This window comes from Macrotis lagotis, chromosome 1, assembly GCF_037893015.1.
Source record: "Macrotis lagotis isolate mMagLag1 chromosome 1, bilby.v1.9.chrom.fasta, whole genome shotgun sequence".
NCBI lineage: Eukaryota > Metazoa > Chordata > Mammalia > Peramelemorphia > Peramelidae > Macrotis > Macrotis lagotis.
In genome coordinates this window covers 632616073-632904430 of record NC_133658.1, presented here as the reverse complement: position 1 = coordinate 632904430, position 288358 = coordinate 632616073, and the positions used below count along the sequence as shown (strand labels likewise).

The 288358-nt window shown below is 33.3% G+C and overlaps 1 protein-coding gene and 2 pseudogenes across 7 annotated transcripts; 2 read left to right on the top strand and 1 right to left on the bottom strand.

Annotated features, from left to right (window-relative positions):
- Positions 1-2875: 2875 nt before the first annotated feature.
- LOC141505864 (glycine cleavage system H protein, mitochondrial-like) lies at positions 2876-3557 on the top strand (annotated as a pseudogene).
- Positions 3558-95251: 91694 nt separating this feature from the next.
- On the bottom strand, positions 95252-274493 carry KYNU (kynureninase). 7 transcript variants are annotated; one of them, XM_074215083.1, is made up of 14 exons: positions 274381-274486; positions 244930-245115; positions 233024-233144; positions 224524-224606; positions 193509-193570; positions 191969-192040; positions 188768-188842; positions 186070-186216; positions 157357-157455; positions 152303-152376; positions 117757-117809; positions 107423-107508; positions 101076-101306; positions 95252-95629 (listed from the first exon to the last, which is right to left on the bottom strand). In XM_074215083.1, exons 2-14 carry the CDS (start codon positions 245096-245098, stop codon positions 95507-95509), a joined length of 1395 nt encoding a protein of 464 aa, XP_074071184.1. In that variant the 5' UTR covers positions 245099-245115; positions 274381-274486; the 3' UTR covers positions 95252-95506. The 7 variants fall into 7 exon arrangements, with proteins under 7 accessions (XP_074071184.1, XP_074071185.1, XP_074071187.1 ...); XM_074215085.1 differs by lacking the exons at positions 95252-95629; positions 101076-101306 and adding an exon at positions 101610-102410 and having other exon boundaries at positions 274381-274493; XM_074215084.1 differs by lacking the exons at positions 224524-224606; positions 233024-233144 and having other exon boundaries at positions 274381-274493.
- On the top strand, positions 168087-169046 carry LOC141507447 (golgin subfamily A member 7 pseudogene; annotated as a pseudogene).
- Positions 274494-288358: the final 13865 nt, after the last annotated feature.

Below are 288358 nucleotides of genomic sequence, written 5' to 3'. Positions count from 1 at the left end.
AGACAAATTTGATTTCTAAGATCCAAGCAATATCATATTCTTCCAAGGCCAAGAATTAATTAATGCCAGATTTATACTAAACTCCATAGGAGCAATGAATTCATTTACTTCCTTCAGGTTTTCTATAAAATATAAGTGGATGTGTGCCATCAGTGACCACTTACTTTTTAAAATATTTTTATTTATTTTTTCCAAAATTTATTTGTAGTTTTCACTAATCATTTTTGTAAAGTTTTGAGTTTTACAAGTTTTCTCTCTTCTTCCTTTCCTCTCTCCCCCCCCCCTCAACAAATAAATCTAATATAGGCTCTATATGTCTAATTATGCTCAACATAGATCCATATTGATCATGTCGTGAAAGAAGAATAAAATACAAAGGGAAAAATGAAAAACATTTAAAAAGCATCATAATACATAAGACAAGTTTTTTAAAAATTGAAGATAGTAAGCTTTAGTCTTCATTTAAACTCATCAGTTCCTACTGGATATTGATGATATTTTCTATTGCAAGGCTTTTAGCATTTTACCACTAAAATGAACAAGTCTATCATAGTTGATCATCACCCAATGTTGTTTTTAGTATTATAATATTCTTCTGGTTTTGCTAATTTAATCACCATCAGTTCATGTAAGTCTTTCTAGACTTTTCTGATCTAGACATAAATTAATTTCATTATGGAAAAAGAATAAAGGGACATTATAATCTATGAATTATATATTATATGATTTCTTATAAAACAGTAGTGTTCAATCACATTCATATACCACAATTTTTTCAGCCATTCCCCAATTGATGGGCATTCCTTAATTTCTAATTCTTTGCTGCCAAAAAAGAGCTGCTATGAATATTTTTGTACATGTGGGATTTCACTTTTTATGACGTCTTTAGAATACAACCCTGTTAGTGATATAGCTGGATCAAAGCATTTCCAATTTTATTGCTTTTTGGGCATAATTCCAAAATTCTCTCCAGAAAGGTTGGATCAGTTCACAGCTCCACCAACAATATATTAGTGTCCCAAATTTTGCCATATCCCCTCCAATACTGCTCATTTTCCTTCTTAGTCATGTTGGATAATCTGATAGGTATGAGGTGGTACCTCAGATTTGTTTTAATTTGTATTTCCCTAATCAATAATGATTTAGAGCATTTTTTCATATTCTTCATCTGAGATTTGCCTTTCTTTCTATATCTTTGACCATTTGAGGAATAAGTTGGTTTCTTATAAATGACTCAGTTCTCTATATATTTTTAGAAATGAATCCTTTGTTAGAAATACTAGTTGCAAAAATTGTCTCCTAATTTAATGCATTCCTTTTAATCTTGGTTTCATTGGTTTTGTTTGTGCAAAAACTTTTCAGTTTAATGTAATCAAAATTATTCATTTTGACTTTTACAATGTTCTCTATCTCTTCTTCGCTCACAAACTGCTCCCCTTTCTGTAGGTCTGACAGATAAACTATTCCTTTTTCTCCTAATAGGCTTATGATATCACTTTTTTATGTCTAAATCTTCTATCATGGTATAAGGTGTGAGTTGTTAGTCTATACCTAGTTACTGCCATACTCTCTTCCAGTTTTTCCAACTATTTTAATGAAGAGTGAATTCTTATCCCCAGAAGTTGGAATCTTTAGTTTTATCAAGCAACAGATTACTATAGTCATTCCACTGATCCTCGACTCTATTTCTAAGCCAGAAACAGTCTTGATGATTGATGCTTTATAATATGACTAGACCTCCTTCCTCCTTTGCATTTTTCTCATTAATTCTCTTGATATTTTTAGTCTGTTCTTCCTCCATATGAATTTAGTTTCTATTTTTTCCAGCCTCAAAAAATAATTTTTGGAAGTTTATTGCTAAGGCACTGAATAAGTCATTTAATAATGTAAATTTGTCATTTTATTATATTAACTTGTCTACCCATGATCAACTGATATTTGCCCAATTATTTAGATCTGATTTTATCTGTGTGCATAGTGTTTTGTAATTGTTTTCATATAGTTTCTGAGGCTGCCTTGGCAGGTAGACTCCCAAGTTTTATGTTGCCTGCCATTACTTTGAATGGAATTTTTCTTTCTATTTCTTGCTGCTTAGTCTTGTTAATAATATAAAGAAATATTAGTGATTTTTGTGGGTTTATTTTATAGCCTGAAACTTTGTTAAAGTTGCTGATTGTTTTAAGTAATTGATTTTATAAGGTTCTCTAAGTATAACATCAAATCACCTGGGACATGTCAGAAATTCTTTTTCTTCATTACTAATTCTAATTTTTTCAATTTCTTTTTCTTATCTTAATGCTAAGGCTAACATATCTAATACAATATTGAATTATAGTAATGATAATGGTCATCCTTGTTTCATCCCTGCTTTTATTAGGAAAGCTTCTAGCTTCCCCCCATTGTATATAATGCTTGCTGATGCTTTTAGATACTGCTTCCTGTTTTAAAGAATACCTCATTTATTCCCATACTCTCTACTGCCTTTAATAGGAAAAGCTGCTGTATTTTGTTAGAAAAGTTTTTAGCATCTATTGATATAATCATGTAATATCTGTTTGGTTTGTTATTGATATGGTTAATTATGCTGATTGTTTTCTTAATACTCAACCAACCCTGTATTCTTGTGATAAATACTACTTGATCATAGTGTATTAGCCTAATTTCAACTTACTGTAATCACTCTGAAAATATTTTATTTAAAATCTTACATCCATATTCATTAGGGAAATTGGTTTATGATTTTCTTTCTATGATTTGATTCTTTTATCATTTATTGTGGTGTCATATTGGTGTCATGATAGGAATTTGGCAGTACTCTTTCTTCACCTAATTTTTCAAACAGTTTATATAGAATTGAAAAATAAATGTTCCTTGAATGTTTGGTAGAAGTTACTCGTGGTGGGCCTCCCCACCCCCGGAGAAGGAGGCTCTGCGAAAGGCCAGGAGCTTGTGGGTCCCGGCCTTCTCCCTGTGGGCGGCGGCCGGGGCTGAGACCCTGGCCTCCCTCACGGCCACCCCGAGTGGCCCGGGGAACCTCTCCCTTCCAGGCGGCCGCTGCCTCCCGGGGCCTCCACACCGGCGACCTACGACTGGAGGTTCGAAAATTCACAGACAAGTATGAATGGATATCAACTGAAAATGGTATTGGAACAGTGGGAATCAGCAACTTTGCACAGGAAGCATTGGGAGATGTAGTTTACCGTAGTCTTCTAGAAGTTGCAACAAAATTGAACAAACAAGATGAGTTTGGAGCTTTGGAAAGTGTGAAAGCTGCCAGTGGACTCTATTCTCCACTAACAGAAGTAACTGAAATTAATGTAGCTCTTGCAGAAGACCCAGGACTTGTCAACAAATCTTGTTATGAAGATGGTTGGCTGATCAAGATGACTCTGAGCAACCCTTCAGAACTTGATGACCTGATGAGTGAGGATGCTTATGAGAGATACATCAAATATATTGAGGACTGAACATTGGATCCCCAAATAAATTAGCATAGGAACACAGCCCAGTATAGTTTTGTCCTAAATTAGTGGTATATGGGAGGTTAGCAACTTTAACACTTCCATGGCATGAAAAAAAATAATTCACTCAAATGACTGGATAAATGCTTTTACTATTTGCACCTTTTGAACAATTTCTTCCTAGTAATTCTAAGTTAATGTCTGTCTAGTTCTGAATTCATTGCATCATGTGTGGTAAAAATGAATTCTAATATCATGTACTTTAAAGCTCGAATTTTTTCCTATAAAAAGCCTTAAATCAATAATGTTGTGATGGCCATTCAACTCCATTCCTATCATCAGTTTTGTTCAAAATACATTTTGTTTTATATCCATGGGAATAATTTACTGGGATTGGTTAGCTGGCTGGTGTCAGATACCAACTTAATTTTTGAATAAACTGCTTGGCTGAAGTTATTTTATACAGATGAGGCTTCAACCTTGCAGAATAATGAAATTTAATAAACTTTTAAAAATGCTGAAGAAAAAAAAAGAAGTTACTTGTGAATTCATCTGGCCCTGGAGATTTTTTCTTAGGGAGTTCATGGATGGTTTTTTCAATTTCTTTTTCTGAGATGGGTTTATTTAAGTATTTAAATTATCTCTTCTTTATTCTAAGCAGTTTAAATTTTTGTAAATAGTCATACCATTTCACTTAGATTGTCAATTTAATGGCATGCAGATGGAAAAAATCATTTCAAATTATTATTTCAATGTCCTCTACATTAATGATAAATTTACTTTGTTTCATTTTTGATTCTGGTAATTTGTTTTCCTTCTTTCTTTTTTTTAACCAATTTATCTAAGATTTATCCATTTTAGTTTTTTTTTCATAAAACAAATCTTAGTTTCATTTATTGTTTCAATAGTTTTCTTACTTTTAATTTCATTAATTTCTCCTTTGATTTTCAGGATTCTTAATTTGGTATTTAATTGAATATTTTTAATTTGTTTCTTCCCAAACTTTTTAGTTGCATGCCAATTCATTGATATTCTCTTTATCTATTTTATTAATATATGAATTCAAAGATAATAATATTTTCTCTAATAACCACTTTGGCTATATCCCACAAATTTTGATATATTGTCTCCTTATTTGGTATCTTATATATCCTCATTATCTTGGAGGAAATTATTAATTCTTTTCTTTGATCTTTTGCTTGATTCATTCTTTCTTTAATATTATGTTATATAATTCCCAATTAATTGTAGGTCTATTTCTCCATGGCTCTTTATTGCACATAATTTTTTTATTGTATCATGATCTGAAAAGAATGCATTTAATATTTTTATTCCTCTGCATTTGAGTATGATTTTTATGTTCTAATACATGGCTAATTTTTGCATGGGTAACAAGTACCACAGAAAAACAAGGTCTTTTCCTTTCTATCCCCAATAAATTTTCTACAGAGGTCTATCATAATTAACATTTTAAACATTCTATTCTGCTCCTTAACTTCCTTCTTGTTTATTTTATGGTTAGATTTATCTAATTCTGAAAGGGGGTGGTTAAGGTCCCCTACCAGTATAGTTTTGTTTTCTCTGTATCCTCCTTGATATTTATCTTCTTTAAAAATCTGGATTCTATATCCCTTGGTACATATTTGTTTAATATTGTATTTACTTCATTGTTTGTGGTATATTTAGGAGGATGCAGTTTCCTTCCTAATCCCTTTTAATGAGATCTATTTTTGCAATTGCTTTGTCTGACATAAGGATTGCTACCCCTGTTTTTTTCACTTCAACTAAAGCATAATATATTCTACCTCAATCTTTTACCTTTACTTTGTGTGTATCTCTCTCTTTCAAAAGTGTTTCTTATAAAAAAAACATATATTGTAGGATTCTGTTTTTTAATCCACTCTGCTTTCCTTTTCTATTTTCTGGGAGAGTTCATATCATTCTCATTAGTAGCTATAATTACTAACTCTTTATTACCATCCATCGTATCTCCCTTCCATTTGTACTCTTTCTCCCCCCTCCCTTTACCCAAAAAGTTTTCACCAGTATTTTGCATCTGAATACCACTTCGCTCAATCTTTCCTCTATCAGCCCCATTCCCTTTTCTTCCCTCTTTCCTTTTCCCCCTTCTTCCTTCCCTCCCTTCTACTAGTCCCTCTTTCCCTTCCTCCCTCCCTTTCTTCTCCTAATAAGTGAAGGCTAATGTAAATTTCTAAAATCAACTGAGTACATGTATAATTCCCTCTTTAAGCCAAATTGGAAGAAAGTAAGATTCAAGCAGTTCTGCCCATCAATTGGGGAATGACATAGACTATTATTGTTATATAAGAAACCATGAATGGTCTGACTCTAGAGAAGCATGGAATGACACGCAGGACCTGATGCGTGGGAAGAGAGTAGACCCAAGAGAACAATGTATACATTAACAACAGTGAGATAATCAAATTGATGGAAGCATCTCCTCTCAGCAGTTCATAGAGATTGGATAACTCTATTAGACTGATTATGGACAATGTTATCCTCATCCAGAGAAGCAAAATGAAACAAAGCAAAACAAAAAAAAAACAATCCTTAAGATTCTAATGAACATTTTATAAAAAAAATATCTCTTGTGTATCTCTTTCCCTTAATCCTAATTCCACATATTGAAAATTACTACTCTCTACACATATTCATCAAAAATATGTATATACAATGCTGACCTGACTGTCCATTGCTTAGGGGAGGGGGGTGGGAAGGGAGGATGGAAGGAAATTTTGTAGCTTAAAAATATACATGTGCATAAGACTGAAAATTTAATTAAAAAAAACAAGAAAAAGATTCAAGCAGTTCTCATCCATACCCTTCTTAACCTCTGCTGCAAAAGGTTCCTTGCACCTCTTCCTTTGATGCAATTTACTCCTTTCAACCTCCTCCATCCTCCAGTCTTATTACAATCCCTCCTTTTTAATGTCTTAATTTTTAAAAAATCATTACATCAAAATCAACTTATGTCCATACCTTCAGCCTAAATATATCACCTTTAATATATTTATGATTCTCCAGAGTTTTGAGAATTGTCCTCCCAGATATAAGTGTTTAATATTATGAAATAGCAATCTTTTTCTTATCCCCATTTTACTTTTTCATGTATCTCTTGAATTTCCTTTTTGAAGATAAAATGTTATATTCAGCTATGTTCTCATCAGGAAAGTTTGAAAGTCATTTGTTTAGTCAAATGTCTATCTCTTCCCCTTAAAGTGTACACTCAATTTTGCTAGGTAGTTGACTTTTGGTTATCTCCAAGTTAGTTAGCCTTGACCTCTGGAATATCATATTCCAGGTAATTTAGGTATTTAATATTGATACAGGTATTGTTTGATCCTGACTACAGCTCCTTAGAATTTGAATTGCTTCTTTTCTGGTCGCTTGCAGGATTTTTGCCTTGATCTGATAATTCTGAAATTTGGCTTCAATATTCCTTGGCCTATTCATATTGGAATCCCTTTGAGGAGGTGAGCAGTGAATTCATTCAATGACTAGTTTACCCTCTGTTTCCAGTACATCAGGGCAGTTCTCCTGAATGATTTTCTGAAGAATGGAGCCTGTACTCCTTTATTTTTAAATCAGGTTTCAAGTAGTCCAATTATTGTTAAATTATCTCTTCTAGATCTGTTCTCCAGGTCAGTTCTTTTAAGAATAAGATATTTTACAGTTTCTTCCATTTTTAAAAAAAAATTTTCTAACAGATTCTTGGTTTTCATGAAATATTTTATACTATTCTATTTGTCATGGAGGTATTTTTTCATTCAGCTTTTACATCTCCTTTTCCACTTGAGCAATTTTATTTTTAAAAGAGCTTTTGTCTTTTTATAATTGTCCAATTGTATTTTTACAAGATTTGTTTTCTTCTGCTATTTTTTGCTGCAAGATATTGATTTTCTCTAGCATTTCTTTTTCCAATTTTTTTCATTTGATCTTTAAAATCCTTTCTGAGCTCTTCTAAGAAGTCTTTCTGGGCTGGAGTTCAATTCATATTCTCCTCCATATCTTCACATGTAGCACCCCTTCTGTTCTCCTTTTCTGAGTTTGTGTTTTTCCCATCTTTATCTCCAAGGTAATTTTCAATGAATTCTTATTTTCTCTGGTCTTTCTTCATTTCAAGTTTTGTTCCCAATTCCAACTTCTTGTGATGAGCAAGAGTCTTGCCTGCAGAGAACTCTAGAGGCTTGCCAACTTCCCTGGTCTGTTAATGCTAGAACTCCTAGGGGTTGTTCATTGGAACAAGCTTACAATGGAACAGTTTCCTTACAGTGGAAACACCTGGGGACATCTAACAGGTGTCCACAGACAGCCCAGACACTGGGTTAGGCTGGCCAGACTGGAAATGCCAGATCTCTGTCAGCTTCCCTGTCCCTAGGTGGGGGAAGGTGGGAACACCTGTGGCTATGTCTGAGCTTTTTGTGCAGCAATTCCAGAGGTTCTCCTTATAGATCCTATTAGCACTGGGGAAATCAGTCACCCTGGGCTATTGAGAAAGTTAGGTATACCTGGTTCTGTCTCTGAGTATTTTATGCTGGAATGCCAGAGGATCACGAATAGGTTGGGCCATCTAGAGCAGTAATTGGGCTGAATGTGAGTCCTGGGCAGACACAGTGGAATTTTCCTAGTGTAGTGGAGCTGCCCAACATGTAGTCAAGTCCTAAGTGTTAAGGCTCAACTCCAACAGCTGAGTGTCTCAAACTAGGTTCCTGGCCTCACCCTGCTGCCTGCATATTGGGTCTCTGCCCTCTGCCCTGGACACATGCTCCCCATTGACAGGTCTTTTTGGAAGATGTTTCACTCTGATCTTGGTTATATATCATGGAACTCTATTGTTCTATTAGAAACCAGGAGGAATGGGACTTCAGGAGAGCCTGGAGGGATTTGCATGAACTGATGCTGAGTGAGATGAACAGAACCAGAAAGACATTGTACACCCTAACAGCAATATGGGTGTGATGATCAACCTTGATGGACTTGCTCATTCCATCAGTTCAACAACCAGGGATAATTTGGGGCCATCTGTATCCAGAGAGGGAGTTGTGGAGTTTGAACAAAGACCAAAGACTATTACCTTCAATTTAGGGGAAAAAAACCATTGACTTATTGTAGTTTTGCTATCTCATACTTTTCATCACATTCAACTGAGAGCAATGTATACCATGGAAACAATGTAAAAACTAACAGACTGCCTTCTGTGGGGGGTGGGGGGTAGGAAGTGAGATTAGAGGAAAAATTTTAAAACTCAAAATAAATAAAATCTTTCTTAAAAAAAGAGACTTTGTTAATGTCGGTTCTGAGGGAAACTCAGAAATCCTGGTTTCTCTCTGCCATCTTCACTGTAAGTCCAACCACTTACTTTTTTAAAAGACTGTTTTGCATATTGATGAAACCTGTGTGATGTCTGGAACACTCGATTTATATGCTCAAATTGAGCTAAAACTGAAAATGTACACAGTTGACATTGCAATGTATACCTAACTCTTCATTGCTATTTTACTCAGTGATTTGCATTTGCGTGACTATTGGATTTAGATAAATGAAAAGATGTGAATTATTCTTGCCTTTTGCTAATGCTTAGTGGCATGATTGCTCTGGAAGCAAAAGGCAGGATGGTGAAAGAGAAGGGGAAAGAGTTAGCAGAATGGAGTGGCAAGTCTTGAATAAAAATCAAATATCTGAATAAGACTCCTCTGCAGTTACTATTATCAGGCTTCCAAAATGTTTTCTACTTGTCCTGAAGACCTACACTAAGTTTTGTAATTCCATTTTGATATACTCACTTAGGAAGTCAAGGTAAGCAAACAAAATTTAAAGAATCATAAGAAATATCAATAAAATTTACACATATAAACCTCAATTAAAAGATATCATTTTAAAATAATTTTGAGTCTAATTTATACTTTTTCCCCTTTGGGCAAAATATGAGATAGTAGAATATAGGTTAATCTCTTCTAAATTCTCAGAAGCATTTTAGGATTGGAGAAAAGGAACATCTGGAAAGTGATACCTCCAATTCTGTGATTAAAGAAAACAAAAAGCTCAGCCTTATTGTAGTGATTTCAAAGATTCTTTTGGCCCTTATGGGTAAGTTAGAGTTACTTCTCTTCTTTGCATCATTATTGATAAGTTAAAAAAGGTATTGAAGAAAAGCAGAGTGGAAAAGCAAGTGATTCACAATTGTGCTATTTGACTGGAATTCTTCCTTTGTTAAGGAACAAATTCAAACAATAGATTTTTTTGTGCTAAACTACACAGAATTCCTATTGAAAAATTTCTTTTTCTCTCCACAATACCTGTATAATGGCCACCTTGTTCAAAGGCAGGAACTTTTAATTTCTATCTTTAGCACATGGAATAAAGTACTGAACCCGGAAACAGGCAGACTCAGTCCTCCTGAGTTCAAAATTGGTCTCAGAGGTGTACTGGCTGTGTAATCCCTTATCTGTGAAATGAGTTGGAGGAAGATCTGGTAAATTATTCCACTATCTTTGTCAAGAAAACTTCAAATGGGATGAGGAAGAATCAGACACTACTGAACATCTGATTTCCCAGGATCTTGCACTGTGTTTACTAAATGTTTATTATATTAAAATCAACTGAATTGCTCTCCCTAAAACATGTATGCATACATATGCAAATATACAAATTTTCATTTGTGAAGAAATGGGATGTGATTTTAAAAGTGTCCCATTTTATATAGAAATTGATATTAGTAAAGAGTGATAGTGGCATGACATCAAATGGAAGAAAAAGGAGCCAGCAAGTCAAAACAACCCTTGACCACCATGTTCACCAATAATCCTCAGAATAAGTAAGACCTTGAGATGTGTTCCCCTAAGCAACAGATCTGTTTTGACTTCAGCTATAACTGCCACCTGTCCAACTTCTTCATCACTAACACCACCACCACCACCAAATACTGACCAGTTGCCACCAAGTATGAGATAGGCTCAGGAGCCCTGGGAATTTCAGTGCCCACCTCCTCCATCACCTGCGCTCAGCCTAATCTTCCAATATGGAGGAATAACTTAAAAAGACGGTGGCCAGTGATTCATACCAACTTCCAACCAACACTAGTACAGCATGTAAATCAATCTAGTGGAAAAAGGGTATCTTGAAGGAGAACCAAGAAAGTCTGCAAGTGCCAGATAAAGTCAAATCACTACCTTGACCACTATCTCCCCTCAAGCTCTGAAAGAACAAGTCCAGGATATGGAACCCTTTGCAATAGCAAGACTTCCAGTCTAGTGTCCTAAGTCTACATCCTGGGAAACAATTCAAGGATTCTTCCTGGCAACTTTCTTGCAGGTAGAACAGTCACAGTTAGCTACTGAAGACCCCCAGAGAAAGTTCTTGACACCAAGGTCTTTGCCACTATCAAATCATTCAACATCAGAAATGGAAAACATTTTGTCAATAGAAAAGACATTACAGAAGAGCTACTGCCATCTGTTTTGCTACTGTACCATAAGGGTCATGGGACTATTATTTCTGACTTGCAGATAAAACCTCCCATATGTATTATCTCCCCCATAGAAATGCAAATTCCTTCAGACTAAGGATTATTTTACTTTTCTATTTGTGTCCTTAGCACTTGCTCAATGCTTTGTGCACAATCAGAACTTTATAAATGCTTCGATCGTTTATTACTTCACTAGTTAATAGAATATAGTTTTCATTTAACCATAGCTACCCAGAGTAACCAAATGGAAACTTAGATTTATCTCAGTACTTTATGGCTATAAACTATGGTGAATGAGCTTTCTGCCCGAAAAAGACCACATATAAGACACTAGCTTGAGTTTATTCTACAGTCATTACCTCCTCAGTTTAAGCATTTAACAAATACTTGTTCACTGACTATTGATAAGTCATTGCTGCCACTCTCCATTCAATCATAAAAAGACTATGCCTCTATCACATATCTTTAAGATAACATGCTTAAAATAGAATACTATTAATTATTTCAAATATCACTGAATGGTCTACTATATTACATTCTCAAGGGACTGAAGACCCATTTCCCAATATTTTCTTTAAATAGATCTAAAAGCTAACGAAATTGATGTAAATTTTGTTGAATGGGGTAAAGAGGAACAACTCCCTTACATCTTTTGGTAGTAAAAGTTTCTATGACTACAAGAGAGCAATAATGCCCAGTACGAGCTGTTTCCTTAGGACCTCCTGATTGACAGGTGAAGATAAAATCCTTGAGTCATAAAGTTCAAAGATTCTAAAGGAAATGTTTTGTTTAAGCAGGAAGAAATAGTAAAAATGAGGCAATAATAGTAATGATGATAAATATATTTAAGGTTTGTAGTGTCCTTTATTATATCATTTGATCCTCAAAGAACCCTGAGAATTAGGTGTTTTAATTATTTTCATTTTATATATTAAGAAACTGAAACATTCAGGGGTTAAAAGATTTCTATGGGTTCATAGTGCTAGTAAATGTCTGAGGCAGAATTAAAACTCCTCTCTCTGTGACTCCATATCTAAAGCTTCTATCCACTATGACACTTACCAGCCAGTTAGAGCTGAGTCCAAAAGATTAGGTGGAAGGCCCTTTAATTTTTTTTTAACTGATATTCTGTTTATTTAAACATTACTGTTATCCATCAGTGACTCCTTCCCCTATCCCAGAATGCACCCTTGTGATATCAAAGAAAAAGAAATAACACATTTGTCATGAGGAAAAACATTCCTCATTTTGTACCACTTCTCTCCTAGAAGACAGGACATAGAGTTTCCCATAGTTCACAATTCTTTTCTCGTACCTTTTTCATATTTTCATATTTTATTTAGTTATTTTTCAGTTCCATACAAAGATGGTTTTCAACAATCATATTTTGTAAGGTTTTGAGTTTCACATTTTTCTGTTAGGAGAAGGTGGGAGGTAACAGTTTCCTACAATCTTTCCCTGATAGACAACAATCTAATATAGATTATACATGTATATCTATGCTAATCATATACTCATATTAATCATATTGTGAAAGAAGAAGAATCAAATAAAAAATCAAACAAAATACCCCATTCTTTTCTCCTACTTTTGTGGAATTGAGAAGGAATCACATTACTCACTCACGTTCAGAAGTGCAGTATAGCATCAGATGCCAAGAGAAATGTTATGGTCAATCGAAAAATCAGTTTTAATCATTTCAATAAGCATCTATGAAATGTCTTCACTATGCAAATATTTGGAAAACAAAAACAATATAACATATACTTCCTACTCTCCAGGAGCCTATCTTCATCTAGAGGGATATAAAATAAACATAAATAAGTATAATTCAAGGTAATTTGAGGAATGGCAGATCGGGAAGACTTCATGGAAGAAAAAGATTATCAATAATAACTAACATGTACACATGTTTTAAAGTCTGTAAAGTAGTTTTATACATATATTCTCTCTTTTTCCTAACCACAACCTTACTACTATTATCTCTACTTTCCAGATGAGGAAACCAAGACTGTATAAGTTTAGTGATGTAGCTGAAGCTGTTGTAAGAAATGTATAATACAGAGATAATAGCAGGTGGCCCAGGGTTAGCCACAATAACCAACATAAGTGAAGCAAGGTACTTCTTACAGCCTTGGTCATGAGGGACCATGGATTTATTATGCATATTGAGAAATACATTTTTGTATATAGATGATGTGGGAAGCTATTTTGTTTGATTATTGTGTTGTTATAAAGAATTTTGTTTTTCTTTATTTCATTTTCTGTAGGGGAAGGTGAAAGAGGAATAAAAATTCTTATTTATTGGAAAAAATAACGATTTTAGGAAAAAAGAAAAACAAGAAGAGAGACAGATCCAACTTCCACCCTGCAAGCCAAAAGAGGGTGGTTATCTTGAATAGTGACTGAATTTTTTTCTCTTTTTTTATCTCTTCCACACAAACATATGAGATATTGAAGCCAAAACCACCCAGAAAACTGAGAGAATTTGAATGATAAAATATAGAGAGGGTAGGGCTGTTGTGCAGAAACTGATGGACTTCAGAAGTCTGCAGAATCTTCAGGAAAGAGAGTCAACCTCAGGTCCATTCTCTAGAATCGGAGGAGGGAGGGATGATAGTTGGTGAGGCCATTCCTTTTCCCTTGTATATGAGAGTTTTCCTTTTCCAGGTGACTCTCAGGACATATGGTTCCTTTGGAAGGAGACTCAATGTTGTTAATTACCTTGGGAAGAAAAAGTTATGTGAACTTAGCCATTTAGTGCCATAGCTTTTTAAATATATTTTTCTTACCTGAGCATCAAAAATACATTTCAATGTCTCAACATACTGTTATATTATCTTTAAATTTCTTAAAGTCAGTGTACTTAAGCAGAATATGAAGTTATTTTCTTTTAATTTAATACAAAGTTTGGGTAGAGTTAAGAATCTTAATGAAGATATGAGATGAGCTATTTTGAAGATTTTTCTCAAAAATTACTCTGAGGTGGTATTGGAATATTAGCTGAACCATTGGAAAATTTATGAAAAATTTTATATATAAACTATTATTTTTTATTTAAAAATTTTAAAGTCTACTGAACTTGAATAAAATCAAGGGGGCAAATATTTGTGATAATTAGGGCAATTTATTAATTTTCCTTTTAGTCAGGAGAAATTCTAGCTAATTTCTCTAACTTTAGCGACAAAATTAAATCCAGAGTTAGGCAGATAAATGTTGAACAAAGGGTTCCTGGGGAGAGGGGAATACATGCAATAGGTTTTTCAATTGAATTTCTATTATTAACATTTTTCCAACACTTAGTTATCTCAACAACTTACAGAACATTGGACCAATCCATGATTTGTAGCATTTGCACAAATTCTTACATTGAAAATTTAACCAACAGCTCTTATGATCAAGTACCCTGATTAAATCTACTATCTTTAAAATGTCCATGCTCACTGCTACACATGAAATTAGTATTTTCTACATCTCTAGAGAAGGAAGTTAAAGTCTGTATTGAATTTTAGTTAAGCTTATAAGCATAATAATTTCTCATAACTTTACCCAGGTAAAAGATTGATTTCTTTAGAGCATTCTCAGGTTTCATATCAGTGATCTTACTTGACAAACCTAATAAGAAATTAAGACTCCAAGGTATCTCTCTCCCAGGAAGAGATAACCAGAGTTCAGATAATATTTTTCAAAGATGATAAGACTGAGAAGCTGTTTTGAGATATTATGCAACTCTCATGGTTAGGCCACTAAGAATGGTTAAGCATTTTCATGTCTAATAGTTATTTTTCTGTTAATTTACTTTAACCCTACATTTTTTTAAGTTTACTGGTTTGAAGGTTATAGTGTTGTTGATTTTGTTCGATTTTCTGCTGTGAAGAATCACTCTCTTACCCAGGAATGCAGGTGTAAAAAGCAAATAGAGATTTATTCAAAGAAATTGCAACACTAAAGAAAGTAATAGGAAAGTTAAGAAGAAATTATGGAAAACCTACATGGATTACTATTAATCTTGGCAGGCCAGCTGCCAGGCTCAGCAGATGTCTGGAAAGGAAGAGAGGCTGAGCCCTTCCAGAAATCTCCTTAAATTCCCACTCAGGGTCCATGGGAAGGGGTGGTGACCTGGGAGTAGCATTAGACAATTTGCCTTTTGGGGAGGGGTCAAAGGGTCTTGGATTCTGTCATGGCTGATCTCAAATGTTGCTTCCAGTTGTTTAGACTATCTCTTAGAAAGTATAGAAAGTATTTGTAGCACTGGCCCTGGAGTCAGCAGAATATGGGTTCAAATCCAGCCTCAGACACTTAATAATTACCTAACTGTGTGACCTTGGGCACTTAACCCCATTGCCTTGCAAAAACAAAAAAAAAAAGAAAGAAAGAAAGCATTTGTAGTGGTAATAAGAATGAACTAGTGAATCAAGACTATTTCATATGAGACAACAGGCACCAAGATATGTACATGATTAACATAGAGGAAGAATATACTTCTAAGGGAGAAGAGCTACCCATATACAATCTCTGATTAAGAAGGGGAAGAATTGTCATGAGGGAAAAGATGTCAATGATGACATCTAAATGTGAGGAACAGTGTAGTCACCGCTTCCATTTTCTTGCTCCATCAACCAGCATCACACCATCCATATGTGGAACCATCAATTACAGCAAATGAAGAAGTTTTGAGTACTGTGGGCAAGCTCACTTACCTTGGCAATGTCCTTTCCAATGAGGTACACATTGATTATGAGGTAGACACACACATTGCCAGAGCTAGCTCGGTATTTGGGAGGCTCTAAAAGAAAGCGTGGGAGAAAAGAGGTATCAGACTGAATACCAAACTAAAGGTCTACAGAGCCATAGTATTGATCTCATTGCTATATCCTTGTGAAACCTGGACAGTTAGTGCTATGTCAGGAAACTAAATTACTTCCATTTAAATTGTCTTAGGAAGATTCTGAAGATCACTGGCAGGAGAAGATAGTGAACACTGAGGTCCTTCCTTGAGCTAAACTGCCTAGCATTCCAACATTACTACAGAGAATCCAACATAAATGGACTGGGCACATTATTAGATTGCCAGACATATGCTTGCCAAAAAGACTCTTTCATAGAAAATTCTCCCAGGCAAGTGCTCACAAGAGGGTCAGAAGACAGAATAACAGGACACCATGAAGGTTTTTCTTAAGAACTTTGGAATTTATTATGCAGCATGGAGACACCGGTACATAACTTCCCAGCATGGCATTCCCTCATCAGAGAGGGTTAGGCAGGATTGAAGCAGCTCAGAGGAAATGTGATATACATCAGTTTAGAGTAAGAACCCCAGTTGTTCACATGGACTATTTGTGACCTACCTGTGGTAGAACATTCCAAGCTTGTATTGGTTTGATCATTCACAGTCAGACACACTGTAATTTGTCTCACACATAATGATGTCATTTTGATCTCATTCAATATGAAAGGACAAGAACCAACCAAGCAAGAAGAACAGAGAGAAAAAAATAAAGATACGTAGGCCACTAATTTCTGCAGAGGCAAAAAGTGACTATCTGAACTAAAATAAAGGCAATATATGTAACAATTTTTAACCTTCCTCTTTGGTAGCAAAAAAGATTTTAATAACTCCTTCCTTATCACCAGTTTGGAGATCAAATCAACAAGAATGCATTAATCCTTACCAGGTGCTAGACATTGTTCTAAGCATTAGAAATATAAATTTAAGTAAAAAGAAAGACATGTTTCATTTCTAATTGAATTTTTATAAAGGAAGACAATGTGGAACTGAAAACCTAGAGATAGAAAAGTATTCACATGAGGAGGTATGATGAAGAATGAAGATAACTGGTAAAGACCCTTCCTTGCAAAGGAGCTTCTTGGGAGAATTTGCCAGTGGGAGAAGGGGATTAAGGGAGGAGAGGAAAAAGACAGTTTAAACATAGAGGCACAGTCCAGAAAATGAAGCATGCCTGCTTCTTCAAATTCAGAGTCTGGGAGGAATGAGCCAATGATAGAAGGGGCACAGGGGATGATATCCCAATCACCAGCAATGGGGAAGCTGACATCACTCTCTAGTGGTATTTCTCCAATCTTGTCTGGAATAAATAATTAAATGTTTCATTGCTTCTTGCCTAAATCTTTTTGAGTGGTAAGTTACTGCAGACCTAGACCTAAGTTAAATTCAGAATTTCTAGTTTTCTAATTGGATAGAAGCAAATTGAACCAGATTTAACTCTGAAAATATTCCATAAAGTTCATAAAAAATCCAGAAATCTTAGATGTGAATTACAGAAGATTATACTTAGTTTGTATCTCTCATGGTACTTATTCTTTATCATCTTCTCTATTAATTTATTTGCATATGCATAAAATAATTTTATTGCTCTCATTTATATATCATCTACCTTTCCAGGACATCTCTCTCTCTCTCTCTCTCTCTCTCTCTCTCTCTCTCTCTCTCTCACACACACACACACACACACACACACACACACACACACACACAAACACAAAGTCTCTCACATACACACATACACACATTCCCACATAAAACACACATACTTCTTTTCACCTTCCATAGAACACTTCCTTATAACAAAGAAAAGATGAAAAGGTATTGGGGGGGTAGGTCAAGCATAATTGAAAGGATCTGGAATCAAAAAAAGTGAGTTTGAATCATGGCTCTACCAATTATTCTCTCTTAACTTCAATTTTCCAATAGATTGAAAGATCATTTGGAGAAGTATGGAATGACTTATGTGATCTGATGCTGAGTGAAAGGAGTAGAGCCAAGAGAACAATGTACACATTAACAACATTGTGAGATGAACAGCTAGGAAAAGTCAAGTGTCTGAGAGTGGATTCAAACTCCTGTCCTCCTGACTCCAAGGCCAGTCTACCCACTATCCAAACTAGTTGCCCTGTTAATAATTTCTATAGTACATATCTCGAAGAATTGTTAGGAAATCAGTGAGATAATGTATGTAAGGTACTTTGTAAGTCTCAAGTGCTCTATGTATCAACTATTATAAATTGGGGACCCTGGTATTATAAAGGATATATGAATATTAAAAAAAGTTTTGTTTTCATCAAATTTCTAAGATCACAAGTAATTCCCCAATTGATAAATGGTCAAAGGATATGAACAGACAGTTTTCAACTTAAGAAATTAAAGCTATATATAATCATATGAAAAAAATGTTCCAAATCACTATTGATTATAAAAATGCAAATTAAAATGACACTGAGATATCATCTCACACCTATTAGATTAGCCCAGATGAGAAAAAGGGAAGATGATCAATGTTGGGGATATTATGGGAGGATTAAGACATTGATGCAATGCTGGTGGAATTGTGAATGGATCGAACTTTTCTGGAAAGCAATATGGAACTAGGCCCAAACTAATATAAAATTGTTCATATCCTTTGACCTAGCAATTGCAATTCTAGGTCTATCTCCAGAAGAAATTGTAAAAAGTGGGAAAAGTCCGATATGTTCCAAAATATTCATAACAGCTCTTTTTTGTAGTGGCAAAGAAAAGGAAATTGAGGGGAAATGGCTAAACAAGTTATGGTGCATGAAATACTATGGAATATTGTTGTTCTCTAAGAAGCCATAAATAGTTGGACACTAGAGAAGCATGGAATGATGTATGGGATTTAAGCAAAGGGAGTAGAGTCAAGAGAACAATGTACACATCAACAATATTATGAGATGATGCCCAAAGCACAACAAATATGTGCATACCCTTTGATCCATTGATACCACTACTGGGTCTATACACTGAAGAGCTGATGAAAAAGGGTAAAAACATCACTTGTACAAAAATATTCATAGTAGCCCTGTTTGTGGTGGCAAAGAATTGGAAATTAAGTAAATGTCCTTCAATTGGGGAATGGCTTAGCAAACTGTGGCATATGTATGTCATGGAACACTATTGTTCTATTAGAAACCAGGAGGGATGAGAATTCAGGGAAGTCTGGAGAGATTTGCATGAACTGATGCTGAATGAGATGAGCAGAGCCAGAAAAGCATTGTATATCCTAATAGCAACATGGGAGTGATGATCAACCTTGATGGACTCGCTCATTCCATCAGTGCAACAATCAGGGACAATTTGGGGCTGTCTGCAATGGAGAATCCCATTTGTATCCAGAGAAACAACTGTGGAGTTTGAATAAAGACCAAGGACTATTACCTTAAATTTACGGAAAAAAACTGATATCTTATTGTCTGATCTTGCTATCTCTTATACTTTATGTTTCTTCCTTAAGGATATGATTTCTCTCTCATCACATTCAATTTGGATCAATGAATACCATGGAACAATGTAAAGACTGACAAATTGCCTTCTGTGGGGGGTGGGGAAGAGGGAAGTAAGATTAGGGGGAAAATTGTAAAACTCAAAATAAATAAATCTTTAAAATTGGGGAAAAAACAATATCATGAAATGAACAACCTTGGTGGAAGCAACTCCTCTGGACAGTACAGAAAGTGAGGACAACTGTCTTTGACTGGTTATGGACTATATTATCTTCAACCAGAGGAAGAAAACAAAACAAAACACACAAAAAATCCCAACTCTTCCGAATCTGATGAACACTTTATAAAAATTATCTATGTATCTCTTTCCCTTAATCCTAATTCCTCATACCAAAAATGAATAATCTGTAAACATTAAAAACATCAAAAATATATATATGTACAATGCTAAATATATATGTAACAATGCTGAGGGGAGGGGGTGGGAAGGGAGAATGGAGGGAAATTTTCTAACTTGGAAATATGCAGATGAAAATAAATAAATTTAAAAAATTGTTTTCAAACCTAAGAACTGAGAGATTTTTGGAGACTGAAGAGAAAACTGTGACTGAGTTAATGATTCATTTTAGGATTATTTTGTTTAATTTGGATTTTTTTCCAGATGCTTCCAAAACAAGATAATTTCTTCTAATTTTCTTGCTTAGCTATAGTCAGAATGTATATAAAATAGATTTTATTTCTAGCTGTGTGACCTTGGAAAAGTTACTCAACCTTGATTGCCTAGCATCTAGGGCATTTCCAATTGTCCTGATTCATATCTGGCCACTGGAAATGGATGGTTCTGCAGTAGAAAGTGAAGCTAGTGACTTAGCTTAGCACTGCCTCACTGAAATTCAGTTCATGTGCTTGTCATCATATCATACCTCCCTGATGTTGTGCTCTTCTTTGCAAATAAGGACAAACATTATTACAGGGATTACTATCTACATTTTTCTTGTTGTTCAGTCATTTTAGTCCTGTCCAACTTTTCACTACCCCCATTTTGACTTTTCAGAGAATACTGGAGTGGTTTAGCTTTTCTTCACTTGCTCATTTTAGAGAAGAGGAAATTGAGGTCAATAGAGTGAAATGACTTGCCCAGGATCACAGAGCTAGCAAATATCTGAAACCAGATTTGAATTCAGGAAATCTTCCTGACTACAAGAAAATTGCTCAAGAGATTTACAAAGTGACAGAGCACATTTCTTCCTAAGGATAGTGTTTTTCCTCATTTCAGTTTACATCTATTACAAATAGTTTTAACAAATTATTTTCAATGACATCTGTCCTGCAGTGTTTTTAAGACTTTTAGCTAAACTAAAGGCATAATGCTGAACTCAAAAGGTTTAGTGAGACTGGGAGGGATAAAGAACAGAAAGAAAAAGTGGAGAGGTTGAGCGCTGAAGAAAGAAGAATGTAGTGGCTGTATTGTAGACAAGTCCAAGATTGGCCATCATAGCAAGGGCAGGGTCAGACTTGTCTTCCTACCTTTTGATAAGTTGATCACATACCGCTTCGGGTCAAGCATGATAATCAGCTCCTATTTTGCAAACCATTAGTCAAGAGATTTACAAATAACTTTTGTATTAGTGGTTTTTTTATTTCAATTTCCTCACTATTTTAATAAAAATTATATTCTGTAACATTGTGAATTATGTACATGAAAATATTGAATTGTCCTTAATTTATTCAGAAGTTGAGATGCTTATATTTTCCTGTATTTCCTAAATGGGGACTATTAGCCAAAATGATGAGAAAATACCTTCTTACCTTCCCACCATCCAGTTCTCCTCAGAGTTTCTGAGCTTTGTGCATAATGAAAGTCTGTTTGAATAAAGATAAATAATTATTCCATTCAAAAGGTAATATTTTATTAATTTCCCTTTACGTTTTATTAGGCAGCAAGGTGGCACGGTAGATTGAGTTTCAGGTTTGGTATCAGGGAAGACCTGTGTTCAAATCTAACCTCAAATACTTACTAGGTATGTGATCTTTGGCAAGCCACTGTACCCTCTTTGCCTCAGATTCTTCATCTATAACATAAGCTGGGGAAAGAAATGGTAAACCAACCTAGTATTTTTGCCAAGAAAACCTTAAATGGGATCACAAAATGTTGGATATAACTAAAGTGACTGAATAACAATAAAAATGATAATAAGAATGTTTACTTTCATATGTTGCCTCTCCACATACCTCATGTTTTCTCTTTCTAATCCACTATCCACCAGTCATATCTTTCCCTGGGTCAAAATCTTCATTAGTTCCCCATTTCCTTTAAGATAAAATATTTACTCCATAGTTTGGTACTTAAAACCCTCTTCAACAAGGTTTTGCTATGTCTTTTCTATATTAATCTCCTTTATATACTCTATATTCCAAAGTGGGAAATTAGTTGTTCCTAAATTCAGGTTTTTACTTCCTTTCTCCATGTCTTCATACAATTTCTCTGATGACTTGAATCAGAGAATCACCTTTACTTCTCATTATTCCTTAGGAGTTTAACTCAGGCAATATTTCTTCTGTGAAATCTTCCCAATTATGAAATCTGTCCAATTTGTTAGTACTCTTACTGACCAATTGTTAGTACACTGATTTATTTAGATGCATAAAGTATCTCTCCACATAATGCACAAATATGTTGACCAATCTGTCCCCAGCTGTTCCTATTGAGACTGTTCTTCTGAAAGAACTAATATTTAATACATTCTACTATTAAATACAAGAGATGAAAAGACAAAGGTATGATAGTCCTAACCAGAAGGTGTTAACATTTTATTCACTTTGGGGATAGGGATAGGCATATACAACATGTTCAGTAAATGTAAGCTATTTTATCTATCTATCTATTTATCTATCTGTCTGTCTGTCTATCTATCTATCTATCTATCTATCTATATCCTATATGTGTGTGTATGTGTGTGTGTTTGCATGAAGATAGATGAGCTAGAGATAGAAATAAATTTAGAGACAAATAACAGAGAGAGATGATAGAGACAGTGATGATAGAGATAGAGATGATAGAGAGAAATGAAAAAGATAGAGATGATATAGAGATAAAGATAGAGATGGAGATGATAGAGACAGATAGAGATGCTAGAGCTAAATAGAGATGGTAGTGATGCTAGAGAGAAAGAGAGATGAGAGGAACATGAAAAAGAAATAGAGGAGAGGGAGAAGGGGAGAGAGAGAGAGAGAGAGAGAGAAAGCATTAACAACTTGGAGAAATCAGGAAAGGTCTCTTGAGAGAAGTGAAATTTGTATAGAGCCTTGATAGGAACTAGAGATTATAAAAATAGGAATAAGAAAATATGGCAAATAAGGCATTCCATGTCAAGTCAAGAAACATTTATTAAGGGCTTATTTATGTGCCAGGCACTGTGTGAAGATCTGGAATAATAGCATTTATATAGATTTTTAAAGTTTGCAAAGAACTTTTCAAATATCTCCTTTCCCCCCCCCTCACCACACCCTGAGGAAATAGTCTCTCTTTTACAGATGTGGAAATAGAAAGGTTAATTTAACTTGCCTAGACTCACACAGCTACTGTGTCTGAGGCTAGATTTGAACTCAGGTCTTCCTTATTTCAGATCTTTCACTCTATTCATTGAGTCATCTAATTTCTGGCAACTGTTTGTATAAGGGGTGAAGGTTTGCCTATAAAACCTATAAAGCTAATGCCTAGAAGTGTATTATTGTAACTCAAATAAGGAAATATAAAATGATTGGTGTTCAATAAATAGAGCCTAATTGAAATTCATTTCATAACAAATTGTAATAGATTTGATCAGTATGTTGCAGTAGGAAAGAAATATAGAGAGCAATTAATGGGATCAATATAAACAAGAAATTGTCCTGAGTGAAAAGGTGATGTAATGTAAATTCATATAGCTGCACTGACCACTAGGCAAGGTATAAGAAAGTATAAATTAACTTGAGAGATATGTCTCTGGTTCCTTTTCCTACTTCATTTTTGGTAAGAAGTATGTCACAGTTGGGAGACATACAATAATTCACAATTGTATTACACTTTAAGGTTTGCAAAGCAATTTCCTTATAAATTGTGCAGTAGATAGTATTGTGCACTATTCTCATTTTACAAATGGGGTTCAAAGGGGATTAAAGGTTTTGTTCCTCATCAAAGAAATAGTCAGTAGAGGTAAGACCTGAACTTAGCTCCCTAACTTTATTTTCAACCTTCTTTCCAAAGCACCAAGAAAACCAAACTACTGACTTTCCTGGTATATTGATAATTCCATATTATAGAAGAGAACCTGATTGAGTCAACCTACAGAAAATTTCAGTTCAGGCACAGGGAAATGGATAATCTAGGTAGTAAAGACTAATCATTATCACAACATTCAAATTTAGGATCTAATATAACATTTCAGAAATGGGGTATTAAATTCCCAATCCTTTTTTTCAGGCAAAAGTAGAAAGAGAAGGAAGTAGGAAAAAATAATTGTTAAGGGGCATTAGGAAAGCCACCACATCCATTAAAGATGCATTAGAGAAGTTTCTCTTTTCCAAAAAATAAGAGTATTCTTCTATTTATACCAGCCTAAAAACAATCTTGTATACATTTTAAAAAACTTAATTAAGTGTTCTTTACTCTCTTACCAAATTTATTTCTGTTTCTCTGAGTAAGAGATGGAGTTGGGAAGGATGTACCCAACCTAGAAAAAGAATGAAGTTTCAAAACTTCCCTTTGCCTCCTTTCTTGGCAACAAGTAGGCTGGAGACTGGGTCTTGAAATACAGTAGAATCACCAAACACTTTAATTCCTCATTTTCTCTTCACTTTGTAAATAATTCTCAACATAACCCCAAAGCTTCTTGTATCTTATATTTAATGGAAGTTTCCTTGTGCAATTTTGGAGGCAAAAGGGGAATTCAGGACCTATACCACCTACCCAACTCTCCCCCCCCCCCCAGTAATAAAGTTAGAATGACTGTTACCAAATAACTTGTTATCAGTCCCTTAGGCATCTGACCACCCAAATTGTCACAGCTGTTGAGATTATATGCCTTAGAAGTAAAGCTGCTGGAAGAGAACCCTGCCTATAAGCAAAGCTTTATGGGACCAATGCTTCCCTATTCACCTGACCACAGGCACTATAAAGACCAGCAAATCCCTTTCACTTGCAGTTATAATAATTACTAACATATGTATAAATGTTTGTCAGCTCTGAGGACCTGGTAGATCTAGTTATGGTCATTACTTTTAAATTTCTAAGCTAGAATCCTTTAAACCCACAGATAATTTATTCTTTGCTTAGATCTTGAAGTTTTGTTTATTTTAATTCTGTTATTTTGTTTGATGCTCACATCATCATAATGAGATAGGCAGTATAAGTATTATTATACTGATTTCATAAGCTAGGTAAGTGAAGTTCAAAATAGATTAAGTAAATTTCCCAAGGTCAAGAAGCAAATGCCAGATCTTAAGAGTCAAACCAAGGTTTTCTGATTTTAAATCAAGTCTTCTTGATACTATCCCAATGCTGCCTCTCCAAATTAGGTTAGGTTATATACTGTATTAGAAATGGGTTGGTTATATTGCTTCTGGTCATGCTACTAGCTTTAGAAATGAGAAATGTGGAGAAACTGAGGAATAATACTTCCTGGAATATAAATGGTCTACAACAGCATTCTTTGCTTCTTGAGTTTATGAATCATTTCTAATTTTCATTCCCTACACTTAACTGGCTTTCTTCCTCTACCTATGCATCCTCATTTTCGCATTTTGGGAAAGGCCCAGATCAGCTAACCTTCATTTTCTTCTCCTAAGATACTTTGCCAAATTCCTCCATTTCCCAGCCCCCCCCCACTCCCACAGCTCTTCAGCAACCTTTTGCATGTTGTCTTTCCCCATTAAATATAAGCGTTTTGCAGGTAGGGACTGTCGTTTACTAGTATTTGTAATCCTAGTTGTTAGCAGAGTGCCTGACACATATTAAACACTCAATAAAGACTTTTTGACTCATTTAATTGACTTGGCTGGGAACAGGAACCTTTACGATTTCCAGTCAGAATTTCTTTTATCATCTCTGCTCCTACGAAGGCAGGATTTTATTGAAAGGTCCTATGGGTCTACTTGTGTTGTAATGAGTTTGGAAGTCCTTCAGGGGTGGTCTTGTGTTAGTGGTAGTATGGTAAATCATTGATTAGGGAAGAGGTTTTAGTCATGGATTCTTGCCAGACCTAGCAAACTGAAATCTTTTATTGAAGATAGCATGAGGAAAAAAAGTCTAAATTGACACTTTGAATAACAAAGGATCCCTACTTCTGAATTTCTAGTTAAAGGAAGCACAAATAAAACAGAATATAATCTTTTATTAGATAGTATATTAGTTGAGGACAGAAGAAAGTGTATGTGACAAATAAGTTATATAAAACAAATCTGGGACCAGTGGCTTTATTAGGTGGTACACAGATAAAAGAAGGACATGTGTCTTTGGTTCTCCCCAAGGCCTAGGTTACTGATCTATACATAATAAGCATTTAAGAAATTCTTATTAATGAAATTGCTGGTATTACCAAGAAAGTAAAGAAAGTCACCTACTTCCTTTTATCTAAAATGTCCTAAGAAGAGGATAAAGATTCAAACCTGGGCCAATCTGGACATATAACACCTAGTTATATCATTAAAAGAAATCCAATGAAATCTACAACAATGTTAAAAATGTGAGACTAAATTACATATATCCTTTAACATCCTATTCCTTAGCATTTACCGCTAGAAAATCAAAGGCAGAAAAAAGATCCCAAATACCCTGACACATTTATAGCACTTTCTATAGTAGACATTCATTAATTATAGAAAGACTAAATAGATTGTGAAATTGTGGAACACAGGAAACTATTGTTATCATTGAAAGAATCAATGATATGTAGAATTCAGAGAGACCTGGTTAAATTTATATCAACTGATGTAGAGTCAGATAAGCAGAAATAGGAAAAAAACCCTTATAAAGAGCATAATTTCAAAACTATAAAATCAAAGAACAACGTTATCAACAAACAGAAACAGATAACTACATACATCTCTAAAGAAAGAATCAGAAAATACATTCTTTTCTTTCTTTGCAGAGGTGGGAGACTATGTATGGTTGTGGAATATTGATTGTATTGTCAGAGTCAATTGATGTATTGGGTAGATTTTCTAAGCTGCTTTTACTTTCTTTTAGAATTTTCTCTAATAGAGAAAGGAAAGAAGAGAGTGATGCACTAAAATGGAGATGAACATAAAAACAGTATATTGATTTAAAAAGATAATGAAGGGGTGGCTAGGTGGCACAGTGGATAGAGCACTGGCCTTGGAGTCAGGAGTACCTGAGTTCAAATTAAGCCTCAGACACTTAATAATTACCTAGCCGTGTGGCCTTGGGCAAGCCACTTAACCCCATTGCCTTGAAAAATCTAAAAATAAGAAAATAAAAAATAAAAAGATAATGGAACATTCATATGTTATTTTTCAAAAGAAACTGAATTATTTTGTTTTTCCTTCTACTATGTTTCTTCCAGCATCCCTCTCTTACATTTGTCCTAGAACTTTACTCCATTTACCCAAAAATAATTTTTGCAAGAAAAAAGTCAAAGAAATAGGAAAAGAACAATCAGCAAAACTCATCAATGCATTGAAAAGCTCTAAAATGGGGGGGGGGTGGCTAGGTAGTGCAGTGGATAGAGCACCAGCCCTGGAGTCAGGAGTACCTGAGTTCAAATCTGACCTCAGACACTTAATAATTACCTAGCTGTGTGGCTTTGGGCAAGTCACTTAACCCCATTGCTTTGCAAAAAAATAAAAAATTGAAAAAAGAAAGAAAAGCTCTACTGAGGCAAAGGAGTGGGAGGAAGTATCTATCTCTTTTCTTTAGGGCCATGCTTATTCTTTGTAATATTGGAGCATTCACTTATTAATTTTGTGGTGATTTTCTTTCCATCTTCATTATTGTAGTTATGGTGTATATTATTTTCTGGATTGTTTTTAATTCACTGCATTAATTCATTTTAGACGTTCCATATTTTTTCTGGTTTCATTATATACTTTGTTTCTTACAGCATAGCAATGTGTCATTATATTCTTATACCACATTTTGTTAAGCCATTCCCCAATCATCTATTTCATCAAGTGATAAGACAATAGTTTTTGCTTAATGAAGATGGAAGGAAAATCAATTATATGGTACTCAGATATATCCAGCTTTTTAGGTTGATGCAAAAAAACTCTAACAAGGATCTTCAGTGAAGGTCTGTCTCGTTGAGGGAGGAGGAAGGGGAAGAAAAATCCAGGAGACTGGAGAGCAGGAAAATAAGCAAGGGGTTCTTAGCCTCAGAGCATTCTAGGTCTCCACAGCTTAATAATAGCAGATGTTCTGGCAGCTAGATAGCAAGACAGCAGGGAGGACCCCAATTCCAAACAAAGTATGAGATTTGGACATAGTGAGAACATCAGAGTATAAGACAGGACTGGTTGGGAACAAACCACTGTTAAGTCAGAACTTGAACATAAAAGAGGAAACAAACCTCTGTAAAGGCAAGGCCTGGACTATATAGACAACATCTGGGTCAGTGATAAGCCAGGGATCAGACTTCAGTCCCAGGGGAAAAAAAAACTTGGCTCTATACTCCCTAAACCCCAAGAGCAGAGTTAAAACAACAAAGAGAGCAAAAGAAGCTAAAAGAGTGCTCACTATTTTACAAAGATAATAATAATGCCATGTCTGAAGAAGAGAGCAGTGAAAAAAATCACTCACAGGGGAAGTATCAAAAGAGACTATAAATTGAACTCAAATACAAAAGCTCATTCAAGAGCTTAAAAAGAATTTAAAAACCAAAGAAGAGAGGAAGATGAAAAATGCAAAAAAGAAATTAAAATCATGCAGGAAAATTATGAAAAGTTGACCAAAATAATCAACTCCAGTAAAAGCAAAATCAATCAAGTGGAAAAGGACACACAAAAGCTAATTGGAGAAAATAATACACTAAAAATAAATTGAACAAATAGAAACCAATCTATAAGCCTGTAAGATTCCATCAAACAAAATAAAAAGATTGAAAAAAATTGAAGAAAATGTAAAGTACCTTTTAGGGAAAATGAATGACCTGGAAAATAGATCCAGGAGGAACAGTCTACACATTATTGGACTACTAGATAGCCTAAATTTTAAAAAAATAGAACCTGGAAAACATCATACAGGAAATTATAAGGGAAAACTGTTCTAATCTACTAGAATAGGATAACAATATAACCATTGAAATAATGCACAGAATCCCTCCAGAAAGAGACCCTCAGGATAAAAACTCCAAGGGCTGTTATAGTCAAATTCCAGAACTTTCAAATAAAGGAGAGAATATTGCAAGCAGCAAAAAGAAAACAATTCAAATACAAAGGAAACAAAACAAGATTCACACATAACCTATCAGCCTCAACATTGAAAGACCAAAAGACCTTGAGCAAAGTACCTGGGATTACAACACAGAATGTACTACTCTGCAAAATTCAGCATATGCTGTCAGTGAAAAAAATGGATGTTCAACAAAATAGAGGACTTCCAGAATTTCCTGACACAAAGACCAGAACTAAACAGAGAATTCAGTTGCCAAATACCTGACTCAATAATTGCATAAAAAAGATAAATGAAAAGGTGAAGGAAAAATGAAACAAAATAAAACAAATATTGGTCAAGACCATCAAACTGCATACAACCCTAAACGGGAAGATATAACATTTCTAGTTTTTTAGAACATTATTTTTCTTAGGACAATTAAATGGTAGCGTATAATTGAAGGGTAGCATATAATTGCATATAATTGGAGTGAATGGATCTTAAGATTATGGGTATAGTTCCACTGAAGAGGTTGAAGATGGCATAACTATGTTTGAGACAAAAAAGCAGTGAAAAAATCAGGGGAGTTAACTTTAAACTTAAGAGTCTCATTATCCTTTGACCCATTTTAAATCTATTGTGCTCAACACTTTGTCTAATGATAGCATAATAAAATTCAAGGTCCTGAGTCAGTGTCTCCCTTAACTTACAATCATGTGTAAAGCTCTCAAGTGAGACCTTCAGAACCTCCAAGTACTTAGAGATCGTTAAGATGCTTGGATTTAATTAGATCAGGGTTTGACTTAACCAATGCTTCACTTAACAAGGTATTAAGTAACCTGATTCTGGGAGGGGGAGGGGGACAAAATGTGAAAGAAAATAGAACTGGGGAAATGATATGGTTTTGTATGATACTTTTCCTCATGATTAGGATTGTGTGTATTTGAAAGATACCTGAAAAGGGAGTTAGGTAAAAATGTTCATAATTATAATTTGATGTAATTTGAGACAATACTGCTTATCAAGCAATCAAGCAAACAATCTATGATGATACATTGATAACAATATGAGCTTATCAAGCAATCAAATAACCAAACTGTGATTGATGATTCCTGATTAATAGTACTGGAGCAGTAAATAATACCAAGGCAAGACGCACAAAGATTTATAATTTTAGAGGGAAAGAAGGGAGAATGTGAATGCTGAGCAAATTCTATTCAATAGATTCAGCCCAGAGAAGGAATAAGATACTTTCCCAGTTGGATTTTAAGTCTACACTAATCTACAGGGAAGTGGTAGGGGGAGACAGGGAAAGGAAAAGATAAGGGAAGAAGAGGCTGATAAAAGGGAAGGTGAAGGTATAAGTGAAAATAAACTGAAAGTTAAATTTAAAAAAAGTCAAAGGGGAAAGGTAGTAAATTTTTGGTGAGGAAGGATAAGAGAAAAGGAAGGATAAAAATACAAATGGAGAAGTTAGACTTCAGAAACATGTGTCCTGAGAATTAATAGAAGAGTAGGCTGCCTTTTGCAGAGGCAGAGGAACTAGACAGCAAATTGCCAACATTTGCTGTAATATGGAAAAAGCATGAGAATTTCAGGGGAAAACATCTACGTTAGCTTCATTGACTGCCCTAAATCATTTTACTTTGTGGTTTACAATTTGTGGCAAGTCCTCAAAGAAATGGGAGTACCAGAGTATCTTAAATATTTCCTTAGGAACGTGTTTGCAGATTTACAAGACAGATAATCAAATATGATATAACAGATTGATTTGATAGAAAATGTTTATTTATTTAAATTATTTGCAGAATTCATCATATACAATTCCAGACTTAATAAATCCAAGTCTGGAATTAAGATTGTTGTAAGAAATATCAATTGATACCAATCTGATGGCAAAAAGTGAAGAGTAATTTAAAAGCCTCTTGATGAGAGTGAAAGGGGAATGTAAAGACTGATTTGAAACAACATAAAAAAAATCAAAACTAAGCTCTTGCCCACCTATCCTATCACATCCATGCAAATGTAGGGTGAAGAAATGAAAGCAGTTTCAGATTTTATATTCCTGAGCATAAATATAGAATTTTAAAAAGCTGAGTCATCGCCTCACTGTCAAAGGTCTTTATAATCAAAGCTATATTTTCCAGAAGTGAAATATGACTATGACAGTTTGATTATATGGAAAACTGAGCATCACAGAATTGACATTTTAATTATGGTACTAAAGAATGCTTTTGAGGGCCCCTTGGACAGCCAGAGACAATCAATATTTAATATAATCAACACTTAAAATAATTAAATACTTGGACAATGTAATGAGATATAATGAGACATTATAATTAGAGAGGAACCTATTGGAAAAGAATATGATGTAGGTAAAGGGAAGACAAAATGAAAGGGGGATATCAGCGAATGAGATGGCAAGATAGGGTCACATAAATGATGAATATGAACTTGGACATTCTTTGTATAAATCTCACCTGGTCATATTGTATGATTTTTGTGATATATTATTGTAATTTCCTTTTTTATATTTTATATAAATTTTTTATAACAATATGCATTAGCTAAATTGGTCTATGGTTTATTTAATTTCAACCTATATTTTCATAGTAAATTTTATTTTTGAATCTACTTTTATTATATTAAATTCAAAAAGTATGCATTATATATTTCTGGACATTTTGAATTTGATTGTGAAGTTCTTACTACTTATACATAGTTAATTTTTTGTAACTGCCACTTTAGAAAAAAGAAGTTATAGTCTTTTCTTTCTCCATTAATATTTATGCAGAGGCTTATCATATTCTACTTTTATAAAATGTAATCATTCCTTCAACTTCATTCTTGTTAATTTTTTGGTTATATTTATCTTGTATCAAAGAGGCAAATTGAGGTTTAAAAATACTATAACAAAACAACTTTCCCAAATCTTTCAATGGTAAGCTTTCATCTCTTCAGTTTTCATTAATAACCATAGTCAACTATTTTCAAAATTGTCTTATTTTTTAATAACTAATATGATTAAAGAACAAAGTCTGAGGTATAGTTACATACCTGGACCTAATATATTTTCAGTTTGGAATCTCTGAAAACTGCTATTTGTCTTTCAGAGTGCTTTTTTTGTTATATTATTTTCTGTTTATTTATATTATAATTATTGGTTTCTAATATTTTCTTTACAAATATATATGTATAGATACACACACACACACACACACATATATATATATATATATATTATATACATATATACTTTCTGTAACATTCAGTTGATTTTCATGACTTGTCTTGGGACATTACTTTGTTCATGAATTTATACATTTATATACCAGCATGAATGGTATAGATAACATACATTTATATATATCCATATACAATGCATAATTTTCACATAAATACTGTATATATATAAACATCTTTATGTATGCATAATATGATATGCAATATGACAGATATATCATATATATATATATATATATATATATATATATATATATATATATATATACTTGTATGTCTCTATATAAAATGCTCACACACATGCATACTAAGGTGGGGAAGGGTAGAATGTAAAAAGCATGAGTGCTTGAAGGAAGACTATGTTTCCCAGTATGCTACAGCTCAGACTCCAATCACTCATTACAATAAAATAAGTAGATCAATGTGGAAGCAAGATGGCAAAGTAAAGGCAAGGACTCACTGAACTCTCACCTAAACCACTTTGAATATTTTTAAATAATAATTCTAACCAAGTTCTAGAATGGCAGAACTCACAAGAAAAAAGACTAAATGAAACAATTTTCCAGCCCAAGATAACTTGGAATATCCAGCAGAAGGATCTGTTACACCAGGGTTAGAAAGGACTCCCAGTTCAACCCAAGCCATGCCAGAGAGAACTGTCTCTAGTCATCCAAAAACAGACCACAGGACACTTGGATCTGTGGCAGTGGTGGTGGTTTCTAGACCTCTCAACTGAGAGACTGTCCATGCCTCAGGGCGATCCTGTACCAGGGGACCAGGAGCTGGCACAAGGAGCCACCTGCTGTTTCCAGAGTGCTCAGTTCACAATGATAAGTGGTTCTGGGTAGATTCCAGAGGTCTCTTTACTCACCCTGAGGCAGGACTCTGTGACTTTCCCAAGGCTCAGATGTAAGTAGCAGTCTGGGGCCCCAGTCTCAGGAAATGGAGAAGCAAAATAGATTTTACTGCCTTAGTGGAGCTGGGACCTTTCTCACAGTTCCAGGGCAGAAAATAGTGCTTGTGGTTACCCACAGACTAGAGCAGAGGCCAGGAGAGTAGTCATAACCTCTCATAAAACCTTGGAGGAACTGAAAACTATCAGGTCCCTGGAGGTAACTCTAAAAATAACTGCAAAAACCATAAAAAAAAATTGGAATAGTGTGTCTTCCACCCTGGAAACAGATTCACCTTAACAGAGAGTTAAAATCAAGTCAGAGGCCAGAGAAATGAGCAAACAACAGAAGGAAAAAAAAAATCCAACCAAGAAAATTGCTCATATGGAGGATCAAAATGCACCCCCAGGAACTTCCAGACAAGATGGCGGAGAAAAGACAGGCACAGTTCTAAAATCTCCTGATCTTTCCCCATATATGGTATGAAACAAAACTCTTAACAGAAATCTGATCAACAAAACTCAGAAAGAAAAGCCAGGAGAAAGAACATCTACCTCAGGATTTGTCTTCCCCAGGCCTGGGTGAGTCTGGGCACAGAGGGTGGATCAGCCACAGATCAGCCTGATTAGTAGCACCCTGGAGCCTGAGGACCTGAGATTCGGATCTGCTTGATCAGCAATGGGCTAGACCCTGGTCGACTGCAGGGGCTTGGGTCAACTAAGGAGCAGAGGCATTGGTGTTGGCACAGACCATCTGGAGCTTGCCAACAGAGCTGGGAGGAGAGTTCCTATGCAGGAGAGCTGTGGAGATCATCCTTAGTCTCCTCTGGTCCAGAGGAAGTTTGAGTCCTGGCCTTCATTTTGGATGAAATTTCTTCCCAGAAAAAAATACAACTACAGACCTTCTGCCCCAGGCAGTTTACTAACCCAGCTGACAATAGGGAGAGTGATGACCTCACCCCAGGGTATAGTCAACCTGTGATTGAAGACAAAAGTATTGAACAGCTTCAATTACTCCCTCCAGGCCAAGGAAGAGGACCTCAATCAAGGTCACAAACACTCCAGAGAAAGCAACCATCACCCTCTACTGACCAGCTGGAGAAATTACACTCACTGAGAAAAATCCTCTAGCACCTCCTACTGGCCAACTGGAGATATTACACTCAGTGTGTAAAGCCTCTAGGTATCCCAACACCAAACCTCTGTGAACCCTCCCCACCTCAAGGTCTTAGCAAAATGAAGAAAGGTCAGCAAAAAGGTGGATCTATAGAAAAATTCTTGGAAGGAAAAGACCCTATCTCAAAGAGACCTGGAACCTTTGAGGCGAATATGAGCTGGGCTCCAGCACAGAAAGACTTCTTTGAAGAAATAAGGAAAGAGTTTAAAAATCAATTGGAAAATTTGGGGGAAAAAAACCCCAAGAGATTAACACCTTGCAACAAGAAAACAAATCATTGGAAAATACAATTGAACAAATACAAAATGAGAATAATTCTCCCAGATCCTCAAGTGGGCAAATGAAAAAGAAAATAATTCTCTCACAACCTCAATTAGTCAAATGGAAAGCACTTTCAAAAATAAAAATGACCAATTGGAAAAGGAGTTGCAAAAGGTAAATGAAGAAAACTCCTCTCTAAAAAAAAATGGAGTCTGTGGAAACTAATGACTTCATGAGACAGTGAGAGCCTGTTAAATAAAAGCAAAAAGTAGGAAAAAAATAAAAGAAAATGTAAAATACCTCATCAGCAAAATCACTGACCTTGAGAATAGATCAAGGAGGGACAACCTGAGAATTATTGGTCTTCCTGAAAACATTGAAGAGGGAAAAAAGCCTGTACTTAATATTACAGAATTTAGTGATGGAACCAGAGGGAAAAATAGTTATTGAAAGAATACATCTATCCCCTCTGGAAAGAGATCCCAAAATGAAAATACCAATGAATGTTGTGGCCAAATTCCATAACTATCAGATAAAAGGGAAAATCCTGCAAGCAGCCAGAAAATTTAAATACCAGGGAGCCACAGTAAGGATTACTCAGGGCCTGGCTGCCTCACCTCACACTCATTTAAGGGATCAAAGGGCCAGGAATGAAATATTCTGAAGAGCAAGGGAACTTGGAATGCAATCAAGAATCCCCTATCTGGTAAAGCTGAGCCTTCTTTTTTCATGGGAAAAGATGGACATTTAATGAAATGGAAGAATTCCAAAAATTCCTGATGAAAATACCAGAAATAAATAGAAAATATGGACATCAAACAGGAGAGACTGCTATCCAATGGGATGAAACTGGCTATAACACTTCATGGGAGAAAAACTCTAATAACTCTAGAATTCGAACTCTATTAGATAAAATACACTTAGCAAGAAGTGATAGAACATAAAATAAACAAAAAAGAAGTTGAGGTAAATAGATTGTTAGAAAAACTAGCTATGATAGACTTATGGAGGAAATTGAATGGGGATAGAAAGGAATATGCCTTTCTCTATGCAGTACATGGCACTTATACAAAACTTGACCATGTCCTAGGGCATAGATACCTAATGATCAACTGCAGGAAGGCAGAAATAGTAAATACATCTTTTTTCAGATCACAATGCAATAAAAATCATAAGCAATATTAGGCCAGGGAGATATAGACCCAGAACTAATTGGAAACTGAATAAACTCATTTTAAAGAATAAGTGGATCAAACAACAAATTATAGAAATAATTAATTATTTTATCCTATATAATGACAATAATGAAGCAACATACCCAAACCTATGGGATTCACTCAAAAATGGCTGTCAGGGGATATATTATATCTTTAAATGTTTAATGAATAAATTAGAGAAAGAGGAAAGCAATGAACTAAATATACTTCTAAAAAATTAGAGAAAGAACAAATTAAAATCCCTATTTAAATATCAAATTAGAAATTCTAAAAATTAAAGGAGAAATTAATAAAATTGAAAGCAAAAAAATATTGAATTAATAAATGAAACCAAGAGTTGGTTTTATGAGAAAAAAATAAAATTGATAAAGCTCTGGTCAATTTGATTAAATAAAGAAAGAAGAAAACCAAATTGCTAGTATCATAAATGAAAAAATATGAACTCACCACCAATGAGGAGGGAATTAAAGTAGTAATTCACAATTATTTTGCCCAACTCTATGCCAATAAACTTGACAATCTAAGTGAAATGGATGAATACTTATAAAAATATAAGTTGCCAAAACTATTACAACACATAATCATACATAATTCATTTTGACCAAGTAGGAGTCATCTCACAAATGCAGGGTTGGTTCAATATTAGGAAAACTATTAGTGTTTGTTCAATATTAGGAAAACTATTAGTGTAATCAATTATATCAACAACAAAGCTATCAGAAATTATATGATCAGATCAATAGATGCTGAAAAAGATTTTGACAAAATATAGCACCAATACAGCACCCATTCCTACTATAATACTAGAGGATATAGGAATAAATGGACTGTTCCTTAGAATAATAACCAGTATCTATCTACAACCATCAACAAGCATTATATTCAATAGGAAGAGGCTAGAGGCATTTCCAATAATATCAGGGGTGAAATAAGGATGCCCATTATCACCACTACTATTAAATATTGTATTAGAAATTTAAGCTCCAGCAATTAGAGAAGAAAAAGAAATTGAAGGAATTAGAATTGGGAAGGAAGAGACAAAACTCACACTCTTTGCAGATGACATGATGGTATATGTAGAGAATCCCAAGAAATCATCCAAAAAACTACTGGAAACAGTAATTTTAGCAAAGTTGCAGGATATAAAATAAACCCTCATAAATCTGTATCTTTTCTATATATGATTAACAAGATGCAGCAAGAAGAGCAAGAAAGAGAAATCCCATTCAAAGTAACCTCAGACAATATGAAATACCTGGGAGTCTATTTGCCAAGGCCGACTCAGAACCATTTTGAAAAACAATTATAAAACAGATCTCACACAAATTAATTCATATTTAAATAACTGGGCAAGCATCAACTGCTCATGGATAAGTAGAGCTATTATAATAAAATGACAATGCTATCAAAGCTAAACTATCTGTTTAGTGCCCTATCAATCAAAATTCCCCAAAATTACTTTAATGAGTTAGAAAAAGTTGTAAGTAAATTCATATGGAGAAATAAAAAGTCAAGAATTTCCAGAGATTTAATGAAAAAAAGTACAAAAGAAGATGACTTAGCCTTTCCTGATCTAATAATTATATTATAAAGCATAAGTCATCAAAATTGTTTAGTATTGGCTAAGAAATAGAGTGATGGCCCAGTGGAATAGACTAGGTTCAATAGCAGGAAATGATTATAGTTATATGCTGTTTGATAAACCCAAAGAGTTCTGCTATTGGGATAAAAACTCTTTCTTTGATAAAATCTCCTGGGAAAATAGGAAGTTAATATGGAAGAAACTTAGACAACACCAACACCTCATACCCTATACCAAGATAAGATTCAAATGAATACAGAATTTAGACATAAAAAGCAATACTATAAGCAAACTAGAAGATCAAGTATTAGTTTACTGTCAGTTCTATTTAAAGGGAAGCAGTTATGATTAAGGAAGAGATGGAGAACATCACTAAAAACAAACTAGATGATTTTGATTACATTATATTAAAAAGCTTTTACCCAGACAATAGCACTGTAACCAAGATCAAAAGAAATACAGTAAACTAGGACACAATCTTTACAACTAATTTTTCTCGCAAAGGACTCATTTCTAAAATATACAGAGAACTGAGTCAAATTTTTAAAAAAAAGCCATTCCCCAATTGACAAATAGTTAAAGGATATGCAAAGGCAATTTACAGATGAGGAGATTAAAGCAATCCATAGTCATATGAAAAAATGCTCTAAATCATTACTTATTAGAGAAATGCTAATTAAAGTGTCTCTGCAGTACCACCTCACACCTCTGAGACTGGCCAATATAATCCAGAAAGGATAATGAGCATTGTTGGAAGTGTTGTTGGAAATCTGGTACACTATTACATTGTGGAGCTGTGAACTCATCCAACCTTTCTGGAAAGAAATTTGGAACTACACCCAAAGGACAACAAAAATGTTCATACCTTTTGATCCTGCAATACGACTACTGGTTCTATACCCTGAAGAGATGATGAAAAGGGATAAAAACATCACTTGTACAAAAACCATTCATAGCAGCCCTGTTTGTGTTGGCAAAGAATTGGAAATCAAGTAAAAGTCCTTCAATTGGGGAATGGCTTAGCAAACTGTGGTATATGTATGTCATGGAACACTACTGTTCTATTAGAAACCAGGAGGGATGGGAATTCAGGGAAGCCTAGAGAGATTTGCATGAACTGATGCTGAGTGATATGAGCACAACCAGAGAAACACTATACACCCTAACAGCAACACAGGGGCAATGATCAACCTTGATGGACTCACTCATTCCATCAGTGCAACAATCAGGTACGGTTTGGGGCTGTCTGCAATGGAGAATACCATATGCATTCAGAGAAAGAACTGTGGAGATTGAACAAAGACCAAGCACTATTAACTTTAATTTAGAAAAAGAAACTCATATTTTATTGTTTTATCTTTCTATCGCTTATACTTTGTTTCGTCCTTAAGGATATGATTTCTCTCTCATCATATTCAATTTGGATCAGTGTATACCATGGAAACAATGCAGAGACCGGCAAATTTCCTTCTGTGGGTGGGGGGGGAGGGAAGTAAGATTCGGGGGAAAATTGTAAAACTCAAATAAATTAAATCTTTAAAAAAACTCAAAATAAATAAAAATCTTTAAGTACAAAAAAATTCACATCCAGAAGAAGATAACCATCAAAGATTCTACCAAGAAAGCCTCCAAGAAAAATATGATTTGGTCTTAGGTCATAGAAGAACTCAAAACAGATTTTGAAAATCAAGTGAGAGGCAGAACCAAGATGGTAGTTTGAAGATCATATGCTCCCAGACCTTTTCCCTACCAAAGATAAATGAAACCTCTGCTCTGACACTATGGATCCCACCAAGAAAAAAAGAGGATTCAAAGAAGTTTTCAACAGTAGATATTATGGAGGATCTTCAGTGAAGGTCTGTCTCTTTGGGGCTAAAGGAGGCCAGAAAGCAGGAAAGCCAGCAGGAAGCTTTTAGCCATCATGCAATACAGATCCTGACAGCTTAATAATAACAGAGGCCCAGGCAGGTATATAGCAAGCCAGAAGGAAGTATCCCAACCCCAAACAAAATCTGAACCCTGAGAGAAATGGTGTAAAAGAGAGGACTGGGTTAAGCACAGTCCTCTGTTCAGTCAGAACTTGTACATAAAGGAGGAAATAAACCCTTGCAAAGGCAAGACCTGGGCTGCATAGACAACATCTTGGTCAACAATGAGCCAGGGATCAGACTCCAGCCCCAGCAAAATAAAAGCTTGGCTCTATACTTTCTTTACCCCAGGAGCAGAGCTAAGGCAATAAAGATGAGCAAAAAAAGCTAAAAGAGTCCTTACCATAGAAAACTACTTACAGACAAAGATAACTATGCCATGTCTGAAGAAAAAAATCAGTGAAAAATCACAGGGAAAGACTCAAAACACTCCATGAATGGAACTCAAACCAAAAACCCATAGAAGAGCTTAAAAAAGAATTCAAAAGCCAAAGAAGAGAGGGAAAAGAAAAATTGAAAAAAAAAAGAAATGAGTGTCATGAAATATTGACCAGAGAATTCAACACCTTTAAAAAGGAAACACAGCGGGTGGAGCCAAGATGGCGACATGAAGGGATCGAGTCTTAGGAGCTCTCTGATAAAAACTCATCAACTAAGGACTCTAACTAAACTTTCGAGAGACAGAACCCACAGAGGGACCCAGTGAGGCAGTTCTCCTACTCAAGGTAACCTGGAAAAGAGCAGAAAGGCTCTGCTCCCAGAGACCGGAGGGGTGGCCTGCCAAAGCCAAAGAACTTCAGCCTCCCAGAGGTAGCCCCAGGGAGCTGGGAGCCTCAGCTCACAGCAGCGGGGGAGTCTCCTGAGCTGCACCCCGGGGAGCACTGGCACAAAGTGGGGGAACAGCGGGGGACCTCTGCCAGAGCAAGCACGTGGAGCCCAGCCCTCAGGGCACACAGCCAACAGCCTGGTCTTTCTACAGCCCAGACCCTGAAACAGAAGCAGGCCGAGCTGGTAAGCAGGAGCCCCAAGGGCATGAGCTCATTGAGCTGAGGGAGGGGAGTGAAAGAGAGTGCAGAGCTCTGTCCTCTGCCCCTGGAACAGGACTCTGGAGCTCTGACCACATTCAGATCCTGATCGCAGTCTAGGCCCCCCTAGAACAACAGGGCCCCCCACCTCAGCCCTGTGGCAGAGGGGGGCACTTATGGTCATTCACAGACCAGGAGGGAGGACAGAACCTCACACACTGAGACCCTTGTGGGAGTGTCCCAAAAGCTCAGGAAGCACCCCCCAAAAACAGGCTTAGGCTGGGAAAATGAACAAACAAAGAAACAAGAGGAAGACCTTTGAGAAATATTTTGCAAATGAGCCCAAGAAGGATCAAAATACTCAGTCTGAAGATGAGGAAGCACAAGCTCCTGCATCTAAAGACTCCAAGAAAAACAGAAATTGTGCTCAGGCTATGATAGAGCTCAAAAAAGACTTTGAAAATCAAATGAGGGAGTTGGAAGAAAAACTGGGAAAAGAAAGGAGAGAGATGCAGGAAAAACATGAAAATGAAGTCAGCAGCTTAGTCAAGGAAATCCAAAAAAATGCTGAAGAAAATAGCATGCTAAAAACCAGCTTAGGTCAAATGGATAAAACAGTTCAAAAAATTATTGAGGAGAAGAATGCTTTAAAAAGCAAAATTGGCCAGATGGAAAAAGAGATAAGAAAACTCTCTGAGGAGAAGAAATCCTTCAGACAAAGAATAGAATTCAGGGAGATCGATGAATTTACCAGAAATCAGGAAGCAATACTTCAAAACCAAAAAAAAAAAGAAAAATTAGAAGAAAATGTGAAATATCTCATTGAAAAAAACAACTGATATGGAAAACAGACTTAGGAAAGATAATTTAAAAATTATTGGAATACTTGAAATCATGATCAGGAAAAGAACCTTGACATCATTTTCAAAGAATTACTACAGGAAAATTGCCCTGATATTCTAAAAGCAGAGGGCAAAATAGAAATGGAGAGAATCCACCGATCCCCCCGAGAAAGAGATCCCAAAAAACCTCCCAAGTCAAAGAGAAAATATTACAAGAAGCCAGAAGGACACAGTTCAAATATCGTGGAGTTGCAGTCAGGATCACACAGGACTTAGTAGCAGCTACATTGGAAGCTCATAAGGCTTGGAATACAATATACTGGAAGGCAAAAGAGCTTAGAATGCAGCCAAGAATGAACTACCCAGCAAGGCTGAATGTCCTCTTCCAGGGAAAAAGATGAACTTTCAATGAACCAGAGGAATTTCAAAGGTTCCTTTTGGAATGGCCAGAGCTGAACAGAAAGTTTGATCTTCAGATACAGGACTCAGGTGAAGCATGGAGATAGGAGGAGAGGGGGGAAATATGAGGGACTTAATGAGGATGAACTACATGTACAGAAAAATGATACTGATAATATTCATATGAACCATCTCAGTTAATAGAGCAGGTAGAGGGAGCTTTTATAGTTGAAGCACAGGAGAACCCTGAATTTGAAGATAAAATATGGTGTAAAAAATGGAGTCAAAAAGAAAAAAAGGGAAATGGAATGGGAGAAAGAAAAAGGAGAGGGGGAATAGTCCAAGATATTTCATATAATAAGAATTTTTTATTACAATGAGCTATTGCAATGATATGGAAGGGGGGAGGCAAGGGGGAATGAGGGAACCTTTGCTCTCATCAGAGACGGCTAGGAGAAGAAAAAGCAAATATACTCAATGGGGTATAGACAACTGGAGTAAGAAGGAGGGGGGAGCAGGGGGAAGGGGTGGGGATGTGAATAAAGGAGGAGAGGATGGACCATGCAGGGACAGTGGTCAGATATAACACATTTTCTTCTTTTACTTCTTGCAAGGGGCTGGGATTGGATGGCCTGCCCAGGACCATAGGGCCAGGTGGATTCTGGGCCTAAGGGGTGGTATGGGGGCTCAGGGCTTCTTGGCCCCAGGACCAGGGATCTGTCTGCTGTGCCACTCAGCAACCCTACAGCAGAGTCAGAGTGAAAGGAGAGAGAAAATATAGTACATGGTAGTGGAGAAATAAGAAAGGAGGGAGTTGCGATCAGCAATGGCAATGGTGGAAAAATATGGAGGTAACTTTTGTAATGGACTTATCATAAAGAATGTGATCCACTCACAACAGAGTTGATGGTGTTGGAACGAAGACTGAAACACATTTTTTGTTATTATGATTTGAGGGAGGGTGCAGGGCAAGTGGGGCTGGGTGGCCTGCCTGGGGCCACATAGCAGGGTGATCATTGGGTGTCTGAGGCCGGATTCAGACCCAGGTGCTCCTGGCTCAAGGGCCAATGCTCTGTCTGCCACCCAGCCACCCCTACTATTATTACTACTTTATTTTATTTTGGGTCTTTTTTTTTCTTCTTCTTCTTTTTGGTTTTTGCAGGGCAATGGGGATCAGGTGGCTTGCATGTCACATGGCTGGGTGATTATTGAGTTTACAAGGCTGGATATGCACTCGAGTGCTCGTGGCTCCAGGGCTGGTGCTTCGTCCATTGCACCACCTGGCTATACCTACAATTATTACTATTATTTTTTTAATTTTAATTTTTTTTCTCCCCCCTTTACTTTTTTTCCCAAGCAAGTCTATCTGTATTCATGGGGGGAGGGGTATTTTGTTTACTTGTAAACAAGTATATTTTATCAATGTAAAGAAAAACATTTGTACAAAATGAGAATAAAAAATAAATTAAAAAAAAGTTTTACAAGTGAACAGGAAAAAAAAGGAAACACAAAAGGTAACTGAAGAAAATAAAATGTTAAAAATTAAATTTGAAAATTAGAAATCAATGAATCTATGAGATTATAGGATCCCATCAAACAAAATAAAAAGCCTGAAAAAATTGAAGAAAATGTAAATTACCTTTGAGGGAAAGCAATAGACCAGGAAAATAGATGTAGGAGAGACAATTTATGAATAGTTGGACTACAAAAAAGCCTAGATAAAAAAAAAAGAACCTGGCAAACATCATGCAGGAAAGTATTAAGGAAACTTTCTAAATCTGCTGGAACAAGAACACAACATACCCATCAGGGAAAGAGATGGACATTCAACAAAACAGAGAACTTCCAGAATTTCCTCACCCAAAGACCAGAACTGAACAGAGAACTCAATCTCCAAATACATGACTCAAGAGTTGCATAAAAAGATATATGAAAAGGGGAAGGAAAAATCAAAACAAAACAAAGATTCATCAAGACCATTAAATTGCATACAATCCTAAAAGGGAAGATATAAAACACTTTTAATTCTTGAGAAATTTTCATCTCCTAGGATAATTTAAATTTTAAATATAATTTAAGAGGTTGGACTTTTAGGAAATGGGCATAGTTAGGTCTTGTCTCTCCACTGAAGAGGTCAGAGATGACATCACTATATTTCAGACAAAATGCCCTGATGAAAAGCAGGGATGTTAACTTTAAACTTAAGTGTCTCACTATCCTTTGACCCACTTTAATTATTCTGTGCTGACAAAACTTACAACTTTTCCTTATGAGCACATCATAAACTGTGCAGTATTTCACATAATTCATAATCATTTGTAAAGTTCTCAAGTGAGATCTTCAGAGTCTCCCAATACTTAGAACCTTTTAAGAGTGTTGTAGTTAATTAAATTAAGGTTTAACTTTATCCATGCTTCACTTAATAATGGTTTAAGTAACCTGGGTGGGGAGGAGAAGAGTGCAGTGTGAAAGAAAATAGGCCTGGGGGAAGGGTAAAAATAGATCAAGAAATGATTTGACTTGTGATGGTACTTTGCCTCATGAGGAGGATTGTGTGTCCTTGGAGGGTACTTGAAAAGGGGGTAAGGTAAAAAATAATTATAATTATAATTTGATGTAATTTGAGATAATACTGCTTATCAAGCAATGAAGCAATCAATCTGTTATACTTTGATAACAATAAGAGCTTATCAAACAATCAAATAATCAAACTGTGGTTGATGATAACTGATTAATAGCACTTGAGTGAGAAATAATACCAGAGGAAGAGGAGCAAAGATTCATAATTTTAGATGAAAGAAGGGAGAATATGAACATTGAATAAATGCTCTTCAATATATTGACCCATAGAGGGAATAAGATACATTTCCACTTGCTTTTAAAAACCTATCCTTATCTAATAGGAAGGAGAGAATGGGGAAAGGGAAAGACAAAGGAAGAAGGTGACAAAAGGGAAGGTGAAGGTATTAGTGAAAATAAAGTGAAAATTTTATTTATTTATTTAGTTTTGAATTTTATGATATTCCCCCTAAACTCGCTCCCCCCACACCCTACAGAAGGCAGTCTGTTAATCTTTACATTGTTTCCATACTGTATATTGATCTAAGTTGAATGAATATCATATCCTTAAGGAAAAAATAAAAAATATAAAAATTACATAATATAATAACTTGTTAAAATTAAAGTTAATAGACTTTAGTCTTTGTTCAAACTCCACAATTCTTTCTCTGGATACAGATGATATTCTCTGTCATAGATATCCACAAATTGTCCTTGATTGTTTCAAATCCTTCCAAGGTTCTCTGAGTTACCATCCCTCCTGGTTTCTCATAGAACAATAGTGTTCCATAACACACATATACCACAATTTGTTCATCCCTTCCCCAAATGATGGACATTCACTCAATTGCCAATTCTTTGCCACCACAATCAGAGCCGCTATATATATTTTTGTACAAGTAATGATTTTACTCTTTTTCATGATCTCTTCAGGGTATAACCCAGTAGTGGTAATGTTGGATCAAAGGGTATGTACATTTTTATTGCCTTTTGGGCATAATTCCAAATTACTCTCCAGAAAGGTTGGATGTGCTGACAACTCCATCAACAATGCATTAGTTACCCAGATTTCTCACATCCTTTCCAACATTGATCTTTGACCTTTCTGGTTATATTGCTCAGTCTGAGAGGTATGATGTGGTAATTCAGAGATGCTGTAATTTGCATTTTTGGAATAAGTAATAATTTAGAGCAATTTTTCATATAACTATGGATTTCTTTGATTTCCTCATCTGTAAATTCCATCTGCATATCTTTCTAGATGATTTTTTGGATATACCAGGATGTCATCAAAGAGTGAGAGTTTTTTCTCTTCCTTCCAAGTTCAATTTCTTTTTCTTCTCTAATTGCTGAGGCTAACATTTCTAATACAAAATTGAATAATTATGGTCATAATGGGCATCCTTGTTTCACCCTGATCTTATTGGGATTGCCTCTAGCTTATTTCCATTGCAAATAATACTTATTGATGATTTCAGATAGTTACTGCTAATCATTCTAAGAAACAATCCAGTTATTCCTATGCTTTCAAGTGTTTTTAGTAGAAATGGTTGCTATATTTTTTTCAAAGGCTTTTTCTGCATCTATTGATGTAATCATGATTTCTGAAGGGTTTGTTATTGATAAAATTAATTATGCTAACAATTTTCCTAATATTGAACCATCCCTTCAAACCTGGGATAAATTCTACTTGGTCAAAGAATCTTATCCTAGTGATAACTTGCTGTAATCATTTTGATAAGATTTTATTTAAGATTTTTTCATCTATATTCATCAGGGAGATAGGTCTATACTTTTCTTTCTGTGTTTTGACTCTTCCTGGTTTAGGTATCAGTGCTATATTGGTGTCATTGAAAAAGTTAGGCAGTCCTCCATCTTCACCTAATTTTCCAAAGAGTTTATAGAATTGGAACCCATTGTTCATTAAATGTATGTTAGCATTCACTTGTGTATACATCTGGCCCTGGATATTTTTTAGAGAGTTCAGTAATGGTTTGTTGAATTTTTTTCTGAGATATAATTATTTTGGTATTTAATTTCCTCTTCATTAAACCTGGACAACATATATTTTTAAAATATTTATACATTTCACTTAGATTATAAAACTTATTGGCATAGAGTGGCACAAAATAATTCTGATTATTACTTTAATTGCCTCCTAATTGGTCATGAGTTTACCTTTTTCAATTATGATACTAGCAATTTGTTTTTCTTATTTTTTTTAATCAAATTTACCAGAGCTTTCTCAATTTTATTGATGAATTTTATTAAAAATTTTATTAAAAAATATTTTTATTAAAAATAACTCTTGGTTTTATTTATTATTTCAATAGTTTTCTTGATTTTGATTTTAATAATTTCCCCTTTAACTTTCAGAATTTCTAATTTGGCTTCTGATTGAGGGTTTTTAATTTGTTCTTTCTTCATTTTTTTTAGTTGCATGTTTAGTTTGTTAATTTCCTCTTTCTCCAATTTATTCATGTATCCTTTAAGAACTGCATTGGCTGTATCCTACACATTTTGGAATGTTGTTGGAATGTTATTGTCATTATCTAAGATGGAATCATTAACATTCAATATTGCTTCCCTTCTGCATTTGATTTTATGTTTTTGTGCACTAATACATGGTCAATTTTTGTATAAGTGCCATGTTCTGCAGGAAAAAAAAATATATATATTCCTTTCTATCCCTCTTCTATTTTCTCCAATGGTCTATCATGCCTAGCTTTTTTTAAGAATCTATTTACCTCCTTAATTTAATTCTTGTTTATTTTATTGTTAGACTCATCTAAATCTGAGAGCAAGAGGTTGAAGTCTTCCACAAGTAGAGTTTTGCTATTTATGTCTACATATAACACATTCAATTTCTCATATAAGAATTTGGTTGCTATACCACTTGGTGCATACATATATATTGCTTCATTGTCTATGGTACATTGTAGGAGGATATAGTTTTCTTCCTTATCTCATTTAATGAGACCTACTTTTACAGCTGCTTTGCCTGAGACAATGATTGCTACCCCCTTCTTTTCTGACTTCAGCTGAAGCAAAATATATTTTGTTCCAAACTTTACTCTGCTTCAAATGAGTTTCTTGTAAGCAGCGTATTGTAGGATTCTGGCTTTTAATCCACTCTGCTATTTGCTAATGTTTTATGAGAGAGTTCATCCTGTTCACTTTTAAATTACTAATATTTGCCCTCCATGCTATCTTCCCTCTGTTTGTAATTTTCTCCTTTTTCACTTTATCCATATTCCCTGGTATTTTGTTTCTGAACATCACCACCTTCAGTGTGTTTCCCCCTTTCATCCAATGCCCCTCCTCTTTCTTTCCTATTTCTTTGCCCCTTGTTCCTTTCCTTCTTTCTTTTAGTTTCTCTTCCCCCCCCCATTTCCCCTTGTAATACTTGAAAGGTAAGATAAGTTTCTTAACTTAAATGACAGTGTGTGTGTGTGTGTGTGTTTGTGTGTGTGTGTGTGTGTGTGTGTGTGTGTGTGTGTGTGTGTGTGATAGCTTTATGTGAAATCTGATGAAAGATTCAGGAGGATCTCACCTCCTCCCTTCTAAACCTCTATTGCAATAGTTCTTTTGTACCTCTTTATGTAGTGTGATTTATCCCATTTCAATCTCCTCCATAGACAAGTCTCTTCACTTTCCCCTTTTTTACTCATTCTACCCGAGTCAAGTTTAAGTCAAGAGTGTGTATTACTTCTGGCTAGGTCTATTCTCTCTAATAGAGTTACAATTCTTGAGAGTTATGAGAGTATTTCTCCCAGGTGGGGATATAGCCAGAGTCATGTTATTGGATAACAGTTTTTTTAACCTTTTCATGTGTCTCTTGAGTCTCCTGTTTGATGTCCAAATATTCTATTTAGCTCTGGTCTTTTCATCAGGAAAAGTTGGAAGTTTCCTATTTCATTAAATGTCCATCTTTTCCCCTAGAAGAGAAGGCTCAGTTTTTTTTGAATAGTGAATTCTTGGCTGCATCCAAGTTCCATTGCTCTTTGGAATATCTCATTCCTTCTGATTACATTTCCAAAGGTATTTCTCCAATTATCTTTTCTTTTTCTTTTTATAAAAGAAAGATTTTATTTATTTTGAATTTTAAAATTTTCACCCTAATCTTGCTTCCCTACCACCCCCCCCCCCCCAGAAGGCAATCTGTTAGTCTTCCCATTGCTTGCACGGTATACATTGTCAATCCCTTTATGTTGATGCAGCCAGGTCCTGTGCAATGCTTGCTGTGGTTCCTTGGTATCTAAATTATTTCTTTTTGTATACTTGCAGGACTTTCTACTTTATCTGACAGTTCTGGGATTTGACCACAATATTCATTGGTGTTTTCATTTGGGATCTCTTTCCAGAGAGGATCAATGTATTCTTTCAATAACTAATTTGCTCTCTGGTTCCATGATGTCAGAACAATTTTTCATCACTAAATTCTGTAGTATTAAGTACAGGATTTTTTCTTTTCCATATTTTCAAGGAGCCAAGTGATTCTTAAGTTGTCACTCCTGGTTCTATTCTTGAGGTAGGTTGTTTTGCTGATGAAGTATTATACATTTTCTTTTCTTTTTCTTTTTTCTTTTTTTCGGTTTTGTTTAACAAATTCTTGTTTTCTCATGAAGTCATTAGTTTCTACAGATTCCATTATTTTTTTAGAGAAGAATTTTCTTCATTTACCTTTTACCTTCATTTACCTCCTTTTCTAATTGGTCAATTCTATTTTTCAAGGAATTTTCCATTTCTCCAATTGAGGTTTTGAGTGAATTATTTTCTTTTTACATGTGTTCAATTGTATTTTACAAGGATTTATTTTAGGTTTTTGCAAGGCACATGGGGTTAAGTGGCTTGCCCAAGACTACACAGCTAGGTAATTGTTAAGTGTCTGAGGCTGGATTTCAACTCAGGTACTCCTGACTCCAGGGCCAGTGCTATCCACTGCACCACTTAGCTGCCCCAGGATTTGTTTTCTTTTTGCAAGGTGTTAATTTTCAAAATGATTTTTAAACTCTTTCATGATTTCTTCAAGGAAACTTTTCTGTTCTGGAGACCAAATCTTATTCTCCTCAGATGTTCTAGTTCTCTCTGAGTTAAGGTCTTTAAATTCTAGGTAGTTTTCTATGGACCCCATTTTTTTGACTGGCCTTTCTTCATTTTCTTAAGATCTTGTGTTTGGGGAGGTACTGTTTCACATAGGTTTGGTGTTGAGATCCCTAAAGACTTTGCTCACTGGGTTTATAACTCCAAGTGGGGCAGCCAGTAGGGGGTGCTGCTTTCTTTCTCTGGAGTGTCTGTGAATTTGATTTAAGGCTCTCTCCCTAGGCCTGGAGTAGGTAGGTGGGGCTGCTGGATACTTTTATCCTTGAACAATGTGGGCTATGTCCTGTAGCAATGTAATTATTCTTCCTATTCAACTGAGGGAGCTCTGCTGCCCTCCTTTGAGCCTTGGGGGTGGGGGGGTGGGGAGGGTGGCTGTTATTATGTTTGTTCTGGGAAGAGGATTTTGCTGAAATGAAAGTATAGAGCCCTTGATTCTCCAGACCAGCCTATCCCAGCAGATCAGTGTCTAGTCACACTCTAATTCTCTGTGCTGGAACTTGCCCTCTAGCCCTGTTGGGACTCCTCTGGACCTCCATTACCTTGATCAAAGACTCCATGGCCTTGGACCCTAGGGCCCACACTCAAAGCCTCCATAGCTGATCTTAGGTTAATTAGGGTCTTACCCCTTCACTGCTGGCTCTCTGCCCCCAGCTCAGCAAGATCCCTGGAGAAAGACCTTGCATTAGATGTTCTTCTCCTAGCTTCTTTTTCTGGATTTTGTTGATCAATTTTCTTTTAAGAGGTTTGTTTCATATTATATATGAGGGAAGACCAGGAAACCTTAGTACAGTGCCTGCCTTCTCTCCACCATCTTAGCTGGAAGTCCATGAAAGTTAAGTTTTAAAAGAAAATTTAAAAATTAAAAGTAGCAAAATTTTGGTGAGGAGGAAAAAAGATGAAAGGAAAGAGAAAACGATAAATGGAGAAAGATAGCTCAGAGGGAAAAACAGATTAGTAATCTAAATCGCAAATGTGAATGAGATGAACTATTCCATAAAACAGAAGCAGATAGCAGAATGGATTAAAAACCAGAACACTACAACATGTTGTTTACAAGAAATATATCTGAAGCAGAAAGAGACACTTGGGGTAAAAGTAAAAGCATGGAGCAAAATAAATTATGCTTCACTTGAAGGGAAAATAAATAACTAGCAATAGTGATCCTCATCTCAGATAAAGTAAAAGTAAAAATTGATCTCATTAAAATGTATAAGGAAGAGACTACACCTTAAAAAGCACCATTGGTGATGAAGTTATATCAGTAGTAAACATATGTGTATCTAACCATTTAGCATCCATTAGTGAATTACAGGGAAACATAGAGAGTAAAACTTAAATGATGGGGACCCTCAACCTCTTTCTCCAAGAACTAGATAAATCTAACCACAAAATAAACAAGAAGGAAGTTAGGTAGGTAAATGAAATCTGAGAAAACTTAAATATTATGGACCTCTGGGGAAAACAATGGGGATGGAAGAGAATATAACTTTATCCATGCAGTACATGGCACTTAAACCAAATTTGACTATGTATTAGGCCACCAAAAACCTTATCATCAAAAGCAAAGAGGCAGAAATATAACATACATGCTTCTGAGATCGTGATGCAATAAAAAATGCATTTAATAAAGGGTCATAGAATGATAAACTAAAAGCTAATTGGAAACTAAATATCTTAATCGTAAATAAAGGGTATATCAACCTGCAAACAATATAAATAATCAATAATTATATCCATGAAAATGATACTTATTAGACATCATACCAAAATTTATAGGATGCAATCAAGGCAGTTTTGAGGAGAAACTTTGTATCTCTCTAAATTCCTATGTGAAGAAAATAGAGAAAGAGAGAGCAATGAATTGGGTATACAACTAGAAAAGCCAGAAAAAGAACAAATTAAAGATTTTCAATTAAATACCAAATTAGAAATTCTGAAAATCAAGGCATAGATTAATAAAATTGAAAGCATTGATCTCATAAATAAAACTAAGAGTTGGTGTTATGAACACAATAAAATAGACAACCCCTTGGTTAATTTGAGTAAAACAGTGAAAGAAGATAACCAAATTACCAGTATCAAAAATAAAAATGGTGAGCTAAATAATCAGGAAGAAATTAAAAAGTTAATTCAGCTTTGTCAGACTGCATGCCAAGAACTTTGATAATGAGTGAAATAGATGAATATTTACAAAAAATAAAAATTGCCCAGATTAACAGAAGAGGAAATAAATTACTTAAATAACTGTATTTCAAAAATTAGAAATTAAAGAAACCATCAATAAACTCCCTAAGAAAAAGTCTCCAGATCCAGATGGATTCACAATTAAATTCTACCAAAAGTTAAAGGAACGATTAATTCCTATTCTACATAAACTATTTAAAAATAGGAGAAGTTCTGTCAAATTCCTTTTATGACACCAACATGGTGCTGATACCTAAACCAGGAAAAAGCAAACAAACAAAGAAAATTATAGACTAATTTCCCTAATGAATGTTGATGCAAAAATCTTAAATAAAATTTTAACAATGAGACTACAGCTAGTTATTACCAGGATAATACACCATGATCAGGTTAGATTTAAATCAGGCAGACAGAGACAGTTCAACATTAGGAAAACACTCAACATAATTAAATATATCAATAGCAAAACCAACAGAAATTTTATAATTATCTCAATGTTGAAGAAGCCTTTGATAGTATACAACATCTATTCCTATTAAAAAACTAGACAGTTTAGGAATTAATGGAGTTTTCCTTAAAATAATAAATAGTATACATTTAAAACCATCAACAAATAATATATTTACTGGAAATATACTCAGATTTCCAATAAAATCAGGGGCACAACAAATAATGCCCATTATCACCACTACTGTTCAACATAGTGCTAGAAATGCTAGCAGTAGCAATAAGAGAAGTAAAAGAAATTGAAGGAATCATAATTGGCAATGAAGAAGCAAAACTTTCACTCTTTGCAGAGAGTATAATGGTATACCTAGAGAACTCAAGAAAATCATGTAAAAGACTCCTTAAAACAATTAACAAATTCAGCAAAGTAGCAGGGTATAAAATAAACACACATAGATCATCAGTATTTCTATATATGAATAACAAAGCCCTAGAGGAAGAGATTGGAAAAGAAATTTCATTTAAAATAACTATAACAATATTAAATATTTGGGAATCTACTTCCCAGGGCAAACTACTAAGTAACTATGTTACTGAGCTAGAAAAAATAGTAACAAAATTCATGTGGAGCAACAAAAGGTCCAGAATATCAAGGGAACCAATGGGAAAAAGAATGTAAAGGAAGATGGCCTAGCTCTACCAGATCTAAAACTATACTGTAAAGCAGCAGTCATGAAAACTGCCTGGTTAAGAAATAGAATAATGGAGGAGTGCATTAGGATAGGTTCAAAAGAAGTCACAGTTAAAGACTACAGCAATCTATCATTTGATAAACCTAAAGACAGCTTCTTTGATAAGAACTCACTATTTGACAAAATTTATAGGGAAAACTGAAAAGTAGTAGGACAAAAACTAGGCATAGATCCACATCTCACACTCTATACCAAAATAAGGCCAAAATGGGTACAGGATTTAGACATAAAGAGCAATAATAGAAATAAATTAATAGATCCAGAAATTATTTACAAATCTATGGAAAGATGATACATTTATGATCTATCAAGAATAAGAGCAGATCATAAACTGCAAAATGAATGATTTTGACCATATTAAATTAAAAAGGTTTTTGCATTAATAAATCAATGCTGCCAAAAGTAGAGTAAAAAGCCTGGAAACAATCTTCACAAGTAGGAATTCTGATAATGTTCTCATTTCTAAAATATATAGAGAACTGCATCAAATTTATAAGGTCATGAATGGACAGGTTTCAAATGAATAAATTAAAACTATTTATAATCGTATGAAAAATACTCCAAATTATTCTTGATTAGAAAACTGCAAATTAAAACAATTATTTGGTATTACCTCATAACTATCAGATTGGCCAAGATTAGAAAAAAAGAAAATGATCAATGTTGGAGAGATTTTGGGAGGACTGGAACATTGATGCATTGCTGGTGTAATTGTGAATGGATCCAACTTTTCTGGAGTACAATATGGAACTATGCTCAAAGATCAATAAAATTGTTTATATCCTTTGACCTAGCATTTCCAATTGTAGACCTATATATATGCAGAAAAAATCTTAAAAATGGAAAAAATTCCCACATGTTCCAAAATATTCAAAGCAGTTCTTTTTGTAGTGGCAAAGAATTTGAAATTGAGGAAATGCTTATCAATTGGGGAATGGCTCTACAAGTTATATTACATGAATATTATTGTTCTATAGCAAACCATAAGTGGCTGGACTCTAAAGAGTTATGGAATGTGTTATAAGATCTGATGATGAGCGAAGGGAGTAGAACCAGGAGAACAATTTATATATTTATCACAATGCTGTGAAATTATCAACCTTGATGGACTCAGCTCCTCTCTTCAATTCAGAGAGCTATGACCACTGTATTAGCTCGGCTATGGTGAATGTTATTTCCAGCCATGGTAAGAAAAATAAATCAAAACAACAGAAAACCCTTCAGAATCTGATGAGCACTTTCTAAAAATTATCTCTTATGTATCTCTTTCCTTAATCCTGATTCCTCATGCTGAAAATGACTAATCTGTAAACATGCTTATCAAAAAAAAAAATCCATGTACAATATAAACCTGACTGTTCATCACTGAGGGCATGGGAGTGGAAAAGGAGGGTGGAAGGAAATTTTGTTACTTAAAAATATACATATTCATATTGAATGTTGAAAAAACTTACATAACATGTATTTGGACAAATAAAATATCAAAAAAATCAAGTGAGTGAAGAAACAGAGTCAAGATGTCATTGTAAAGGCAGGGATTCCCACAAGCTCTCCCCCATATCAATACAAATACCTTTAATACATTTAAATAATGATTCTTTAAATAATAATTCTAGAGTGGTAGAACCCACAAAAAGATTGAGAAAAACAATTTTCCAGCTCAATATAATTTGGAAGATCTGTGGGAAGAGTCTGTTACACCAGGATTAGAAAGAGCCCATAATCCAGTTCAGTGTGTGCAAGACTGAACCATCTTCAGCCATCCAGGAACAAACTGAAGGATACCTGGGTCTGAGGCAGCAGTGGGGGTTCTCAGAGCTCTCAACCCAATAATTGCCAAGGATAATTGGGAGGCACAGCAGGAAAACTCTGCTGCACCAGGGTGAGATCAGAACCCTATCCAGCACAGGTCTCAGAGCAGCTCCAGCCCTAGGGGACCAGGAACAGGCCTGAGAAACCCAGCAGAGAATCATCAGGCTGCTGCTTCCAGAGTGCTCCTTCCACCATGCTAAGGGGGTTGGGGGAGACTGTAGAAATGTGATTGTTATCCCTGAGGCAGACCTCTGTTGTTTTGCTTATACTCAGATCTAGGTTGCAGTCTGGGACTCTAGTCTCAGGAAATGGAGCAAAAGCACAACAGAGCTTACTGCCTGCAGCAGGGAGGGACCCTTCTCTTGGTTTCAGGACAGAAAGGAGTGCTCAGGGTCATCCATAGTGCTAAGAGAGCAGACCAGGAGAGCAGTCATAGCCTCTTCTAAGACCTTGGAGAAATTGAAAATGTACAGGGCCCTAGAGGAATCGCTGAAAATAGCTGTAAATATCTTCAAAAGTGTGGAACAGTGCATCATTCACCCTGGGAAGCAGAGTCTCACCTTAATAAAGAATTAAAAGTCAAGTCACAGGCTGGCAAAATGAGCAAACAACAGAAGAAAAAAAATCTGACCATAGACAATTACTTGGGTCCTTTGGAGGATCAAAATATGTACTCAGAAGAAAACAAAGTCAAAGTTTCTGCATCCAAAGCCTTCAAGAAAAATGCAAATTGGTCTCAAGCTATGGAAGACCTCAAGAAGTAATTTTGAAAAATCATGTAAGGGAAATAGAGGAAAAATTGGGAAGAGAAATGATAAAAATGCAGAAAAATCTGGAAAACCAAGTCAGAATGAAGGAGATACAAAAACTACTAAAGAAAATAATATCTTAAAAAGCAGTTTGGGTCAAATGAAAAAAGCAGTTTGAGAAATGAGGAGAAGAAAACCTCATAAAGCAGAATTGGCCAGGCAGAAAAGGAGAAACAAAATCCCTCTGAATAAAATAATTCCTTAAAATTTAAAATGGAGGTAAGGAAAACTGCTGACTTTTTGAGAAATCAAGAAAAAATAAAACAAAGACAAAAGAATGAAAAGCTAGAAGAAAATGTGAAATATTTTATTGGAAGATCAACTGACCTGGAAAAGAGACTTGGGGAAAGATAATTTAAATTTACTGAAGTACCTTAAAGCCTCAACTAAAGAAAAGAGCCAGGGTTATTTTTCAAGAAATTATCCAGAAAAACTGCCCTGATATCCTAAAATCAGAGGGTAAATTAGAAATTGAAATAATCCACCAATCACCTCCTTAAAGAGATCCCAAAATAAAAACTGCCAGGAATATTATAGTCAAATTTGAGAACTCCTAAATCAAGTAAAAACTTTTGGAAGCAACCAGAAAAAAAAAAACAATTCAAATTTTATTGGATATAGTCAGGATACCATAAGATTTAACATCTTCTAGATTAAGGACTTGTAATATGATATTTCGGAAGGCAAATGATCTGGGATTACAATCTAAAAATCAACAAAACTGAACATAGGCTTTCAGGGAAAAATGGATATTGAATGAAATAGCAGACTCAAATTCTTCAAATTCAAGACTCAAGTGAATTACAGCAAAGATAAACAAGAAAGGTAGAGCATAAGAAACTTCATGATGTTGAACTATTTATATTCCTGCATGGGAAGGTGATATTAATTACTCATATGAACTTTCTCATTTATTAGAGAGTTAGAAGGAGCATATATAGGCAAGGCTCAAGTGGGAGTTGAATTTCTAGGTATTTTATATTGAAAAAATAAGTCAATGAGTGAAAGATCAATATACTGAGAGAAAGGGGAAAGGAGAGATAGAATGGAGTAAGTTTTTTTCATTTAAAAGAGGCAAAAATAGCTCTTGCAGTGAAGTAGAAGAGGGAAAAGGTGAGGGGTGAGTGAGCCTTACTCTCATTGAAATTGTCTTAGAGAATGAATAATATACATATTCAATTGGATATAGAAATATATCTTAACCAAGAGGAAGATAGAAGAAGAAATACATGGGAGAAAGGAGATAGGGGTGGGGGGCTAGGGAGTAGATGATAGAAAGAAGATTTTTTTGAGGGCATAATCAGATGCAAAACACTTTTGAGGAGGAACAGGGCAAAAGGAGAAAGAGAATAGAATAAATGGGTATGGGGAATAGGATGGAGGGAAATAGAGTTAGCAATAGTAAAATAACTAAATAGTAAAAATAGTAAAAATATTGGAACAAATTTCTCTGATAAAGACCTCATTTCTCAAGCTTAATGAACTGAGAAAAATTCATAGAAAAATAAGTGCCATTCTCCAATTGATAAATAATCAAGGGGGTATGAACAGTTTTCAGATGAAGTTAGCAATGCAATCTATTTAAATCATTTAAAAATATCCTAACTCACTATTGATAGGAGAAATATGGGTTGGAACAATTTTGAGGTACTACTTTATACCTATTGAATTGGCAAATAAAATAGGGGAAAATGACAAATATTGGAATGTAGGGAAATTGAGACATTTATGTAAGTAGCTGGAGGGGTTGTGAAATAAATCAACACTTCTTTAGAGCAATTTGGAACTATTCCCAAAGGACTTAAAAAAACGTGCCTATTCTTTGGTCTAGAGATGCTGCTGTTAGGTCTATATTCCAAAAGAGATGAATTACGTGAAGAAAAGAACCTCTATGTATAAGAGATATTCATAACAGATTTTTTTCTGATGACAGGGATCTGGAGATTGAAGTGATGCCAAATGGTTGGGAAATGGCTGAACAAATTGTGGTAAATGATTAAGATGAAATACTATTTTGTTACAGGCATTGATGAACAAAATACTCTCAGTAGTAAAAAACTTACATGAGACGAAGCAATGTACTGTATAGAAAGTATCAACAATATTGTAGAATGATCAGCTGTGATTGATGTACCTTTTCTCAGCAATGCTGTGACTCAGAAGAACTCTGAAGGACTTATGAAAAAAAGAAAACTATCCATTCCAAAGAGAGAGCTGATGTTGTCTGTATATAGATTGAAGCATGCTTTTTAAAATTTTATTTTGCTTGAGATTTCCCTTTTTTGGAGAGGGTTATTTTTACTTTTACAATATGACTATTGCTATAATATTTTTCATAACTACACAGTTTTAAGTAACTTGCTTTCTCAATGAAGGGAAAGAAGAGTGGGAGGAAGGGAGAATTTGGAACTCAAGGATTTGGAAGTGAATATTGAAAGTTCTTTTTGCATGTAACTGGAGGGGAAGTAAAAGAAAATTGAATGAAAAAAAGATAAATAAGGAGCTAGATGTTCACTTTATTATCATCATCCTCATTTTATAGACTAAGAAACTAAGACTCAAAGCAGTTAATTTCCCTAAAATTGCACAAAGTATGTAAAGAAAGATTGGAACCCATCCTAACTTCATGTCCAGTACTTTATATACAATGCCATAATGAGTGCATTCTATGAAATTGCTTATCTGGTTTAAACCAATGCCAACCATTCTGCAATTGTTCAATAGAGCTATACCAACCTTAAAAAAAGAATAAAATAAGTATGACATTTTCTATTAAACCATGTGCTCATGTATTTTTAGTTTAATTTCCAGCATCAAACTAATCTAAAGGCTGGCCTGATGCATTAAGGATTAAATAAGAATACCTTACAGTAAAATGAGCTTTATTTGACTGGAGAAGAAAAAGTCATAGAGCAAGGATATACCATTGCTTTATCTGAAAATAGTTTCTGGGGGCAGAGGATAGAGCATCCACCCTGAAGTCAGGAGTACCTGAGTTCAAATCCAGCCTCAGACACTTAATAATTACTTAATGGTGTGACCTTGAGCAAGTCACTTAACCCCATTGCCTTAAAATAAAATAAAGAAAATAGTTTTCCTCAGAACTTTTGAAAATAACTTTTCCCCCTGTGTTAGTCAGAAGCCAGATAGAGTGAGCAACTCTGGCCTTCTGAGAGCCTGTTAGGTCACTAAGCAGTTGAAACAATGGTATGAGTCTTAGTCCTGAGTCAATTAAGTCATCATGGTGGTTTCAATACCTCTGAAGGAAAAATTGCCCCCTCTCCCATACCATGACAGCTGCTGGTATGAATGAAGAGATTTATGGATAAGTCTGGGGTGGAGGAGAAGTGATTGAATCACTTTGCTAAGTTTGCGATCATGAAAATCAATGAAAACTTTTTTATAAAAGCAGCAGGAGCTAGTTTGTAGGAGGTTTGCCTACTAAAATTATAAGTAAAGAACTGCTGGGAGCAGAGTAAGGCGATGAAGTGACTAACTGTGGAAGAGTTGCCATGTGTCCTGCCTGGAGCAAGCTAAGCTAATGCTACATCAACTTAGCTTCAATCCTTCACTGAGTTCCCTCCTGATACCTCAGACTGCTGAGACAAGAGCCCCCATCTTCAATATTGAAACTGGAGGCCTTTGAAGAACTAATTTCTTATACTATGCTAGGGTAAAAGTGGATGGAATTGTGTGCATTGGTACATGAGTACCGGCACTATTTTCTATAATTTGCTATGAATTTTGGCCTCAAGTAAATGACATATATTTTCAGTGCTATTTCTTGTTTGGGTCTACTAGCATGACAAGCAACTGAGTACCCGGATCTAAGTTATTTACTAGTTCCCCACTTAGGATCATATGACCAAAAATTGACAACTTAAAGAAATATTATTCACCACTGCCAGGGAGAAGCCTCACCTCTGACTGGGAAAGGTTGAGTCTCATCTGCCACCTCCTCACCCTACATTTGATTTGAGTTCTAATTTTTCTGTCCTAGAAATTGAGACTCCTTAAGAAAGATGGTTTAGCCACAGTAACATAAGTAGTGATTATTAGAGTAAAATTTGAACTCAGTTCCTCTAAGTCCTAAGTCAGTGTTCTTTCCACTGAAACTCATTATCTTGTTAAATGGGAGAGGTTAAATTACCATTTAAAATTCTCATATCTTGAATGAAAGTCCATGAAGGTCCAGAGATCATTGATCACAGAAAATTACTGGATAACAATTCTATTTCATTTCGACCTCCAATGATACATATTGCATGTTCATTTTAGATCATAATTTACTTTTAATTTGGAAACTGTATTCTATAGGAGAGTAGACTTAATAGATATTCACATCTTAGTTTAAATGACTTTAGCAATAATATTAATCACATATCTTTGTGTGTTTTAATTGCCAATAACAAAGGGACAATAGAAGAATGGCATCCCATTCTGTAGTATGGAATATTGATTGATGAAGAAGAGTTTTGAGCACAGAGGTAAGCCCTAACCAATGATGTGATGGTAAATGTTTAACCAATGGACAGGAGATGGGACTATAAAATGTTAGTTTATTCTGTATTTGTAACATTAACTCCCTGACTTTCTAAACTCTAAACAAGAAACAACAATATATCAAGCCCTGGTTTATATTATTTGCCTCTTTGTGACAGATAAATGCTGACAATTCAAATTCAACAATTAGCTCTAGGGAGTTGATAGACCTAAGTTCCAGTACACTCCTGGTCTTTGGGAGAGGGAGGGTATACATAAAGAGAAAGACAGCTAGGGGTGGAATACTTCATTCAAAGAAAAAATAAAATGGTAATTACTGAGTCTCTAAGAGGGAAGGGGATGGGAATAGAAGAGTGAATAAGGAGAGATGGTATGATGTCAAAGACAAACCTAACTTATTTTGCTGAGGTCTTGAATTTTGGAAAATGATCATAATCTGACGGAAAAAAATACTGTTGGAATTCAAAAGAACTAGTTTTTTTTTTTTAATGGCTTCACAAGTGACTATCTATTTTTAAAAGTTTTTCAATCTCCCTTGATCCATAAAAATGAAGAAAATTGGCCTAGAAGATGTCCAAGGGTATTTTAGCACTTATATATGAGTCTGAATTTGAGTTTGTTTCAGCAGCTAGATGGCACCGTGGATAGAGCACCAAGATGAGAGTCGGGAAGACCCACCTTCCTGAGTTGAAATCTGATCTCAGATACTTTCTAGCTGTGTGACTCTGGTTAGTCACTTAATCGTTTGCCTGCCTGGGTCTCCTCATTTATAACATGAATTAAAGAAAGAAATGTAAAGAAAATCCAAAATGGGGGTTGGACATGACTAAACAACATGAAAAGTTGGACATGTCCAACAATAAAAATCATTAAAAATATTCCTTTACTTGAACCTGAAATGAAATATTTAACTTGGGTATGTTCCCTTTAGGTGAGTAGTGGTTTCATTATTTTTGTCAGAGGCTGAATTGTTGCCAATTTAATTATGTTGTTTTCATTGATCATAGACTGTTTATTGCAGAAAGAAAGATAGTTTAGGAAGTCACTTAATCTTCAAGATAAGGAGAACTTGACTCGTTCAAAATGTCTAGTTTTATTCATCCAGAGCCATCTCATACCCATATGCCTTCTAGGTCATCTAGTCCAGCTTTTTCATTTCAAAGATAAGAAAGCTAAACCTGAAAGGTCAAATGATGAACCAAGATCATGGAGCTCTTCAGAAGCAGAAGGAGAGTTAGAACAAAATTTCCTGACACTCAATATATCCTGATTTACCCAATATATCATATTTCTCAGTAATTATTTAAAAAAACTGAGCCTGTTAATATACTATTTTATAAAGTTTTTTTCAAAATATACCTGTGAAGTCATTAAGAAAAAAATATCATTACCCCCTTTTTAAAAAAATCTATGATTTCATCTGTATGGGGATGTAGAAACTGCCTCTACTACATAGAGGAATTGACAGTTCTCTCTAACTTAAAGCACTAAAGATTTTCCTAGAAGCTCTAAGGGTTAGGTGACTTGATGATCACAGAGTTAGTAGTGTCAGAAGCATGACATGCTAAAGCCAATGCTGGCCCTCAAAAATTATTTAACATCATTTTTCATTCTTATTATGTAACTGAGAAAATTGAGGCAAGCTAATTCACCAAGGCCTTGAACTAGTTGAAATTAAAACTTTAATCTAGTTCTTTGGTCTCAAGTCCAAGGTTCTTTTCACTACATCAACTCTACTTTTTATCCTAGCATGAAGGAGAGTTTTTAGGATTTAACACAGTTTATCTTATGTAGATATTAGGACAATTATGTGAATTATAAAAACTTTGACCAAAATTTAGTTAGTTATCATAATGAAGTATGATTCACGTTTGCAGAACTGCTAAATATTCTTGATTAGAAACTGACTTTGGTCTCATTTGACTACATCAGTATTCAGAAAAGCTGGTAGTAACAATGAACCTTTTTCATACCACTTCTTTAAAAGAAATTCTCTCTTACATTACAGGTATGCATGGGCTATAGGACATACCAATATTATAATATTCTATGTACAAACTTATGCATCTCTCATGACTGTGAATGAATAGATTTAGAGAGTCTCATTAAAAAAACAACTTTCCTGTCATTCATTGCAACTGAAGGTCACTGGTTATATTGTTGTAATACATTTTAATACCTTTGTAAAATTTATTTATAGACTAGTAATTTTAGGTATTCAGTGGTGCTTTGCTAGGTTAGTGTTTCATGTTTTTAAGTTGTCCATAGAGACAAATTTTCTATATTTCTGATTCCATTGTATATTAAGGCCTTGATATGCTTGTGTAGGCAGGAAAAAAAGTATAGCCCCATTCAAGAATTGCATACTCTGTATGCATAATCAACTAATATAATAACTTATCAACCTCACTTAATAAAACTTTAAATGCAAGATCTGTTTCCTATTTTTAAAGTCTTTTCATAATGTTTGATTAATTGCTTAAAACTGAATACAAAGATGAAGGGAACTTTGAAATCCATACCTTGGAGTATTAACATGTATTCGGGATTTGATGTAAATGTCATAGAAAGAAAGAGATCTAATGAACTCTTTATTGGTGAAATACTGTATTGTAGCTGAATAGAATTGCAAATGCCATAGAGCTAAGCACTTATATTTGATCCTGAAGCAAAATCATGGAGAATGACTTACTACATGGACTTCAAGGCAGTGTTTTATGATATTTCGCTTGTGTCCATGGAAGCAATTTAGTCCAGTAGCAGCCACACTATGGCTAGTCATTTCATTGTGGTTTAGCATTTTCTTCTAAGGTTAGAAAATTGTCCAGAAAATAATATGTTTAGCTGCTGGAGTCTGTTCTTTCTGACAAATTACAGCCCCATAAGTTTTCATTTTCCCCAATGTCTTCTCTGCTATAATAATGGCTTCAGGATTTAAATTCTCTGCTGTTATTGTGACTTCAAAGCCTTAAAACAGCAATTGAATGAGGCAGTTCATCTGTCATTATTCAAATATGAAGCAATTATGATGAAATAAAGATAGAATTCCATTGAGAAATACTCCAATCAATTTTCACTTATATTTAACTAGAAACATAAAATGATACTTAGAAGACTAAGTTTAGGTAATAAAAATGAAGAATAAAAAAGCATGAATTACTTATCTATAACATACTCATTTATGAAAGTTAGAGGCCTTATAAATAAAATGTGTCAAAAATATTGATGGGAAGTTGAGTGCATGACAAAAAGTATTGCTTAACTCATTGAAACTGGACCCAGCCTCATCTTGTCCATTGGAGGTCAATATCACAAGATAGTTTCTCACCAGAACCTAAATACATTAATATCATTTTCATTGATCTGAAGAGACTAATCTATTTGTTTTCTTCATTTAATTTGCATGAAAATAGACCAGGTGCAGTCAAATAAAGCATAATAACCAAAATATTAGTTTGTTTTGGTCTGCTTTATCAGTATCATTGGTATAGTTGTAGACATTTTTTTGCCTCTAAAATTTGCTGCCTTTAAGTTTAACATCTTTCATTTGACTTTCCTCTAAATTTGGCAATGCGTTAGTTTTAGTCTTTGACTAAGTAAATTGTCCCTAGGAGACCACTAATAAAAAGCTCAACCATGTTTTAAGTAGAAATAAGGACAGAAGCAAGGTGAAATATAAAACATAATTCAAAATGTCAAAAATATATTTTTGTTTATAATGTTTAAAATTATTTTTAATAGGATCACAGAACTTAGAGCTAGAAGGAACAACAATAATCATTTGTTCCAAATCCTTGTTTTAAAGATGAGGAAACTGATGCCCAATAAATCTGAAGTACTGAATTTAATGATGACTGAGGGAAATCCAATATCAAGGAAGGTTGTTGATAAGAGACAATAACATGTTAAATATTATCTCATTTAATCTTCACATCAATCCTGGGAGATAGCTTCTGTTGTTATTATCCCCATTTTACAGTTGAGGAAACTAAGGAAGACAGAAATTAACTGAATTGCTTAGGGACACAAAACTAGTATTTTGAACTCAGGTCTTCCTCACTTCAGACCCAGCAATCTATCCTCTCTACCACCTAACTGCCCATAGAGATCTTTACATGTTTCTCAATTTGTCTTTTTGACTAGGATTCAGGGGATTAATATTAGTATAGCTAGAAAGTATACATTAAGCATTCTTAAAGGTTAATATTTGGCCTTTGAGAACATAATTATAACAGTGTTTTGATAGTACTCCTTTTCTCCTGGAACCCAAGTTAAAAGATAAGTCAGTTTAAGTACCAACTTGGTGATCCGGAGAAAGAGTCTGGCCTCCTTTGTGCTTTATAGGTCATTCTCTTATGCTCTTAGGCATGATTTACAAGAATAATATCTTTCCTTTCAACTCATTATGACTCATTCATTTCTAACCTGCACATAAAAGTCAAAGAGAACTACTTGGCAGATAGAAGAATTTTTGCTAAAGAAGGAAAGATGAAAACTTTCTTTTCTTTTAGCTGATTAAGGGGGGAAGGGAAAGGGCGGGGGGAGTCTAAGAGACACTTGGTGTTTATCACATCATACTAAAACACCATGAACTTTTGGTACTGGGTTAACATCTGAAGTCCCAGGACATGAGAAGTTAACCTGCTTTTATACCCGACACAATAATCTCTCCTTTCATTGGATCCAGAACCTCCAGACCTCACCAACTGAAGAGGTCACCTCCAGTTCTGGTTATTTCCACCAGGAAGGTTATATTCAATAACCTATTCAAAAAATCAGAAATCATTATAAAAAGGACAGTTAAGGATGATAGTCAAACTCATCTTTTTGAGCTAATAGTCCACAGGAGTCCCAGGGGTGAGGGAAAGACCACAGCTCATTCCCCTAAACACATAGTGAGAAGTCTTGAAGCTAAATAGGTCCTACTTGCCATATTAGTGAGTCCTAGCCAAGAGGGTGAGCTGGAAGCTATCACTTCATTTAACTAAAGCAACAGAAAGAGGAGTGGAAGATGACCAAGAGACAATTAAAGATTTGCCACATGATACTAAAATGCAAAGTCCCTTAAACCCTGAGCCATCATATAATTGGAAACAGGTCTCAAACCATCCATGTGGTCACCAGAATCAGGAATGGCAACTCTGAGCATGCTCCATGTGGAGAGAGATAGCATCTCAAAACATTCATTCTTCTAGTGAACATTTACAAAGCTAAGCTCAGACAAAGGGAGCCTAAATAATACAAATAAATTTAAGATGCAGTCCTTGTCCATTAGTAACTAAAATTTTAGGCGAAAAGATAAAGCAGACAGAGAAAATGGATTTAAATAACACTGCAAAAAATGGAACAATCTTGCCCTTCCTCAAAAAGTCCAAGTGATGGAAAAAAACCAGGTAAGGGGATATAAAAGGAGTCTGAGTTTGAACATGATAAGAGATATTGGGGAAATGATGCATAAATTTTGGGCAGTTCGTGATTAAGACTTCCAGGTACCTCCTCCTCTCAGCAGTTCAGAGGACTAGGACAACTATTAGACCAGCTAGGGACTATATTATTCCCATACAGAGGAACAAAAACAAAACAAAAGACAATACATACACACACACACACACACACACACACACACACACACACACACACCACACTCAAGTAACAACCTTGCAGAATCTGATGAACACTTTATAAAAATTATCTCTTAGTATCTCTTTCCCTTAATCCTAATTCCTCATGCTAAAAATAACTATTACTAATATGTGAACATGTTTATCAAAATGTGTATGTACAATGCTGACTACTACTGATAGGAGGGGGGGTAGGAAGGGAGGGTGGAAGGAAAGTTTGTAACTTAAAAATAGGTATGTTCATGTAGATGTAAAGAAAGAAAGAAAAAAGAAAAAAAAAAGACTTCTAGACAGCTAACCTTCTGGGGAGAGTATCCCTTTTCCCCCTTCCATTTTTAAAGGGTCAAGACATACATAAAAGCCTACATTGAATAAGAAAAGTAGAAAAGTTAGAAATCAGTTTTCTGACAGAGAAATCAACATCTATCCTGCTCAATATCCTGTTCCAGAGGAAGAGACTCCCAGGGAGCACATTATAAATTAAAGATTTAGAATTAGAAGAAAGAAGGGAAGCAATATTTATGAAGTCCTAGACTATATGCTAAGCACATAAAATCATTTGATTCTTACTATGACCTTGTAAGGTAGTAGCTATTATTATTATTATTATTATTATTATTATTATTATTATTATTATTTCCACTTTACAGTTAAAGAAACTGAGACAAAGTTAAATAACTTGTCCATACTCACAAAACTAGTAAATACATGAAGCTGGCTTTAATCTCATTTCTGACTCTGGGATTAGCACTCAATCCACTGTCTACCCTAGCAACTTCTTGAAGGGAACTTAGTGAACATCTTGTATAATCTAGTATTTTTTTAGATGTAGCAAAAGTTGCATTGACTTATGGGATCATCCCAGGAGCATATAAGTGCCCTTAGAAATGTCCAGGGATTCTTGAGAGAGGATGACTTGACTTTGAGACTTATTGAAGAGGAAGAAATCTCTGTATGGTCCCAGACATTTAGTAGGCATTTTAGTAGCACTTGACAAATAACAAGTGATTCATTGTTCATAGACATGTGGCAATGGCAAGAGGTGAAGGAGGTGAGTTGCTGTATTAGTTAAAAGGAAATTCTAGCTACTCTTTTCCTTTGACTCTCCAGGTACCATTATGTAGTTTCAAGACTCCCAGTCAGGTAGTCACGTTGATTGGAATCATATTGACTTGGTCTATTAACAGATTCAACTAGGTGTGCTTGCTCCCTGAGACCATAGTTGCTTTATACTTTCATGCTTATTCTTTTCTGAATTTTAAAGATGAGATGCACATATATAATCTTAGAGATAATGTTGTAAATTTTAGAAGTTCAAAGGTCCTGAAGGCATTTAAAGATGCATCAAGGAGAGGTTTTCATTAGAGAAGATAATAGCCAGTACAAGATGAGTACTGGTCCAAACTTTTCTATTTTATCAGTAAATGTTCATCAGCAATGGAATGTATATTTCAGAGCCAAAGTAAAATAAGAAATTCCTGCCTACTTTTTCAAATCCTGATGATGTTTGATAGATAGCTCTATATGCTCACTAATGTGGGTGGTATATATATATATATATATATATATGTATATATATTGAAATATCTCACAAAAATGACCAAATGAAAGAATAGGTATTTATTGAGAGCTTAATGAGTACCAAAATACTAAGTCCTTTACATATAATATGTAATACAAAAGTTCAGGAAATGTGCATGAAGCTTATTCCTTTTATTCTGAACGGCTCAGAACTAAACATTTGGGTCTGGTCCACCCCCACTCCAAGGTAGATTTCATAGAATTAGAGAATCCTGGACCTGGAATTAATCTCAGAAGGATATTTCTACCTGAAGTATCAAACTATCTCTAGGATTTTAAAAAGTTTTGACATCTTAGAGCAAGTCTGGAACTGCAGAGGAATCCAACATGTTAGGACATTGAGTAGTAAGTCAGGAAGACAAGTTCAAATCTACTCTCAGATATTTATTAATTGCATTATCCTGGGCAAGTCATTTAACTTCTGTCTGACCCAGTTTACTCAACTGTAAAATGAGCATAAAAGTAATATTTAAATCCCAGGGTTTTGTGAGGATCAAATGAGGTTACGTGTGTAAAATGTTTAGCACAAGCCCTAGTACATAGCACAATTAATAAATGGTTATTACTTCCTTCCCCTTGCCTAAGAACCTTCATTATTTTTGTCCATATGTAGAGAATAGATTTAGTGTTAATCTGAAGTGTCTGAGTCTCTCAGGGAATCAACTGTACTGAACCTCAGATGACCCCCATCTTTCCATAATCAAAATGATTATTCTCAGTAATCTTGTCCCCCTTCAGGACCAAGGCATAGTTTCAATCAATGTAGATACTTTAGCTATAATAAAGAAATTATTTTTTAAAATGTAGCAATGCTGATTATTGTTATATTACATTCATTTCTGGATACACCCTCCTCTATCTCTATCTCTGTCTCTAAAGTAGTACATCCTTTAAAACAAATTAAAATAAAACAAAACAGGTCATTAAAAACCCACCCAACACATTAACTGTTTGGTAATATTAGCAAAATTTTACACTCAACCTCCTTTTCTCCAAAGAAAGAAAATTCACAATTCCTTTGAGAAATAATCACATCATTTGACTACTCATTTTTCAAAAAAATGCATCTTGACTTTCTACATTAGTTTTGCTCTCCTATGAAGCTTCGATCATGGCTATGTACAATGTTACCCCATCCAGAGGAAGAAAAACAAAACAAAAATAAAAAAAACAACCTTCACAATCTAAAAGAACACTTTATAAAAATTATCAATTATGTGTCTCTTTCCCTTGTTCCTAATTCCTCATACCAAAAGTGACTAATCTGCAAGCATATTTATCAAAAATATGCATGTATATTGGTAACCTGACTTCACTGCTGAGGAGAGGTGAAAAGGAAGGAAGGGTGGAAGGAAATTTTTTAAGGACATTTCTACATGATGAATGCTAAAAAAATAAAATAGATGAACTTCAAAAAAATAACTTTAAAAAAAAGAAACTCGGAAAAGAGATTTTTATTAGCTATATTTGGTGCAAAGATCAATCAATTGTTCCCCTCTTGTTCTGTTATGTTAATTACAAAGGTTTTCATTTTATATAATCAACTGTTTTATAACTTCTTTTGTTATTTCCTTTATACATTTCCCACAAATATCCATAGTTTTAAAAGTTACCTCCATCCAATTTTCTTGCACTATTTTATTTTTATTTATGTATTTATTTTAGGTTTTTGCAAGGCAATGGGGTTAAATGGCTTGTCTAAGGCCACACAGCTAGGTAATTATTAAGTGTCTGAGGTCGGATTTGAACTCAGGTAATCCTATCTCCAAGGCTGGTGCTCTATCTATCCACTGCACCACCTATCCACCCCTTCCTGCATTGTTACAAATGATATGATTTTTTTTGTATTTGTCAAGTAGCATTTGGAACATGGACAGCTAGTGGTAAAGAGGATAGAGCACCAGGCCTATAGTCAGGAAGATTCATTATTCCTATGCTCAAATCTGGCCTCAGACAGTAGCTAGGCAAGTCATTTAAACCATTTGTCTAAATTTCTTCATCTAGCTAAAGACAAGGCAAAACACTCCAGTATCTTTACCAAATAAATTAAATAAATAAATAAATAAACAGACAAACAAACAAATAAATAAATAAATAAAAAGCAACAAAAAATAGCACAAAGATTAAGTCACAAAGAATTAGATATGACTGAATAATAATTGAAAGTGTGCTAATGTATATGGCATAAATTACAGGCCTAGTTTTTGCTAAACTACTTCCCAGCTTTCTAAGGAATTCTTATCATATCGGAAACTCTTTACCAAGTATTACGTGTTCTTGGTTTTTTCCAGAACTAGATTATTGAGTTTGGTTGCTTCTAATTCTTTCTTAACAGTTTCACTGACATACTTTAAGTAGCATTAATAATCTTCAAAATTATTTTATCCTGCATTTGAGGTCTGAGAGGGCTATTTCTCTTTAATTTTTTTTCATTATTTCCCTTGAGATTCTAGACTTTATTCTAAATGATTGAGAGAATGATGGTAGCAGAAAAAATGGAACTCTGAGCAGATTTTGGAAAGATGATTAGGAATAAAAGTTTTGTCTTGCAGGTATTATTATAATGGTAAAACATCCAAGAGAAAATGCTATGTAGACAGTAGTATATAATAAATAAAATTTAATGAGAAAATTTTAGACATGCAAAGTTAGGATGAAAGATTTAAGTTACAAAATATCTTGAAATGGAAAGAGCAAAGTACAGAAAGGATCTTCAGCCTGAAAGCTTTGTTTTTATTGTCGGTAAAATTGTGCCTAATCTTTAGTGCTAAGAAAAAGGAATGGAGTCATAGAATTGGAAATTGAGAAGAGTTAAGAAAGTTCTGAATGACTCTAGTGGAGAATATACAAAATAACTGATAAAAGATAAACAAAAGGTTTAATGAGATATAGATGAAGCCAGTTGGCTTGGAAGATTGCCTTGATGAAAGGTAATTAGCCTAAAATAGTTGACAATATTATCTAGACCAGGTTGCTAGTCAAGTATAGTTAAAAAGAATTATGAAAAGAGCCTAAACATTTTTAGAAACTAGTGGGTCTGTTGCAGATATGGAAAGGCAGATTTAGTGAACCAGGGAAGATCAATAAGGGTAAAAGAGGTTAAGTTTAGTAAAGAGAACATCAGGTTCATTGACTGGAAATGGAACAGTACTTTATAATGATTAGGTCATGATTATGCATATTTGTTTCAAGCAATGAACCATGGGGTGGCTAGGTGGCCTAGTGGATAAAGCACCGGCCCTGGAGTCAGGAGTACCTGGGTTCAAATCCGGTCTCAGATGCTTCATAATTACCTAGCCGTGTGGCCTTGGGCAAGCCACTTAACCCCTTCTGACTTGCAAAAAAAAACCTTAAAAAAAAGAAATGAATCATTCTTTTCTTTTTTTATCCTTAAGGAGCATATCAGAGAATGAGAAAGGAAAGAGATGAGAGACAGAGATGAGAGAGACAGAGAGAGAGACAGAGACAGAGACACAGAGATAGAGACGAAGATAGAGAGAGAGATTATACAGAAAAACTGAGATAGAGATAGAGACAGAGTCATAGAGAGAAACAAAATAAAGTTCTGTTATTTTTTTATTTTATTATTTTTTAATGAAGAAGAATTTATGTTAGGGGTCCTACACATGTGAAATATTGCATGCAATTTCAGATGAGGTAATTCTATTAATAGTTTTAGTTGTTATTTTGTTAAATGAGTTTTTTTTTTTTTTTGCAAGGAAAACAGGGTTAAGTGGCTTGCCCAAGGCCACACGGCTAGGTATTTATTAAGCCTCTGAGACCGGATTTGAACCCAGGTACTCCTGACTCCAGGGCCGGTGCTTTATGCACTACGCCACCTAGCCACCCCAAAATGACATTTGTTAAATGAGTAATCCAAATCTTTGTAATATTAAAAAATGCACCTAGTAAAACTAAAATAATAATAATAATATCTAGAGATCATATTATCTGGTTGATATCATAGGGTAACAGAATGATAGTAATGGAAAGGACCTTAAAGAAAACTGTTCCATGTCATTCATTATACAGATGCAGAAACTGAGACACAGAGAGTTTCAATAACTTAGGTGTAATTAATTAGTGGCAGAGTTTTACCAAGAATCCCGATCTCCTGACACTTGAATGTGTCCCGTGTCCATTTCACTGGAAAATTAATGCCACAAAGAATGACCTAGATGAATGCATAATGATGGACAAATTGATCTAGTATCAAGCTATAAACACCAAGTTTTAAGAATAAACTTGATTCATGAATTTTGATCCCTTGCTGCATTAAAAACTATCTACAAAATACATCTTGACAAAGTTGGAAAGAGTGTTACAACAGGTTCTAGCTTATTCAAACTTCTGGCCCTCTGGGAAATTATTCCAATTCTATGGACTATGACCATCATCAAAGATAATTGAGACAGTAATCCAGAAGCTGTTATTTGTTGATGACTGTTGTTGCAGCAGGGAAATATACACACACACTCATACAGAGAAACTCATAAGTGCACACACAGACATGCTTTGGGTTGGAGATAATAAAGCCCTATTAAATGAATGGAGGCAATGTAATATTGTGAAAGAGATCTGGATTTGAGATTAGACCACTTAGGTTGGAATCTTGTCTCTGCTAGTGACCAACAGAGTGTGATCTTGGACACACATAAATCCCTTTATTTTTCTTCATCTTAGTTTCTGGAAAACAAAGAATTTGGGCAGATGAACCATAATACCTATTCTAGCTTAAAATCTATGATTCTGCCATTATAAAGAATGAACAACTGTAAAATGTATCATGTCAATCAGATCTATCAGTTTTTAAAATATGTACCTGTATCTTGTTCAATTTAAAATATTTACTAAGATCTCATTTCATCACACTTATTTGAAATTATTTTAAAAATCATGGTGAAATAAATATATTTCAAGATAGTTCTTTACTTTATTAACATAATCTCTTGATTTTCAGAAAAAAATATCAGAGTGCCTCTAATTCATTATTTGGAGGCACTTCTGACCATTTGGAGGCAAATTTTGACCGTTGAAAAATTTTTATATGTAAAAGTATCAATGATACTATTATTACAAAACTATATACATCCCTATGAAAATGCAGCTTATAATAATCTTCTATTTTTTTCTACCAGCTATATTCTCACTAAATAATATGTTAAATACTGACACCTAATGTTAACTTTTTGTATTTTCATTTTCTGGACTTTTTTGACATTTAAAAATAAGACACACAGAGGTTACCTTTATTTTAGAAAATATTTGAAAGATTCCATATATATGGTCAACAAGGCAATTAGGTACCTGTTTTATAGGTTAGAGATTGGATAATCAAAATTAAAACCACAAAGAAAAACACAGTCAGGATTAAGACATTGATAGGATCTTAGACAATAGACTAACCCTCTTATTTTTCCAATGAGTAACCTAAATCCTAGAGAGATAAATTCTGTAGATAGGATGTATATATAGTAAGGAGTCCAAGTAAGTTTTGAACCTACATTCTATTATTCCAACTCCACCTAACCCATCAAAACTTGCTATTTATAGTTATAGAGCACACAGTTTAATTATATATTTGCACTTCGTGAATATTGTTGTAGTTTGGAACAGAAGAGTACTATATAAATTAATTCACCTTAATTGTCAATTAACTCCCATTAAAACATCACTTATCTTGGAATGGAAATTACCACAGGTTCAGAAAGGCTTGGCAAGGCATAAGCTCTCGAAGTCCTACTAAAGTGGAAAGACTTCCATTACACACTTGGAAACAGATGACTATATAGCTATTGTTTGAAGATCATTATAACAATATTCAGAAATGTCTGCTACCAAGCTGGCCTCAGGGTTTCCAGACATAATTTTTCAAGATTATCTATTAAGTTAAAGAGAGTTTGTGATCTTCTTTAGCAAAGAGATAGTCTACACAGAAGAAAGTACAAAAACATTGATTGAGAATGTTATACCAAAACATCATTTGTCACCAAGTAAACTTATATGGTAGCTTGGTTTATACTGAGTAGTAAATATTGTGATCCCTTAGGTCAATTTTTGATATGGATCTGTTTATGAATATGGAGTTAAATTAGCATCATAAATGAACAAAATTTATTTCAAAGCATTTTGATCTTTTGTTGATTCTTAGAATTGAGGCCCAAAGGGACAATTTTTCAGCTAAAGGAAGCTGGAAGTTAGAAAAATTTCATCTAAAGTTGCCAGATAGTAACAGCATGGATTTATTTAGTTTGACCATTTATAATTGACCAAGATAAATTTCTGGAGTAAATTGTCAGGGATAGTGATCACTCAACAAACAGTTATAAAATACCTGATTATGTCAGATACTATACTAAGCTCTGAAGATACAAAGAAAGACCAAAAACAATTCCATCTCTTAAGGATCTCAAAAATCTAATGGAAGAGGTAACAAGCAGTCAATTATTTACAAGTAAGATTTATAGAAGATAAATTGGAGATACTTAGGGAAAGTGTGGCAATTAAGGTGAATTAGGAAAGGGCTCTTGCAGAAGAGAGGATGTAGCTGAGACCTGAAGGAAACCAAAGAAGTCAGGATGCATAGATGATCAGGAGAGATTTCCAGATATAGAGGACAACCAGTAAAAATGCAAAGAGTTTAGAGATAAAATGTCTTATGCAAGAAACATCAAGAAATCCAGTATAACTGGATTTCAGAAAATTTGTTTGGATGAAATGGGTAGGATAGAGTAAGGTGTTAATAAGACTAGAAAGGTCGAAAGGAGTTAGATTGTAAAGGTCTTTAAAAGCCGAAGGATTTTATATTTGACTTACTATTAATGGAAAACCACTAGAGTTTATTGAATAGTAAGGGATATGGACAGATACTTATTTTAGAAAGAGAACTTCATAGCTAAAGGGAGAGGGGACTTGAGTGGGAAGAGACAAGACAGAGAGACCAAACAGAATCATAATGCAATAGTCCAAGTATGCGGTAATAAAGGCCTGCACCAGTGTGTTGGTAGTGTCCAAGGAAAGAAGGGAATGTAGCAGAAAAATGTGAAGATGGAATCTATAAGACTTGGTAACACATTAGGTATAAGGAGTTGAGTGTAAGGGGATAATGATGACTCCTAGTATTGTAAGCATGGTGATTAGGAGGATGGTGGTATCTTCAGTAGAAATAGAGAAGTTAGGAAGAGGTAAGTTTTAAACGGAAATACAATGAGTCCAACTCTGGGCATATTGCAATAGTTTAAGATGACTAGAGTATATTCAGTTTATGGTGTCAAATAGGAGTTGGTGGAGCTAGATAAAATGTTAGGAAAAAAGAGGCAAAATGCTGACATACTAAATGGAATTGCTATTAGGATGATGAAGACAGTGAAGAGAGAACAGAGTAGTAGAACGAACATCAATTCAGTAAAGACTTTAAATATTTACTTGCTCTTTGTCAGAAGACTAATGACATTTTGAGGGTAATGTTTTGACTTGATAGTGAATTGGATATGAGTAGTGCAGAGATGAGCAAAGTTATCAGCCTCATTCTATTCTCTAGCATCTTCAAAGTCCACTAGCAAGTAAAGATCAAGGTGATTGGTGGTGGCCCAGGAAATAGCTGGAGACCCTGACATTTCTAAATTAAGGTTTTGTTCAAGTTCTGAGTACATTCAATGACTTAGGAATATATACAGGTTGAGACAAAAGATAACTTAATTTAGCATCATAAACATAACATTCTCAAAGGGGAAGATCATAAAGTTTTTGTACAGAACTAAAAAAATACAACTTATACTCTTTCTAAGTCATCAAAACCTAATGATTTGAGTTTTAAGGTGGAGTCAAGTAGCAACATTAAAAACATATGGGCTTGGAGCGGCTAGGTGGTGCAGTGGATAAAGCACCAGCCCTGGAGTCAAGAGTACCTGGGTTCAAATCCAGTCTCAGACACTTAATAATTACCTAGCTGTGTGGCCTTGGGCAAGCCACTTAACCCCATTTGCCTTGCAAAAACATAAAATAAACCCCATAGGCTTTAAAGAAAACCCATTTCAGAACCATATTTCAGGAAATCATAAATGAAAACCACACAGAACAAAGAGCAAATTGTTTAGGCTTTTTGAAAAAGTGTAGGGAGGAAAAGAAGGAGGAAATGGAGGAGGGGGAGGAAATGGAGGAGGAGGAGGAGCAGGAGGAGGAGGAGAAGGAAGAAAAAATCTGCTACCAGAGAACATGGTAAAGACAGTTAATGCAAAATGGTCTCCTAAGAATCTTTAGCTTACTTTTTTTTCCACAAATATAGCCCCCATGGGAGAAGCTTAAATTTAGACTATAATAATTGTAATGAGGCACATATTTGAGAAATGTGTGTGACAAGTTTAACTCACAACACGTGCTCTTTGTATAGAGCATTCATGTAGAGTTAATTCTTGTTTGTCTTTTCAACTAATCCATGAATTGGATTTGAGTAGGGTAGAAGTGAACCAAAGTCATCAATCTCACTTCCTTCTGAACAGTCCTTGAAGTCCAGGGGCAAAAAAAGGACAAGATTTCCCAGGGGATAGTCTAAAGAGGTTGATTTTTCCTATTACTATGGAAGAAAATCAAAAATGATATCATGACATTAGAGATAAATTACAGTATATCTGACTGTGGCTGATCAGACCAATACAAAATCGGAATGTTCTATGAAAGGTCAGGTACAAAAAGTTCATGTGAACACCTGGGATGGTTACTCTTAACTTGCACATCTCATGCTCATAGAGCCTGGTACCCTCTCTGATGGACAAGGTAGGCATCCTTGAATTCATGGGGGATAACCTCCTCATGCCATATAACCTATAAAATTTCAGTCACTTTTTGTATGAGCAATGGAACACCCCCCCACACACACACACCTTTTAGATCTCAACCGGATAGAATCAGTGCCAGGTGCTTTGCCACATGAAAGAAGTCTATTAGCATTTAAAACCTCTTCTTCTTAAAACTTCATCTAGGGATGTATTGACTTCAACTTGAGGTGAATGGCCAATGCTTCTGCAATTGATTGATGACAATCTGTTAAGAACACTATTGAAGTGTTCCTCCTGTCTATGATCATATCTCTATCTCTGTCACTAATCCATCAGCACTGAAAGGTTGAGATGTACTATATGTCTTTGGCCCATAAATAACCTTCAAGGTGTCATAAAATACTTTTGATTGTTACTATTCACATGACTTTCTTCAGTCTTCTTCCCGAACCAAGAATCCCACATTTCTCCAAATTTCACTTGTAATTTACTCTTGATGGAATTAAATGCTGCCTTTCTAGAAATGAATGAATAATAAATTGGTAAACCTGTTTTCATTTAGCAACATCCATATTCCCCGCATCTTTTTCATCAAATCAGTCTGGATGTATGAGTAAATGTAGTACTGTACACCAAAGCTCTGAAAACTGCACACTCCTTTTCTGCTCCATTGTTGTCAACTATTTGTTGTCTCAACTTTCCCTCCAAGTTAGTAACAAACTATTCTACTCAGAGAAGCACCCTTAATTTTTTGACATTAATTCTGGTAGTCATTTTTCCTTGGGGTCACTGAATGTGAATATTTAGCTTGGAAAGGATGAGTCCATGATCAGTCCAGAATTCTGCACTACATATTGCTTTCATCACTCTCACATTTTCTTCTCCTTGCAGTCACATTCTCTATCAGTTTCCAATGTTTGCTTTAAGAGTACATCTAAGAAGTTTTATTGTGTTTTGATAAACAGAAGACTGTGTTTATGATGAGAAGGTCTTGAGATGAACAAGTCTTCATTTGTAGGTGATTATTGTTGCTGCTTTTTCCAACTCCATTACTCCTAGGAATTCACTGCCATGTCTGGTAATCTGAACCTACTCTAGTTTTAAAGCAGAATTATAGGCTTCTCTTTTGATCCAGTAATGATAAGGGTCTTCAGGACTTCATAAAATATTTCTTTAATTTCAGCAGAGTTCATCATGGTGGGAGCATAGGCACTGATGATGGTTGAATGTCATTTTCCTTCAAGTGGAAATCTCATTGTCATCAGTCTGTAATTCACTCCTTTTGGTAGGCATTCAATCTTGTTCACTAGATTAGTTTTAATTGCAAAACCTTTGCAATCTTCATGGTGCTCCCCTTCACTGAAGCAATTCCAAAAAACATGTATCCAGCTCCAACTTCAACAAGATGACCTTCATTTGCCAGTCTTGTTTTACTCACTGTTATTATTTGGATATCAGACCTGCTGAGTTCTCTTACGAGAATTGTCTTTCAGGTTATTGGATTTTGTACTATTTATGAGTGTGTGCATATTCCATGAACAATGGTGAGTGTAATCTTCTTTGGAGTTATATTTTTTTTTTACATTTTTCATGTTTTGTGGGATTCCTGTTGCTCAGTAATCAGACCAGGGTTGGGTAGGCTTACACTTTTTGGGACACATTTTTTAGTTCCTGTCTCACATCAGGAAGTAAGCAGTGCATTCCTCAAAAGGCTATTCAAACACCCAAGGGGCTGTCAAATCCCACTGCTACTCTCAGGGTGGGGAAATAGCCTATGACCTGGGAACCTGTGACTGCACTCCTAGTGTATCTGAAGCTGTTCTTTTGTCAGTAGCGTGTTGCCACAGGACTTTGAGATAGAAATGATAAAGTGGTATGGATCGTGTCTTTTGACTGTGATTAAATTGGATTAAAGTAAAGGAGAGTTGCACAAAGTTGTTGTCCTCACTCTCTCTCTCTCTTCCAAAGTCATCATGGTCCAGTGGCAAGACAGAGTCAAGGCAAATGGTGATGGCCTTAAATGTAGTGGACAACTTTGGAATCTAAAATATGTAAGCATTCTATATCACCTGCTTCAGCTGCCTTCATGACCTTGAAATGAATTGTTCTCATTAGTCCATTCTAATAGAAGTAGACTTCACATACTTGGGGTAGACATCTCTCCAACTCACTGACAACTTTGAAACACCTCGTTTAGCCTCAACCTAATTTAGCCCATCTGTTGAAATGGTTTACTGGAGTGTGGCTTCTGTGCATGCTCCAGATTCTTGGAACCACAGGTGAATATTAGGTGACTCAGGTGTATATCAAAGGTAGAAAACAAACCTGAAAAAGGCTCAGCAGCCCTCATAACCAGGGATACTAGTCTTCCCTGAACACACCTCAATCATTATATAACTTGTAATCCCCTTATGAAATCATACCAAACTCATTAATAATATTAGGATTAGAATAGGGATCCAGTTAAATTATTTCTCACATAAGCATGTACTATTATATTCATAGGAGATACTTTTGCAATAGTTAAAAAAATTGAAGCAGAGAGGGACATGACTGAAAATTTGGGGGAATAACTGAACAAATTAGAGTATATGAATGTGATAATATTGGGCTGCAATAAATGATGACCGGGAATGTTTCAGAAAAACCTGTGAAATGGTTTAAAATGAAATGAGCAGAACCAGGAGAATATTCATATAATATCTACAATATTAAAAATCCTGTTTTGAACATCTTAGAAACTGATCAACATATGGTGATCAATCAAAATTCCAGGGGATTCATGATGAAAACTTTCATCCTGCCTCTTGTTACAGGGATGATAGATTCAAAGCACAACTTGATTTTTTTCCAGTGAGAGAATTTGTTATGCTTGACCATTCTTGTTTGTAGCAGGAGTTTTGTGTTTTTTTTTCTTAATTGAGAAGAGGGAAGGGTAGAAGGAAGGGTAGAGAGTTGACTTTCTATTGATCAAAGCAAGTTAAATTTAACTAAGATAATGAAATATCAGTGCAAAGATAAGTGAGACACTTAAGTCAAGATATGAAATTTTCAGAATATTTTGCACTTAGATATGAGGAATTCTTTATGTGGAGAAAACAGATTTGAAAGAGATAGTGGTAATGTGAGGTGTTTTTGACTTTGTATGGTTGAGATTCCAAGAAATCAGCAGTCCCCATCCTGTTGCTGTCTCAAGTTGAAAAATAAAATTTAAGGAGACTGTGAATAGGAGATCAGCCCTAGAATCTCAAGGGTGGTATTTCTAAGATACTACCATTTAGTGGAATTCTTTCTCAATTATTTGATAAGTTGGATATAATAGAGAAGGCAGAACACTGGAATAGCAGGACACAAGGCTAAGAGAGGAAAGAAAACATACTATGTCAAAAGGTTCAGCCTTCTAAATCTGTCACTGACTAAGAGATGATCTTTTTGTACAAATGAGGTAGCATTTTGCTTAACCCATCATTCTGGGCATGAGGAATAGTTGGTTGCTTGTTGTTCTTTGTTCTCAAAGAGGACCTAAATGACATAACTATGTTGACAAAGTCAAGTTATATAGTGTGTCCTACTCTGGATGATGAGACCATTACAAGCTCAGAATGCTCTACTACAGGTTAGGCACAAATAATCCTTGTGAATACCTGGGGGCATACTCTTAAAATATGTGTATCTTGTGTTTCTTTTGAGGGATAGAGCCAACAGTTGCAGTACAATGATAGAAACTGCAGGTACATACAGCAGCCAATCTTCCTCAAGTTGGGAGAGGCAGATGGAGAAGGTTAGCACATGTCCTTATGGTTCTGATAATCTACCAAAGTAACTACAATCATAATCAAAGCTAGCATTTGTATGGTACTTAAAGAATTGCACTGAACTTTCCATGTTATTTCATTTGATTCTCACAACAACCTGTGATGTGGGAACTATTATGATGAAGAAACTGAGGCTAAGAAGATATCAATTACTTGTAGTGTGTCACATAGTAAGTATCTGAAAAAATAATTTGAATTTTGATCTTCCTGATTCCATGTCCGCTGGACCACCTCGCTATCTATATTGTTCCCAGTCACCTGCTTTTCTAGCCAGAATTGTGAGGATTTTCAATCATTCGGCATATTTTAATCTCTCCATTGTTCCCCACTCCCTTATGTCAATGACAGAAAGATTAAGGAGGTTCGTATAACGCAGCTTGAGAAACACAGGGGAGCTCCGGAAAAATGAGGTTTCACTCTGTGGGGTAGACTGAGATTTACTTGCATGTTTAGCTACTGATGGCAATGTCATGCCTTTATTAATAAAACTTCATTGCAATTTCATAATAGGACAGAATTTTAAATAAACTTTGGAGTTTTCAGTGCTTTTAGTGGGATAGAAGTCCAACGACAATTTATAAAAGGATGGAGGACAAGTACACTCTAATAAGAATTTGATTCCTCATTATATTTGTAGAATATAGCCTGCTACAGAAGATGCTATGAAAGCTACTTTTCAAGAATAGAGGGGGGATGTCCTCATTTCTATGATCACAGGTCCAGTAGGATGTTGATGTTTCCCTGTGGATATCAAAATGTTTTGCTTCCCTGAGACAGGAGACAACAATTTTAAACTTCCAACAGTTTTACCTCTAAGACATCCTGATCCTGCCAAGTCCAAAGGAAAGAAAAAATTGGAAAAAGATCACCAAAAGGGCAGAATTCCTTTACAAGTCACTCTTATAGGTCATAGGGAGAGATGTTCCTCTGTCAAGAGTACAATTTTCTGGGCTTTTGTCAAGGGTGCGGTAGTCAATATTTAATAACTAATTTTCTGGCAAAAAAATATACACATGATACATTTAAGTCTAATCTGAAAGATTAACATTTTCTCTATTACTTTCTTAATTTTTGAAAATCAATAAAATACTAAATCAAGGCCTGTTTTATAGTATTTGCCCATTTCCAAGGTGCAAATGTTGCTACTGACAATTTATGAGTTTTCTCAGTAGCAACTGGCTCAAATATATCCTTGGAACAACCAAACATCAATACTTTGGTCCATTGAGAGGAGTTCCCTCTCCTATCTCAGTCTTGAGTAACTAATCTTAGGATCATCAATATAGAGTTGGAAGGGACATAAGAAGTCATCTAATCCAACTCTACTTTTCTGATTAGGAAACTGAGGAAGAAGGAGTTTGAGTGACTTACCTGAGGTCATGAAAGCAATAAATAGGTGGGGGGCAGCTACATGGCGCAGTGGATAGAGCACCAGCTGTGGAATCAGGAGTCCCTGAATTCAAATCTGGCCTCAGACACTTTATAATTATCTAGCTGTGTGGTCTTGGGCAAGCCACTTAATCCCACTGTCTTGCAAAAATTAAAAAAAAGTAAGTAGGTGACTCAAGATTTGAACCCAGTGTCAGCTGACTCCAAACCCAACATATTCTACTGCCTCTTGATAACTAGTTTCCTTCATTATATTCAATTTTAGCAAATGTCCACATTTGTTGCATGTAAAAAAGTTTAATTTAAAACCTGGAGACAAATGTCCAAAATGTTATAACTGATTTTCTTAAATGATCTGGTCAGACATTCATTCAACAAATAATTATTAAAAAAATTACCTCTTAATAAAAAATATTTAAAAGGTACCTACTTTCCATTTGAGCCATCAAAATGCAAATCTAAGCATACAATCACCACCAAGATAAAACTTTTGGTCAAAGTTAGTTAATTTAGCTTTCAGTTCTGCTAATATTGAATGTTAATCTCAAAAAAAAAGTGACAATTTTAAGTGTGACTTAGAAATCAGTCCTGGGATAAAAATAACTTAGAAAAAGCTAAATAAAACTTAACTTGGAGGAACAGAGTCCTGGGAATCCAGTAACTCAGTTTTGTTTTTCAGCAACTCTGTAGGTTTCTGGCACCAAACTCCTGTCTGGCTAGAAATTGCTACAGACATTGTCATATGTCTGGCACAGACAATTGGATAAGGTTTTGCTTCTTGGAGTTCTCCTTGTCTCTTTCAGTCATTTGCCTCACACATAATCTCTCTCTCTCTCTCTCTCTCTCTCTCTCTCTCTCTCTCTCTCTCTCTCTTTCTCTCTCTCGCTCATATATATGTGTATGTATGTGTGTGTACCCATATAACACACAAACACAAACAAATCTTGTATATACATACACACATACATATTTTGTTTTTCTTCACACAAATGATGAGTATTATTATTTTGTTGCTATTGTTGTTTGTCCTTCATTTTCAAAGAAGATCATACCCATTAATGAGGTGATGTCATGACATGCAGATGAATTGGATTTGAGTGAAAGAATGCTGTGCTAAGTCACCTCATTTTCTCCTCCAGAGTTATCTGGGTCCAGTGACCAGATATGGATCAGGACGACTGGAGATGGCCCTGGATGCGAAGCAATCAGGGTTAAGTGACTTACCCAGGGTCACAGAACTAGTGAGAGTCAAATATCTGAGGTCAGATTGAAGCTCAGGTCTTCCTGTTCTAGTCATTGAACCTCCTAGCTGACCCTTGTATTAGAGATTCAGCATACATACCCATCCTCTTAAGATAAAATAATCATAAACATCCTTAAAGTAGAGAGCACTCTCACACAGGAGGAAATCCTTTGGGTCTTCATTGTAAAAAAAAGAAGGCTTCATTGTGAAAAATTGCTTTCATGGCATCTGTTTTTCAGTGTTTAAATGTCAAGTGTATATGTGTATGTGTATAAAGAGAAGATTGGTTCATTATCTAGCATTTGGCTTCCTTATGTAGCAGTCAGTGCTTAAGTCATCAATTTTGGAGACAATTGAGTATGCCAATCCAGAGACTCTTGAAATGTCATGTTTCTCTATCTTATAAATATGGAAAGTAGGTTAAATGAAATACCTTTTGATACATGGTTCAAAATTGCACAGAACTAATAATCTTGGAGATAGGAGTTGTATCATATTTTGACTGGTTGAATAAAAACTGATTCCTTACATGACTACAACAGACTCCTAAATGCTCATTTCATTTTTGTAGAATGAATTACATATTGTAAAAGGCCTCCTTGTGCCTGGAATAATCTGACAATCACTTTCATGGTCACTGGATCAAATTGTTCTTATGTACCCATTCCATTGAAGGAAATTTTCAAATGCTTGTAGTGGACATACCCCTAAATTGTAGATGGATTTGAGAGCTGTTGGACCTGATTTCAAACAACCTAAGATGATTTCACCTGGGTGCTACATATGCTACATCTTTTTGGAAGCTCAGGTAAGAGTTTTATTATATCTTGACTAATACTATCACAGAAATGTTGTAAAAAAAAACAATTCCAAAAAACGTAAGAATTCTGAATTCACTGTAAATCGAGAAGACTGATGATAAATAGTGTTGCCACCTCATGAAAAAGAGAATACATACTAACATTTTTTTTTCAGATGTGGTCAGTTTGGGAATTTGTTTTGCTTGACTTATAAAATGCAAAAATTTTATACATATTTTCTTTTTTTTCCTTTCATTTTCCCTAGGGAAGAGAGGTGAGAAAGAGAAAAAGCAAATGATTAATAGAAAAATTAAAATTATCTTTTAAGAAATAGGATTGTACTCTTATTTATCAACTCACACCTACCAGATTAGCAAACATGACAAAAAAGAAAAATGATCCAGGACGAAGGGGATGTGGGGCAATAATGTATTGTTGGTGGAGTTGTAAATTGATTCAACCATTCTGGAGAGCAGTTTGGAATAACATCAAAGGGCAATAATCCCGGGTATACCCTTTGATTCAATAATGATACCACTACTAGGTCTGGTTCCCAAAGAGATCCTAAAAAGGGGTTAATGTCCACATTTACAAAAAATATTTTAGCAGCTTTTTTGAAGTAAGAATGCAGCCCAAAGCATACTATTTCCCTTTTTAAAATTTGTTTTAGGCTTTATGCTTTTCCTCTCATTGTTTCTTCTTTCACAACATGACTAAAACATGGAAATATATTTAACATGGTTGTACATGTATAACCTTTATCAGATTACTTGCTGTCAAGAAGGTGGTAGGGAGGGGGGGAAATATGGAGCTCAAAACTTTACAAAAAATTAATTTTGGAACTACAATTTACAATACAAATTATCTTTGTATATAGTTAAAATAGAATAATAAATTTACATTTTAAAATTTAAAAAAGAAAGAAACAGAGTTGTATAACAACTGATTGAAAAAACTGTACAATCCTAGAACTTGGTAGTTAATATCTGAAATAACTGGAATGACTCTTCAGTCACTGGGTTGTTTGCTTTATATAGTAACTTAGACCATGTAGAGCAAAGATGTCAAAAATGTGGCCACAAAACTCCTGAGTGCAGCTCAAATCAGATTAAAATATAATTGGGAAATATTTAACCACATAAATAAAAATACAATAAAACATAGATCATATTTCATTTTGAAACTAAGTCAATATGTGATTCTAATGCATCGATTAGTGGTCCCTGTTTCTATTTGCATTTCACAGCACTGTGGAGAATATAAGGATGTATCATGGATTTAGGACCTCAGAGCTGCTTTGGTCACACTCATTCATTTTGCATATCAGAAAGGTAGTCTAGGGAAGTCCCTAACCTAAAGACTTGCCCATAGGTTCATGCGCAGATACTGTTTTTTGTTTCTACATATATATATATATATATATACATATATATATATATGTATATATATATATATGTATATATACATATATACATACATGTATATACATAATTTTATAGATATAGATATAGATATAGATATAGATATAGATATAGATATAGATATATAGATGTAGATGTAGATGTAGATGTAGATGTAGATATAGATATAGATATAGATATAGATATAGATATAGATATAGATATAGAGATGTAGATGTAGATGTAGATGTAGATGTAGATATAGATATAGATATAGATATAGATATAGATATAGATATAGATATAGATATATAGATGTAGATGTAGATGTAGATGTAGATGTAGATATAGATATAGATATAGATATAGATATAGATTAGATTAGATTAGATATAGATTAGATATAGATATAGATATAGATTAGATTAGATTAGATATAGATTAGATATAGATATAGATATGGATATAGATATGGATATAGATATAGATGATATAGAGATAGAGATAGATATAGATAGATATAGATATAGCACTCTCTGTCTCTCTGTCTCTCTGTTTCTTGACTATGCAAACCTTGAGGATGCATTCAAACATATACTTCAGTATATTACATCAGCTATTGTGGAAAAAACATTGGATTTAGGGTCAGAGATCATGTAAACCTGCCACTTTCTACCTATATTATCTTAAGGAAGTCACTTAGTCTTGCTGAACCTCAGACCTCAATGGAATGGGTTGGATGATATCTTCGGTAGATTCCTTCCAGCTCTTTAACTTAATATCTGTGTGATCCTGAACAAATTATCTAACTTCTCTGTTTAACTATGTTCTCATAGTTTATCTATAAAATAGGATAATTAAAGTAAGTGAACTCTAACTCCCTTCAAGTTTAAATCTTTCAATCTGTCAATTTCAGATTAATGGAATATTCTTTAAAATCAGAGTAGTATTTATCCCTATGCTCAGAACAGAAAATTTGTACTTATATTATGTGCTAATTAGTTTCAATTCTCTTACTATTCACAGTATAAGGTGCATATTTTCTCCTAAATTTCTATTTTTATTTAAGATGTTAAAGCTTTTCAAGTCTGTGATTTTAAAATATATTTAGAATACCATTCAATAACAAGACTTCCATTTAGTTATCTGCAAACTGTTTGGATGCCATCAAAACCTCTTGATTAAGTCACAGTTTTCTCACTAATTAAGAGTCATGCATTATTCTCTATATCATCTGTCGGATAAACAGTTTTTATGCCTGCCAAAATAATATCTGGAGGTGTTCTTGTTTATATCATGTGCTGAAAATATAAATAAAAACAAGAACATGATTTACTGTGTGTTGCGACTAATGAAACTGCCACTGATCAATGTATAATAACCTAAATTTCCTTTACTTATTCACTGTAAGCCTAGATCATTCTGTTAAAATAGTTGATACTTGGAAGAAATTACCTTAACCTCTATTCCCATGCAGCAAAGCATTCCTCCTCATGTTTTTATTGTGATATTCATAAAAGAATAGGAACTTACATGACAACTAAAAATAAGAATTTGATATTTTAATTTATGGATATGAGAGGCATAATTTCCACTAAGAAGTATAATATGATTTTAAATTATGTTCCACTTAAGTAGGTGAAAAAGTTCATTCAATTCAATTCAAGTATTGATTAAGAACTCTTATGTTGGAGGCACTATGCTATGGGCTTAAAATTCAACGACAAAAATGAAAATAGTTCTAGTCCCAAAGAAGCTTAAATTTTATTGTATTACATATATGTTGGGGTTGGAGGGATGTAGCAATAGAAGGGAATAGCAGGATACATGTAAATAGATAAATAAAAAGTAAATATGCAACATAAATGTTAAATAAAATCATTATGGAGTAATTAAGTTTTTGATAAGGAGCTTTGTATACATTGTGAAGTGTAAGTTTTTTGGGTGGGGGTTTCATCAAAATAAGCTTTCTGGCTATGTTTCCTGGAGTTCCATCAGGACATTAGAAAATATGTATTCTTGGCCCTGTGAGCAATTAATTTCCTTATATTCTACAATGTTCTATTTTATTCTCTGTGTTTTGGCTTTCTGTGTTCTGTTTTCAAGTCCTACATTAATGATAGACTTCTGTGAATTACATATATACATATACATATACACACATACACATGTATATATCTTTATATACATAAATTTCATGCTTCATAGAAAGCAATATATTAGGTACTGAGGTTATATACATTTTAAGTAAAGCGGTCATAAGTATCACACTGTAATAAAAGTGAAAATTACAGTGTTTATATATCTTTCCCTTCATGACAGTGTTTCTAGAATATTCTTGAAGTCCATCAAAATTCAAAGACAATTGACATAGTCAATTGACATTTATTTGAGGACATAATGGAAATTGAAAGCACATATTTAAAAAAGTGTGTTTATCCTTCTTTTTAAAAAGAACCAAGGAGATGTGCTAACCAGGTGGAAGAGGGCTTTTCTGCTTATACTCTGAAATAAGGAAAAGGTGAAAGCAATTTACTTTCTATTACTCCTTATTAAGAATCATCTTTGAAAATTAAGAAAAGCATCTTGGATGATCAATTGACAGAGTTGGAGGTGAAATAAAGAAAAAGTTAAAAATATGTATACTATATATGGCCAAGTTGGTCTCATTTTAAGGGAACAATGCCTTGTTCAATCTAGGGATAGTGAGAAAGACCTTCAGGGATGGTAGGAAAGATGGGCAGAATATCCTGGGCAGATCTTCAGAGCATGGGAGCTAAGACAATTAATGGCAATTCCATGGGAACAGAGAAAGAACAGGAGTAGCTTCAGCAGGGTAAGGTAATCACAACATTAAAAAGTCAAAGGACAGCTGCATTGGGTTGTGATTTATAGTATTACTATCAAATCCTTTGAGTAGGCCTTAGTCAACAAGTTCCAGAAAGTACAGCTGGCAACAACAGCTAGACCCTGATGATGCTTAGAATAGGTTTCCTACTCAAGATATAAGGTAACCACCTTAATCACTAGATTCATTTGTTTTCTTAAACTAGGAGAAAGTAGATTATTGTTTTTCTTTGTATACAGGGCCCCAAATTTCCCTAATGCATGATTATCTCTAATGATTTACTTTGACTATTTACCTAGCTGTGTGGCCTTGGGCAAGCCACTTAACCCCACTGCTTTGCAAAAAAACAAAAAATAAAATAAAAATTCACATGCTTAAAACAGTCCGATCTTTGAAGCTTCTCTACTTCTTTCAAAGACTCTAGAATACAGGTGTACAGCTTCAGAGACATTCTTGATTCTTGCCTTGAGCTCATCCTGAACATCCAATTAACTGCTATTTTGCTAAGTCTGTTCCTAGATTTCTGGCATCCACCTTCTCTCCACTCACAAGAAAACTACTGCATCTAAGACCCTTGAACTAAACTCACCTGGACTATCATAATGATATCCTTACTTTATGACTCTTCCTTCTCTGATCACTCTTTTTTTCCCTTCTTTTATTTCCCCAGGTCTTATTCATTCATTCATTCACTTATTTTTATTTTTCATTCATTTGTACATGCATATTTCCAAGTTACAAAATTTCCCTCCATCCTTCCTTCCCATCCCCCTCCCTTCAGTAGGGAACAGTCAGGTAGTCATTTTACATACGTATTTTGTTAAACATATTTACAAATTAGTAATTCTTGGCATGAGAAATTAGAATTAAGGGAAAGAGATAAATAAGAGATAATTTTTATAAAGTGTTCATCAGATTCGGCAGGGGGTGTTTTTTTTTTCCTGTGTGTTTTGTTTTGTTTTGCTTTTTCTTCCTCTGGTTGGGGATAATATAATCCATAACCAGTCAAAGGCAATTGTCTTAGCTCTCTGGTCTGTCAAAAGTTGCATCCATCAAGGTTGTTTATAATGTTGTTGATGTGTACATTGTTCTCTTGGCTCTACTCCCTTCACTCAGCATCAGATCCTGTAAGTCATTCCATGTTTCTCTAGATTCCTACTATTTATGGTTTCTTATAGAACAATAATATTCCAGAGTATTCATGTACTATAACGTGTCTAGCCATTCCCTAATTGATAGGCATCCCCTCAATTTCCAATTCTTTACCACTACAAAAAGAGCTTCTATGAATTTTTTGGAACATGTAAGACTTACCATTTTTATAATTTCTTTTGGATATAGTCCTAGATTTGGAATTACTGGGTCAAACGGTATGAAGAGTTGTATTGCTCTTTGGGTATAGGTCCATATTGCTCTCCAAAAAGGCTGGATCCAGTCATAACTCCACCAGCAATGCATCAATATCCCAAGTCTCCCATACCCTCTCCAACATTGATCATCTTCCCTTTTTCTCATCTGGGATAATCTAATAGGTTTGAAATGATACCTCATTGTTGTTTTAATTTGTATTTCTTTAATCAATAGTGATTTGGAGCATTTTTTCATATGATTATATGTAGCATTGATTTCTTCATTTGAAAACTGTTCATATCTTTGACCATTTATCAATTGGGTCTGACCATTATTAAAAATATATAATATGTATAGACATACATACATACCTAATAGAAACATGCACATGCATATGTGTATACAAATATGCATGTAGACATATATATATATACACATGAACACAAATGTAAATATATACATGTAATTTTGAGTTTGAGATGTCTATGAAGCATCTTGTTGGAGATGACTAAGAGTCAGCTGGCCACATGACACACCAGGGGAGAAGTTAGGACTCTTTATAAAAATATTCATACAGTTCTGGACATTTCTGAGTTTCTGAACTATTTTGTTTGCTGTCTACTAGCCTTCAGTATAGTCTGTGGTTTCCACAAAACTTGTCACATAGCAAAACCAGGATGGGAGAAATCATGATATGGAAGGCATAACTCTACTAATTTATAGTACTGTTTGAGTTCTTGTACCCCCTTCCTTCCCACATTTTTCAATGAGTACATTAGAGATGCTTGGTTTAATGTTCTTCCACATGAATTTCATTGTTTTTTCTAACTTTATAAAATATTTCTTTGAAGTTTTGGTTACTAAAGGCAGTGAAATAGCAGTGAATAGAACTCTGGGTCTGGAACCAGGAAAAACAGAGTTCAAATTCAGCCTCAGACACTTACTTAGTGCATGGACCTGGGCATATCACTTTACCTTGTTTTCCTCAGTTTCTACATCTGTAAAATCAGCTATAGAAGGAAATTGGCATACCACTTCAGTGTCTTTGCTAAAAAAAATACAAAGGGAGTCATAAGGAATCAGTCACGATTGAAAGAACTAAAGTTTAGCCTCTTTTTCTAAATAAAGAAAATAAAACTGTCTTTTTTTTTCATCGTCTCATATTATGGTCATAGGGAAGGCATTCAGATTAAGGAGGAGAGAGAAATTCATTTTTTAGAAGATAGTATTCTGACTTTGACTTAATAGCTGAAACTGTGCCAGTACTTAGGACAATATCCAGCACATAGTACGTGCCTAAAATGCTTATGGATCAATTGACATTGAGGAAAACTTGAGTTGATCCATCTTATCTCAGCTCTCTTGCCTGTTATTTGTTTTGCTGGTACATTAGAGAACTACTGATGCTCCTCATGGCTGCTTCAGGGGTCTCCCTTCAAGAAAATGATTTTAACAATCTGAAATTTTAGTATCCTCAGCTAATCAAGACTCAAGAATGATGTCAATACCTTACTTGCTTGAGAGAGAGGACTAACAGTTCAAATTGTTGATGTCACTTCTAGCTTGCATGATTACAAACCAGAACTGCGGACAGGCCTTTGGCTAAGACTTGGAAAAAAGTCAAGAAAGCTGGGAAAGGGAGTATGAGAGAGTTCCAGATATAGGATAGCTAGTGAAAATACTTAGAATAAAGAGTCAGTGCCTAGTTGCAGGACCAGAAAGGTGGTAAGTGTTACTGGATCTCAGAGTAGCTGATAGGAAGCAAAATGTAAGACCAGAATGGATGTAGGGTAGTGTGTCAGTTTGAAAAGTTTCTACTTTTAGTCTTGAATTTTGAATGGTGAAACTAAATTCTCTTTGGAACTACCAGTAAAGGGATTCCTTGAAAAGCACAGAACTCAGTTCCCAGAAACATATATCAACAAAATATTTAAATAATATAAGGTAATTGGATAGATTTTTTTTTTGCTGTGATTGAAATTTATTGGCATTATAGTTTATTGGAATTATTTTTCCCTTGAACTTCTAATAGAATTTACTTATAATCCAGCTGGTCCAGGACTTCTTTTTTATTTTATTATGACTTGTTCAATTTATTTTTCTGATATTGGGGCTAACTAAATACTCTATTTCTTCTTCTGTTAATCTGGGTTATTTATATATTTGCCAGAATTTATATATTATTTCTAAGGTTTCAAATAATTACACAAATATTTCTGATAATTTCCTCTTTAATCCTATGAATTCTCCTAAGTCAATTTTTCTTATTTTAAAATTTTATTTATTTATTTTCATCCATATGCACATATATATTTTTAAGTTACAAAATTTCCTTTCACCCTCCCTTCCCACACTACTTCCCTCAGCAACAGTCAGGTTAGCATTGTACTTACATATTTTTGATAAACATGTTTACAGATTGGTTATTTTCAGTTTGAGGAATTAGGATTAAAGCAAAGAGATACATAAGAGATAATTTTATAAAGTGTTAGATTCTGGAAGGTTGCTTTGTTTTTTTCTTCCTTTGGATGGGTATAATTTAATTTTTCTATGAATAATTTCATTCATCTCTCCCTCTTTTAAAAGTCAAGTTAAATACTTTATTACTTTTTCAAAACATAACTTAATTTTATTTCTCCATTTAAAGTTTTTTTTCAATTTTATTACTCTTTAATTTTTAGAATTTGGGTTTTTTTATTATTTCAGGATTTTTCATTTGTTCAAGTTTCTCTTTTCTTCAAAGTTAGATAACATTATGATCAATTCTTTCCTTTTTTTCTGAAAGTTTTAGTGATATCAATTTTCCTTCTAATAACTACTTCAGCTGCATCCTGTAAGCTTTGGAATATTGTCTGGTTGTTGTCATTTTCATTGATAAAGTATTTTATTTTTTCTATAATTTGATTTTTGAGTCTTCATTTAGATTTTTTGGAGATTGTTGTCTTCCTTGGAGTTTATTCTCCAGGGGTCTCAGTGTTAGGTATTTTCTCAAAGTATTCTGCTTTGAATATACAGGTTTTGCTTTGATCAATTTCTTTTCCTGCACCCCTGCATAATTATGGCAGACCTGAGTGTGGTACTAAGACTAGAACCTTCTTCTAAGGGAATTAAGGATGACTATTGTCCTAGGTTCTGCCAGTACCTTCCTCTTGGTAAAGAAATCCAGGGCTACTCCCTGTTTCTGCCTGGGGTCATTCTCCCTTGCTTTTAACTTTTATCACCCTGGGCTCTATTTCAGGTCTCTCCTGCCAGATCTATGTCATACTTTTTCTAAAGCCCTTTCCCTTGATGCTCTGTGGTTGCTACTATGCTGGACTCCAATCCCATGGGGCCTTAGGGCATCTGGTCTTTGCATCAATTTGCATTGATTGCATCACTCTTGGTTCCCAGCTATACTGGTCTCTTCTTTGACCCTTCTATTGCCCTGGGAATTCTTTGTGCCTTGTCCATATTGAAGTTTCTGAAGGTTTATGAAGAACATTTACTGCATCCTTGGGTAGGATGGAAGAAATTAGAATGATTTTTCAAATTTCTTTTTAAATTGGTATATTCTTAAACTATATTGAGGTATTTGTAGGGAAACTGAGTTAAATTAGGTATAACAATAATATAATGTTCTTAGTGATTTCCTTTAAACTGTGAAAACAAGATGAGAAAAATATTTGAATTACCAAAGCAAAAAGTCAGCCAGGATATTTTTGTTTTTGTTCTGTTTAAATCAAATCTTTTTACATGGATCATTAATTCTGGTAATTTCAAGAAAATTAACATCTATAATAAAGCATAAGTTTTTATTTGTAGAGCAAAACATTTATATGCACATGAGGATTATAATATTAAAATTGAATGATAAAAGTTAACTACTCTTTTCTAAATCCAGTGATTACATAGCATGCTTCAAAATGTAAATGCCCTTGAATGCCACATTAAGAAATGCATAAGTTCAAATGATTTCAGTAGTTCATGATGATGATACCCTTTACTTTCATGTTATTTTTTCAAAATTCAAAATAACTTTTCTCTAAAAACCATTTTGATTTTTCCCTATAAATAATTATTTAAATCAATTATATGTCATCTCCCTTCTTTGGCAAGGACTTCCCACCTAACCTCTCATATGTTTTACAGATTTCAATCTATGATCAAATACTAGTTTGTACTAGTAAAGATATTTTAAATATATGGTTAACATATTTAGCATATTCACTATTTGATGAGAAGATTTTCTTTGTTCTCTTACTTGTCTCTGACATCATATGTTATTGGCTGAAATCAAAAGGAACATGTAACATATCTTAAGTGATAACATTTAGTATCATGCTTACATTGAGTTGTCAAATGGATATTGATTAGATCTGGGCACCTGCTTATTTATGATTCTTATTATAATGATGTTCCCTGCATAAAATCTCTCTTCTGCCATGAAGAAAAAACTCTCTAGTACTATATTTTTAGAATAAAGATCTATGTAAACAATCATAATACAATTAACATATTTTTCTTTCCAACTTTACTTCACATTTGAAGATAATGCTAATTTTATTCGCTACCAAAGAAAAATATACTTTTATTTTTTTTCCTCAGTGATTAGCCTTTGTGTAGATCCCTGTATCCCATTCCTTTTCTCTGGTGCCTGTGACCAGGGTACACATTTATAATTAGTCATAATTAGAAATATAAATATGTCTCTAAAGCAGAACATGGCTAAGGGATCTACACAAAAAAACATACTCGCCACATTGCTTATATCAACTTGATGTTTTATTCCAGTGGTTCTAACATCTAACAATGCAAGCTCTCTAATTGGAGAGATGATATCCTAAAGAATGATAATCTTATGTATTTATGTCTAAGTGAGCTTATTTCTGATATCCATAATGTCTTCGGGTATATTCATTATCCCATAGCCATGAATTATCTGATATATAAACCTTCTGAGCAGCAAAAATGATATAAAAAAAAAGCTCATGCAATTGACTCTCTTGAAAAATGAAATCATTTTTGACCCTTACATATACATAAAAATATATGTATAAAATAGGTTGTAATGAATTATATTAATAACAGAAATTATAAAGGTCAGTAGAAGGAAACACAAGAACTAGTTAAAATAGCACTGCCTTCTGGGATCTCTTAATGTTTGAAATATGTAATATTATTCATGTGTTATACTACATATGAACAGTCCTCGATGCTAACAACATAGCATATTAATGGAAGTTTAAAAATATTCTCCTTATCAAAAGGAAAAGATTTTTGTTAAGTATATTAAGTTTAATTAAGTACATCAAATATAATTGAAATACTGGTGTAGACTTTGAGAAAATAAGGGAATTGTATAATCCATTTTCACTCTTTCATTCAGTAGAAAATCAGAAAAACCTGATATTGCTACTGAATATTTGTATTTGAGTGGGCAAATCACTTTATGTCTTTGACTATCGGTTTCTTTTTTGGTAGAATGAGGAAATGGGACTAAAATACTCTATGCTCAATTGCATCTCTCTTTCTTTTTAGGTTATTTTTTTTTTGCAAGGCAAAGGGGTTAAGTGGCTTGCCCAAGGCCACACAGCTAGGTAATTATTAAGTGCCTGAGGCCAGATTTAAACTTAGGTACTCCTGCTCTTGCTCTTTCCACTTTGACACTTAGCTGCTCCTCAATTGCATTTCTTAATTCTAGAAACCTTCATATTTTGACTATGGTTTTGTGTTGAATTTATATTCTATCATATCATGTTCCCTCATATACCACATTAGTATAGACACACAGAGACATAAATGTATGTATGTATGTATGTATGTATATACAGATAGGAGAAGTTGTCTGGAACAGTGGATAGAATACCAGATTTAGGGTGATGAATTCATGAGATTTTCATTTAGATTCATGGTTTCAAGTACTGCCTTTATACAAGAACTATCTTTGTAATTTTAAGTAAGAATTTCTTAGTTGGCAATTCTAAGACTAGGAATTTGTATCAGCAAAATGAGCTTCCACCCTGAGAGGTCTCTAGAAAAAAATGTCAAATTTCATCACTAACAATCCCAAAACTCAATAAAATCAAAACCAAAAAAAAACCAGATCAATACTAAAACTCAAAACAAAAATTTTGTCCTGTGAAGGAATAAAAATGTCCAATCAAATTTAAGAAATTATATAAAATATGCTTTTATTCTTCATTTCATAAAAAAATATGTTTGCATGTTCTGAAGACTCTTCTGATCTCACGGAAGTCGTATTAACCCAAAGTTATAGTGGAAATGGTTGCAAAAGCTATTTTGTACTCAGGCACCTCAACAGAGCCTATTTTTCCCTTACTGATTGCTACTAAGAATTGTTTCTCATCTGGGTCAAAAGAACCATTCAGTCAAGCTTTTTTAAATAGCAACTATGAAGATGCATTCCAGACCATTGTTTCTTCCACTCCTGTTCACCTTCTTGCTGCTGCCCATGGATATGAAGTATTCTTCAACATCCATAAAAAATAATTATGGCATCCAACATTGTACACTAGAGATAGGAATCAGAGGCAATTACCCAGGAGAGGCTCTGAAGAAGTTAATGTATTTGGAGCACAACATTTGAGAATCACAGGGAAAGAGTATGCTTGTTTCCCAACCTCCACAATTTCTGCCTGAAACATTTCATGCTCAGTTCCCCCTTACACCCTCCCTTCACTCCCTTCTTACTTTTCATCCCCCAACACATTTTCAGGATAGAATGGAATACAAACTGAAAAGGAAAAATATACTTGCAATTATTTTCATGTCTTTTCTGGACACTGGGGTCAAAGGATGATCTAGTTAAAAGGCAGAATTGCACAATATGAGCAGTGAAAGAAAAGGTATTACAGAGATAAGGACATATAGTGGAAGAAATACTTCCTTTTCCTTAGTTTGAAACTAGAAGGGCCATTGCTGAAGTGCTTGGGCATATATCAATGCTATCAAAAGACTGAACATTATCTCTCAGACAAACTGGAACTTAAAGCAATATTTCTAGAAAAAGAGCTCTATAATTATCAGAATTGAAGTCAATGATTAAAAAATCTGAAATTATCCCTGAGCTTATATTTGAAATAAATTATTTTATGGGATATGAAAAGGCAACTTAGAGACAATGACTTAGAGACAATGCAAACCTTTATTATAAGCAAAATGATAATGGATAATTTCTCTTTGGGTCCAATAAAATGAGCTAGCATACTAAGAAGAATGACAAAGAGTTCTTAAAAATCCCAACACATATTTTTTTTTCTTTTCCATATAATTGGCTTTATATAATACCATCACCTCTAAAGGACTGGAATGAGAAATAGCCAAGAAGTGACAACTGAGACACTAAAGTAATTAGGCTTGTTGAACTAAAAATAAATTTGTTCATTTTAGTTTTGCAGCAGAAATTGCAGAGGCAAGAACATTAATAAATCTGTAAACATCATGAAAAGAGTTGTAGAGAGGAACTGGAGCCACTCGAATGCCACTTGGTTCCCGCTTGTCACACTACAAAAAAGAATAAAAAAAGAATTACTGTTTTATATTGTTCAGCTATGTCTATCAAATAGAAAAATGGAAAACAGAAAATCTAAGGAAATGGTAAACTGCAAAAGCCTACAAATTGATTTTTGTTAGATGCGCATATTTTGTTCTTTAGGGAATTCCATAAAAGCTAACTATTTTCTTACTCTATTAAGAACAGGATAGCATTTATTAGTGCTTTGATATTATTAGGAGCAGTTCTTAAAATACTGATTAGGTGGCAGCTAGGTGGCACAGTGGATAGAACACCATCCCCGGAGTCAGGAGGACCTGAGTTCAATTCCAACCTCAGACACTTAATGATTGCCTAGCTGTGTGACCATGGGCAAGTCTCTTAACCCCATTGCCTTGCAAAAAAACTAAAAACACTATGTATATATACATATATATATATATATATATATATATATATATATACACACACATATATATATATGTGTGTGTGTATGCATGTAAATATATGTGTATATATGTTTGCAAATACACAATACATATCTATATGGATACATTTACTTATATACACATATGTACATTTACATATATATTCCTTTATAGAAGTTCATTTTAGAATTTTAGAAGTCATTTTGTTTAAGTGTTTTTATGTAAAGAAGACAAGAAAAAGTTTTTACAATGGAGTGAAAGGGGTGAGCTTAGAGGGATTGAGTAAACCTTACTCTCCTCAGAATAGTCTCAAAGAGACTATAACATCCAATTGAGAATAGATATATATTTACTTTTACAGGGAAATAGAAGGGAGGGGCAAGATTAGAGGAAGGAGTAGTTGGAAGCAAAGCATTTTTAGTAGGGTGAAAGGAGACAGAACAGAACAAATGGGGGTGGGGAATCAGAGGGAAATACAGTTAGCAATAGTAACTGCGGAAAAAAATTTGAATCATTTCTCTCTCTCTTTTTTCTTTAAGGTTTTTGCAAGGCAAACAGGGTTAAGTGACTTGCCCAAGGCCACACAGCTAGGTAATTGTTAAGTGTCTGGGACAGGATTTGAACCCAGGTACTCCTGACTCCAGGGATGGTGCTATATCCACTACGCCACCTAGCCACCCCTGAATCATTTCTCTAAAAGCCTCATTTCTCAAATTATAGAGAATTGCATCAAATTTATAAAAATAAAAGTCATTCCTCAATTGATAAATAATCAAAAGATACAATTTTTAGATGGTATTATTAGTTCTATCTATAACCATATTTTAAAAGGTTCTAATCCATTATTGATTGGAGGATTGCAAATTAAAATAATTCTATTAGATTGGCTAACAGGACAGAAAAGGAAAATGACAAATGTTGCTGGAGTTTTAGGGGAAAATATAGGGCTTAATGCATTGTTGGTAGAATTGTGAACTGATTCAACCATTTTGTAGAGACCTATACCACTACTAGTTCGGCATCCAATAAGAGATGAAAAATCAAAAAGGAAGAGGACCTATATGTATAAGAATATTTATAGCAACACTTGTCTGGTGGCAAGGAATTGGAAATTGAGCAAATGCCCATCATTTGGGGAATGGCTGAACAAATTGTGGTATTTGATTATGATGGAATACTACTCTGCTATAAGAAGCCATGAGCAGGATGCTCTCTGAAAAACGTGGAAAGACTTACATAAACTAAAGCAAAGTGACATGAACTGTATAAAGTAACATCAATATTATTGTAGGATGATTAACTGAGAATGGCTTAGTTTTTCTCAGGAATACAGTGACCCAAGAGGATTCTGAAGGATTTATGTTGATGAATGGTCCATGCACAGATGGTGTCTGAATACAAATTGAAGCATATTTAATTTTTTTCTTAATATTTCCTTTTTTCGGTGTAGGACTTTAATGTTTTCTTTCACAACATATCTTATGGAAATGTTTTGCTTGACTGCAAATTTTTAACCTATATCAAATTTCTTGCTTTCAATGAGGGAGGGTAGGATGAGAGTACAGAAGAGAAATTGGAGCTCAAAATTTTAAAAATTTTTAAAAATGTTTTTACACAAACTGGAGGAAAAAGAAAATAGTAAATAAACAAAAAAAGGGAAAGAAATAACTGTGTGCTTTCCATATCCCTTAGCAAAATCAATGACAGGCCACATGGTTGAAAAATTCATGAATAAAATGAAGCAAAAAAAATGGAGGGAAGGACATCACTTTTTGAAAGGGGTTGGGGATGGGCAGTCTTTTTTCCCCTTTAACTCAGGTTGGATGTGCAGTGGAGGCTCCCAAGTCCAATTTCACTGTTGGTCAGCATGGAAGCTTTGACAGACCTAACCTACTTTTAATCTCAACAGGTTTTGTCCTTCCTTAGACAACTTCCCATCCTCTGATTCCTGAAGACACACTATATTGATACTGGACTTAGTGTGGGCAATTGAGGACTTTAATCATACAGCATCTCAGAATTTCTGAGCTCACCTCTCAGTCTTCTCAAATAGAAAGTGAGCCACTATTCCTAGATAAGATATTATCTTGAAAAAATATATTTTCTTATCTTCTTCAAAAATTTGTTCCCATGCATGTTATAGAGAATAGCATACTCTTTTAAAAAAAGAATGAGAGTTTTTATCAAAAAAATAACTGTAACTGTTAGCCTGGGTTTTACTAGAAAGGGAAACAATGTTTATGAAAAAAATTGTTCAGTTTTCACCCTGAGAAATGGAGTTTATAAAAGCAAGAAACTGATCTGATAAGATTATTTATGAATTTAAAATACTTAGAAGTTTTTATGCCCCATTTCTAATGGCTACCAGTGGAAATTCTCCATGTTATATAATATTTCAATATATTTTATTTTAAATAATTATAGTAATAGAATTTTATCTATAAGAAACTGCATAAATTCTAAACAATTTGTAATAGAAAGTAAACTCCATTGTTCAGTAGTAATTTAAAATATTTTTATAGTTATGAGCAGTTGTCTCTTTTTTGTAGAAATCTATGAATATCATGTTTTTCTTTTTTATAACTGAAGTTAATATTTAAAGAATATCTTGAAATTGTTTTGTTCAATAAACAGTAGAAAAAATGGAATAATTATTGTATGTTAAGTACAATGGATAAACACACATACACAGAAAAAGAAATTTATAAATATATGGCTCTTTGTGTTTATTCATGTGTATGTATTTGTATATACATTATATATAATGTATGGAGAGTGACATATATATACATATATATATATATGCATATATAATGTATGGAGAGTGACACAGAAAGATGATATAAAGAAAATTTGGAGGGGATTGAAGTCTTATAACAGAGACCAAAAAATATTTATTTTCTTATATGTGAAAATACACACACACACACACACACACATACTTTCCCCAAAGATCAATGTTATGAATATACTATACTAAAGCTTATATATGTATATATGTGTTTATAAATATATCATTCACAAGATACTTTCACAACCCTTATTTTATTTGACTTCCAAAACAACCCTATGCATATTTTATAAAAATTATTTATTATTATTATTATTATTATTATTATTATTATTCCCATTTTAATGATGAAGAAATGAAGTCTGAGATATATTTGAATTGCTCAAGATCACAAAGTACTGGAGTTAGAATTTGAACCAGGTTTCCTGATTTCTTGTCCATTAGACTTTTCACTTTTAAAATTAATATCTGAATGTCACATTCATAAAATACTACAGATCCTTATTTTCAACGTGAATGATTTCTAAAAATATCACTCAATCAAATATTTAAATCTATTTATTTCTAGCTTAGTTACTGCCCAGATGATAGATACACTTAACTTACAGAATAAAAACTCAATTAAGCTTCTACTCCTTCCTTCTTTTATTTTTAAAGCATAAAGTAACATTCTTTTCCTCTATTTTCATGAAAAATAAAATTCACATTTCATATTATTAATAATCATCATTATTCTCTCTTTGACATATAGTTACTATGTGGCATATTGAAAAGAACACTTCATTTGGAATTATATAATTTGGTTTTGGTCCTGGTTCTGCAATTCGTTATAGGGCTGACTTTAGACAAAACATTAAACATTTCCTTCTGAAAATAAGAAGGGCCAGGGGGGCGGGGAGTGACGGCTAGGTGGTGCAGTGGATAGAGCACCAGCCCTGGAATCAGGAGGACCTGAGTTCAAATCCAACTTCAGCTACTTAATAATTACCTAGCTGTGTGGCCTTGGGTAAGCCACTTAACCCCATTGCCTTGTTAAAAAAAAAAACTTAAAAAAAGATTTCCTTCTGTTCCCTTGTCTTTAAAATGGGTCTGGGATCAAGGAGAAATGGTATTGAATTAGAATTTATAGTTCTTTCTGGTTTAAAATTCCATGACCTTATGAATTTAGGAAATCTATGCTTCTCTACATTCCAAACTCCCAATCTTTCTTGTCTCCTCCTTTGGTTTACTAATATTAATTAATAATACTAACCAAAACTCCCCATTATATTAATTTTGGATTTTTAGCAACAGCATTATGATCATTTGAATGCTCTACAATTCTCAATCCTCTGCAATAGGGGGGAGTTATTTAAGGAATTTCAAATGGTGTCCCTTCTTACTCATGGTTTCCTCAGGCTGGATGAAAAATCATTACTGTGCAAAGAACCTCAGTTATAAAAATGAGCAGTAGGTCTTGAGGTTGGTGAGGTACACAGAGCAATGATCTTTCATCTCTTATTATAGTTCTCTTCTTCCCTTTACACACACGGACACTTCCCCGCCTTAGACACACACACACACACACACACACACACACACACACACACACACACACACACACAAAGACAAACACACACACAAATACACCTTCCTGAGTCAGGGAAGAGTGTCTGGAAATTTCTAACTTTTCTAATGCTTTGAGTTTTTTCACATTCCAGTCATTGAAAGTTGCCTCTAAATGCATGGCTAAAGGGAAGAACTGGCAACGGATCAAAAAAAAGATTTTATATAAGAAATATGACTCAATAAAATAAAACTGAACTAGACTAGAATATGCATCAAAAATAGGAGAAATTGTAAAAATCAAATACTTTTGCAAAACTATATCTTGAATAAACAGTGTGCATACTATGAGCATGAAGATGTGTTAGATAATAAGAAGCAGAGAGAAGTTTCTGGAATTTGCACGTCATTTTATCAAAAAAGTTACTCTTATTCAAAGAAAATTAGTAGGAAACAAATCTGTTTCATTGAAACACATATGATTGCTTTTATTTCCTTTTTTGCATAAATTATAAAGAAATATATAAGCTACCAGAGCAGTGCCCATGAATATGAAATATAGTAAATATTGCTGATTGCTTAATATAATATACAAACTGTGACACAATTATGAAAATCAGATAGCATCAATCACCAAAAATAAATCCTGTGCAAAAACAGCTACAAAGGAAAAGGAAAAAAAGGGAAACTTACCACTACACCCCTCTTTTCTAGTTCTTGAAAGACACTTTTCATTGGAATAGAAAAAGTGAGTGTTAGCTGGCATCCTCGATGCTCTATATGTGAGGGTGTCATTATTTTGACAAATGGTTTATTCGGAGCTGCTTTATCTTTACTATAGTAATGCTTGATCAGGTACTCCATATAACCAGTAAGTAAAATAGATTTTTTCCTTAGTGTTCCCATCGTTGTTTGACTAAAGATCTGCCAAAAGTTAAACAATTAGACAATTTCTTATTGAAATGTGGAGACAAAAAAGGAAAACATAAACCTTACTCAGATAAAGAAGAAATGCTAATTTCAATGTTTTTAATAATATATTTAAGATAAACCTTATTTGCAAAACACAGTGAAATATACTCATTTGAATTATTCTGTTATAATAAGATGAATCTGCTTGTTCATCACAATATATTATTTTTCAAATATTATTCTAATTGTGCATAGAAGAAAAGAATATTTATTGAACATAATCTTTTGTCTTTTATATTTATTATAGAATATGTGCTACTCTGTAATCAATTATAAACATTTTAATGTAGTCAAAGTATACTAAAAAATAAAAAATATGTAATATTAAAAAATCTTGAAAACTCAGAGGACTAAACCATCCGGATTCTTTCCTTCCTGGCTCTATTCTTAGCTAGCAGCCCAAATTCCCAGTGCATCTATAAAGTCCTCATCTACAAGATGACTAGATCATTTCAAAGCTCCCACTCTGTTCCAAAATTCTATGACTCTCAATGATTTGGAAAATTTTCTCTAAAATTAAATTTTGTTTCCTAATTAAAGAATTTGACAAGAGGCACAGTGTGATGTTCACTCACAAGAAAGAATATGACTACTATTATTTAAAATCATTATAGTTTTACAAGGATATGTATTTATTCCCCTCCTATTTAACAGTCTCTTGATAGAAAAATGCAGTTAAGTCTATCTCTTTTGAGATAGGAAAAAATAGTTTCTTCACAATAGAATAATTATTAGTGGGGAAATTGGAATTCTGAAAAAAAAATATAGCCTGAGTATGAAAACATGGGCTCCTGCTGTCTGGGTTCTCCTGTAAAAGGATAAGTGGCAGGGACATACACTCAGAATGGCGGAGTGACATTATGGGTCAGAAAAGACATGCTTTGTTAGCTTATCTCTTAAGGTCAAGCAAAGTTTAAAAATATATTGGATGTATAAGAACTAACCGAATGAACTGTCAAAAGGAACAAGATGCATTGTAGTGCCCTTTGGTGTCCTTCCCCAGCAACACTTTATCCATGGGAGGAAAGAGAGGCTCACTTGGTGACGTTTAGCCTCCTGTGATTGAATTTGGAAAGGTTTACTTATAAAATTACTTTTTTTTCTAGGTAATTTAAAATTAAACATTGCTAAAAGATTTAAAAATATCTTTTGAACAAGAATCCAAAGCATTCCTGACAAACATACTTTCATTTAAATTTATATTGGCATGTAACCCTGAAAATGTAGTTACTTGAAAATAGAGAAAATACATTCTGTGCTTCTATTATGGAGATATTGGCTGTTTTGGATATTCTTTCAGTCATCTTTCCACATCAATTCTAAAAATACATCTATAAAAAATGCATTTATCAGTCTGTAAAATTGTTGCCAGTAATTCTAATGTTTCTATCATTTTTTTTGGCTTCACTGAATTAGAAGTTAGAATATTTTGATCAATCTAGATAGATAAATGGTTGATGTTTTGAGTTTATTAGTTTGCTTTATTTAATCAAAATTACATACAAAAACATTATGATCATATGGTGAAAGATAAAATAAAAAATGCCAGAACTAGACAGGCTATGATCTTTTCCCATCTTTGAACCTCAGAAGACTCCTTTATTCATGTTTCCTCACATCTCTCAGATCTCAGATTTCTTTGCTGTAGCTACTCATATTCTAAGAGGAATGTGGGTCTTTTCCATCTACCCATATTAAACTGAATTTCCTTGAGAAACTATACAAAAGTAAATAAAGCACTATATGTGTAATTTAGAAAGACTTGAATTAAACTCTGGTGACCTGCATGACCTGGGTAAATCACTCAAGCTCTGTCTGCCTTAATTTCCACATCCACATAGAGATAAGAATAGCACCTAAATTGAAGATAGTTGTGAGGATCAAATGATATATTTGCAAAATGCTTTGTAAACCTTAAATTTATTATTTTTCCATTCTCTTTATTATTATTATTACATAATGTTTTTCTTGTACAGAGTAGATGATTAGCATGTTTTTGAATTGAATTTAAGACAACTAATTTTCTTCTAAAGTACAATTCAGGGGCAGTTTAAGTGGTACAGTGGATAGATAGAGCACCTTTGAGTCAGGAGGACCTGAGTTCAAATTTGACCTCAGACACTTAAAAGTTACCTATCTGTGTGACCTTAGGCAAGTCAATTAACGTCACTGCCTTGCAAAAAGCAAAAAAAAAATTTTTAAAGTATTACTCAGATTATCTATTTTTATTGTGCAGTTGTTAATTCAAGTTACTTGCTTTGACAAATCCTTTCCTAATTATTTCCTATGAGGCCTCAGGCAGACCACTTAATGCTTCTGGACCTGAATTTCCTCAACTGTAAAATAAGGGAATCAAACTAGATGATTTCCACAATTCTTTCTAACTTTAACTATATAATCCAATTATTTGAATATTTTAGCTGACACCAATGAATCGGAACTTCTATTTCAGACATGGTATATTGGATAATAATTATTGTATATTAACTAGAAACTCCAAAATTGTTGCATGATTTTGTATGATTATCTTTTAGAATCATTAAATATATACTTTGAACATTAAAGTTCAAAGAATACAACACATTTAAGATTGAATTTTAATGGTATTTTTAAACTAAAAAGTGTTCTTGGTCTTATTTCTACAAATGAATATGAAGAAAACTAGATGAGTAACTATTTTCAAAAAGCTTCATTGTTAATCTGTAGCCATGGCTATTGATAGTTTTCTTCCTAATCCCAGCACAATTAAATTCAAGTATTTATTAAGTAACTTTCATGTAACGGCACTGGGCACTTGGCCAAGCACTAGAGATTCAGATATGTCCCTTCCATGTCCACAAACTTCAAAATTCTTTTATTTGACCATAATTTTTGTCATTTCATCTTTCCTAATATTTTAGGATACCTACCTAATTCTGTATTTATCTTTACTATAAGATCCATTGCCTTACTCCTCAATTCTTCCACTGGCCATTACCTGTTGTCCCATCAATTCTATGTTAATGCTCTACTCTTATAGCCCTTGCCCCATTGTCCTTTCATGGAATATGTTCTGAGAAAATACAACTCTAGATTTTTTTCACCCACCTCCTTTAGTCTTATTCACTGTTAAATGGAAATAGAGAAAATCATGAAACCTTGCCAGCATAAAATTTTATGTTATCTAGTCTCAAATAGGTTTTCACTGAAAGGCAATCTGTAACTGATTTTCAATCCCCTTCTCCAGTATCCAAAACTTCACACCAATTCTTAAGCCTAGCAAGACATTAACTCCCCTCCATTTAAAAATTTCACTCTCACTTGATTTGAACTTCTTCTCCTATATCTTACTCTATAGTCATTGTCCTATACCTCCAAGTTGTTCTTAGGTAAACTTGAAGAAGCCATTATCCAAGCAAACAACTCTTATAAAGATATTTGGCTTAGCACCTGCTTTTACAAGTGCTGCAGGACCTGTCTCCTCAATAGTCATAGTTACTGACTTTCTCAAAGAAAATTTGTCTCTGCTAAAGTGCAATGGAGGACACTAATAACTGGAGAATCAAGAAAGCACTATGGATGAGCTTTGATGAGCCTAAGCAATCAAAGTAGAGGTGGAAGGGAGAACATTCCAAGTATGTATATTTGTTGAAAAGGCAAGGAGGAAGGAAATGAAATGAAAATAAAGAACATCAAGGAGGTAAGTAGGGTTGGAATAGAATAATGTTTGGTTTGCAATTGGAACTCAATCTGGAAAGACAGAACTTTAAAAGCCAAAAAAGGATTTCCATATCATCTTAGGAAACTTCTTGGTCATGGCTAACATTTATCCATTTACACATTTAAAAAAAAATAAAGTATCTGATACTATTTTTGTCAAGAAAATGGAAAAATATGACAGGAGTCTGAATTCATAAAGTAGATGTTAATGGGTCAATGTCAATATGACCGGTGGTTTACTATAGAATATCTCAGGCATCTCTACTTGGTCCTTTGTGATTTTATATTTTATTGATTACTTAAAGAAATAAATAGTGAATTGCTAAAATTTGCAGATAGTAGAAAGGTGAGAGATATAAAAACATACTAGAAGAAAGACATCAATTTGAAAGAAAGGATTTAGGAAGGTGGGGGCATGGGCTCATGTCTACATATATTTTTTTTGTAATAAGCTTTTTGTGCTTCCTTTTAGGTGCACGAGAGACCAAAGGATCTTGGGGAGGAGAGGCTAGGGTTGAAAAACACATGAAACTTGAGACCCAGTCTTCCTTTATTATAAATTTTCTCTTCAAATGTAGTCCATAAAAATTATTTTGAAAGGAGTTAAAAATTAGCAATCAAGAATTACTCTTCTCATCTAATCAAAGAGTTAGATAAAACACAATTCTCCCCCCACCAGATACAGTAATTTAAAAGAAAGACAAAATCTTCAAGTTCTACCTAGCTAGATACTATGTGTTCCAAAAAATTATTTTGTAAATCCTCTTCTTCTGGAGATCAAGTACTTCCCAGTGTTCACTGAAGCTACTATAGATATTAGAGAATAAAGGCATTAAAGCTTTTCCCTAGTCAGATGAATATATGAAGGAGGTGCCTTTGAAAAGCTTCTAGACAGTAAGCTAATGGAAAACTAAGAGAGCTCATTCTTTTTCCTAAAGAGAACATTGAGCTAAGGACACCAGCTAAAATCAGACACCAGACACAGAGAGAAGCTTCATATCCATAAGTCCAAAAAAGTCATGTCTGCCAGAAATCAGATGACATATGGCATACCATATGCCATCTGGAAATAAACAGCATTAGACTAGTAAAGAACTGGCCCATTCCCTGGTCACATAAGTCCATTATATGTTCTCTATGTATGTGTTCCTTACCATGTGTTCCCTAGATGTATGCCTTCTTCCTCCTTATCATGAGGTTTCTTTTTGAGAATTATTCTCAAATTTATGAGAGAAGTGACTTTCTTGTTACTTTTATCAAATTTATTTACTTTGCACTAATATTTTTTCTCTGCCTGACTGTTAAAAGCAAGGATGCATAAGCTATAATTTTTTAATGACTGGAGATACAAACTGTACCTTGAAATTGGGGTACTTTTCTGGGTTGTTCAATATGTGAGGTGGGAGGTGGGATTGAGTGGGTCTCCTTAGATGCTACATATGGTTAGAGAATTTTTTTAAATTCTCTCTTAAAAGAAAACCTATTTGAATGAGAATTCAGTTAGAATAGCTCCTGCCATCTGAAGAATCACAATTAGAGACCACACAAAGAATAAGCTGAAAGGGAGAAAATGATGCCAATTGACGTGATATCTCTTCTTTGCTTTTATGATCCTTCAAGTTTTAAGTTTAAAAGCTGATGCAAGTGGACACTATGAATAGAGGAATTAAAGCTCTGGGTTGGTAGAACTGGTGGTGGAAAAGGAAGATATAAATCTACCACATTCCAGAAAGATTGAGTATAGACCTATTAGAAAGAGTCCTTTCTTGGTAAAGACTCCTAATGTGAGTATCTGAAAGAAAACTAAGAAAAATCTGGGAGGGAGTTTCCTGTTAAGGAAAGTCTGAAGAAGAATCTCCAAGTAAGAGTACTTTTTTATAAGTATGCCTTGCTATACCCAGCAGTACAAGTTATCTTCTACCAGAAATTCATTAGAATCAAAGTCCCTATTTAGATTTGAATTACATTCTAAAAGTCAACAAAAACTTATGAATAAGCAATTCATATAAAAATTCATATTTTCAAAGACCTTTATCCTTTGGTTGAATGGACATTAAGTAGGCAAAGTATAATAACTATGATCATAACCATAAAAAACATAATCCCCAAAAAAACCCAAAACACCTCTTCATTCTGGCAAAGAACATAAGCACCATCTAAAGAACAAACACTAAATGTTTTACAGAGAAACTAAGTTTCTCACAGGTGATATATACTGACGAGAGAACCTACAGTGAACTTTGTAGAATTAAACCTAATCACTGAACATATGTCTGCTTTTTGTGTTTCCCCAAACTAACTGTTTACACCAGCTCAAAAATAGATATGTGGGTAAAATTAGATCCCCCACAATATATAAAATTGCTTACCTCTAAACTAGCTTCTAAGGCACAAACCAACAAAATAGGGGGATTTGACAGACGATATCCATTGACACCTGGGATTAAATCCAACTCTGAAAAATAAATATGATGATATTTTTAATATTATATGACAAAGAAAGTAATCATGAAAATAGTGGGACTCATGTCCCCACTATTTTTAGTCTGTGAAATAAATATATGTTAGTTTGTTGACCACTAGTAAAAAAAATTTGGAGGATCTATATACATGTATTCTTAGTTGCCACAGAAATTAAATAATCTGACAAGCAGCCAAAAGAATTGCTTGGTCCAATTCATTACAGGTTTCATTCATATAAATTAATAAGTTCATACTAATTCATTGAATTTCTTTTATGTGCTATGAGGAAAATAACGAAATAGAAAATCCAATTTCCATTGTCAAGAATTTTGCTTTGCCAGGAAGATGAAATTTATATACATGTGTGCATTTATGCAAATTTGTATGAATAGAAAAATAATGCACGACATTTTAAAAATCTATTGACATTTTTTTATATTACCTTCATTTCTGAATATGACACCCCTTTTCCTACCCAGTAAATAATTCTTTGTAGCAAAAATGGTGGAATCAAAGAGAAAATAATCAGTTCAGAAAAAATTAATACATCAAACAAATTTGATAATATATAGGATATTCCATTATCATAGACATCACTTCTACAAAAAAGTAAGGGAAGTTTTCTAAATCTTCTCTTACTAATTATAATTATACCAAGTTCAAGGTCTGCTTTTTTGTTCTTTCCATTTATAGTTTCATGCTATTCCAGTTTATAAGAATCCATTATTTTCTAAATACTTCATATTCATTCTTTTTTAAACAATACATTCAGGACTACAAGTAGTTTAACTAGTTTTAGATCTTAAGGAAATGATAGCATGTGTGACAGAAAAAGCACATGGTAACATGTTATATCAGGTCAGAGGCAAATTCATAATGAGATGAGATGGTAAGGCTTTACTGAGGAGCTGAAAGTTGTAGAAATCTTGAAGGATGTCTAGGAATTATATAAGAGAAAGGAAGTACGATAGTGGTAAAAATAAGTTCAATTTTGAGGTTGTTAAAAGACTAGACTTACTAAAAGAGAAGATTGCTTATGTGGTTAAGTAGGTAAAACTAAATTTAAAATAGCACAATGGCCTTATAGGAGATTACCGTGATATTCAGGGTAAAGATTTTAAATGGATAACAGAATTATTGCTTCTCTTAATTAACAAATACTTTTTTTTATCCTGCAGGTTTGTTTAAAAGTGAAAATAATCTGTCTTGTCAAAGTTTTTTCATCTTATAAAAACAGATTGAGTAAAGATCTACTAAATTAAAGAGGAATCAATGTCAAAATAAATTTATTTCTCAAAATCATATTCTGATTTTATCACAAAAGAATGTTTCTAATAAAAAATTTTATAATAAGAACATCAATCTTTGTCTTGGTTTAGTTTTTTGCCTTTGGCACAAGGAGGGAATATATTACATTATTTCTTGAATCCCAGAGTCTTCAATAGATTTTATTAAAAAGAAGTTTAAGGTCTGCTTTGAAAGTGAAAAACAGGGATCAAATTATTTAATAAGTTAGGTTATCATAAGACAAAAATTAAGAAAAACAATCATCATCATCAGTAATATTTGAATACACCTTCAATTTGCCAGTCACTGTGATAAGCACTTTACAAATATTGTCTCATTAATAAAAACAACAATTTTCTATTTAAATAGCTGTCTATTGCATATAGCATTAGGAATTTAAATTATCCTCTCAAATTTCTTAGGAAAGTAAATTATTAGCATGTTACTACTGCAGAGCAAATTTGTTGTTTAAAAATGCATTAACATTAATTATAGTCTTTAAATTAGATCTATGAATTTAAACTAATATTTTGAATGCTATTTTAGTTTATTTTTTAATTATATGCAAAAATACTTTTCAACATTCATCTTTTCATAAATTTTTGATAACCATATTTTCTACTTCTATCCCAACCCTCCCTATGACTCATTACATGAGTAATATGATATATATAAATCAATACTTTTAATTTATAGAAGAGGAAACTGAGTCCTCAGTAACTTAAATGACTTCTTTAAAGTAATATAGCAGGCTACTGGAAGAGTTATTCTCCTAAAAGTCAGCCCCAAGTACTTTCAACCATATCAAACATCATTTTTAGGTAAATAGTTTGATGGATTTACTATCAAAAATAAAATCCTGACCTCATCTCATGTTTCTAAGGCAAATTCATTTAAACCGTGTGAGCTAGAAAATGAGCATTAACAATTAAAAATTTGAGAATGTCTTTCTTTAAAAGGTGGTATCTGAGCTGGTTCTTCAGGGAAGTTAAAATATTCATGTGAAAGGGACAGTGTGATAAAGTGGGCAAAGTTGATTCTTAAAAACAAAGAGTACTGGGTTTGGGTCTTAGTACTGATGCTTACCACTTAAGGAACCATGGAGAAGTCAATCTCTTTTTGTCAATTTCCTTATTAGTAAATTAAGAACAATAATGCAAAATGTATTATCTCACATAGCTATCGAAGGAAAGGTACTCTTTCAATAAATAAAGTAAGAAAGTGTTATAGAAATGTAAGTTATCAATAAAAGAATACACAAGTAAAGTAGAACCAGATTGTTGAGGGCTTAGAAATCCAAATTAATAAAAAAAGACTTTATTTTATAAGCAATGGAAGTCATTGAGGACTGAAAAAAAGTAAGAGGATTAGAACTCATAATTTGAAATTGAATGTAGATTAGAAAGGGAAAAGACTGGGGATAAGGAGACTGGTCATTTACAATCCTCTGGGCATGGATAAGCACTAGGTGAGGGTCACTTGACCTGTCCCACATTCATTGTTGTACTGGAGTCAGCTTATACCAGTTTGAAGGAGTCAACTCTTCAATTTTCATGAAACTGATAAATACTACAAAATAGAAATTTATTTATTATTTTATTGGTTGTCCAGACTTAAGAAAGTGATAGAGGAAAATGTTAATAATGTAGATTAAATTTAAAGCATGTTTATTCAATATGTTCCACCTCCTCACACTTTCTCCCACCAAGATGTAGGTATTAAATATTTATTGCCACATTCCTACACACTCAGTATACCTATGAGTCCAGATAATAAAATGAGAACCTGAGCTAGGGCAGAAATAAAAAAGACAAAGGTAATAAATGTGAAAGACAATATAGCAATAGAATTAATAGGACTTCATATATGATTAAATTTGAGGGGGGGCTAGGGAGAAGTAATTGAAGATGATTCCAAATTTTGAGTTTTTATGTTGGGGTAGAGCTAGTTCATTTAACAAATAGGGAGCTTATTAGTTGGAACAAGCAGAAAAGACCAGTTAGAGCGAAAGATAATAAATTTTAATTCAGATTTGTATTTGAGGCATATCTAGGAAAGGCAACTATATGTGCCTTATACATTGCCTAGGAAAGGCAATTATAAACGGGGTATTGAAATTCCAAAAATTAAGGATAAAGACATAGATCTGATAGTTATTGGTTTAGAAGTTATAGCTAAAATCCTGAGAAGAAATATGATTGTCAAGGGAGAATATCTGGAGACATAGATGAGTATGCTTTTATATGAGGTGGGAAGAAGAAATGACAAAAAGAAACAAAGTGGTGATTAGAGATTTAGGAGAAGAATCATAAATCTATAGTGTTGTGGTCATTATTTATTAACATTAAACAACAGTATGTGCTTTCAGAAATCTCCATTCTTTACTTATTTAAAGATTCTTTGTTTTGGGTGAATCAGAGTGGTAATTAGAAAACAGAAACAAAGTGTTAGAAGGAAAATTTGCTTTCATTTTGAGGACTATGGGTTCTATGTGGATCAAAAAAAGAATGAACACTATATCTTAGGTCATAGAGCAAAGGATTATTTAACAAATTCTGCCTCTCCTGAATTTTTTAAAATATAATCAAAGTGATTCAGACAGAGAATCAATATCAGTGAGTCAATTTGATTCAACTAATGTCTATTGTGCATCTGCTATGTGTGATGGCTAGAAATCTGGGATTCAAAACCGTATGTAAGGGTCGGAGCTGAAATCTGAACACAGATATTTGTATTCCAAAGCAATATCTGCTTTATCTTTTATTATATTGTTATCACTTTAGAATCCAAAATGATTGTTTTAATAAATTCTCAATTACATATTTTTAATTACACTACAAGCAGTTGAAAGATGTTAAAAGTTTCCTAAGAAGTCAGTAGTGGTGCACTAGCTAAACATGTCTTTAGAAGGAGACTTTTTATGAATATCTTAAAGATTGCTAATGAATGACAGTCAGGAAACATTTAGAAAAGTAATTAAGCAATATATTCCTAGTTTCTTTTGTGTTATTTGGTTCTACGTTAAAAAAAACTAACACATTTTTAGCAAATTTCACCTGTAACAAGTGAAGTTTTCTATTAAAATTCATTATGAATAGTTTTCAACATGCAAATTTGAAGCCACTGGTAATATGTTGAATACTTTGTCTCATTCTATATAATCAAATAATGCCAAAAGAAGGAAAATCTTTATGGTGAAATAGTTAACTATGAATCTCAATGAACTCCTTTACAAAGATATAAGAAAATAATAATCTAAATGGCAATAATTCATTAATTTACAAAGCATGACAATATTGAGAATGCTAAGTTTAAAAATGTCCAATGTTCATAACTTTTAATACACTTTGAAAATAGCAGGAATGGGATTTTCTGGGACAGAGACAAGATGGTGGTGCGAAGTTAACATGTTCCTGGAGCTTTTCCTTTACCAAAGATAAATGAAATCTTTGCACTGACATTAAAGCTACAGATCCCATCAATAAAAAATAGAAGACTCAAAGAAATTTTCAATGGTAGACATCATGGAGGATCTTTAGTGAATCTGTCTCTTTGTGGGAAAAGGGGAAGGAGAGGAAAGCAAGCAGGCAGAAAGGCAGAAGAGGAAGGTCCCAATCTCAAATAGTCTGGACCCTGGGAACACCAGGGCAAAAATTAGAACTGGGTTGGGAACAAACCACTTCATAGTCAGAATCTGAACTCAAAGGAGGAAATAAACCTCAGCAAAGGCAAGGCATAGACTACATAGGCAACATCTTGGCCAACAACAAGCCAGGGATCCGACCCAGCCCCAGAACAAAAAACGTTTAGATCTATACTCCCCAGGAACAGAGTTCAAACAAAAAAATATGAGCAAAAAAGCTAAAAGAGTATGCACTATAGTGCACTATAACACTCACTACTTTGCAGGTAAGGCTGATATAATGCCATGTTGGAAGAAGAAATAAGTGAAAAATTATTCACAGGGGAAGTCTCAAAAGAATCTATGAATTGGACTCATATCCAAAATCTCATAGAAGAGCTTAAAAAGAATTTAAAAACCAAAGAAGAAAAGAGAAGAGAATAAGAAAAATGGAAAAAAAAGAGAAATGAGACTCATACAGGAAAATTATGAAAAATTGAACAAAGAAATCAACTCATTTAAAAGTAAACATAACCTATTAGAAAATAATGTAACTCATTAAAAATAAAATTGACTAACTGGAAAAAGAAACATAAAAGTTAATTGAAGAAAATAAAAGCTTGAAATGTAGAATTGAACAAATAGAAACCAATGAATGTATGAAACTATAAGATTTCATCAAACAAAATAAAAATGCTGTAAAAAATTGAAGAAAACAAAAAGTACCTTTTAGGTAAAACAAATGACCTGAAAAATAGATCCAAGAAATATAAGTTACAAATCATTGGACTACTAGAAAGCCTAGAGCATAAAAAGAATCTTGCCAGGAAATTATCAGGGAAAAATGTTCAAATCTGCTAGAACAAGAAGACAATATAGCCAGTGAAAGAATAAACAGGTCTCCTGCAAGAAGAGATACCAGGATAAAAACTCCAAATTGCAGAACTCTCAAATAAATGATAAAATACTGCAAGCAGCACAAAGGAAAGAATTATACAAGACTCAAGAGATTCACAAAAAAGTAAATGAAAAGGGGAAGGAAAACAAAACAAAACAAAACAAATGTTAGTCAAGGCCATCATATTGTATGGAACCCTAAGAGGAAATATAACACTTCTAATTCTTGAGAACTGTACTTCTCTTAATATAATTAAAGGGTCAAATATAATTGAAGAGATTGGACTTAAAGGATATGGGTATGGTTGAGTCTTGTCTCTCGATCGAAGAGTTCCAAAATTGCATCACTATGTTTGAGACAAAGAGCTCTGATGAAAATCAGGGGTGTTTACTCTGAATTTCCTTTAAAGTACTTTAGTTCTGCTGGGCTCACACTTTCTCTGATGATCCTCATTCAATGGTGGTCCTCATTCAATGTCTCCTATAACTTACAAACAACTGTAAAGTTCTTAAATGAGGCAATAAGAGCTTCTCAGTACATAGAGCAAGCTGTGATTCTTATACTTAAGTAAATCAGGCTTGGACTTAATCTACATTTTACTTAATAAGAAGTAAGCACCCTGGTTGGGCAGAAAATATGCTTGGGGCAAGGGGTACAAATAGTTCATGAAATTATTTGGCTTTGGATAATACTTAGGCTCATGAGGATTGTGTGTCCTTAGTGTACTTGAAAAGGCAGTAAGGTAAAATAAGATTATAATTTGATGTAATTCAAGACTCTTGAAAAGTGTACTTCCAGTGAGAAAAAAGAAGGGATGGTACTTGGTGACATTGAAGTGATACTGCTTGTCAAACAATCAAGAAATCAATCTGTGATTGTATGCTGTTAACACTTTGAGCTTATCAAGCAATCAATTAATCAAACTGTGATTGTTGATACATGATTAAGAGTGCTTGAGTAATAAATAACACCAGGTGAAGAGGCACAAAGATTCATAATTTTAGAGGGAGAGAAGGGAGAGTGCAAACACTGAATAAATTCAATTCAATAGATTTGGCCCAGAGAAGGAATAAATTACATTTGGGCTTAAAAATCTATCCTACTCTACAGGGCAGGAACAGGACAGGAAAAGGGAAAGATAAGTGAAGAAAGGACTGGTAAAAGGGAAGATGAAGATTTAAGTGAAAATAAATTGAAAGTTAAATTTAAAAAGTAATCTTAAAGGGGAAAGGGAATAAATCTTTGGTGAGGAGGAATAAGAAGAAAGGAAAGAGAAAAATATAAATCTGGAAAGATAGCATAGAAGGAAATACAGAATTATTGTTTGTCATAAATGTGAATGGTATTAACTCTCCCATAAAATGGAAGTGAATAGCAGAATGGATTAAAAACCAGAATCCTACAATGTGATGTTTATAAGAAACACATCCGAAGCACAGAGATACACAAGAAGTAAAGGAAAAAGGATGGAGCAAAATATCTTTTGCTTCAACAGAAACAAAAATAAATCCAGAGTAAAGTGATCCTGATCTCAGAAAAAGGAAAGGCAAAAATAGATCTCATTAACTGGGATAAAGAAGGAAACTACATCATTTTAAAAGACACCATATGTAATGAAACTACAGCATCACTTAAAATTTTTTTTATTATTGATCATCCATTCCATCCATGTATATTTTGTTACAGAATTTCCTTCTACCATCTGTTCCGACCCCCCTCCCCTCAGCAGCAAACAATCTGGTTATCATTGTACATACATATTTTTGATAAGCATGTTTATAGATTAGTCTTTTTCAGTATGAGAAACTAGGATTAAGGTAAAGAGATACATAAAAGATAATTTTTATCAGGCATTCATCAGATTCTGAAGGGTTTTTGGTTTTGTTTTGTTTTTCTTCCTCTGGATGGGGATGACATTGTTCGTACCCAGTCTGATTGTCCTGGTTCTCTGAACTGTTGAGAGGAGCAGCTTCCATACAGGTTGAACATCTCATTATGTTGTTGTTATTGGGTACATTTTTCTCTTGGTTCTACTCCCTTTGCTCAGTATCAGATCCTGTGACTATTTTCCATGCTTCTCTAGAGTTCTACCATTTATGGTTTCTTATATAACAATAATATTCTATAGTATTCATGTACCATAACTTGTTTAACCATTTCCCCAATTGATGGGCATTCCCTTTAATTTCCAATTATCTACCACTACAAAAAGAGCTTTTATGAATATTTTGGAACATGTGGCACTTTTTCCATTTTTTATTTCTTTTGGATATAGGCCTAGAATTGGAATTTCTGGGTCAAAGTGAATGAACAGTTTTATTGCTCTTTGGGCATAGTTCCATATTGCTCTCCAGAATGGTTGGACCCATTTACAACTCCACCAGCAAAGCATCAATGTCTCAATCCTCCCACAACCTCTCCAACATTGATCATTTTCCCTTTTTCTCATTTTGGCCACTTTGATAGATGTGAGGTGATAACTCATTGCTTTAATTTTCACTTTTCTAATTAGTAATGATTTGGAGCATTTTTATATGATTACATTCAATTGAAAATTGTCTATTCATATCCACTTACCATTTATCAATTGGGGAATGACTTGTAACCTTATAAATTTGATGCAGTTCTCTATATATATATCTTAGAAATGAGACCATTATCAAAGTTCTTAATTGTGAAGATTGTTTCCCACTTTTCTTCTTTTCTTCTAATTTTTGTAGCATTGATTTTAAAAAAACTTGCCAAAAACTTTTTTTTTCTTCCTTTTCTACCCTCCACAGTTTTCATCCTTTTTGAGTTTTCTACAGTCTATACCATTGTTGTATTCTTCTTACTGTGCCATTAATACTCCCTGAACTTTGTCTAAATGCTTAAGATTGTTCATAAATTCTAGTCAATCAATATTGAATATTGGTGTAAAATATTAAATAAAATTTTAGCAATGAAACTATATCAAGTTATTATTAGGATTGTACACCATGCTCAGGTTGGATTTATACCAGGTATGCAGGAATGGTTCAATATTAGGGACACACTAAGCATAACTAAACATATTAATAGCAAAATCAACAGAAATCATAAAATTATCTCAAATGTCAAAGCCTTTGACAAAATACAGTATCCATTCCTATTAAAACATTAGAAAGTTAAAATGGAATTAAATGGAACTTTCTTTAAAATAATAAATGGTCAGACTCTAGAGAAGCATGGAATGACTTAGAGAATCTGATGCTGAGCAAAAGGAACAGAACTAAGAGAACAATGTAAACATTATCAACAACATTGTGAGATGATCAACTTTGATGGAAGCAGCTCCTCTCAGCAGTTCAGAGAGCTAGGACAACCATATTAGACTGGCTATGGACAATGCTATCATCATCCAGAGGAAGAAAAACAAAACAAAACAAAAAACAGAAACCTTCAGAATCTGATGAAAAACACTACATTCACTGACAATGACTTATCTTTTAACACATATGTATATGCACAATGTTAATCTAACTGCTGATGAGAGGATGGGTATGGGGAAGGTAGGGTGGAAGGAAATTTTGTAACTTAAAATATATTTAGGTATATGGATGAATGTTGAAAAACTTTCCTAACATGCATTTTTAAAAATAAAATGTCATTTAAAAAGATAATAGTAAGAATGAGAATATTTCCACAGGACAATGAGATGGTGAAAAGGGTAGAGTGCAAGTCCTGAAGTAAGAAAGACTCATCTTCCTACGTTCAAATCTGGTCTCATACATTTACTAGTTGTGTGAGCCTAGTCAAGTCACTTTACTCTGTTTTCCTTCAATTCCTCATCTGTAAAATGAACTGAAGAAAGGAATGATAAATCATTTTAGTATCTTTGCCAAGGAAAGCACAAATGGGGGCACAAGTAGATGGACACTACAGAAATGATGGAACAATTACTGCTCTTCCATCTCCTCTCCTATTAAGAGAACTTCTTGGTTCCACCTGCTATGCTACAAACCACATGTCAAGGAAGTCACTTGAGTCCTTGGATCTTAGTTTTCTAATCTGGAAAATGAAAATATTGGGCTATATTATTTCTAAGATCAGTTTTAGCTCAATGGCTGTCTTCTACAAATATAGTCAAATGGATTATAATACATATATCCATGTTCAATGTGGTGGTAACTATATATTTTGGGAGAAATTATGGGGAGTAAAGACAGAGAATAAAGTTTCATTAATTTGTAATTGTGTACTGAATATTTCATATTTTTGATAATAGTCCTTTCTACCTTTAAAATATAACTTATTTTTAAATATTATATTAACACCCTTACTTTTTTTAAAATACAGTATGAAGAAAAAAAGAATTAAATTGTCAAAGGGCCTACATCTGGTATATTTTAATACTAAATGAATTTTAAGATTAAGCAAAAACAAACATTACAAATGACATTAAATATACTTACTGTTTTCCATATAAAATCTACTCTCAAGTCTGTGACCAAACCAGCCTATTAACCTAAAATATAAATAATAGCATTTCAAATTATTTCTTTTGACAAAATCCCTAAATAATGCAGTTGCTAATTATGTTTGCCTAAAGAATAAATATATTTAGGATAAAGTAATAAAACACTCAGAAAATAAACTGAATACTTTAAAGATAAAATAAGAAAGTATAATTTATACATATACATATGTATGTGTATATATATATAATACATATATATATATATATATATATATATCTGGAGAGAGAGAGAGAGAGAGAGAGAGAGAGAGAGAGAGAGAGAGAGAGAGAGAGAGAGAGAGAGAGCGCGCCTTTGGATTTTCAATGGAATTTTTATTAAAGATATTATTTATTACTATTATTATTATTATTATTATTATTATATGCTTTACCTGTGTTACCTTTAGAAAAGAAAAAATAATTTAAAAATATTTTCTCTCAGTTTAAAAGCAAAATCAAATGCAAGAATAACTTTCATCATTCTATTTAAAACCACAAAATAAAAATGATTAGTGCAAGAATGAACTTGAAAACCAAGTCCCCAAATAGAAACTCAATGAAAAACAGCAACTAAAATCCATCTCTAAGTATATTAATATTGAATTTTTTGCATTCTCATGCTGACTTTTCTAAGAAAACATATCAAATAATTATTATGTTTATTACTTGCAATAACTTTTCTCATCTTTTACTTTTATGACTAGCATAATTTTGCTTTTTCTTTTCACAGTTTATATTTTTACCCTTCTATTTCATTGTTAAAACTCTCCCATGAAGATAAAGCTATTTAAACCTGTAAAGGCAGATGAAACAAATGTTCAATTGTGACATATTTTTATCCCCTATTGCTCTACATGTATCATCATTTAAAAGATGCATAATTTCATCATTTGGAAACTTCTTTCACTTGCATAGATTGAGATTCTTTCAGACTTTGGCAGATGTTACTTTGGCTGAAAAAAATCTATTATTCAGTAGACAATCTGTAATGGAATACAAAGAACTTAGAAAATGATGATCCTTGGAAAAATAAAATACCTCCCCAAAAGCCTTTTTTTCTTCCTTCTCTATCCTCCACACAGTTTTCATCCCTTTTGAGTTTTCAACATTTCATACTATTTTTGTATACTTCTTATTGTGCCAGTCTTCTTCCTTGACCTTTGTCTAAATCCTTATGATGGCTCATAAATTCTAGTCCTGCTCTGTCTTTCAAGAGAGAGACAGAGAACCCTACCTCCACATGTTGGCTTTCCAGAAATTCAAACTTAACAGATCCAAAACAAACTCAGTGTCTTTCCTTCTAAACATCTAGGGTTTGTGACTTACTATATAAATAATAATAACCATTCATCTTATCTCCGATTCTGGCAATCTTTGAATTATACTTCTCCCATTAATATATAATCAATCAATTGCCTAGTTTTGTTTTTATATCACCTCTCTTTTTTCCATTGTATTCCTCTGTGTAGAACATTCCGGTATAGTCTCTTATGACCATATGTTCAAACTTCATTTGCTTTTTTTTAAAAAAATAATTTTACAGCTAGGTAGCTCAGTGGATAGAGCACCGGCTCTGGAGTCAGGAGTACCTGGTTTCAAATCCAGCCTTAGGCACTTAATAATTACCTAGCTGTGTGACCTTGGGAAAGCCACCTAACCCCATTTGCCTTGCAAAAAACCTAAAAAAATAATTAACTTTTTCGTTTTTATATTGCCTAGATTTTCCCCATGAATTCCTCATCTTGATCCTCTGAGAGAGCTATACTTTATAAAAAAATTTAAACGGGGAAAAGAAAAAATAAATCAGCAAAAGCAATTAATGTTGTCAAAAAATCTGACATGATATGTTATATTCCATTCTCATAGAACCTAATCTCAACAAAAGAATTACACTTTAGTGTAATCATTTGTCTTCTTTGTGGTCAATTTTTTTCTTCATTATTTCAAAACATTCAATTTTTCAATTGCTTTGTTGTTCTTTTAATTTGCATTGTTAAAGTCATTGTACATATTCTTTTATTGGCTCTGCTTATTTCACCTTGCAATATCAGTTCTTGTAAGTCTTTCTATGAATTTCTGTGTTTAACATAGTAATTGCCATTTCTTATACAATAGGAATATGTGCCATGACATTCATTTACTGCAGTTGTAGCCACTTCCAGTCAATGGAAACTTTTGTTTTCATTTTTTTGCTCTCAAAAAAAGTGCTAATCTATCTATCTATCTATCTATACATTTCTTTTTGAAAATGAATATTTAGAAATTGAAGTAATTGAAGTAATTCTTGGTCAAAATATATGGAAGTTTTAGCCAGTTTTTTTGCACATTCAAAACTGCCTTCCAAAATGGTTGTATTCATTCACATTTCAAAGAATACTATAGTATTAATTATTGAGAATCCACAACCTTCTAATATTGATTAGCATTATTTTAACAGGCTCTGACAAAATTGTGACTGTGTATAAAACCTTCTAGTATTTGTCATTCTTAGTTTAGGAAGAGAAGAAACCACTTTGTGGTCAAAGATGGGGTGTATTTATGCAGAAATCTGGAGGAGGAAGATGAGAGAAGGAAGAAGCAATGGTAGTCTCACAGGAATTGCAATGGAAAAGATCAGGACTTGGTGCTGACCACTTTATAGTTTACTTCTGTAAGACCATGAGGCATGACTTCCATCTTGAAGGAAGTGTGTGTTACTGTGTATATTTTTTTGAACATGCTTGTCTACCCAGGAATAAGAGCAAGAAGAGAAAATAAGTTAAAGGAAGAATAAAGGAACAATAGGAAAGCCCTGTCCCACTGTCTTGTTTGTTTGTGCATTTTTAATGCATTCTATTTCAAGAAATGATTATATTATTTCTCATTAATAGCTATTATCTGACCTATCCTTGTGAGAACATGTGTCTATTTGTTTGTAGCTTAAGGGTACCAAACAAGCCACATGAGAGAGAAGTACCTTTGCTAGTACAGGACTAGAAGTTGAAGTTGAAGCCAGTTGTTAAGAGTTTGGCTTTCTGACTGAAGGCATGAGCACAAGTAAATCCATAATTTCTTAAATACAGACTCATTTTAAACTTGATCAAAAATCTACTTTAAAGACATGACTTGGGGCAGGTAGGTGGTGTAGTGGATAAAGCACCAGTCCTGGAGTCAGGAGTACCTGGGTTCAAATCTGGTCTCAGACACTTAATAATTACCTAGCTGTGTGGCCTTGGGCAAGCCACTTAACCCAATTTGCCTTGAAAAAAAAAGACATGACTTGAATGACATCATCTTTTATCATCTTTGACAATTTACAGGGTATGAGGTAATACCTTAATTGTAATTTTTTATTATTGATTTGAAATATTTTATAAGGTTTTAAGCGGTCTATAATTATTCTGAAGACATTCATATTTTGACTATCCACTGGGTATAATATTTATTTATATTAGTTGTCATTATCTCTTAAAATTAAAACACTTACCAGCAAAAAATGATAGAGTCTTCACTATTACCATGATTCCCTTTTTATAATACTTGATGCATTTTGTTTATGTAAAGTGGGTTCAATATTATGTAACAAAATAATCTATGTACCCTTTTGTAATTGTCCCAATTTCTTCTTTGGTGAGAAAATAATTTCCTGCCCCAAAATATGAAAGGTATGTACTCTGCTATTTTTTTGATATAATCATCAATTCTCTGGTCAATTGTCCGTTTTGAATTTATTGTAGAATATGATGTGTTGTTAATCTAAGCCTAGTTTCCACCAGATTGAATTCTAATGTATCTAGTGGTTTTGAAGAGATGGAGTTTTTTCCTAAGTAATTTATTGAAGGTGGAATTTATTGAACATTAACTTGAGTTCCAGATTTCTAATTCTTTCTTGCCTAATATGTCTCCCCAATCTTCTTTTCTACTTTATAATCAAGACCAAATAGTTTTGCTGATTGTTATTTTCTAAAACAGTCTGCTATCCATTTCCTGCTCTCCATTCTTTATTTCTTTTCCCTTTTTTCATTATTTTTCTTGATTTTTTAAGCTTACTAATTCTTTTAAATGAACTAGCTCTCTAAAGTACCTTTTTATCTAGCTCTCTAAAGTATCTCTTTCATAATTTGGCAAAAAATCACAACTGTTAATTATTAGATTATTATATCATTCTTTTATATTTGGTATTGTCTAGCCACGATTACTGAATTTTCCCTCCATCTGTTTAAAATATCATTTATTTCTTTAAGGAGAATTTTGCAATTGAATTTATAAAAGCGTTGAATGTGAGATGATAGATTCTCAAGTATGTTTGCATTTTGAATGTATTTTGAATAGAACTTCCATATCCACTATTCCATATGATATTTTACTATTATCAACAAAACTATAGGTTATTATAGACTGATTTTTATAGTGCAACTTTATTGAAGCTATTATCTCAATTAAATTTTTTGGATTTTTAGAATTTTTTAAGTAAGATTTCAGCAAATAACATTCATTGCTTTCTCATGACATTATTCTTGCTAGTGTTTTTTAAAAGTTATATAAAATGGGACAGCTAGCTGGCATAGTAGATAGAGCACTGGCCCTGGAGTCAGGAGGACCTGAGTTCAAATCCAGTCTCAGACAATAATTACCTAGCTGTGCGACCTTGGGCAAGTCACTTAACCCCATTGCTTTGTAAAGAAAAACCCAAACAAAAACAATATTAAAATGGAAGCAGAGAGAGAGAAGGGCTAATTTTGCCCTTGTATTTATTGGGAAGGCTCCTATGGTACTTCCACATGATACTTGCTTTTGATTTTCATAAAGATATATTTTATGACTAAACTTATTATACCTTGTAGAATTTTTAACATAAACAAAAGTTGTACATGGTCAAAGATTTCTTCTGCAATGGGATAAGTATATCATTTTTAGAGAGCTTTGTTTTTAATGAGATTTAATTTGTTAATTATTTTCCTAATATCAAAATATCTTTATATCTTAATTATCATAGTAATGATTTCTTGGATAAATTGCTGTAGTATTTTTACCAGGATTATATTTTAGAAACTTGAACCAATATTCATTAATGATGCTCTCTCTATATATGTTTTTCTCTCTGTGTTTCTCTCCTCCCTTTCCTGATTTAAATACTTAATTGTTAGGTTATTTATGTCTCTTCTGACACTACCTGTGTTACTTTGGGAAAGTTGCTTGTGGCCTCAGGGCTAGGGGAGAGAAGTCAGGAGCTTTCTTAAGTTCTCCCAGGTTTCCCTCAGAAACAACATTAATCAAGCCCCTTAACAGATTTTGGAGAGACAGAACCCACAAAAGAAAAGAGTGGAACAACTTCCAGCAAGGTCTGTTTTGCATAGTGTGTGAGTGTACCAAGGGCAAGGAATGGAATACCAGTCCAGGGGCAGTGGGTAAAGGCAGGGACCACACAGAAATTCTCATCTATAGGAAATCTCCAGTGGAAACCCATGGACTCCAGGTTCAGCAGGTTAACTACACAACAGGCCAACCGGAAGAACTACAACAGAGTTACCCAGTCCCCCATTCAATTGATTGCACTGAATAGTCCAGTCCAGAAATCAAGTTGCTATAGTTCCAAACCTGGAAGACCTTAACTTAGTGAGCAAGTTACTTGCTTTCCCAATACTTTCTTTGGAGATAAGGATGGACAAAACATTAAAAAGATGATGACAGAAAAAAACACTACATATCAAGCTAATAGAGAATATGAATTGGCTTTCACTTCAAAAAGACTTCTAGGAAGAACTCAAAAAGAATTTTAAAATAAAGTAGAAAAACTGGAAAAGAAATGCTTGAAAAATTCTACATCTTGCTAAAGGAAAATCAGCAATTGAAAGGTGAAAACAAATCCTGTAAAAATACAATTGGGCAAAGAAAAAAACCAAATGGAAAAATATAACAGCTTCTTTAAAAATAAAAATTGATAAATTGTAAAAGGAATTGCAAAATTAATTTCTTGAAGGATTGGCTGAAGGATATGAAGGCTAATGTCTCTAGGAGACATTAATAATCAGACAAGCAAAATAAAACAAATGAAAAAATTGAAGAAAAATATAAAATATCTCATTGGAAAAACAACTGACCTAGAAAATAGATGCAGAAGAAATAATTATTGTTCTACCTAAAATCCATGATCAAAAAAGAAAACATCTTTCAAGAAATCATCAAGGAGAACTGCCCAGCTATCCTAGAACCAGAGGACAAAATAGTCATTGAAAGAATTCTCCAAGCACCTCTTAAAAATGATCCCAAAATGAAAATGTCAAGGAATACTATAAGCAAATACAATATCAAATCAAGGGAAAAATCCTGTAGGCAGTAAGAATGGAGCAATTTAAATAGGAAGGAGCCAAGTCAGGATGAAAGCATAAAAATTAAAGGATTGAAGGTCCTGGAAAATGACATTCTGGATGGCAAAGGAGCTTGGATTACAACCAAGAATCAACTACCCAGCAAAATTGAGCATATTCTTTCAAAGGAAAATGGACATTTAAAAAAATAGGTGATTTTCAGATTTTCTTGATGGAAAAAATGAGTATAACAGAAAATTTTATCTTCAAACAGTATTCAAGAGGTAAATAAAATGATAAATATGGGCAAAATCATGGGGGACAAGACTTCAGAAAAGTCTGGAAATACTTGCATGAACTGATGGTAAGTGAATTGAGCCGAACCAAAAGAACATTGTACACACTAACAATAATATTGTATGATGATCAACTATGATAGACTTGCTCACTTCAGTAGTACAATAATCAAAGAAAATTCTAAAGGATCAGTGATGTCTAATAAATCCACTTGTGATGCATAATACCACTATGTAATCTGAATCCAGAGCATAGTTTATTATTTTCAATTTTTGAAAGTTGTTCTATGAATTGTGCTTTTATTTATTTTTGATTTGATTCTCCTTTCACAATGTGATTAATATGGATATATGCTTAACATAATTATACTTGTTTAAGTTATATTAGGTTTCTTTCTGTCAGGGAGAGGAGGGTGGCGAGGGAGGGAGAAATATGTGAAAATGAAAAGTACAAAAATATGAATGTTGAAAAGTATCTTTGCATGTGACTAGAAAAATAATTTAAAAGTATTTTTAAAAAAGAAAGGGTTGGGGTGGCTAGGTGGCACAGTGGATAGAGCACAGGCCCTGGAGTCAGGAGTACCTGAGTTCAAATCCGGTCTCACACACTTAATAATTACCTAGCTGTGTGGCCTTGGGCAAGCCACTTAACCCCATTGCCTTGCAAAAACTAAAAAGAAAAAAAAAGAAAGGACTGAGCAAGATAGTCTCTGGGATCTCTTCCAGCTCTATGATCCCAGGTACTCATTTTAGATATGTATAGATGAAGCTTGTTAGCCTTGATTTTTTTCCTCCCTCACCTCTTAACCTCTTGTACCTGATCATCAAAATTATCTTGAAGTTCAAGAAGGAAAGGTGTACTGTGTCCAAAAGCATCTTTGACAAGTATAGAAAAGATACTGCCTTAGCTCCTGCTGAGTTAGTAATAAAACTGATAATGAAAATGGTCAGGATAAATGAGATGAGTAAGAATGTCTGTGATTAAATCTCTAGCTATGGAATCAGAAAAATATCTAGATAGAATTCAAGACAGAGGATGGCAAATATGTGAGGTGACTAGAGGAACAATGTTAGAGGTTTTATAGTGTATCAGAGAATACAGATAATAGGTTTTTCATGATCATATTTTTTAAAATGTATTGGACTACCTTACACCTATCAGATTGGCTAAAATGACAAAAAAATGGAAAAATGATGTGCTGGAGGGAACATTAATTCATTATTGGTGGAGTTGTAAACTGATCTAACCACTCTGGAGAGCTATTTGGAACTATGCCAAAAGAGCATCAAAACTGTGTATACCTTTTGATCCAGCAATAGCACTATGAGGTCTATATCCCAAAGAGATCCTAAAAAGGGGAAAAAGCCACATGTACAAAGATATTTATTGAGCCTCTTTTTATAGTGACAAAGAATTGTAAAATGAGAAAATATCCTTCAATTGTGGAATGGTAAACAAATTTTGGTATGTGAATGAGATGTAGTACTATGTTCTCTAAGAAATCATGAGCAAGCAGATTTCAGAAGTCTGGAAAGACTTACATGAGCTGATGCTGAGTGAAGTGAGAAAAATCAGGAGAACATTGTACACATTAATAGCAATGTTGCATGATGATCAACTATGTTGGACTTAGCTCCTCTCAGCAGTTCAGTGATCAAAGACAATTCTAAAAAATGTAAGGGAAAATACCACTGATATGCAAAGAAAAAATTGTAGTGTCTGAATGCAGAACAAAACATACTATTTTCACTTTTTAAAACTTGTTTTGTTTTTCTTTCTTATTTTCCCCTTTAGTTCTGATCTTTCTCTCATATGACTACTACGGAAATATGTTAAAAATGATTGTACATGTGCAACCTATATCAGATTACTCACTGTCAAGAAGAGGGAGAGACATAAAATAATATAGAACACAATAGGTTACACAATATGTTGAATAATATGTTTGCTTGTAATTGGAAAAATAACATTAAAAAAGACATTTATTTAGAAGTGAATTTACATTAATGTAAATGTTTGCTTGTTAAGTTGATACTTTTAATTCAACTCAATAAGGTAACATTTAAGTATATCCATGTAAGTTTAGAATTATAATTGAAAATTTGTGATGTGACATTATTTCAGAAATTCAGAAATTAAACAAGTATGACATGCTTTTTATGGGAAGGATCTGTAGAAGGCACTGGAGATTCAAAAGAAAAATGAAGCTTCCCTCCTGACAAGAATTTTACGGTTTATTGGAGAGATAGAAATACACAATTAAGTAAGTGGAAAGTATGCTGTGCACTAAATAAGTAAATTTAGAGTAGAAAGGGCACTTTAAAATATTTTTAAATTTTCTGATTCTTCTAATTATCATATGCAAATTGAAAAAAGTTCCAATAAAAATTTAACATATGAACAAATTTTGAGTAAAGATGCAATCAATTATGGTGAATTGGTTGTTGCACTAATTAAGTAACTCAAGGTTTTGTGCAAGTCACTTAATCTATTTCAGAAACTTGATCTGCCAAATGAAATACTAGATGATGTCTAACTTGTTTTTATTTCTCTCTCTATTATTCTGTGTCTTTATTTGTTGAATAGTTACTATGTATCAAGCATTATGAATTTTGCTGGTCATTACATTTGAGATTCTTGTATATATTAAAAAGAACATTTGTCTTGAAAATATGTTTTAACTACATCTCTTATACTTTTTACCTAACCTTGGATGAGTCATTTCATTTTTCTGGATTTCATTTTTATCATCTGGAAAATGGAGATACTAATGTTTTCATGACCAATAATGTTTCCATGAGCTATATTTTAGAAACATTAAAGTGCTATAAAATTATCATTTGCAAACATATACCTCAAATAATGAATGTGATTCTGTTTCTTTAATAATAGACCATGACTCCAAATATTTAAATTGCTGCTAGACATTCAATATCAATATACTTCTTTGAGTTTTTACAAAGTCTAAAAGAACATTTTTAGAATATAAGATAAATTAAAGTAACTTTTATATTCCCTATTTCTGAAATTCCTTAAATTTATATATTTTTGTAATTGCAAAGAAAAATGTATATGTCAACACACAGTTTTCCCTTTTTAGATGAATGATTTTAATTTGAACTTATGCCAATTTGCTTCTCTATAGCAAAGTTGATTTTTGGCCTCATGAATTTATTATTTATAAAAATTGAAGTGGGATAAATTTAAATTTTATTTTTTGAAGAGATTTTGTAAATCAGGGTAATGATATGCATGCATTTGAAGGGAAAATATTAGCCATCTTCAAAACCAAATGGTCATTCATAGACATTCTAATAACTAATACATTCAATTAGAACTATAATTCTTTATGAATTTAAAAATTAAGGGAAAGTTTTTTATATTTTTTATCCAAAGATGGAACTAAGTATTTATTGAGAAATTAGTAAATTATTGCATTGGTGGTGATAAAGTCACTTGCTGTTTTATGTGTTCAGTTTGAATAAGTCTAGAAATTCTGAAAGATGCAAAGATTTGGAGTCTAAAATTTAGATGGGAATCATACATAAGTTTTCCTTACAGTTTCCTCATATATAAAATAAATCAAATGGTCTATGTGGTGCTCAGGCCCTTTAGCTTTAAATCTATTATCATATACATTTCTTGCTAATTTGGCAAGTCTTATTCAAATGAATGGAAAAAATCATCGCAATTAATTTCATTATAATGAATAGGTAATTAAGAGTAAAATTCTGACCAATAGCTTGTTCTTAGTAAAGGGATTGATGATTTATTTTTCTTTAGGGAATTGTTAGATTGTTTTTTAATAGTTTTCTATTTTAGATCTTTTATGTGAGAATTTAAAAAAATAATGTTTTATTTTCTGAATTTTTAATGTTTCAGCGAACACTTTCAAAAGCTATAAACTTAGTATAGGAAAGGAGGTGGTACAATGGATCAAGTGCTAAAGTTTTTGCAGTTTCTGATTTGAAGAGAGGAAGTTGTTACTGGTAGTAATGGTGTTGAGTTGTTACAGTCATTTTTGACTTTGTGATCCCATTTGTCGCTTTATTTTTTTTTCTAGCAAAGACACTAGAGTGATTTGTCAGTTCCTTTCCCAATTCATTTTACAGATGAGGAAAGTAAGGCAAACAGAGTGTGGTGAGCTGTCCAGGGTCATGCAGTTTGTAAGAGTCAGAGATCATATTTAAACTTAGGAAGCTGAGTCTTCCTAACTAGCTCACCTAGAATTCTAATTCTGTCTCAGTTACTATTCTTCTCTGTGGCTCTAGGCAAATCATATAACTTCTTTATGCCTTGGTGTCCACATCTTTAAACAAATTACACTCACCTCACATAGTTGTTGTGAAGAGTAAATTGAATTACTTATATAACGTATTTTGCAAAGTACTATAAAAATGTTCATTCTTTTTTATTACTAGCTATGTGACCATGGGCTAGTTATTTAATCTCTGTCTTAGTTTCATCCTTTGTGAAATGAAGATAATAATCGCATCTCACTGCCATGGTTGTGAAGATAAAATGAAATAAGGCTTACAAAATACTTTTAAGCATTAAAGTACTATAGAAATGGTATCTATTATTACCATTATTGGCACAATATAGGTATAATTAGTCTTTAATACTAAGAGTATTTTGTATGAAAAAGTCTAAAATTACTTATTTAGCCTTTTACATGACAAGCAAAATTTATGTATGTATGTATGTATGTATGTATGTATGAGTTATTGACAGTTTAGTATGGAAAAAGAAGTGGCAAAGACTTTCTGTATGAGTCCATTGGTATAGGGAACTCCCAGGTAAGAAAACCTTTCTACTAATGCAAGTTGGATCATTTTTGCAGTTTAAAGGCTTGGAGATCTGACAAGGGCATGAAGAATTTAAGTACCTCAAGGAAGATCAGTGATAACCAGAGAAAAATGAAAGTAAGAAGAGGAATGGGGGTCTTCTCTAATTATTACAAATGGACTTTTCAAGTAGTTTAGCCACAGAAGAGAGAAGAGATTTAAGATGAGAGGTAGTGGTAGATCAAATGAGGGTTTTTTGAGAATGGGGCAAATAAAGACATAGTCATAAACAATGGAGAGACTCATAATGTGTGAGTCAAGATAATAGAGGAGAAACTAGATGAAAATGTGGAAAAGAGTGGCATTACCAGTTTATGTAAAGAGACTTGCCTTAGGAAGAAGAAGGTCTGTCTTTTCATGGAAGACATAGGTAAAGTAAGGGAGAGTGACAGAAAGCATCTAAAGGAGATAAGATAAGGAGGCGAGAAGAGTTAGCTCTCAGCAAATGGTTTTAATTTTTTCAGTGAACTATGAAACAAGGTTATCATCTAAGAGAATGGGAGAGAGGAGGGGAAAGAGTCATGGGAATTTTTGAGAACAGATAAAATGTTTTGGAAGAGTTATTGTGGTAAATGGGTTAGTAAATTTATTAGGGAGGTGTGAAAGGACTGCTGTTCCATCTGTGAAAGACCAATTGAGCCTATATAGCATAAATATGTAGTATATCCAGTCAGCATGTTTCACAACTTCTTCCTTGGTTCTTCTACCTCTCTGATTTGTCAACTGGTGATGATGATAGCCTAAGACTGGGGTTTTGAAAGTGAAGATCTTTGATAGAATAAAGGAGGAAGGGGCTTGAGTGAAGAGGCATAAGTAGACTACTGGTTTACCAAGAAATCAAACTAAGGAAGAAGAGTGTGGGTAGCATAGGGGTTTGAGGACTGTAGGAATTGAAGGTCTAAATGTGTGGAGTTGCAAGGCACAGGGAAGGGAGGATTGATAACATAATGATCAGATAAAGGAATTTAAGGGTTTGTAGACCAGTTGTGGATTACAGGAAGATAAAGAGCAGGACTTTATGTGTAGTTATGATGGGTTAGAGTAATAGCTCACAGGAACTGAATAAACTGAGGATTTGAGGGGTTACGTTATTTATTAATTTATTTATTTTTGGTTAATATGACTTTATTTATAAATTACTAAAGTATTCTTGATTAAGAGTAAACATAATATCCCTTACCCCACAAAAATATAGAACCTTATGAGAAATAACATAAAAGAAAGAGAAAAATATGTTTTTTCAGTCTGTGTTCTGATACCTTCAGCTCTGTCTTGGATGGATCACTTTCTCTATCATAAGTCCATCACAGTAATTACTTCCACAGTTGCTGTCTCTGATTGTAATTCCCTCCATCCATTCCTCCCCACTACCATCTATTATATGTTCACTCTCCTTTCACTCTGTCCCTCTTCTAAAATGTGCTGTTGGGTAGCTGAGTGGCACAGCGGACAGAGCACCAGCCCTAGGGTCAAGAGGTCTCAAGCCCATATACCACCTCAGAGACCCAGCAATCACCCCGGCCCATGGTCTCACACAGGCCATCCAATCCCAGCAAAAAGTAAAACAAAAAACAAAAAACGTTACAAAAAAAAAATTGTGTTATATCTGACTATTCTCTCCTATGATATATCCTCTCCTCTATCACCCACATTCTCCCCCTTGCCCCTGTCCCCCTTCTCTCCTTTTTACTCTAGATGTTTATCACCTATTGAATGAGTATGCTGTTTCCTCTCTGAGCCATTTCATTTTTTTTAGGTTTTTGCAAGGCAATGGGGTTACGTGGCTTGCCCAAGGCCACACAGCTAGGTAATTTTAAGTATTTGAGGCAGGATTTGAACTCAGGTACTCCTGACTCCAGGACCAGTGCTCTGTCCAATGAGCCACCTAGCCACCCCCTCTGAGCCATTTCTAATGAGAGTGAAGGTTCCCTCATCCCCCCTCACCTTCCCCCCTTCCATATCATTGCAAAAGTTTATTGCAAAAAAAAATAACATTTGTATGATATATCTTGGCCTATCCCACCTCTCCTTTCTCTTACTACCAGTACCTTTCCCTTTTAGCCATTGGCTCCATTTTTACTATATATTATATTTTCAAATTAAGCTCTCTCTTGTGCCTCATCTATAAAGCTCCTTCTACCTACTCTATTAAATGAGAAAGTTCACATGAGTATTATCATATCACTTTTTCTATGCAGGATTACATGTAGTTCATCATCATTAAGTCCTTCATAATTTACCCTTATTCACTTTCTATGCTTCATCTGAGTCCTGTATTTGAAGATCAAACTTTCTGTTCAGTTCTGGCCATTTCAACGGGAACATTTGAAATTCCCCTGTTTCATTGAAAGTCCATCTTTTCCCATGGAAGATGATGTTAAGTTTTGCTGGGGAGTTGATTCTCAGTTGCATTCCAAGCTCTTTTGCCTTCTGGAATATTATATTCCAAGCCGTATGATCCCTTAATATAGTTGCTGCTAAAACCTGTGTGATCCTGACTACAGCTCCACAATATTTGAATTGCATCCTTCTGGCTGCTTATAATTTTCTCTTTGACTTGGGAGTTCTGGAATGTGGCTATAATATTCCTGGGGGGTTGTTTTTTTTGGGGGATCTCTTTCTGCAGGAGTTCAGTAGATTTTCTCAAATTCTATTTTGCTCTCTGCTTCTAGGATATCAGGGCAATTTTCCTGTAGGATTTCTTGATAAATGAAGTCAAGGCTCTTTTCCTGATCTTGACTTTCAGGAATACAAAATATTTTTAAATTATCTTTCCTGAATCTGTTTTCTAGATCAGTTGTTTTTTCAATGAGATGTTTCACATTTTCTTCTAATCTTTCAATCTTTTGTTGTTGAAGTATTGTATCTTGATTTCTCATAAAGTCATCAGCTTCTTTTAGCTTCATTCTATATCTGAAGGATTTGTTTTCCTCAGAGAGCTTTCTTATTTCCTTTTCCATCTGGCCAATTCTGTTTTTTAAAGCATTCTTGCCCTCAAAAACATTTTGAACTTTTTTATCCATTTGACTTAAGCTGGTTTTTAACATGTTTTCTTCATACTTTTTTGAATCTCCTTGACCAAGCTGCTGACTTCATTTTCATGTTTTACTTGCATCTCTCATTTTTTTTCCCAGTTTTTCTTCTATCTCCCTTACTTGATTTTCAAAACCATTTTTGAGCTCTGTCATAGCCTGAGCCCAACTTCCATTTTTCTTGGAGTATTTAGATGTAGAAGTTTATACTTCTTCATCTTCAGATTGAATATTTTGATCCTCTTTGGGATAATAGACAAAGTATTTGTCAATAGTCCAGTTCCTTTCTTTTATTCTGCCTACTCATTTCCCCACCCTATGCCTGATTTTGGGTGCTTCCTGAGCTGTTGAGTTTTATTGGGACACCCCCACAAGAACCTCAGTGTGTGAGGCTCTGCCTGTTCTGGTCTGTGGATGATTACAAGCTCACCCCTCTGCCATGGGACTGAGCGGGGGGAGGACCCTGTTTTATGGGGGACCTAGACTCCAATCAGGATCTGAATGTGGTCAGAGCTCCAGAGTCCTGTTCCAGGGACAGAGGACAGGCCTTGGAAGTCTCCCTCCACTTCCTTACCTTTGGTGGGCTGAATATTCAGTGTGCAGCTGCCTATAGGCTCCTGCTTGACCACTCCTTTGTCCTGCGGGCCTGCTTCCAGTTCCTGGATCTGGGCTGCCCTATGCTGACTGCCACAGCTGTGCTGTGACTGTGCTCAGGGACTGGGTTGCATACTCTTTCTGGCAGAGGTCTCCCTGCTGATTTTCCAAGTTATGCTTGGTTCCCCCTGGGGTGCAGGTTCTGCTGCCAGGAGTCATGGCTTCCATGTGCACTGGGGCCATTCCCATGAGGCTGAAGTTTTTTCATTCTGGCAAGGGCCGACCCTCTAACCCCATAGAACAGAGAGTTTTCCAGTATTTTCCAGGTTCCCTTGTGCTGAAGAATTACCTCACTGGATCTTTCTGTGGGTCCTGTCTCTCAAAACTTTAGTTAGAGTCATAATTTTAAGTTTTTTCAAATATTTTGGAGAGAGCACTTAGAAGAAGCTCTTCTCCTGCTACCATCTTGGCTCCATCCCAAGGGGTTACATTATTTAAAGAATAGGAATATTGAATTTCTAAAGTATAAAGACAGGAGTTGAAGAGGAGAGAAAATCTGAGCCAGTAACTGTCTCTCCTTGTTGAAGAAATAAAGAGAATATATAGGAAGTCAGTAGACAACAGCCACAGAATGTTGATTGAGTTATAACTATGGATTGAATGAACTGCAAAGGCAGGGAAGAGGGAAGTTGTTGAGAGATGATGGTGGAGAAAGAGACTGGGAGTGACAATAAGGAACAAATAATGTCCTAACTCTTCTATAATAACCATCAAGTCAGAGGTTTAATAAAAAGTGTAACCAGTACTGTGAAGGGGAGCCAGGGAAGCTGTCTTCAGGAGGAATCCAGTCTCAAGAAAATGAATGGAATTTTTAAAAAATGCAACATTCAAGATGAAAATGAGTTTCTGACCTATGGAGTGGGCATTTCAGAGAGCATAGTAGGAGGAATGGGAGGTCATAAAGTGGGCTGTTGAGGATACTGGGAAAAGATTGAAGGGGATGAATCTTAGTTATTTTATCTTTATGTTGGTAGAATTAGTCATAACAAAATAAAGAATAATCTGAGAGGGAATTTTATGAACAGGATTTAAAAATATATAAAGTATAAGAATTTTTGATATAGTAAGTACTGTGATTGGGGACTGGGCAAAGTGCAAAGGGGAAAAAAAGGAAGGAAAAAAGCCTTCAAAGGAAACAAAGAAAGGGGGGGAAAAATCCTAAGAGAAGAAGATGAAGGGAAATAACACAATTCTTATGAATGTAAATGTGAATAGGATGAATTTACCCATAAAATGGAAAAGCAAAGTAAATGAATCATAAAATACTCAACCATATACTATTTATAAAAAACAAACTTCAGTCATGAAATTGCACTCCAGTAGGGGCTAGAGAAAACTACATTAAGCCTTAACTGAAGTTAAAAAGGGGGGGGGAATTAATGGTTCAAAAGAAATGTAGTAAATTGGGAAACAATTTTTACAACTAGTGTTTCTGACAAAGGACTCATTTCTAAAATATATAGAGAACTGAGGTAAATTTAAAAAAAAAGCAAGGGGTGGCTAGGTGGTACAATGGATAGAGCACCAGCTCTGGAGTCAGGAGTACCTGAGTTAAAATCCAGCCTCAGACACTCAATAATTACCTAGCTGTGTGGCCTTGGGCAAACCACTTAACCCCATTGCCTTGCAAAAAAACTAAAAAAAAAAAGATAAAGACAGCATACAAAATAGCTGAGGATGCAATCAAAAATAGTTCTTAGAGAAAAGATTATATTTTAAAAGACTTAGATCAATGTTTTGGGCATGTAATTGAAATGCAATGAATTTTTAAAATTACAACAAATTTCAAACTATAAATTATGATAATTAAAGGCAATTAACAGAAGTGAAAACAAGGAGGAAAACATTGAATTAATATAAAACCAGGAACAAATTTAAAATAATAAAATAAATAAATTATTAGCTAATTTTGTTAAAAATAGAAAGAGGAAACCTAAATTACAAATATTCAAAATAAAAAGAATTTGTAATAAATCAAGTAACAATGAAATTATTAGTAACTATTTTGTCCCAATTTATACCAGTATATAGCAGGAAAACTGAAAAATTAAATTAAATGGATTTATATTTACAAAAATATTTTCATATTAATGGAACAAGACTTTGAGAATTTAGATAATGTCAGTAAAAGAAACTGAAACCATTATTGAACTCTCACAGAGAGTATTTAGAACTTCAGAGTAGATTTACAAGACAATTTTATCAAAAATTCAAAGAGCTGTTAATTCATATATTACATAAACTACCTGCAATAGTAGGAATGAGATTTCTTTTGGAATTAGGCTGGTTCTTGTATGAAAGGAAACAAAGTATCCCTAGTACTTAGATGGTTCAGGAACCAGAGACTCAAAGTGCCCACTTTGAAACAGTTTTCTGATAAGATCTTGACATTCTCAAGAGGTTTTCAGGCAATCTAAGGGGATAAAAAGTTGAACAACCTGAATTTGGTGCCCTTTTAGATTTGGCATATGTCTCAAGACACCATGAATCACCATATTTGTCATGTCAATTAGACATGTTTCAACATTGTTAGAATGGAGAAACGATTTAAACTAAAGGTTGCAATATTTTTTATTACATATACTTTATTTACTATGGCTAAGTAAGATTCTTTCTGTTAATTGTTAAATGATCCACAAGCATATCATTTCATTCCAACATTAAACTTCAATTTATAGGAGACCATACTGACACCTTGCTAGTCCTAACAAGATTTTATCAGGAGATAAGCTCAATAGACTATATAATTGATAATTAAAATTAAGCATATGATTTTTGTCAACAGAATCAGAAAAATGCATTGGAAAAGATATGGACCTGTTTTTGTGAAAAGAGAATAATTAGAGGAAAAGTAGAAACAAACTCATCATATTCACAATTAACTTTTATGACTTCCTTAGTCAACTAAAATTTAATTGAAAAAAATTCATCCAAGTAGCAAAAATAAGAAAAATTCACATATTTCTGAGAAAATAAGATAAATTCACATATTTCTGAGAAATTACTAACAAAAACATGAAGATTTTAAATTTTCATTTAAAACAACTGTAGGATGAGTAAAGTACTTGGGAGCCCATCTATCAAGATATACACAAGAAAAATAGCAATATAAATATAAAATATTCTTTTAGGGATTAAAGATAGATTTCAATAATTTGAGAAATATTCATTGCTAATGGAAAGATGAATAAAATATAATGAAAATGGTAATATTGCTTGAATTAATTTACTTATTCAGTGCCATACCATTCTATGTACCAAAGAAAAACTTTACAGCATCAGAAAGAAATAGAAAAATTCATTAGAATGATAAAAGGTCAAGAATGTCAGGGGAAATGATGAAGGGGGGAAAAAAATGAGGAAGATGTCCTAGCAATATGATGTCTCAAACAACACTATGAAGTAGTAATCATCATAAAAAATTTTGATACTGGTTAAAAAAGAAAAAGTGGATTAACTAAATTAAGTAAAATAAATACTATGACTATGGAAAAAACCTCATTAATGGGTTAAGGACTTCCTATTTAACAAAACCTACTGAGAAAACTGAAAAGAATTCTGGTATATATTGTGTTAAGAGCAAAATGTTACATTTTACACAGGATAAAATTGGTTGATTTTGACTGCATAAATTAAAAAGGGTTTGTACAAACAAATCTAATAAAATTAAAATGAAAAGTTAAGTGGGAAAAATATTTGTAACCTGTTTCTCTGATAAGGATCTTATTCCTAAGCTATAAAAATATATCCTAATTTATAAGAATGAGAACCTTTTGTCAAATGACAAATGGTTTAAAAATTTGAACAGGCAGTTCTTTAGGGAAGAAACATAGGTTATCTATAACATGTGAGGGGAAAAAAAGAATGCTTCTAATCACTAATAAAGAAATGAAATTTAAATCAATTCTGAAGTTCTTCCTTACATCAGATTAGCAAAAATGACAAAAAATGTAAAGGACAATTGTTGGAAGAGCTTCAGGAAAGTAAGAATACTGATAGAGATTGATAGAGGTATAAATTAGTCAAGCCACTCTAGAAATAAATTTGAAAATCTACCCCAAAAGTTATTTTGTTGAAACAACCATACCACTTTCTAGTCCTATACCCAAAGAAGAAAAGGACATACTTGTACAAGAATATTTAATCAATTTCTTTTGTAGTTGCAAAAAAGTATAAACTTGGGATGTGTCAATTAATTTGTGCACCCCAGGTACCTTCAAAAGGACATTGTGAGACGGAAGTACTCTACAGATATGAGGAACAGTCTGTGCAAAAGTACAAAGATGGGAAAAGGAAGGTTGTGAAGACAGCTGCTTGAACAGAGACTGGCAGATCAGTTCTCCCACACCTATTCTAGCAAAACTCTAAAAATAACACACCAGCCTGAATAATGAGATCCAATAAGAAACTAAAGTAAGCAGTTTCTTTCAACCTAGCATTTCACAAAGTCAGCCAGAAACCCATGGACAAAAATGGAGTAACTCAGCAAAGCCAGTGCACACAAATAAATTGGCTGCCTCTCAGCTAGAACAGAGATAGGCCAGGGATGCATAGCCTGGATGGTTCTGTATCCAAAGGCAACAAGAGTAAAATGCAATCCTAAAGAGACCTACATGGATTAGAAACCCACATGGAGGAACCAAAAGCAAAATACAACATTATAGGCACAATAGGCCAAAGACTGGGACACTATGAAGCCGAGGTCCCCAACAATTAGATGTTTGAAGCCTGGTAAAGCCTGAAATATGCAGCACTTTGAAGCTCAAAAATCAGGGTGGGAGGGTGTAATTCTAAGAGGTTGAGATCAGTGCAGAAATATTGTTGACTTAAGTCTAATACTTATTAGTATTAACTATTAGCTAATTAATAATTAGTATTAATTCATTAATAATATTAATACTAATACTTATTAGTATTATTGATATAAGTCTAATACTAATTAGACATGTCTAATACAATCAGGGTCTGCCCCCCCTACCCAAAAAGACAACAGGAGTCTGAGTCTAGCAATGGCACAAATCACCACAGCGTTAAAAACACAACACAACACAACAAAACAAACCAATGATCAATCTATGTGTGCATGTGGTAGAGTATTCTTCATTTATTTATATGGGGTTGGAAAAAAATCACATCAGAAGTAATAGAAAGGGAGAAGTGAAAAATAACTCGGATGTTGTATGACTGAGACCAGAAAGATAAGGATGATAGTGATGATGACTGGGAAAATAGAATAGGTTCCTGTTTGATAGAAAAGATGAGAGCTATACTTAAACTTCAAGTCTTCTCAAGTCATGTGGAAACATATAATAAGCTCACTTGTCATGTCATTTCTAAATCTGAGAAACCAAAAACTAAAAGAGTTTTAAGTGTTGGAGTTGGTCAAAAGCTGATTGACAATATTATTTCATCACTGTTAATTCTACTCTAAGCATACAGGTCTTATCAATCACAGAAATAAACTATGTAGATTGAAGGGGTTCTCCGGAAAACTAACATTGTTGTATTGTTTTTTCTAGTATCTCTGAGGAATTCTCCTAGTAAAAAGTAAAACATCACTCTTTTTACTGATGTCTAAGGCTTGGAAACTTAAGTTAACTTCTTAAAGCAGGTACAATCTACCAATGTTAGTTACCCATACCTATTTTTTTCCTACTACAATGTAGAATTTTCATGGTTACCAGATAAACACTAAATTTATAAATTTCAAAGTGATTGTTTCTGTTTCTGAAAAACTAAAAGTTAAGATATACCTTTCTATGTAACAAAGAAAGTCTTAGGTTTGAGAATTTTCTAAGAGTATATGAGAAGAAAGCTGTACTTAACAATAATTTTCTCCTTGGAAAATCCATTATGTGATGATTTGCTGGTTTTTGTCTGTTTTTGTTTTGGGTACAATCTGAAGATATAGGCCAATTATGAAGCAAAATATTTGTTAAAAAGAATGACCTTTTGAAACACTAGTTTCTTTGATATTCATTTCTAATCTTTATTAAACTTTCTTAAAGACTATGTATTCATTTCTTTCTTTCTTTCTTTCTTTCTTTCTTTCTTTCTTTCTTTCTTTCTTTCTTTCTTTCTTTCTTTCTTTCTTTCCTCCCTTCTCCATTCCTTCCTTCCTTTTTTCCCACTTCTTTGGAAGAGAAGTAATGCATAGGACTGGTGAGTATTCTAAAATTTATCCTAGCTCAACATTTTTGTATCAATCATGCAAACTGACAGTGGGTGAGCACTCTTCCCCTTCTTAGAACAAAAGAGACCCTTAATAAAACTCACTGACAATCAATGTGCTTTAAAAAGTACTTTCCATCTGTGTCCTTCAATCAAGACTCTATGAATATGGAGAAGCTGTGAGATAATTTTAGAGGCTAACACCCTAAGCAAAATTATCCATAGTCCCACCCTCATCCCTTACTCCAGGCCACTTAGAAATTCTAACAAACTATGAAGGTAAAGCTAAATTTTCTCTTTTTGAGTCCTCAGAACTTCAACATTATGAAAAAAATATAAAGGAAGATATCATAGAAATTGTTTGAATGAGTCTTGAATAAAATTTCTATTCCATTATTCAGCATATATAACACTATGGGCAATGTTAATAAGGGACACAATAGAAGTTATTTTGGTAATTCACTTAGTCTCCATACCATATCTCCTCTGCTTCCATCCTGGAGCACATGAAAACCATCCCAGACAGTTCAAAAACCTTAAAAACTGTATCTATAATAAAGCACAATAAAAAATTTCAGATTCCTATAAAAAGCAATCTTCGTCCCCTGTAAAGTCCTTCCTTTCAATTCACCATATTTATTTTTATGCTGTTTAGTGAAAGTTCAAAATAAGTTGCAGTCACTTATATAGAATCCCTTGCACATACTTGGCAACTGATTTAAGTGAAAAAAGGTATGGGGAAACCTGTATCTAAGAAAATTACCTGATCACATTTAGTTCCCACAAACTATTATCTTTAAAATGGTGCTGAAAGAGGAGGAAGTTCATATTATCTAGGAAAAGTCAAATGAATTTTATACATAACAGTTTGGGTAAAAAATGCTTAATGTTGCTTAATGGTCCTGACCCCTAATTTACTGACATGAATTTATTGGCTAGTATAAATGCTGGGTCAGCAGTTTTGAACAATAGCCAAAATGTACATATTACTTTGAAATACAAAATGAAGTGAAATGTGGTGCTACAAATGTAATTTAATGTCACCAATGTGAAGAAACTATAAATTAAGAGGATTTAAGAGTCACCTGGGAGATTAAAATAGTTTCCTTGCCTTAATATAGATGGGTCTATTCTGCTAATCCTTCCTCAGTATGTAAATTATTAAGTTTTGATAAAGTTCCTCTTGCTTGGAAAGCCCTATTCCCTTCTTTTCTCCTTATCCAAATACTACCCAAACTTTGAAAAATAGCAACAAGGCTCACCTTTTCCATAAATTCTTCCCATACCACCTCACAATTATCTCTCAAATGACCTTTTAAAGGATTTAAAGAATACAAGAAACTTATGTGGTCAAAACCTGTATCAATTATTTGAACTTTATTTTATACTGCCTTCTCTTGTTAGTGAATTTTTAATTTGCATATTTTGCATTTTCCAAATACAATTTAAGCTTCTGGAAGGCCAAAAACATCATCGCTGTTCACTTTTGCTTGTTTTTGTTTGTTTTTGTTTTTTACAAAACAAAATACAAAATACCTAAGAATCTACTCTGTGCTAGGTGCTCATTCCTATGAGTAAATCAAAAAAAAAAAAGAAGAAACCATCTTTGTCCTTAATGAACTACATTTTCCTTTGGGAGAGGATTGGTGACAAACAACCGTACTAATAAATAAATATAAAGTATATCCAGTGTCATGCAATGGAAAGGACCTGAATTAAAACCTCAATTTTGCTATGTTTACTATGTGTGACTTTCACTCAACTCCTCTGGTCCTTATTTTTCTCAATTTTAAAATGAGAGAATTCAACTCTGTGACTCTGAGATTTCTTCCAATTCCAGATCCATAATCCTATAATATAATTATAAAATACTTTAAAAAAGAGAGAGCAAAATTTAGGTTTTATTAAGTGTACTGAGTATCATTATTAACTATACTGAGTATCACAATACTGAGTACATAAGAGAGCCTTAGGAAATATTTTTGAATGAATTAATACTTTCTGTGTTTTTTAAAGTACATATGGTTTTGTGGTTTCAACTACATTGTGCAAATATATCATAAATTTATAAATTATTTGATTATTTTAAATGAAGTTGATGCTTAGATTATGAATAACACCTTAGACTGAGGACTAAAGTATATGATTATCTCTCGACCATGCTCTGATTGGAAAAGGTAAGGAACAAACATCAAAAGGCTCTTCTCAGATCCTCTATTTAAGGAGGCATACTAGGTATGAGCCCCAGGGCTATCACCTGCCTGCAGACTTTCCTCATGTTCCTGGAACAAATACTCTTCCTCTCTTCCCCTTCCCATCTCCCTTTTCAACATCTTTTTATAAGTTGTCTTTCCCTTTAGATTATAAGTTACTTGAGAGTTTTTGCCTAAATTCTTTGTATACTCAGTGCTTAGTATAGAGCCGTCGAACAGCAGGTGCTTAATAAATATTTATTATCTCTCTGACAGAAATAAATTGGCAGTACAGAAACATTTTCTTGATGAAACGTAATAGTGTGGCATAATCTTGTAAGATAGAATATGTAATAAATATTTGTCTATGAATGATTGAATAAGGTGAATGATAAAAACAATAGTGGTGGTTAATATCAAAGTAGGATATCACAGTACATTTCACACTATGTTTAAAATTATATATTTTTAGACTTTTCCATGAAAATTGGAATGGTGGAAAAATCAATGTAAACACAAATATCACATTGTTTATATATGTGTGTGTGTATTTTATCCCTTCTTATTTTGTTGGTTGCAATAATCAATAAAAATGTACACTATAGACTTGAGTTGACAAATTCCTTTACTGTGAGAAAAAAATAAAAAATCTGATAAGTACCAAAAAATTATTACTACTAATATTAATAACTCACATTTATTGAGAACATCAAAGTTTATACAATACTATCTTCATAATAACCCTAGCTTATAAGTAATATGCAGTAAGATAGATAATGATTACATTAATATTGTAAATTATTTTCCAAGTTTAATATAATGAAAGGAATATCATTCAAAAGGGAATTAGGAAAAAAACATCTGAAAACTTAAATGAAAATAATTAAACCAAAGCCAAGACAAACAGGTAAAAATTTCAAAAAAAATGTAAAAATAAATTCTATATCCTTTTTACATAGAGCCTATGGATAAAAGATTCTAAAAATGTTTCAATTGAATTGAAATTTCAGATATATTAGTAAAACACTGACAGGAAAGAGCAAGAGATAATAGTAGTAGTAGTAGTAATAATAATAATAATAATAATAATAATAATAATAATAATAATAAGCAACTTCCAATTAACTGAATGATTTTAAGACTATGAATAATTTATCTAGCTCAAAAAGTAGATTTAATGAATCTCAAAAATTTAAAATCTGTTCAAATATAATGATTTTTATCAAACAATGGAAAGGTATTTGGGAATTATTCATTTGAAATAATCTATTAGACCACTAGGTGTCAGCCTTGCTTCAAATGAAGTGAGAATTCTTTTAGCTCTGGCAAAAAAAAAATCTGCAACTTCAATAGCAGTTAAATTCCACTCTATTTGATTATCCAGCGTACAGCAAATTGTTCTGCATTTAAATAAGGGATAAAATTGAATACTTTGACAGAGACAAATTTTCTTTATTCTCATTGACTTTTCAGTGATCAGAGAAGACTAGGGGACAAAAGAGGAAAGAAATAGAACTAAGATATATTATCCACAGTCTTCCCCACCATTTGACCTTGAAGCATAATAAACATCATAATTATGATTAATTAATGAAAAGATAATCACTCAACCTGGAGAATTTTTAAGTCTGGGTTAGCTTTTATTGTCCTCCTTAACCTGACTTTTATTAACACTTTATTGAATCAATAAAGTTTTAAAATATACATTTTTATTTCTCAAGGGTCTTTGGGTTATCTTTATTCAAATACACTATTATTGACAAGTCTATATCTTTACCTTGAACTTAAATAAATAGGAATAAATTAAGCAGAATTTAAACTGAAAATTAAGGTCACAGGTGTTTGTTGTTGTTTGTTTTTGTTTTAACAAAACATGATACAGAAATATTTTAAGTTTTAACTCCTTCCAATAGATTTATTCTTTCCTATGTGGAGTTGAGGAATTCAATAATAGTGTTAATTCCATTGTCAGTGAGTTCACAAAGATTTCTACAGATTCAAAGGTGTCTTATTGAAACAATGTCCCAAAGATAAAGGGCCTTTCAATTTTGCTACTTTCTTTCCCCAAATGTATTGTTCTTCAATTTGGTTCCTGGCCTCTAAGCAAATGGCCCCCATATTTTCTAATGTAACTAAAATTATTTTCAAAGTTTTCTTCAGGAATTTTCAAAGAATTCTTCTATAATAACGAGTAAAATCATCCCTGTTACTGGTAGGTGGGCCTATAAAAATATAAGCATTATCACAGAATGATAAACTAAAAGTCATGAAATTAAATGATATTTCAAAAAAATTTCTGAGCTTCATTCCTACTTTCAACAACAGTTCAATAAAGGTTTTTTTTAAAATTTCTGTTATACACTAAGCAGTTAGGGATATAAAGAAAAGAATTCTAAATGTCCTTGAACAGTCCATATGTCCCTTGGGCGAGAGAACATGTATAAAATTGAATATAATAAAGTAGGAAGCCAGACCCTGTATAAAGTCTAGTGTTTTCTTGTTAGAAAAATATTCTAGGTCAAAAATTAAGATGCATGTGCATAGTAACATGTACACATGGATTTGAATATTATATATATATGCATGTATATATTAATATTTGCACATGCACGTGTATGTTGAGATATATTAATATATAATTCATACTATAACATACTATATTTAATGATCTAATAATATATATAATTTATGCTTATATTATGTGAAATGCCCACTGACTAAAATATGACTACCATGCTCAGTATTCTTCAGTGTATCTGCTTTGTCTTTATGTTTTGCTTTCAAAAATTCCATGATTTCATTGATTTAAATTTTCCTTCAATCAATGCAGTTCATTGCCTAACTTGTCTTTTTTTCTATGAAAATTTTGTTAGTCTCCTCCCATAGTTATCCAAATTCCAAAGACAAGTCAAATGCAATAACCAGGATTGCAGGATTGTTGAATGGATGGGTGAACAATTAATAGAATTCTGAGTTTCAAAGCAGTTTTAAATGATAATCAAGAAATGCATTTTTAGGTGGAAATAATCACAGCATCATGCAAAACAATTATCAGCTTGATCCTAACTTTCATGGTCTTCAAACTGGAATTGATAGCTTGTTTATTTTGTATTATGTAAATTGATTGCAACTACCAAGTATCATTTAACTACCTCATAAGATTTTTGAGAGGAAAAACTTGTCAACTTTTATATTATTAGGGTCATTGGATAATTTGTAACTCAGAGATTTAGAACTAGAAGGGAATTTAAAGACAATTTCTTTTAGTCCCTTTATTTTACAAATGAAGTCACTAAGGTTCAGAACAGTGAAGTGATGTACCTAAACTAGTTTTGGAGATCATGTTTGAATTCAGATCTTCTTGGCTCAGGGTTTAGTGGTCTACCCATTACATTGATCTAAGACATAAAGGATTTTGCTATTCTGAGAGGTAAATGCTATTAAATGTTGAAGACAGGCATGAATTTAGGTCTTCTCTATTCTAAGTTCAGCAGTCTCATCAATACATTGTCAAAGTGCCTTTAACATTATTCTCATTTTCTAAGAACACCTACTCTTGTTTTTGATAATGTAAAGTCTTTGCTCAACACCTCTTAACTGTGTATTTCCCTTTCTCATTTTTAATCTCTCTCTCTCTCTCTCTCTCTCTCTCTCTCTCTCTCTCTCTCTCTCTTTATATTGTATCTTTTTTTTATTTTCCAGCAAATAAAATCAGGCATTTTCTATCCTAGAAATCCTTCCCTACAATTCTGCTAAGCATTAAACCTTTCATCCTATTTTGCTCTTATCCTTCCCTGCTAAAAATAATTTTTGAATAGTCTTGGACTTTTTTTGCTGCCATGTTTGTATTACCACTTCACTCCTTAACTTCTTGTAAATTGATATTGTTTTCTAAGGACACCAATGATTTTCCAGTTGCATAATATAATGACCCCCTTGCTATCCTGAATTTTTTGGAAGAACAATATTTTTTCACTATTGCGCTGTTTTGGCTTCACTCATTTATCTCTTCATAATTGGCCTATATTTCTACCAATCTTTATTTATTTCTTGTTTCCCTTTCCTCATCCAAACTCTACCCATGACTCGCTTCACTGCTATAATTTTTTCTTTGTTGGTGACTTGTATTTATATGGTTTTGGTTTTTCACAACTCTAATCTGTACAATATTTCTTCTGACAGATCCCTCATTTCAAAATATCAGCTGTATACTGACATAGTAGGTGCACACTACTAAATTTATGTTTCAAAAACTCTCTTCATTTTAAATTCTGCCCTTTTTAAATATCACATTTATATTATAATGTCAACAGATGATATCTTAAGTCAGGGTTACCTATAAATTTAATGGATAGATTTAAAAGATATTATCATTTAGTAGAAGAAAACTTAGATGAATAGAATAAGAATAAGATTATTAGGATTTTTCAGAAGGCTTAATCTCCCTTTTTAGTATAAAGGGGGCTGACCAAAGGTTAAGCAGAAAGCAGGATTGATCAGAGGTCAAGTCCACCTTTCTGGTGACTAAGAGTAGTTAGCCAGAGATTAAGTTAACCACCCCCCCCTTTTCTTTTTCTTTAGATAGAGTGTAAGCAGTAAGACATAAACTTTGCTAAGGAAGATTGGGGGGGGGGGAAGAGGACTAACTGCTAATTTTCATTGACCACAAGTTCCTCTTTCTCAGCACATTTTTTTCTTGCAAAAGTTACCATCTAGAGGAAATAAGACCTGGTATAGCATTAAGAAAGTCTGGGAGAAGCCAAATAATCCTTGCCTTGTTCAGCTGAATTATGTTTAAAAACAAATTTCTATAATTTCTTCCCAATTCCTCTTTTTTGGTATAAAAATCATTTCAATAAATAACTCTTGGTCTCTGACTTCTGAGGTGTCAGCCAACCTGATTTGCAAATGCTAGCTTTGCAAAATAAATCATTCATGACCTGGTTACTTGGTCCTCAATTTGTTTTTACTTATCACTACTCATGCATTGTCCTTTCTCTCAGTTCACAATCAGTCCTCAAGTTTTGCAATCAAAAATCTCTGAAGGCACTTCTCAAACAAAAAATCATCACTGGTAATATGTCACAGCCTTTTTATTTGTGTGTGTGTGTATGTGTGTATGCATGTATGTGCATGTGTGTAATATTCCTTTGTTCTTTGGATTACCTGAAATTATACCTGCTTTGGGAATCATGGTATTCTGTGACTTGCAGTCATTTAAATATGCAGTCAACAGGATAACACTGCACACAAATTTTGCAGGAGAGAGAATAAGTTGGGTATCACTGAAAGTACTGCATGACTTCCAGATTACTCTCATCATTTAATTCTGGATCAGTTTATTATTCACCTTCAGTTTATTATTCACCAAGATACATATAGTGCTAGGCTGACCAACCAACAGTCTTATTCTGTCAGTAAGCACTTTGTGCTTGACACTAGAGTAAATAAACATTGAGAATATAAAGAAATGTTTAAAACAATAAGCACTCTCTGATTTCAAGGTATTGTTTATAATGTGGGAGACCATGGGTTGGTAGGTATGTACAAAAGATATACAATAGTTGATAGAACACAATCTTAAAGGAAAGCATAAAGCACCTTGAGGGACTAGAACAATCCCCTTGCCCAACGTCGACATTTAGCCAAGTCTTAAAGGAAGCCAAGGAAGCCAGTGGTGAAGAGGAAAGGGTAAAGCATTCCAGGGGTGGGAGACAATCGGTGCAAAAGGACAACAATGAGAGATGGAGGATCATGTTCAAGAACTATGAGTAGATCAGCATAGCTATGTGTATGGAAGCATAATGAATGGAAGGGAATAAAGAAGACTTTTTAAAAGATCAGAAAGGGCTAGATTTTTGAAGGGCTTTAAATATTTGATACTTGAGGAATCAAGATGTTACTGAATCTCATTGTAGGGAGTGGTAGATTTGACATGGGTGAGTCAATGTCTCAGAACGCAGCTGAGTGGATGAAAGGAGAAAGATTGGCATGAGGAGACACTTGGAATAGAGAGAGCAGTCATTGGTCTAAAAGTCTTATTTTATAATACTTCTCTTCATGTGCCATACTCTAATCAAATTGGAATACTCATTGATCCTTGATCCTTTCTCTATGATTTTTGAATATTTTATCACCTCTGCATGATTTACATTCGTATTTTATAATCTAACTGAAATGTATTTGCTCAATGAAAACTCCCTTGATTCACCTAGTTAAAAGTAATTGCTCTTCTTTCAATCTTCCAGGCTATGTTTGACTTTTATGCACATATTTATTTTTTTATTTTATCATTTAAAATATTATTATCATTTGAATAAAGATTTTTTAGAAATTTGTCTCAACTCCATACTAGATTATAATTTTCTTGAGGGTAGAAATCATATAATTTGTCACTTTTATATACTAGTACAATTAGTTTTTATAGACAAGCCAGTTAAGTAATAAGTATTAAATTTGAACTTGACAGCTTTAGAGCATTAAAATTTTATCAGAAGAGAAATTGATGGTTCATTTGCCTGCTCCTTTGTCTGTTCTCAAATGCCAAGACGGTTCAGGCCAGGTGGGTTCACCCCAGAGGTGTGTTTATAAAAAAGTTCCATAACTTTCAGATAGGAACAATTTTTTGCAAATGGATTAGAACATAGTACACAATATTATCAATTCTCATATTGTATATTTTATCTTGTTCTGTTCATTGTATAAGGTAAATAGCTATCTTCTTGTTATTTTTAACTCTACTAATTAGTTTGGAGTGGAAATAAAAAATACACCTTCCATTATCTAAGTAACCCTACTGTTAAGCTAGGTAGGAGCTAGATGGCACAATGAATAGACTATTTGCTTGGAGTCAGGAGGATGGGAGTTCAAATACCACCTCAGATGCATGACACTTACTTGCTATGTGAACTTGAGCAAGTCATTTAACCCTGAATGCCTAGCATCTGAGACCATCTTCAGTCATCCTGATTCATATCTGGCCACTAGATCCAGATGGCTTTGGAGGAGAAAGTGAGGCTGGTGACTAAGCACAATGCCCCCTCACTCAAATCCAATTCATATGCTTGGCAAAGCATCACCTCCCTGATGTCAGAGTCTCCTTTGAGAATGAAGGACAAATATCAGAAGCTAGGAATGAAGACTCTCTCAAGATGGATTAGATATTTAAAGTTGTATATGATGATGTTGCTAATGTAACCATCCTTAGACTCATAGGTTCCGTTCAAAATTAAAAGCCTACTTTGCAAAAAATCTCTTCAAAAGGACAAAATAACTAGAGGCAGAATAGCCCAGCTTCCTCACAATTACTTCATCAAGGGTTTTCTAAAAAAAATAAAATTCAAAAAGTATTGGATAGGGCGGCTAGGTGGCGCAGTGGATAGCACACTGGCCCTGGAGTCAGGAGTACCTGAGTTCAAATCCAGCCTCAGACACTTAATAATTAACTAGCTGTGTGGTCTTGGGCAAGACACTTAACCCCATTGCCTTACAAAAAAAAATTATTGGACAAGGAAATGACCAAGACATCCAGGAGATTTTATAGAAAGTGCAATTTAGTAACTCAACGGTATTGGCATTAGTGCCTAGAAAGAAAAATTCAGTCTGAGAGTACAAAGCTTCCCTAGCTGTTCTATCTAAAAGGGAAAAGTCCATTCCTTATGTCTGTAGAAAATGTCTATGCTTTTCTTTTCTGGCTCATGGGGAGGTGGTCACCAACAGTAGAGGGTCTGAAGTTGGAGGTGTCTTTGGCAACTATTTGACAGAGCCACAACTTTCAACACACCACAGACCAAATCCACAGTCCAAATCCATAGAGTTACACCAAAAAATGGTATGGCTATCACTTGGATTTCCAGGAGAAAGAGAGAAAGAATGAGGACTGAGAGGCTAGTGAATGTTCAAAGAAAGCAAAGGAAATGATTGACGTAAAGGCTAAACTCTAACATAAACTTCATCATGCTGGGAAGATTAAGATGAAAAAGACTATCAAGATGCATGAAAACAAAAACCAAATGAAAGAATAATGGAAAAGCTCCCCAAGGATCAGTGCTTGCCTATCTGCTTTTCAGAGAAGGACAAAACCCAAGCCAAATACCTTTCTAACATGATTAAATTGAAACAAAAGAGAAAGCTGGTAAGTGGAAAGTGTCCTTGCCAAAAGGTTGTACTAAGGAAGAATTGTTAAAGGTTATTTGTAGAAGAAAGAGAAATAAGACTTGAAAGAAAATGTGGTACTAAAGTCCGCTTTGTTGGGGATGGCTTCATTGAAAGATTTATTAAGCCAATGGATCTGTGATTTAAGAATGTTAATGTTATTTTTCATGAACATAAAACTGTTTTTGCTATCCATATTTTGAGTAAAGAAGAATCCCTCCTCTCCACCTTTATAGTTTTGTATGTTATTATCAAAGGGATGGTCATTGAAGTGAATGTAAAGGAACTGGATCTTGTGACACATGGAGGAAAGTTATCTAGGGAAAATATGCACAGGTCACCAACAATGCAGAAAATGATGGATGTATAAATGCTGTCTTGCTTGTTTGATTGAAAGATCGAAGTTCTCCATCTTTGATATCTATTTTTGTTGTTATGTTTTTGCTAGGTCAATAGGGTTAAGTGACATGCCCAAGGTCACACAGTTATGTAATTATTGAGTGTTTGAGGTCAGATTGGAACTCAGGTCCTCCTGACTCTAGGACTGGTGCTCTAGTCACTGCACTTCCTACCTGTTCATCTTTGATATTTATTAAAGATTCCACAATATATAAAGAAAACCCCAACAGTTACTATGTTGAACAGTCACAAAACAAAAACAAAGACCCAACTTTATTTATTGGTTGCTTTGGTTTGAGATTAACTTGGATATGAGACACTATTTTCTATACTTTTATGAGACTTTTTCCCATTTTAGAATGGTAATAAAAAACTAGTAGTTATTTTTGATGAAAATATATTTTTACAAAGTACATTTACTATATCATATGTATAAAACAATCTTGTGAATTACATAGGTAAAATATTATTTACCACTTTTATACTTGAAAAATATAATTAGATAAGTATTATTAACACAAAATTAATAATAAATGAAACTTCTTGGTTTTTTCCCTCCATTAAATAAATATGTTCTCTTTCTTGTGGAAAGTACAACACAAGCAATGCTTTAGAAACCTTTAAAGAAAAGTGTTATTTTTCAGGATGCAAGCTAAGACATTTTTTCTGAATAAGGGGTGAGGCAGTAGAACTATATTATAGATTATAGTATGCCATTCCAGAACCTAAGACTAATTTTGGTCCACCCAGCAACTTTTTTTGAACAATTTTATTTTGTAACAAATCCCTAATAACTAAATTACTATGCATTTACAACATTTTTATTACTTTAAACAATAAAGGTCTATCTTTTGGCATTATAGAGTACTATAAAGCTTCCTTTAAGACCTATTTCAATGATTTATAATGAAATAGAGATAAGTATGGATTATAGAAAATAATGCAGGGTGAGTGCAGGCTCATACAGATCCTTCACATGGGAAGGTCTTTGAGTATGGGCTTATTAATAGACCAATCATCTGAGATCTGAGGACCTGCCTAGTTAACTTTAGATAATCTCAACATCAAGTTGACTGTAGGATGAGGAATTTGTAAGGCACAACATTTCTCAAAGACATCTACTAAATTAAAGAGTGATTGAGGTTTCTGAGAGTGAAGGGAATATCCAAATCAATAAAAACCAGGGAAGTAAGTAAATATGATGAAAAACAAAGTATATAGAGAAAAAAAATATGTGGTTAAGGAGCAAATAAGAAAATATGTTTGAGAACATTTACTATATGACAAAATTATTCTATTAGAAAATGTTAGAAGCAGGTTACTGAAAGAATAGACTTTTTTCATTTTAAAAAGACAAAATATAGTTTGATATGGAAAATATTTCTCCTTGATCATCTCAAAGAGTGTGGTGGATGGGGAAAATGCTCATCTTTATAGAGATCACAAACAAAGACAGTCATCTTTCAAAGTATCTGAAGAGCTAAAACTATTACCAAAGTTAACAAGTCCTAAAAATAGAGGAAAGTTCAAATGAATTTCAGAAAATTATCTTAAATTTAAGAGTAAATATGTACCAAGCCTCAGATACTCTAATATTCTCCTAACTATATTACTGATTCAAATCAAAAGGAACTGTAGTTCTCATAAGGATTATACCACTTTGCCAATGCTGAGAAGCTTCAGAGAACTAATCAAAATTGTTTTATTATCTATTAAGAGTCTAGACAGTCTCATCATCACATATACTTCAACATAAGTGCTGTATTTTTCTCCTCTTCCCAGCAAATGATTTAGTTTTGATATCAGATAAAAATAAAAGGAAGTATCTATGAGTCCTCCAGTCAACAAGAAAAGGTGCACATTTTTCGTGATATTAAATTCATATTCCTGGTGTCCCTGAAAAATGAGAGTGGTGATATAAAATTGAAAAGTATTACATTCTTACACAGTCAATCTGTCGTTCAGCTACTTCAGTTTTTCATGGATTATAAAGTATCTGAGAACAGGCAATATTCCTATAGTGGATCATCACTTATTTCAAGCTTTAAAAGTTGGTATAATTTTAATAAAAACATGCCACATTTAAGAAGCTATTAGACACAGCGCTGAAGTTTCCTTTGATTTGTGCATGAATGTGAGACAGCTGATATTTTTAAAAGTATAGTTTTAAAAAGAATGTTTAAAGTATTCTCTTTTCATTAAACTATCTTTTGTGCCTTAGTGTAACTACTTTCTTAAAAAAAGCATTAGTGGTATCTCCTTTTATGATTAAATTTCTTATTCAACCAACTATTCTCTGGAGAGATCATCTATGATTATTAATGGAGCATTTAAAATAATTATAATTTACTCAAATTCTCATTTGATAATATCCTCAATATAAATTTCACAAATTTATGAATAAATATTTTATTTCACAGAACAATTTAGAGAAAACAATTTAAATTTTATATCAATTTAAATACTTACGCTGGTTTCATCGTATGTGCATGCTTTTCATGAATGAAGGCACCAGCAAGGGCTCCTGCTCCTGCATTTAAATACTGTATAAAGAAATTATATACATGTATGTTTTTAAATTCTCTATGATGAAATAAAAATTCTAAATATGTTAGGAGCTAAAATTTATACCAGTAGATCATGATGAATACTTTTATTTATTATTGTTATTTTTTCTATTTAGTCACTATTTGGGGACAAGACTTACTGTTCAAATGTGAATGTAATGTGCTAAATGACAAATGATTAATAAATTTCAAAAATAGATTTCAGAAAGACTACAAAAACATGAACTTTTGACAAATACTAAGAAAATAGAATATTAGGGTTTAATCAAACAGTTATTTTTTCTAAGAGTTAGTCTTCCTGACAACATAATCAAATCTCAATATATATATAGCAGAATGGTAGGCCTTGGTAAATGAAGGAAAAATTGATGAATGTAATTGATATTGGCTTTAGCAATCCATTTTTGTGCCAAGTGATATTATTGACAATAAATGGAAAATAGTCTGGACAGAACTAAAATTAAATTATATCAAATTGATTATAAGATTAGACTAAGGAAGTTGCCTCAGTGAATTATCATCTTGAGTGACATTACTCAGAAATTATTTCAAATCTGAAAATTCTTTGATACTGTTTTAAGTTACTGTGACAAGATGTTAGAAAAGTAAGTCTTTTTGTGCTCGAGTGGCTAAGTATATAGCTAAATTAAAAGGAATAAAGATATTCAGTTTGTTCAAATTATCTCATATTTAAGTTTCATAAATTGAAGCCTTAGAATTTGCACACTGGAAATAAGACAGAGCTGTTCTATTTTATATCTAATTGTCTATTATATATCTAATTGTCCCTATCACCATAGTAACAGGGAAAGGTTAGCCATTACACCAAGAGCAATGAAGGAGACATGGTAACATGACTTTGTGTGTGTGTATGATTATTTACAAAACATGATCATAAAATAATACATACCTATATTAAGATAGGGTTGAAATAGGTTTAAATAATGATATCATGACACAATTAGCAACACAAGGAATCATTTACCTGTCACATCTATGGAGATAAAAGAATTTTTGAACAAACAAGAGATGCAGCACATTAAGAACTGCAAAATGGATAATTCTGATTACTTTAAATTAATATGCTTTTGCACAAACAAAATCAATGCAGTCAAGATTAGAAGGAAAGCAGAAAGTTGGGAAACAATTTTTATTGTAAGTATTTCAGATAAAGGCCTTATTCCTAAATATATAGAAAGCTGAGTCAAATTTATAAGAATACAAGCCATTCCCCAATTGATAAATGCTAAAAGGATATGAGCAGGCAGCTTTCAGATGAAGAAATTAAAGCTAGCTATAGTCTTATGCAAAAATGTTCTAAATTAATATCTATTGGAGAAATGCAAATTAAAACAACTACATCATACCAATCAGATTGACTTATCTGACAGGAAAGGAAAATGATAAATGTTGGAGGAGGTGGTGTGGGAAAACTGTGACACAGATACATGGTGGAGTGTTGAACTAATACAACCATTCTGGAGAACAATTTGAAACTATAAAAAAGAGTCATAAAATTATGCATGCACTTTGATCTTATCAATATCAATTCTATGTCTATAGCCTAAAAAGATCATAGAAAAGGGAAGGGACTCACATGAATAGGAAATATTTGTAGCAGCTCTTTTAGATGTGGCAAAGAATTGGAAATTGAGAGATTGCCCATCAATTAGGGAGTGGTTGAACAAGTGACATATGAGTATAAGATAATACTATTATTCTATAAGAAATGACAAATAGGTGGATTTCAGAAAAACTTGCAAAGACTCATATGAACTGATGTTGAGTAAAGTGAGAAGAATCAGGGGGACATTGCACACATTAACAGCATTGTGTAATGATCAATTTCAATAGACTTAACTCTTCTTAGCAACACAATGGTGAAAGACAATTCTAAGTGACTTATGTTGCTAAACTCCATTCACATTCAGATAAAGAACTATAGAGTCTGAATGCAGATTAAAGCATAAATAATTTCACTTTTTATAAGTTATGCAGAAATTATATTTATTATAGCCTGATTCCAACTTCATCATTCTATTGAAACTGCTCTCTTTGCAGTTGTCAATGAACTCATAATTTTCAAATCAAATAGCCTTTTTCCAATACTTCTTCACTTAGTTGTACCCTCTGATACCATTAAATGCCCTAGTCTCTTCAATACTGTCTTTTGTCTAGCTTTTTGGACCCTGTTAACTCTTTGTTGTCCTTCTGCCTATCTGAACACTATCTCAGTCTTCTTTACTGAATCTCTACATAGGTGATATTTGTTGACCATACATCAATGACAGGGCTCTTTTCTGGGTTCTCTTCTTCCTCTATCATATTTCACTTGATGATGTCTTTATCTTCCATGTATTCAGGTTTCATCTCCAAGTTGATGATTTTCCAATCTATTTATACAGCCTGGATCCTTCTATTTATTTCTAGTCTCACATTCCCAAACACCTATTAGACACTTTGATAGTATGCCCTTTAAATATAAAATATGGATATTTTAAACAGCATATCAAAAGCTTCTTGATTTTTCCCACCCAAACATTTCTCATTTCAAATTTCCCTAATTTTCCTGATGATACCACCTTTCTACCAGGCCCCATGCTTACATATGTCCTAGGTATCATTCTTGATTTCTTAACATACCTCATTGCTCATAATCAATATGTTACCAAAGTTTATTGATTTTACTTTTGCATCAGCTCTAAAATATTCTGAGATTGCCACCATTCTAATGCAAGTCTTCACCTTCTCATACCTGAATTCTGTTAATTAGTCTGTCTAATAAAATCTATCCCTACTATAGTTTATTATTCACTCAACTATCAAAATGATTTTCTAAAGTATATGTCATCCTCCTACTTAAATTCTGCCAATTCCCTATCATCTCTAGGATCAACTATAAAATTCTCTGGTTGTCATTCAAAGTTAATCATAACCTAGCCTCCTTACCTCTTGCCCTTTCCCTTCTTCTTACATCCCACCTCTGTGATGCAAAAACACTGACCACCCTGCTGTTCCTCAAACATGAAACCCCAACTCCAAACTGCCGACATTTTCTCTGGCTGTTCCCCATTCCTGAAATATTCTTCACTCTCAACCATGCCTCTGGACTTCTCTGGTTTCCTATAAAGCCTAGACAAAATTCTGCCTTCCTCAGGAAACCTATGCCAATCCTTCTTAATTATACTGTCTTCCTATTAATTCCCTTTTATCCTATATATAAAGGTTGTCCATCTTTAATAGTCTTCATGTTCTCATTAAGTTGTGAGCTCCATGAGGGTAGGGACTAACTTTTGTTTTTCTTTTTATCTCTGAAATTTAACATAATACTTGTCATATAATATGTGCTTAATACTAGTTTATTGGATAAGTAACTGAATCTATATAACCCATAAGTTTATTTTCCTTTCAACTATTTTTCATCATTTTGATGTTATCAATACTACTTATAATCTTCCAATCCAATTCAATTTAACATTTATTAAATACCTTATATGTAAGATGACTGTACCAGGTGCTAGAAATACAATGGATAAAGTATTGGAATATTTATAGTAAGGAATTTAAGTCCTGCTTTAGATATTTAGCTATGCAACCCTGGGAAAATTATTTAACTCCATTGGCCTCAGGTTCTTCTTTGGATAGAAGAGGGTTGTGACAATAAAATGAATTAACATAGGTAAAAATGCTTTGCAAATTATAATGCTTTTATATTAAAAAGATATATATATATATATATATATATATATATATATATATATATATCCTGAGAAGATGGCATAAAAGCTTAAGTTTGAAGGAAATCAAGTAAGGATTCTAAGTGGTATGGATAAAAAGAGTATGCAATCTAGTCACTGAAATCAATTTGTGCAAAATCTAAAATAATACTTGTCCTGAATTTGGGAATGGGTTGGTTTCTTCATTTAATTTTGTTTTGTTTTGTTTTTGTTTTTTTAAACATGATGTCTTAACAGGATAAGACTGGAAAGATAGAGTAGAATGAATAAATGAGTCTTTAACTGCCAGTCTAAGGAGTTTGTATTTTATTCTAGAGACAAATTAAATCTACTAAGTTATTGAGTAGGTTCATGCACAGTCAAACATCCTTTGTAAGGTCATATTTTCCCAATTTAAATAGATTTGAAGTATTTTAATAATAAATAATTTCCTTTGGTCATAAAGCATGCATCTTCTGTCATTCTAATCTGAAATATTTTACAAATAATCTTGTATTCTATACTAGTGTGGTTTTTTACCTACTTAGTGTGTCTGCTACACAGGGAAATGTGTTTGCTGGTTTAGGTTGTTTCTAGTTTTTTTCTATCTGCATAAAATATATTTTAATCTAGATTATATATCACAAAAACAGCAAGATGAGATGACTACAGGTCCTATAAATGACATTTCTTAATGGCATTGGATGTATGATGAAACCAGGTCATTTATTTACTTCTCCCATGAAAACTGATATGAATCATGCTTTCATTTATCTTCAACTTTTCATGTTTTCTAGTTCAATTTATAGTTAGAACATTAACATGGATGCTGCTTACATTCTCTCATGATGGATCATCATGTTGGTCATAAAATAAGAGTAGTAAATAGGTTTCAATATATTCTTAACAACATATAGTTCATGATAACATGAGACATAGTTAAGAACACTCAATATGAAGAGGGGGCTGATAGCAAGAATGATGAGTGAAAGATGGACAGACTGATATATATATATATATATATATATATATATAGAAATATCAATGAAATATGGAAACAACCAGATTAAGGCCTCCATTGCATTGAATACATATTCTAAATACAATAATGAGAGCTTCACAGAATGAGAAGATAAAGATATATGGACAGTTGAGGGAAGTAGTTACATTGATGAGAGCAAGGACCATTTGAAGCATATATTTAAAACAAAGGATTTAAACAAATCAAGCAATTTTTTACCTTGTAGGAACACCAACAGGCAAAATCTACTTCCCAGTCATGTAAATGAAGTTCAACATTACCAACAGCATGGGCCAGATCAAAGCCAACAAAACAACCCTAGGGGAAAATACAAGCTTTTATTAATGTGCTTAATGCTTTGGCAGAGTGCGTACAGAACTCTTAAATATTTTTTGAAAGCCTTCCATGCCTTAGAATCAGTTAATCAGATTGAAAAACAACAATTACAAAAGATACTTTAGTGGGTTTTTAAGATTCTTTAATAATTTGAAATTATGCTAGTTGAGGGAATATTATTAAGGATGAAATTGTTGTTTGTCCTTCATTTTCCAAGACGACTAAGACATCAGGGAGAAGATGCCATGACACGCAAGTGAATTTGAACTAAGTGAGGGAGGGCTGGGCAAAGTCACAAACCTTACTAAGGATGTGATCTAATTAAAACATCAAAGAAAAATACCCTTAAAGGAATTTTTCCCCCTAATGTATTACCCAATTATTTACAATACTATATTGCTTCATTTATATTGTTTTGTTTTTCTAGTTAGACTATAAGCTATCTGAGGAGAGGAATTTTGTCTTAATCTTCACTGTTATCTTCCAAAAAGTCTGGGTTAGTTTTTAAAGAACAGATGGCACACAGTAGTAATATTCCTTCAACTAGCACACTTTCAAATTATCAAAGAGTAATTAATCTCATGGCTTACTGGAAAATATGAACTAAAAATAAGCCTTAAACCCAGGTTCTAATTCTCACTTAAGGACTTATTAGTATTGGAACTTTTGTTAAATCATTTAAATTCTCAGCCTCAGTTTCCTCAACTATAAATGGGAATGACAATTGCTCCAGCAGTTGTTATATGAATCAAATGACTAAGTCTAGGTTCAAACATTTTGTAAATAATTACATATAAGGCATTCCTATTCAAAGGATGACTAAGGTTGGATGTTTACAAAGATAAAGTTCATATAAAAATCATTTTAATATTCTGTACCTGCTATTGAAAATATGTATAAATCAAAAAAAATACTACCTAAGCTTCTACTTTATGTAGGTCAGAAATATGAAAAATCTGAATTTCTGAAACATAATTCACTGGAATGATACTTTGAATTACATAAACTCTGAATATATCCTGTATGTACTATTTACTTTTTCTTCTACATTAGGATGTAAGTACCTTGGGTACATGAATTCTTCTGCCTTTCTATCACTAGTGATCAGAAAAATGACCAGATCACAGTAAAATCTGAATATATACTTACTGGTTGATTTAAAAAAGATTATATTTGCAAATATTCTAATTTGATCTCTGAGGAATAATATTTATTTAAAAAGTAAAATAATGCAACTTTATACCAGTCAAAAACCTTTTCTACAATGTCAAAATGTAGAAACATTAAAAACTTTATTGATGATAAAAAACTAATTACTTTCATTTTTTTATAAATCATTAATGGGCAGTGATTCTTTGGAAAATGGAAATGTATGTTTTATTATTTAAATACTCAGCTTTTGTGGCATTTCATTTTCTTTGACATTCATTAACACTAATATGCAATGTATTGGAACATGCACACAATTTACTTCCCACATGAGTAGCTATGAACATGTACCTAATTAAAATTTGACTAATCTGACATAATAGAGATTGCCATCTTGATATGAAATTCTCTTAGATTGGGATTCAGGAGACCTAACTTCAAGACAGGTCAGTCTCTGACTTACTGTGTATATTCTTGGTTCACTAACTTCTCAATGAGTCTTATTTTTCTCATCTGCAGAATGAAGGGGTTGGATTTAATCACCTGTAAGTTCCCTTCCTTCCCTTCCAAAAGTTACCTTCTTTGAGATCTATGCAACTCTCACTTTTTTCCAACAAAGAAAATGATCCTCAAATTTAAGAACATGGAACAAAAAGAATTAAGTGAATTGAAAGACAAGATAAAACAAAGTCATAATAAAGTAATTCTTCTCAACTCTCAGTGAATTAAAGTCATATGACCTGAAGAAGTTATGTCCTAAATAAATGAAAATGAGATCTCAGTTTCATCTGCTAAAAGAAAAATAAGTCACAGGGAGGGAGTATTTCACTTAATAAGGGGGAGAAATAAAAAAAAAACCCAAACAAACCAAAAAAGTCATCTTATTCAGATTTTCACATTTAATATGCTCCTACAAATGGTATATTCTCCATGACTAATGAAATTCAAGCAGAGGTTGAATGTCCATTGCTTATGGGTATTTTAGAAGGGATTCACATTTCAGGTATGGGGTTCAACTATATGACTTCTGAAATGTTTTCCATTTCTGAAATTCTAAAATTTTATAAGGGCAGGCATGGTCTTTGAAACTTGAAAAGATAAAAGCAAAAATCAAAAGGCTATTCTTCCCAAAATTCACTAGGTGGCAGCATTTAAAATGGTTTTCAAATGAAGTCCCCTTAGAGAAGCATCTAAGTTTGTTAAAATGGAGAAAAATGATGCTGTCATTTCTGCATGAGTGTCAGTTATAGATTATTTTTATAGTTTATAAAAGAAACCAGAGTCACTTTACAAGTTGTGCAATATGATTAAATTGAATATTTTAAAAAACTATGATTTATAAATTGTTTTTATCGCTAACACACCAGAAATTTCAAATGTTAGTCATTCTGACCATACATTCGTGTTTTCATCAACACTTTTTACAACCCAAATGTGCACATCTCAGCCTTTCCTATTGAAATATAAATTCCTAATAATATAATTGAATTTTCTATTAACTAAAAATCTAAAGAAATATTCAAAGAATCTCTGTTGTTTTGCTATTTTTAATATACAATATGCAGAAGTAATGTCTTTAAAAATGTGCTGTCCTCAAAGAAGAATTCATCATTGTTCATTATATTCAGATTAAATTTACTTCTGGTGTATTGTATCTGCATCTTATTAAAATTCCAAAACTTTTAAATATTTTATTTATTTTACTTCAATACGAATGTAATATACTGTTGTCAATACTTAATTATGACATAAATTAGAAGAACTAAATAAGTCGTAAGTATGGTCCATTCACCAATTCGTTACTTATTCAACTTATTCATATTTTACCTCATTAAAAAATTTGTCTAAATGGGAAAATAAACAATACTATATGTATGATATCCTGAAAACTTTTTACTAATTTTTTCAAGAATAAAAAAATCCCTTTTTTTAATTAAAATGAATTATGTATCAACCTGCCCAAGGCACTAAACCTCTGTATGCCTATGTTTCCTCATCTGTAAGATGGTGATAATAAGACCTCCTACCTTACAGGGTTGCTGTGAGGATCAAATAATATGATAATTGTAAAATGTTCAGTACAGTGATTGCCAATAGTAAGCACTATATAAATGCTAGCTTTATCATCATCATCATCATCATCATCATCATCACAGACTTGGACTGCAATGTATGAAGAGAATTAATTTAGTACCTCTACTAATTGAACTATACTTTATTGGAATGCTTATGAAGATTCCTTTATATACAATATGAGAAATATTCATGTAAAAATAAATATGACAGGAAAGAGCTAGAGGTCATGGAGGACTGGGCATATTTAGAGGCTGAATATGATACACCAAAGTAATTTTATGATTTTAAAAAAAAGAAGAAAAGATGAAGTATTTCCAAAAATGATGGACTTTTAAAATAGAAACTGTAGGTCTTTAATAGAAGGACAGATGAGCACTGGTATGGCATGAATTGAGTAGATTTCTGCCTAGAGTAGAGAGTTGAATCATTTGACATTTCAATACCCCATTCAGCTCTAGTAATATTCAGATATCAACTAGTTATTCAATCGTTAAAGATATCTAGCAAAGGAGAATTGGTAGCTTCTTAGAACAGCTTTAGCAATCCTCACTTTCAATTTAATCTAATTTTATATTGATTAAGATATATACTTTGTGCAAAGTCCTCTACTCAGTGTTATGGATTATATTAAGATAAATAATAGGTGCTATGTACAATAGACCATAATGAGTAAAGGGAGAGAGAAAGCACTGATCAGAAAAGTGAGAGCACTGTGTAGAAAATCTCATGATATCTCGTTTAAGTCCTTCATAACATCTTTTATTTATTTTCTCTTACTATTATTAATAGTGTGTATTGTGGTGGACAAAAGATGAAATGACTGAGGAAACAAAGTTCAAGCTTCCAAGGATATTGTGATATAAAGCAATGGATGCCAAGTGAATAACAGATTGGAACCAGAGCTCTGCAGCTTTGATACAGGATCCCAAATATAGAAGGTGACAGATTTTTATATGTTCAAAACTATTAATAAAGTAAGACCAATTAATTAAAAGAAAATGATTAACAGAATAGAAAAAAATGGGTAATCTGATTTCTAATTGGAAGAAAGATCAGGAACGTTACAAGACAGAAAAGAAAGAGTAAACAGGTACAATTTCCTGAAATCAGAAAAAGAAGTATATCTATATTCAATCAAAGGATCACGAAAACAATAATTGACAGAACAGGAGGCCAGTTTTCAGATGAAATATATGGGTTGCTTGAGATGTATAATTGTATCAACCTTTGCATTTGACTGAATTTCTGGTCTTCATAACCGACCTCCTTAGTAATGAATCTCTAAGCAGCAAGTAAAGTAAGTCTGGCTTTCCAGTCATCCAAGACTGGGTTCAAACAATGCAAAAGACTTTCAAAAAATTTATAAAATATGGGGAGGCTAGGTGGCGCAGTGAATAGAGCACCAGCCTTGGAGTCAGGACTACATGGGTTCAAATCTGACCTCAGATACTTAATAATTTCCTAGCCATGTGACCTTGGGCAAGCCACTTAACCCCATTGCCTTGAAAAATCTAAAAAAAAAATTTATACAATAGAATAAAGTTTTCTCAAAAAAGACTGAATTTGTACTAGTGCCACAATTGAACTAGCTCCAGAATTGAATCACAAGATGGCATGAGTAAGTGTGATTCATTCAATTCCCCTTATAATTTATTGTTTTGATTCAAACAATATGGAAAATAACTGTCATCTTTCTTGCATAAAGTTCTATTTTTTAAAATGGAATATTCAGTATTTGTTTGGGATATATTTGAAGTTGGTCAATAGAGCAATAGAATCTTGCCCTAAGAGGATGTAATATATTTCTGTCTTCACAGTTAAATGAATAAAATAGTAGCCTGCAGTGAATGGATAAGTAGTTCTAGGTTTCAAAGGAATGAATCCATTCTATCAACCTTTCAATTTAAATATATAAATTATTATTGTTTTCTCATGTTAATTGATGGCTATGCTAAGAAGATATTATGATCAAAACTTATGAACATGACATAACTGTGATCTACATATTTTGATCTTCCGAAGGTCAGCGGGAATCATGAAGAAACTTGCAGATTTTAACTTAACCTCGAAGAACAGGCAATATGAAGAGACCATGGATAAGGAAAATTGGCATCTGTAGAAAAAGAAGGGCAGATGATGAAGCTTTCTTGCAATGTTTATATAGGGTGAATGCAGGGAAAAGAAAAATTTTGTTCAAGAGAGTTCTGAGGAAAATACTTGGAAAACAACTGAGTCATCAGATATAGTAGTTTTGACCTGGAAATAATGGGTAGACCTGTAATTCAAACATACTGAGGAGCACATGACTCCTTAGAATCATACATTATATCTTTGGAGACAGAAATGACCTTAGAAGCCAACTTGTCCAACTGCATTTTAATAAAGAAAAAACTGAGGCCCACAATAGTTAAGTGAAAGTAGTAAATAAATGATCCAGGATAAGAATATTTTTCCCTTAGACTCCAAATCGAACTCTCTTCCTACTGTTACAGTATTGTTTTTCTTTTTCTTCCTTTTTTGGTACCATAGTAAAAAGTAATGATGTACTAGGAAGTAGTACTAGAGATAATTTAACTGCCTGTTTTATTGCATATGTTTCACCAAGAAAAATATAAAACTGAGGTGGCTAGGTGGTGTAGTGGATAAAGCACTGGCCTTGGAGTCAGGAATACCTGAGTTCAAATCCAGTCTCAGACTCACTTAATAATTACCTAGCTGTGTGGCCTTGGGCAAGTCACTTAACCCCATTTGCTTTGCAAAAAAAAAACCTAAAAAAAGAAAAATATAAAACTAAAAAAGTAATTACTAATATATTTCTGTACTTCAAGATTACCACACATTGTATTAAAATAGGTTTCACACCTGGATTTGCTAGGTATACATGTGCTTATCACAGAAAACACAGCAAGAGAAGTGACGGAGAAGTGCAGGATTCAGGACTTTAGACTTTGTTATCCATAGGTCTCATTCATATTAAAGATAGTAAAACAAAGTATATTTTTGACACCTTTCATGAAATATGAGGTTTCAAGATTACTCTTTTTTCTTATGTATATAGGTACAAAGTAATGATGTGACAATCTACTTGATTTCTGAATGCCTTTTGCTATCTTATACTTGAAAATTAGCATGGTTTACATGGTTTGGTAATCTAATAAAGTGAAACAAGTTTGCTAAATTTTTTGCCTTTCCTTAGCTGGCATTTTGTAATGAAATTTCAGGGATATATGTCATTTTAGATGCATGAGAGACAAAGTTAATATTTTCACATTAGGGAAGAATCAAAGATTCAGAGGAAGCAGAAAATGAAAGAGAACTGAAACAATACTAACTAAAGTTTTGCAGAAGGATGGATGTTTCTATATCCTTTATAACTAACCCAACAAAGTAAACTTTGAAGGTCAAATTTCATTTTTTCACCATTTGCCTGGAACAGTTGTTATTTTTCTCTTTCACTTTTATTCCAAAGTAAGAATAAAATGCAAAGGGAAAAAAAAATCTATTTGTATCCCCTCATAGTCTACCTACCCCTCATTGTTATTTGTTCAGATCATAGAGGTACAGTAATTAATAGAAACAGCTTTCATGACCAGGATCTCTAAGTCCAAATCTAGAACAACTCTCTCTGTAGTATCACAATGTTTCTGTAACACAGAGTCTTGAAACAAAGAATAAAAAAAGAAGAAAGGGATATTTAAACAAAATTAACGAAATCATCAACCAAGTGTGGTAGTATATACAATGTTCCACACTCAAAGATTGACATGTAATACAAATAATGTATAGATTTGTATTTTCTCCTCATTTCTTTGATTTGTTTGATCAATATAATTAGAAAGAATTCAGTTTGTTTCTTATTGTTACTTGCATATACATTGCTGTAGTGATTATGTCTGTTTTTAAAAAATTTATTAGTTCATCTATCTTTACATATTTGCTTCTTATGATATAGCAATATTTTAATGTATTCATATACTAAATTTTGTTTATTCATTACCCAATTGATAAGGCATTTAATCTTTAGGAATTTCATGTGGAGAAGAAAGGGGTCTACATCACAGAAGACCTAGAATGAAATCACTTCCTGTCAATGATGGTGCACAATGACTTTAGAGTTGAGTCTATGGTTTAATCCATTTTTTTAGACCTCAGGAGACAGGAAAGGAATTATGTAATCGGCTCAAAAAGCAAGTTATTCATACACCTAAATACTTTGTATAGCTAAACTATATGTGCATTTGAAACATACAGGAACATCTCTCTCCTTCTCCCAATATCTGATTTGGAGAGAAATTACTAGGTGGGGGGGGGGGGAGGGTCATCATACTATCGGTTGCAAAGCAAATCTAATTCTTACCTTGTTTTTGTATGGACTAATGATTTTTTTTTCATCCTAAATAAAGTTAATTGTGTGTAAAATGTAAAAAAGAAAAAACAAAACTATTTTTAGTTCAAAGTCTGTTTGAAAATAGGCAGCAATCTTCAGATTTTATCCATGGGCAATAGTTTGCTAATCTCTTTCTAGATCACAGCAAATGTATACAAAGAAACAATGACATGCTCTTAAATAGAGAGAGAGAGAGAGAGAGAGAGAGAGAGAGAGAAAGTTTGTTGCGTAATGGAGGCAACAGCTTTAAGAATGAATACCCTTTGCAACTGAGAAGCAAATTGTGGAGAAGAGGAGAAAAATGAAAATCCCACATAAGGACTTTATAGAGAGTGTCAGAAATTGTAAATTAATTTTGCTATATACATATCCTACAGATATTCCTCACTATTATTATTATTAGATTCTTACATTTGGGCACAGTCTTCCCAAGGGTGCTCTGGGCAATTATAAAAGAGGGAACTCCAGGTTTATTGGAAAGGGGAGTTTTGTAATGAAGATTCTTACCATGCCATTTAATTTTATGCCTCTGGAGAGAGCTGAGTGTATTGCCTGATTATTAATTGGAAGCACACTTGGTGGGGGCTTATAAATTATAGTTGTGGAACAGCTAATTATAGGATTACTTCTAGAAAACAAGTTAGTAACCATCCCCTGGGAACTTAACCTTTGTGGACAGGGGATATATCCCAGAAGGAGTGTTGCATATGAATTACAGAGCACCATCTACATGAGATCAAAAGAATGGACTTAAGGAATGGAAAGAATTGTGAGGAATTAGGAATTCTGAATCAATGGTATGATATAGGAAATTTACACAGGATGGAAAATATGAATTAGCTACAATATGTATCACTGTTGGGAATACTGACAATGAGATCACATATGTATAGGAGTAATTAGACTGAAAAGTGATACAAGTTTTATTAGTGAGTAAAATCAACTTGCTTTAAAGGGGAATGAATTCTTAAAAAATTAACTAGAGTCAAATGTAATTTTTAAAAATATAAGCATATAAGTTAAACAATGTTCAAAGTTAAGTATGACAAACTCAAAATTCTTGACTCCCTTCAAGTTATAACTTAGATCCAATCTAATCTTCCTTTGTTATTAATGTATGCTCACTCAAATTTTGTTGTAATTGTTTATATTTTTAAAACATATATCTCCTGACTTTAGGGAAGGCATTATTTTGGGGTTTTTTGATATTCTTAGGAATCCCCACTTTTTAAAAATCAGATTTGTGACTTCATTAGTGTGAGAAAATTCTTAAAAAAGAGATTTAGAATTATTGAGAACACTGAAAGTGTAAATGACTAGTCCCATAGTCTCTCAGTTAGTATGAACAAAGGTCAAGACTTGAAACTCTTCATTACACCAAATTACATCTGGTTTTGCACAAAATAGTCACTTAATCAGTGTCTACTGAATTAAAAATTATCATTGGTAAATATTACAATGTTTACTTCAAACGTCCAGCTCAAAAGACATTGCAATAGAGAGCCAATTTCCGGGTTGGGTTTTGACTAATTTGATAGTTAAAAAAAAAACCCCAAACAGGGTGGCTAGGTGGTACAATAGATAGAGCACTGGCCCTGGAGTCAGGAGTACCTGAGTTCAAATCTGGCCTCAGACACTTAACAATTACCTAGCTGTGTGCCCTTGGGCAAGCCACTTAACCCCATTGTGCTTCATATGATGGCACATAGTAATGATAACAATCACAAAATTCAATCCTAAATCCTACTGCTATGAGGCATAGAATAAAAATAACATGTAATTAAATAAAATGAAATTTAGCAGTTTCATGTATTGCATTTAAGAGCATAAGACTATTAGGAAGTTCACATGCATATTGCATAAAAATGTGCACATTTTTGTTCAACAAGCACCAATTGGCCTCTGAGGTTCCTTCCATCTCTCAATTTATAATCATTTAATATATATATACATACACACACACAAATATATATATATATATATATATATATATATATATATATATATATATATCCTGGTCTAGCCAATACATTAGCATTTTTAACACAACTATGTTAAAAGAGGTAGAAATGTGTATCTTTTCCCCAATTCATAAATGGACGAAGGATGAACAGACAGTTTTCAAATGAAGACATTAAAACTATATATAATCAAATAAAAAAAAGCTCCAAATCATTATTTATTAGAGACATGGAAATTAAAATAACCATGAGGAAGCACTTCACACCTATCAGATTAGTCCAGCTGAGAAAAAGGGGAAATGATAAATATTGGAGAGGGTGTGGGAGAATTGGGACATTGATGCACTGCCGGTGGGACATGAATGGATCCAACCTTTCTGGAGAGCATTATGGAACTATGCCCAAAGAGCAATAAAACTGTTCATACCCTTTGATCTAGCAATTCCAATTCTAATTTTATATCCAGAAGAAATTATTAATAAAGAGGGGGAGTCCTATATGTTCCAAAATATTCATAGCAGCTCTTGTTGTAGTGGCACAGAATTGGAAATCAAGGAGATGCCCAATAATTGGGGAATAGCTAAACAAGTTATGGTGCATGAATATTATGGCATGCTATTGTTCTTTAAGAAACCATAAGCAGTCGGACTCTAGAGAAGCATAGAGTGACTTATGGGATCTGATGCTCAGCAAAGGGAGCAGAACCAAGAGAATAATATACAGATCAACAACAACATTGTGAGATTAACAACCCTGATGGAACCAGCATCTCTCAGCAGTTCAGAGAGCTAGGACAACTGTATTAGACTGGCTATGCTCAATGTTATACCTATCCAGAGGAAGGAAAACAAAATAAAGCAAAACAGGCACACACACAAAAAAAAATCCCTTCAGAATCTGATGAACTCTTTATAAAATTTATCTTATGTATCTCTTTCCCTTAATCCTAATTCTTCCCATTGAAAATAACTAATCTGAGGGGCGAGGCCACGGGACAGCAGCTGGAGGGCAAAGGCGCAGCGTAGCTCGGCCCGCCCGCCATGAGGCCGCAGCAGGCTCCCGTGTCCAGCAAGGTCTTCATCCAGCGGGACTACAGCAGCGGCACCTGGTGCCAGTTCCAGATCAAGTTCCCTGCCGAGTTGGAGAACTGGATTGATCGGCAGCAGTTTGAAGAAACAGTTCATACTCTAAATAATCTTTATGCAGAAGCAGAAAAGCTTGGGGGCCAATCTTACCTTGAAGGCTGTCTAGCTTATTTGACAGCATATACTATCTTTTTGTGCATGGAAACACATTATGAGAAGATTCTGAAGAAAATCACCAAGTATATTCAGGAACAGAATGAGAAGATTTATGCTCCACAGGGCCTTCTTCTGACAGACCCAATTGAGAGAGGACTTGGTGTTATTGAAATTACCATTTACAAAGACAGAGGCATGAGCAGTGGAAGATCAATCGTGGAGTCTAAGAGTCCATCTCAGAATGGGACTCTCTTCTGTCCACCGGCCAACTGCAGAGTGTCCCCTACCTCCTCTCCAAGCATCATTCCTTTGTATCTGCTGCCAGAGCCACGGTGCCATTCTACTCCAAAAACTAACTTTCTAAAATTCCGCTCCTGGGGTGACATCTAGTCATTTAGCATCCACTTTGTGTCTTTAAACTATGTAGGACTCTGTAATCTTTGTAGTTATTTCTGAGAAAATATAATGAAGCATTTCACTTTTTTAATTCAAAACAATTTAATAAGATGATGAGCTGTGTATATCAGCCCAATCCAAAATCCATTTCTTATCTGCCACCAGGACTATTGGTTCTGCTCAGTATTTATGCTGTCATCTCTACCAGGTGGTTTTTTGATTTCAGCAAGTCATATCCAGGTTTGGTTTCATTTCCCCTGAATTGAAGAATGTTTTTTTCTTCCAGGCATGTTTTTTGCTGAGGGTTAAGCTATGCCTGTGACCCGCTGATACATCTCCCAGACTTCAAAGAACTCACAGGATTGCCAGAAGATCTGTTTCTAGTGTTGGTTTCTCATATTGAAGTCATTGGAAAGATAATGTATATGCTATTTGTTTTTAATGTAGCACTTATTACCAAGTGAACCAGTATTTCATGTGATTTCCAGTTACCTTGATTCTCCTTGGAGAATTTTATATCATTACTGCATTGCCATGAATGTTGGGAGGATGTAGTATGTGTTGCTTGTTTTATTAAAACTATGTAAGCACAATAAAGTGGATGCTAAACCATCAGACCCATAGACATCCTTGCTCTGTCCCTTAATGTGTAATAAGCAAGTGTAACGAACATTTTCCTTATGGCTTTATTATAAATATAACTTATGGAGAAAATAATCTGGTAGGAATAATACTGTATGTATGTGCTCGTTTTTAACTATTTCCACTGGCAAAACTTATGAATCATAAACTTTTCATTTTAATTCAGTATTCAGGATGCACATAGATCTTGTAATTAGTTCAGGTAAAATAATATGAATGTTTCCTGAGTAAAATTCCCCAAAACCTAAGTTAATATTTGTTTTTCTTTTACCTACATGGCAGTGTTTTCCAAGACCTTGAAATTAAGTTAATCATTATGATTTGAGAGGATTGTTCTTTGGGAAGAGCTAAGGAATTTATTTACTAGAAAAGAAAGAAAAAATTAAAGTTCTACTTCCAGTGATATTGTAGGTGCTAAAACTGGATCTAATCTTCCAGATTTAATTTCTGTTATGGATTTGTTAGTCATTCATCTAAATCCCAAGAAGCTTGTTTAATATTTTAATTGTATAAAACCCTTTTTGTTTTTCTATAGCCTGTAACAGTATGTCTGTCTGCCTTTCACACCCATTGCAATAACTTTGCCCAAATATTAATGCATTTTCTTAAATAAAAAAAAGAAAATAACTAATCTGTAAATATGTTTATCAAAATTATGTATGTAAAATGCAAAACTGACTGTTAACCACTGACAGGAGGTGGTTGGGAAGGGAGGGTGGAAGGAAATTTTGAAGCTTAAAGATATATATGTACATATGAATGAAGATAAACAAATTAAAGAAAACAGTTTAAAAAAAAGATGTATCTTTTCTTGTAGAGATTGATGCTAGAGTATCTTCTACAAGGAAAAAATCCCATCCCATCCCCTAATCTGTGATGCTCTTTCTGTCTCCTTTCCCAATCTGCTTACTGCTTGTATGAACTCAAAGACATCATTTAAAATCTGTTGACCTCAACTTTGTATCTGTAAAAAGAGGACTGGGCTGGCATAGATGACCTCAAAGATCCTATGACCTGCTTGAACCTGACCCTTCTCACATATGAACTCAAATACCTCTTTGTATATAGTTTGTTAAGATGCCAAAAGGATATGATTTTTACTGAACAAGTTCTATATCTAGGTCACAGACAGTACAAAAGTTATACTGCATTAGTTATGAAAAAGATGCTAGTATTTTAAATTAATTAGAAGAAATTGGCACATATTTCAATAAAGGTTATGGCATCATACAGAAAAATTAGTCTATCACATTTATTAGAATTATATTCTGGTTCTACAATTAACATTGAGACTGACTGAAAAATTATTTGATATAAATGTAGGGAATTGACATGGCTATAGTAATAGGATTTGCATGACAGCAAAAGGAAGGACATATGAGGCTTTAAACAGGAGGATTTTGTTAGTTGATGAACTCCAAAGCTACAAAATTCTAGGGGAACAATTTTGACAATAGGTAACAAAAGAATTTTTAATTAAAAAAAAGCATAAATGAGGTATATTTTCCTGGTTACTCAGAAAAAAGATGTAAAAACAAGACAAAAAAGTCTTCATGTGTGCTACTTGTCCCTATGTAGATTTTTACATATTGTATACTAAGCACTTAAAGCCCTTTCTTTATTTTGGTGCTTAATATTTATTATCTAAATTAAGAACGTATAACATTTATATATGCCATAATACATTATAGTTATCCATCAAACCACTTTGAATTTCTGGTCTGAAATTTATACGAGGTTGATAAAAGTGTAAGATTCATTTTTTATTACTTCTATTCATTAGTTTCAGGGACTGGATATGATAACTAGGCTTTAAAAAGATATTAATCTCATCACTTAATAATGTTTACATACAATTTGTTTATCATTAAAAATAGTTGAATATTAGTTGAAATACTTTGTTTCAGATTTGGGTACTCCATTTAAAGTAGAAATTTTAAAGCAATATGTGATATAAGGGATGGACATTTAATCAGGAAAATATGAGTTCATAATATTCCTCACCCTCTTACAACTAATGGGCTAGTTACTTAACCAAGATCCTGGACAAGTTATTTAACCTTTCTCAACTTTAGCTTCTTTATCTGAAAAATGGAAATAATAAAGACCATGAAGATCAGATCAAATAAAAGATATAAAGTGACTTTCAATACTTATAGAGCTATATAAATGTTAGGTATAATTATTAGCCAGGGGATACAGTAACGTATAGTAGATAAATGACTGCCTTTGTGTGTTGAAAAATTCAGTCTAAATCCTACTCCCTCATTAATACTAAATGCACAAACATGGGCAAACCATAGCCCTCTGTACCTCTCTAATATTAGGAACTGCTGATGAATGAGTTATTTTAGTATTTCAGATAAAAACTGAAGCTCTACCTACCATTTCTACTCCGAGAATATATAGACTAAAAAAGTTAAATAAATGATAACAACGTTGTTTTCCTTCTACATCCACATACACCAAGAATGGTTAACAATTCAATTGTCATACTGTAAATTAGTAATTTATTTAGAGACAGAATAAGTTCTTAAATTTCTTAGAACAGATAAAAGGTATATATTAACTAGATCATTAAATGCCTTCCTTTATTTTGCTGCATAAAATTTTATACCTAAATTAAGAAAACATTATCTTTATATAGTAATTTATTATGCTTTTATAGTTATCATCAAATTACCAAACTATCTCCTGATGTTAACAAAATTTAATTGATTCCACTTTTTTTCTAGGTACCCAAGGTAAGTATTCAAAGAAAAAGCAATTCTGAAATCCATTCTATAGCAAATCTTTAGCATGCTACAAAAATATAATAGAACTGACTCAAAGGCTATCATATTTACTAGATGATAATAGTTACATTCTGTTTGTCTCCTCTTCCCATTAAGATACATACAAATGGGGCAGCTAGGTGGCCCAATGAATAGAGTACCAGCCCTAGAGACAGGAGGAACTGAGTTCAAGTGATCTCTCAGTCACTTAATGATTACCTAGTTTAATGACCTTAGGCAAGTCACTTAACCCTATTGTCTTACAAAAACCAAACCAAAAAAAACCAACATAGAAATGAGGTCATCTCTACAGGAAACTCACCTGTCTTGCTCAAGGAAAAATACTATGATCACAGTTGCTAATGAGAGAACAGAACCTATAGATTATTGGTAAAATGTATTGAATATATTTAATTTTAAAATAAAGAATAGTATCATTTGGGTAAAGATTTATATTTATATTAGATTGCTTTCTGTCAGGGAGAGAGGGTAGGAATAGGACAGAGTGAGAAAAAGTAAAACTCAAAGCCTTGTAAAAAAAAATGATTGTTGAAAACTACCATTGTATGGAGTTGGAAAAATAAATTAAATAAAATTTAAAAACCCAATTATATGTAAAGATAAATTTCAGCATTAATTTTTGCAAAATTTTCTCCTTCCCAACATTCCCTCCCACTACCCTAAGATTACACATGTACAATCCTGTTATGTATCTATTTCCATATAGGTCACAGTGTTAAAGAAGAATCTGGACAAAAAAAAAGGAAATAAAGTAAAAAAGCAAAAATAAATAATTAAATAAATAGCTAGATGAAAAGAATATGCTTTGCTCTTCATTCTTATTCTACAGTTCTTTCTCTGGATATGTTTGGCATTTTCTGTCACAGATCTTTTAGGATAGTCTTTGATCAGAATATTGCTGAAAAAATCTGTCTATCTTAGTTGATGATCACACAATTTTGCTGTTAAAGTGTACAGTGTTCTGGAGAATCAGTTCATGTAACTCTTTCCAGGCTTTTCTAAAGTCCAACTACTATGGTAGCAGAGAAGACAGACACAGTGCTAATCTCCTGATCTTCCCTCATAAATAATATGAAATAAACCTCTTAACAGACATTCAATCCACAAAACCCAGAAAGAGAAACTAGAAGAAGATCTACCTCAAGGTTTATCCTCTGGGATTTTTGGTGAACTAGGCACAGAGGCCTGACTCTGCTGCGGGCACAGGACAGGGTCAGAGCCTGAAAACTTGATTAACCTGATCTGTGGGGCTGGCAAGATCCTGAAACCCTGAAAGTGCAATTATTCTGATCAGAGACTGGGTGGGCAAGAATCTGAGAGCTCCACTAGCCTGATCAGCAGGGCAGACTAGAGCTGAAAATCTGAAAGCCTAAAAGCAGGGCAAGCCTGATTGACCAACTAGGGAGCAGAGGCATTAGTTGTGGCACTGAAAGTCTGGTGCTTGCCGACAGAGCTAGAGGGAGATTTCATGTGCTTTATTTTAGCAGAAGCCTCTTCCCAGAACAAACACAATTACAGCCCACCTCTGTTCCAAGACTGTGAGCAGAAGACATCCCTCAGCTGTGAATAGGGAGAGCAATTATCTTGCTCCAGGACAAAATCCACCGATGATCAAAGATAAAAATACTCAACAGTTTCATCCACCCACTCCAAGTTAAGGGAGAGGGCATCAAATTAAGGTCATGGACGCTCCAGAGAAAGCAACCAACACAGTCATCTGACCAACCCACTTGGAGTTACTAAAGCCAGTGAGTAAAGCCTCTAGGAATCTCAACAGTAAATCTCAGTGAACCAGCCCCTTGGCAACATGAGGTCTTAGTAAAATGAAGGAAAGCCAGAAGAAAGGGGGGTCCAGAGAAAAATTCCTAGAAGGTAATTACCCTAACTCAGAGAGACCTAGAATTGCTGAGGAGAATATGATCTGGTCTCCAGCACAGAAAGACTTCCTTAAAGAAATCAAGGTTTAAAAATCAATTGGAAGATTTGGGAGAGACACCTTGCAACAAGAAAATAGATCACTGAAACATACAATTGGACCAATGCAAAAAGAAAATAATACTCTCAAAACCTCAATTGGTCAAAAGTCTTTGAAAAATAGAATTGACCAACTAGAAAAATAGTTGCAAAAGGTAAATGAAGAATATTCTTCTCTAAAAAAAAAGAATAGAGCCTGTGGAAACTAATGACTTCATGAGACAGCAATAGCCTGTTAAACAAAATCAAAAAATAGAAAAAACAGAAGAAAATGTAAAATACCTCATCAGCAAAACCACTGACCTTAAGAATAGAACAAGAAGGGACAATCTGAGAATTATAAGTCTCCCTGAAAACACTGAGGAGAAAAAAAAAGTCTGGACTTAATATAACAGGAGTTAGTGATGGAAAACTGCCCTGATATCATGGAACCAGAGGGCAAAATTGTTATTGAAAGAATACATCGATCCCCTCTGGAAAGAGATCCTAAAATGAAAACACCAAGGAATGTTGTTGCCAATTTCTAGAAATATCAGATAAAAGAGAAAATTCTGCAAGCAGCCAGAAAGAAACAATTTAGATACCAAGGAGCCACAGTAAGGATTACACATGACCTGGCTGCATCAGCATTAAGGGAATGAAATATTCCAAAGACCAGGGAGCTTAGAATGCAGCCAAGAATCCACTACCCAGCAAAGCTGAGCCTTCTCTTTCAGGGAAAAGAGGTACAAAAGACCTATTGTAATAGAGGGGAAGAAGGGAGAAGCTAAGAACCACCTGAATCTTCCTATCATCAGACTTGGCTTAAAGTTAACTTACACAAGCACTCAGTTAAGACAAGAAACTTACCTTACCTTTCAAGTATTAAAAAGGGAAAAGGGGAAGGAGGAGACAGGGAGGGGGAAAAAAAGCAGAACTGACAGAAGGAAGGGAAGGAAGAAGGGGAAAAGGGAAAGGGAAAAAGAAAGGGAGGGGTTGACATAGGAGGGCAAACACACTGAAGGTCATGGTATCCAGAAGAAAAGTACTGGTAAATATGGATGAAGGGAAAAATGGAGGAAAATACAGAGGGAAGATAGCATGGAGGGCAATAAAGAGTTAATAATTATAATGGTGAATGTGAATGGAATGATCTCTCTATTAAAATGTAAGTGAATAGAAGGAAATGATTTCTTTCTCATCACATTCAACTTAGATCAATGTTTACCATGGAAACATTGTAAAGACTAATAGTCTGCCTTCAATGGGGTGGGAGAGAAAAGGGAAAAAAAATAAGTCCAGCTACTTATGTTTTCTTACAGAACAATAGTACTTTATCACATTTATATAACCTGTTCACCCATTCTCCAATTGATGAACATTCCCTCAATTTCAAATTCTTTGCTACTCCAAAAAAAAGCAACTATAAATATTTTTGTGTAGGGTCTTTTCCTCTTTTTATGATCACTTTGGGATATAGAACTATTGGTAGTACTGCTGGATAAAAAAGGTATGCACAGTTTTATTGCTCTTTGGGTATAGTTTGAAATTGCTAGTATCCCAATTTGTCCACATCCTCTCAACATTGATAATTTTCTTTTTTGTCATCTTAGCCAATCTGATAGGCATGAGGTAGTACCTCAGAATTCTTTACATTTGCATTTATCTAATTAATAGTGACTTAAGGCATTTTTTCATAATAGATAGTTTTCATTTTTTCATCTAAAAACTGTTCATCATTTGACAGTTTATCATTTTGGGAATGATTTATATTCTTATAAATTTGACATAGTCCTCTATATATTTTGGAATTAAATCTTTATCAGAATCACTAGCCATAAAAAAATGTTTCCCAGCTTTTTGTTTTGCTTTTAATCTTTTTTATATTGATTTATATTGATTTTGTTTGTACAAAAACTTTTGAATTGGAGTTCCTGGACTTCCAGTCAAGATGGAGGAGAGAAGACAGGCACCATGCTAAATTCTCCTGGGTTCCCCTCAAAAATAGCATGAAAGAAACCTCTTAACAGAAATTCAATCAACAAAACCCAGAAAAAGGAGAACACCTACCAACAAGGTCTGTCTCAAGGAACTGTGGGTGAATCAGGAATGGAGAGCAGAGGGCAAGCGCAGGGACAGTGGTAGAGTGAAGCCAGAGGACTGGCCTTAACCGCAGGGACTTTGGTGAGTGATGGGTCCAAGGACAAAGTTTAGCATTGGAATATTTGATGGGGGGATGGTGGTAGAGGAGCTCTGGTGAATCTCAGCTGGGCTGGAGGATTAGTTCCAGCAAGAGCCCCACCCACCCTCAGGCTCAGGTGTGAGCAGCAGAGCTCCTCAGCTGAAAGGGAGATTAACTATCTCCCCCAGGGTCCAACCCATTGTTCATGGACAATTCAGACCCTTCTGGATGCCTCTCCTCACTGCCTCCAAGCCTAAGGAGAGGGCTTCAAACACTCCAGAGAAAGCAACCTGTACCCACCCCCTAAGGCTGACCCTTGGAGTTACTCAGCCAAGTGAACAAAGCCTCTAGCGTTTTAAAAAGCAAACCTCTGAGAGCCAGCCCCTCTCCCAACATAAGATCCCAGGAAAGTGAAGAAAAGCCAGCAAGAAGTGGGGTCCACAGAGAAATACAGATCCTAATGCACAGAGAGATATAGAACTTCTGAGGAGAATTTGAACTAGTCACCAGCCCAGAAAACCTTCCTTGAAGAAATCAGGAAGGAGTTCAAAACTGAATTAGAAAAATTGGGAAAAGAAATTCAAGAGAAAATTAGCACATTGCAAGACAAAATTAACATCTTGCAACAAGAAAACAAATCCTTAGAAAATACAATTGGACAAATACAAAATGAGAATAATTCTCCCAGATCCTCAATTGGGAAAATTCAAAAAGAAAATAATTCCCTCAAAACTATACTTGAACTAATGGAAAACTCCTTCAAAAAAAGAACTGACCAATTCGAAAAGGAGTTGCAAAAGGTAAATGAAGGAAATTTTTTTCTAAAAAAAATCAAGAATGAAATTTGTGGAAATTAATGACTTCATGAGACAACAAGATTCTGTTAAACAAATCCGAAGGATCGAAAAAAATAAAAGAAAATGCAAAATACCGCATTGGCAAAAACACTGACCTCTAGAATGATCAAGACAGGACAAAACCTAGAAATTATTTGTCTTCCTGAAAACATTGAAAAGGAAAAAAAAACCCAGAATTATTATTACAGGATTTAGTGATGGAAAACTGTCCTGATATCATGGAAGTAGAAGACAAAATTGTTATTGAAATAATACATCAATCCCCTCTGGAAAGGGATACTAAAATGAAAACACCAAGGAATGTAGTGGGCAAATTCCAGAACTAACAGATAAAAGAGAAAATCCTACAAGTAGTCACGAAGAAGCAATTTAAATAGGAAGGAGGCACAGTCAGGATTATGCAGCATCTGGCTGCATCAACATTAACTGCTGGTGTATGGGTCGAGCTAATATAATAAAAATTACTTCTTCCAAAACTAAACTACTTGTTTAATACCGTACCAATCAAAACACCAAAATATTACTTTAATGAGTTAGAAAAATTGTAAGTAAATTCATATGGAGAAATAAAAAGTCAAGAATTTCCAGGAAATTAATGAAAAATAAGGCAAAAGAAGGTAGCTTAGCCCTACCAGAACTAAAATTATATTATAAAGCATCAGTCATCAAAACTATCTGGTATTGGCTAAGAAATAGAGTGGTGGATCAGTGGAATAGACTAGGTGTAATAGCAGGAAATGACTATAGTATTCTGCTATTTGATAAACCCAATGAGTCCAGATATCGGGATCAAAACTCTCTCTCTTCGATAAAACTGTTGGCGAAAATTGGAAGTTAGTACAGAAGAAACTTGAATTACATGAATACCTCACACCCTATAACAAGAGAGATCAAGATGTATGATACTGTATTTTGAATTAAAATACAATATTGTAATCAAACTATGACATCAAGGAATAGTTTAATTTTCAGGTATATGGAAAGTGAAGCAGTTTATGACCAAGGAAGAGATGGAGAATATCATTAAAACAAAGTAAATAATTTTGATTACATTAAATTAAAAAACTTTTGCACAGACAAAACCACTGTAACCAAGATCAAAAGAAATGTAGTAAACTGGGAAACAATTTTTACTAGTATTTCTGACAAAGGACTCATTTCTAAAATATACAGATAATTTTGTCAAGTTTTCAAAAAAACAAGACATTCTCCAAATGACAAATGGTCAAGGATATTCAAAAGCAATTTACAGATGCGGAAATCAAAGCAATCCATAGTCATATGAAAAGTTACTGTAAAGCATTGCTTATTAGAGAAATGCAATTTAAAGCATCTCTGAGGTACCACCTCACACCTCTCAGACTGACCAATATGACCAGAAAGGAGAATGATCAATGTTGGAAGGGATTTGGGAAATCTGGGGCACTAATACATTGTTGGTGGAGCTGTGAATTCATTCTACCTTTCTGGAGAGTAATTTAGAATTATGCCTGAAGGGCAAAAAATTGTGCATACCCTTTGATCCAGCAATACCACTACTGGGTCTATTCCCTGAAGAGATTATGAAAAAGGGTAGAAATATCACTTGTACAAAAATATTTGTTGCAGCCCTGTTTGTGGTGGCAAAGAATTGGAAATCAAGTAAATGTCCTTCAATTGGGGAATGGCTTAGCAAACTGTAGTATATGTATGTCATGGAACACTATTGTTCTATTAGAAACCAGGAGGGATGGGAATTCAGGGAAGGCTGGAAGGATTTGCATAAACTGATACTGAGTGAGATGAGCAGAACAAGAAGAACATTGTATATCCTAACAGCAACACAGGGTGATGGTCAGCCTTAATGGACTTGCTCACCCTATCAGTGCAACAATAAATTATAATTTGGGGCTAACTCTAATGGAGAACACCATCTGTATCCAGAGAAAGAATTATCTCTAATTAAGGGGAAAAAAGGTATCTTATTATGTAATTTTGCTATCTCTTATACTTTATTTTTCTTCCCTAAGGATATGACTTCTTTCTCATCACATTCAATTTAGATCAATGGAAATAATGGAAAGACTAACAGATTGCTAGGTTGAGCAGTGTATAGAGCACCAGTCCTGGAGTCAGGGGTACCTGAGTTCAAATCCGGCCTCAGACAGTTAATAATTACCTAGTTGTGTGGCCTTGAGCAAGCCATTTAACCCCATTGCCTTGCAAAAAACCTTTAAAACCCCTTTTTGATTTGAATTTAATCTAAATTATCCATTTTGCTTTGTTTAATGTTCTCTATCTCTTCTTTGGTCATAAATTCTTCTCTCCATAGATTGGACAGGTAAATGATTCCTTACTCATTTAATTAGCTTATGTGTAATCATGTAACAAATTTGATCTTATCTTTGAATTTGAATATGAGTTATTGGTCTATGTGTAGCTTTTGTTATGCAGTTTTCCAGGTCCCAGCACATTTTGTAAAATTGTGAGTACTTATCCCAGAAGCCTATGATTCTTAGGTTTATTAAAGAGTAGATTAGCATTGTCATTTACTACTATGTCTTGTGAACCTAACCTATTCCACTGATTTACCACTCTATTTTTGAGTCAATACCAAATAGTTTTTATAATTGTTTCTTTACAATATAGTTTTTGATTTCCTTTACATTTTTCCCATTAATTTCTTTGATATACTTGATCATTTGTTCTTCCAGATAAATTTGTTAATATTTTTCTACTTCTGTAAAATAATTTTGGGGTAGTTTAATTGGCATGGCACTGAATAAATAGATTACTTTAGATAAAATTGTTTTATTTATTATACTATGTGAAACTACCCATGAGCAACAAATATTTTTTCTAGTTGTTTAGATTTGACTTTGTGTGAAAAATGTATGTAATCATATTCCTTTAATACCTGGGTTGGTCTAAACATGTAGAATCCCAAATATTTTATGTTGCCTGATTATGGTTTGAATTGAATTTCTCCTTTCTTTGGCTACTGGGCTTTGTAGGTAATATATAGAAATACTAATGAGTTATGTGTGTTTATTTTATATCCTGCAACTTTGCTAAAGTTGATAATTGTTTTAAGTAGTTTTTAAAGTTGATTTTCTATGATTTTCTAAGTATATCATTATATCATCTGCAAAGAGTGAGAGTTTTGTTTATTCATTTCCTATTCTAATTTCTTTGATTGATTTTTCTTCAGTTGTTGCTAAAGTTATCATTTCTAGCACAATATTGATTTATAGTGGTGATAATGGGCATCCTTCAAACTTATCTCAATTGCATATGATGATCACTGTTAATTTTAGATAGATACAGCTTATGTTCAAGAGAAATCCATTTATTCCTGTGTGCTCCAGTATTTTTAATAGGAATGAATATTTTATTTTGTCAAACTCTTTTTTCAGAATATATGGGGATAATCATATGTTTTCTTATAGTTTTTTTAATTTATATAATCATTTATGCTAATGGATTTCTTAATCCTGAATCAGTTCTTCATTTCTGGTATAAATTCCACTTGGTCAAATATTTTTCTTGGTGATAACATGTTGTACTCTTTTCTAATATTTTATTTAATAATTTTTGCATTAATATTCATTTGGGGGATAGATTTAGAATTTTCTCCATATGATTTGGCTTTTCCTGGTTTATGTATCAGGACTATAGCTACATCATAAAAGGAATTTGATAGGACTCCACCTATTTTTCCAAATAGTTTTTATAGTATTGGAATTAATTATTCCTTAAATGTTTGGTAGAATTCATATTTGAGTCCAATGGACCCCAGAGATCTTTTTTCCAAGGCAGTCAGATGACTTGTTCAGTTTCTTTTTTCCTGAAATGGGATCATCTTCTTCAATTAATCTGAATAATTTGTATTTTTGTAAATATTCTACCATTTCATTTTAATTGCTAGATTTATTGTCATATATTTGGGAAAAATATCTCTGAATTATTGCCTCAATTTTCTCTTCATTGAAATTCCTTTTCATTTTGAAACTAGAAATTTGATTTTTCTTCTTTCTTTTTATAATCAAATTAACCAAAGGTTTATCTATTTTGTTGGCTTTTTCATAAAACTAAATTTGTTTCATTTACTGATTCAATAGTTTTCTTGCTTTTAATTTTCTTGATCATACTTTTGCTTTTCAGGATTTCTAATTTTGTATTTAATTGGAGATTTTCAATTTGTTCCTTTTTTTAGTTTTTTTATATGCATGTCCAATGTATTGATCTCTTTTTTTCTCTAATTTATTCATGTAAGTATTTAGAGATTTAAAATTTCCCTTGACAAATGCTTTTGCTGGGTCAAACGAGGATGCAGCAAAAAGAGAGAGTACAAATTAATTGGAAACTAAATAGTACTCTCTCTTTTCATGGCACTTTTTACATGTAATTTTTAATTGCATCATGACCTGAGAAAGATGCATTTCATATTTTTACTTTTCTGTATTTGATGTGAGGTTTTTATGCACTAATACATGATCAATTATTGTGTAGGTTCCAAGTACTGAGAAAAAGGAATACTCCTTTCTAACTCAAATAAATTTTCTCTAGGGACTATTATAGCTAACTTTTCTAAGATTTCTTTTTACCTCTTTACTTCTTTGTTATTTCTTTTGTAGTTAGATTTATCTTATTCTGAGAGAGGGAAGTTGAGGTCCTTAGCTTGTATAGTTTTACTGTCTATTTCTTCCTATAACTCATTTAATTTTCCTCTAAGAATTTTGCATGCATACATATATTTAGGGTTCATATTACCATATTTCCCTATGTATAAGATACACCTTAATTTGGGGATCTGAAATTTGAACAGAAAAGGAATTATATAAAGTTATTGAACTCAAGTTTTATTCATCATAAAATTCATACAACTCCTCATCACTCTCTAACATCCATCCATTAACTTGTCTTCATCTGTGTTTGATGATGAATCATTGTCTTCATATATTTCCTCATTCTCAGTTCTATCTATGGCATTTGAAATGCCACACTTCTTAAATGACTTGACAATGATGTCAGTCTTGATATTATCCAGGGATCTTTTCACCCAGGTACAAATTTCTCCTATCACTAGTTTTGGTACTCTTCCTGCTAGTGTCAAATTGTCCCTAGAAGATTTCATCCATTGGTTCCATTTATCTCTCATGACAGTTTTGAAGGGTTTATTAATGCTGACATAAAATGGCTGGAGCTGGGATGTCAAGCCTCAAGGTATGATGGCAAGTTTTGTTTTTGTCTCTGCACTAATCTTTGTGCTTGTTGTTAAGTGTACCCTGAACTGATCAAACATCAATAGGACAGGCTTGTATAAGAGCCCACCTGGTCTCCTGCTCCAAACTTTCTCACACCAGATCTTCATCCCATCCTGATCCATCCAACCCTTGTCAGGAACATGGACAAATGTTTTCTTTTGGCATTATTTTGCATTTGAAAATCGGCAAAGGAGGCAGCTTGTTTACATTGGCACAACAAGCTAGAACAACTATATAATGGCTCTTTTCATATCTACTTGTCTTTGCAATTACAGTCTCCACCCCCTTCTTATCAACAGTTCTGTTACTTGGAACATTAAATTGAAGGGGGATTTCAGACATATTTGTAATCTGTTCCAACTCAAACTGATGTGTCTTCCGACTTTGGATGATAAAATGATGAAATTCAAGGACCTTCTGTTCATAGCTTTCAGGCATCTTTTGGGTGAGTCTGGTGTGTGGACACATGCTTAGGTCATTCTGTTCATGACCCTGAAGCACCAACTGTGTGTTCCTTTGAATTCAGTCACTTCTTTTTCACCTGCAATTTTCTTGCCCTCTGCTTAACCATCTTTGTGGACACAGGAATTCCACTTGTCCTTTGATCTTCAACCCATCTCTTCAATTCCCTCTAACTCAGGCAATTTGGCTGATTTGCTTCTGATGGTCTTCTTCTGCCTGGTGGTTTTCCATAGGGTTTCTTCTTCTTAGAGCCAGTCTCAGATTGTTTACTCAGATGGAGGAGGACAAAACTGATGTTCAGCAGCAGGATTTCCATTCACTTTTGCAAACTGGATCACTTTGAAATTGAATGAAATTGAATTCAGCACTGTACAAAAATCTTTTCTGAGGCATTTCTGGACAGAATGTGGCCAATTGTAACCTGATAAACTGGTAATAAATGCGAAACAGTGAGGGCAAAGAAAATAAGTTTGAAAAAATGGAAAATACAAGTAAAAAAATCTATCACAATGAGCGCTAAAACAAGCATGAAAAAGTGGGAAATGCAAGCAAAACAATCTATAACCATTGTATAAGATCATCCCAGTTTTTAGATATCAAATTTTTTGAAAAAAGGTGCATCTTATATATGGGCAAATATGATACTTCATTGCCTATGGTGCCACTCACCAAGCTTTAGCTTCCTACCTTATCTTTTTTAATTAGGTCCATTTTTCTTTTGCTTTTTCTAAGACCAGGAATTTACTCATTTTTTTACTTCAATCAAGGTATAATATATATATACATTCTGCTCCAATATGTTACTTTTGTTCAGTGTATATTTCTCTGTTTCAAATGTGTTTCTTGTAAACAACACATTGCAGGGTTGTGGTTTTTATTCTACTCTCCTATCTTCTTCTGGTTTATGGGAGAGTTCATCCCATACACATTTACAGTTATAACTAATTCATATTTTCCTCCCACCTATATTACCCCATTTATACTTTTTTCCTCTCATTCCACCCTATCCCTCCCTCAAACTGCCTTCCCTTCTCTCAGTCTCTCCTTTTTCTTTCCCCTTTCTCTTCCAAATTCCCTATAGGATAGGATAAATTTCTAAACTCAATTGTGAGTGTATGTCATTCCCTCTTTGAGCCAAATCTATTAAGAATAAGACTTAATGCTCACATCCTCCCTTTTCCCCCCTACTATAATAAGACTTTTATATCTCTTCATGTGGTATGATTTACCCTCTTCTGCCTTCCCATTCTCCTACTATACACCTTTGTATATCTTAATTTTTAATGTCATCACATCATTACTGACTTATATTCACTCCCTTTGTATAAGTATATGATTCCAACTTTTCTAATAGAAATACAATTTCCAAGAATTACAACTATTATTTTTCTGTGTGGGGATATAAACAGTTTAGTCTCAGTGATGACTTTTTTTATTTCTCTTAATCTTTTTTGCACATCTTGAATTTTAGATTAGAAGATCTCCTGTTTTGCTGTATATCTAACTTTTCCCCTGAAAGATTAGGCATCATTTTTCAAGGTAATTGATTCCTGGTTATAATCTAAGTTCCTCTAGCCTCCAGAATATCACATTCCATGCCCTCTAATCTTTTCATATTGAAGTGCCTAACTCCTGCATTAAATGAGAATGACTCCTTGGTATTTGAATGATTTCCTCTTGATTCTTATAACAGTATCTCCTTTGCTGATACATCTTGAAGTTGGCCATAAGGTTTTTTTGAGGTTTTTAATTTAGAATTTCTCTCAGGAGGTGATTGGTAGATTCTATCAAGGACTATTTACCCTGTAATTATAGAATATTAGCATAATTTTTGTAGATAATTTTGTGAAATATATTCTTCAGGCTTTTTTTTTTGATCATGGTTTTCAGGTAGACCAATAATTTGTAAATTATCTTTCCTAGGATCTGTTTTCCAGGTTGCTCATTTTGCCTATGAGGTGCTTTCTAATTTCTTCTATATTTCCAGTCTTTTGATTTTGTTTGATGTATTCTTAATATATATATTATCAAGTCATTAGTTTCCACTTGCCCAATTCTAATTTTTAAGGATCCTTTTTTTCTTTCAGTCAACTTTAGTATTGTCTTCTCTTTTTGGTCAGTTGTCAGTTCTCCTTTTAAAAGAATCTTCTTTTGCCATTTAGTCAAATCTATTTTAAAGATATTGTTTTCTTCAGGCAAATTTTGAGCTTCCTTTTCCAATTTTTCACAATTCTCATGTAGGAGAATTACCTAATTAATTTTTCTTCTATCACTCTTATTTAGTTTTTTTTTAATCCTCTCTGGGCTCTTCCAAGAGGACTTTTTGGTCTTGAGACCAATTCATAACCCATTTTGAGGCTTCACATATAGATATTTTATCAAAATTTTCCTCTTCTGAGATGGTGCTTTGATTTCCTCTATTTCCATATAGTTTTCTTTAATTAGGGCCTTTATTACTTATCTTAAAAATTGAGCAGAACCACAATCCCAAACTTTTGCTGTGGGGGCTAGGGGTTTTGTCACTGATTTTCCATGCTGAGGTCTCAGTTATTGGTGGTTAACTCCCTGTGTTCGGGCAGTCCAATCCAATCCCACATGTTGCATCAGCATTCTGGGGCTCACAGTATGCCTTCTTCTCTGAGGCTGGAGACCTCACTTCTGCTTTGGGGGGGGCAAAGAGCCTCCCACTGGCTTTTCCTTTCCATGTCCAAGCTGCCTTCTCTTTTTATCCAAGTGAGACCTTTTCTGAAGTTTTTCAAATATATCTTGAGTTGGAAAGTTGTTTTATTCTGTCTTTTTTGTGAGTTTTGTTGCTCTGGAGAAGAGGTAGAGAATTTTTCTCTGTCAAAGGCCATTTGGCTATGTATCACATCATTTGTGGCCTGTGCAACATTATCAGCTTAAAAATTTGCCCACTTTATTTGGTCAAGCAAATTAATTTGCCCCTAAAAACTCCTAAATCTAGGAGTTAAAATTTTGAGTCCTGCCTGTGATTGCTGTGGCAGTGTCAGACCAAATGATTTCCCAGGATTTATATTATTCTTGGAATAGACATTCCTTGCCTGTGTTCTAGGGTCTGTTCAGCAGATTCATTTAAATTTTTTTCAGCAGAAAAATGGAAAAAGCATAACTTCAAACATTTCATCAAATAAATAATGAAATGCATTTCATTAAAAGTAATAGAATGCTCTTCAAAATTATTATATGCAATGCATGAAGAAAGAACAACAACAAAAAAACTCTAAATACCTTTGCTTGTCCTGCTTTTGTGATTGCAGGTATGTCAAACAATTGCCCAGTATAGAACTGCACTCCACTGAATAAGATCACAGAAATTGAGTCTCCTTCCTTCTCAATTACTTCAAGAATATCTTCCATTCTCAAGATATCCTCTCCCTAAAATAAAGAGAGCATATCAACTTTAGTACTAATGAAACTGTCATTTATTATTTCATAATCTATATTTTATTGTGATCTAGGAACCTGTATAAGAAGATAAAAAATGAATCTTTGTCAGTCAAATGAGTTATTGAAACTTAATTGCCCAGTCCAAAAAATAACATGAAATATCAACAAGTATAATCATTTCATGTTTTATTCAGTCCAGAAGACTTCCTTCAATCTCCTCCAGCCCAATCAAAGAAAAGGTATACTGTGTGAAATGTGTCATTACCTATAGTAATGTTAGTGGAAACTCTGAATAAAATTAATTAGGTAATGCAAAAAATGTGATTAAACCAGTTGAATTGAATTTAAAGGTGAACATCTTAGATAAACCAATGCCTTTATCAACAAATTAGAAGTTATGTAGTTATGCAAATATTTTGATTATAAAATGTATTAAATATATAAAATAAAAATTTAGATTCATAAAATTTTAGTTATATATAAATACAAAGTTTAATGAAAATGCTTAATTTAGCTCATCATTCAAAAAAATTGTTCTTTTGACTTGGTTTAGATCAAATTTTTAATGAATAGATCATGATTCAAAGGTTTCTGTAGTTTTTTTCCTCTCATTGTTTTAACTCTTGTAATATAAGATCCATATACTCTTTTTAATACTTTCAATTATTATATAAAGAAGCAAATATGTGATGCAATATTGTTTAACTAGAGAGTTCCTGATGAGAAAAAAATAATTTCTTCCATTGTTACAGATCATGAGTGGTACAAAGGAGTTAAAAGTGACTCGTTCAGCATGATGTCAAAGGAGGATTTGGGCCTAGGTGTCCATAACTCTAAATTAAACACTCTATCCATTATAACGCACATATATCAAAAGAGATCAATCAAGCAATGATCAATGTCAGTTCATTGATGATTCATCAAAATCAATGTCAATAATCATGGGAATTATTTTTATGATAATAAGGAGAAATGAGTAAAACAGGCCTTTCTTTGAGTCTTTAGGCCCTAAAATGTCCTTAGAAACTTGGGGGAAATGATTACTGATCCATAACAAAGGGCTCATTAAGTTATTTATTTAAGTTTAATAAACTTAGTTTCTTTTATTTACATTGGATCATACAGCAACAGAACTTGTATTTTGTTAGCAAAAGTATTATACATGTGCATTACCTTTGATCCAGCATTGCCACTACTGGTTTCTATACCTTGAAGAAATCATGGAAAAGGGCAAAAACATCACTTGTGCAAAATATTCATAGCAGCCCTGTTTGTGGTGGCAAAGTATTGGAAATTGAATGAATGTCATCAATTGGGGAATGGTTAAACAAATTGTGGTATTTGTACATTATGGAACACTATTGTTGTATTAGAAACCAGGAGGGATGGGAATTCAGAGAAGCCTGGAAAGACTTGCAAGGAATGATGCTGAGCAAGTTGAGCAGAACCAGAAGAACATTATATATTGTAACAACACAGGATGATGATCAACCTTAATGGACCCCATTTGCCTTGCAAAAAACAAAAGCAATGTAAAAATTTTATTTATGTAAGGCAGTGGGTTTAAGCAACTTGCCCAAGGTCATAAAGTTAGATAATTATTAAGTGTCTGAGGTCAGATTTGAACTCGGTCCTCCTGAATCCAGGGCTGGTACCCTTTCCACTGTGCCACCTAGCTAACCCTAGAAATAGATAATTCCTTTCCTCAAGGTCTTGACATTCTAATGAGGGAAGACAAAAACATAAAAAAGTAAGCTCTATCCACTGTGCCACCTTGCTGCTTCCTTTAAAGAATTTTAAAGTATGGCCATATAACTAGACAATGAATGGTGAAATCAACAGATTAGATGATTAGATGGTGAAGATGATCTTCCTTAGTAATGATTTATTCTTATTAAATCCTTATTAAAAGACCTTATTATATCCTCATCAAAAGACAAGGGTAGCAGATCTAAAGAAGCTGGAATTTATTTTATCTTGAACAAGAAATAAGAGGAGTGAAAATTAGGATCTGTATATGGTCACTGAATGATGCAAGATTTTACACTTGTTTGCCTCAATTTCTTCAACTGTAAAATAATAATGATAAATTACAATAAAATAATAATAAATAAAGAATAATATTAGCTACTATTCAGTGTTATTGTGAAGATCAAATTAGATTTTTGTAAAATGTTTAGTATAGTCTGGCACACAAGTATACCCTTAATAAATGTTCATTCCTCTTTCCTCTTTCAATAGTAAGAAATATTTGGAATTCTAAGTCATTATTTATCAATCAGGATGCTAAATATTCTAGTTATCTTAAAAAATAAATATTTAGGCTATCATTGAAGAGAAAGTTTAAAAGCCAGTAGTTCCAATTTCCTACATGAAGCAAAATTCACAATGACAGCAATTTAACAGGATGATTTAATTTCTTTTTAAGTCCTATTATTCTAAAATGAAGAGCAGGATTGAAGAACCAATTAAATTACAAAAATATTGATAGTAAATTCTAAATGGAATAATTATAAATATTCCTTTTGCTCTTACATACCTGTCTTGGTTTTATCATCAGCATACTTTTCTCCACATCTAGTCCATGAAGTTGCAGTTGTGACTCAATTGCATACTGGGAGGAAAAGAAGAGTGGTCAATTAAATTGGAACCAGAATGAGGAAAGGAGAAAGAACAATAATAGTGAGAATACAGTATTAATCAATTTTGTAAATCAATCTATAGCTATACATATATATATACATATATATGTATATATATACACACACACACACACATATATACATATATATATATATATATATATATATATATATATATATACACACACATCATTGAATGACAAAATTCTGAAGTTAGCTATGTGTAACAGATAAAAATGTAATACTTGGAGTCCTTAATGTCTAGGTTTAAATTTCACCAATGGTATGTAATAGATGCCAAAAATCATTTAAAACATTTCTAAGTCTCATTTTTCTCATCTGTAAAATGAGGATAATAATACCTGAAGCGTCTACTTTACACCATTATTGTGAAACACAAATGAATAATGCAATAGATTTTTAAAATTTACTTTAAAATAATAAATAGAAGTCAGTTACAGTGAAAATCAAGAAAGATTTCAGATTGATCACAGAGAATAATATGAACAAGAAAGAAAGAACTTTGATTGAGTCTAAGTTTCCTCCTCAATAAAACAGAAATTATTGTTTCATTGTCCCTATGGTAAAGAAAGAATTGAAGACATATGAGAAATAATATAGTACAAAGACACTGAACTAGAAGTCAGAAAAACTCAGTTTTGATCTTGGATTTATCCATAACTAGCTATGTAAGACTGACAAATGACTATATAGCTCTCTGGATAAATTCTCTTATCTATAAATTAAGGAGCTGATCTGGGATCTAACTCTGCATTGTCTCAAAACAAAAGTCTCAACTAGCTCTAATTTTTAAAGAAGCTAATCCCTCGCTTTGGTCGGAGAACTTTGTATCAAATTTCACAGGAAAGATTCAATCCCATCATGAACAACTTCCTCTTTTCCCCAATTCTTCACTTCAGTGTCATCCCTCATTCTTTTCTGTTTATTCTAGTTTTGGAAACTAAGATGGTTATTGTCCACACCAGCCATACATCTTGTGTTCTCCTTCATCTTAAACCATCTTGTCTCCTCTGAGAATTTTTCCATTCAATAATTTTTTCTCCTATCCTAATTTTTAACCTCCATATCCAAATGTCCCTTTCTACTGCCGACAGACTAGCCTAGATCTCTCTCCATTATTAAATATCTTGACCCAATCATGCACAAGTTATTGTGCTCTCTCTCTCTCTCTCTCTCTCTCTCTCTCTCTCTCTCTCTCTCTCTCTTCCCTCTAACAGACAAATTATTACAATAAATAGTCTACAATCTCTTACTTTTTCAATTTTCTCTTACTCCCTTACATCTCCTTTTCTTTCTCATTTTTCTTCTTTTTTTCTTGCTCATCATATTTGGAGGGAAAAAGAACACTTACCATAATACCTGGCACATAAGTCTAAATTATAATTATTTCCTTTCTTTGTTCCATTTTTTTATTTTGTATATCTTTTATTTACTTAATTCTATATGTGATAAATCTACCCATCAGAATATTATCTCCCAACTGCAAGAACTGTTAATGTGTTTACATCCTCAGAACCTAGCACATGAGGCATTTAAAAAAATTTACTGTTGGGATGGTTGATTATTATTAAAAGAAAAAGTCCAACTGAAATAAAATGTATTCAATAGGCAAGTTACTCATTAGAAATGACTGAGATGATAAAAATAATTGAATCCTTTCATGTCATATGATTTGCATATAATTTTAAATAATAATTTAATATTAAATATGTTATAATATTAGTAATTGATATTTGTGTGATTTAAAATTTACAAAGCTTTTTTACTTATATTCCTTGAGCATCAAAATAACCCTATGAGAAGAGTATATACAAAGGCACTGTTATGTCTCAACAACTTAGTATGTCAAGATGTACTTGCTATAATCCCTTGTGCTTCCTCACTCCTTTATCAAAACTTAAAAAAAGGTCAATGGTTGCCATGGTGTAGGAGAGTTAGAAATGAAGATGATTGATACATAAACAGATCGAGGCCAAGGTCCCTAGCATGGCCTGGCTGAAAGTGGTTCAGACAAATCCTTCTAGAAGCTGGAAGTCTGCAAAGTATCCCCCCTGATGAATGGAGTCACTGTTCTTAAGAGTATAGTTATTAATTAGGCAGAAATAACAATATAGTAGTAGAACATGCATTGAGACTGAAGGTTTACAAACTGTTTATGTGCCTTATCTAAAGGGCAAAATGAAGTGATGGAATAATATAAGCCCTGAAGTAGGTAGAAAAGTATTGAAATCCTGAGTCACATACTTACTAGTTTTGTAGCCATGGACAAATCACTTAATGTTGCAGAAACACAGTTTTCTCATTTGTAAAATAAGGTATAATAATACTTGTATTTCTGAACTCAAAGAACTGTTGTAAAGAATGAGCCTTCTAAAACTCAAAATCATCTATAAATCAAAGCAATTATTTCATGTGATACTCTTATAACCTTATAAGAAGGATGTCTGTGACAGAACAGACACATAGTAAATGTTTGATGATTGACTGAAACAGACTGTGAAGTTGTGAATTAGCTAGCTTACATAAGTGGTTTACCTATTTACCTATCTTACATAATTGACTTACCTACTTACACAAAGATCTTCTTTTCAAAAGAGACTAAATACAGAAAATAGTTCATTTAGAGTTAGAATTTGAACGATAGAAAAGCAGAAATCAAAGACACTAAATAACACAAAAAAACCTAAAATTTACTTAGTACTTGGCTTTTTAAAAACAAGTTAAAGCAATAAGGTTTATGTTGATTTGATTTGATTAAAATGAAAACAACCAAAATTATTAAAACATTAATAGTTTCAATTAATTTAGGATAGTAGTTTGCTCAATGTCTTTAAAAAGACTAATAAATCAATGACTCTCTTCAGTCTTTCCTCCCTTAACATATGTTTATCTTGAACAAAAGAAATAAAGCTACAAGCTATAAAAAAAATGCCTAAATCAAAAGCATTTGACAGATCTTTTTATCGTAAGGTTACTTGGGAAAAGATTAGTGAATAAATATTCAAGTCAGACAGTTGAAGTTCTCAAGAAAGAAAAAAAAGGAATATATACAATACAGTATATTTAAAGTTCCTTACATGGTCAGAAGGAAAAGCTTTGGCTTCCAGCAGAATTTTAAATCGTTTTGGTGTAGGTTTAAAAAATGATAACTGAAATGAAATGGATTTATTGGACAAGGCATTAATAAGAGTTGTAAATGCAATCACTTTATAACTTTTATTTTATAATCTTCAAACATTTTATAAACATAAATTAATTGAATTTAAGAATGAAAAAAGATAAGAACTTTTTCATCACCGAGAAAATAGAAACATGGAAAGTAGTTCATGTCAAAATACTATAATTTTTTTTTACTGAAATTAAATTGGCACTGTCCTTTCCTCTGCACATGGTAGAATTATCTAGTGTAATGATTCTTTGCCATCATGTTCTTTAAAAATAACTTTGAACACATTTCTTCATTTTCAATTTTCCAACTTCATTTCATTTACAAGTTTTTTTGAGGGGTGATTTCTACTTCTATGACTTCAGCTAATTTTCAGTCTTATTTGAAGTTCCCTTAGACTTTCTATTAAGTCATTGTCATTTATTGTTCCACTAATCATGATCAGCTTTATTTTTGCAATATATATATTCTTCATTTCTGGGGGAACAATTTCTGGGATGACTAGTGTTTACATATAGTAATTAAATTTATTAGTTATCTTTCTTTAATAACACTAATATTTTATAAAAATTACTAAAATTTTTTATTGAATTTCTATTAATTGCAATGATCAACTGTGATCTCAGAAGAAATGGAATAACTTGTGATTTTTTTCTAGGTAGAGAGGTGGAGGACCTATGGTATTAAATTGCTTTATATACTGCCAGATTCAGTTGCTTTATTCATTGAGTTTTACATATAAATATGGTTGTGTATATTTATAGTTAAAAAGAAAAAATCATGATGATACTATGTTGGAAAATGATTCTGAAGTCACAGGGAAAAGATAATTAGGAAAAATAGAAAAAAAATCCTGCTATTTTTCCAAAGTGTGGCAAATGTGTGTATATAGGTTAACCCAAAATACTCAGGATGGATGATAAAATGTTCAGAAATATTAAGCTCCTGCCAAGATCCCAAATCAAAAATAAATATTTTGGATGTTAAAGTATCAGATTTCTTTTGAGTCTTTTAATTTATCATTAATTTCTTTCCCTTTACAACTAAAAATAAAACAATCCCAAAATACTCATCCTTGAGCCCACTTGATTTGTGTAGTTGTTCATAGGCAGCAGTATTAAAAGATGAATTTCTGCAATAGAAGATATCCCCTATAATTTAAAATAATTTGGCTTTGTGTATTCTTTAAAAGCAGTTTCCCCTTGCAACTTCTATAGTTCTTATTCCTTCTGCTCTGAACAAAATATTGATCTTGATCTCAAGGCCCTTAAAAGCTTATGATTATGAAAAAGGCATTATATCATAATATAACATTTTCTGGTAAGATTGAAAATAATCTAGCAACTTATTAAAAATAAACACAATACCACAAGTTCATAAATTAAAGATAAAGAAACATTGGATTAAGGAACCAAAAATGTATTTAAAGATTTTGGGGAAAGCAAACTTACCAGTAGGAGATGCAAATTAACTGTCAGGCCATTCATTAGGGCTATTTCATCCTTATGAGCTCCTATAAAGTAAACAAACACTAGGGCAGATTTTTCTTTTGATCTTTCATAAGCTCTATTAGAGGCAGGTAGAAAAAGAGAGCACATAAAATTTAGTCACTCTCTTTTAATGGCCTCGAAGGCAAGTACATATTTGAGGTATCACCACAGTGAAATAGAAGTTTAATCCATTGCCTCACTGTACCATCTAGACACATACACACAGATACAGATACTCTCAGTTTTCAGCTTTGATGCAGCAAATAAAAACAAGATAATAAACTACTTTCTCATTCCTGTAAACTAACAAATGATTTATACATATCATTAGGTTCCTAGCCAAATTCCCAAATTACATTTTTGTGCTAAGTATACCTCTAAAATATGGCTAAAAAGATATTACAGCTAATCACATTTTTATACTAGTTGTAGTAATGTCTCCCTGAAATGCATCTTTAATAAAAGAAGGCTACTTTGTCTAACATAATTCCCCATTATTATATTGAAGTACATAACAGTTTATAAGATAAAATAGCTAGGACACAAAGACAAAAGGCTAAGTAGCTTTGGGTTTAAACATTCACAAAGAGATATAAAATAATTAATATAGACACCTATATCATCCAATAGAAGGAATGTATAGTCATATCTCTACAAGGCTGTTTTTATCTTCCATCTCTAATTCTTCTTAATCTATTCTTTGGTACCAAAAAAAAAAGCTAGAGGAACCAGCAAAAGATTCTTGGACAGAAGGAACTAGGACAACTAAAAATTAAAAGAAGTGGGAAAAAAATGATCAATAGCTTCTTTGATTTGGGACCCTTATTTTTCCTTTTTGAAAGCATATTATTCCTTTTCAAGCTAAAAATTTTCCTCATAATTGGAAGAATGAATTAAGTATCTTAATGTGAGTAATGCTGTGATTTTGACTGAAAAATTACAATAAAAATTGCAGACACTATTCCTTGAGATTAAGAAGAAATATAATTTCCTCATCTGAAAAATGATTAGGTTGGATTTAGTGATGTCTGAAGTACCTTCTAGCTCCAACATTCTATGAATCTATTACTGATATAGACAAATATGTTAAAAATAAATAGAATCATAACTATAAACTATATTAGTTTACACATAGAGAGCAATATTCCTATGGCATAAGGATTCTGGGTCAGGTTATTTCAGAAAAAGAAATTGAAAAAACATCCAAATTTGACTGGATTTTTCAACTTGATCAGTATATAGTCCTACTTCTTGTCAGAAACTGCAATATTGTACAGTATGATTTAATACTTTCTCAGTTTATATAAAAGACAGATAAAGGATGAAATAAGTTGACAACTACTGGAATATTGTGAGATTTATCCTTGGTAATTATAAGGTGAAAACTTTTAAGGAGAATGTAATAGTCTCATTCCACCTTATCCGATATCAATTGTGGTTCTGCCCTGATATATTAACCAATAGAATCTATGAACCAATCTACATATTTTCTGAGATAGATATTTACAGAATCTTTCGTAGTACTAAAATTTTTTTTGAAATAAAGAGAAGAACAAATACTATTGATTTTACTTCTGGGTAACATTTTCAAAATTGAACTTATTATTTTTCCCTCTAACTCTCCAGGACTCCACCATTCTTTCAGTTACCCAGACTCACAATTTAGAACTTTTCTTTGAGTCCTGACTCTTTCATCCTCCTTATCAACCATTTGCCAAGTCCTGTCCACCTTTGGAAAATTTCTTTCAAAAATTATCTTCCCCCTTCTTATACTATCTTCACCTCAGTGAAGGACCTCAGCACCACATGCACTACTAAAACATCCTGCTGATTAGTTTCCTGCCTCAATTATCACCCCACTGCTGTCCATTCTCTATTCAGTAACCCTAAAACACAAGTCTGACCATGAGCATTTTCCCTAACTCCTGATAGTCAATAAATTCCAGTCAATTATCTTCAGAATCAAATACAAAATCTTCTACTTAGACTTTAAAGCTTGTCATAATGTGACCCCTTCAATCTTCTTTCATTCTTTCCTCTCCAGTCTTCACTATTGACTCTGAAATTTCTCTACTATTCTACAGAAACATCTTCATCTAAAAGTTTACTTTACTCTTGTACTTCTTACATGGAAAGAGTGTCTGTCCTGTGGCCGCTTCCTCTGATTTACTGATTTCTCCCAGTACCTCCATTTCAAAAAGGAGGTCTAGATTCCTTTCATTGTTTTTCCAGACTCTACTCCTGGATATCCAAACTTTCTCTGTAATAACCCCAATTTAGTACTCCTTTTCTCTTATCCTCTTACCCTCACTTTCTCTATCTCTTTTTCTTTTTTAGCTTACTTTTTTATGTGTTGTCTTCCCTCATTAGAATGTCAACTCCTTGAGGGCAAGAATTATCTGTTTCTAGGGGCAATTAGGGGCACACTGGATAGAGCACCGATGGCGGAGTCAGGAGGACCTGAGGTCAAATCTGACCTCAGACACTTAATAATTACCTAGCTGTGTGACCTTGGCCAAATCACAACCCCTTTGCCTTAGAATAAAAGGAATCATCTATTTCTGCTTATATTTTGTATACCAAAGCTAATATAAACACTTAATATATGCTTCTTGACCATCTTTCCAGTCTTCTTTTATCCAATTCCCCTCCATGTATTTAGCGTTCAATGACAATGGCTGTCTTGCTATTCCTCTCTCAACACTCAATCTTCCATTGATTGTTATCCTCCTCATTTCTACCTCCTTTTTTCCTTCAAGATTCAGTTAAAGTCTTACCTTCTTCACAAAGCCTTTCCTAACCCTTCTTAGAACTTCTTAATCTTAGGAATTTTCTTCTGATCTCATTCTCATTTTATCCTGTATGTGTATGTATGTATGTATGTATATATATATATATATATATATATATATATATATATATATATATATATATATATATATATATATATATAAAATCTTGTTTGTACATGGTTATTTGCCTGTTGTGTCTCCCATTGGATTATGAACTCCTTGAGAATAGGGACTATTTTTAAAATTTTCTTTGTATCACTCATAGCTTAGAATGGTGCCTAGGACATAGTAGATGTTCAATAAATGCTTATTGGTCTAATAACTTACTGAAAGCATTTTTAAAAGTAACATGATTATGATTCATTTTTCATATAACATTATACATAAAATGCTCTGGTTTTCTTTATTCTCTTCTGAACTTTCTTGGCATCTTTTATGAGTATTTTTAAGGTTCACTGAGAGTCTTTTTTTCTTATTTTATAAATTTTTTTTCATCATTTATCAACTTTTCCTCCATCTACACCTGCAATATATAAACTTTTCTACAGACTATTATCACATCTTTATTTTGATTTCTGACCTGACAAGGCATTACTATTGTTATTTCATTATCTCCTTTGGGAGATATACATGACATAGTAAAAGGGGTGGTAGTTTGTAATCATGGAACCTATTTTTAAATCTTGGCTCTTCAACTTGCTTCTCATAGGAAGTTAATATTAATTTAACTTCTATGGGCTTCAGTTTCCTCAACAATAAAATAAATTATTTGACTTACATGACCTCAGAGGTTCCTTCTATCTCTCCAGTTTTGCTCCTGTGTGTTATTCAAAAATTTTGTGTTGAACAGTAGATACACTTTCAATGTATATTTTACAATATATTTGGAGCCTTCAAAATGTTATATATTAGAAAAATTTAAAACCTAGAGTACATATACAATCTCTATGTCTTGTGCAGTGTTTAAGATTCTGTGATTTCTCTAAATTATTAGTATTGATATTTTCATATTGATAAGCATTTTTATATTGATAAGGATAACAATTATGTTTACAATGTCAACTCACATTTATATAGCATTATAATGTTTACAAGGTGTTTCACATTATTATAGTTATTATTATCTTCATTTTGCAGATGAAGATATAGAATCTCAGATTTAATGGTTATATAGATAGCAAGTACAAGAGGTTGAATCTGAAACTAATTCTTTCTGACACAAAACATCCAGGTAAAAATCTCTCTACTATACCATTCTGTTTTCTACAAATTATCTGATTATATCATATATGAATCAGTCAATAAAATGATAAAACATTTTCATAATTATACATTTTTGAACATTGCAAAAAATTTACAAATAGTAAAATGATTCTGGAAGTGAAAATAAGTATACATTTCTGTTTTCATTGCAGCATAATGTTATGTGAATAAAACTGTATTAAAAGGTAAATAACATGAAAAGATTAAAGGATAAATATTCTATTCCAAGTATTTAAGATTGAAAAGCTGTTCTAAGAGAAATGAGGAGGATATATAGGAACTAGTGAATTAAGTTAACCTGAAAACAAAGAATACATCACTTGTCTACTATGTGTTATGTTAATTGACAAAAGAATGATTAAGGTGCAAGTATGTTAATACTTTATTTGCTTAACTCTTTGTGAGAACTACAAAACAAGGAGATTATAAAAATATATATTTAAAACAGGAAAGCTATTGGAGGGAGTCATCTAGTCAAACTCTCTTATTCTACAGTTAAGAAAATGGTGTTTCAAACAGGATAATCAAGGACACAGAGTTAGAATCTGCTTACAAGTCTTGTAACTCCATATTCACTATACTGCCAAGTGTCCAATGAAATTATATTTCTAATTCTCTATGGACAATGGAATCCTTTATGCCAAATCTGTTAATCTTATATCTTATCTCCAAGAAGATAAACAAACTATCCTTTCCAGCAAGCCTCATCTTTTTTATGCTTTTTCATTTCAGTTATAGCAAGAATGTTTTATCATGTATCTGGTTCACTTCCTCTAGTAATAAAAGATTGTTAGCCATTTTGTCCGGACATTAGTAACTATTAAACATTATTTACTGTCTAAAAACTGTTATCCTGAGCACTCTATGACCTTTTTTTTGCCACTTCAAAAAATGACATATATATATATATATATCCATAGCTATGTAATTTTTATATATTCCCATTTTACTTTGAAATTAATCTTCATCAATTTTATGATACTTGTTCTTGAGTTTCCATATTTATGGGAAGATTAATATAATACATGTAATCATGACTGTATCATAGATTTAATCCTAAATTATGTTAAATTTATTTCTCTCAGATTCTTATCTTCAAAAGTAGATTATACTCTCTTTATGGACAGGAAAATATCAAAGATGAACATATCTTTCCATCTTCTATGGTACCAAATGTATTAACAAGGAAAAAATTGTATATTTCCATCAAAAATGTTCTGAACTTAGTCTCAAAAGAAACTGATAGTGTTTCATCTCATTATTACTCACTAGCTCTGTGCTTTTGGGCAAGTCATAGCATTTGTTCAATCAACAAAATGATTGGAGTATACCATTTCAACAGTGTCCTTCAGCTCAAATATCATAAAAAGGCTTGTCATTTAAAATAACATTAGATACCATGACTCATTAAGAAAGTTTATAATGTAGCAGAATTTGTATTTACTTATCCATTCCTCTTGGATTTATGAAGAAAATCTATCATGAGTGGGGACAATTGAATCTTCTCATGTTGTTCCATCTACTATATACAGCACACATACACACACAAAATCAGAAATAGCATGTAAAAAAAATTCCCACAAACTGAGAAAACAAAGTATAATCCATTCTCTTCCTTTTATTTTTAAGAGTATACCAATTCATATGAAAATTTGGAAATGAGAGATGTTAAACCTAAATTTGAGAAAAAAATTTATCAAAAGTTTTCATTTCATTGTTCAATAAATGCTTATGCTAAAGTGCATCAAACTTCCTCAGAACATTGTGATTTAATACAGAAAGTACTGAGTTTGAAGAGACTTGTATTTAAATGCTCTTCCTGTGGAAAATTGGATAAGTCACTTAATTCTCTGGTTTCAGTTTCATCTTATAAAAAATAAAGAGGTATTAAATTGAATGATTTCTAATATTCCATTTGGTTCTATATTCATGATTCTATCATTTCAAAAGTCGATTTTTGAAATATGTAGGCCAAACTGCATTAAAGGAATTAATTTTTCCAATTTAATCATCCTATAACAATATACAAAGATTATACTCTCAAAGGCAAAATAAAGTCTGTCTTCTTTGTATTACAACTTTGGTTCATGTCACTGAGAACAATAAAATTCCCAAATCCTATATCTGAATTTTATTTTTCATATGAGACATACTACCTATGTTATTATTTAACCTCTCAGAATTTTGAGTAACTCAATGACTCTATGGTACATAAGAGTAGATGATAGGATTTCTAGGGCACAGCCAAGATGGTGGCAAGAAGCTAACAAGCTCTCAGAGCCTTTCCCTACCAAAGACACATGAAGCGTCTATTCTGACATTCATACTACAGATTTCACCAATAGGAGGAGAAGATTCAAAGAAGTTTTCAACTGCAGACATCATGGAGGATCATCAGTGAAGGTCTTTTCTCTTTGGGAGAAAAGGGGAAGAAAAGTCCATGAGGTAGCAGATCAGGGAAAGTCAGCTAGCAAGAGACTTTTAGCCACAGTGTAATCCAGGTCCTGACAGCTTTATAATAACAGAGGTCCCAGCAACTATATAGAAAAGCAACAGGGAGAATCACAACCCCAAACAAAGTCTGAAATTTGAGAGTACTGTGATAAAAGACTGGACTGGGTTGGGAACAATCCTCTGTTAAGTCAGTTTTGGTGTGTGTGTGTGTGTGGGGGGGTGGCTCTGCAAAGGCAAGGCCTAGACTGCATAGGCAGCATCTTGACCAACAACATACCAGAGATCAGACCCCAGCTTCAGAAAAATAAAAGCTTAAGAGCTATACTTCATACACCAAAGGAGCAGAACTAAAACAACAAAGATAAACAAAAAAGCTAAAAGAGCATGCACTGTAGGAAAATATTTCACAGATAAAGATGACAGCAATGCCATGTCTGAAGAGGAAAACTATGAAATATGACTCACAGGAGAAGTATCAAAACAGTCTATAAATTAAACTCAAATAGAAAATCTCACTGAAGAGCTTAAAAAAGAATTTAAAAACCAAAGAAGAGAAGAATAAGAAAAATGGAAAAAAGAAATGAACATCCTGCAGGAAAACTGTGAAAAGTTGACTAGAGAATTAAACACCTTTATAAAGGAAACACAAAAGGTAACTGAAGAAAATAAAATCCTAAAAACTAAGATTGAACAGTTAGAAACCAATGAATCTACAAGACTACAAGATTCCATCAAACAAAATAAAAAGGTTGAAAAAATTGAAGAAAATGTAATGTACTTTCTAGGGAAAATGAATGACCTGGAAAACAGATCTAGAAAAGACAATCTACAAATCATTGCACTACCAGAAATCCTGGACCAACAGAAGAACCTGGAAAATATCATGCAGGAAATTGTAAGGGAAAACTGCCCCAATCTGCTAGAACAAGATAACATTATAACAATAGAAAGAATCCACAGAATACCTCCAGAAAAATATCCCAGGATAAAAACTCCAAGGCTGGTAATAGTCACATTTCATAAGCTTCAAATAAAAAGGAGAATATTGCAAACAGCAAAAAGAAAACAATTTAAATACAAAGAAAACACAATCAGATTAACACAAGAAGGATCGGAAGATCTGGAATAACATATTTCAGATAACTAAGGACCTGGGATTACAACCCAGAATGTACTACCCTGCAAAATTCAGCGTATACTGTCACAGAAAAAGATGGATATTCAATGAAATACAGGACTTCAAGAATTTCTTGACACAAAGACCAAAACTGAACAGAAAATTCAATTGTAAAATACACCTCTGAATAATTACATTAATAAAAGGTAAATGAAAAAGGGGAATGAAAAAACAAAACTGTTTTAAACAAATGTTGGTCACTAAAGGGAAGATATAACAATTTTAACTGATTAGAACCTTACTTCTCTAAGGATAATTAGAGGGTAGAATATAATTGAAGAGAATGAACCTAAGGTATATAGGTTTAATTGGTTCTTGTTTCCCAATTGAAGAAGTCCAAGATCACATTACTTTGTTTGAGATAAAAAGCCATGAAAAAAGCAGGAGTGTTAACTTCAATTTAAGTGCCTCATTATTCCTTGAATGGATTTAATCACAAGGTGCTAAGTACTTGTTGAATGAGAGTATCACAAGCTGCTAGGACCTGAGACAATGTCTCTATTACTTACAATCTCACTAAAATTCTCAGTGAGACCTCCAGAGCATCCCAGGACTTAGAAATCTTCAAGATACTTTCAGTTACTTAGATCAGAATGTTTCAGTTAATTAGATCAGAATGTTTCACTTAACAAGGGGTTAAGTACCTTGGGGGTGGGGGGGGTAGGGTAAACTGGGACAGACAAAGGGCATTGGTTCAATTAACAATGTGTTAAATACCTTCAATGGGAGCTGGGGAGGCAAAGCAGTAAAGAAAATAGGCCAGGGGTGAGGGGCACAAATAGTTCAAGAAATATGACATTGAAGTATGCTTCCGTTAGTGAAAAGAACTGTGTGAACTTGAAAGATACTTGAAAAGGGGGTAAGGTTAAAAAAATGATTACAATTATAATTTGATGCAAGTTGCTTATCAAACAATCAAGTAAACAATTTGTGATATCTTGAAAATAATAGGAGCTTATCGAGTAATCAAGAACTGTGATTGATGATACTTAACTAATAATATTAGAGGACCAAGGGAAGAGGCACAAAGATTTATAATTTTAGAGGGAAAAGAAGGGACAATGTGAATGCTGTGTAAATTCTATTCCATAGATTTAGCCAAGTGAGGAAATAAGATCCATGCCCACTTGGGTTTAAAAATTTTTTTTTAGTTTTTTTTTTTTTGGCAAGGCAAATGGGGTTAAGTGGCTTGCCCAAGGCCACACAGCTAGGTAATTATTAAGTGTCTGAGACTGGATTTGAACCCAGGTACTCCTGACTCCAGGGCCCGGTGCTTTATCTACTGCGCCACCTAGCCACCCCAAAAATTTAACTTAATCTAGAGGGAAAGGGGGGAATGAGGAAGGGAAAGATAATGGAAGAGGGGACTGATAAAAAAGAAGAAAATATATATATATGTGTGTGAAAATAAACCGAAATTTAAATTTTTAAAAGATAAACAAAGGGGAAAGGTGCTAAAATTTTGGTGAGGAGGAAAAGGGAAAAGGAAAGATAAATATAAATGAAGAAAGATATCATAGAGGAAAAACAGAATTAGTAATATTAACTGTAAATGGGAATGGGATGACCTGTCCCATAAAATGGAAAAGAACAGCAGAATGGATTAAAAACCAGAATGCTACCATGTGTTGTTTACAAGAAACATATATGAAACAGAAAGATACATGCAAGGTAAAGGTAAAAGGTTGAAGCAAAAGATATTATGCCTCAGCTGAAGTAAAAAAAAAAAATCTGGGTTAGTGATTCTAATCTCAGACAAAGTAAAAGCCAAAATTAAACTTAATAAAAAATAGATAAGGAAGGAAACTACATCTTAAAAAGCACAATTGGAAATGACACTATATCATTACTAAACATATATGCACCTAGTGGAATAGCTTCCAGATTCCTAGAGGAAAAATTGAGTGAATAACAAGGAAAAATAGACAACAAAACTTTAATAATGGAAGACCTCAACCTCCTTTTCTCAGAACTAGATAGATCTAACAACAAAATAAATAAGAAGGAAGTTAAGAAGGTGAATGAAATCTTAAAAAACTTAGATATGATAGACCGCTGGAGAAAACATTGGGGACATAAGAGAATACACTTTTTTTGGCAGCGTATGGCACCTTCACCAACATTGACCATGTACTAGGGCAGAAAAACCTTAAAATCAAATGCAAAAAGGCAGAAATAATAAAGGCACACTTCTCAGATCATGATGCAATAAAAATTACATGTATCAAAGGGTCAGGGAAAGAGAAATCAAAAATTAATTGGAAACTAATCAACAATATTAAAGGGTGGATCAAACAGCAAATAATAGAATTAATAAATAATTACATCAAAGAAAATGATAATAATGAGACATTATACCAAAATTATGAGCTGCAGTCAAGGCAGTTTTGAGGGGGAACTTTATGTCTCTAACTGCCTATATGAAAAAATAGAGAATTGGATGTGCAAGTAAAAATGCTAGAAAAAGAACAAATTAAACATCATGAATTGAATACCAAACTAGAAATTCTGATAATCAAGGGAAAAATTAATAAAATAGAAAGCAAAATTCATGTATCACATAAATAAATCTAAGAGTTGACTTTATGATAAAGCCAATAAAATAGAAAAACCTCTTGTTAATCTGATTTAAAAGGAGAAAGAGATGATAACTAAATAACCAGTATCAAAAATGAAAAGGGTGAACTATCCACTAATGAAGAGGAAATTAACGAGATAATTCGGAACTCCTTTGCCAAATTGTATGCCACCTTGAGTGAAATGGATGAATATTTACAAAAATACAAAATTCCCAGATTAACAGAAGAGTAAATAAATTGCTTAAATAACCTAATTTCAAAAAAAAAAAGAAATTAAAGAAACCATCAATAAACTTCCAAGTAAAGTTCTCCAGGTCCAGATTGATTTATAAGTAAATTCTACCAAGCAATTAAGGAACAGTTAATTGCTATTCCACATAAACCAATTAAAAAAAATAGGAAATGAAGGAGTTCTACCAAACTCCTTTTAGGACACCAAATGGTGCTGATACCTAAACCAGAAAGAAGCAGAACAGACAAAGAAAATTATAGATCAATCTCCCTAATGAATATTGATGCAAAAATCTTAAATAAAATTTTAGCAATGATACTAGAGCAAGTTATTACCAGGAAAATACATCATGATCAGGTTGAATTTATATCAGGCAGGCAGAGGTGGTTCAACCTTAGGAAAACACTCAACATAATTAAACATATCAATAGAAAAAACCAACAGAAATCATATGATTATCTCTGTAGATGCTGAAAAAAGACTTTAATAAAATACAACATTCATTCCTATTGAAAACACAAGAAAGTTTAGGAATAAATGGAGTTTTTCTTAAAATAATAAATAATACCTATCTGAAACCATCAACAAATATATTTAATGGAAATAAACTCAGAGAATTTCCAATAAATTCAGGGATGAAACAAGAATGCCCACTATTACCATGACTGTTCAATATAGTATTAGAAACACTAGAAGTGGCAATAAGAGAAGAAAAAGAAAATGAAAAAATCAGAATAGGCAAAGAGGAAGCAAAACTTTCACTCTTTGCAGATGATATGTTGCTGTACCTATAGAACCTGATGAAAATGATCTGAAAAACTCCTTAACACAATTAATAAATTCATCAAAGTAGCAGGAAATAAAATAAACCCACATAAATTAACAGCATTTCTAAGAACAAGAACAAAGTTGAATAACAAAGATCAAGAGACAGAAAGAGAAATTCCATTTAAAATAAAAGCAGACAACATTAACTACTTGGGAATCTACCTCCCAAGACAAACCCAGAAATTATATAAACACAATTATAAAGCTCTGCTCATCCAAAAAAAAGTCAGTTCTAAATAATTTGAAAAAATGTTAAATTCTTATGGTTAGGTCAAACTAATATAATAACAACAACAACAATTCCACCCAAATTAAACCACCTATTCAGTGCCATACCAAACTACCATATAATTACTTTACCAAGCTAGAAAAAAAATAGTAACAATATTCATCTGGAAAAACAAAAGAACAAGAACAGCAAGGGAACTGATGAAAAAAAAATGTAAAGGAAGGTGGCCTAGCTCCACCAGATCTAAAGCTATGCTTTAAAGCAGCAGTCATGAAAACTGCCTGGTACTGGTTAAGAAATAAATTAATAGATCAATGAATTAGGTTAGGTTCAAAAGAAACTGCAATAAATGACAAGAGCAATCTACTATTTGACAAAGTCAAAGACATCAGCCTCTGGGATAAGAACTCACTATTTGACAAAAATTGTTGGGAAAACTGGAAAATAGCATGGCAAAAACTAGGCATAGATCCACATCTCACACCCTGTACCAAAATAAGGTCAAAATGGATTCAGAATTTAGACATAAAGAGCAATACCATAGATAAATTAATGGCCTGAAATATACTCTATCTATCTGTTCTATGGAAAAGGGATAAATTTATGACCAAACAAGAATTTGAGCACATTTTAAACTGAAAAATGAATGCTTTGACTATGTTATTTTGTGCTAATACAATCAATGCTGTCAAAATTAGAAGAAAAGCAGAAAGCTGGGAAACAATATTCATAAGCAGGAGTTCTGATAAAGTTTCATTTCTAAAATATATAGAGAATTGCATCAAATTTATAAGATTACAAGTCATTCCCCAATTGATAAAAGGACAAAGTATATAAATAGTTATCAAAGGAAGAAAGCAAAGCTATATATATATAATGTATACATTATACATATATATGTATAAGCTTATGAAAAATGCTCCAAATCACTATTGATTAGAAAAATGCAAATTAAAACAACAATGAGGTATCATCTCACACCTATTAGATTAGTGCAGATGAGAAAAAGGGAGCATGATCAATATTGGAGAGGTTATGGGAGGATTGGGACATCAAAGCATTGCTGGTGGAGTTGTGAATGGATCCAACCTTTCTGGAGAGCAATAGGGAGCTATGACCAAGGACCAACAAAACTGTTCATACCTTTGACCCAGCAATTCCAATTCTAGGTCTATATCCAGAGGAAATGATAAAAAATAGGAAAAGTCTTACATGTTACAAAATATTCATAGCAGCTCTTTTTGTAGTGGAAAAGAATTGGAAATTGAGGGGATGCCCATCTAATTGGGGAAATGGCAAAACAGGTTATAGTACATGAATACCATGGAATATTATTGTTCTATAAGAAACAATAAATGGTTGCACTCTAAAGAAGCATAGAATGACTCATGGGATCTGATGATGAGTGAAGGGAGTAAAGCCAAGCCAATTTACATATCAACATTATGAGATAAGAACCTTGATGGATACAATCCCTCTTGGTAGTCCAGAGAGCTAGGACAACTATATTTGGCAGATTATGGACCATATTATTTCCCAACCAGAGGAAGAAAAACAAAACAAAACAGACAGAAAAAAAAACCACCCCTACAGAATCTGATGAACACTTCATAAGAATTATCTCATGTATCTCTTTCCCTTAATCCTAATTCCATATGTCAAAATTTACTGATTTGTAAATATGTTTAACAAAATATATATATACACACACACACATATAAATATGCTAACCTGACTGTTCCCAACTGAGGGGAAGGTATGGTTGAGGGAAACTTTATAAACTGGAAATATACATCTACAAATGGGTGAAAATAAATAATTTTTTAAAAAGAATGAAGCTTCTTGGAATATGGGAATGCAATATTCTTTGTATTTGTATTCATATGCTTAGTACCTATGCATTCTATTTGGCACATAGTAAGTGCTCAATAAATGTTGATTGATTGATTGATTAAAAAAAATAGTAGATGATAAGTGTCTGTGAAATTTATACCAACTAGGAGTCCCCTACATGAAGATCTTAGATCAAAGTTATCAATTTTATTTATTCAGAATCTGCAAAGCTTTGAATAGATGTTATCTCATTTAGGATTCACAAATCCTTGTGAGATAACTACTTTAACTATCCCATTTTATAGATGATGAAAAAAAAAGTTTAGGGAAAATATCCCTGACCCTTTTGTTGACTATATGAGGCTAATTCTCTACTTCTTCATACTAATGTCTGAATTATGCACGTAGACAAAAACATCACCAATTTGTAATATCTTGATTTAATAGGAATATACTGTGAGTAGTGAAGTGGTGAAAATACCAGTTTGTCATTCCATCTCAAGGTGAGCCCTACAATGCTAGACAGTAAACTCCAATTTTTCAGTTATATTCCTAGGTTTGGGCATGATAAAGAAACTCTTTTTTTTACTGTCCTTGACTTTATATATGATATATATTTAATACTGTAACATTTAACAATAAAATGCTATTTAATAAGCAAGTTGCTATAGAGCTATAAACTTTTAAATGGAAAAAGGAAATCTGCTTCAGGTTTTAGTGCCTTTATGCATAAATCTTACAGCACAATATCCACTTGCTATTTTTTCTGATATGGCTGTGAACATTGTTCTTTCTCTATAGAATGATAAATAATAAACCAAAAGTAATAGCATTAAAATTGAGTTTATGATTTGATGTTAAACATAAAAATAAAGGAAACCCAGTTGTTCTCTTGTCTTTAGTTATTGCAGAAACTGAAAAAATTCATAATCTTAGGTAAGAATATTTCATAAATGTTTTCAAATTCATTTCTATTTTTTCACAATAGCCTGCAATGAAAATGACTCCTAAATAATCAGTCAATATTAAGACAGCAGTGTCAGCAGTATTAAACCCATATTTTATGCAAATGCATATCTAATCCAGGATTATTATGATGCTAATTGTCTCTATCAGAGAAAAAAGTTCATCTTAATCATTCTGAATAAACTATTCCTGGGTGCTAAAACTAAAATGCTATTATATGTCACATTTTTTAACTTATATAATTCTCTATAACTGTTTAATAAGGATTGTGAAGAAAGTGCTTACTGAATAATATTTCAAGCAAGATAGTGGAAAGCTGATAAATAAGTATGTTTATTCATTCAAAATTGAGTGGTGAAAACCCAAGAGTAATCATTAATGGTTAGTTATTGGCTTATCTCTATTGAAGGGACCTAAGAATTTTTCTTGGTCTTGTGAGGTCCAACAATTGGTATAAAAGTATAGAAATCATGCTCATCACATTTGCAGTAGACACAAAACTAGAAGTAATAGCTAATACTATGGAAAAAAGATTCAGGTTTCTAAAGGAGACTGAGAAAACAGAAAAAAACCCCACCAAAAACAAAAACAGAAAAACAAACAAAAAAAAAAGATGATGAAATTCAATATGAGTAAACATATATGGTCTTACCCTTGACTTTTAGAAATCAGTTTCATAGATATAAAAGGGGAAAAGGTTTAACTACTTAATAATTTACCTGAAAAAACAAAACTGGTAATTTTAGTGGACAGAAAATCACCATGAATCAACAACATGATACAGGGTGGCAAAGTAGCTAATGCAAGAAAGCTAATGCAAGCTTTGACTACCATATATCTCCATGTATAAGAAGCATCTTAATTTTAGGGTCTGAAATTTGGGAAAAAAATGTATTACTTAAAGTTATTGAACTCAAGTTTTAGTCATCATGAAATTCATAGCTTTCAGGCATCTTTTGGACAACTCTGGTGCTTGCACACATGCTCAGTCCATTCCATTTCATGAGCTTGATCCACCAATTGTGTCTCCTTTGAAATAAGTAGTTTCTTTTTCATCAGCAATTTGTCTTGCACCTTACAGAATCATCTTTGTGGACACAAAGATTCCACTTGCCCTTTGCTATTCAATCCATATCTTCAATTCCCTTTGAATCCATTTAGCTTACTTGTCTCTCATAGTCTCTTCTGCTGGGGTGTTTTCCAGGAGGGTTTCTTCTTCCCATAGCCAGTCTCAGATTGTTTTCTCAGTTGGAGGAGGATCAGATTTATGTTCAATACAATTATTTCCATTCACTTTTGCAAACTGGATCACGTTTAACTTGAATTCAGCACTGTGCAAAAATCGTTTCTGAGTTGCTCTGGGCAGAAGATAGTGATAGATACAAAACAATAAGTGCAAAGACAACCAGCATGAAAAAGTGGGAAATGCAAGGGAAAAAATCTACAGCTACTGTATGAAACACTCCCAGTTTTTTTACTCCAATTTTTTAAAAAAGGTTGCATCTTATACATGAGGGAATATGGTACATTAAGAAAAGTATCATGTCCAGGAATAAACAGGGGACAGTACCACTGTACTCTACCCTAAACAGCGATATCTGTGTTAATTTCTGAGAGAAGAATATTAAAAAGTTAAATATCTTTAGAAACAAACATTTTTAGAAAGACAATAAAATAGCACAAAAAAAAACCCTAGAAAACAACTGAAGAAAGATAATCAGGATGGTAAAGAGCCCATGACTTATCAGGATTAGGTGAATTGGGATGTTTATCCTGGAGAAAACTTAACTAAGGAAAAAGGGATGATGTTTAGGAAGTGTGTAAAAGCTACACAAAGACAAATTTTAGAATGAAATAAGTAAATACTTCATAAGAATTAGAGCTATCCCCAAAATTCATATATTGCCTTGGGAAATTGTAATATTCCCCTCACTGAAGGTCTTTCTGAAAAGAAAATATTATCACTTTTCTTCTATAGAAGTGATTCTCATTCAAGAATTAGTTGGATAAAATTGACTTGTGGGTTTAGTTTCTAAGTCAAAGCTTATAAAGTTCATTCAAGAGTTATTGGTGCCAATGAGAATGAAGCTAAAGAGACAATTTGGAGCTACTTTGCCAAACTGTATGTCAACACCCTGGATAACTTGAGTGGAATGGATGAATATTTACAAGGATACAAACTGCCAGATTAACAAAAGATGAAATAAATAACTAAAATAAACCCATTCCAAAAAGAAATTGAAGAAACCATCAATAAACTCTATAAGAAAAAAGTCTCCAGGTCCAGATGGATTTAAAAGTGAATTCTACCAAATATTTAAGGAACAATTGTTCCTATTCTACATAAACTATTTAAAAATAGGAGAGGAAGGAGTTCTGCCAAACTCCTTTTATGAAACCAACATGGTACTGATACTTAAATGAGGAAGAACCAAAACAAGAACATTATAGACAAATTTCGCTAATTTGAGGCAAAAATTTTAAATAAAATTTTAGCAATGAGACTACAGCAAGTTATTAGCAGGATAATACACCATGATTAGGTTGAAGTTATACCAGACAGGAAGGGGTGGTTTGACATTAGGAAAACACTAAACATAATGAAACATATCAATTGCAAAACCAACAGAAATCATAGGATTATCTCAATAGACGCTGAAAAAGCCTTTAAAAAATACAACCTCCATTGCTATTAAAAAAAACTAGAAGGTTTAGGAATAAATGGAGTTTTCCTTAAATTAATAAATAGTACCTAATACCTATCAACGAATACATTTAATGGAAACAAACTCAGAGCATTTCCAATAAATTGAGGGGTGAAATAAGGATCCCCATTATCACCATTCACATTCAATTTAATATTAGAAATGCTAGGAATAGGAGAAAGAGAAGAAAAAGAAATTGAAGGAATCACAATAGGCAATGAGGAAGCAAAACATTAACTCTTTACAGATGATATGATGGTATACCTAGAGAACCCAAGAAAATCTTCTAAAAAATTCCTTGAAACAATTCATAAATTCAACAAAGTAGCAGGATCTAAAATAAAACTACATAACTTAACAGCATTTCTATGAACAACACCAGACCAAGTTGAGCAACAAAGACCAAGAACAAGAGATAGAAAGAGAAATTCCATTTAAAATAATTACAGACAACATTAAATCCTTGGGAATCTACCTCCCATGACAAACCCAGAAGTTATATGAACACAATTATAAAGCATCCCTCACCCAAATACAGTCAGATCTAAATAATGGTGAAAATGTTAAATGCTCATGGTTAGGTCGATCTAATATAATAAAAATGACAATTCTACCCAAATTAAGCCACTTATTCAGTTCCATACCAATCAACCTACCAAATAACTACTTTACCAAGCTAGAAAAAATAGTAACAAAATTCATCTGGAACAATAAAAGAGCAAGAATAGCAAGGGAACTGAAGGAAAATAATGTAAATGAAGGTGGCCTAGATTTACCAGATCAAAAGTTATACTTTAAAGCAGTAGTCATCAAAACTGCCTGGTACTGTTTAAGAAATAAATTAATAGATCAGTGGAGTAGGATAAGTTCAAAAGAAACTGCAGTAAATGACAAAAGCAATCTCCCATTTGACAAACCTCAAGACATCAGCCTCTGAGATAAGACTCACTATTTGACAAAAATTTTTGGGAAAACTGGAAAATAGTATGGAAAAAACTAGGCATAAATACACATCTCATACTCTTTACCAAAATAAAAAAGTATAAAGAGTATAGGATTTAGACATAAAGAGTAATACCAGAGATAAATTAATAGACCAAAAAAATACTCTATCTGAATTGTAAAAGGAATAAATTTATGACCAAATAAGAATTAGAGCACATTATAAACATAAAAATTAATGTTTTTGACTATATTAAATTTAAAAAAAGGTTTTGCACTAATAAAATCAATGCTGCCAACATTGGAAGGAAAGTAGAAAGCTGGGAAACAATCTTCACAACCAGGAGTTCTGCTAAAGGTCTTATTTCTAAAATATATAAAGAATTGCATCAAATTTATAAGATTATAAGTCATTCCTCAATTCCACAAGTCACTGATAAATAACAGTTTTCAAATGAAGAAATTAAATATATATATATATATGTAATCATATGAAAAATGCTCCCAATCACTGTCAATTAGAGAAATGCAAATTAAAACAACAATGAGGTATAATCTCACACCTAATAGATTAACCCAGATGAGAAAAAGGGAAGATGATCAATGTTAGAGAGGTTGTGGGAGAATTGGGACATGTTGGAATTATGAATGAGAGCAATATGGACCCTATGCCCCAAAAGCAATAAAACTGCTCAGACCCTTTCATTCAACAATTCCAATTCTAGGTCTACATCCAGAAGAAATTGTAAAAAATGGGAAAAGTCCTACATGTTCCAAAATACTCATAGCAGCGCTTTTTGTAGTGGCAAAGAATTGGAAATTGAGAGGATGCCCATCAGTTGGAGAATAGCTGAACAAATTATGGTACATGAATACTATGGAATACTATTGTTCTATAAGAAACCATAAATGATGAGACTCTAGAGAAGTATGGACTGATGTCAGTGAAGGGAGTAGAATGAAGAAAACATCAGCAACATTATGAGATGAATAACTCCTCTTGATAGACCAGAGAGCTAGAACAACTGCATTTGACTGGTTATGGACTATATTATCCCCAACCAGAGGAAGTAAAACAAAATAAAACAAAACACACATGGAAAAAAAAACACCTCTTCTGAAGCTGATGTCCTAATTCCTTATGTCAAAAATTACTAATTTGTAAAAATGCTTAACAAAATATGTTTATAAAATGCTGACCTGATTCTTCTCTACAGAGGGGAGGGAGTGGAAAGGGAGGGTGGAGGGAAATACTGCAACTTGGAAATATACATGTACAAATATATGAAAATAATTTTAAAAATTTTAAAATAAAAATATTAAAAGAACTAGCAAAGGGGGAGAAATAATGGAAAAAAGGTGTTTTTGGTTTTAAAGACCTGCTACTTTTGCCAATTAGCATGTTAAGTTCTATAAATACAAAGAAATAAAAAGAGGGATACAAAATAGTAAACTTATTAATACTTATAAATGTTGAAGACTATATATGTTACAGAAATTCCAAAAAAAATGGACTGCTATAAAGATCTCATAGAAATGATGTGGCTTGATCTGAGTTGTGACAGAGGGAAGCATGACTTGTTATTTTTTAATTAATTAATTAATTTTCAGCCATATGCACATATATATTTTCAAGTTATTAAATTTCCTTCCACCCTCACTTCCCACCACCATCCCCTCAGTGGTGAACAGTCAGGTTAGCATTACACAAACATATTTTTGGATAAGCATGTTTATATATTAGTCATTTTTGGTATGAGGAATTAGGATTAAAGGAAAGAGATACATAAGAGATAATTTTTGTAAAGTTTTCATCATATTCTGAAGGGTTAATTTTTTTGTTTTTGTTATTCTGTTTTGTTTTTCTTCCTCTCAATGGGGATAACATTGTCCAAAGCAAGTTCAGTAGTTCAGAGAGTTAGGAGCTGCTTCCATTAAGATTGATCATCTCAGACTTCTGGCCAAGATGGCAGAGAGAAGACAGGCACAGCCCTAAAGTCTTCTGATCTCTTCCCCATCTATCACATGAAACAAACCTCTCAAAAGAAATCTGAGCCACAAAACCCAGAAAGAAAAACCAGGAGAAAGAACATTTACCTCAGGATTTGTCTCCAGGAGCAACTTTGGCCAAATTTGGGTGGGTGAGTCCTGGCTCAAAGAGAGGATCAGCCCCAATCAGCTAGATTATCAGCTGAATTGGAACACTGAGTCTGAGGGTCTGAGAAAGTTTCCTGCTGGATGAGCGGTGGGGCTAGATGGCAGGGGCTTGAGTCAACTAGGGAGCAGAGGCAATGGTGTTGGTAGTGTCCTCCTGGACCTTGAGGACAGGGCTGTGGGGTGGGGGGGGCAGAGTTCCAGAGCAGGAAAGCTGCAAAGGCCATCACTGGGCTCCTTTGGTCTGAGGAACTCAGAGTCCCATTACAACTCAGACCTCCTCCCAAACAAACAAATGCAAACTAATTCTGCCTCAGGCCCAGGTGTGTGAGCAGAAGAACAAGCCCAGCTGAGGAATGACCTCAGGCCAGGGTAAAGCCCACCATTGATTGAAGGCAAAAGAATTCAATAGCTCCAACTCCTCCCTTCAAGCAAAGGGAGAAGGCCTCAATCAAGGTCACAGACACTCCAGAGAAAGCAAACAACACCTCCTACTGGCCAGACAGAGAAACTGCACCCAGTGAGTAAAGCCTTTAGCAATCCCAAGCCCCTGTGAACCAGCCCCTCCCCAACTCAGGTCATAGCAAAAGGAAGAAGGGTCAGTGGAAAGGCCTATTCATAGAAAAATTCTTGGAAGGGATAGACCCTAAGTCAGAAAGACTTGGAGCCTCTGAGGAGAATATGATCTGGTCTCCAGCACAGAAAGACTTCCTTGAGGAAATAAGGAAGGAGCTTAAAAATTTGAGAGAAACAATACCTTGCAACAAGAAAACAAAACCTTAGAAAGTACAATTGGACAAATACAAAAGGAGAATAAATCTCTCAGTTCATCAAATGGACAAATACAAAATGAGAATAATTCTCTCAGATCCTCAATTGGGCAAATGCAAAAAAGAAAATAATTCTCTCAAAACCACAATTGCTCAAATGGCAAGCTCTTTCAAAAGTAGAATTGACCAACTGGAAAAGGAGTTGCAAAAGGTTAATGAAGAAAACTCCTCCCCCCAAAAAAGGAATGGAGTCTACAGAAACTAATGACTCCATGAGACAGCAAGAGTCAGTTAAACAAAATCAAAAAAGAGAAAAAATAGAAGAAATGTAAAATAGCTCATAAACAAAACCACCGACCTTGAGACTAGATCGAGGGGCAACCTGAAAATTATAGGACTTCCTGAAAACATTGAAGAGAAAAAAAGCCTGGACTTAATATGACCGGATCTAGTGATGGAAAACTGTCCTAATATCATGGAATCAGAGGGCAAAGTAGTTATTAAGAGAGTACATTGATCCACACCAGAAAAAAATCTAAAATGAAAACACCAAGGAATGTTGTGGCCAAACTCCAGAACTATCAGATAAAAGAGAAAATGCTGCAAGCAGCCAGAAAGAAACAATTTAAATATCAAGGAGCCACAGGTTTTGCATCAACATTAAGGGACTGAAGGGTCTGGAACTAGAAATTTCAAAGAGCAAGGGAGCTAGGAATGAAGCCAAGAATCCACTATACCACAAAGCTGAGCCTTCTCTTCCAGGGGACAAGATGGAACTTTAACAAAATGGAAGAATTCCAAAAATTTCTGATGAAAAGACCAGAGCTAAGCGGAAAATTTGGACATCAAACACACTGTTCAAGAGACACATGAAAAGTTAAAAAAATAAGGGAGGTGGAGGTAAAAGGAAAAAAAATGCTATCCAGTAAGTTGAAACTGGCCATATCCCAGCATGGGGAGGGGGGCGGGGGGAAGATTCTCATAAATCTTGAGAATTGGAACTCTAACAGAGAGAATATACCTAGCCAGAAATGATGGACATTCATGACCTATCCATGAGACTGCCATCTAATGGCATGTAACTGGCTGTAACTCCACTTGGGAGAAAGAATCTAATAACTCTCAGGAATTTTGACTCTATTTGATAGAATATACTGAACTAGAAGGGATAGACACTCAGAATTTTCTATGACATAGATAGAATGATCTAAAAAAACTACCTCCTTAAAAAGGGGGACAGGAAAGATACTGGAGGAGGGAGAGGAATGAATGGGGTAAATCTCATTACACTAAGAGGTACAAATGGTAATGGTAATGGTAATAAAGGGGAAGAAGGGAGCAGATGAGAAACACCTGAATCTTTTTCTCATTAGATTTGGCTTAAAGTCAACCTACACATACTAAGTTAACTTATAAAACATCCCACCTTTCAAGTATTAAAAGGGGAAAAAGGGGGAAAAAACAAAAGGGAAAAAAGGGAAAAGGGGAAAGGGGAAAGAAAGGGGGGCAGGTGATATAGGAGGGCAAACACACTGAAGGGGGTGGCATACAGAAACAAAATACTGGGGAATATGAATAAGGGGGGGAAGGGGGAAAATACAAACAGAGGGAAGATAGCATGGAGAGCAATAAAGAATTAGTAATCATGGGGCAGCTAGGTGGCATAGTTGATAAAGCACCAGCCTTGGAGTCAGGAGTACCTGGGTTCAAATCCAGTCTCCGACACTTAATAACTACCTAGCTGTGTGGTCTTGGTGCAAGCCACTTAACCCAATTTGCCTTGCAAAAAAAACATTAAAAAAAGAATTAGTAATCATAACCTTGAATGTGAATGGGATGAACTTTCCCTTAAAACTTAAGCAAATAGTAGAGTGGATTAAAAATCAGAATCCTACCATATGCTGCTTACAAGAAACTCATTTGAAGCACAGATACACATATAGAGTAAAAGTAAAATGTTGGAGCAAAATATATTTTGCTTCAGCTGAAGTAAAAAAAGCAGGGGTAGCAATCCTTATCTCAGACAAAGCAGCAGCAAAAATAGTGTTAAAAGAGATAAGGAAGGGAACTTTATCCTTCTAAAAGGTACCATAAACAATAAAATCATTTCAATACTGAATATATATATATATATATATATATATATATATATATATATACACCCAGTGGGACACCACCCAAATTCGAGGAGAAGCTCAAAGAACTACAGGAAGACATAGACCCCAAAACTCTACTAGTGGGAGACCTCAAGCTCCTACTCTGAGATCTAGATAAATCAAATCATAAAATAAACAAGAAAGAAGTTAAGGAGGTAAATAGATTGTTAGAAAAATTAGATATGGTAGACTTATGGAGGAAACTGAATGGGGATAGAAAGGAATATACCTTTTTCTCTGCAGTACATGGAACTTATACAAAAATTGTCCATGTACTAGGACATAAAAACCTAATGATCAACTGCAGAAAGGCAGAAATAGTGAATACATCTTTCTCAGATCACAATGCAATAAAAATCATATGCAATACTGGGCCAAGAAGAGATAGACCCAGAACATATTGGAAACTAAATAACCTCATTTTAAAAAATGAGTCAACCAAAAAACAAATTATAGAAAAAATTAACCATTTTTATCCTAGATAATGATAATTAATGAAACAACAGCCCAAAACCTATGGGATTCATTCAAAGTGACTCTCAGGGGATATATTATAGCTCTAAATGGTTACATGAATAAGTTGGAGAAAGAGGAAATCAATGAACTAAACATGCAACTAAAAAAATTACAGAAAAAACAAATCAAAAATCCCCAATTAAATACCAAATTAGAAATTCTAACAATTAAAGGAAAAAATTAATAAAATCAAAAGAAAAAACAATTGAATTAATAAATAAAACCAAAAGTTGGTATTATGAAAAAACCTATAAGATTGATAAATCTCTGATCAATTTGATTAAAAAAAGGAAGAAGAAAACCAAATTGCTAGTATCATAAATGAAAAAGGTGAACTCACCACTAATGAGGAGGAAATTAAGGTAATAATTTGAAATTATTTTGCCCAACTCTATGCCAATAAATTTGATAATCTAAGTGAAATGGATGAATATTTACAAAAATATAAGTTGCCCAGGTAAAATGAAGAAGAGATTAAATACCTAAACAACCCTATCTCAGAAAAAGAAATTCAAGAAGCCATTATTGGTCTCCCTAAATAAAAATCTCCAGGGCCAGATGGAGTCACAAGTGAATTCTACCAAATATTTAAGGAACAATTGGTTCAAATTCTATATAAACTCTTTGGAAAAATAGGGAGAGATGGAATTCTGCCCAACTCTTTCTATGAAACCAATATGGTGCTGTTACCTAAACCAGGAAGAGTTAAAACAGAAAAAGAAAATTACATACCTATTTCCCTGATGAATATAGATGCAAAAATCTTAAATAAAATCTTAGCAAAATAATTACAACAAGTTATCACCAGGATAATACATTATGATCAAGTAGGATTTATTCTGGGAATGCAGAGTTGGTTCAATATTAGGAAAACTGTTAGTATACTCAATTATATCAACAACAAATCTATCAGAAATCATATGATCATATCAATAGATGCTGAAAAAGCTTTTCACAAAATACAGCATCCATTCCTATTAAAAACACTAGAGTGTAGGAGTAAATGGACTGTTCTTTAAAATAATTAGCAGTATCTATCTGAAACCATCAACAAGCATTATACTCGATGGGGAGGGGCTAGAGGCATTCCCAATAAGATCAGGGGTGAAACAAGGGTGCCCATTATCACCACTATTATTCAATATTGTATTAGAAATGTTAGCTGTCAGCAATTAGAGAAGAAAAAGAAACTGAAGGACTTAGAATTGGGAAGTAAGAGACAAAGCTCTCACTCTTTGCAGATGATATGATGGTCTACCTAGAGAATCCCAAGAAATCATCCAAAAAACTACTGGAAACAATTAGAAATTTTAGCAAAGTTGCAGGTTATAAAATAAACCCTCATAAATCCTCAACTTATCTCTATATGTCGAGGAAGATACAGCAGGACGAGCTAGAAAGAGAAATCCCATTCAAAGTAACCTCAGAAAATATAAAATACTTGGAAGTCTATTTGCCAAGATAGAATCAGCATCTTTTTTTGAAAACAATTATAAAACACTTCTCATACAAATTAAACCAAATTTAAAAAACTGGGCAAATATCAACTGCTCATGAGTAGGTAAGGCTAATATGATAAAAATGACAAATCTACCAAAACAAAACTATCTGTTTAGTGCCCTACCAATCAAAATTGCCAAAAATTACTTTAACAAGTTAGAAAAAATTGTAAGTAAATTCATATGGAGAAATAAAAAGTCCTGAATTGCCAGGATCTTAATGAAAAAAAGTGGAAAAGAAGGTGGCTTAGCTCTACCTGATCTAAAATTATATTATAAAGCATCAGTCATCAAAACTGTTTGGTATTGGCTAAGAAATAGAGTAGAATAGACTATGTGTGAAAGCAGGAGATGATTATAGTAATCTGCTGTTCAATAAACCCAAAGAGTCCAGCCATTGGGATAAAAACTCCCTCTTTGATAAAAACTGCTGGGATACTTGGAAGTTAGTATGGAAGAAACTTACATTAGACCAACACCTCACACCCTTTACCAAGATAAGATCCAAATGGTTACAGGACTTAGACATAAAAAACAATACTATAAGCAAATTAGAAGATCAAGGACTAGTTTACCTGTCAGAACTATGGAAAGGGGAGCAGTTTATGACTAAGGAAGAGTTGGAGAACATCACCAAAAACCAATTAGATGATTTTGATTACATTCAATTAAAAAGCTTTTGCACAGATAAAACCACTGTAACCAAGATCAAAAGAAATATAGTAAATTGGGTAACAATCTTTACAACTAATGCTTCTGACAAAGGACTCATTTCTAAAATATACAGAGAACTGAGTCATATTTTTAAAACAAAAAAACCATTCCCCAGTTGACAAATGGTCAAAGGATATGCAAAGGCAATTTACAGATGAGGAGATCAAAGCAATCCATAGCCATATGAACAAATGCTCTAAATCATTAATTATTAGAACAATGCAAATTAAAGCTTCTCTGAGGTACCACCTCACACCTCTCAGATTGGCCAATATGACCAGAAAGTATAATGATCATTGCTGGAAGGGATATGGGAAATCTGGGACACTATTTCACTGTTGGTGGAGCTGTGAACTCATCCAACCTTTCTGGAGAGCTATTTGGAACTATGCCCAAAGGGCAACAAAAATGTGCATGCCCTTTGACACTAGTGAGTCTATATCCTGAAGGGATGAAGAAAAAGGGTAAAAACATTACTTGTACAAAAATATTTATAGCAGCCCTGTTTGTGGTGGCAAAGAATTGGAAATCAAGTAAATGTCCTTCCAATGGGGAATGTCTTAGCAAACTGTGGTACATGTATGTCATGTAATACTATTAGAAACCAGGAGCAACAGGATTTCAGGGAAGCCTGGAGGGATTTGCATGAACTGATGCTGAGTGAAATGAGCAGAACCAGAAAAACACTGTATACCCTAACAGCAACATGGGACTGATGATCAAACTTGAAGGACTTGCTCCTTCCATCAGTGCTACAATAGGGGGCAATTTTGGTCTGTCTGCAAAGGAGAGTGCCATCTGTATCCAGTTAAGGAGCTGTGGAGTTTGAACAAAGTTCAAGGACTATTCCCTTTAATTTAGAAATAAAAACATATCTTATTGTCTGATCTTGTTACCTCTTAGAATTCTTGTCTCTTCTCTAAGGACATGATTTCTTTGTCATCACACCCAATTTGGATCAAGGTACAACATGGAAACAAAGTAAAGACTGACAGATTGCTTTCTGTGGGAGGGGTGGGGGGAGGGAAGTAAAATTGCGGGGAAAATTGTAAAACTCAAATAATATCTTTAATAAAAATTAATTTAAAAAAACTCAATAATTAATCAGTAAACTAATCTCTCAGTAATCGATAATCTATCTCACAATACTTAGGATTATAAGGAAAACCAATTATGTTGAAACAAATATGCATTTTTCCCATAAAAAAAATTGATCATCTCACAATGTCATTGTTAATGTGTACATTGTTCTCTTTGTTCTGCTCTCTTCTCTCAGCATCAGATTCCATAATTCGTTCCCTGATTATCTGGAGTCTGACCATGTATGGTTTCTTAAAAAAATCCGATATTCCATAGTATTCATGTACCATAACTTGTTTAGGCATTCCCCAGTTGATGGCATCCCCACAATTTCCATTTTTTCCCAGTACAGAACGAGTTACTACAAATATTTTGGAATATATAGGCCTTTCTTCCATTTTTTATAATTACTTCTGGATATAGATGCAGAATTGATATTGCTGGGTCAAAGGTTATGAACAGTTTTATTGCTCTTTGGGCATAGTTCCATATTGCTCTCCAGAATGGTTGGATCCTTTCTTAACTCCACCAGCAATGCTTCAGTGTCCTAATCTTCCCACAATTTCCCCATCATTGATCATTTTCCCTGTTTCTCATTTTGGCCAATCTGAAAGGTGTGAGGTGATGCTTAATTGTTTTAATTTGCATTTCTCTAAACAATAATGATTTGGAACATTTTTATATGATTATATATAGCTTTAATTTATTCATTTGAAAATTATTTGTTCATATCCTTTGACCTTTTATCAATTGGAGAAAGACTGTTACCTTATGAATTTGATGTAATTCTCTGTATCTTTAGAAATGAGAACTTTTTCAGAATTCCTCATTGTAAAGATTATTTCCCAGTTTTCTGCTTTGGTTTTAATTATGCAAAACTGATTTTATTTGTGTAACAATTTTTTAATTTAATATAGTCAAAATCATTCATTTTAAATTTTATAATGTTCTCCAATTACTGTTTGGTGATAAATTTGTCTCCTTTTCATAGATCTGAAAAAAATATTTCTTGATCTATTAATTTAGCTATGGTGTCATCCTTTATGTCTTAATCTAAATCCATTTTTGTCCTTATTTTGGTTTAGGATATGAGATGTGGGTATATCCCAAGTATTTTCCATACTACTTTCTAGTTTTCCCAACAATTTTTGTCTAATAGTGAGTTCTTATCTCAGAAGTTTATGTCTTTGGGTTTGTCCAATAGTAGATTGATGTAGTTAGTCCTTTACTTCAGTTTCCTTTGAACCTATCCCAGTCCACTGATCTATTACTCTATTTCTATTACTCTATATCTATTATTCTAGGCAGTTTTGATGATTGCTGCTTTATAGTATAGTTTTAGATCTAGTAATGCTAAGTCGTCTTCCTTTATATTTTGTTTTCATCAATTCCCTTGCTATTCTTGCTCTTTTGTTGCTTCAGTTGGAATTTTGTTACTATTTTTTCTAGCTCAATAAAGTTGTTATTTGGTAATATGACTGATTATTTTGAGAGAGTTCATAGTAGATCATGTTGAACTTGAAATATCCCTGAATATTTAATTTTGGAAAGGTAGATCAAAATTAGATAATAGAAAGCCTTGAATGTCAAGCTAAAGAGTGTGGATTTTGTGGTTTATGGATGAAGATATACTGAAGATGTCTGAATAAGTCAGTGACATTATAATAGGAATTACTTTTCACATTCTACTCTGGTCGTAGCAGAGAAAGAAATGTGGAAATGCTGGATATAGAAAAACCAGTTAGAATGCTATTGTAACAAATCATGCATGGTCCCACTAAATTCTGTTGAAAATATATTACTCTTGGGGCGGCTAGGTGGCGTAGTGGATAAAGCACTGGCCTTGGAGTCAGGAGTACCTGGGTTCAAATCCAGTCTCAGACACGTAATAATAATAATTGCCTAGTTGTGTGGCCTTGGGCAAGCCACTTAACCCCATTTGCCTTGCAAAATCCTAATATAAATATATATATATATATATATATATATATATGCATATATATATATATATCTTCTTAATAAAAGATAAAGAACTACAGGTGTATGAAAGTCTAGTAACTATTAAGAACAGGCATGGTGGTTTTTTGCAATTTTACTGGCTTTTATTTGTTACAAGGAAGGGTTTAATGTAAGCTTGTATCTTAAGCAATGACTTTTATATGAATAACAAATAAAAAGAATCACCAAAACTTTGTAAGTCATATTGTAATATGGTTGTTCTACTAGCATGGTTGCAGTGGAGAATGAAAAAAGATAGAAGCAATACTGAGGAAGATTCAAGGAAGATACAACATAAATTCAAATGTGTAAGGGAAATAGCACAAATTTTAGTATATGTGTATATCATATATGTGTATATCCAAAAATTATGTAATATGTGTTCAAATTATATTAGCTATGAATTTCTGTCACTAGCCAAGACAAGCATATCAAAATGAAACAAGTAAATCATGTTTCATTATTTCTTGACTATCAAATTAGTTGATAAATCTTAAAACATTCTAAAGTAAGTATTTTATTTTTTTTTGAGATTTAGAGGATGGGATCTGGATCAATGATTTTATTAATATAGAAATATGCAGATTAGTAAAAGATCTACAACTTTACAGTGTTAAGAGTGTAGTCTCTGAACTTCATAATGAGAGGTAAAGTGACTTGTCTGTGGTCTCATGAATAGCATATAGCAGAGGAAGAATTAATATTAATTCAGTGCTTCTTATATCCTTGACAGCCCTCTATCCATTATACCATGATATACTATCATATAAAACAGTAATTGGGGTAGGTGTTGTAGATACCTACAAGAAAGAATGCCTACTGGGGGGAAGCTAGATGATACAATGGATAGAGCATTATCCCTGGAGTCAGGAAGACCTGAGTTCAAATTCAGCCTCAGACACTTTATAATTACCTAGCTGTGTGACCTTGGGCAAAACCTCACTGCCTAGCAAAAAATTAAAAATAAATAAATAAATAAAAAGCTGTTGATAAAGGGAAGAAATGTAGATAGAGGATCTGGATGCCAGAAAATGCCATCACAGGAAGATGCTAAATCCAATTCTTTATTTGTAGAAGTTGAGATAACAATAGAACTCCAATTGGAAATGATATTGATAATATAGAATTATGAATAGGGGCTAGAGAAAAAATGTGGTAATAACTCACAATAGTTGAATCTAACTAGTTGAATTTAAGGTAATGAACTGAGCAGATTGTAAGGAGAAAATAATGAAAAATAAAAGAAATAACCCATTTCAAGGGAGATCTTTATTTCTCAGACTTTTCATTGTCCTTCTAAAGGCAGTCATAAGGTCATAGAAAAATAGAATTAGAGTTTGAAAAAGTGCTAAGAACTGCATCAATCAATTCATATGTATTAAGCACCTAATAAGCACATGTAGTATGCATAAAATCTATAATTAATTTTAATTAATTGGATCTAATAGAACCATAAATTGCTGACCAGGAGGCACAGATCTGACTGATCATGTAGAGAGGAAAACAACAAATGTGGAAAAGACAGTACTGTTTTTCAATGGATATATGTGCTTTCATCACATCACATAGTAATAGATGCAATTGAAAGATAAATTTTTAAAAAATAAGATATTATGCTATATGCTAGGAGCTATCAAAAACACAAAAGCTACTACTAGCTCTTCCCTAATTAGTTTTCCTTATCTTTTTAAAGGGGGGATAGGGGAGAACAGAAATTTATAAAAGTATGCTGTTCTCCCCCATCCCCCCTTTAAAAAGATAAGGAAAACTAATTAGGGAAGAGCTAGCATACAGGATACTTTCTTTTTTTTTTTGTTTGTTTGTTTCCTTTTTAATAAGCTAGATTAGACAGTTTATATCAGTTTATATATATATATATACAGTTAAAATCTTTACCTAATGTTAGGCAAATAATATTACATTTCACCAACCTTTGTTGTTATGAATAGCATAATTAAAATTGCACTAAGGAACATACAGAAACATTAGTACTCCAACAAACTCTATTGCTCTACAATTGATGTTTAAGTTACAGAATAAATCATTTATATTCTTTTTAAATATAAAAGTTATTGCTATTTACACTGACCTACAATGTTATTCATAAGGTGTACAATGCATTCATCTCCTGTAATCCAAGGACGTTTTCCTACTTCATGACCGTAACTTCCCCTGAAATGGAAAAGATATATATAAAAACACCTGAGCTCTTTGTTTTGGGAAATATTTCAAGCATCAGAAATTGACAGATTTCCAAACTAGTCTTTACACTTCTTTGTAATTATGAAAAAAATATCCTTAAGCAACAACGCTTCAAAATTCTTCAAATGTGTTTATTGTCACATTAGCTGGTTATTTCTTCATTGGGAAAATAAAATTGATTTACCTTTTTCATTATTCATACTTTGATTTATTTTTTGTCTAAGAACTAAAAGCCCAAACTAAAGTTAAAAATGTAATAAAACCTCTGCAAATTGAATGGTTTTCAGAATGATCCTGAATATGATAGAGCCCCGCTGGACTTTATTTAGTTGGAGGGTAGGGTTGGTTTATATTTTGAATTTAGGAAAATCCCTTTGGCTGAATGAGGATGAGTTGGAGTAAGGAAAATCTTAAGGAGGCAAACAGATATTCCAGCAGCTTTTTGTAAATAGTCTAGGTATAAAAATTGAGGACCTAAGCAGGGTGGTGACAATGACAGAGGAATAGGGTTATATTTGAAAGATGTAGCAAAGGAGAAATAGTTAAGTTTTGGAAACACATGGATTTTGGAGCAGGGTAGGGGACTTTATGGAGAAGGCAAGGACAATATTTGGGTTATGAAATTGGGTGTGGAGGGAACTGTGAAGATGGTGGTACCTTCACAGTAATTAGGAAATTTGAAAAAGGAGATGGTTTAGTGGGAAGGATACTAAGTTCAGTTTTGAACATGTTTAATTTAAGATGTCTGACAAAAAGGTGAAGATATGAGATGGGAGGTCATCAAAAAGGTTAAGACAGCATAGAAAGTAATTTGGTTGGAGAAATTAGTTGTTTGGGCAATTGTGAAAGAGAGAGAGAGAGAGAGAGAGAGAGAGAGAGAAAGTTTACTATGGAATAGAGAAATATATAACAAATGCATTGAGGATTTTAATTGGGTGGTAAATCTAGCATGGATCTCAAAAGAAGAGAGGTTACTGAGTAATGGATATAATAGGGGAGAACCTGGAAGTATTAATGGAGAATAAGCAATATTTTAATTTGCCTATGTCAAACCAGCAAACTGAGGAGAATGAGTAAATATGAAGTCAGTACTGAAAAGGTTGGTCAAGGAGGTTGGCAAATATCAGATTAAAAACATTTTGACTTTTTTAAAAAAGTATTTGCAAAGCAAATGGAGTTAAGCGGCTTGCCCAAGGCCACAAGTAGGTAATTATTAAGTACTTGAGGCCAGATTTGAACTCAGGTACTCCTAACTCCAGGGTCAGTGCTCTAGTCATTGTGCCACCTAGCTTCCTGTAACATTTTAACTTTTAATGGATATATATATATATATGTAAAACAATGAATATATACCTGTCTTCTCTTGCTGTTTTGGTTACTACCAACATTTACTTAAATATTGAACATTGACTAATTCAATTCAAATTATAAAACATTTATTGAGGACTTAGAATGAATCTGTCCTAGGTACTTTAAAAAAATACAGTGTTGAGTATTACCTTGTCATCAAAGAGTATATAATCTCACAAATTTAAATCACTTTTTACTTACAAGCTGGAATATATTTTATTGTTGTATAAATTCAAAATAGAAGTTAAAATAACTCCCATTTCTATTATTCTCTTTTAATTGCCCTTTAAGCTTTTTCATACCACTAATTAATGTTTTTACTGGAATTTTATTTTACAATACCATTAACTTTCTCAGGATAAATTGAAGATCAAGAATTCATAGTCTAATGGCAATGTTCACATAGTCAAACAAATATAAAATTTCACATATTATTAACAAAAAATATAAATTGCAAAATCATAGAACTCAAAAATTAAAGGAATTTAAAAGACCATATTATTAGTTTTTAAGTTTAGGAGTTATAGAGTTATTCCCATTCAACTTATGGTATAGCAAGTCAGGGAAGCTGATTAATTTGATTTAAGTTAAGAGCTAATAAATGATAAATATATACTGTAACTAAGGACACCTACTTCTGAAGGCAGTATTCGTTTTTTTTAGGGTTTTTTTTTTTGCAAGGCTAATGGGGTTAAGTGGCTTGCCCAAGTCCACACAGATAGGAAATTTATTAAGTGTCTGAGATCAGATTTGAACTCAGGTACTCCTGACTCTAGGGCCAGTGCTCTATCCACCACCTAGCTGCCCCTGAAGTCAGTATTTTTAAGGAATATTTGTATTTGTGCATTTGTCCTCTTAGGAGGAGGCATGATGCAATGGAATGAAAAACATACCATATTTGGAATGAAAGAATCTGAGTTCAAATCTAACCTCTGCCATTTATTTATCTATGTGAATTTGACTAAATCACTTAATCTCTCTCAGCTCCTAAATTTTCATCTCATTATTTATTTATTGTTTTATTATTTTTTGCAAGGCAATGGCGTTAAATGACTTGCCCAAGGTCACACAGCTAGGTAATTAAGTGTCTGAGGTCAGATTTGAACTCAGGTACTCCCGACTTCATGGCTGGTGCTCCATCCACTGTACCACTTAACTGCCCCCTAAATTCTCATTTCAAAAATGAAAAGATGACCTAAATTATCTTAAGAGTCCTTCTATATCTAAATATATGATTGTATGAATTTATTGATTTCTTGGGAGACAATGAGAATCAATACTTCATCTAAAGAATGTTTTATAAATTGCCACTCTCACTTGAAAAAGAGTGATGGGTAAATTTACATTATAGTATTCTTCCAAACTTAACCCTGATGTTATAACTACAAAACAACAAATCAATACACCAATCAATATTTAGTTCCAGTTTTATGTTAGATGTGATAAATAAATGCTGGAGAACACAAAGATATATATGTATATATGTATAGATATATATAGATATAGATATAGATATAGATATAGATATAGATATAGATATAGTCCCTGCAATTTGGGGCTATTTATGATGGAGAATATCATCTGTATCCAGAGAAAGAATTGTGGAGTTTGAACAAACACCAAAGACTATTACCTTCAATTTAAGGGGAAAAAAACCATCTTATTATGTAATTTTGCTGTCTCTTATAATTTATTTTTCTTCCTTAAGGATATGATTTCTCTCTCATCACATTCAACTTAGATCAATGTATACCATGGAAATAATGTAAAGGGAGGTGGGGGGAGGGAAGCAAGAATAGGGGAAGAATTGTAAAATTCAAAATAAATGAAATTCTTCTTTCAAAAAATAAAAAATAAAGATATACTCCCTGACATTAAAGAGAAATTGCTATTAAAATGGACTTGACATACTCCCATAAAATGATAACTAACAATATCAAGGTGGTTTATAGTAGTCTATAACTCAGTTATAAGTGTTAAATTTTCTAAAGTTTAGAGCAATACTTTTGATTATCAGAGGAAACAATTTTCTAAGGAAACAGTCAATAATGCTTGATCAGCTACTATTAGTAGAAAGATTCTCCATGAACATTTTCCAAATCTAAACTGGGAAAAAAACTCTACCTGTGACTATTCTCAAATTAAATAATAGAACAATATCAATCAATAAGAACTTAATAAGTGATTATTATGTGTCAGAAACTATGTAAGTCATTAATTATAATTTTAAAGTGAGATCTGTGAGTTCAGTGAAAGACTCTGAAGAAAATTAAAGCTGTTTAAGTTAAGCCTACATCATTGTTGATTAAGCAGTGTATGACACTGGAAAATCATTATTTTTAAATTTGGGTGTCAAATATTTGAATTATTTTACCCCACCTCCCAACTTAGTTCAAAATGTTTGTTTCTGTCAGTTAAGTGTGGGGATAGGAGTTTTCCAAAAGTTTCCTAATTAACTCTCCCAAGAAAAGGGGGTCAAACAGTACAAATAGTAAAGTACAATAATAAAATTTAAAAACATGTGTTCCATATAGATCTGTCTAGTCTTAATCTTACTTCCCTCATTACTTGCTAAAAGTCAATGTTTGAAAAGGAATTTAGAATTTTATAGAAATAGTTCTTCTATTTCTGAATTTTACATTTTTTAACTTCACTATTTTCTTAGAATGAATGGAAGGCTGATATCTTCCTTCATCAATATGTCGTATGTAATATCATGTTAAAAGTAACAACCAAATTATACATCAATGTGTCAAAGTATATAAAAATCCAAATTAATACAAAAACTGACTTAAATAAAATACAAACTAGTTTTTGAAGGACAAAATAATACTCAGAACTAATGAGGAAGTAAAGGGTGGTTATAAGTTATTATTATTCATATTATTATTATTATTAGATTGCCTTCAGCTTGCCTATTCCTAGACTTCCAATATAAATGCTAAAGACAAAAATCTTTATCGTTAAATGGTAGTTAAAGGCATGTACTTGGATCTTTTTAATTTTAATCACATAGAACTCTATAGCCTTTCCTGATAGCACAATATATCTTATTACATTTAGGTAGTAAAATTCTATGCTCTGCCTCAGAGAATTTATATCACGGAATATTATGCTACCTTACTCCTAACTCTGGTAGATGTTGGTGGTAATAATCTTTAAGGATACATTTCTGAATTCAATGCTCTTGGTATTCTCTAACCCATGCCTCCCATATCATATACAATGTCTACTACCTCATTTTGTCAGACTGGTAGCCTTCAGTAGTAAAATGAATTTAGCTAAACCAATAAACCACTACATGACATGATCCATCATTAGGAAAAGTTGATGTAGATTAAACTGCAGTTGGAAGCATGTGCATTAGACTTGAGAAAGTGCATTACTATCACTCAAAAAATATTTAAATAATTTCAGCATAAGAATCGCCTCTTTACAAATATTCTGAAGGAAAAGATGGCATGAAAGATAGCTAACTCATTATAATAGCACATACCAGGAAAATTAAATCACATCAGCTCTGTGTTTTCAGAGCTGTCTGAAGAGCAATGTTTGTCTCTGTCAATGGAGTGACTATGAAATCAAATTATAAAGCAAATATAATCATGGGTCCTCAAAGAACCTGGATAATTTTTCAAATCTATTTATCCTCTTTTCTCATAGCTTGGTTAATGCCAAAACTATCCTAGAAAAATAAAACTCTATCCTATTTTAAATGATCTGACAATATTTTATAATTTCATTTAATAATACATTGTTCAACTAGTAAATGAAACAATTGAAGGAAATATCCTTATGTCAATAAGAATTCTTATGTCTTTTTATATACTTTTTTTTAACATGAAAGAAATACTAAGTTTGGATTTGACAGTGGCAATCATACAGGAATAGAATTCTCATTGTGTCATGCATCAATAGAAATATTGAAAATGTCCATGCATTCTGGAACTATATTTCTACTTTTATAAGACCTTTACAGTATCATTCTTTTCATATGTTAGACTCTCCATTCAATACAATCTGTATTAAGTATGAGGAATTATTGCCTAGTGAATTTCTCATAGGAGGGACTTAATTGATGTCCATTGAAGGAATGAATAAGCACATTGATAGACTTGATATTTTACATACAATTGATTTAGGAACCATATGTTCAATTGCTGAAAAGTTTTGGAGAGTTATTTATATGTTATTTATCTAGATCAGGGCTATCCAACCTTTTAAAAGTTTTTATTGAAACAATAGATGTTATATTTTGATTTGTCATTTTACTGAGAGCACTGTGGTAGCTTAGTTTCATTTACTACTAAAACATTTAGTGAACCCACAGGTGGCTGCATAAAATCACCCAGCTAGCTGCATTTTGGACTGATCTATCTAATGAGGCCTCAGCTTATAAAGTATAGACATTTTTTTGCTAGAATCTATAAGTACCTTTCTCCCATAGCCCTTTTTCCTCTAAATGTATCCATAACCTATACCCTGCCTCCCCAAAATCTCTGTAGGTTGATTGTTTACCTCATCAAACAAACCCTCATTGGATTTTTGTTTTAGCATCAGGCACTACCATTTTCTCATTATTCAATTATAAGATGGGAAGAGAATCATAGGAATGTAAAAGATTTTTTATATTTCCAAATATCGAGACTTGTAATTTATTTTGCAACATAAATTTTAAAAATTAAAATGCCCCTAATAAATTATATAAGCCATAAAATGTTGAAATTGAAACTCAGAAATAGCGATAACCATCGCACATTTATCTTTGTTTCTCAAGAAGTCCTCTTTTCAAACCTTTGTCATTTCGATTATTTAGGATGACAATTGTATTTGTGACCTGCAAAATTTGTAAAATTGTATTGGCTTTATTACATTTTGCACATGCAAAATACAAGTCATCTTAGATGACAATTGGTTAAAAAATTGATTAAAAATTGACTAGCTCTGTGAATGAATAAGATGCTCTATATGCTTACAACAATCCTAGGCAACTGTAAAATAAATACAATAGTGAATCTGTTGAACCAATTAAATGTGGTGTATTCTGTTTTATGGATCATGGATGACTATGATCAAAGGTTCAATTTCCATTTTTCTAAAGAGTTTGCAGTTGTCTTTGACTACCATTTTTTTTATACAAAAGTACTCTTTAGGCAGTTGAAGCATTTGAAAGCATTAAATACATCAATATCCCTTTCTAATTAATTATTCCTATGCATGTTAAGAAAAGAAGAGGGAGAATAAATTCCCTATTGTAACAAAGAAAAAGTCAAAGCAAGAGGTGACCAGTTATAAGAAAGTACTTTGACTGATAGGTGCTTTCTCTCCGTATCACTGAAACAGCGTTAAATATGATGTAACTTTAACCTCCTAAAAGAAGTAAACCATTTACTTGATAAAGTAAGTTAATCATAAGGAAATAGATAGGGTTGCAATTTTTTTTAAGTGACTAGGGGGGAAAATGCAGTGCTGAACTGAACGAATAACCAAAAGTCAAGTGTACTTTATAAAGTTCAAATTCTTTCAACCTAATTCCCTGCTCCTTCAAACAAATGAGGTCAGAAAAGAATATTAACTATTTTTTTACAAACTCTGACTTTCACACTTTAAACAAAAAAGAAACCTAGCTCAGAATGCTTTTCAATGTAGTGATACCTTTAGAGTGTGAAAAAGGATCACAGTCTTACAAGTGACAAAACTATCTTGGGTTTTACAAATTAGTCAAACCTCTCCCCTCACTGCATTAAGTACTTAGGTGTGAACCACAAAGGCTAAGTTTAGTTGTATTACAGCCCAACTGGGAATAATTAGATCTGTTACTACACTTCTTATTACTATAGTCAGCTCAAGCTTTAGAATGTCAGCTTTAAATTCTCGATTATGAACAGAAAAAGATTTTCCAGTATGGTAGGAGTAAAAAGGAGAGTTAAGGGAAGAAAGAATCAATTAGGAAACATTCAGAACATCTGGTTCAGCAACAAAGATCAGTTCTGAAAAGGGTCAAAGCTCCAGAAGGTTTATACCTGTGTCTTTTTTCTTGCCCCTTTTCCTCTTTTGCTAACTAAACTGTATAAGAAAGAACTGTGTATAACTGTGATCTTGGAGTCACAATAAGTTCTATCAGCTTTCCATTGATTATTTAACTTAAACACACATCATCTCAATCTCTCTGGATCTCAACTTCTTCCTCTAGAAAGAGAGGATTTGATTAGATTATTTATGTCAAACTCTAGGTGAAACAAAACTGTCTGCAATTGACTTAGAAAAATTATGAATTAATATTATTTTCTTTATGTTATAATTTTATTTATTTTGCTAAACACTTCCTATTTACATTTTAATCTGCACTCTGGAGATTTTACAAGCTCTATTTTGATGTCTTTGGACTCAGGGACATTTAAGGCCTTTCTAGCTCCAGATCTTATAATTCTGTGAGTGAAAAGGGAGAAATCACATGAACATAAGATGTATATATATATATATATATATATATATATATATGCGCAAAGGGGAAAATAGGTCAAACCACAAGAGAAAAAGTAGAGGGGAAGAATCAGGAAACAGTATCCAGCAAGTTTTTCTAACTGGAAGTTAAATGCAAATTCTTTTAGGTGTAATTTAACAGATTTATTCATTCCTCAAATCTGTAACTTGAAACTAGAAGAATTATATATTGATGTATTTATAGTATTCTATGTATAAGTATAGAATGGATTACTAAGATATAGTGTGATATCACCAGCACTAGTGATAAAAACAAATCAGAACATTTACAAAGGTTGATCTGAATTCTTAAATTCAGAAACTTGGATTAAATTATCTTCTTTTAGCATCTTTCTCTTATCGCTCACATTGTCACTAAAATTAAAGGAAAGGATTAAATACTTCAAGCTCCTAATACTTCAAGCTCCTATCCAGATATAAAATGTGTGAGTTCTATAAATCTAATCATATAGTAGGATCACATAAACGTGTATGGTTTTAGTTTCAAGATCTTTTATGAAACTTTAAATAGTAGCTTTAAAAAAATTACTCACATTTTGGCCCACTTTTCCAATTCTTCTTCTATGTATGTTTTAATCTTTCTTGGTTGAAGACCTAGAGAATTTCCTAACAAGTAGATGGAATTTTCATCTTTATTTACTAAAGACAGATCAACTGAAAGAGAAATGAAAGTTGCTTACTTGAAAAATAAGGGGGGGCAAGGTAATATTTCTATTTTATATTTTGGCTGAAACAGTACAAACATAATCATATGAGCAGAGAAAGAAAAATTAAATAAATACCTTACTACTGTGCCCCCCAGTTAATTCATTATATGAATATATTTATAGTTATATTTATATTTTAAAATATTATATAGACATTAATGACATTTGTTGAGAAGTCTTACATAAAAAAATTTTTAAGCAAAATATCTTAAGCTGTAGAAGAAATATTTAAATATAACTTTCACAAACACATCATTTCCTTTTTATCTTAAACCTATAAATTTTGGTGTCTAATGCTTTGAACTACCACCTACAATATTTGACTATAAAGTCAATGAGTCCTGAGTTTGAGTCCTGCCTCAAGAATTTGATGGGCAAGTCATTTAATCCCTCTGATCCTCAGTTTCCTTGTTATGAGAATCATTGAGATGAATGCAAAATACTTTGAAAATCTCAAGTGTTAATCAATGTTTGTTATTAGTAATTTATAGTAAAAATATTTGTAATAATTTCATCTCGTCTCAAAGATGAGAGCATTTTGTTCATCTTATTTTATCTTATCTTTATCTTATTATTTTTTAACTTCTCTTTATTATTATTAACATGACAAAGGGTGAAATTGTCAAAAAGGTAACAAAATATTTGTTAGATAATACATATTTCTATATAGGTATAAATTGGCTTTTTGTTTGTCCTTCATTTTTGAAGACTATGACATCAGGGAGTTGATGCCATGACAAGCACAGGAATTGGATTTGAGTGAGGGGTTGCTGTGCTAAATCACCATTCTCACTTTCTCCTCCAGAACCATCTGGAGGAGCCATCTGGGTCCAATGGTCAGATATGAATCAGGATGACTGGAGATGCCTCTGGATGTGAGGCAATCAGGGTTAAGTGACTTGCCCATGGTCATATATCTAGTAAGAGCCAAGAATCTGAGACTGGATTAGAACTCTGTCCTCCTGACTACAAGGCCAGTGCTCTATCTTCTGTGTCACCTAGCTGCCCTATAAATAGCTATAGGTTTAGCTCTCTCTCTCTCTCTCTCTCTCTCTCTCTCTCTCTCTGTCTCTCTCTCTCTCTCTCTCTCTCTCTCTGTATATATATATATATATATATATAATATATATCTATTTCTATTTCTCTTGGATAAAATTAGAGTCAAAGACACAGAATCTAATTTTCTTAATCCTATCACTCTCTACCATTCAAAAAAAAAGGGTAACTATTTCATTTTTATCTTTCCATGCTCAAGATCTAGTACTTTCTGGTACATCTAGGCATTTAAATGATGCCTAATGATTGAAAATGTCTACAAAAAAGCAAGTGTGTTTAATCATAGAGTAGAAGTATATAACTGCAGGTTAGAAGGAAACATAGATAATTATAAAAACTTAGGCTAGATTGTTTAAAATAGCTTTTATTAATTAATTAACTTTTCTGCAGAAAAGGACTGTATCCCCTAGTGAGAAAGACCCCAAATTGCAAACAATGTCTAGTCAGAGAAAAATTTGGAAGATTTTCTCCTTCCCCCTCAGTAAATTATTGGTCTGAATCATCAGTTACAATATCATCAATAAGCCTACTCCATACCACTCTCTAATGTATTTTCCCTGCCCTGGTCATTGTACTGATGAGCACAGGGCAAGTGTATAGTAATATGTAAGGGCAAGTTTATAGTAATATGTAAGGATCTCACTAAGTAGATTCACTTGCAGAGGGCAGGTTGACCCTAGGTCAATATTCCTCTAGTTGGAACTAGTTTTTTACTTCCCCCCTGGGTAAGGAGGCCTAATGTGGGTTGAGGGGACCTCATTCAGCTCAGTGATTGGTTGGGGTCAATTCTTTTTTCTCTCTCCTTTTGTCTTTCATAACTGCATATAGACACAACAGCCACAAGCATACCCCAGTCTTTGTCTTTCTCCCTGTGGACACCAAACACCCTATTGTCCTCACAATAGAGGTTATCTACAATCACTACTCAAAGAAATAATTCTCTATAAACTATCACTCAAAGTTGTCATCAAACCAATAACAAACACTACTTCCTAAGGTATATTATATTCAATTTTGTCAAGCAAATATTTACAATTTATATGTGTGTGTGTGTGTGTGTGTGTGTGTGTGTGTGTGTGTATAAATGCTATTTTTAAATACTAGGTTTACTGGGTTCCTTTGGATTTCTCTATTATTGACACAAGGAACCTTATCATTATCAAGATCACATCAACATTGTTACTCACACTTCAACCATACCTTCTGTCCCTAGAGACCTCTCTCACTGGATTAAAGAGTGGAGAGTTCCTTTCCAAATTTCCATTTATGTAATATGCCCAGGACAGTCATTTCTTAATTTCCAATCAAGTTGAAATTCCATCATGCCCCAGCACCTGCTATGATTTTCTCTCCATTCTGCCCTCCTTTAGTTTCCTTTGTATATTGTTTTCCTCACTTAGATTGTAAACTATTTTAGGACAGAGACTGTCCTTTTTTGGTGTTGTTGTTGTTTATCTTTCATCATGGAAAAGGACTAATAACATTAGTAGGATGATGACGTAACTTGCAAGATAAAGATAAACTGTATTTAAAAGAGACAGAACTTTACAGAGTCATTAGTCTCACTCTCCCCTCCACAGTAATCTGATTTCAGTGGTATGACACAGGAGAGGAGGACTGGAGATGACCCCCAGATACAATGGGAGACCTTGACCTTTTTAAAACTAAGGTCTTTATTTATATTCCAAGTGGTTAGTTCAATGTTTGGCAAGAAGTAGGTAATTAATAAATGTTTATTAATTATTAGTGTTGTAGTAAAGGAAGTATTGGTTGGAGAAATATGTTCCCTAAATAATGTTTCCTCTGCAATAATCAAGTCAAATAATTAACCTCTGATATGGACTTACATTAACATTGCCCCCTATGCCATAGTCCAAGCAATCAAGATAAGTCAAAGAACATTTAGTAAAGTACCTTGCCTCTCCCCAGTAAATACCTGCTCTCAGGCTCATGACAATCCACATCAACAAAACAATGGATCCCTGTTCTAGCATGAAGGATTAAATCTTTGAGCCTTGTCTACTTATTCCTAATTACTTCATCTTCCCAGCTTTAACAGCTTACTCTTCCTCAGCTGAGTTGTTCATCTTCCTTTGAGAAGCTTGGGGAATATAATCCCCCAAATAAGCTCTCATTTCCTTATAACTTTCCTTACATAAGAAGAAATATAGAAAAATTAGAAATATATACAAATTACTATATAAGTTCAAAAATTGGTATGCATAATGGAGAGTCAAGAATAACTTGAGAAAATGAGAGATATACTATCAGACTTAAACGCAACCAAATATATAAACTATTTATCTCTTATTACAAACATATTTGATATGTCAGATAATCACTATAACCAAATTAAATTCAAAAGACATATGAAAGAAAATATCTACATTAAGAGAAAGAACTGAAAAAAGAAATATGCATAGAATGATTTTATAAAACCATATACATATATATGTATATATATATATATATATATATATATATATATGTATATATGATTAAGTTAGTCATCTCTAGGGTAGAGGAAAGAAAAAATATATTTCCATGATATGTTTATTGTATATTTAAAAGGATTAGAAAGTTGTACATAATAGAGTTGCATCGCATGTGCATAAATATTTTTTTAAATAAACTATGTTCAAAACTACTATAACTAAGATTAAAAGAAATTTAGCAAATTGGGAAACAATTTTCACATTAGTACTTCTGACAAAGGACTATTTCTAAAATATGCAGAGAACTGAGTCAAATTTAAAAAACAACAAGCCATTCCCCAATTGACCAAAGGATATACAAAGGCAAATTACAGATGAGGAAATCAATGTGATCCATGGTAATATGAAAAATTTCTCTAAATCACTACTTAATAGAGAAATGCAAATTAAAGCATCTCTGAGATAACACCTCACACCTCTCAGACTGGCCAGTATGACCAGAAAGGACAATGATCATTATTGGAAGGCATGTGAGAAATCTGGGACACTAATACATTGTTGGTGGAGCTGTGAATTCATCCAACCTTTCTGGAGAGCAATTTGGGATTATGCCCAAAGTGCAACAAAAATGTGCATACCCTTTGATACAGCAATATCACTACTGGGTCTATAACCTGAAGAGATAATGAAAAAGGGTAATAAGATCACTTGTACAAGAATATTCATAGCAGCCCTGTTTGTGTTGGCAAAGAATTGGAAATTGAGTGTATGTTCATCAATTGAGGAATGGCTTAATAAAATATGGTATTTGTATGTGATGGAACACCATTGTTCTTTAGAAACCAGGAGGGATGGGCATTCTGGGAAGCCTGGAAGGATTTGCATGAATTGATACTGAGAGAGAGAGAGATGAGAAGAACCAGAAGAACACTGGACACCCTAACAGCAACATGGGGGTGATGATCAACCTTAATGGATTTGCTCATTCCATCAGTGCAACAATCAGGGACAATTTGGGGGTATTTGCCATGAAGAGTACCATCTGTATCCAGAGAAAGATTTGTGGAGTTTGAATAAAGATCAAAGACTATTACCTTTAATTAAAAACCAAAAACCAAAATAAGGTATAAGAAGTAGTAAAATTAGATAAAAAGACATTATCTTATTATCTAATTTTACTACTTCTTATACCTTATTTTTTTCCTTAAGGATATGATTTCTCTCTCATCACATTCAAATGAGATTAATGTATACTATGGAAATAATGCAAAGATTAACAGATTGCCTTCTGTGGGGGGTGGGGGAGGAAAGCAATACTCGGGGAAAATTATAAAATTCAAAATAAATAAATAAATTTAAAAAATAAACTGTTATAGATATTCTTGTTTCAAATTTAAAATGAAATCAATTAATTTTATGTATTTTTTATAAAGCTGACAATGAGCAAAATAATATTCTTTCATTCTCATGGATTTTCTCTATGATTTATATTAAAATAAGTCTGAATTCAATTATGTACTCATATTTCATTGAGCCCAAATAGCAATGTATTTGCTATTAGGGAAACTTCTGCAATTTCTTAATTAAACATTTGAAAAGTTTTTAAAAGCATAACCTATAGGCATACATTTACATCTTCCTATAGACATACATTTATATCTGCTTTTTAGATGCCTTTTTAGATACTCTTTTTCATCTGTATTCTTTTTAACCTAACACAGTGAAAGGTATAAATTTTAATCATACTCCTAAATAGGAACCATTAACAGTTCTTTGTTATCCTGAAAAATAATCATCTCATGAAGAGAAAATGTGGCTTTTTATTTTGAATTTAGACCAATTTATTTATTTACTGTGTTTCAGATTCCAACCCAACAAAAATATTTGGCTCATTGAAACCTAAGTATCTCCTGCATTTCAGGCTTATCTAAAGAAATATGCAAGGCTACTGAAGCAATATGCCTATTCAGTATCCTACTCTCCTAAAGATCCTATTCTTTTATTTTTGCTATTTACATTACCATATATTTGCATGTAATTTCATATTGAAAAGAGTTCTCAATGAAAGGAAAGAAAAAGGATTATAGATTCAATTATCCATTTTTAGGAGCCAAGAATGTTTCCTAAATCCTTTCTTCCTATTTTTAAATAAAGGAAGTACAAGATATGAAATTTTGTTAGAATGTTTTTCATACCTAAGAACTTACTTACCTAGGTCTTAATCACTAATGGGTGTTTCTTCAGTCAAACTGAGTTCTGGGAAAGACCTTACCTTAAAAAGGTCAAGATCTCCCACTGCATCTGTAGCCATCTCCACTCATCCTGATCTATAGCTTGCCTCTGAACCCAGATGGCAATGGAGGTAAAAGTGGAACTAGTAACTTCACTCCAATTCACTTGTATGTCATGGCATCACTTCCCTGATACAGAATGAAGGACAAACAACAGCAACCACTCAAGATTGGTTGTGGACAATATTAAAAATAATAGGGGTGGCTAGGCGGCCCAATGGATAGAGAGCACGGGCCCTGGAGTCAGGAGGACCTGAATTCAAATATGACCTCACTTAATAATTATCTAGATATATGACCTTGGGCAAGTCACTTAACCCCATTGCTTTGCAAAAAGCAAACAAAAATAATAAACTACTATTTTAAGGGTCAACTGTTTTGTAGGTCTTATTTTATCTCATTATAGAGTTCATTCCTTAGTAATCATTTCAGTCCTACAGAATGTGATGTTCTGTGGGCAGGGACTATATTTTGCATACTTCTTTATATTTCCCCAAAGAACCAGATACAGAGCCTTATACATGGTAGATAGGTATATCAATAGCAAGACCAATAGAAATCATATATTATCTGAATAGATGCTGAAAAAGTCTTTGATATAATACAACATCCATTCCTATTAAACACTAGAAAGTATAGGACTAAATGAAGTTTTCCTTAAAAGCATCTATCTAAAACCATCAACAAATATTATATTTTAATGGGAATAAACTAGGAGCATTTCCAGTAATATCAGGGATAAAACAAGGATGCCCATTTTCACCTTTACTATTCAATGTTAGCTTTAGCAATGAGAGGAAAAGGAGATAGAAGGAATAAAAATTGACAATTAGGAAGCAAAGCTTTCACTCTTTGCAAATCATATATAGTATACTTAAAGAACCTGAGAAAATTATCTAAAATAACTACTTTGAAACAATCAACAAATTAAGCAAAGGAGCAGGATATAAAAATAAACCCACATAAATCATCAGCATTTCTATACATGGACATCAAAGCCCAAGAACAAGAGATAGAAAGGGAAATTCGATTTAAATTAACTATGGAAAACATTAAATACTTGGGACCAAGTAAACCCAGAAACTGTATGAACACAATTACAAAACACTTCTCACCCAAATAAAGTCAGATCTAAATAATTAGAAAAAAGTCAATTGTTCAAGGATAGGTTGACCTAATATGATAAAAATGACAATTTTACCCAATTGCATTACTTATGCAGTGATATAACAAGCAAATTACCAAATAACTACTTTAGCAGCTAGGAAAAAAATAGTAACAAAATTCATCTGGAGCAACAAAAAGTCAAGAATGTCAAGGAAACTGATAAAAAAAAATGTAAAGGAAGGTGACCCATCTCTACCAGAACTAAAACTAAAATTATAAAGTGGCAGACATCAAAACAGCCTAGTACTGGTTATGAAATAGAGTTCTGATTCAGTGGATTACGATAGGTTCAAAAAAACAGTAGTAAATAACTTGTAATCTACTATTTGATAAATGCAAAGACATTAGCTTCTGGGATAAAAACTATTTCACAAAAATTCTTGGGAAAACTGGAAAATAGTATGGCAAAAATTAGGCATAGACCCACATCTCACACCCTATACCAAAATAAAGTCAAATGGGTATAGGATTTAGATATAAAGTGTGATGCCATAGATAAATTGATAGATCAAGAAATTCTCTGTCACATCTATGAAAAGGGGAGAAATTTATGGCCAAGCATGAAATATAATATATTTTTAAACTACAAAATGGATGATTTTGACTGTATTAAATTAAAAAATTTTAGCAATAACAAATTCAATGCTGACAAAAATTAGAAGGAAAACAGAAAGCTGGGAAACAATTTTCACAGCTAGGGGTTCTGATAACGGTCCCATTTCTAAAATATATAGATAATCAGATTTATAAGGTTACAAGTCATACATTCTGCAATTGATAAATGTTCAGTGGATATGAACAGAGTTTTAAAAAGAAGAAACAAATTATATATAATATATGAAAAATGATCCAATTATTATTGATTAGAGAAAGAGAAATTAAAACAACTATAAGTATCACTTCACAACAATCAGACTTGCTAAAAGGAGAAAAAGGGAAAATGATCAATATTGGAGAGGTTGTGGGAGGATTGGGACATTAATACATTGCTAGTGGGGTTGTGAAGGGATCCAACCATTCTGGAGAGCAATATGGAACTATGCCCAAAGAGCAATAAACTGATCTTACCCTTTGACCCAGCAATTTTAATACTAGGCCTATATCCAGAAGAAATAATGAAAATGAGAAAAATCCCACAGGTTCCAAATATTCATAAAAGCTCTTTTTCTGTAGTGGCAAAGAATTAGAAATTGAGGGGATGCCCATCAATAGGGGAATAGCTAAATAAGTTATGGTACATGGATACTATGGGATATTATTGTTCTATAAGAAACCATAAATGGTTTGACTCTAGAGATGCATGGGATGAGTTACAGGATCTGATGTTGAGCAAAGGGAGCAGAACCAAGAGAATATTCTACACATTAGCAACAACACTGTGAGATGATCAACCTTGATGGATATAGCTCCTCTCAGCAGTTCAGAGAGCTAGGACAACCATATTAGACTGGCTATAGACAATGCTATATCCATTCAGAGGAAGAAAAACAAAACATAACAACAACCAAAAAATGTTCAGAATCTGATAAAAGCTACATTCACTTTTTAAAAAATTTCTCTTAGGTTATTACTTTCCCTTAATCCTAATGCTTTATACTGAAAATGACTAATCTGTAAACATGTTTAATACAAATGTGTATATATAATATTCATGTGAATGTTTTGTTGCTGAGGGAAGGGGTGTGGGAATGGAGGCTGGAAGAAAATTATTTAACTTAAAAATATGCATTTGGTTGAATATTGTAAAGCTTTCATAATATGTATCTGGAAAAATAAAATATCAAGTAAAAAAGAATTGCTTTGATTGTATACTCTAAATTTTAGTATGTTATTTCACTGTTGTAATTTTATTGAAATTATTTGTCATTTATTTTATTTGTTTTCTGGAATATTCCCTCTTTGTTTATGAATAATTTATTTAACATTCAGTTAATTTTAAATGTTTTAATGACTTTTCATTGTATATAATTTTTATTTATATTGTGATAAGGAAAATATGTGTTTACAATTTTTAAAGGTTTTTAGTAATGATCAGCATTTGTAAAGATGTCATGCACAGCTGAGAAATCTACTCCTTCATATTTCATTCATTAATTGTCAAGAGATCTATCACATTAACTTTTTCTAAAATTCTATTTACACCTTTATCTTTCTTCTCTTCTTCTTCTTCCTACTCTTTATTTTTGTCTCTTCTTTTTTTTACCCCTCCTCCTTCTTCTGTTCTTATTTTAATTTGTCTTACTGCGAAAAGGCCATATTGAGTTTCCTCACTGTTAGTTTCACTATTTCTCCCAGTAATTTAACTTTTCCTAGAAATATTTAGCTTTTTTTGTATATTTCTAAAATTTATTTGTCAGTTTAGGAAAAGGGTGATACATTTTTCATAATTTTATCCAATGATGAAATTATATTAAGTGAAATAAATTTAAAATATAGACTATACAAAAACTTTTTTGGATTTAATCAGTAAATAATTTAATAATTTAAATTTTTTATTAAAACTACAAAGGGATGCAATTTAGGTATCGTCTGTATGTGTGTGTGTGTGTGTGTGTGTGTGTCTGTCTGTGTGTCTGTATGTGTAGGAAATCAGGGTTAAGTCACTTGTCCAGTTCACACAGTTATTAAGTGTCTGGGGCTGGATTTCAACTCTCTATCCTGCAGGGTCAGTGATCAATCTACTAGGTCTCATAGGGAATATCTCTTGTTTTTCATATATTACAAAAACCAGGTAAAAACTTAAAAACAAATGATATCACATAAACAAAGTTATTTTACTTTAATGTCTTGTCAAAAATTGGTGTCACACTCTTGTAGAAAGGATTCCAGTGGCTACATATTCACTTAGAAGACAACATATTAACTATGTTGAATTATATTTTTTATTTTATTTACAGTTATTTTGAAAAAATATTTCTCAATTACATTTTAATCTGGCTCGAGCCTCAAGGAAGTTTCATGGGTCATCTGTGGCTAAAGGCAGTGAGTTTGATACCTCTTTTCTAGGTATTAAAGAAAAACAGAAAATCTTCATTTTCTAAAGTTTCCAAGGGAAAAATATGGGAGGAGAGAGGGGTAAAAGGATAAATTTAATTCAGTAAAACTCTTGCCACCTAGAATTTGTTTGATCTTTCTTCATAATTTCAAAGTTCCTTCCAACTCTTGCTAGTTTATACATGCAATTATATTAAACATAAGCTTATAAACATGCAGTAATAGATTGAGATAGATTAGGTAGCAGTAGCAGTAGTAGGAATAGTAGTAGTGGAAGTGGTGGTAGTGGTGGTAGTTAGTAGTAATAGCAGTAGAAGTAGAAAGTAGTAGTAGTAGTAGTAGTAGTAGTAGTAGTAGTAGTAGTAGTAGTAGTAGTAGTAGTAGTAGTAGTAGTAACTAACATTGATATAGAGCTTTCTATGTGCCAGGAATTGTCCCATGGGCTTTACATTCATTAGATGATAAATAATGTGAATTAATTCACTAAGAAATTTAGTCATATAATTCAGAATTTTAGAACTAGAATAATCTTAGAAATTATCAATTCAATGCACTTGCTTACAAAATAACAATAAATTTCCACTTCTAAATGATATAGAAAAATAATTCCTCTAAGGTTATTTTTAACTCACCAAGGATAGAAAAGTTAAAATCAAAGTTAAAACAGCAGAGCAATATATTTTATCCAATGATAGTTCCTGGCAGCTTTTTCAATTCACTTAATTTCATCACCCCATCCAGTTAAATAATATCCCTTATCTGAAAACCCTTCCTTATTGAGGATATATACTAATTTGCATCTATATCAATCATCAGAAAATAGAAAATGCCCACTAGGATTTTGAGTGAAATTAACATTTCTTGCAGAGAAATCAATTAAATCTTTGCAATCATTTCAATTGATATGAAGTTGAATAAGGTCAAGTATGAAAAATTATTCCTTATATCCTAGATATTATTTTTAATGAGATGTTCCCATAACCAATGTCACTGCTAGTCACAGAAAATGTTAATTTTTTTCAGAGAGCAATTCCAAGACAATTTTTCTTTATTCTCTAGTTTACTCTATATTTGTACTTCCTTCATACTCATCACATAAAGAAACAAATAATCATGCCCCTTTCTCAACAGAAGCTGCAGGTACCAGAATAAAATTCACTTAAAATACAATGCTACCATCAACTGAGTAAACCAAATAGAAGACTCTAAAATATGTTTCATTGAAAGTAATTGCTTTGTGCTATGAGGACTTAAAGACATTACAGTCTAAATCCATTAAAAGGAAATGTGTCTGACTATAATTTTCAATCAGTCATTATATTGTTCTAAGAAGGTAAGTGACAGCATAAGCACTTTGTAAGTACTATGCTTTAGAATAATACTCAGAAAAGGAATGTGAACATAAAACATTTGTCACTTGAGATCAGTTGATTTAGTAGCACTAGGGGCCTGCTGTTCTTATATCTGGCTATTATGCAAAGTTTTAATATTTTTCATATTAAACCCTTACTAAGGAAATATAGACCACTAGAAGGAGAACTTGGCTTTGAGTCTGAAAAACCCAAGTTCATTTGCCACACTTATAAGCAATATAATCCTATTTACTCATTTAATCTCAGTATTTCTCAGACTATTCCCTAGAATTCATCTCTTGAGTCACAGAGTGCTGGTGGAAGGCGTTCCCATACTGAAAGCTCTCTGTGCTGAAGAAATCACAAATCTTTCACATGTTTATGCTTGATAAGCATCTGGAGAAGATAAAAACTTTCTCATTAATTGTGTTTCTCACTTAAAGGCAGATCCTTCATCTTTGGGATATGGAAACATTCTCGGAAGTGCTTTAAATCATCCTGTTCATCCAGGTATAAAGCAAGCTTCTCATCTGTCAAACTGCATCCAATCTGAGAGGCAATGCACTCCAGAGTCTTTACTGGTAACTCATGATAAGTAGAATCCATTTTTATGTCAAAAGCACCTATAAATGGGGACAAGAAAAATAAAACATCACTCTTCATTAGAATGCATGATTTCAAAAAAGGTTAACACATGCTTATCCAAAATTAAATTAATCCTAGATTTTAGATAAGAAAATCAAACCAAGCCAATTATTTTTATAGTATTCTAGTAATAACAAGTTTGTTTTGTCCTTCATTCTCAAAGACCACAATATCAGGGAGGTGATGCCATGACAAACAATTGAATTGGATTTGATTGAGAGGGTGCTGTGCAGGATCACCAGCTACACTTTCTCTTCCAGAGTCATTTAGATCCAGTAGCCAGATAGAAATCAGGATGACTGGAATTGGTCCTGAATCTGAGGCAATCAGGATTAGATAACTTGTCCAAGTTCACGCAGTTGGCAAATGTCAGAGGCTGGATTTGAATTCTTGTCCTCCTCACTCCAAGTGCAGTGCTCTATCTACTGCACTACCTAGCAGCCTTAATATTATAGTAACCATTCAATGATGATGTTGTCTGTTACTTTAAATGGAATTTCTCTTTCTATCTCTTGCCCTTGTTTTTTGTTATTCATTTATAGAAATGGTGATGATTTATGTGGATTTATTTTATATCCTGCCACTTTGCTGAAGTTGTTAATTATCTTGAATATGTTTATGGTTTATTTTCTAGGATTCTCCAAATATACCATTACATCATCTTCAAAGGGTAAAGGTCTTGTTTCCTCATTGCCTATTCCAATTACTTCAATTTCGTTTTTCTTCTCTTATTCATAAATCTAACATTTGCGATACAATAGGGAATGATATTGGTAACAATGGGATTTTATTTAGAATGCTTCCAGCTTATCACCATTAAATATAATGCTTGCAGATGATATTAGATAAATAATGGGTTATCATTTTACAGAAAACCTAATTTATTCCTATGCTCTTTAGTATTTTTAATAGTAATGAGTTCTCTATTTTGTCAAAAGCTTTCCCAACATCTTAAAGATAATCATATAATTTTGGATATTTTGTTTTGATAGCTGAAAATTTTCCTAATAATTCACCAACCATGATTCTTGGTATAGATTCCACCTGATTATAGCATCTTATCCTAGTGATAATTTGCTGTAATATCCTTGCTAAATTTTTATTTAAAATTGAGGGAAATTGGTCAATAATTTTCTCTCTATTTTTTGAATCTTCCTGGTTTAGTAACAAGTATCATATTGGTGTCATAAAGGAATTTGAAAGCACTCCTTTACCTATTTTTTCTAATAGTTTATATAGGATTGTAATTAATTGCTTTTTTTAAATTTGATAGAATTCACTTATAAATCCATTTCTTCTTGGATAATTTTTCTTAGAGTGTTCATTGATAGTTTGTTCAATTTAATTTTCCAAAATGGAGTTTTTAAGTATTTTATTTCCCCTTCTTTAAATATGAGAAATTTATATTTTTATAAATGTTCATCCATTTCATATGTGATGTCAGATTTGTTGGCATACAGTTCAGTAAAATAGCTCTGAATTGTTACTTAAATTCCTCCTCAATGGAGGTGGATACATTCTTTTCATTTTTGATATTGTTAATTTGATTTTCTTCCTTTTTTAATCAAACTAACCAAAAGTGTATCTATTTTATTTGTTTTATATAAAACCAACTCAGTTTTACTTTTTAGTTCAATAGTATTCTTTTAATTGGGAATTTTTTATTTGTTCTTTTTCTAGCTTTTTTATTTGCACACTCAATTCATTGATCTCATTTTTATTTTATTCATGTATTTAGCAATATAAATAACAATAATATATATTATTATAAAACACATTATCTTATGTTATTTATAATAATAATAATAATAATAATAATAAATAATAGCTGCTTTGGTTTTATCCCACAACTTTTGGCATGTTGTCTCATTATTGTGATTGTCTGATGAAGTTATCAATCATCTTTTTGATTTGTTGTTTGATTCACTCATTCTTTAAAATTAGTTCATTTAGTTTCCAATTAATTTTTAGTTTATCTTTTCATGGCCCTTTATTACATGTAACTTATTGCACCCTGATGAAAAGGATGTATTTAAAGTTTCTGCCTTTGATTGTGAGATTTCCATGGTCTAATATATGGTCACTTTTTGGTGCCACATACTGCTGATACACAGATATATTCCTTTCTATCCCCCATTCAATTTACTCCAGAGGACTAGCATATCTTATTTTTCTAAAATTCTATTCACTTTCTTACCTGCTTTCTTGTTTATTTTATGGTTAGGGTTATCCAATTCTGAGAAAGGGAGGTTGAAGTCATCAGTATTATTGTTTTGCTATATCTTCTGTAACATACATGTTTAGTGAAAATTAAATTATCGTATTGCCTATGTTATCTTTTTTTAGAAGATGTAGTTTTCTTCTTTAGTCCTTTGAATGAGATTTATTTTTGTTTTTGCTTTGTTTTGGCTAAGGATTCCTACTCCTTGTTTTTTTTTCACATCAGTTGAGACATAATATACTCTGCTCCAGCCTTTTCCCTTCACTCTGTAGCTTTCTGATTCTAATGTGTTTTCCCATAAACAATATATTGTAGAATTTTTGTTTTTAAACCACTCTGCTATACACTCCCGTTTTATGGGAGACTTCATCCCATTTACATTCACAGTTATTATTACTATTTTTCCTTTATCCTATCATTCCCCCACTTGTATTTTTCTCTCTCCTTTCACTCAATGCCTCTTCACCAATGTTTTGCTTCTGAAAACCACCTCCCTCAATCTGCCCTCCCTTCTATCAGCCTCCTTCCATTTTATTTCTCCTTGTATCTTTTACTTTTCCTCTCCCTTCATCTGTTCCTTCAATGAGCCCCTTTCCCCTTCCCCCTTCCCCCCTTCCCCTTCCTAATTCCGTGTAGTGTAAGACAAATTTCTATCCCCAATTGAGTGTATATATTATACCCTCTTACAGACAAATCAGATGAAAGTAAAATTCATGCAGTTTTTAACTCTGTCTTTCCTTCTACTGTGATAGGTATTTTGCACCTCTTCACGTAATGTAATTTACCCCATTCTGCCTCCCCCTTGCTTCCATTCCAGTCCAATTCCTCTTTTTTCAGTCAAATTGTTTAATAACATTTCATCAAAATCAACTTATGTCCCTCTCTTCTGTTTAAATGTACTCCCTCTAATAGAGTTAGAATTCACAAAAATTATAAGTATCATCCTCCTATCTAGACATGTAACAGTTTAATCTTACTAACATTCTTTTTCTTTCCACATTTTTTCCTTTGTATGTATCTCTTTGGCTCATGTTTGAATATCAAATTTTGTGTTCAGCTCTAGTTTTTGCATCAAGAAAATTTGAAAGTCACTTATTTTGTAAAATATCCATCTTTTCTCTTGAAAGAATATGTTTAATGTTTCTGGGTAATTGATTCTTGATTATAATCCAAACTCCTTTGACCTATTAACCTTAGAATCCTTTAATATTGATATTGCTAATTCCTGTGTAACCTTGGATGTGCCACCATGGTATTTGAATTGTTACTTTCTGACTGGCTGAAGTATTTTATCCTTGACCTAATAATTCTGGAATTTGACTTCCTTGGCATTTTCATTTTGGGTTCCCTTTCAAGAGGCCAACAATGAATTCTTTCAGGGTGGTTTTCCTTGATGATTTCTTCTAAGATGTTGTTCAGTCTCTTTTTAGGTTCATGGCATTAGTATTCCAAAAATTCTTAAGTTACCTCTGCTGTATCTATTTCAGATAAGTTGTTTTTCCAGTGAGGTAGGTATTTTACATTTTCTTCAATTTCTTCATTTTTTTGATTCTACAAGTCTGAATCTTGATGTCTCATAAAGTCTAGTTTCCAGATGCATAATTCTATTTTTTCAAGGAATTATTTTCTTCAGTTCTCTTTTGAATCTCCTTTTCATTTGGCCAATTCTATTTCCTTTTTTAAAAAATTTATTTATTTTCATCCATATGCACATGTATATTTTTAAGTCACAAAGTTTTCTTCCACCCTCCCATCTCACCCTCCTCCCTTCAGTGGCAAAGAGTGAGTTTAGAATTCTATATACATATTTTTGATAAACATGTTTACATATTAGTCATTTTGGTATGAGAAATTAGGATTAAGGGAAAAATGCATAAGAGATAATTTTTATAAAGTTCTTATCAGATTCTGAAGGGTTGATTTTTTTCTTTTTTTTGTTGTTTTGTTGTTTTGTTTTGTTTTGTTTTTCTTCCTCTGAATGGGGATAATATTGTCCAAAGCAGGTTTAATATAAATGTCCTAACTCTCTGAACTGGTAAGAGGAACTGCTTCCATTAGGGTTGATCATCTCACAATGTTATTACTGTATACATTGTTCTCTTGATTCTGTTCCCTTTGCTCAGCATCAGATCCTGTAAGTCATTCCATGCTTCTCTAGAGTCCAAACATTTATGGTTTCTTATAGAATAGTATTACATAGTATTTATGGACTATAACTTGTTTAGTCATTTCCCCTATTGATGGGCATTCCCTCAATTTCCAATTCTTTGACACTACATTTTTTTTGTAATTTCTCTTGGATATAGACCTAAAAATTGGAATTGCTAGGTCAAAGGATATTAACATTTTTATTGCTCTTTGGGCATAGTTTCAGATTGCTCCCCAGAATGGTTGGATCCATTCACAACTCCACCAGCAATGCATCAATATCCCAATCCTCTCACAACCTCTCCAGCATTGATCATTTTCCCTTTTCTCATCTTGACCAATCTGATTGTTTTAATTTGCATTTCTCTAATAATAATGATTTGTAACATTTTTTCATATGATTACATATATATATATATATATATATATATATATATATATATATAGAGAGAGAGAGAGAGAGAGAGAGAGAGAGAGAGAGAATTTTAATTTCTTCACTTGAAAACTGTTTATTCATGTTCTTTGACCATTTATCAATTAGGGAATCACTTGTAACCTTATAAATTTGGTGCAATTCTCTATATATTTTAGAAATGAAACTTTATCAGAACTCTTATTTGTGAAGATTGTTTCCCAGTTTTCTGCTTTCCTTCTAATTTTGACAGCATATATTTTATTAGCACAAAAAAACTTTTTAATTTAATATAGTCAAAATCATTATTTTGCAGCTTTTAATATACTCTAATTCTTGTTTGGTCATAAATTTATCCCCCTTCCATAGATCTGATAGATAAGAATATTTGTTGGTCTATCAATTTATCTATGGTATTTTCCTTTATGTCTAAATCCTGTACCCATTTTGACCTTATTTTAGCATAGGGTATGAGATGTGGGTCTCTGCCAAGTTTTTGCCATACTATTTTCCAGTTTTCCCAACAATTTTTATCAAATAGTAAGTTCTTATCACAGAAGGTGATGTCCTTGGGTTTAGCCAGTAGTAGATTGCTCTAGTCATTTATTGTGGTTTCTTTTGAACTTGTCCTAATCCACTGATCCATTACTCTATTTCTTAACCATTACCAGGTAGTTTTAATGACTGCTGCTTTATAGTATACTTTTAGATTTGGTAGAGATAGGTCACTTTTCTTTACATTTTTTTTCCACCAGTTCCCTTGACCTTTTGTTGCTCAGATGAATTTTTTGACTATTTTTTCTAGCTTGGTAAAGTAGTTATTTGATAGTTTGAAACATATGGCACTGGATAAGTTATTTAATTTGGATCAATTCTATTTCAGAAGGCATTGTTTTCTTTATGCATTTGCCTATTTTATTTTTAAAGGAGTTTTTTTTTTTTTTTCTGGTTAGTTTTTGTGCTTCCTCTTGCAAAATGTTGAATTTTCTTGCATTTCTTTTTCTAGTTTTTCTACTTGATCTTTAAAATTCCTTTTAAGCTCTTTTAAGAAATCATTTTGGGCTGGAGAACAGTTCTTATTTCCCTCTTTTGCTTCACATGTAGTACTTTTCTGTTGTCCTCTTCTGTGATTTTCCTTATCTCCATAGTAGCTTTCTATTCTTAGGGTTTTTCCTTGACATCTTTAACACTTTTTAAATTCTGCTCCTGGGCCACAGGTGTGCTATCTCAAAGTTTTTTGTTGGGGGAGGAGCCCTCTCACAGAATTTACAAGTTAGAATTGATAGCAACTTGCTCACTAGTCATCCATTATGCAGATCTGGGGCACCTGTATTGGAGACCTTTTAGCTGGTTTGCTCTATAGTTGACCTGCTGAACTGGGGCCAAGGAATCTCAGCTGAAGATCTCTGCTATGGTTGAGAGCCTCCAGCTGGTCTCTTCTATGCCCCACCTGCCCTGATTTTTGATCCCTGGGCCCATCATTTCCCTTGCATTTGAATAAGGCAGATCTTTTTTTTTTTAATTCCTCCCCAGATATCTTAGGCTGAAAAATGGTCCGCTCTTTTTTTGTGTCTGTCTGAGTTCTGTTGCTCCAAAATTTATTTAGAGACTTGATTTGTGTTGTTCTAAAGAAATATTGGTAATGCTTAAGAAAGTTCCTGGCTTCTCTCTGCCATCTTGGCTCTGCTCCCTTTATCAGAAATTTTTAAGAAAAGAGATGAATCAATAATGTTAGCAATGATGATATTTATATGGTATTTTAAACTTTACAAAGCAATTTATATATGTATACACACACACATATAAATATATATATATATATATATATTCAAGTTTCCCAATAACTTTAACAGATACTTTCATTATTTTCATCAAAATTAGAGTATATGGGATATTTTTCAAGTTTTTTCTGGCTCCAACTCCAGGGTCTTTTTTCCCCTTAAATATTATTTCTTCTTTACTTAAGCAAAACATAGACAATTTCTCATCCTTCACAAATGTAGGTAACTTGTTTCTAATCTTCCTATAATATTTCCAATAACTAAAGGAAAATATCCTTGAAATTAGATTTTATTTTTAGTTTATATTTAACTACCTTTTTTTCAATTTAAATTAATCAAGGAGGGGTGACCATTTTTAACCTAACAATTACTATGAATACAAACATACTAAAATTTATTAATATATGTATTCATACAGATAGATAGATAGATAGATAGATAGATAGATAGATAGATAGATAGATAGATAGATAGATAGATATAGGGCTGTCTGGATAATGATGCCATCTGAGACAATTTCATAGTTATGACATAAGAATGAATTGAATGATTACATGAGGTTGGAACATTAAACAAATAAGCTGAATTTTCTGAATCTAGGCACTATTTGTATCTTTTTAACTTTTTTTTCCTTAGAATCTTGAATTACTGAAACATATGTATTAAATAGTTGCATATTTAGGTAATTATAGCATAATGTAGAGCAATATAAATAGCCATAATTTTTGTCCTCAAACTTTTTTCCCTATGTTGTATTTTTACTTTCTCTTTTCAAATAGTGAAACAAGGTTTACTCAAATATACTAGAATGTTTATATAGGAAAACTTCTATGTAAGTTGGCTACTTGGAATATAGTCCACATTTCTCCATAGAAACAGTAAGGTTTGCGGTGGTAAGATTCCTAGGATAGTCCACCAAAATAAGAGGATATAATCTAGTACTCTCCCTACAGAAAGAGACAGGTTAGGAAAAACCCCCAAAAAGAATGATTTACGAGTTCATGGATCCAGTTCTGAAACCAAAGGGATTCTACCACCCTTATGAGCATTGTTATCTAGCTTACTCAGATGTTTTATTCCAATCATCCTTTAAATCTTCTAACTCAGCATTAGTCTAGCTGAAGGCTCCTGACTGCTTTATTCTCACGAGTCCTGAATAGAGATAGAACTAACCTCTATTGCCAAAACTTGTCTGTATTTTTGGAAGCCAATTTTCCAACAACTTCCTAACATAATGCTGTTTGCCCCTCAGGAACTAGACACTATAGCTGATAAAATGAATAGTCAGTGAAAATTTTTGGTACAAGAGTTCTTCATAGCATTGGGGGTGGGGGGGAGAATATAGCCTCACATTCAGAGCTATGTCCAGTCATTCTGATTTCTGATTCCTATCTGACCACTCAACCCAGATTGCTCTGGAGGGGAAAAAGTGAGATAAAAGTGAGATTGGTGACTTAGTACAGCATCCCCTCACTCAAATCCAATGCATATGCTTGTCATTAAATCACCTCCTAATGTCATGGTCTTTGTTGAGACTAAAGGACAAATATCATTATATATGTACACACACACACACACACACACACACACACAAACACACAGACACACACATACTAAAATATCCCTTGATATTTAGAAATGAATGACTGAACTGGTGTAGCACTCTCAGTTGTTTAAGGAAAATCATACTCTAATACTTAACTATATGATGATGATGATGAGTAACATTCTACTATTAGAAAATACGTATAGAATTCTAAGTTGAGCACAAGGACCCATCTCCCTATTATTCTCTCTGTGGGACTGAGGGCTCTTCTTTGCAATAGCCCAACTTGGTGTGGTCTGAGAATAGGGATCCAGGAAAGAAGAGAAATAGTGAAGGTAACTGGGGCTCAAATATTTTCATTTTTGTGAGATTCAGGGATTTCTTGGTATGAATTTCTTTCTACTTTTGAGAACTAAAAGTCTATATCCTAGTATACTCTTCACTATACTCTAATATCATTTTTGACATAAATTGCAGATTTAATTGTTATTAAAGTTTTGAGATTTATGAAGGCTTGAAGTTAAAGATGAAGATATATATAGACTCCTAATTAGTATGTGAGAAGGGAGGTTCTGACATTTATTTATTTATTTGTTTGTTTGTTTATTTATTTATTTTTGCGTTTTTGTAAGGCAATGGTGTTAAGTGACATGAGCTAGGTCACAGAGCTAGGTAATTTTTTTTTTAAGTGTCTGAGTCCATATTTAAACTTAGGTCCTCCTGACTTCAGGGCTGGTGCTATATCCACTGTGCTACCTAAGCACTCCTTTCCCATATTTTTGAAAGACCAGATAATTTCCTGATATGTTTTGAATGTCTAAGCAGTGAATCTGGAATTGATTAAATAGACAGATTCTAAAACTTTGCCATTAATGGTCTTAGTAACCACTTATAAAATGTCCATTGGAAAAGCTCATTGGTCTTTGACAGGTCTTTTGCTATGTAAATAGAAAGATTAAAAATGAGAATCACTTATTGATAAAGTACCTCCTTTCAGAAGTGATGGGTAGCATCATGATGGTCAAGCACACAGGTAGAAAGGAAAGCCTAAAGAAGGAAACCTATACTTCCTGGTTGGAGCAAAGAAGAAAAAGAAAGGCAAAAATGTTAAGGGACTTCAGATTGTGTGCATTATGGGAACAAAGGATCTCATGGTCTAGATTTGTTTTATTAAAGTTAGGAAGAGAAGAAGAGATCCTCAGCAGAAAAGAAGAAGGAATTGAACCTGGGGAAGGAGAAAAGATGGGGGAAGAGAAGTTTGAAAAATATGTTGCTCTAGTTCCCTCTAGAGCAGGAGTGTCCAACCTGTTAGTTCTTCTGGGCTGCAGTGCCCAACAACAAACTTGTCAAAGGCCTGCACATATAGATATTAATATTTATTAACAAAAAGACCTAATGTTGGATAGCAAGCAGAATTTAGAGGCATGGCATAGGTTCAAATCATAACCTAAATATATGACCTCAAGCTCTGGGTCTCTATTTCCTCATCTGTAAAAGAGACTTCTCAGCTTTGAAGCTATGATACCTGTAATGGTTGAGTGAATACGAGAGAGAGACAGACAGACAGAGAGAGAGACAGAGAGAGAGAGACAGAGAGAGAAAGAATGTGTGTATACATTCATATACACTAATACACACATGCATACCTTTGCACACTCAACAGGATATAGATGAATATGTATAAATTTTATACTCATGCATACATATAGACATACATACACTATAAGTCATTACTACAATCTTGTCTCAAGTTGCCCCCTGACCTGGCAGGGTTTCCACTCCTTTTACTTTTTTTTCTCTCTTTTTAAAGTCAGACTCTCAGTCAAAGACACAGGAGATATTGGCCAGCTGAAGAGAGGAAGGTCTCAAGAGGGCTGGAAATGTGACTAGTTCAGGAAACTGTGCTCAAACACAGAACAAGACCGACTCCCCAGCAGAGGTAGACTGCCTTTTGGGGAACGGAAGAAGAAATGGGGTAGAGGGTGGAGATGGGGGTGTGCTGTCAAACCATGGTGCACAGGCCCAAAGTGCACCAGTTTTCTTGGTTCCTCTTGCTAGTGATTAGATAGGAGTGGGAAGCTAGTTATTGTTCAGTCATGTCCCACTCTTCATGACCCCAGTTAGGATTTTCTTGGTGCAAAGATACTGACATGGTTTATCATTTCCTTCTTTAGCTCATTTTACAAATGAGGAAACTGAGACAAACATGCTCAGAGTCACGCAAACATAAATTTTCTGAAGTCTGGCCCTCTTTCCATTGCACAACCAGGTGCCCCTGGAGTAAGATGCAAGCCATCACTACTAAGCTTTCACCAATAGTCCCTGTAATCTAATCAAGAGAGATCCTATAGTTGTAAAAAAGAGCCTAAGTCAAAGGCCAGGGTAAGGGTTCAAGGTTCTGATGTCCTTCTCAGAGTCTTCTTGTTTGGGTTGATGGAAGAAACTTTCTGACTAACAAGTCCCACCCCTCTCCTCCCCATCAGTGATGTCACACTTCCCAGCAGCTATCTCAACTTGTTAGAATCTGAGGTATGACTGGTGTGAGGATCAAATGTGATAATGTTTATAAAGCACTTAGTAGAATGCCTGCCATATTATAAATGGTCTTCATTATTATTATCCATCACCATAGTTATTCCAGTAGAATTCCTTCTCTTTTGAAAGGTACATAGCTAATCATTAGCTCTGATGCTAATGGTTTTTAGTCATTGATTTCTAATTAAAGTTTTGGGGCTTTCTAATTAATTAATTTCTAAACAAAAACTTTGAGGTTTTTTTTTGAATTCTAACCCTGAAGTACTAGAGATTAAATAATAATAGCTAAGATTTGTGTGCCACTTACTATGTGCCAGACACTTTACAAATATTAATTCATCTGATCTTCATACTAAGTCTGGGAGGTAGCTGACTATTATTAGCCCATTTTGCAGGTGAGGAAACTGAGGCAAAATAGTTAAGTAACTTGCCCAAGTGCACACAAGTAAACATCTGAAACTGGATTTGAACTCAGAGCTACCTGACTCCAGGCCCAATGCCATCCATTGTGCTATCTAATTTTTCCAAATGGTTTCCCCCTATATATAAATCTCTGACACTATCAAGATCATAACAATGAGAGCTGTCTAAAGGGATGATCAGGAAGGAGAAGGCTTACTTCTTCTTTTCTTTTTTTTTCAAAATGTATTTAAGACAATGGGGTTAAATGAGTTGCCCAAGGTCACACAGCTAGGCAATTATTAAGTGTCTGAGATAGTATTTGAACTCAGATCCTCCTGACTCCAGGGCTAGTGCTCTAACCATTGTACCATCTAGCTGCCCATGAAGACTTGCTTCTTATTGGAGATCTTTTCTTTTACTTTTTTGCAAAGCAATGGGGTTAAGTGACTTGGCCCAAGGTCACATAACTAGGTCCTCCTGACCCTAGAGCTGGTGTTCTATGCACTAGATCAACTAGTTGTCCTTCTTATTGGAGATCTTGAAGCTAAAAAGGTAGGGCTTTGTTTTAGGTTTCTCTTTCAGAGAATCACTTGGTATTGTTGAAAGCTCAACAAAGTTTTGCAAATGCAAATTAGCCTTCATTCTTTATTTTTGATACTGAGGCAGTGGTACATTCACAGTGTCATTATGAAATATATGTGTGTATTTATGTTTATATGGTTTATTATATACTTGATTGAAGAGAGTGCTGGAACTGAAAACAGGAAGATCTGAGTTTCAAACTCGTCTTATTTAATTACTAACTTTGACCAGGGTGCCAAGTAACTTAATTGCTGCCCATCTCAGTTTACCCATATGTAAAATGAGAATTTTAATAGTATCGCCTTCACTTGGATCGCTGTGAAGATTAGATAATATTTGAAAATGACTTTAGAAACTTTAAGGTGTTAAACAAATGTTAGCTATTATTATTGCTATTATAGTTAGTATTGTTTTTATTGTTATTAATCAATCTACTCACTAGACTTATGAACAAGAGTCATTCTGCAGCCTAGTTTCATTTTGCATATGTATTGGTCTGCTTATATTCTTTTGAGAGATTGTAGATTCCATTTAAAGATGCTCTTTAGTATTCAGAAGTTAGATGCTCTCATCACATTACCATCAAATCAACTCAAGAAGCATTTATTAATCTTATAATGCATCCCAGGTACTTTATTAGGCACTGGCGATAAAAAGACAAAAATGAACACGGTCCCTAACCTTAAGGAGTTTATATTCTACTTGGGAGTGGGAAGAATATCATTAACACAGAGGAATAAATCCAAACTGTCTACAGAAAAAAATGAGAAATTATATACCTTCACTGGGTCTTGGTTTCCTCATCTGTAAATGAAGAGACAAATTAGATTTCCCTTGAAATCCATTATTGCTCTAAATCTAATTTTGCATAGTACTAATAAAAATTATTGGAGAGAATCGGGAAAAAGTCTCTTGTTAGAGATAGCACTTTTTCCAACCCTTGAAGACACCTAGGAATTATAAGACTAAAGTCAGAGTGGGCATTCCTGGCAAGGAGAACAACTTATGCAAAGGTATATATATATATATATGTATATATATATATATATATATATATATATATATATATATATATATATATATATATATATATATATATATATATATAATTAATGGGATTTAACATATAGGGACTATTTAATAGAGCAATTTAGAAAAATCAAAGTTTCTAAAGAAGAATAATATGAAATAAGCATGAAAATATAGTTTGGAACCAGACTTTGAAAAGCATTAAATGCCAAACAAGGGAGTCAGAATTTAAACTAAGCAACAGGAAGCCTAAAAACTTTTTGAGCAGGAGTATGACATGGTCAGATTTGTCTTTTGGAATATCAATTTAAGCATCTGAGTAGATAGGATAAGGGGACACTAGAGAGATCACAGGGGTTATGTGACCATAGCTGAGAAAAATGGCAACTTTATTTCAATTTAATTGATTTCCTCTGTAAACATATATTTTGCTTTTTTGTGTTAAAAAAATTGTAAGAGCGAGTATAGAGGAAAAACTAGGTATCTACCAGCATCTCACACCCTATACTAAGGTAGAAATGGCTACAGGAAAGATATAAAGTGTGACATTATAGGCAAACTGGAGAACAATGAATAGTCCATCAGATTTATGGAGAAAAAGGAGTTTATGACCAAACAAGAGATAGAGAACATTATAAATTTCAAAATGGATAATTTCAGCTTCATCAAATCAAAAAGATTTCATAAAATTAATCCAACCAAGATTTGAAGAAATGCAGAAAGTTGGGAAATGATTTTTACAGCCTGTGTTTCTGATACAGGACTCATTTCTAAAATACATGGAGAATTAAGTCAAATTTATAAGACTTCAAGTCATTTCTCAACTGATTAATGGTCAAAGAATATGAATAGGAAATCTCAGGTCAAGAAATTAAAACTATCTTTAGTCAAATAAAAATTGCTACAAATCATTATTGATTAGAAAAATGAAAATTAAAATATCTCTGAGGTACTGTCTCATACCAATTATATTGGCTAAAAGAACAAAAAAGGAAAATGATCTAGTTTGGAGAGAATGTGGGAAAACTGGGACAATAATATTGTTGGTGGAGTTGTGAACTGATCCAACCATTCTGAAGAACAATATGGAACTATGCCCAAAGGTCAATAAAACTATGAATACCCTTTAATCCAGCAATACCACTACTAGTTCTATATCTGGAAGAGAGCATAAAAAAATTGGAAAATAACCATGTTCAAAAATGTAACTCTTTTGGTAGTAGCAAAGAATTAGAAATTGAGAAAATTTCCCATCAATTGGGGAATGGATGAATAAGGTATGGTATATGAATATGATAGAGTACTAGTGTTCTGTAAGAAATCAACAGTGGCTAGACTTTAGAAAAGCCTGGACATACTTTCATGAATTGATGCTGAGTAAAGTGAACAGAACCAGGAGAACATTATACATATTAAAAGCAACATTGTGAGATGATTAACTATGATAGATGCCATTTCTCTCAGTAGTTTTAGTGCTCAAGGACAATCCTGAGAGATCTGTTATGGAAAATGGTATCCATATCCAGAGAAAAAGACTATGAAATCTGAATGCATAATAAAGCATATTATGGTCACTTTTTAAACTTTTTATGTTTTCTCTTTCTTTCTCAAGTTTTTTTTTTCTTTTGTTCTAATTCTTCTTTCATAAACTGATTAATAAAGGGAATATTTTAAATATGATTGTACATATACAACTTATATCAGATTGCTTGCTACCATGGGGAAGGGGGAGGGAGGAGAGGGAAGTAGAAAAATGTGGAACTCAGAAGTTACAAAAGGATGAATGTTAAAAATTATCTTTGCATGTAATTGGGGAAAAAAAGAAAAAAAAAAAGAATGGGTACATAGGTTTTATCGGATTGCTAGAAGAGCCCTTGACACTCCCCATTCCCCCAAAAGAGTTAAGAATTCCTACCATAAAGGATAGCTAAATAAAGAAAAGTATGACGGAAGGGAGCCAAATTAAGAAAACTTTTGCAATAGGCAAAGGGCGATAATGGCTGAAGCTGGGCCTTGTGAGTAGAGAGAAGTCGACAGATATGAGACTTTAAGTGGCAGTGGAAATTGCCCTTAGTATTGGCAAATGTCTGAATCAACTTAATTTTTTTCCTTACTAGATAGTACTACTCAGAAGAATTTAATTATCTCTGTGATTGTATCTCTAAAGAAATCATGTATGATTTGAATATATGCATAAGAGACACCTTATTGGAAAAGAGTCTTTAAGGATATCTTTTATTCTGACATGTCAACTTCTTAAAAAAGATCAAACAATAATCAGCATTGGGTTGATTATTTTCTTCACTTTTCAATCAACTCTATAACAATAAAGATATTATCTGTTATGTAAAATAATTCTCAAAGACTACCTATTAATTTCAACAAATTCCCCAAAGCATCAATAGAGATATTTATTTAATATGGTCAGTGTATAATAGATTAAATATTGGTATAAAGGACATTTAAATTTTTAATTCTTAGTAGTATATTTACCTTCTTCAGTTGTTTCCTAGTACTCACATTTCCATTTAACATAGATGTTTCTACACACACACACACACACACACACATATGACATATAACACACACATATATATATTTCCATTTAGCATATCTGTTCATATATACACACACTCACACACACACCCCTATATACTTCTTCAACACAATGTTATATGCATATTTTAAAATCATGCACACCTTGATAGATGGATTCAAAGAGTTAGCACAGTCTAATGATGTTTCAGTTAGTGATATCAAGCATATCAATGTCCATTAACTGGGAGATTACTGGAAAGAAGTCTGAAAAAGAGAACTGTGATTAGACCAAAAAACATTTATGAAAGGACAAAAAAGAGATCAAGAGTTGCAAGAAAAGACTTGAATTAAAAAATAGAGAGAGAGAGAGAGAGAGAGAGAGAGAGAGAGAGAGAGAGAGAAAGAGAGAGAGAGTAGTTTGGGAAGAAAAGGTTTAATTCAGGTAATTTATACATCTAGGGAAGAATAGAAAAACCAAAGTGATAAGGGCTTAATTAATGTATTTATTATGCAATAGTAGGATTACCTACATGAAGATACTAGGGAACTGCTTTTAAGATACTGGAGAACTATAGAATACTGAGTTATGTCATTTTAAAGATGCTCACAATTCCAGCTTCCCATCCTATAGTAGACCAAGGCAGAATATCTGCGCATGATCCAGTCTCCAATCTCTCAAGGGCAATCCATTAGTATCACCTACAAGTGTGATGTCATCTTGAATGGCCTACTTTTCTCCAAACCTCTATTACATAAACAATCAATAATACAGAAAAGCAATTTTGATCTGACTCTATCTTGTGCAGACAGTACCCTGAAAGTGTATCATGAAATTATCTGGGTCAAAGTAATCAGACAGTGATATACTCAAAAGAGAACCATATTAACTAGATTAAATGTGGAATAGGTGCAATTTATTTGAAGAAAATTAAGGAGCAATAAGATGCAATGATAGTTTTTATTATACTTTATTATTCAAATAATTCATTTTAGAAAAAATCATAATTTTGGCAATGCTATCTTTATTATTGATGACTTTTTAAATGTGATCTTTTTTTGATTTAGTCCTCTTTCCTATCCTCTTCATTAATTTTCGCAACAAAGAATAAACAATGAAAAGGGAAAAAGTATTAGCAAAATCAACTAAAGGATTCATTATATTTTATAGAATATGACTAAGGGAAGGAATATCACTCCTACCTCATATTAATGTATTAATAGAAGACGAAGAATGTAATTAGAAAGTATAAGGTAGGCATGAAGGAAATTTCCAGCAGCCCTACAACAAATGGTGAATGTCTTGAAATAATTTGAAAGTGTTATGCTATTATATATGACATCACATAAAAAGATCTTATGAATGATTTAGAGATTCTTAGTCATGCTTTTTGGACCACTTTACAAAAGAATCAAATTTCAAGAGTACATTGTGGTTGTAGACTTTCTGCACAGGAAGACTAGAAATGGGAAGAAATGGACATTATTTTTTATTTCCACCTATCTATCATGTTATCAGACCTATTGGTATGGTAGGAAGGAATATATTCAATAGGAACATGTCAAAGACAGAAAAGATAGAGTATGCTATATGTGAAATATTAGATACCTATAGTTTCTTACCTCTCTAAGAAAGGGAGAAAGGTTCATTTTCTCAACTCTTTCCCAGGACAAGCCTGGTCATTATAATCTTCCAGTTATTTCTTTAGTACTTAATTTTGTCTCTTTCCATCAATCCCTATTACAAATTTCTTGAATTTACTTGTTGTTAATTTTTCTTTCTTTTGCTTATTCCTTGATCTGTTCATCTCTATTCCTTTCTAATCCTAAAATCTCAGTTTATGTTAAATTCCTTTTCCTATTTTACTGTCATTTTATAGTGATATTCAACTCTTTGTGACTCTATTTGGGATTTTCTTGGCAAAATTACTGGAGTGGTTTGACATTTTCTTCTCCAGTCCATTTTATAGATGAGGTAACTGAAGTAAACAGTTAAGTAACTTGCCCATGGTCACATAACTATTAAATCTGAGGCCAGATTTGAACTCAGGAAGATGTGTCTTCTTGACTCCAGGCCTAGCACTCTATTCCCGGGCATACCTAGCTATCAAGCCCTTTTTTTTTCCCCTTTTACAATAAATTTTCCTTTCCTTTGTGCTTCCTCCCCCCTACACTTTGAAATGTATTCTTCCTCTAACAGGCCATATCTTTACTTATTCCATTTTAATTCACTCTATCATTCATTAATGAATTATTTCCTGAGAAACAAATTTCAATCCATTATTCAAATGAAATAAAATGTATAAATATTTGCAAAGCATTTAACACTGTCTGGCATCTATTTCTATATCTATATAAATATTTAATAAATACTCATTTATTTCCATTATAATTTCACATTTCTCTATTTTGCATTTTGTAACAACTTTTTTCTTAATTTTTTGCAATGCTTATCTCTTTTTTTGAATGATTACCCCTTAGAAGTATCAATTCATGAAAGAAGAAATGCTGAATGGTAATGGTGTAATGTACTGTTACATTATGAAGTTGGGTCTTATTCCTTGCCTATAAATTACTCAACAGTATTAAGGTCATGTTATCCAATCTCTGTTTCTGTGTTTCCCTTCTATTTCATATGGACAAACAACAACATGAACAGAAAATTCCCTCTCCTGGTATGGAATGGAATCTTGTGATTGACATCCCCCCCTTTTTTTGCAAGGCAAAGGGGTTAAGTGACTTGCTTAAGGTCACACCGCTAGGTAATTATTAAGTGTCTGAAGTCACATTTGAACTCAGGTCCTCCTGACTCCAGGGCCGGTGCTCTATCCCCTTCACCATCTAGTCACCCAATGACAACCCCTTTTCAAAGAAGATAACCTTCTAATGTCCAAATTGTCTCCATCATTCAAACCCATTTTGAAAATTCTATTTCTTATTCAGAAGGGATCATGGGATTTGGTTCTTCCCTTTTCTTTTCTTATCCTTTAAGTTCATCTTAAATTTTATGATTCTGTGGAACTCTGAGGTTCCTAGTTTTCACATTAAATAAAAGCCCAACAGATTCACACCAGCTAATAAAACTTTCTTCCAGGTAGACTTCCAGGCAAGATGGCGGAGAGAAGACAGGCACAGTTCTAATGTCTCCTGATCTCTTCCCCATCTATCACATGAAATAAACTTCTTAAAAGAAATCCAACCCATAAAACCCAGAAAGAAAAGCCAGGAGAAAGAACATCTACCTGAGTATTTGTCTCAGGCAGCAACTTTGGCCAAATTGGGACAGGTGAGTCTGGGATCTGGAATTGGTGCTGTGGCCAGGACCTTGCAGACAGGGCTGGGGGAAGAGTTCCAGAGGAGGAGAGCTGCAGACACCATACCTGGGCAACTCTGGTCTGAGCAACTCAGAGTCCCATTACAACTCAGACCTCCTCCCAAACAAACAAATGCAAATTAATTCTGCCTCAGGCCCAGGTGTGTGAGCAGAAGAATCAGCCCAGCTGTGGAATGACCTCAGGCCAGGGTAAAACCCATCATTGAGTGGAGGCAAAAGAATTCAATAGCTCCAACTCCTCCCTTCAAGCAAAGGGAGAAGGCTCAAAGTCACTGACACTCCAGAGAAAGCAACCAACACCTCCTACTGGCCAGCCAGAGAAATTGCACTAAGTGAGTAAAGCCTTTAGCAATCCCAAGCCCCTGTGAACCAGCCCCTCCCCAACTCAGGTCTTAGCAAAAGGAAGAAGGGTCAGTGGAAAGGCCTATTCATAGAAAAATTCTTGGAAGGGATAGACCCTAAGTCAGAAAGACTTGGAACCTCTGAGGAGAATATGATCTGGTCTTCAGCACAGAAAGACTTCCTTGAGGAAATAAGGAAGGAGCTTAAAAATTTGAGAGAAACAATACCTTGCAACAAGAAAATAAAATCTTAGAAAGTACAATTGGACAAATACAAAATGAGAATAAATCTCTCAGCTTATCAACTGGACAAATACAAAATGAGAATAAATCAATCACATTATCAATTGGACAAATACAAAATGGCAATAATTCTCGAAGATCCTCAATGGGGTGAATGCAAAAAAGAAAATAATTCTCTCAAAACCACAATTGGTCAAATGGAAAACTCTTTCAAAAGTAGAATCGACCAATTGGAAAAGGAACTGCAAAAGGTAAATGAAGAAAAATCCTCCCCCCCAAAAAAGTGGAGTCTACAGAAACTAATGACACCATGAGACAGCAAGAGTCAGTTAAACAAAATCAAAAATTAGAAAAAATAGAAGAAAAATGTTAAATACCTCATCAACAAAACCACTGACCTCAAAAATAGATCGAGGAGGGGTAGGTTGAAAATTATAGGACTTCCTGAAAACATTGAAGAGAAAAAAAGTCTGGACTTAATATGACAGGATCTAGTGATGGAAAACTGCCTTGATATCATGGAATCTGAGGGCAAAGTAGTTAATGAAGGAGTACATCGATTCCCACCAGAAAAAGATCCTAAATTGAAAACACCAAGGAATGTTTTGGCCAAACTCCAGAACTATCAGATAAAAGAGAAAATCCTGCAAGCAGCCAGAAAGAAACATTTTAAATATTAAGGAGCCACAGTAAGGATCACTCAGGACCTGGCTGCATCAACATTAAGGGATCTAAGGGCCTGCAACTAGATATTTTGAAGAGCAAGGGAGCTTGGAATGCAGCCAAGAATCCACTATCCTGAAAAGCTGAGCCTTCTCTTCCAGGGAAAAAGATGGACATTCAACGAAATGGAAGAATTCCAAAATTTTCTGATGAAAAGACCAGAGTTAAACAGAAAATTTGGACATCAAACAGGAGGTTCAAGAGACGCATGAAAAGGTAAAAAAGGGGGGGGGGGAGCAGTAAAAGGAAAAAAATGCTATCCAGTAAGATGAAACTGGCTATAACCCAGTATGGGGGGAAAAAGATTCTCATAAAACTTGAGAACTGAAACTCTAACAGAGAGAATATACCTAGCCAGAAATGATGGACATTTATGACCTATCCATGAGACTGCTATCTAATGGGATGTAACTGGTTTTAACCCCACTTGGGAGAAAGACTCTAATAACTCTCAGGAATTTTGACTCTATTGGATAGAATATACTGAACTGGAAGGGATAGACACTCAGAATTTTCTATGACTTAGATAGAATGATCTAAAAAGCACTACCTCCATAAAAAGGGGGACAGAAAAGAGACTGGAGGAGGGAGAGGATTGAATGGGAGTAAATCTCATTACACTAAGAGGTACAAAAAACCTATGGTAATAGAGGAGAAGAAGGCAGCAGATGAGAAACACCTGAATCTTCTTATCAGACTTGGCTTAAAGTCAACCTACACATACTCAGTTAATTTATAAAACATCCAACCTTTCAAGTATTAAAAGGGGAAAGGGGGAGGGGGGGACGGAGAAAGGGAAGGGGAGAGGGGAGAAAAAAAGGGGAAATAACAAAAGGAAGGGAAGGGAAAATGGAAAAAGGGAAAGGGGAAAGAAAGCGGAGGGTGTGATATAGGAGGGCAAACACACTGAAGGGGGTGGCATTCAGAAAAAATACTGGGGAATATGCATAAAGGGGGGGAAGGGGAAAAATACAAACAGAGGGAAGATAGCATGGAGGGAATTAAAGAATTAGTAATCACAGCCTTGAATGTGAATGGGATGAACTCTCCCTTAAAACATAAGCAAATGAGGGGCGGCTAGGTGGCATAGTGGATAAAGCACTGGCCTTGGAGTCAGGAGTACCTGGGTTCAAATCCGGTCTCAGACACTTAATAATTACCTAGCTGTGTGGCCTTGGGCAAGCCACTTAAACCCATATGCCTTGCAAAAACCTAAAAAACAAACCAAAAAAAAGTAAGCAAATAGCAGAGTAGATTAAAAACCAGAATCCTACAATATGCTACTTACAAGAAACTCATTTGAAGCAGAGAGATACATATAGAGTAAAGGTAAAAGGTTGGAGCAAAATATATTTTGCTTCAGCTGAAGTAAAAAAATCAGGGATAGCAATCATTATCTCAGACAAAGCAGAAGCAAAAATACATAGTGTTAAAAGAGATAAGGAAGGAAACTTTATCCTCCTAAAAGGTACCATAGACAATAAAGTCATTTCAATACAGAATATATATGCATGCAGTGGGACAGCACACAAATTCTTAGAGGAGAAGCTGAAGGAACTGCAGGAAGACATAGAAAGTAAAACTCTACTAGTGGGAGACCTCAAACTCCCACTCTCAGATCTAGATACATCGAATCATAAAATAAGAAAGATGTTAAGGAGGTAAATAGATTGTTAGAAAAATTAGATATGGTAGACTTATAGAGGAAACTGAATGGGGATAGAAAGGAATATACCTCTTTCTCTACAGTACATGGAACTTATTATAAAATTGACCATGTACCAGGACATAAAAACCTAATGATCAACTCCAGAAAGGCAGAAATAGTGAATACATCTTTTATCAGATCACAATGCAATAAAAGTCATATGCAATACTGGGCCAAGGAGATATAGACCCAGAACAAATTGGAAACTGAAAAACCTCATTTTAAAAAATGAGTGGACCAAAAAACAAATTATAGAAAGAATTAACCATTTTATGATAAATAATGATAATAATGAAACAACATACCAAAACCTATGGGATTCATTCAAATTGACTCTCAGGGGATATATTATAGATCTAAATGCTTACAATGAATATGTTGGAGAGAGAAAGAGGAAATCAATGAACTAAACATGCAACTAAAAACATTAGAGAAAGAACAAATCAAAAATCCCCAATTAAATACCAAATTAGAAATTCTAAAAATTAAAGGAGAAATTAATAAAATCGAAAGAAAAAAATCATTGAATTAATAAGTAAAGCCAAAAGTTGGTATTATGAAAAAACCCATAAGATTGATAAAACTCCGGTCAATTTGATTAAAAAAAGAAAGAAGAAAACCAAATTGCTAGTATCATAAATGAAAAAGGTGAACACCACCAATGAGGAGGAAATTAAAGTAATAATTTGAAGTTATTTTGCCCAACTCTATGCCAATAAATTTGGTAATCTAAGTGAAATGGATGAATATTTACAAAAATATAAATTGCCCAGGTTAAATGAAGAAGAGATTAAATACCTAAACAACCCTATCTCAGAAAAAGAAATTCAACAAGCCATCATTGAACTCCCTAAAAAAAATCTCCAGGTCCTGATGGATTCACAAGTGAATTTTACCAAACATTTAAGGAACAATTCATTCCAATTCTATATAAACTCTTTGGAAAAATAGGGAGAGATGGAATTCTGCCCAAATCTTTCTATGAAACCAATATGGTGCTGTTACCTAAACCAGGAAGAGATAAAACAGAGAAAGAAAATTATAGACCTATTTCCCTGATGAATATATATATATATATATATATATGCAAAAACCTTAAATAAAATCTGACCAAAATGATTACAAGTTATCACCAGGATAATACATTATGACCAAGTTGAATTTGTTCCAGGAATGCAGGGTTGGTTCAATATTAGGAAAACTGTTAATATACTCAATTATATCAACAAAAAATGTATCAGAATTCATAAGATCATATCAATAGATGCTGAAAAAGCTTTTGACAAAATACAGCATCCATTGCTATTAAAAACACTAGAGAGTATAGGAGTAAATGGACTGTTCCTTAAAATAATTAGCAGTATCTATCTGAAACCATCAACAAGCATTGTACTCAATGGGGAGAGGCTAAAGGCATTCCCAATAAGATCAGGGGTGAAGCAAGGGTTCCCATTATGACCACTACCATTCAATATTGTATTAGAAATGTTAGCATCAGCAATTAAAGAAGAAAAAGAAATTGAAGGAATTAGAATTGGGAAGGAAGAGACAAAACTCTCACTCTTTGCAGATGAGATGATGGTCTACCTAGAAAATCCACAGAAATCATCTAAAAAACTACTGGAAACAATTAGCAATTTTAGCAAAATTGCAGGTTGTAATATAAACCCTCATAAATCCTCAACTTTTCTCTATATGTCTACCAACATAAAGCAGGAAGAGGTAGAAAGAGAAATCCCATTCAAAGTAACCTCAGACAATATAAAATACTTGGGAGTCTATTTGTCAAGACAGACTCAGAATCTTTTTGAAGACAATTATAAAAAACACTTCTCATACAAATTAAATCAGATTTAAATAACTGGGCAAATATCAACGGCTAATGGATAGGTAGAGCTAATATAATAAAAATGACAATTCTACTAAAACGAAACTATCTGTTTAGTGCCCTACCAATCAAAATTCCCAAAAATTACTTTAATGAGTTAGAAAAAATTGTAAGTAAATTCATATGGAGAAATAAAATATCCAGTATTGCCAGGAGTGTAATGAAAAAAAAGTGCAAAAGAAGGTGGCTTAGCCCTACCTGATCTAAAATTATATTTTAAAGCATCAGTCATCAAAACTGTTTGGTATTGGCTAAGAATTAGAGTGGTGGACCAGTGGAATAGACTATGTGTAAAAGCAGGAGATGATGATAGTAATCTGTTGTTTGATAAACCCAAAGCGTCTAGCTTTTGGGATTAAAAACTCCTTCTTTGATAAAAACTGCTGGGATAATTGGAAGGTAATATGGAAGAAATTTAGATTAGACCAATACCTCGCACCCTTTACCAAGACAAGATCCAAATGGTTACAGGACTTAGACATAAAAACAATACTATAAGCAAATTAGAAGATCAAGGACTAGTTTACTTGTCAGATCAATGGAAAGGGGAGCAGTTTATGACTAAGGAACTGTTGGAGAACATCACCAAAAATCAATTAGATGATTTCAATTACATTAAATTAAAAAGCTTTTGCACAGATAAAACCTCTGTAACCAAGATTAAAAGAAATATAGTAAATTGGGAAACAATCTTTACAACTAATGATTCTGACAAAGGACTCATTTCTAAAATATAGAGGAACTGAGTCAAATTTTTAAAAACAAAAAGTCATTCCCCAATTGACAAATGGTCAAAGGATATGCAAAGGCAATTTACAGATGAGGAGATCAAAGCAATTCATAGCCATATGAAAAAAATGCTCTAAATCTTTAATTAGAGAAATGTAAATTAAAGTTTCTCTGAGGTACCACCTCACACTTCTCAGATTGGCCAATATGACCAGAAAGTATAATGATCATTGCTGGAAGGGATGTGGGAAATCTGGGGCACTATTTCACTGTTGGTGGAGCTGTGAACTCATACAACCTTTCTGGAGAGCTATTTGGAACTATGCCCAAAGGGCAATAAATATGTGCATACCCTTTGACCCAGCAATACCACTACTGGGTCTATATCCTGAAGAGATGATGAAAAAGGGTAAAAACATTACTTATACAAAAATATTTATAGCAGCCCTGTTTGTGGTGGCAAAGAATTGTAAATCAAGTAAATGTCCTTCAATTGGGGAATGGCTTAGCAAACTGTGGTATATGTATGTCATGGAATACTATTGTTCTATTAGAAACCAGGAGGGATGGGATTTCAGGGAAGCCTGTAGGTATTTGCACAAACTGATGCTGAGTGAGATGAGCAGAACCAGAAAAACACTGTATACCCTAACAGCAACATGGGAGTGATGATCAAACTTGAAGGACTTGCTCATTCCATCAGTGCAACAATAGGGGGCAATTTTGGTCTGTCTGCAAAGGAGAGTGCCATCTGTATCCAGTTAAGGAGCTGTGGAGTTTGAACAAAGTTCAAGGACTATTACCTTTAATTTAGAAATAAAAACATATCTTATTGTCTGATCTTGTTACCTCTTAGAATTCTTGTCTCTTTTCTAAGGATATGATTTCTCTGTCATCACACCCAATTTGGATCAAGGTACAACATGGAAACAAAGTAAAGACTGACAGATTGCTTTCCATGGGGGTGGGGTGGGGGAAGGGAAATAAGATTGGGGGGAAAATTATAAAACTCAAATAATATCTTTAATAAAAATTTATTTAAAAAATAAAAATAAAGAAAAATAAAGAAATTGAAGATGTTGACCTAAAAAAATAGTTTACTCCAATAAAATTCTGGTTCTGTTCCTACTCTGAATCCTAATCCCCAATTTCATAATCCTTTCTTCTATCATTTTGTTTATAGTAAAAATTAATGTTTCATTGAACTTTAGGGGATATTTCCTGAAAAAAACAAATCCCTATATATAAAATTCATGTTTCTTAAGATGGGGGGAAGATTTCCTAAATTTAACATATATATTTGTAGTACTTTGAAGAATTCAATTTTCATATAACCAAACAATTTTTATATATACTGAAATTTTCATTTATAAATGGATAATGAATTTAGAAAAGAAACAGTGATCTTGAAAACCGACATGGGTTCATAAATAACCCATTTTGCTGGATTAGAATCATTTCTTGTTTTACAAGTTCATTAAATTGGCATTTTAGGAAAGTTCTGTCTATAGACAGAACATAGATTTCAGCATGATATTTACAGTATTTCATAGTATATTTATTGAAAAATGGGGAGATATGTACTAGATAACAAGTGGATTTGTGTTTGAATCACCAGATAAAAAGAATGATAATTAATGAATTGGTGTCAAAACTATTTACAGTAACCCCAGTGGAATAACAACAAATTTTGTTTTGGTTCTTTTTGTTGTTGCTGTTGTTGTTCAACAATTTTCTTCATACCTTCAATGAGATACTTATAAAATTTAAAATTGACATGAAACTTCATGTAATAAAGAACATATTGACTGACAGAACCAATATATGAAAATATCTTACCAGAATAGACTATTGACTGAATTTAATATGATGAATGATCTAATGAAAATCTAAATAAATGAAAATCTAATAATATAAATATAAAGTCAGAGGCAGTATGACTAGGAAGCACTTCATGTGAAGAAATATCTAGTAGTATTGCAAGTTTGACTTTTGCAAGACATGACATAACAACATTATGGCATGCAACATGATGACATGGCAACCTAAAAACTAACATAATCTGAAACTGAATTAAAGATTTTTAGGAAGTAAGTTGCTCTGTAATATAGACTTCTTACACTACATGTAGAATAGTATATTCAGTTCCAGAACCACATTTTAGTGAGAATGTTGACAAGCAGGAGTGTGACTAAAAAATGGCTAGCAGATTATGAGGGTATTCATAATCATGACTTTCATGGATTAAATCAAGAAACTAGGAAATTTTAAATTGGAGAAGAATAGGCTTAGAGTATTCACAATATTAGTTATTTAAAGGGTCATTATGTGGGAAGGAAGATTAAATGTGTATTACTTGATGCCAGAAACAGGGAATAATGGGAAGAAGTTGATGATCAGATCTAGATTGCATGCAACAGAGCATATAAAGAGCCTTGCTTGGAACCAGGAAATCTGGGTTCAAGTCTTGTTTCTGTTTTAGATAGATAAATATAGATAGATATAGACATATAGCTAGCTAGTTATAGCTATAGCTATAGCTATATTTATAGATAGCTCTCTCTCTCTATACACACACACACACACAAACACACACACACACATATATATATATAAAATATATAAAATACATAACCATGAGCAAGTTTCTTGAGCTTTCAACACACAAGTGAACTTCCTCAGGCTTCTAAAGTATGGAAGTGTTATAAATCTATATCAGTGGAAGGATTCCTACAATGAGAATACCTCTACTGAGGAATTCATAGAAATGATCAAAATAAATAAGTCCCAAAATGAAATGAAATATTGATTTCCTTACTCCTACGTATCTTTCAGAATAAGCTGTTTGACTGCTTCTCATATGAATTGATTAATGGACAAAACACAAGAGTGTGGAATGAGAACTTTCTTTAAATCTGAACTTTCTTTACTGTTTGTGGGACCTTAGAAGGAAAGCTATCGTTTTCTGAATTTGTTTCCTAATATGTAAAATGAAAAATTGACCAGATAATGTCATAAAGCTTCTTCTCTATTTAAATCTTTCCTGACATTCTGATTCAAGCAGAAATGTTTTTTTTGAAACAGAAATACAGAGAAAATTTCTTGAATATAAAAAATTAGATGTTTAATAGTTGACATTTTAAATTATTAAATTATATGTATTTAAATGAAAAATGACTTTAAACATCATGAATTTTCATTTTTAACTCTAGTCTTAATTTTGCTTCTAAACAAATTTAATACCTTTCACTGTTTACATAAGTATGTGTGTTGAGTTCAAGGGTAGGGAGAAGGGAGTAATAAACTCAGATTTAAGAGTTGCAAAACAGGTTTTTTTTTTGCAGGCTTTTGAGGTTATTTTCCTAAAATAGTGCCTTTGTATAGTATTTTATAAGATTGCAAAAATGTTTTTCATGTTGAATTTTAAAATAGTTTTAAATTAATTTTACTTCATTTAATTTAAATTTTTTAGTATTTAATCTTTCATTTGGCAAGGATGTATTCTTATTATTGCCATTTAATAGATGATGAAGCTGAAACTCGGAGGAAAAATTGTTTGCTCAACATTATATAGCAAATAAATGATAGTACTGGTATACTTGTTAGTATAGCATAGATTATGTAGTATATAATACATATTATAGGATGCACATATTATATATGGTATATAATATATATAATATATTATATATATATTACATAATATATTATATAATATATATATAATATATTATATAGCAAATAAATGATGGCACTAAACATACTCATTAGGTCCCAGATCAACTAATTACCAGTTCAAGAGTGAACTATTAAAGAAAAAAAAGTACATGTGCCCACACAAAGACACATATAGACATACAAACACACAGGCACAAATTCTTCCAATGCAATTCTTCAGTGGGATATTCAGTGCCTTTATAAGTTAAGATCTTCTGCCCAAGAGCCTATTTAAAGAGTCAATGCAGTAGTAATAAATAAACACTAATGTTTCCTGCTATTTCATTTACTGAGGGGTCTAAGGTTAAATCAACTTGTTAGTTGAATGACCTCAATAAAACAATAGTTAATGTTTACGCAGTGCTGAGTGTAAGTTTATGCCAAAGGAACAAATTACATCTAGCTTGACAGTTCAAAGTTTAGAAATGTTTAAACCAAATAGCCAAAGCTCATTACAATAGAGATGTATGAAAAGTCATTTTTAAGTAAAAAAAAAACCAACCAAAAAACAACTTGTTAGACTACCATTCCAAATGTCCATCAGTAGAAATAAAAAGAAAATAACAATTTCCAGTAAATCAGTACTTACATCAGTTTCTTATACTGAGCAACACATAGCTCCATCCACTGGATATTTTAGCACTAAACTAATATAATATTAACAGCAATGAGACTTATACTGTTGGTTCAATCTAATGTCACCAGATAACTGTAAATACAAATAGGTTAAAAAAATTATTCTGCTACTTAGAAAAAAGAGACACTGCCTTTTAGACAACTATTACAGAAAATGAAAAGAAGGTATTTTGTCCCATGCTTACACAATTTCACTTCTTTAAATAAAAATCATTTATTTGAAACTGGCATAAAAGAAGTAAAACTGAAAGTGTAAACCTAAAAACTACTTAACTGTATCCTTCTATATATAGACCTTTGCAATGACATTTTAAGAATATTGAATGCAGGGGATTTCCAATGTTCATTCTTTTAAAAATTCACTGAAATTTTTCCATTGACTGAACAAATCTGAGGTAAAACTGCCTTCATTATGTAGGTGATTCTTTTTGAGACTCTTATATTTGGTTATACATTTTAAACAATATTATGTTCTGAGAACAAAGTGTAGACTAAAATATATGTGCCACATATGATGCCAGGGAAATGGTAAGAAATACAAATTTCAAGTTGTTCTATAAAGCAATTGTGTATATGTTTGTCTGTTGTCTGTATGAATGTGAGAAGTTTCTGTTTGTGTCTGTGTATGTGTGTGTGTGTTTCTGTGTCTCTGTGTGTATGTGTGTGTCTGTTTGTGTATCTGTGTGTGTCCATGTCTGTGTATCCCAAATAAGTGTTCTGAGGTAATTCTCACCTTACTAGGCTTCTGGTGTGTTCCACAGCTTCAAGTAACAAGACTGGATCTTCTGTCAGAGTGAATGCTGAGGTTCAGAAAGACTTTCTACAGCAAGTTCCTCTTGACTCCACCCTTTGTGGGAATTTTGTTTTGCTTTAGCTCCTCCTCTCTTGCCTGATTCTAAATATGAACAAAGGCACTGTCCCTTGCTTCCCTGTCAAAACTCAATGAAAGTGCTTCCCCTAGTTTTGCAGTCTGCTCTTTGTTTCACAATTTCATTGAGATCAGGAAAATTCAGGTCTCAGAAAGACTTACCCTGGGAAGTAGAACCATGAAAATACTGGATCCAGCTCTAACTCCTTGGGAGAACCTGTTAAAATTTTAGTATGAGCATTTGCATCTTAAAAATCAGCAATTATTAAAAATCAGAACTAAATTTAATGCTTTGATTGTTCAGACTTTAGCTTTAAGAAGCTATTAATACTGCAGATTCAACTTAAAAGTAGGTGTATACATTCATTTCCTCCCCAGAGATGAGTGGTTAGACATTTGTTAGTATATCCCTATATAGCTCTAATAACATTACTTGAGCTCAGCCATAGGGCTCAGATAATTAAGTTATAAGCAGAGTGGTGGCCTGGTTAATGAAGGCTAATAATAATGATAATATTAATATTAATAATAATAATAAATGTTTTAGGGTCTGCATAGTACTCTGTATCCATTGTCTCATTTGAACCTCATAATTCCCCTGAATAGAACTTTCAGGGTGTAAAATCAGAATTTTTGGAATAGGATCTTGATATCATATTCTCCACTTAGTGTGAATTTAATACCTCTCAGGCTAAGTATCAAATATATTTGGGTAGAAAGAGAATGCTGATAAAAGATTCTAGTCCTGGCTACTAAATGTAATTATTTATCAACTTTTCTGTGTACAATTCTAGGACCAGAAAGAAGGTCCTAACCTTCAGCTAGAATTGCAGAGAATATTGATTGTATTTCTACTGACAAGTCATGCTAAAGGCATTATTTGCTTGAGACCCTCCTTACTCAGGTGATGATATTTATCCTTCATTTTTTTTTTTTGGCAAAGCTATGGGGTGAAGTGACTTACCCAAGGACACACATAGTTGGGTAATTATTAAGTGTCTGAGGTCAGATTTGAACTCAGATTCTCCTGACTCCATGGATGTTGCTCTATCCACTGCTCCACCTAGTTGCCCCTTGTCCTTCATTCTTGAAGAAGATCACATTAGGGAGGTGAATCCATGACAAGCAAATGAATTGGATATGAGTGAGGGGGGTGCTGTGCTAAGTCACCAGCCTCACTTACTCCTCAGGATCATCTAGGTTCAGTGACCAGATCTGAATCAGGACACATGAAGATTGCTCTGAATGCAAGGAAATCAGGATTAAGTGACTAGCCCAAGTTCACTTGGGCAATTAAGTGTCAAATGCCTGACATTGGATTTGAACTCAGGTCTCCTGACTCCAGGGCTGGTGCTCTATATACTGGACCACCTAGTTACCCAGTTAACTGAATTTAAATGATTTAGGCAGTACAGCTTCTGAGGGAAATTTCCTCATGGACAAGTATCATTATTTTCCATAAGTTTTCCATGAATTGTTTTCTTTGACTGGTACATAAACCTAGATTTTCTCTGAGTTTTGTGAGTCACATGTCTTTAAGCAAAGTTAGCAGAATGAGGCATCCTGTAGTTCTTAGTGAACTAGTCTAAGTGAAATTATCTTAATTGTGGACTACAACCCCAAGAAGTGAGAAAGCTCTCAGACTTTCATATCATATGGAAGTCTCATTTGCAAGGACTTGGTCTGCTGTACCAAATTGGAATACTTTCTATTCCCCTGTTCTTTCCTGCCTCCATATCTACACTTAGATTTTCTCTTCCTAGACTGATCCTACTGATGATTAGGAACTTTTTCTATTCTTTCCTTACACCACTACCCAGTTTTGTCATTTAAAAGACAAACCACATTCATAAGAAACGTCATCGTTTAGATTTCAGTTCCTCTTGGTTTCCAATTGCACTACTATATGTGTATGTGATAATAAAATAATAATAATAATAATAATTACTAACTAATGTTTGAATAGCACTTTAAAGTTTGCAAAGCACTTTACAAAACTTATTACAAATTAAGGATGGAGGTGCTATAATTTTGTAGTTGAGGAAACTGAGGTAGATAGAGATTAAATGATTTGCCCGAGGTCACACAGTATGTGTAATGAACTTGACATCTTAAAAGCTAAGAGGAAAGACATTTAACATGGTGAGTACAGCTGGGGAAACCTTCACTGGGTGTGTCAACAGCATGACCATGAACAATATGGTTACAGTAGAAAGGAGATGAATGCTTCATCTCCGGTGGGACAGATGAGATAGAAGGAAATTTGGGAGAGGAAGGATGGTCCTTGAGAAATTCTAACCAAAAAAAAAAAAGATCCTGGGCTAGCAGCCAATTTTCCCTTATATTTATGAGCTCAAAGAAATCAAACAATAAATCAGCAAGCATTTCTTCTCTGTTATATGTTAGACTATGATTCAAAAACAGAACTAAAACAACCCCTGCCCTCAAAAAAACTTATTTGTGGATTTTTTTGTCCAGGTCATAAAAAGAAAGCTTCTCCACACCATTATTTTATCAGCAATTTGGTCTTTCATTGTCTGTAGATATAAATCTCAGCCCTTCCACTGAAAATTTAGAGTACTTAATAGTATTTTGCAGTTGAATAGAACAATGTCCTTAATAACAATGGGCTTTCTGTAAGTTGGTGGTAGTACTCATCTAAAAACCAAACCAGAAACTCTTCATCCTCCTTTTTTTAAGTAGAAACCCAACTCCCTACTATGATGTTCTGTGATAACATTTAGGAAGAAAGAGATGGTCTGGAGAGGAAGAAAAATGAAAGATAAGTTTTGAGATTTTTAGCTTTAATGTCTGTTTGCCAAAAAGACAGGTTGTATGTTGTTTCGAGTCTGGGAAAAAAAATGGAAAAATAGAAAAATCTGATTTTTTTCTCTTTACTCTGTCTTTCACCAGTTAGGAGGGAAAGGTTGACTTCTCTAATTTATTTATTTATTTTCATCCATATGTACATGCACATTTCCAAGTTACAAAATTCCCTCCACCCTCCCTTCCAAACTCCCTCCCTTCAGCAGGGAAGAGTTAAGTATGCATTTTACAGACACATTTTGATAAACATGTTTACTAATTAGTAATTAGTAATTTTTGGCATGGTGAATTTATGTTAAGGGAAAGAGATACATAAGAGATAATTTTTATAAACTGTTCATCAGAATCAGAAGGGTTGTTTTTCTTTTTTTTCTAGTGTGTTTTGTTTTGTTTTGTTTTACTTCCTTTGGTTGGTTATAGTCCATAACCAGTCAGATACAAGTGTCCTAGTCCTCTGGACTGCCAAGAGGAGCTATTTCCATCAAGGTTGTTCATATTATAATGTTGTTGATGTCTACATTATTCTCTTGATTCTACTCCCTTTGCTCAGCATCAGATACTGTAAGTCATTCCTAGAGACTGACCTTTTATAGTTTCTTATAGAACAATAGTATTCCATAGTATTCACGTAACAAAAGGTAGACTTTTTAATAGTTTGAGGTAGAAAGTAATTTTTAACTGCATTGAACTGCTTTGAAAAGACAAAGAAACAAAATTAGTTAAATGTCTATAAATGATGCATATAGTGTAAGACAAGGAGTCAAGAAAAAAGTGAATTCAAATCCTGAGCCAGTCACTGTATGACCCTAGAAGTCACAAATTCTCTGTTTTCTCAGTTGTAAAATGGTCATGATAATAGTACCAGCTTCATAGGATTGTTGGGAAAAGTAAACAAATTAACAGATCTAGAACACTTTATAAGCCTAGAAGGATTATATAAATGCCAGAATCTATTTATTAGTACTACTGATGCAGAGAATTATGAATGTTGTAAATTTTTAATTAGAAACAAATTCTGTAATCTTTTATGCTGTTAAATTTTGTTAATTGTAGAAGGCTGTTTGCTCCTGAGATGTAAACTGATCTCTGTAGATTGTATCCTGTCTGTGCTTGACCACTGTTGTTTGTAGCCTGCCTCTCCATTACTGCTTCTACCAATTTCTAGTTCCCAGTTAATCTGACTTTGCCTTGCCCATTGACAGTAGCATGACAGGAAATGACATCTTGAACTTAGAAATCATGCATGCAGAGACAAGGAGGACCATTACTTTGCTTCCCATTGAACAATACCCAGACCCCAAAGGCCATCCCTTGTCCAACCTACTACAGAAGTTCAATTAAGAGGAAGTACAGCCCCTTCTTGCTTCTTCTTGACTCTACCTTCCACCCTGCAGGTTGTTTGCATCTCTCTTTCCTTCTTCAGCCATGTGCTCATATGTTAAGTCCTGTTTATTCAACATAGGCCCACATGCCACATGGCTGAGCTGTCTCTCTCTCTGTTTCTGTCTCTTTCTCTCTCTCTCACCCTCACACAAATTTTGCTTAACCTGTCTTCAAGGTACTTACAGCTTATGTAGGAGTTTTAACCTGTTTACTTTGCAATATTTTACAATAAATCTTGAGCAGTTTTAATATTTGGGGGAGTCACTCCTCACCCAAATAAAGTCATATCTAAATAATTGGGAAAATGTCAAATGCTCATGGTTAGGTCAAGTTAATATAATAAAAATGTCAATTCTACACAAATTAAATTATATATTCAGTGTCATACCAATCAAACTACCACATAGCTCTTTACTGAACTAGAAAAAATAGTAACAAAAATTCATCTGGAGCAACAGAAGGGCAAGAATAGCAAGGGAATTGACAAAAAAAATGAAAAGAAACTTGGTGTAGTTCTACCAAGATGTAAAACTATGCTATAAATCAGCAGTCATCAAAACTGCCTGGTACTGATTAAGAAATAGAATAATGGACCAGTGGATTACAACAGGTTCAAAAGAAACTGCAGTAAATGACTACATCAAAACACTATTTGACAAATCCCAAAACATCAGCCTTTGGGATAAGAACTCACTATTTGACAAAAATTGTTGGGAAAACTAGAATGACAAAAATTAGGCATAGATCCACAACTCACACTCTTTACCAAAATAAGGTCAAAATGGGTATAGGATTTAGATATAAAGAGCAATGCTATAGATAAATTAATAGACAAAAAATACCTTATCTATCTGATCTTTGGAAAATGAATAAATTTATGACCAAACAAGAATAAGAGCACATTATAAACTACAAAATGAATGATTTTGACTATATTAAATTAAAAGGTTTTTGCACTAATAAAATCAATGTTACCAAAATTAGAAGGAAATCAGAAAGCTGGGAAACAATCTTCACAATTAGGAGTGCTGATAAAAGTCCCATTTCTAAAATATGCATCAAATTTATAAGATCACAAGTCATTTTCCAGTTGATATATGGTCAAAGAATATGAATAGAGTTTTCAAATGAAGAAATTAAGGCTATATATAAGTATATGAAAAAAAGCTCCAATCACTATTGATTAGAGAAATGCAAATTAAAAAAACAATGAGGTATCATTTCACACCTATTAAATTAGCCAAGATGAATAACAGGGAAAATTGTTGAAGAGGTTGTGGGAGTATTGGGACATTGATGCATTGTGGGTGGAGTTGTAAATGGATCCAACCTTTCTGGAGAACAATAGGGAACTATGAATAAAGAGAAGCAAAACTGTTCATACCTTTGACCCAGCAATTCCAATCCTAGGACTATATCCAGAAGAAATTATAAAAAATGGGAAAATTCCTACATGTTCCAAAATATTCATAGAAGCTCTTTTTGTAGTGGCAAAGAATTGGAAATTGAGGAATGACTAACAAGTTATGGTACATGAATACTATGGAATACTATTGTTTTAATAGAGACCATAAATGGTCAGACTCTAGAGAAGCATGGTATGATTTACCAGATCTGATGGTGAGCTAAGGGAGTGGAACCAAGAGAACAGTGAACTCATCAACAACATTATGAGATGAACAATGGATGGAAGAAACTCCTCTCAACAGCCCAGAGAGCTAGGACAACTATATTTGACTGTCTATAGTCTATATTATCCCCATTCAGAGGGAGAAAAACAAAACAAAACAAAATACACAGAAAAAAAAGTTTCCCAAATTTGATAAACACTTTATAAAAATTATCTTTTATGTGTCTTTCCCTTAATCCTATATCCTCGTGACAAAAATTACTAATCTGAAAACATGTTTATCAAAATATGTATGTAAAATGCTAACCTGACTGTTCCCTGTTGAGGGGAGGAGGTTGGAAGGGAGGGTGGAGGGAAATTTTGTAACTTGGAATTATGCATGGGAATATGGATGAAAATCAATCAATTAATTAATTAATAAGAATCCTAGGGAGCATACAAATTTCTTCATCTTTCAGAAACCCATGATTTCTACCTTTAATTTGTGAACCCACATTCCACTGATAGTACAATGGCTACTACTACTACTTCTACTACTATTACTATTATTACTATTACTATTACTATTACTATTACTATTACTATTACTATTACTATTACTATTACTATTACTATTACTATTACAATGTAGTTGGGGGCAGAGCCAAGATGGTGTTGTAAAGGAAATATTTCCTGGGAACTCCTTCCCCCCAAACTCCAAATAAACAAACAAATGATGGCTCTAGCCAAAATTTAGAGGGGCAGAATCCACAGAAAAACTGAGTGATGCATTTTCCCAGTCCAAGATAACTTAGAAGTCCCCGGGAAAGGTGTGTTTCACCAGGACCTGGGATTGGAAAAAAAAGCCAAGGCCACAGAGCAGCACAGCCTGGCCCAGCCCAGCTCAGCTCAGAGATCATAGGCTTGAAGGGGCGGAGAGAACTCTGCTCCACCAGAATGAGTGTGGAGTGAGGAGCACGCTGCAGAATCTGCAGCAAGAATCTGGAGAAAGCAGCCTACACCTCCAGAGATGGTAAGCGGTTAGGGAAGACTGCAGAGATTTCTCAGATCTTGCTTGTGGTAGGACTCTGCTGTTTGCCCACACTCAGATACAGCTTGCAATTTGGGCTTCTGTACTAAGATAGCAGGATCCCTCCTATAGCCCCAGGGCAGAGGGAAGTAGAGTGGTCATTACATATCAAAGCACAGGCAAGAGAGCATAAGACTTTAGAGGAATAAAGGTCCCAGGGGGTTGTGCCTCCCCCCAAACCCAAGCCTTGGAAGTGCTGTCTTGCGCTCAGGAAATGAGTAAACAACAGAAAAAGAAGAATTTGACCATAGAGAATTACTTTAGTCCCATGCAAGATTAAAACACATAAACAGATGATGACAAAATCAAAGTTTCCATATCCAAAACCTCCAAGAGAAATAGAAAATGGGCTCAGACTATGGATGAGCTCGAAAATGTCTTTGAAAAGCAATTAAGGAAAATGGAGGAAAAATTGGGAGTAGAAATGAGAGTGATGCTGAAAAATCATGAAAACTAAATCAACAGCTTGGTGAAAGATATACAAAAAAATACTGAAGCAAATAATATGTTAAAAACCAATTTAAGCCTAATGGCAAAAAAAGCAAAACAAAAGACAAATGAGGAGAAGAATGCCTTAAAAAGTGGAATTGGCCAGCTGGAAAAAGGAGATAAGAAAGCTCTCTGAAGAAAATAACTCCTTCAAATGCAAAATGGAACTAAAGGAAGCTGATCCCTTTGCAAAAAATCAAAAAATCAGGAAGAAATAAAATTCTTCCAAAAAATCCAAGAATGAGAAGAAAATGTGAAATATCTCATTGGAAAAAACAATTGACCTCCAAGACAGATCCAGAAGAAATAATTTAAAAATTATTGGGCTACCTGAAAGCCATGACCAGGAGAAGAGCTTAGAGTTCATTTTGCAAGATCTTAGAAGCAGAGGGTAAAATAAAAATTGGGAGAATTCACCAGTCAGCTCCTGAAGGAGATCCCCCACCTTGCAAAAAAAAAAACAACTTCCAGGAATATTATGACCAAATTCCAAAACTTCCAAATCAAAGAGAAAATTCTAAAAACTGACAGAAAAAAAAACAATTCAGCTACCAAGGCTCCATAGTCAGTATTACACAGGATCTGGTAGCGTCTACATTAAGGGTTTGTAGGGATTGGAATATGATATTCTGGAAGGCAAAAGATTTTGGTTTACAAGTGAGAATCAACTACCCAGCAAAATTGAACATCCTCTTTCAGGGGAAAAGATGGACTTTCAATGAAACAGGGGACTTTCAAACTTTCCTGTTGAAACAACCAGAGCTGAACAGAAAGTTTGATCTCCAAGTACAAGATTCTGGTGAACCACAGAGGGTGTGGAAGAGAAGGACTAACTATGAGGAACTTAATGATGTTGAACTGTTTGTATTCCAGCATGGGAAAAAGATATTCATAACTCATATGAACTTTCTCATTTATAAGAGCTGTTAGAATGAGCATATATAGACAGGACATTGGAAGGAGTGGAATGTAATGGTATAATATAGTAAAAAGATGGAGTCAATGGGTGATAAAGGAAAGGAAAGGAGGAAAGAAAAAGAGATGAAGAAGAAGCTAAGAAAGTTCACGAGAGTCAAGAAAAAACTTTTTTCACTAAAGTGGAAAGGGGAAAGGCAAGGGGGAATGAGTGAGCCTTCATTCTCATCAGAAATGGCTCAGAGAGGAAATAACATACACACTTAATAGGGTGAGGAAATTATCTTACTCTAGAGAAAAATGAAGAAAGAGATGGAATAAGGGGGAATGAGGGGAGGGAAGGGGGTATAGGTGATAGAAGAGAGGAAAGACTGAGGGAGAGAGTACTCAGATTCAATACACTTTGGGACAGGACCAGAATGAAAGGAGAGAGAGAGAGGATAGAATAAATGAGAGTGGGGAGAAATAGAGTGGAGGTACAGCTAGTAATTGCAACTGTGGGAAAAATATTGAAACAATTTCTCTGGTGGACTTATAATAAAGAAAGCAATTCACCCCAGAGACAGTCATTGAAATCTGAACACAGACTTGGGTACAATTTTTTTTTTCTCTCTCTCTCTATTCTTGAGGTTTCTCATTCTCTTGGGCAGGGAAGGGGTTTAGGTTTACTCTTATGTTATTTTAGTTTTTTGTTTTTTAGTTTTTGCAAGGCAATGGGGTTAAGTGGCTTGCCCAAGGCCACACAGCTAGGTAATTATTAAGTGTCTGAGGCCAGATTTGAACTCAGCTACTCCTGACTCCAAGGTTGGTGCTCTATCAACTGCGCCAACTAACTACCCTTTTATGTTTACTCTTATAAAGCATTCAATTTGCACCAATGTATGGCATGAAAGCAATGTAGAGACTATCAGAAAGCCTTCTGTGGGGGGGGGGGGGAATTGTAGAATTCAGAGTCTTGCAAAAAATTATGGGTACATATTACTATTGTATATAATTTGAAAACAAAATGTTAAAAAAATAAAAAATAAAATTAGGAAAAAAGAATACATTTGCTTATCATGAGTAATATAAGATAATCTAGTTTTGTATTCATCTTTCATTGTTCTTATATGAGTATTAAATGGATGAAATATCAAACTAAAAAAAACCAATGTATTTGGATGAATGCTGGAGTTGAAATTAGCAAGTTGAGGGGTCAGGTAGTCAAATACCACTAATTGTGTGTAAATGGGCAAAATAATTCACATTTCTAAGCCTCAGTTTCCTCAAATGTAATATGAGGATATTTTATGGATTATATTACCTATAAGCTCCTTTATATCTTTCCTATTTTTTTAGAAATGAATAACTTCACTTTATCTTCCATTTCAATTAAAGAGTCACATTTCTCTTGGTTTTAGTCTTTTTAATCACTACTTTCTTCTGTCCTTGTTTCTAGATTGTTTTTAAAATAATCCTATTTCTGCTTAATAAGGATAAGTTTTACATCAAGGTTAATGCTAATAGCTATAGTTCAAAGAAGGATATATAAAATTATTTAGAAGATCTGGAAAAGGGGCGGCTAGGTGGAGCAGTGAATAGAGCACTGGAGTCAGGAGTACCTGAGTTCAAATCTAACCTCAGACACTTAATAATTATCTAGCTGTGTGGCCTTGGGCAAGCCACTTAACTCCATTTGCCTTGCAAAAGCCTTAAAAAAAGATCTGGAAAAGCTTGCTTTCTTAAAAGTATCTTCTCATGGTCAAGTACACATGTTCCTCTGTCTTCTGCATTCCTTTAACTCTTTCTGGATTGCAAATAAAAAGTTCTTGCCCTAATGCTGAATATTTTGTGCCAAATTTGGGTTTAAATATGAATTTCACAACAGATCAGTTATATCTGCCATTTATATTAGTTTCTTCCTAACTACCCCATAAATCAAACTAATACAACTAAACTTACAGGAAACATGTGATTTTTCAACATACCATGCTCCTTCAATGATTATTAATAAAGTTCTACTGCCCTGTTTAGGAAGATGTAGTTTTTTTTTTTTTTTTGTATTGACAGTACCTTCCTCTTTGATCCTGTGACTCTAGATATCAAAGCATAACTATTTTACTCAATATTGAAGTTGACTCAACTCACAAAATTCTCCACAGATGTTTCTTTCTTTTTTTTTAAAGGAGATGAGCTTGAGGTTTGGAAGGTTATATCATAAGAATGTCAGCTTTAGTCTGACAGACTGAAATAACCTAGCTTAATGCAGAGAGGTTCAGTTTTGGATAGTTGACCACCAGGTGCTTTTCTTTTTTAAAGTTTTCAAATTTATTTTAAACAAACACAAAACAAGGGGAAAAAAACAGTCATGTACACAGCAAAATGTAAGTGAAGACTCAATATAAAACAATAAATTTCCATTTTAGGGAAACCTATATGATTAAAAACTATGCATTATTTCAAAACTGCCCAGCATTGTTTCCTTGTAGGTTTTCTTTTATTCTCTGCTGTGCATTTTTTACTTTATTTTTCCCTCCCCACCGCAAAGAAGGTTATGATTAAGTAGGGAATAGATAGAGGATAGATATATACCTATATACTCACAGGTACCTAGATATCTATAAACATATGTATATATATATATATATATATATATATATATATATACACACTCATAATCATATATGTAAGGTCATACTATATTTATTTCCACTTGTCATCTGTTTCTCTGATCTGTTGTCACCTAGGTTAATAGTGGAGGGCAGTCATCCTAGTGAAATCATGGTTCTCTGCAGCATGTAAAGTCATGTTGTAGTGGATAAGGTTTATTTCAATTCAATTAACATTTGGGTAGCTTTTCTCTCAGTTGTAGCTAACATCTTGGGATTTATATTGGGTCTATAAAAAAATCATATGTCATCACTAAGTTACTCATTATTTGACCTCAAACTGAGAAGATAAAACTCAGTCCTTAGGCAGGTTAGGAAAACAATTAGACTTGGGGAGAACTGGCCATCCTCCCTAAGCATAAACATTCCCTTGAGGTGTTATCTGGATGTCCAGTTCCTGGGATCCTGAAAACACCCCCTGAAACAGACACTACACCCTAATGCAAAGCCTCCTTTATCTGGAAACAGATTTAAGTGGGAGGACCAGGGCAGTTTTGGGGAGCCTTCCCTGATATGTGGCTGCATAGCCCAAGACACTTGTCTCTTTGGGGCTCTGGAAGAGTGCTCCCCAGCCATATGGATTGAGATGTTGCTATTCACTTTCAGGTGAGAACTGATTGTGGTAAGATAACCTTATTGTGACAGTTTATAGCTGATTATAATAAACTGATTTTATTGTGACTTGTGATTTTTCTGAGACTTTTTCCTTTACTGAATATTATAATTCTTCGTATTAAACAATACCTTTCATAATTTGAAACTCAGGGTCATTTTTCCTCTGATTAGAATTGGAAATAAATTATGGCTTCAGATACTGGTCAGGATTATATGACAGAACAAAGGAAGATACTATTTCATTATCTTTATCATCAAAGAATTCTATTCTTAAAATAAGCATAAAAAGAAACATAAGATGAAGAAAAGAAACATAAAAGAAACATCAAAAGAAACATAAAAAACAAAAGAAAGATGAAACAACTAAGCATAATAAAGCTTCATTAGTTTATGTCGAAAAAATTATAATAAGCATCTGCTGCATGTCATGTACTATGTCAAGTATTACCAGGTGCCTAGTTAGCTAGGATAGACTTTAGAAAACAGATTCAATCTGTTAGCAGGGCTATACTCAAAACCTTTTCAGCCTGACAGATTCTTTTAGAGCTGTTGATCTTCTGGCATTGCTTTCAAGAATCTAATGCTGGGGCAGTTAGGTGGTGGAGTGGATAGAGCACTGGTCCTGGAGTCAGAAGGACCTGAGTTCAAATTCAGCCTCAGACACTTGACAGTTGCCTAGCTATGTGACTTCAGACAGATCACTTAACACCATTGACTTAAATAAATTAAAAAAAAATTTTAAGAATCCAATGCCACTTCCATGCCACAATAAGACTTGGAATAGTTTTATGATTTTAAAAATGAAGAAACTGAAATCTTAAAAAGTTAAATGATTTCATCAAGATCACAAAATGGACTAGTAATAACCTGAATTTAAAATTGGGCCTTCTGACTCTCAGGCCAGGCCTCACAGAATAAAAGGATTTTAGATTCAGAGCTAAAGACTTTAGTCATCATCTAATTCACAAGTTAGAAATAGATTTATAAAAGAAATTAATTATATTGAAATAAAGAAATATGTCATATACATGTATATTTACATATAAAATTGTTTTTATTTCATATCTTACATAATCTAAACAAGTATTGAGGGTATCTTTAGCAAAAATATGAGGAGTTAAGAGGCAGAGCTTCTTTCAATTATCTACAGCATGTCCTTTTTTTGTCACACTGTTGATTGAAAGATATGAAGAATAAAACAAATATTCACTTCATCTATATGTTGGTCAAGAATACAGAATCTTAAATACTCATTTCCAACAAGAAGCCTTTGATGCATATGCTATTCAAGATTTCTGGGTAAGTACCAATACACAGATAATCCTTAACATCATAAGCAGGGTGATATGGTCTTTCCAAAAATGTTTGCTCTCAACATGGAAGAAATTCTGTGAAAAGACTAAATTGAAGATGGATAGTTGATGATTCCTTCAGATGCTCCTATTTAGAGATGATACTATGCTGATTGGGGCAAACTTGTGAGTTTTATAGGAATTGCTCTGTGAAAACTATAATTAATCATAGCAGTTGAACCTAGGAGTCCAACCAAGAAAAACTGAACGAAGAAAAAAAGCAAAAAGCAACTTGCTTTTTGTTCAAACCAGGAATAGAGTTTAAACAAGCAATCAGTTTAATTTGTGTGTTCCTGTGTGAGTGGAATGATAATTTGAATAGAAAAGTTAGTTGGGTTTATTTAGGCAATTGTACCTTTGAATAAAACCTTGAAAATGAATAAATATGAAAACACAGTCTGAGAACTGGTCTTTTTCATGTATGCTAAAACAGTAAAAACTAAGTTCAGATTTTTTTGAAGGATACATTCTTTGCATTGTTGTCATTCATAATTCATAGACTAATGGTTAACCTTCAGTAATTGATTAAAAGGATGTACTTCTTTCTCAGTCTTAGATTGTGGGTGCCATGTAAATTCCTAGCATTCTATATGTAGCCAATGAAGAGTCTAAAAGCAGCAACATTCAAGATTCATGAAGAATATGAGCTTGGAATTGCCATGGTTGTCACATCTGGCTTATTGAATAGATATACCACTATTTCTTTTAAGCCCCCTCAATAATATTATATTGCAAGTCATAATTATTGGACTTGGTATGCAACCGCATTGCATTATAAGGATCATTTTTGCTACTCCTCTTTTTTGGGGGGAGTCCCTGGAACTTAATAGAGCTTTGTAAATAAAATAGATGATAAATATATATATTTGAATGGTTGATTTGATTCAGGTCCAACATGATTCTCTGCAAGAATCAC

Coding starts and splice junctions, on each gene's coding strand:
- KYNU (XM_074215083.1), bottom strand. CDS start 245,098: ATGGATTCTACTTATCATGAGTTACCAGTAAAGACTCTGGAGTGCATT. Junction 193,571..224,523: donor CCTTATGAATAACATTGTAG/GTCAGTGTAAAT, acceptor TTTACTTTATAG/GAGCTCATAAGGATGAAATA. Junction 117,810..152,302: donor GCACATACGATGAAACCAGC/GTAAGTATTTAA, acceptor TTTATATTTTAG/GTTAATAGGCTGGTTTGGTC.